Source organism: Schistocerca nitens, chromosome 6, assembly GCF_023898315.1.
Source record: "Schistocerca nitens isolate TAMUIC-IGC-003100 chromosome 6, iqSchNite1.1, whole genome shotgun sequence".
In the NCBI taxonomy this organism is placed as follows: Eukaryota; Metazoa; Arthropoda; class Insecta; order Orthoptera; family Acrididae; genus Schistocerca; species Schistocerca nitens.
In genome coordinates, this window is record NC_064619.1 from 678,519,837 (window position 1) to 678,780,647 (window position 260,811).

General features: G+C 43.2%; 1 protein-coding gene and 1 non-coding gene across 2 annotated transcripts; both read left to right on the plus strand.

Moving 5' to 3' along the window:
- The first annotated feature begins 1,211 nt into the window (after positions 1 to 1,211).
- Positions 1,212 to 176,729, plus strand: LOC126262441 (UDP-glycosyltransferase UGT5-like). Its single transcript, XM_049959093.1, has 7 exons — positions 1,212 to 1,278; positions 41,760 to 42,015; positions 91,814 to 92,068; positions 101,998 to 102,318; positions 114,951 to 115,173; positions 126,631 to 126,850; positions 176,103 to 176,729. Exons 2-7 carry the CDS (start codon positions 41,773 to 41,775, stop codon positions 176,389 to 176,391), a joined length of 1,551 nt encoding a protein of 516 aa, XP_049815050.1. The 5' UTR covers positions 1,212 to 1,278; positions 41,760 to 41,772; the 3' UTR covers positions 176,392 to 176,729.
- A 70,170-nt stretch (positions 176,730 to 246,899) lies between these two features.
- Trnal-caa (transfer RNA leucine (anticodon CAA)) lies at positions 246,900 to 246,974 on the plus strand. The gene has a single exon. It is a non-coding gene; the product is annotated as a tRNA-Leu (tRNA).
- Positions 246,975 to 260,811: the final 13,837 nt, after the last annotated feature.

Genomic DNA, 260,811 nt, shown 5'->3' on the forward strand with positions numbered 1-260,811 from the left:
CGGATTTCTTGAAAACATGAACTATCTATTTCATAAGACAATGACTTGCGGCGCTAATGCAGACTTGTTTCTGGAGTCTAAAATGTTGGTTGTGCATCTAGGAAAGCAAAAAGCAATAAATATTTTATGTCAACTCACAGGTTTGACCTGTAAATAAGAAATTATTGATATCATTAAGAACGACTATTTTAATATTACAATTCTGTAGATGAAACGACATATCTGTCTATAAAAAGCAGCTAGCGGTCATTATAACATTCTTTAGAAGTGTGATAAAAATTTTGGAATGCAGGTTTTTGATATAATCAACGTAACTGATGCCACAGCAAAAGGCATCTTCCACACAGTATGAGATGAATTAAGTTCAGGCCTTACTAAAAAAGGAAATTCTACAGCTTGTCTTTATAAGGTGTTCATGCCATTTAATTCACCTTGCGACATTATATGCCTCCTGCAAACTACCTAAAAATTTAAAAGATTTCTGTTGTAATATACCTGCATACTTTCACATGAGACAAAGTGAACAGGATCATTAAAGTAGTTTCAAGATTTTGTTGAAAACTGAGCAACAAAAATTACTTTCTGCAGCTAGCGCGAGATGGCTGTCGCTTCAAACTTGTACCGACAGGATACTACTTAGAGAACTGTGATGTCCTGATTATTTTTCACGAAAGCAGTTTTTGAGGGTCCTTCTAATACTAATGATTCTATCTTGAACAATCTTAATAGCCCGAGTTTCGTCGTCTCTCCAAACAATGACTTTAATTCTTCGTTTCAGTCAATATCATCACAGTATTGCCTGAGATGGTTTGGAAAATCTTGCAAGCTTTTCTGTGCAACTTGTTCAAAAACGAGTTCTTCTTATTTAAACAGACTCATGAAACTGTATAACACAAAAGCAGAAATTCACCTAAACAACGATCATATTTAGGCTGTATTGGACTCGAACCATATCGACACTGGAAGACTTAAAGACAAAAGGTCCGATAGAAGAAATGAAAAAAAAAATATGGGAGTGAACTAGGTTGTAGGATTTTATGTTATTAAATAAGAGAAATAATACGTCGTTTTTATTATAATTATACCCTCTAAATCTAGCGTTTTTTCTAAGATTTTTAGAGTATTTGACGGGTAATTCCGAAAAAGCTAGAGTAAAACCAAAATCGTAAGTGGCAACTGGTAAATTCCGCAGAGCAACAGGTGTGAAGTTGGTAGCAAGCAGAAGTGTTTTTGTTTGCGTGCCTGTGTTTACAGCTAACCAAGAAACTAGATCTGTGGGTAAGAGAAATTTAGCCTGGTGATATGCAGCGTTGTTAACAGAAGAAATTTTTATGAACCCGGGAATAAAGTCATCGTTACATTTTCTTTACTGTATCGAACAACAAATATATCAGCTAATGTTGGAGATGGATGATATCAATCGTCTTTTCGCCGGGTGATGCCGTTTTACCAAATAACAGCAATCGTATTTCTGCGTGAAATAACGAGTCTTTTTGTTTTTAAGAACAGTGTGATAATGTAAAGAAATATTGTGATAACTGTTGCTATTTAGCAAACTTTAAAGTTGAATTATTAGAGAACGCGATTAAAGTTCAAACCGTAATGTAAAAAAGCTATTTGAATCGATTAACTTTTTTGCGTAATAGGTTATCAGCGTTCATGCAAAAACCAAGTCAGATTGTGCAGAACCGACTTAGGTAGCAAGCTGGGAATTCGTTGATTTTGATGTTAAGCATTGGTTCTTTTCCCTAATTTCCGTAATTGCTAATAATTAACGTTCGCAGCAGAAAATTTAGTGTAACTCTTTCATCAAACTGCCACTGGATTGTGGTAGGAGTATAAACTATACAACAGAAATTATTATTCTGAGTGCTTTGCAACATTCTTGCTGTAGCTGTCTTAAATGAATAATGTGTGACAGCATCTCTAGATCAAGGTTTTGGTGATCCTATCTGTGGTGTAGTTGGTTGTTAGTGGAAAATTTGGTTTCTCAGGTTATTTGTCTAACAGTTTCTGTTCGCCTTGTTCATCATATTTTTTGTGTTTTATTGTGTTGTCTTTATATGATCAGTACCTGTCGTGATATACTTTCTAGGTATTGATAGTTTACACATTATTTATACAGAGCAACAATGCGTATTTGGCTTAATTTAAAACGTAATTTGAAGAGTTTTTAGTTATAGTATTTTCCTGTTTATAAATATCTACAAAGTGTGTTTCTCCTCAGCTGGTTATTCATTTTCACAGGGAGGGCTGTTTCTTGTGTAATGATTAACGATTTTTACTAAGCATTCGCACTCCAAACATTCAAACTGCTAAAGGGTACATGTTAGGTGTTTTGAAAATATGTTTTTTTTTTTTTTTTTTTTTTGCACCTATGTGTGATGAATAAAACCTGTTTTAGTGACACTGAGTGACATTTTGTTAACAGTGCTGTGTGAATCTAATATGGCATTTTAATAAACAGTAGTCAATAATATTATGCATTGTGTGTCAGAGTCTGGCCCTCTTTTGTGGTTTCTTGAAGATTATTGTGTATATACTCAGGGAGCTACCCTTTTAGCATATGATGCTTTTTACAAGACCAGTGCACACTAGCAGCAGAATGTCATTTTATTGGTGTTACAGACATGAGCAACAGTTTAAAAAATGCAGAACTTTGCTATTGGATTGAGAAAAACCATTCTCTTCACATTCTTATGCGCATGGCTTACCTTTTACTGTATGTACATAAAATGTGCACTTGTTGGTTAAAGTTAAGTATTGTATTCTCTCCCTTCTGAAATACTGGTTGTTGTGACAAACTAATCTGTATTGTAGCCTAGGGTCTAGCTGAGAGCTGTCAAAGACAACGAATGCCAAAGCAAAAAGTCTGGTTGTGGTATCAAATTGACCTGTGGTAAAAGCTAATGTTTACATCCATACCATATTGTAAAATACAATAGGGTTCCAATACGTAACTATTACCATCCTTCATACACTGCGGTTCACAATTGTAAAATACTATATGTTGATTTAGGATAACAGCTGCATTGTGAAACTGCAACAGCCAGGATAGATTAGACATTTACTTGCCCGTTACCAGCTTCACTACTGTCTTTAACTGGCCAGTAGGTTTTTTTATTGGGAAATGTTTAAATTACTGATACCACCCACCTCCTGTGATCCACTATAGCAAAACGGCGAACATAAACCACTCACCAAAGTTCAACGTGCGTAAAATAAACATCATCACAAAAATGGTTATTCTGTCTCGGTTTGCACATGTCATCACACCCTGCGTCATCATTTTTTCATGAGCCATATCCAATGTTTGGTATTGGTAAGTTCAGCTCCTCCTTGTACCGAATTGTTTAATGCTGTCTAAGATGACATAATTTCTTTTCGGAACTTCTGTAGCTGTTTACTCTTTCTGAATGTAACACCAATTAAGATTAGTGAAACTGTATGGTTTTATATACAATATGACTTTAAATCCAACAAGCAGTAATAAATATTCACAGATTCTGTTGAACCATTATGCACAGCAAAAGTGTAGTTGTGTGTACTGCTCTGTCTTTATGGATTTACTTCATCTGAACAGGAAAATAGAAATAATTTCCAGTGTCAGTAATGTTTGTTACATTTTGAAAAACTAGCATCTTTTCTTTGAGAGTATGTCTTCTAGAAAGACAGAATTATTGAACAGTAAATGAACATCCTAAAAGCTAATGTTAGAAAAGACTGCTTTTAAATCTGTGGAAATATTTTTGGCAATGTTGACAAACAGGAAGCTTGTTGAAACATCACTTTGAAATGAATGTAGTACTTAGCTAATTTTCAGAGAATTCATAAGCACATCTGAGAAAGCATGCATTCACTCTCTTTTAAAATTAGGAAATACAGAAGCATCTGATCCCGCCTGTTTGCTTTTACCCATGATGTCACAAATATGGCGGAAACGACCATAAACAACGATTCCAATATAGCGCATATTAAGTCGTTACGTACACATTATGAGGACGAAAATACATCGAAAAATACACACACGTTCCACAAAAAGCCTAATGACACTAACGGGACAAGTGCGGGAAATAGGGGTTTATGGGTGGGGACAAACTAAACATAAACAAATTTAGACACCCACCCTCACACAAAACCATGCAAAACGACGAAAAAAACAGACATCACAAAACTCCCCAAATACCACTAAACACAATATCATCTGGAATCTGACACTTCCCTTGACCTATGTAGCTCAACAGCAGCTCCCGATCCCATAAATTAGGACCTAACACTTCCCTTGACCTATATAGCTCAAAAACATCACCCGATACCAACATTCACAGCCACACATTGGGATCGAACACTTCCCTTGACCTGTTATCCTTACGACATCTCCACATACAGCCATCCATGGTCCGAGACGCCGGAACTTTTAGTAAGCCTCATTTGTTCACGACATACTGAACACTTCACGATTTCATCCAAAAATCCGAATAGTTGAAGAAATTTTATTCGAGGCAATGCACTGTCCCCCATCATAGCCGACAACCGAAAACTGTTGACCCTGTCAGTCATATCCATACCTACCAAAGACGTAAAAAAAGCAATTTACCAAAATTCATACATCACGCCACACTTGCAAACTAATCCAAAAACATCACCTAACACATCACCAGAGAGCACCACCGATCGCATCAAAACGACACCTACAAACACGCCACTCTCACAAACTAAATTCCGCGCTGTCTGTTGTGACGTCACACACCACAACAGCCTTACGTCAAGGGTCAAAGGCAACGTGTGGGATCGGACGCTTCGGTTGACCCTAAAATTATATTACTTTGCCCACAGATAGAATATAGTGATTTAACAATAGTCAGTTGTTAATACCCTTCATTAAATTACTTTCAGATTGCTACTTTCATCAGTACATGTAAGTCTTGACTTGTTTCATATATTTCAAGATGACAATTGTGACACTGCTAGGTCATATATTCTCAGTGTGAAGCTGAAGGCCCTTACTGACACTCCATTTTAAGATTAAAGGGATAAAAAATTTAGTGTTAGTCTGTGTTTGCAACCACAATAGAGATATTATAGTGTCAGGATTTCAGTAACAGGCATCCACAAGGAGGGTAAGAAGGGACACCTGCCCCCTCCTGGAATCTGGATACAGCCTTCGTATTTATTACATAATTTGATCAAATTTCTAGCAGTCATTTGTAGCTCCACTAAACTGCAGATTTAACACTGCAAGTGATGACATGAAATTTTGCAGCCTTAGCACCAATTGTATATATTGGGTTTTCTTAGTTGACAAACATGTGGTTCCTGAAGAGGGGCAGCAGCCTTTTCAGTAGTTGCAGGGGCAACAGTCTGGATGATTGACTGATCTGGCCTTGTAACATTAACCAAAACGGCCTTGCTGTGCTGGTACTGCGAACGGCTGAAAGCAAGGGGAAACTACAGCCGTAATTTTTCCCGAGGACATGCAGCTCTACTGTATGATTAAATGATGATGGCGTCCTCTTGGGTAAAATATTCCGGAGGTAAAATAGTCCCCCATTCGGATCTCCGGGTGGGGACTACTCAAGAGGACGTCGTTATCAGGAGAAAGAAAACTGGCGTTCTACGGATCGGAGCGTGGAATGTCAGATCACTTAATCGGGCAGGTAGGTTAGAAAATTTGAAAAGGGAAATGGATAGGTTAAAGTTAGATATAGTGGGAATTAGTGAAGTTCGGTGGCAGGAGGAACAAGACTTTTGGTCAGGTGATTACAGGGTTATAAATACAAAATCAAATAGGGGTAATGCAGGAGTAGGTTTAATAATGAATAAAAAAATAGGAGTGCGGGTTAGCTACTACAAACAGCATAGTGAACGCATTATTGTGGCCAAGATAGACACAAAGCCCATGCCTACTACAGTAGTACAAGTTTATATGCCAACTAGCTCCGCAGATGATGAAGAAATAGATGAAATGTATGACGAGATAAAAGAAATTATTCAGGTAGTGAAGGGAGACGAAAATTTAATAGTCATGGGTGACTGGAATTCGTCAGTAGGAAAAGGGAGAGAAGGAAACATAGTAGGTGAATATGGATTGGGGGGAAGGAATGAAAGAGGAAGCCGCCTTGTAGAATTTTGCACAGAGCATAACTTAATCATAGCTAACACTTGGTTCAAGAATCATGAAAGGAGGCTGTATACATGGAAGAAGCCAGGAGATACTGACAGGTTTCAGATAGATTATATAATGGTAAGACAGAGATTTAGGAACCAGGTTTTAAATTGTAAGACATTTCCTGGGGCAGATGTGGATTCTGACCACAATCTATTGGTTATGAACTGCAGATTGAAACTGAAGAAACTGCAAAAAGGTGGGAATTTAAGGAGATGGGACCTGGATAAACTGAAAGAACCAGAGGTTGCAGAGAGTTTCAGGGAGAGCATAAGGGAACAATTGACAGGAATGGGGGAAAGAAATACAGTAGAAGAAGAATGGGTAGCTCTGAGGGATGAAGTGGTGAAGGCAGCAGACGATCAAGTAGGTAAAAAGACGAGGGCTAATAGAAATCCTTGGGTAACAGAAGAAATATTGAATTTAATTGATGAAAGGAGAAAATATAAAAATGCAGTAAATGAAGCAGGCAAAAAGGAATACAAACGTCTCAAAAATGAAATCGACAGGAAGTGCAAAATGGCTAAGCAGGGATGGCTAGAGGACAAATGTAAGGATGTAGAGGCTTGTCTCACTAGGGGTAAGATAGATACTGCCTATAGGAAAATTAAAGAGACCTTTGGAGAGAAGAGAACCACTTGTATGAATATCAAGAGCTCAGATGGAAACCCAGTTCTAAGCAAAGAAGGGAAGGCAGAAAGGTGGAAGGAGTATATAGAGGGTTTATACAAGGGAGATGTACTTGAGGACAATATTATGGAAATGGAAGAGGATGTAGATGAAGACGAAATGGGAGATAAGATACTGCGTGAAGAGTTTGACAGAGCACTGAAAGACCTGAGTCGAAACAAGGCCCCGGGAGTAGACAACATTCCACTAGAACTACTGATGGCCTCGGGAGAGCCAGTCATGACAAAACTCTACCATCTGGTGAGCACGATGTATGAGACAGGCGAAATACCCTCAGACTTCAAGAAGAATATAATAATTCCAATCCCAAAGAAAGCAGGTGTTGACAGATGTGAAAATTACCGAACTATCAGTTTAATAAGTCACAGCTGCAAAATACTAACGCGAATTCTTTACAGACGAATGGAAAAACTGGTAGAAGCCGACCTCGGGGAAGATCAGTTTGGATTCCGTAGAAATGTTGGAACACGTGAGGCAATACTGACCTTACGACTTATCTTGGAAGAAAGATTAAGAAAAGGCAAACCTACGTTTCTAGCATTTGTAGACTTAGAGAAAGCTTTTGACAATGTTGACTGGAATACTCTCTTTCAAATTCTGAAGGTGGCAGGGGTAAAATACAGGGAGCGAAAGGCTATTTACAATTTGTACAGAAAGCAGATGGCAGTTATAAGAGTCGAGGGGCATGAAAGGGAAGCAGTGGTTGGGAAAGGAGTGAGACAGGGTTGTAGCCTCTCCCCGATGTTATTCAATCTGTATATTGAGCAAGCAGTAAAGGAAACAAAAGAAAAATTCGGAGTAGGTATTAAAATCCATGGAGAAGAAGTAAAAACTTTGAGGTTCGCCGATGACATTGTAATTCTGTCAGAGACAGCAAAGGACTTGGAAGAGCAGTTGAACGGAATGGACAGTGTCTTGAAAGGAGGATATAAGATGAACATCAACAAAAGCAAAACGAGGATAATGGAATGTAGTCAAATTAAGTCGGGTGATGCTGAGGGAATTAGATTAGGAAATGAGACACTTAAAGTAGTAAAGGAGTTTTGCTATTTAGGGAGTAAAATAACCGATGATGGTCGAAGTAGAGAGGATATAAAATGTAGACTGGCAATGGCAAGGAAAGCGTTTCTCAAGAAGAGAAATTTGTTAACATCGAGTATAGATTTAGGTGTCAGGAAGTCGTTTCTGAAAGTATTTGTATGGAGTGTAGCCATGTATGGAAGTGAGACATGGACGATAACTAGTTTGGACAAGAAGAGAATAGAAGCTTTCGAAATGTGGTGCTACAGAAGAATGCTGAAGATAAGGTGGGTAGATCACGTAACTAATGAGGAGGTATTGAATAGGATTGGGGAGAAGAGAAGTTTGTGGCACAACTTGACTAGAAGAAGGGATCGGTTGGTAGGACATGTTTTGAGGCATCAAGGGATCACAAATTTAGCATTGGAGGGCAGCGTGGAGGGTAAAAATCGTAGAGGGAGACCAAGAGATCAATACACTAAGCAGATTCAGAAGGATGTAGGTTGCAGTAGGTACTGGGAGATGAAGAAGCTTGCACAGGATAGAGTAGCATGGAGAGCTGCATCAAACCAGTCTCAGGACTGAAGACCACAACAACAACAACATGAAATTATGGTTGCATCTGCAGTTTTGGTGCTGACTTGCAGTCAAGATGGTACAAGCCTTCTCACCAAAACGTGCCAAAATAAAGTCTTCAATCTTTTTCTGTTAGTTCCTCGCTCAGGCCCTACAAAGCTTCAGAAAGGAGCCAGTCTGGACACCCTAGCACACAGATTCCGCCACCAATTCTGAAGACAGAAATATTGCAGCAGTACATGTGCCAGCCTCCTGTCCCAAGGTCACATGACTACACCACCTCCGCCTAATGCTGAACGTAATTACAATAGTAGTTTAACACCTGTCTTTGGAAAACGAAAACCCATTTTGGCTTGTTGATGAAGTCAGTTCTACACAACAGAGCTTTTTTAGTACATTCAGAAGAACGCAGCATACAGTCATGCCGTGTGGTAGGTGTTTACGTCTGTACTTTATCCCAAATGCATCAGTTGGAATTTTCTGTTGTGGAAAATAGGGGGAAAGTGCAAAATTTCAGGATTGAAAACATGTTCATTCCAGAAGTGGTGCTCTTCTCAAAGTCTATGCATCGAACACAGTGCCACATAAAATAACAAAATTACAAATCCTGTATTCCAGTTGGCATACTGAACACCAACTGGAGAAAAATAGGAGTACCTTGGTCCAGTCCTTGGCTGCTGACAGTTCATTCTGTCACCCAATTTGAGGATGGTTTCATGATGTTCCTACATGCATCTACTCCTATATTGGCCCTGTGGTAAACTGTACTAAACCAACCCAGAAGAATGTAGCTTCTGAAACACATTTCGTTCCATTTCCGTTACACCAGTTGTCACTAAAAATTGGAAATCATGACAGTAATGCCATAAACCCTTAATGTGAACAAATGTGAAGTTTTATAAGCAAACAAATTGTTACAGGTGGTCTTTTTTAAAATTTATGCCGTGTTCACCACTTCATGTGGTTTTAATATAGCAGCATTTTTGTTGATATCCAGCAGAATTTTCTCTATCTTTCTGATTTTTTTCTCCTATTTCAAATGTTTCAACGTAACATTATCAGAGTATGAATAAATAATTTTTGTGAGTATTTTCTAGCTATATTTGATAGGCCATTGGATACATTGGATTTAATTATCTGATGACATGGCATTCATATTCATTTTAATTACATAAAAAAATTTACTTTGAATGTACTTTTGAAATATTCTTACCAATTAGGTACCAGAGTGATCTACCTTAAAAATACTAAGAAGATTAGGAAGAGAATACATTGCTGCTCGCCATTAAGATGACACGTTGAGTTGCAGACAGGCACATTGAAAATGCTGGTTAAGATGTCTCTCATTTCAGGGCATCAAAGCCCTTCATCACTCAGTGCCACCCCATACTGGAACAACTGAACCACATTCTTCATGAGGGCATTGATTACCGAAGATCCTTCCCACCCCTCTTAAAGTGGTGTTCTATCACCTGATAGCAGCAGACACAGTGAAGCAATGCTTACTACATGTGGCCGCAACACACCCAACAAACTTCCACAACATCCTGGTCAATCTCTGTGCCAGTCCCTGTCGAAACTCCTCACCACAGGGATCATATCCATGTGGAATACTCAGGTCAAAGACCTGACCGATCCACCCACCCAAGCACTTCCTATTCCAGTCCTGTCACAGGTTTATCCTACCCCATCAGGGGTCAGGCCACCTGTGAAAGCTGCCATGTCATTCACCAGCTCTGCTGCAATCATTGCACAGCTTTTTATATTGGTATGACTACCAACCAGCTGTCCATCAGGATGAATGACCACCACCAAACTGTGGCAAAGAGCAAAGTGGACCACACTGTGGCAAAATATGCAGCAGAACATTACATGCTTGAGTTCAGTGGCTGCTTCACAACCCAGGCCATCTGGAACCTCCCCTCCACCACCAACTTTTCTGAAATTAGCAAATGGGAGCTATCCTTACAATACATTCACCACTCCCAAAGTTATTCCAGCCTCAACGTAGGGTAACCACTGTCCCCACACTGTCCGCCCAACAGCTTACATCCTCCCCATCCTATCATCTCGTTCCTGTTCACGTCCCCTCATACTCGTTATGTGCCCCCCCCCCCCCCCCCCCCTCTGCCATTGCACCGTCTGTCTTTCCCATTTCCTGATCATCTCCATTTCTGTTTCCCGTTCCCCCCCCCCCCCCTCCACGGCCTATACCCCTACCCACACTCCTCCCCCCCCTCCACAACTCGCAGCTGCACAGCCTCCTGAAGCTGCACCTAGCTGTCTTGTCATGCCTCCATCTTGTCTCTGTATTCTCCGCCATGGAGCACTCTTCTCAACTCCCACCCATACCCTGTTATCCCTTCCCCGCCCCACTCCATATTGCTGTTTTCGTTCAGCGTGACAGTTGCATTCTGATCCGTGCTGCCAGAGATGTCGGTCATGGGAATAATAGAGAATTGTGAAGGTGGTTCAATGAACCCTCTGCCAGGCGCTTAAATGTGATTTGCAGAGTATCCATGTAGATGTAGGTGAGTGCACGAGTTGTGCTTGCTTGTGTAATTGTGTGTGTATGTTCTTTCCTGGAGAAAACTTTGGCTGAAAATTAAATGTGTAATAGTCTTTCCGTTGTGCCTGTCAGCAACTTTTCTTTACAATGAATAGGAATCTGTTCTTGTCCTAATATTGTTGACTCTTCAACTTGGAGTTTCCATTGTTTAAAAATAACAAATAGATAACTATCAATCTTCTGAGAAACAGTAAGTTTTATGTACTTGGGCATGAAACGTTTTCAGACCTATCGAATCAGTTATTTCAAAACCGACAAATTTGAAATTTGGCCGCTACTTTGAAGAACTTCTGCAGACACCCATGTTTTTAGTGTTTCATTATTGGAATCATCCAGTGAGAGAAAGAAAGGTGACAGATTCCCAGAGCATAAGAAATTGACAAATTCCCAGAGTATAAGAAATCAGGGGTATGTAATTTTGCTTCAGATGTTACTTAGGTGATGTATGTTTTACAAGATTAATGGAGATAGTCTTCTAGATAGTGGTATATTAGAAGGTGTCGGAGCAAGAAATAGATAGTTGCACATATTTCATAGTTAATGGTATAGACCATGTGTAACTCAGGTTCAGGAGGACTGTAGTTTTAAGTCTTCATCCATCCATATAGGTCTAGTTTTTCTGCGATTTCCTGAAATAACTTAATGCAGATTCCAGGGTGATTCATTTTGAAGGGAATAGCTGATTTGCTTCTTCATCCTTCCCCATTTCTACCTTGTGCCCCGACTTTAATGAACGTGGTGGGAATGGAATGCGAAACCCTAATCTTCTTTCCTTTTATGTGTATTTCACCTTGAGTGACTGGAATTTTATGAAGCATTTGATAACTCTTACACTTCCCTAGAAATATTAGATAATTGCTTTGAAAACTTTTCTTTAAAATACCAGAGCCAAAACTATTTTGTTTGATAAGCAACGATTATAAGTAATGAAGGACTATTTGCAAAAAAGACTATTATGGAAAATGCTCAACCAGGTGAATTATCTGTTTGTCCCTTCAGTTTATTCCACATCTGCCAGCTACTTCTCTCCTGTAATTTTTTGTGGTGAGCAGTAAATCTCTCTCTACAAGATAAATTGTTACAGAAATACCTTTCAGAGGCAGAGATCCAGTTTGACTCTTGATTTTCCACAAAGTTTTAATCAATCAGGTCATCAGAAAAAAATTGTCAATGTAAGCAATTTTTCTGTTTTTTTCTTTCTTCCCCCCCCCCCCCCCCCCCCCCCGCTCTAGGGCAGAATTGTGATATTTTAGCGTATGTGATACTTGAGCCACACATATTTTCTCACCTGTAGGTCAATTTATTTTTCCATAAGTGGTATCACTGTTTAGTTATCATTTTAGTATTTTTCAAGAGAGAAACAGTCAGTTGTCCTGGAGCAATACACAAGTTGTGGTGCCATTTACTGTTTGTCACTACTGCTCTAAATAGATGGATTACAATTTTTGTTTGGTGTAGTTTTTATGTATAAATAAAAATACTTACTGATAGAAACCATTGCAGATTGAACCTTATTCTTGTGCTACAACAGTCTGAATAGTTGCATACATAACACAGAAATAGCAACTTGAACAAAAATGTTAAAGATGAGGATACTTGTGACACTCAGGTTGGGGATGGTCGAGCTATGGCTCAACTGTTCTTGTGTTAAAATTATATTCAAAGATACATTTTGTAGACGAGATTTTTTCTCACATAACCAGTTTTATAGAACTATTGTTACAAATATTTGCCTTTAGGCAATTACTAATTATTTAATAGCATAATTTGTTGGTAGGTAAAGCTTATCCACTAGCTTTCACCAGTGTGAATATTTGCAAAGCTTTCATCCTGAGTGAAAATATTTTCACTGGTGATGAATTTCTGAGTTCATGTTGTAGCTCATAGGGTGACAGTAACATGTCCCTGTGGAAAGTACTGGGGCATCTTCATATAATGAAAAACAGTGAGAACATTTAAACTGGTATCGATGGGCTTAGGCCTATAGTCCCTAAGTCCTACGCTGCTGATCTGTGCAGTGCCCTCAACAAGTGAAACCATTGCTTCGACAGAAATTATGAGAGCTTACGCTAATGCCTTCCCCTGTTTGATGAAAAGCAGTAGCAAAAGAGCTAAATTGTCAATTTTAACAGCTACTTCAGAAAGCTACAGATTGAGACCTCTGTTCAGGAAAGAGCAGACGAAAATAAAAACAGACAGGAAAAATCAATGGAAAAACTTAGACTTACACAAAAACAGAAAAAAATATTCATATTACAGTGTCTACAACAGAAATGCACAAGAAATAATTCATCAGAATCATTTGACATAGAATCTGACAGTTATTCAACATAAAACAAAGCTCATCCATGGCACAAGTAATAAGAGTGACAGTAAAGATGTAGTTGTGGACAGGAAGCTGAGCATCAATGATCGATTGTTGGTAATGTTAGAGTGGAAAAAGTGTTAAGTGTTTTGTTGGAAAAGTTATTAATATAGGAGATGAAGGACTAATGGTTAAGTCTGAAAGAGTACCTGCACTCTAAATTCAAATAACCTCCAATTGAATACACCATTGTTGGAGACAAAGATCAGATAGAAACGATTCTTTAACCTGAGGTGATTACGTAGGCTTTCCCGGCGTAATAAGTCTTGAAAGTCTCTTTGGGTCAGTTTTCAGCGGGACTCATCAGCAGAAGCAGCATTCTCCTGAAGATGGCGACCAGTTGGATTGCCGAAATATCGAGTCAAGTTGATTTTAGGATCTGGCAGCAAACCCGAAGAGACTTTCAAGATTCTTTAACCTCCCATCGTCAATACCAAAAATTATTGTATAACTGGTTTTGAAGGCTTTGTGTTACTTAGTGTTTAAGTTTTTATCCTTATAATGTTATTAACATGAGATTTTAAGTGCTAAACGAAAGTGATTTGAGAACCAAATGATGGTGTGTGTTATTTTCCAGTTCAAGTATCTCCGCTACCTGGTTCCAGTATCCCCGCCATGGTGATCATTGAGCCATGGTGTAAAGCATTTTTGTAAACAGTTCCTTCTTCGTGGTTACATATTTTGCAGCCCATGTTCTAAATACATAATTTAATGGGAAAAATGCAAGTATCATGACAGTTTCAGCTATATTTAAGCATGAAGCAAATGAATTAAAATAATTAAAAACAAAATTTTTATGTGCCTCAACTATCACCATTCTCCCCTGTATCTGTTCACTCTTCAGTGTCTCCTCTACTCGATGAGTAGAAGTCTATCCCTGTCATTATCTTCTTCTTCATCCTCCTCCTCCTCCTCCTCTTCTTCTTCTGCCAGTCCATCATTAACTCTTACAGTGTGTACCGCCATCACCATCTCTTCCTCAACTTCCCAATATATATTTATATATTCAGTCCTGAGTTTTCCAAAAATGTGATGCCTGTGAGGTACATGATCAAAACATGATTAAATGAGAGTTTTCCAGAAGAAAACATCCATGTGGAGTTTTCCACAAGTAAAGATTCATGTGTGTGTAACAAGATATCACATTGAGTACCACCATATTTCAGCACATTGCAGCTTCTTAATATTTGTGTACTGTTGTTTCTGTGTCTATTGGCTTTGATAGATGATGGTGTCAGGCGTCCACATAAAAATTGTCAGTGGATGCTTTCCTGGGAAACCTATGAAAACTAAGTACATGTAAGAATGTAATTTTTTAACGACCTTGAGAAATCAAACACTGAACAAGATAATAAAAAACTGGTAAATACTTTTGTGATAAGTCAAAAGCCACTGAATGTGCAGATAGTGGTGTAATATTTCTCAAACAACAGTGTTTCTGAGGCAGGGGGAAATAGAATAGCTTCAGACCTATACAGAGAATGTCGTCCAATACTGATATCCAGCTCCATGAAAGTGCTTTCTATTTAAACAATGGAAAGTCCAGGATGAATTAAAAACAATATGGAAAGGATAGATGGCTATTTACCACACAGACAGTGTTGGATCACAGGCAGCCTCAGTGAAAAAGAATACTAGAAACATTTCACCTTTTAGATGTAGAAAACAGGTACACATTCACGCAACAGCTAGCCATGCGTATGTGGCCACTGTCACTGCCTGCAAAGCATGACTAGGACTGCACCTGATGTGAGCAGCAGTGTAGCTGGGATTGATAGGAGTCAGGAAGACCATGGGGCAGGAAGGGGGAGGGATAGTAGGGTAGGGATGGAGGAATATGCAGTGCTGCATGTGGCAGTGTGCAAGGACATGGTGGGGACAGGGTAGGACTGCTGAGAGCAGGATTGGGTGGCTGTTCTGTGCTAGGGGGGAGGGGGGGGAGGTGGAAAGGGAGTAGGGAGGAAAGGAGATACAGTTTTTAAGTTACGGTAGAGGTACTGGGGGGAAAAGAAATTTATAGCATAAACTGACTCAAAGAAAGGATTGTTTGGTAGGAAACATGCTGTGGATTCAAGGAATAATAAATTTGTTTGTGAGGGCAAGCACGGGGGATAAAAATTTTTGAGGGAGATTAAGGCTTGACTACAGTAAGCAGGTTCAAATGAATGAAGTTTGCACAAGTTACGCAGACATGATGAACCTTGGACAGGATAGACAATTGTGGGAAGCTTCATCAGACCAGAATTTATATGGAAGACAACAACAAAAAAATAAATAAAGATTGGTGGTACATATTTATGAGTGGATATGGAAATGTGAAGCAGCTATCTTTAGTTTTAGATAAATATCTTCTGGCAATAACATATCTCACAGAAATTTGGTTGTGTTTATGGTTTTCTCCAATCCTGTCACATGATGTGGCATTCAGAGACAATTCTTTTTTCAAGATGTTCTCTTTCTTAATGTAGATTCATTAGCTCTTTGTATATAGTCTTCAGAAGGCTGAGGATGCCAACACTGGCTTCCCAGTATTATGGTCATCTCAGAGGATGTACGATAATGACATAGCACTTCAACTAATATGTAGGAGAAAATATTTTAATGTCTTTTGGATCATACTGCAGTTTGTTGTCTCGATATAGTTGATAAACATAAGAAATACACCACATTTCTCTTCACTGTATCTTCAGTTGCAATCTTATACAATTTAAGTTGTGTTGTCTGCACACAATACTGTTTTACGTGACACAACAATTGGTAGGCCTTATGTATAAACAGCTAACAGATAAAAACAGCACATTAAACTGCATGCAGGTATAAGATCCTTTACTTGTTAGAGCAATAAACATTTTCAGTTGTCATCCACTTGCACTAATTGATGCACATGAGGTGCAGTTAAACCAGTAAAATACCTGATGTGTGAACATCTGTGTTTGTTGCTACTGGAGACTTGATGCATCTGTATGATTAATGTGTTTATGATCAGATTGGTTTAACAAAAGAAAAAGCCCAACAGGTGTAGCAGTAGTGCATATTGCAGCCAGCCATTACAGAGTGGAAGTAAAAGAAAGGACCGTTTGGTGGGACACAATTCAGGTGATGAGAGATCACCAATGTAGTGTTGGAGGGTAGGGTGTGTGGTAGGAGGGCAGGGGAGGGGGGTGGGGATAAAATTTGTAGATGGAGGCCAAGGGGTAAATACCGTAAGCAGGTTCAAAAGGATGTAGGTTGCAATAGTTATTTAGAGAGATCAAGAGGCCACTCACTGTGTAGAGTAGTGCGGAGAGCTGCATCAGACCAGTCTTTGGAATGAAGACTGCAGCTATCCATTGTATGTGGCATACATGAAGAAATTTGAAACTTCCTGGCAGATTAAAATTGTGTGCCAGACCAAGACTCGAACTGTGCTAGTTCTGCAAGGTTCACAGAAGAGCTTCTGTGTAGTTTGGAAGGTAGGAGATGAGGTACTGGTGGAACTGGAGCTGTGAGGATGGGTTAAGTGTCATGCTTGGGTAGCTCAGATGGTAGAGCACTTGCCCGCAAAAGGCAAGGTCCCGAGTTCAAGTCTCGGGCCGGCACACAGTTTTAATCTGCCAGTAAGTTTCATATCAGCACTGCAGAGTGAAAATCTCATTCTGGATGAAGAAATTTGTTAATTCTGTTCCTTACCAAACAGCAGCCATTATCAATGCCGTGTGCAGTTTTACACAGTGTTGGCATGGTGTCTCATGGGGATGACCATTTTTTTGTCCAGCATACTTGTTATTTTTATGTACCAAAGTAAGGCTAGAAGAAAGCAGATCCAGCAGGTGGTAGTTTCTAGTACTGTGTACATGCACCATAACATCTCATGTTCAGTATATCCGTATTTTATCTAGCATACATTAAACAATGTGCTGTCATTATGTTAAGAGATTTGTATGTCATTTCTTTAGGTCTCTTGGTGCTTATTGTAACATGCATCTGAGTGCTGTATTCCACCATCTGGAAATAAATTTCACTCCTGAGTAATTCCAGCATAGCACTATTCTCTGAGAAAGGAAGAGAATTAAGCAAGAATAAAGTAATAACAATCTGAACTCACTGCTTCTCAATTTACACAATAAAAAAATATGTAAACAAGTCTGGTGCATTGACACTTCGCATCTCATACCCATAAGCGATTTTGTTGTGGGGAAATAGCTACATATTTGTTTATTTTATAAACAAAACAGTCTAGATCACTTTTTTGTTAAACATTTATTACTGTTCTCCACAAATTTGACTATCTTCAACTGTAAAACTAAAAAAGTTTCTGTTACAACTGGCATCAGGTACTGTGAGTCAATACAACATTTTTCAAGAACTTTGTGTGACTTTTGACAGCAGCTACATAAAGATGAGGAATTTAGTTGTAGGAGGTAGTGCTTATCTTATCATTCCTTGCAAGAGGTAACTAAGGATGCATTGTTTGCACACATGATCACCCAACTGCTTGTATTGTGTAAGTTACATGTGTATCTGAGGCATCTACAACAACAAGAAGATAACAACAGGAAGACAAAGAGCATCTTTGTCTTGTGACAGCCAGAGCGAGAGCACCAGCAGCAGTGAGTACTGTTTGTATAAAGCGTTTATTTTGCATTTTGTTTACGACCTTCCACTAAGGAAGGGATTCTATTTGTGTTTATCTGCTCTGCATAGAAACTAACAGTTCTTGATCGTTAGGAGAGAAATTTATTTTGTACTTATTTGCTGCGCTTAGCTTTTAAATAGTTTTTCTGGGAAAACCTAGCGTAGTTTTCGCGTCTCGTATTTCAGTGAGTGTTTCTTGATTATCAGAGTAGCTCATCAGAAGATTATCTTGGGAATTTGTCACCGTATAGAGTAGGGTAAACATAGTCATGTGTAGGGACTGTGGTTGTTGTGAGCGGACGCAAGGAGAATTGGCCACTCTTCGGGGGCAGGTGGAGGCTCTGTCTGTTAGGCTCATCGAGCTCGAGGCGCAGGCGTCGGCTCGTAGTGGCGTTGGGGCAACTGTGGTGAGACTTATGCCTACTTCGGTGGCCTTGGAATCACATGGAACCCCTGATGTCGCTGCGTCTTCCGGCAGTGAGCATCTTACCGGTCAGCCATCACTCCAGGGTGAATGGCGGACAGTGGTGGGCTCGCGCGAGCCTGGCCGAAAGGCGAAGGTGGGATCTGGCCGCGTGGCAGCTGTCTTACCCCTTTCCAACAAGTACGGGGTGCTTCCTAGTGGTGATGACATCGTTTCCGAGCCACCACAGGATGCCTCGCCTGTTGGGCCAGTGGCCGATTCTCCGGCAAGGTCCCGACAGTCACAGAGGGCGGGCCTATTAGTTATAGGGAGCTCCAACGTTAGGCGGGTTATGGAGCCCCTCAGGAAAATAGCGGGTAGGTCGGGGAAGAATGCCAGTGTGCACTCGGTGTGCTTGCCGGGGGGCCTCGTCCGTAATGTGGAGGAGGCCCTTCCGGCAGCTATTGAACGCACTGGGTGTGACCGGCTGCAGATAGTAGCACATGTCGGAACGAATGACGCCTGCCGCTTGGATTCTGAGGCCATCCTTGGTTCCTTCCGGCGGCTGGCTGATTTGGTGAAGACAACCAGCATCGCACGCGGAGTGCAAGCTGAGCTTAATATCTGCAGCATAGTGCCCAGAGTCGATCGCGGTCCTCTGGTTTGGAGCCGTGTGGAGGGTCTAAACCAGAGGCTCAGACGACTCTGCGACTATAATGGTTGCAAATTCATCGACCTCCGTTATTGGGTGGAGAACTGTAGGGCCCCCCTAGACAGGTCAGGCATGCACTACACACCGGAAGCAGCTACTAGGGTAGCAGAGTACGTGTGGCGTGCACACGGGGGTTTTTTAGGTTAGAGGGACCCCCCCTTGGGCGAAACGATAAAATACCTGACGGCTTACCAGAGAGAACATTATCATCGTTGATAAAGAACGTCCGTCCTCAGAGACCAAAAACAGGAAAAGTTAACGTAATATTGGTAAACTGCAGGAGTATCCATGGCAAGGTTCCTGAAATAGTATCTCTTATTGAAGGAAATAGTGCGCATATAGTATTAGGAACGGAAAGTTGGTTAAAACCGGAAGTGAACAGTAACGAAATCCTAGACACAGAATGGAATATATACCGCAAGGATAGGATAAACGCCAATGGTGGAGGAGTATTTATAGCAGTAAAGAATTCAATAATATCCAGTGAAGTTATTAGCGAATGCGAATGTGAAATAATCTGGGTTAAGTAAAGTATCAAAGGTGGGTCAGATATGATGGATGCTTCTATAGACCACCTGCATCAGCAACCGTAGTAGTTGAGCGCCTCAGAGAGAACCTGCAGAACGTCGTGAAGAAGTTTCGTGATCATACTATTGTAATAGGGGGAGACTTCAATCTACCAGGTATAGAATGGGATAGTCACACAATCAGAACTGGAGCCAGGGACAGAGACTCTTGTGACATTATCCTGACTGCCTTGTCCGAGAATTACTTCGAGCAGATAGTTAGAGAACCAACTCGTGAAGCTAACGTTTTAGACCTCTTAGCAACAAATAGACCGGAACTTTTCGACTCCGTGAATGTAGAAGAGGGTATCAGTGATCATAAGTCAGTGGTTGCATCAATGACTACAAGTGTAATAAGAAATGCCAAGAAAGGAAGGAAAATATATTTGCTTAACAAGAGTGATAGGGCACAAATCGCAGAATATCTGAGTGACCACCATCAAACGTTCATTTCTGAGGAAGAGGATGTGGAACAAAAATGGAAAAAATTCAGAAACATCGTCCAGTACGCCTTAGATAAGTTCGTACCGACTAAGGTCCAAAGCGAGGGGAAAGATCCACCGTGGTATAACAATCATGTACGAAAGGTACTACGGAAACAAAGGAAGCTTCATCATAGGTTTAAGAGTCCCTGACTTCAGCCGTCGCACGGACGCCAAAATGGAAAATATTGAAATAAACGATATCGGAATTGAAAAACAACTGCTATCACTTAGTAGCGGAAAAGCATCCGGACCAGACGAGATACCCTTAAGATTCTACAGTGATTATGCTAAAGAACTTGCCCCCTTTCTATCAGCAATTTATCGTAGATCTCTGGAAGAACGTAAAGTACCTAGCGACTGGAAGAAAGCGCAGGTCGTTCCCATTTTCAAGAAGGGTCATAAATCAGATGCGAATAATTATAGGCCTATTTCGCTTACGTCAATCTGTTGTAGAATAATGGAACATGTTTTGTGTTCTCGTATTATGACGTTCTTAGATAATGCAAATCTCCTTCATCATAACCAACATGGATTCCGCAAACAGAGATCATGTGAAACTCAGCTCGCCCTATTTGCCCAAGAAATTCACAGTGCCGTAGACACTGGCGAGCAGATTGATGCCGTATTCCTGGACTTCAGGAAGGCATTTGATACGGTTCCGCACTTACGTTTAGTGAAAAAAATACGAGCTTACGGAATATCGGACCAGGTTTGTGATTGGATTCAGGATTTCCTAGAAGAAAGAACACAACATGTCATTCTTAACGGTTCAAAATCTGCAGATGTAGAGGTAATTTCGGGAGTACCGCAAGGAAGCGTGATAGGACCTTTATTGTTTACAATATACATAAATGACTTAGTTGACAACATCGGTAGCTCCGTGAGGCTATTTGCAGATGACACGGTTGTCTACAAGAAAGTAGCAACATCAGAAGACTCGTACGTACTCCAGGAAGACCTGCAGAGGATTAATGAATGGTGCGACAGCTGGCAGCTTTCCCTAAACGTAGATAAATGTAATATAATGCGCATACATAGGGGCAGAAATCCATTCCAGTACGATTATGCCATAGGTGGTAAATCATTGGAAGCGGTAACGACCGTAAAATACTTAGGAGTTACTATCCGGAGCGATCTGAAGTGGAATGATCACATAAAACAAATAGTGGGAAAAGCAGGCGCCAGGTTGAGATTCATAGGAAGAATTCTAAGAAAATGTGACTCATCGACGAAAGAAGTAGCTTACAAAACGCTTGTTCGTCCGATTCTTGAGTATTGCTCATCAGTATGGGACCCTTACCAGGTTGGATTAATAGAAGAGATAGACATGATCCAGCGAAAAGCAGCGCGATTCGTCATGGGGACATTTAGTCAGCGCGAGAGCGTTACGGAGATGCTGAACAAGCTCCAGTGGCGGACACTTCAAGAAAGGCGTTACGCAATACGGAGAGGTTTATTATCGAAATTACGAGAGAGCACATTCCGGGAAGAGATGGGCAACATATTACTACCGCCCACATATATCTCGCGTAATGATCACAACGAAAAGATCCGAGAAATTAGAGCAAATACGGAGACTTACAAGCAGTCGTTCTTCCCACGCACAATTCGTGAATGGAACAGGAAAGGGGGGATCAGATAGTGGTACAATAAGTACCCTCCGCCACACACCGTAAGGTGGCTCGCGGAGTATAGATGTAGATGTAGATCTTCATACTCACAAAAAAAGTAGAAAAGTGTAAATCAAATACAAGAGACAAATATCGAGACATTTTATGTGCCATTGTGTAAAATCCATTCATCTCAGTACAGAAGTGGCTTCAGTTCCCAGTAAGTGTGATTACGGTATGGCAGTCTCCATCATCATAAGCCTTCAAGTACAGAGGAAATTACAGCTCACCATTAAAAAGCATCAATAGTGTTTGGCCTTTAATATCTCCCAGCTGGCAAGGACTTTGGAGATTTGATGCTATGGTGTAGCAAAGTCTCTTTGTTCAGGCAAGAGTGACAGATTATCTTTGTCAGAACCAAAGAACATGCACAATTCTCCAAATGGCATTGCTGAGCCAGCCAAAAAGTGAAAGATCAAAGCAGGAGTGGCGGAATTGGGTGAAGTTTCATTTAAGGACATGGATGAATGCACTCACATTTAGAAGAAGTTATGGTTCCAACCAGTTAATCTCTTTATCGAGCAGAGGAGGTGCACACCTTTACGCCCAATAATAACAGCATGAACAAATCAGAAACATCCAAAAACTGAATAGTCAATGGAAAGTACTGGTGTTGTAATGAACCACAAAGTGTTCAGACTTAAATACTTTCAAGCCCATTTGAGCTTTGATACTTCAGGCCCGGATAATGTGTCAGGAACACACTCAAAAGACTCTTGGCAATTATGTTTTTGTCATGTGGGAGAACATGAGGCAAAGTCAACATATTTTTAATTCCCTCATCTTCTACATCTCAAAGAACCAACAAAGTGTTGGGCAATGAGGGATGATGGACTTCATATCAAAAATCAAGTAAGCCTTTCTCTTTTAAATTTCATCATTTGTATAACTGATGTTTGCTCTCAGATGAGTGCAGTACCGTTCATGTCCCTCAGGTCACTACAGTTCTGGACAAGAAGGTCCTCACGTATGAAAGAGAGAAGCTGTAATTTATTTTCAATTTCTTCTTGTACTTTTCTTTCACTTGTAATTGCTCTGTAATTATGGGCTGTTAAATCCCATCAAAAAAGACACCTTTTCTTATTGTTCTTATATCTTTCAGCAATATAGAAAATATTCTTTACACGGTCATTTTATTTTATAATTAGATATTTCATTTCAGTGTATGACACCCAAGGAGATGCAAGGTTTCTTGCTCCAATGTGAATATTACAGCTTTATCAAATACATAAAACAGGCATTTGATTTATGGAGAAATATCCTTCAGCCAGTTACTTTCATGAAATATTTACTGCAAAACAATTTTCAGCTTTGGAAGCATATAAATATGACGTTCTCCCCTCTTCAGATGGCATTGAAATTTTAAAAAAAGTAGTGTGTATATAACAAATATCCGACAAACTTATCAGGTGCAAGTGCCAAGCTTCACATGTCATTATGTGATGAAAGACTATGAATGTAAAAAAAGTACAGTATATTATGTGAAAGAACAACTTGAAAAATGAGGAATGTCTACTGTTAATTATGGCTTTATCTCTCCATAGCAAAAGCAGCTCAGTATGGAGGCTGGGAAAAGTACATATAAAGTGTTGGGCTTTTATTAATGAATTATCTGTGTGGTAGACTGACTTGGAAATTACTGTCATCACAGGTGCACTTTTTCTTTCTTGAAAACAAATTCAGGTATGTAAGAACATGCTCCATTAACATGTCTATAATCAAGTAGCACATGGAAAAAGCTGCACAAATGTCCAGTCACATTTTGGTAAGACTTCAGAGAGGTGCAAAGATTGGCACCTGGCTTTAAATCTACAGAAATGTAAAATTGTGTTTTTCACAAAATGCAGGAAAGTAATTTCCTGTGAATGCAACATCAACGAGTCACTGTTGGAATCAATTGACTCATATCAATTCCTAGGTGTAATAACTTGGAGGGGCATGAAATGGAATGAATACTTAGGCTCAGTAGTAGGTAAGGCACATGGCAGGCTTCACTTAACTCATAGGATACTGGGAAAATACAATCAGGTGCTTAAAAAATCACTGGTGTATCCCATCTTAGAGTATTGCTCATGTGTCTGGAATCCCTATCAGATCACTGAAATGTATTCAAAGAAGGGCTGCATGAAAGGTCACAGATTTGTTTGACTTACAGGAGAGCGTCACGGAAATTCTGAAAAACCTGAATAGGCCTGTGGTTGAAGATAGACCCTTGGTACCCACTGAATGCATATTTACTACATTTCAAGAAGCCCTATTAAGTGTAGAGTCTACAAACATACTTCAGTCCCCTGTGTATTGTTCTTGTATGAAGTGTGTAGACAACTGTACACTAAATGATATGATCACAGAGACATTTTAGTTATCAATCTTTCCACACACTACATGCAAAACTCCCAGCAGTTGTCTTGTAAATGAAACCACTCCATTCCCTTTAATTGGTTTCTCATATTTTTGATGTGAATTTCACAAAGGATTCTGTATCCCTCTAACATTCATGTGATCTCAAAAATGGGTTTTCTGATGTAAGCTATACCCGTGAAAAGTCTGAAATACCTTACTCTGTAACACCACTCTCAATATCTTATCTATCCAGTACTTCAGAAACAGGCCAAAATATCTAAAGAAACAGTTTATTAAGAGCATGACCTGTTCTTAAAAAACAGAATATTGTTGTAAATAATCATACTGCATCATCTTTACAATACATTGCTGCTAGAAATGCTCTGTTATCCTAAGTCAGATGTGTTTGTTGGCATTATTTCTTAGTGCCTGCTGTTGTCAGCATCCCATGACTGTACCATGAATAACAGCACACTGAACTCAGAAAAAATGGAATGTGATCATGAAAATGCTGTAAATCGTGTTAGCAAGCAATAAACACATTTAATAGTGGGAGGCATGTTCCACTGAGAAAAGATGTAACATTTCATGGCGAATATGTTTTGCTTGAGGATGATTATCCTTATATTCAGAGCTGGAGAAACTGTAGTATAAAAGTTTTGGTTGATATTGTGTGCTTTCTTATAGAAAGCTGTATCAAGCATATCTGTGTGGAAACTATGCTCACTTATTTCATAATTATGAATATGGTTGTTAGTAAACAGGTCAGGTGCCTGCCAAAATATGTAGACAAAAAAGTCAAAATTTTAAGTAGCTTGAAAACTCCTTTTGGCTTTCTTCTTGAGTTGGGGCAGTGGTATTTCTATACTTATAATACACTAGAACTGAACTCAGTATATCAGTGTACACTGTATATTCAGTGTTTCTATAGGGCCTGTTGGGGGTAAAACAGGTATAAAAATAACCCATTTTTAACTTTGTCATCTTGTAGTAAAGTCCTTTGAACGTTTTTTAAAATGGTTCCACTTACCAGTATGACCTTTCAGAATAGTGGCATGTATGTTACTGGTTAATTAACCATTTAGTAATTAGATGGCTACCATTTTTATTTTATACCTGTTTTACCCCGTGGATGGGGCAAATGGGTATAGTATCTCTTTTCAATAGTAAAACTTACTTTTAACAAGTGCTATGCCTATTCGACCTCACTATATGTGTAAGGCACACTATGTGATTGAAAGTATCCGCACACCTGGCTCAAATTGACTTACAAGTTCATGGCGCCCTCCATAGGTAGTGCTACAATTCAATATGGTGTTGGCCCACCCTTAGCCTTGATGACAGCTTCCACTCTCACAGGCATACATTCAATCAGGTTCGGCATTCCAAAACATCCTAAAGGTGTTCTATAGGATTCAGTTCAGGACTCTGGGCAGGCCAGTCAATTACAGGGATGTTATTGTCGTGTAACCACTCCGCCACAGGCCGTGCATTATGAACAGGTCTCGACCATGTCGAAAGATGCAGTCGCCATCCCCAAATTGCTCTTCAATAGTGGGTAGCAAGAAGGTGCTTAAAACATCAATGTAGGCCTGTACTGTGATAGTGCCATGCAAAACAAGAGGTGCAGGCCCCCTCCATGGAAAACTCGACCACACCATAACACTACCACCTCTGAATTTTACTGTTGGCACTACACACGCCGGCAGATGACGTTCACTGGGCATTCGCCATTCCCACACACTGCTATCAGATTGCCACAATGTGTACCGTGATTTGTCACTCCACACAATATTTTTCCACTGTTCAGTCATCCACTGTTTACACTCCTTACACCAAGTGAGGCGTTGATTGGCATTTACCGGCATGATTTGTGCCTTATGAGCAGAAGCTCGACCGTGAAATCCAAGTTTTCCCACTTCCCACCTAACTGTCATAGTACTTGCAATGGATCCTGATGCAGTTTGGAATTCCTGTGAGATGGTCTGGATAGATGTCTACCTATTACACATTACAACCTTCTTCAACTGTCGGCAGTATCTGTCAGTCAGCAGATGAGGTTGGCCTGTACGCTTTTGTGCTGTACCTGTCCCTTCACATTTTCACTTCATTATCTCATTGGAAACAGTGGACCTAGGGATGTTTAGGAGTGTGGGAATCTCACATACAGACATATGACACAAGTGACACCCAATCACCTGACCACGTTTGAAGTCTGTGATTTCCACAGAGTGTCACATTGTGCTCTCTCACGATGTCTAATGACTACTGAGGTTGTTGTTGTGGAATACCTGGCAGTAGGTGACAGCGCAACGCACCTAATATTAAAAGCGTATGCTTTTGGGGGTTTCTGGATACTTTTGATCACATAGTGTAGGTATAACAAGAAATAAATATACATTAGGACATACTATTGATACTATTGAAAATTATTAAAAAATATTATACTGCAAATTATGCAAATATAAACATGAGCTGATTTCTAATCAGAGTCATTCTCACAGAAACACTTCACACAAACTTGAAAAATCTTCCAGTGTAATCAGAAATAGGAAATATGACAGCAATTTGACCCACATTAACCCATTCAATGTCATCTTTGTGTGGCAAAATGTAACGTTCAGCTTCTCCTTTGCATTTAGTGAAAGATTTAATGGAGTAACGTTTTTTTTATTATGAAGGTTCTGAGTAGTTGTTTGTCCTCTGTAATTTACTATTTTACCACATTAAAACTGGTAATGGATACATACACATGACCCTGCTTTCAGCTCACTGAGCTGGAAAGGTTAGGCCCATCATCTTCAGCTTCGATTCCTTGTGTTCAAACAGTTTCTTGGCATCTTTAGAAGTTCTTTTCTTCATTTAAACAAGATCAGTCATCTCTTGTTTGTTTTTTTTTTTTGCCCAAAAATGTAGACTTAAGGGACCATTGGTTTTCTTTCTTTCCTCCTCCTCTTCTTCTCCTTTTAATCTTTGTTCAACCTCTTGTTTGGTCAGGACTTTGCCACAACTTCCTTGAACTCTTCTTCTCTATCCCCTAGAACTCATCAATGTAGTTTTAACATCTGAAGACAGTTTTGGTGATATTGTATCCAAAACAGCTTGTCTTAGTTTCTCCATTGGTGAAGGAATAATTTCACCTAGGCCTACTCCAGAACTTGGATTAGTAATATCACGTGGTGATATTCATCTGGGCTGTACTTTGCTAGTTATAGGCATATCTTGTTGGACTGAAACAATCCTTTTTTACAGAACAGATGTATCTACAGGAAAGATACCAGAGCCTTTAAAACCACCAATGATTGTGCTCAGGTTAATGAGCTTATTACAAGTTTGTTCAAAAAGCTTGAAAAAATAGTTTTGTCTACATTTTTGAGACATGACTCACAATATCATGTCTTTAAAATATCTCTCGATGCACCCTTCATTGGTCTACATACAGCGACATACAAAGGCTGAAGTGAATGAGAGGGATATGGTGGAAAACATAAAATAATAATTTCATTTCCCTGGGTGTATGGGTTACATTATAAGTGAAATGACTCCCATGGCCATCAATGAGTATGAGAACTGGTTTTTCAAGCTTTTTTTACCTGGCTGACAAAAACAATGAGCCATTTCTTAAAAATGTAGTCCCACACCTAGCCTGAGTCAGTAACACCACATAGTGCACCATTTGGTCCTCCTTGTACCCATGTGTTCTGCAAATCCCCTAGTCCTTTAAAAACAACACAAGAGGGAAAGAATTCACCGAATGCACTACCTACGAACAGAACATTATATTGAAGTCTCCCAGCACTTCCTGATGTTGAATAGGTTACTCTTGCACTTGGAGGGACAAACACCTTACTTTCGGTAGGTTGCATGCCTAGGCCAGTTCCAACAAGGTTGAAAATCCTTTCTGTGCGGTTTGCTGAAATGTTGTGCTTTAGAATTTTCTCGTATAATAATAATAAAAAAAAATCGTCTGCTACAAACGTAGACAGTTGTCACTAGTTCATGTTTTCACCTTCAGAGTTCCCCTTGTCTTTTTTTTTTTTTTTTTTTTTTAAATTTTCTTTTTCTTTTCAAAAGTTACTATAAAATCAGAGCCTAACATATCATTCTTAAATGATGTCCTCCTACCCACAGAATGTATGCACCTATGCACCATAAATTGTAAATCTTTTCTGTCTGATGGATACCCGCATATATATATATATATATTTATATATATATATATATATATATATATATATATATATATATATATATATATATATATATAATCTCTTCTATATACTTTTCTTCTTGTTTTGATAGGACTTGTTTTCCTAGATCCTTGAACTTAGGAAGATTTTTACACCAATGCCTTAATGTTTCATAAGGCATTTTGTGTTTTTTTTTTTTTTACTGCAGCAGAAACTGTACTCCCATTTCTATCTTCATCTGTAGCTTGTGCTATTGCATCTGCATCATACAAGGGTGGTTTGAAAAGTTCGTCGAATCATCACGAGAAATCAGCGCTAGTGCAATGAGTTGTTCACAAGATATTCATTGGAATGTTGCCTGTAAACACGTGCCATGTCAGTGCTCTTGGAATAGAGCTGTGGCAGTGAGTAGGCTGTTGTTCCCACGTAGTGATTTGTGAAGATGGAAGAAATCGAGATTCGAGCGGCGATTAAGTGCTTCATAAAGAAAGGTATGAAAGCAATGGGCATCCATGCCGATTTCCAGAATACACTGGGGGATCTGCTCCTTCATATTCAACTGTTGCCAAGTGGACAAATGCATTTAAATTTGGTAAGGAGTGCTTAGATGATAATCCGCACAGTGGTACGCCAGGATGTGTCACTACTCCAGAAATCACTACAAAAGTGCGCAAAATAGTCATGGAGTATCACTGATTGAAAGTGCGTGAAATTGCTCTCAGTTGGCAGATGTCATCTGAAAGGGTATATCACATTTTCACTGAAGAATTAGAAATTGGGTGCCACAACTCTTGATGCGCGCCCGCACACTTGCCGTCGCCACGGCAAAATTACACGGACTAAGGTATGAATTGTTGCCACACCCACCTTATTCACCTGATATGGCTCCATCAGACTTCCATCTCTTCCCAAAACTGTAAATTTTTCGGGGTGGACGAAGATTCACTTCAAACGAAGAATTGATAGCTGGAGTTGACAACTATTTTGCAGGTCTGGAGGAAACTAATTTTTGAGATGGGATTAGGCACTGGAACACCTTTGGATCAAGTGCATTAATCTACAAGGAGACTACATTGAAAAATAAAAGAAGTCAGTGATGTAACAGAGAACTTTTCACACCACCCTCGTATATAAGAGGTTTCGTCTTGCATGGTCTGAAAGAAAAAGTGAGGTTAGTTTTTGGTTAAACACACACTATACCCATTTTACTCCATGTTTTTAAATCATAAACATTATAAAAAATTTTAAAAAATTGTATCTCTAAACTAATATAAACTTAAAATAGACATATGTAATGTGTACATACCTGAATTTTAATCTTCAGTTCTTGCAGGTTAACTGTAAACAATGATTTGAAGTTGTTTTGTTTATTCTTTTAGTTGTAAAAACAAAGCAAAAAATTTCTCGCAACTTGTAAGTGTTGCCAACATAACTTCAGTATAATATAAAATAATGATGCACTGCACCCATTTTACCCACATAGACACTAGATATTTTGTTGTTCTTAGAAAGTATAAGAACCCAGTTTGTGTTGAGGGCATGAGCTGGTTTTACGTAATGGATCAGTTCCATGACGGCTGTCCTGGAAAAGCAAAAATGCAACAATTCTAACATCCTGAAGTGGACAGAAACCACCAATCTGTCACAGTGGTTTTGTGGATGAATGCTGTCTGTGAGTATTCATGTAGATTTCTGTGACTGGTATGCAGAAGAAATGATAGTGAATATGGCCAAGAGGAGAACTCTTCCAGTTTGACACTTGAATAACACTATGTCACTTAGATGAATGAAATATTTTGGAGCGAGCAAGCTGGTGCAGTGGTCAGCAACAATGAGGTCCAAAACTCACTCTGGTGAACAAGGATTAGATTTTATGTAGTTTCCATAAACACATTACGGTTAATAGTGGAATGATTCCTTTGTGAGGACACAACCCATTCTGTGTGTGTTTCATTCTTACCTTATACCAGCTTGTTCATTTTTCTAATAACCTCAGCAGGATGCTCATCTGAAGCTTTCCTTCCTATTTAAAACAGTTCGGTGTCAAACTTGACTGCAATATTGGTGTTGCATAATTGGAGGCTGCATATTCCTGTTACCTCAGTAACTGAAATACTTTTATTTGTATATGGGCTTGAGGCTTTCCTGCCTGGTACACTGATTGCTTAAGAGGCAAGACTCATGTGGGGCATTCCATCTTTAGCATATTTCAGGCAGAGGCCTTCTCACAGGTACCATGTCAAGGATGAGATGTTTGAATATAATTTATGCAAAAATTGCAATCATCAAAATTAACTGCCATAAGCAACAATGTGTGGACAACACCATATTAACATGTGTGCATCCACAACATTGAGGATCTTCTTCTCCTTGGTGTGTGATACAGAAGCAGCGGTGTAACACAAATCTTTCTGTTAACCTCATGCTATAGCACCCAGACAGTGAACACTATAGGTTCAGAAACACCAGTAAGAGTGCTTATAAGGGAAGCAGTCATAGTACATGCCAATGCATGTTGATTGCAAGTAATAAATGTTTGATAAAGCCCTAGTGGATGGTTATATTTTCCCATCAAGCTACATTACACAAATTGAGCCACACTAAGATGCTCTTGAAAAGGGTGGGTTTACCTTAGACCATGCTTGAATTGGTGTGAGTAACATGTACATGTTGGGTGCAGCACTTCACGTCTTATGGATTCCATGCCATGAGAAATTGCTAGCATCATCTGCAAATTGGTAGAACTACATATAACTAGAGATAAGTTCCAAATTTTTTATGGACAGGGTATTTCTGTAGTTTTTAGTGAAGTATATGGTGTGATGATTATATTCAAAACAGTAAGACTGTATATCAGATGGGAATTGTATCCAGCTGACTCTTGTGGACAGTGAGCCACAAGTCATGTTACTCCAGCACATCTCACTGACTCAGAGTTCCAGTTTGCTGCAGGTGCATCCCAGCTACACAGCATCACAGTGAAGAAATATCACTGGCCTCAGAAGAAAAATTTGGGTACAGATTTTTGGTTTCATCAAGGTGTGCAAGGCCAGCAGTGATACTGGACAGCCTCCATAGATTCCGTTAAAATAAGAGAAAGGTTGCTGACATGTTAACAGTACTTACATTGTTAAAAAATTTGCGTGTTGCCCATAAGAGGCAAATATTTTGTCTTAGATTTCCACTGCAGCTTTGACTCAACATGAAAATTTAGGTTTCCTGTGGTAGCACTAAATCACTTGCTTATACAGAGTTGCACAGAGTTTCTTCTCCTGTAACTTCATCTCATTCCTTTAAACTGTGTTTCTCAGCTAACACAAAGTAGAACAGTTATATATTTTCATAGAAATGATCCATTAATTCAGTTCCTCAAAATCTGAATTGATTCAGTTAGTGTAATGACTTAAGTGTTGGATCTGCATTTTCTTCAGGCCTGTGATACATGAACTAAAGATTTCATGTCACAGACTGATAATGTTAACTGTATAAGGAAAAGATAGATTGCTACTTACCGTAAAGATGGCATATTTACAGACAAGTACAACAAAAAGACATTTACATATTGGCTTTTGGCCAAAGCTTTTGTCAGGAAAGCGCGCGACACACGTGGCCACCATCTCAGGCAGCTTAGTGATATGTGCATGAGGTGAACTTGTTTGTGTAAATGAATATGTATATATATATATATATATATATATATATATATATATATATATATATATATATATATATATATATATATAGTGTGTTTTTCCCTTTCTGATGAAGGCTTTGGCCAAAAGCTAATGTGTAAGTCTCTTTTCATTGTTCCTGTCTGCAACTTAATGTGTCATCTTTACGGTAAGCAGATATCCTATCTTTTCCGTATGTTGTTGATATTCCAACCTTGAGTTTCCATTGTTTGATTTGAACTGATATCGCATTAAAATTTTGGTCTGTGACAAAGAAAACAAAAATTAACTTTCAGAGCAAAAGTGTCACTCATGTATCGAAGTACCAGTTGAAATGATAATTATGAAGCTGATTGCGCCACAGAAATTTCCATACTGCCTTGTGTTGCAGTTATTCTTTCTGGTATTGAGGCCAGAGATTTTAGCAGTGTCATCGAAAACCTGGTTTTCTAAGATCAGAAATTTCCACTCTAAAATGTTTGCTACAATCTGACAGTCAGTCTTTAATGTCACTGTTTTTTTCAGTCATTTGTAATCAGTGAGCAGTTTTCGTGTGTGGAGAATATATTTTGGGGAAATGATTTATACATCTAAAGCCCATGTGTAATTCCCTAATTTGAATAAAGCTTTTTGTCTCCATACTTCTTCTGCAACTGTTCATTGTATGTTTTTTGAAATTAAATGCTCTTGTTGGTAATTATGATGTAGTCTTTTTCTGACTACCAGTTTTGACTCAGTCACGAGTCATTCTCAAGTATATTAAGTGTTTTTCCTGAATAAGGCATGGTGTTGTCCTTAACCTAAACATGTTACACATTCGAGAATGCTTGTAACTCAGGTGACACGTGATAAGAACCAAATATTACAAGAGTTCAAAGAAATTGTGATTGTTATTGAAATATAATGGGAATGATACTTTGTTAAATAGTAATGAAGGTGGCACACCTTTTAACATTAAAGCACATGATTCTGACAGTACAAAAGCAGATATCTTGACCTGTTTGGATACATAGAAAAGATCAGATCACTTGGAGAGATCATGCACCAGTATCTGTAGTGATGTGGGTCGAGCAAATGCCCAAACTCTGGGCATTTATTAAAAAAAAAGTATTTTTTCAAAGTTTTTACTGCCAGAATGTATAGTTTGCTGGGACAATACTCCATACATTAAAAGTAAGTAAATGTTTACATTTAAACATATGTATGTCATTCAGTGCCTTTATTGCGAAGAATAAAAGGAAAGAAGAGAGAAGCATGTTTTTTTACTAACATTCCAACTTGCTGTACCAGTTCTACTCTTCTTCTTCCCTTGCTCCCACCCCTTCCCTCCCCCCCTCCCCCCTTCTCTCTCTCTCTCTCTCTCTCTCTCTCTCTCTCTCTCTCTCTCTCGCATGTGCACACCATACAGACAAACACAACATGAACAGCTATGTAGTGATAAGCCAGTATAAAAAAAATAAAATAAAATAAAATAAAATAAACATTGTCCTTAGGTCATCACTTTGTGATATAATACAGTTTATAATTTGTGTCAAATCTCTGATTATTACTGAAGAATGATTATTGATAGCAAAATTATTACCAGATGTATTAAACAGGTGGCATGCATTTTTGATAATAATGGTATTCTTAAACGCTAAACTGGTTACAGTGAAAAAACAAAAAGTTTTTTATTGTCATATGTAGCAACATTTAAGACAGTCTACAGTTTTCTAATCTGCTCCTTTCTTTATCTGCTTTTGTATGACTACACTGTTGTGGAGATAAAATGAGAAGACTAACATAAAAAAGATTTAATAATAAAGAATAAATGCCCAAGGTGGTGGAATTGTTGAATTTCGATACTAGTCAATTCCTAGAGAATTGGGGCAATTCTTGGACTCGTGGAATCGGAATCGGCACATGACTCATCCCTAATTAAAATAATTATGGATAAACTTTTTTACTCTAATTTTTTTACACTAGCATAGTATAAGTAAAAATACTACCTACAGGCTTCCTATTTAATATAAATTATACTTTAATTAAGAATTAATTTGAAACTTGTGTTTTGTTTTCTTTTTTATTATGTACTATCCAAAGAGTAGACCTCATTAAAAATGTACAGTTATGTATGTTTACAGTCCAGTTTACTTCTCCTAATAACACTTCCCTAACTCTCAAGCAGCTTTTTCAGCTTTGTTACCAAACCACTACAGAAGCAGTGTTGCAAAACACCTTTTCCAGTACAGAATTTCAGTTTAAAATTTTTTGTAAGTACTGCTTATCAATTCAGCATTTATAGTGCATAAATGCCTAGGCTTTTATGAGTTATGGGTATTTGCCCAGACATTTATCCTGGGCATTTTGCATCACTAAGTGGCAGTACAGAGCTCTAATACATGCAAAGGAAATGCAATTCCTAACCATTAGAGCAGGAAACATCATTCTATTATTTTAAAAGAGTGCAGGAATTAGTACACCAAGAGAAGACATATAACTGTAACATCCATGGACTGAAAATGTGTGAGTCCACCATTCTGGACAAAATAAAGAAAGCTGTTGAATCTACATGTAAATAGGAGCAACTTAGTTTCTGATCTCAAAGATTAAGTACTGACCTCATTTTTCCTCAAGAATTCTCCTTGAAATTTACTGGGAGAAAAATAAAACACTTTTTTCTGGATATAGAGAAAATCTGTGGCCATATACTGCATAGCCATATATGGAAATGCCTATAGCATCAGTAAGTTCTTGATGAAATTATCAATCATCACACAAGTTGGGTAATTATGGATTGAAACTAAGAGCTGTATGCAGATTCAAATTTGGGAGCCAGGTTGGTTGAAAACAAAGAGAAGAATCCAACAAGGAAGTTGTGCTTCACCATGCCTCTTCTTCATCATAATGGATAAAGTTTTAAAAGCAATCAGAAGAAAAAAGATTCCATGCCATAGATATAGTTTGGTTTGTACCTTCACTTTTGTCTGCCCCAAAATCACTACATTTTCAGGAAGAACTTACATAATTGTGGGGCAGAAATGATGGTACAAACTAGTGTAGGTCTTCGGCATCAATAATTCACAAAATAAGTCTTAAATCAGCAAAAAAGACAGATTGTTTGGTATTGAGTAGGACCTCTTCAACGGTCCATTTAAGAATTTGTGATGGGTGTTGCTAACTGGCATCAGGTAAACAAGCAACAACTGTGGAAGTACAAGAAGAGCTGGAGGCATCTTATCTGCAATTGCTCTAGAGTGTTGCATTTCAATAAATATGAAATCTTATTGTCTCCGACATATGGCTCAGTCACTCACTCATGTTAAATGGCTAAATGAAATCACTCTTAAATGATAACAAAGCAATGGTTTCCATTATATGGTGTACTGTGTGACAAGACGTACACAGATAGAAATGAAATAAAGGTAATTCCGTATTTTGTGTCTTAGTCTAGTATTGAATGATGTATCACTTGGAGAATAGAATGAGAATCACCTTGGCGGGTAAGTTATGCATATTGTCAGCTACAGATGCATTTAGTAATTTGTGGTTCACCCTTCTTACTGAATGTGATAGTGTTGGCATTTCAGTTGTTAAGCATACATGGCTAGAGAGAGTACAAGATTTTATCATCTCATCATCACTGAAGTTAAACAACATGGCCTATAACTTCATCTGATTGTATTTTATGATTAGTTCTCACAGGAATTGAAGAAAATGTGGCCAGCCGCTGTGGCCGACCGGTTCTAGGCACTTCAGTCTGGAACCACGCTGCTGCTATGGTCGCAGGTTCAAATCCTGCCTCGGGCATGTATGTGTGTGATGTCCTTAGGTTAGTTAGGTTTAAGTAGGTCTAAGTCTAGGGGACTGATGACCTCAGATGTTAAGTCCCATAGTGCTTAGAGCAATTTGAACAAAATGTCGTATCCATAGTAAATAGCCCTGTCAGCGAAGACCAAAAAACGTTGACTAAGGGGGGAAAAATTGGTGTAGTTTCATCATGATCAAGATACTAAAAATCCTGATCAGTAGTGTGTGGCCATAGGGATGGGGATGTGTGTAAATGTGGCTTCTTTAGGTTTCTCTTGAATGTCTCAAAAACCACAGCATCTAGCAAAAATATTTCCCAGTAAAATATTACAATGCATTAAATTCCCTACAAAAAAGGTCCCATTAATTTTTTCCTCAAGGGTTTAATAGTTTATACGAGGGCAGTTCAATAAGTAATGCAACACATTTTTTTTTCTGAAACAGGGGTTGTTTTATTCAGCATTGAAATACACCAGGTTATTCCCCAATCTTTTAGCTACACAACACTATTTTTCAACGTAATCTCCATTCAATGCTACGGCCTTACGCCACCTTGAAATGAGGGCCTGTATGCCTGCACGGTACCATTCCACTGGTCGATGTCGGAGCCAACGTCGTACTGCATCAATAACTTCTTCATCATCCGCGTAGTGCCTCCCACGGATTGCGTCCTTCATTGGGCCAAACATATGGAAATCCGACGGTGCGAGATCGGGGCTGTAGGGTGCATGAGGAAGAACAGTCCACTGAAGTTTTGTGAGCTCCTCTCGGGTGCGAAGACTTGTGTGAGGTCTTGCGTTGTCATGAAGAAGGAGAAGTTCGTTCTGATTTTTGTGCCTACGAACACGCTGAAGTCGTTTCTTCAATTTCTGAAGAGTAGCACAATACACTTCAGAGTTGATCATTTGACCATGGGGAAGGACATCGAACAGAATAACCCCTTCAGCGTCCCAGAAGACTGTAACCATGACTTTACCGGCTGAGGGTATGGCTTTAAACTTTGTCTTGGTAGGGGAGTGGGTGTGGCGCCACTCCATTGATTGCCGTTTTGTTTCAGGTTCGAAGTGATGAACCCATGTTTCATCGCCTGTAACAATCTTTGACAAGAAATTGTCACCCTCAGCCACATGACGAGCAAGCAATTCCGCACAGATGGTTCTCCTTTGCTCTTTATGGTGTTCGGTTAGACAACAAGGGACCCAGCGGGAACAAACCTTTGAATATCCCAACTGGTGAACAATTGTGACAGCACTACCAACAGAGATGTCAAGTTGAGCACTGAGTTGTTTGATGGTGATCCGTCGATCATCTCGAACGAGTGTGTTCGCACGCTCCGCCAATGCAGGAGTCACAGCTGTGCACGGCCGGCCCGCACGCGGGAGATCAGACAGTCTTGCTTGACCTTGCGGCGATGATGACACACGCTTTGCCCAACGACTCACCGTGCTTTTGTCCACTGCCAGATCACCGTAGACATTCTGCAAGCGCCTATGAATATCTGAGATGCCCTGGTTTTCCGCCAAAAGAAACTCGATCACTGCCCGTTGTTTGCAACGCACATCCGTTACAGACGCCATTTTAACAGCTCCGTACAGCGCTGCCACCTGTCGGAAGTCAATGAAACTATACGAGACGAAGCGGGAATGTTTGAAAATATTCCACAAGAAATTTCCGGTTTTTTCAACCAAAATTGGCCGAGAAAAAAAATGTGTTGCATTACTTATTGAACTGCCCTCGTACATTTCGGGAGATGGAAAAATGCAGATTTTTAAAAGCAGTGTTTCATTGGCATGAAACTGATGTTTATTGTGAAATGATGTGGGTTAAGAACAAATATGAGGTTCATCCAGAAACTAAGTTCTTATCGGGTCCAGAAATGGCACTAGTTGTCAGACAGGAATGTGCATGGGCAGGAATAAAGAGGAAGGAGGTGTGTGGGAATAATGAAGTGAAGTTTTTCTTGTGATAGCAGTTGTAACTACATCTACATACATACTCCACAATCCACCATACGATGCATGGCGGAGGGTACTTCGTACCACAACTAGCATCTTCTCTCCCTGTTCCACTCCCAAACAGAACGACCGAAAAATGACTGCCTATATGCCTCTGTACGAGTCGTAATCTCTCTTATCTTATCTTTGTGGTCTTTCCGCGAAATATAAGTTGGCGGCAGTAAAACTGTACTGCAGCCAGCCTCAAATGCTGGTTCTCTGAATTACCTCAGTAGCGATTCACGAAAAGAACACCTCCTTTCCTCCAGAGACTCCCACCTTAGTTCCTGAAGCATTTCCGTAACACTTGCGTGATGATCAAACCTACCAGTAACAAATCTAGCAGCCCGCCTCTGAATTGCTTCTATGTCCTCCCTCAATCCGACCTGATAGGGATCCCAAACGCACAGTGCTAGGATAAAATGACTACTCTGATATTCTCTCCTACAAACTGCAACATTCCTGCAGTTCTCTGATTTTTAATGCTCAGAACCAACTTCCAGCCGAAGTCCATTTCCAATTGCGTCACATGTGTGGACACGACATTATAAGCAATAGTATGGCCAGATGATGGTGCAGGCAATTTGTTGAAGGACGAACCACTATTCATGACTAGGACTGTAGTGGTTGACGGTCCCTGGTGACACCAGAACTAATGGAAAGTATGCAGTGAGCAATTTGCAGAACTGGCACTCGACAATTTCAGAGCTTTCTTCAGTTCCCCCCAGATGTATATATATGTGATGTCCTTTTGGACATGACATGTCATTACATTGTAAGCAGCAGGTCTGGACTCGAATCGTGGTCCAGCACAAACTTTAAACTTACCCCATTGTTTTAGATCAATGCCCACTCACATCCAATGTCTGTAATTCATTTGTGTCCCTCCAGATATCTTGCTCGCAATTGCACAAAACTGTCTCCTGGTGGCTTGGTTTATGTAAAATGTGTGCAATATGCGTGCCAAGGAAACAAATAGGTGATGATAAAACTAAACATTTGACCACAGCACTAACATTCATACAGTGGTACGCAGAGAGATGTGACGAGCTTCTCAACTGTATTGTCACTGGTGATGAAACATGGGTGTCACATGCCAGACCAGAAACAAAACTTGTTCACCTGTGAAAACCAAATTCAAGCAGGCACACACTATCAAAAAATTACATCCACTCTCTTCAGAGTTCGACCTGGTGTCCTCCTGTGTGAGTTTTTACAGCAATGGGAGACTGTAAATGCTGATCGGTATTGTCAGACATTGAAAAATCTGAGGAGGTTGAACCAGAACAAGAGACATGGGATGTTGACAAGTGACATTACGGCTGTGCCTGACAATGCAAGACCCCATACAGCCAACTCCACATGAAATGTATTGAATCAGTTGGGATGTGACATCTTGGACCATCCATCCTACAGTCCAGACCTTTCTCCAAGTGATTTTCCTCTCTTCTATCTCATGGAGCCTTTTCTATCAAGAAAATCTTTCCACAACGACACTGAGATGCATATTAAAGTGGCTTCATGGCTACAAACATTGGCGATGGGCTTCTATGATGTGGACATTCAATGATGGTGTAACATTATGACAAATGCCTCAACAATGGTGGTGACCATTGGGAAGTAGTCAGTGAATCTATGTAAATATTGGTTGGTTAGTTGATTTGGAGGGAGGGGTCAAACGGTGAGGTCTTCAATCCCATCGAATTGTGGAAGGATGTTGGCCATACCCTTTCAAAAGAACCATCCTGGCATTTTCCTGAAGTGATTTAGAGAAATCATGGAAAGCCTAAATCAGGAAGATATGCAGCGGATAGGCACTTGGTGCAGGGAGTGGCAGCTGACCCTTAACATAGACAAATGTAGTGTATTGCGAATACATAGAAAGAAGGATCCTTTATTGTATGATTATTTGATAGCAGAACAAACACTGGTAGCAGTTACTTCTGTAAAATATGGATACGGAACGATTTGAAGTGGAATGAGCATATAAAAGTAATTGCTGGTAAGGCGGGTGCCAGGTTGAGATTCATTGGGAGAGTTCTTAGAAAATGTAGTCCATCAACAAAGGAGTTGGCTTACAAAACACTCGTTCGACCTATACTTGAGTATTGCTCATCAGTGTGGGATCCGTACCAGGTCGGGTTGACAGAGGAGATAGAGAAGATTCAAAGAAGAGCGGCGCGTTTCGTCACAGGGTTATTTGGTAAGTGTGATAGCGTTGCAGAGATGTTCAGCAAACTCAAGTGGCTCTGCATCGCGGTTTAGCTTGCTGTCCAGGTTTCGAGAGGGTGTGTTTCTGGATGAGGTATCGAATAAATTGCTTCCCCCTACTTATACCTCCTGAGGAGATTCCGAATGTAAAATGAGAGAGATTCGAGTGTGCACGGAGGCTTTCCAGCAGTCGTTCTGGAACAGGAAAGGGCGGTAATGACAGTGGCATGTAAAGTGCTCTCCGCCACACACCGTTGGGTGGCTTGCGGAGTATAAATGTAGACGTAGATGTGGATACAGGTTTGAACTGTCGTCCTCCCAGATGCGTGTGCTAACCACTGCACCACCTCACTTGGTATGAAAATATTCTAATCAATATTTCTTTCTTAGTGAGTTCATTGGAACATAAGTTCTGGATGCACCACACATTGCATGTATGTATGTATTAAACTGGGAACCTAGGAACGACGGAGAGGCTTTGTTCTGCTGTAGCCCTCACTGGTTCTCAACCCCACAACAGGCCACAGGAATCCACCCACCCCACTGCCACCCCACACTGAACCCAGGGTTATTGTGCGGTTCGGCCCCAAAGTGGACTCCATAGGAACATCTCGTACCAGATGAGTGTAACCCCAAATGTTTGCATGGTAGAATAATTATGGTGTATGTGCGTGTGGAAACAGTGTGCACAGAAATCGCCAATACAGTGTAACTGAGGTGGAATAAGGGGAACCAGCCCACATTCGCTGAGGTAGATGGAAAACCGCCTTGAAAACCATCCACAGGCTGGTCAGCACACTGGACCTTGACACTAATCTGCTGGACGAATTCGTGCTGAGGACCGGAACACCTTCCCGCTCGGGAAGCAGCGCGTTGGACTGCGTGGCTAGCCTGGCGGGCCCAGTCACATTAATGAGACCACCACATGTGTTAAACGTCAACGTCCAGACGGGGGGGGGGGGGGGGGCAGCACTAGCAGTGGACAGTAACTGAAGCATATTGGGGGACATGGAAAACGGTGCTGTTGCTGCAATGTGGAACTGGAACGATTTATCTGATGTCCAAAAGGGTATGAACATGGTTTTCAGGCCAAGGGTGAAAGCATTTCTGAAATGTCTAAGTTTGTAAACTGTCTGCCTCATGCATACTTAAAGTATACAGTGCATGGGAAAGTGGCACTATCTAAAGCCAGCACAGTGACAACTGTGGTGCACCATGGGCCACGATGAAATCAACAAGAAAAAATGTGTACATTTTATTTCAAGTTTTTGGAACTAAGTTTCCGAAACGACTTTGTCTGATGTGCATAATTTTACTCAAAGACAAAAAAATACCGGAAGTAGGCCTAAAGACGTAAATATAAATAACTGCATGGATTTTGCGCCTAACTGGTTTTATATCCCCTTTTACAGTATCACGTCAAAGGTGAATGCTTCAGCGTCACCATATCACGTAGGAACAATCTGATTCTCTGCCTCGTGATGACTGGGTGTTGTGTGATGTCCTTAGGTTAGTTAGGTTTAAGTAGTTCTAAGTTCTAGGGGACTGATGACCATAGATGTTAAGTCCCATAGTGCTCAGAGCCATTGGAACAATCTGAAATGTGGAGCACAACAAACACCATTCACTTGGCGTGGCTAACACGCAAATTCACTGTTCGTTCTGAGAAACATGGAATTATGTATTACGATGGACTGTAGAGCAACTGTTTTGTGTTCATTGCAGGTGGGAGCTCGCCATGCGCCACCTTTCGCTGCTCGCCGCCGTCCTGCTGGGTGGGTTGGGCTCGCAAGGTGCCAACATCCTGGCGCCCCTCTGGTTCTCGGCCCCCAGTCACTTCGTCATGTTCGACCGTCTATTGTCGGCGCTGGCGGAGAAGGGCCACAACGTGACGGTGCTCAGCTACTTCCCAAGGAAGGCGTCTCTGCGGAACTACCACGACATTGCGCTGCACAGGGACGAATGGCCGCACCTCAAGGGGGTGAGTGTCTCGCTGCAGCCTGACAAATTTAAGGGTTTTTAAAAAATGGTATACTCCACCAGTAAAATATTTTAAAATTTTTATTGGCATTAAACAGCATATGTGCATGTTTGTAGCTGAGTGGTCAATGTGACTGACTCTCATGCAGGGAATCCGTTGAGGAACCCTGTGATTGAGAGGTAGCGCCTCCACGGTCAACCTGCCTCAGTCGGCTGCCTCAAAAGTTTATGAGTATTGTAGTAGGATTATCAATAATAATAAATGAATAAATTGTGACTGCAAAGCGCATATTGTCTGTTTAATCATCTGTAATAAAAGAAACAAATGTCTTATCAGTTATTCATGAGAGCTTATGATGATTGTTTTGAAAATTATAATTTGTTAATCAGTGTACATGGCGGTTATCTTACACTCTCTGAACTGGCGCCAGCGGTTTCACTGTTGAATGTTTACTGCCTTAACATGTGGAGCATTACTAGTGTAGTGGACTGTTAAGGCAGCCAGTCCACAGTGAAGTAGCCGAAAGGGCACGCGTCAACTCATGCCGTCTGGCGTTAAGTCTGGAACAGGATTCGTAATGAATGGACCGCGGCCGATTTAAAGCTACCACCTAGCAAGTGTGGTGTCTGGCGGTGACACCACATTCCTCCCCCGCAAATCGGCGAACGGTCGTGTGATAAGGCTTCCGCCCGCCGTGGGGAGGACCCCATGTTGACGTATGCGATGGGGTGGGGAGCCTAACAACAGGCGAGGCCGTGCCACCCGCACCCTGCCATTCGGTCCGAGGGGAGCTAGGAAATACATGAAAACCTAGTCCAGGGTGCACGTCAACATGCGGTGTATGCGCCCGTAATGAGACAGGAGGGGCCGAAGGGTCGACCTCCATTGCGTCGGGGTATCCGACGCGCGATGACGACATCTGGGCCGGAGCGGGCAAGAGGTCCATGGCGGAGGACAGCTGGTCACGGGAAGCGATCGGCGGCGCGTGATCCAGGGAGGCGCAGGGCGGCCGCAGCGAAGCGTCCACTGCGGGCGGCGCCGGCGGGAGAACAGGCGGCGGCGGCGGCATGTCGCCATGAGGCATTAGGGAAGGCAGCGTCGGTAACACCTGGGGAGGAGGCGAGCCAGTAGATGGGTCCCCAGGGCGCTGACTGGACGGCACCGTCGCTGAAAGCAGACGGGGAGCGGCAGAACCCAGGCGACGACAGAGGCGCAGCTGATTGAGATGCCGACGCACCTCACCAGAGGCTCCCAAAACCAAATACATCGCGCAGCCGAGGCAGCGAAGAATGCGCCCTGCGAGCCAACGCCGTGAACCTCGATAGTTGCGATAGAAGACGTCGCCAGGAGCAAAAGCAGGAGTCTGCCGCTGCACAGGAACCTGATGCGGCGGATGCAGCAAAGACATCAAGGTTCGATGAGGACGACCGTGGAGCAACTCAGCCAGCGAGCGACCATCGCGGAGCTGAGAGCGATACGAGGACAAAAAGAGCAATAACGCGTCCTCCCGAGAATGCGACTCTTTCAACTTCAACATGTGTGACCTGAAAGTCCGGACCAATCGTTCAGCGGCACCGTTTGACTGAGGCGAAAACGGCGCGGATGTCAGATGTTGAATACCATTGGCCTTGCAGAATGACTGAAATTCTGCGGACATGAATTGTGGGCCATTGTCGGAAACAATAGTCTGTGGAAGACCTTCAATGCAAAAAATAGCAGATAACGCTTGGATGGTGGCAGATGACGTCGTGGAAGACATCGGGACAACAAAAGGAAAATTACTGAAAGAATCGACCACAACCAACCATCGAGCATTCCAGAATGGACCGGCAAAATCTATGTGCAAGCGTTGCCAAGGGGAAGTGGCTTTCGGCCATGCAAAGAATTTCCGCGGCAGTGCGGATTGTCGTTCGGCACACGCCACGCAAGAAGAGCACATATTCGTAATCGCAGCATCGATTCCGAACCAAGTACAGTGCTGACGAGCAAGTTGTTTTGTTCGCACTATACCCCAATGTCCTTGGTGAAGAAGCCATAAGACAGAGGACTGTAACGAACGTGGGACCACTACTCTGGACTGATCATTATCAGAACGCAACAACAAAACACCACGTCGTACAAAAAGTCTCTCCTTGTGAGCAAAAAATCGGCGAACCAACGGATCCTCGATCCGTGACTTCGACAAGGGCCATTGTGTAGCAACAAAACGCAAAACAGTAGCAAGGATAGGGTCAGAAGCTGTGGCTGTAGCTACACGACGAAAATCAATCGGAAACGATTCGACCACGCCATCGGTTTCCGCATCAATGAACATGCAAGCAAGTTCGGAAGAATCGAATGCTTTATCCTCAGCAACAGGCAAACGGGACAACGCATCAGCGTTTCCGTGCTTAGCAGTGGACCGATACAAGATATCGTAGCGATACTGCGAGAGAAAAATAGACCAGCGAATGAATTTCTGCACTGTACGTGGAGGTACAGGCTTGTGCGGATGAAAAAGCGATGTCAAAGGTTTGTGGTCTGTGATGATGTTAAAGGGACGACCATACAAGAAATCGTGAAACTTAGTAACACCAAACACGAGAGCCAAAGCTTCTTTCTCTATCTGTGAATAATTGCGTTGCGCAGACGAGAGCAATTTGGACCCAAAGGCAATAGGGCGATCATGCGATCCATCTTTGTGCGCAAGCACAGCACCGATCCCGAAATCCGATGCATCTACCATCAACAAAAGGGGTTTCCGGGGATCGAATAGCGTAAGGCAAGTAGTTGAAAGCAACGCCGATTTCAACTGGCGAAAGGCGCGTTCGCATTCCATCGTCCAGACAAACGGAACACCTTTACGGCGTAAGCGATGAAGCGGAGCTGAAATGGAAGAGGCATTGCGCAGAAAGCGATGATAATAGGTAATTTTTCCCAACACACTCTGTAGCTGCTTCACATTCTGTGGCGAAGGCAAGTCCTGTATGGCACGGAGGTGCTCTGGACTCGGATGTATGCCTTGGGCATTGATTACATGTCCCAAATATGGTAAGTCACGAGCAAAAAACACACATTTGTCCTTCCTCAAGCGAAGACCATTTTGCCGCAATACCTGAAATAATGTGCGGAGGTTGGCTAAATGTTCGGCTGCTGTCTTTCCGGAGATCACAATATCGTCCAGATAGTTCGCAGCAGTAGGGACCGACGCACAAACAGTTTGTAAATATTGCTGAAACAATGCAGGGGCGGATGCGCACCCGAATGGCAGTCGTTTGAATCGGTACAAACCAAGATGCGTGGTAACCACCAAGACGCGCTGGGAGTCTTCGTCCACAGGTAGTTGCAAGTACGCATCTGCCAGGTCCAACTTCGAAAAGTATTTACCCGGGCACAGTTTGTCAAAAAGATCTTCCGGGCGGGGCAAAGGAAAAGTAGCAGTCACAAGTTGTGGATTCACAGTTGCCTTGAAGTCCACGCAAAGTCTCAATTTACCGGAAGGTTTTTGCAAAATAACTAAGGGTGATGCCCAGAGAGAAGCCTGCACACGTTCAATTACACCTTGCGATTCTAAATCGTTTAATGTTCTGGCGACCTCATCACGCAATGCGTGGGGAACATTGCGCGCTCTGAAAAATTTCGGTTGCGCGTTCACATTTAGTTCCAAATGTGCTTCATAGTTCTTAGCGCAACCAAGGCCCGGTGCAAAAATGTCTGCAAATTCTTCACATAGACTAGAAACACTGGCTGAAGGCACAGTCTGATTCACTGATAGGACCTGATTTACTATAGACATGTTAAACAACTGAAATAAATCTAACCCAAACAAGTTCACTGCAGAAGAAGAACGAAGAACGTAAAAAGACACAAGTTTTGTTTGTCCCTTGTATGTAGCAAGAAGAGTGCACTGTCCTAACACAGGGATAGCTTGTCCGGAATAACTATTTAACCGAACATGTGCAGCATGCAACGGAGGTGTGCCCAGTTGTTTGTACGTGGCGTGTTTGAGCAATGAAACTGCAGCTCCGGTATCGAGCTGGAACGGTATCACTTGTCCGGCAAAGTCCAAATCTACAAAAAGTTTATTGTCCTGCTGACGACAAGAGCGACTGTTTTGTGCAACTTGAACAGACACTGGAACAGAATCACGCGCGACGTGACGGGACTTCCGTCGACGTCGACGCACACTTTTTGTGGGACGAACACAGTCACAGTTAGCGAGAGGAACACTGGACGGGGTGGAATTAACTACATGAATGTCCATGGGCGAAGGTTCACGAGCCCGATTGTCCTTGGTTCGATGCCGGCGCGAAGCAAAGGGCCTGGAATGGTTGTGAGCGTCTGATCTGAGCTTTTTCTGGCAAACACTTTGAACATGCCCTTTCTTATTACAGAAAAAGCAAATAGCTTGGCGTGACGGGCAATTCTCACGCGAATGTCTAGTGGCACACCGCGGGCATGATTTCACTGCATTTGCTTGCTTGCGCGGGACACGTGGCTGCGCGGACGTGCGCGGGGGCAGGTTAGCGTTCCGTGCAGCGGGCCCGGCGGGCCGGTTAATGTGACACATGGCCGGCGAAGTTGCAAATGATTCCTGAGCAAAGTCAAGTGTGTCTTGCCTATCCAATATGTCGATCACTTGCTGAAGGGAGGGATTTACTAGTTTCAAAATCTGTTCCCTTATACGAACATCAGAAACGTTCTGTGCAATCGCATCACGTACCATTGTATCTGAATAAGGGAGTCCACAGTCACATTCAAATGCACACTCCGTAGTAAGTCCTTGCAATGTTGCAACCCACTCCCTATTAGTCTGACCGGCCGTACGTTTTGTACGAAAGAACGTATACCTTTGTGCAACGACATTGACTGTTTCCTTGAAATAGGCATCTAAAGCAGACAAAATTTCTTCGTATGACAGAGTTTCTACGTCGCGTCGGGGAAACAATTTCACTATGACATGGTAGGTGGACACACCTACACACGAAAGCAAAAACTGCTGCCGCTCATTACCTTGAATTCTGTAGGCGGCGAGATGAAATCCAAATTGTCGGGACCATTCCGGCCATGTCTCGTTGGCCGCCTCGTAGGGCCTAAATTGAGGTGCAACAGCATGGTGTGGCTGTGGTAGCGATGAAGCGGCGGCGGCCGCATCGTTTTGCAGCGCACGTTGACCCTGGACGAGCTGTCCAAGGGCATCCAATAACGCCCGCGTCTGCTGATTCTGCAAGCGATAAAATTCGGACAGTACATCTGGAGAATGTGGCGAAGCCATGACACAAGCAAATTAATACAATACGAACGCTAAAGTCCCTTTTGAGACTCGTCGCCAATGTAGTGGACTGTTAAGGCAGCCAGTCCACAGTGAAGTAGCCGAAAGGGCACGCGTCAACTCACGCCGTCTGGCGTTAAGCCTGGAACAGGATTCGTAATGAATGTGATAAAGAAAAGAACGTAGCTACTAGAACACTTAACTTTTATATTGTCCTTTGGTATACAGCATTCTGGATGATACAAGTGAGACTCTATCTTGAGGTACATGCAACGTTACAAATGGTTAATGGCGCCTTGCTAGGTCGTAGCCATGGACTTAGCTGAAGGCTATTCTAACTGTCTCTCGGCAAATGAGAGAAAGGCTTCGTCAGTGTAGTCGCTAGCAACGTCGTCGTACAACTGGGGCGAGTGCTAGTCCGTCTCTCGAGACCTGCCATGTGGTGGCGCTCGGTCTGCGATCACACAGTGGCGACACGCGGGTCCGACATGTACTAATGGACCGCGGCCGATTTAAAGCTACCACCTAGCAAGTGTGGTGTCTGGCGGTGCCACCACAACTAGTATCAAGGTGGTGACGCCACCTACAAGTATGGAGTTAAATTAAGTGATTAGCTACATTATTCCTCTCGATAAATTAGACATCTTATTCGCTCGCTAAATTGCCCCAGTCTCATCTACATATTGGCCTTCTCCCTTTGAGAAGAGAATTTTCTGGGATAATGATGATGTCTCTGTCCATAAAAAGGAATTGTAACGAGATTTTCAGGTGAAAGACGGCTGGAAGCCGTCTTCAAACCACTGTAGATCTGCTTGTGGCGATATGACGAGTTGTAATGGCAAACTAAGCCATGAGTTGAAAAGAGGGGGCCAGGGAAGGGATATGTGTTCAATCAAGATTTCGAGGTAAAACACACGCTGGGTTGCGCTTATGTACCCGGTAAGAGATTATCTTACGTTAACTGCACTTACACTATCCTTTTATCAACCTATCTTTGCCACAGAAAGGGGTAAAATATGCTGCTATAAAATTTCTCGACAAATTACCAGATGAAATAAGGTGTATGACAGACAGCAGTAATAGCTTCAAAAATAAATTGAAATCATATCTCCTTGACAACTCCTATACCATAGATGAATTCTTGAATAGGAATAAATAAATCTATAATTATAGTATATGCATTTTGTGCCATTTAAGGGAATGGGGTAAATAATGTAAATATTAATCTTTAACTCTGTATTATATATATATATATATATATATATATATATATATATATATATATATATATATATATTTCTTATGCAACTGACACGTTCCACACCATAACGGCTACCGTACTGCGCGATTGATCAATGGAACATGCAACCAACCAACCCGATTGAAAGAATTTGCCACTGAGTGCTCTGTATAGCGGCTTGTGAAGTCGGCGTAATGTTGAATCAGAAACTGAACCGACGCACAGGCAGGCGCAACGGCAGTGGACCTGTCCTTATTGGCGACATAACATCAGTTATTATTCAAGTTACTGTGTAAAATGTGTGAGACTGCAGACACCTTCGCACTTCCCACACAATCCCGAAGATACTAAAAGAAGATAAATGGGAGAACTATCGCAGGATCAGCTCGACAGCTCACTCGCGGAACAGAATAATGAACAAAAGAACAGAAAATAAAATTAAGGATTGTTAGAAGGCCGTTGATCTGGCTTTAAAAATGAGAAAGCGCCAGACAGTTCCGACATTAACAGGTGATAAAGTAAGCAAAACATAAGAAAATGAAGGTCTTTCATAGGATTAGCCCACCCATCGAAAGGGCTCGACAATTTAATGTGGTGAAATATGTTTGAAATCTACAGAAAAAGGTTATACACAATTGAGAAAAATGGATGGTGCCCAGTATGTTAAGAATGAAGAGGGGACAATAAGAATGGAACAATAAAAGCAATGCTCGGAATGCAGTCATTCTCCTCCGACGTTCTTCCTGTATACTGAAGAATCCATAAAGGAAATAGAAACTAGGTTCATAAGTGGTGTTAAACAATATCAAAGTATAATATTGGCTGACGGCATTGCTGTCCTGTCTGAAAAATGAAGGTAATTTAGAAGACTATTGAAAAGAGTGAACTATCTCCTCAGTACAGAATATTCATCTTGAGTGGACCAAAAGGTGACGAAAGTATCGAGATTATACTAAAATGAGATTAACGACAAACTTCACGTAAAATTTGGGTCCCAACTTGTTAGACAAAATTAAGAAAGTCTGTTAACATGGAAGCAACATAACGAATGATACACGGAGCAAGGAACATATACTGACGGAAAAAAATCACAACATCAAGGAGGAGTTGAGCGACACAAACAGAAGTTGGTATGCGTGTTTCTACATGTGAAAGATGATGTTTGTTCAAATTTCGCGCCAGTCCCATAACAATGGCGCTAGTAGCGCCAATATGAAGATGCAAATCAGCTTTGCGTTTTAAATACACGCTGCAACGGTCGTGAGCGTTAGTTACCGTTGAGATCGGACGTGGTGAGTAGATGTCAGTAAAGAATCCCCTAAGACGACATAGACGTCATCATCAAAAACTGAGTGAGCATGAAGGAGATCGTGTAATAGGGCTACGAGAAGCTCGATGTTCCTTCTGCGATATTGCAGAAAGACTTGGCAAGAACGTAGCCACTGTGCGTGATTGCTGGCAGCAGTGTTCAGTAGAATGTACGGTCGCAAGAACACTGGACTCCAGACGACCACATGGCCCTGCCAAGAGGGAAGACCACCCTGTTTGCTTTATGGCTCCGGCATATGGTACTACGTCTGCAGCACAATTTGAGGTGGAGTTCGCACCACAGTGACCAAGGAACTGGTACAAATCGGTTACTTTAAGGACATTTCCGAATAGCCACCCTGTAGCGTACATTCCACTGACCCCAAACAACTGCCATTTGGGACTTCAGTGGTGTCAAGTGAGAGCTCTCTGAAGGAAAGTGTAGAGGTCTGTTGTGTTTTCTGATGAAAACTGGTTATGCCTTGGTGCCAGTGATGGCCGTGTGTTGGTTAGGAACAACCCAGTAAAAGGCCTGCAACCACACTCTCCATACCAGACACACTGGACCTACACCTGGAGTTATGGTCTCGGTTGTGATGTCATATGACAGCAGGAGCACTTTCATGGGTGTCCCACAGACCCTGACTGCAAATTTGTACATCAGTCTGGTGATTCGATCTGTTGTGCTGTCATTCATAAACAGCATTGCAGGGGGTGTTTTCCAACACGACAATGCTCGCCCGCATACCGCTTTTGTAACCCAGCATCTTCTACAGAGTGTCGACGTGTTGCCTTGGTCAACTCGATGGCTAGATCGGTCTCCAATCGAGCACTTCATCGGACGACAACTCCAGCTTCATCCACAAAAAGCAGTAACCGCCCCTGGAATGACCAACAAGGTGCAATAGACATGGAACTCCTTCCCATAACCTGACATCAGGCACATGTACAACACAATGCATGCACGTTTGCGCGTTACACTGGTTATTAATGTACAAGCATTTCACATTTGCAATACCTTATCTCGCGCTTACATTAACCTGTGAGCTTTCAGTATTAATCATCTAAATTGTTACCTAGACAAAACGTATTCCCAAGGTTTCATTGTTGTTGTTGTTGTGGTCTTCAGTCTTGAGACTGGTTTGATGCAGCTCTCCATGCTGCTCTATCCTGTGCAAGGTTCTTCATCTCCCAGTACTTACTGCAACCTACATCCTTCTGAATCTGCTTAGTGTATTTATTTCTTGGTCTCCCTCTACGATTTTTACCCCCCACGCTGGCCCCCAATGCTAAATTTGTGATCCCTTGACGCCTCAGAACATGTCCTACCAACCGATCCCTTCTTCTGGTCAAGTTGTGCCACAAGCTCCTCTTCTCCCCAATTCTATTCAATAGCTCCTCATTAGTTTTGTGGTCTACCCATCTAATCTTCAGCATTCTTCTGTAGCACCACATTCCGAAAGCTTCTATTCTCTTCTTGTCCAAACTGTTTATCGTCCATGTTTCACTTCCATACATGGCTACACTCCATACAAATACTTTCAGAAACGACTTCCTGACACTTAAATCAATACTCGATGTTAACAAATTTCTCTTCTTCAGAAACGCTTTCCTTGCCATTGCCAGTCTACATTTTATATCCTCTACTTCGACCATCATCAGTTATTTTGCTCCCCAAATAGCAAAACTCCTTTACTACTTTAAGTGTCTCATTTCCTAATCTAATTCCCTCAGCATCACCCGACTTAATTAGACTACATTCCGTTATCCTCGTTTTGCTTTTGTTGATGTTCATCTTATATCCTCCTTTCAAGACACTATCCATTCCGTTCAACTGCTCTTCCAAGTCCTTTGCTGTCTCTGACAGAATTACAATGTCATCTGCGAGCCTCAAAGTTTTTGTTCCTTCTCCATGGATTTTAATACTTACTCCGAATTTTTCTTTTGTTTCCTTCACTGATTGCTCAATATACAGATTGAATAACATCGGGGAGAGGCTACAACCCTGTCTTACTCCCTTCCCAACCACTGCTTCCCTTTCATGCCCCTCGACTCTTATAACTGCCATGTGGTTTCTGTACAAATTGTAAATCGCCTTTCGCTCCCTGTATTTGATGCCTGCCACCTTTAGAATTTGAAAGAGAGTATTCCAGTCAACATTGTCAAAAGCTTTCTCTAAGTCTGCAAATGCTAGAAACGTAGGTTTGCCTTTCCTTAATCTTCCTTCTAAGATAAGTCGTAAGGTCAGTATTGCCTCACGTGTTCCAACATTTCTACGGAATCCAAACTGATCTTCCCCGAGGTCGGCTTCTACCAGTTTTTCCATTTGTCTGTAAAGAATTGCGTTAGTATTTTGCAGCTGTGACTTATTAAACTGATAGTTCGGTAATTTTCACATTTGTCAACACCTGCTTTCTTTGGGATTAGAATTAATCTTCTTGAAGTCTGAGGGAATTTCGCCTGTCTCATACATCTTGCTCACCAGATGGTAGAGTTTTGTCAGGATTGGCTCTCCCAAGGCTGTCAGTAGTTCTAATGGAACGTTGTCTACTTCCGGGGCATTGTTTCGACTCAGGCCTTTCAGTGCTCTGTCAAACTCTTCACGCAGTATCGTATCTCCCATTTCATCTTCATCTACATCCTGTTCCATTTCCATAATATTGTCGTCAAGTACATCGCCCTTGTATAGACCCTCTATATACTACTTCCACCTTTCTGCTTTCCCTTCTTTACTTAGAACTGGGTTTCCATATGTGCTCTTGATACTCATACAAGTGGCTATCCTTTCTCCAAAGGTCTCTTTAATTTTCCTGTAAGCATCCAGGTTTCGTTACTATACGTTAATTATTTTTTGAACTTGCAATTTTTCCCGTCAGTGTATAAGAAGCAGATTAGCACAGGGAAAGAGGAAAGCAAGTCTACTAATGTCAAACTCTGGCCATAGTTTGAGGAAGACATTACTGAAAATGTATATCTGGTGTGCAGCATTGTATGGAAGTCATCCATGGAACGTCGGAAAACTGCAGTGAAAGAGGAACGAAACGTATGAGATTTTGTGTTACATAAGGATACCCAAAATTTAGACGACTGATAAGAGAAATGACTAAGTTCTCTGCAGGATATTTTTCCGACCTGGGCCACGTTGTGTGCAGGAGGTCGGGTACAAAAAAATGGTTCAAATGGCTCTGAGCACTATGGGACTTAACTTCTGTGGTCATCAGTCCCCTAGAACTTAGAACTACTTAAACCTAACTAACCTAAGGAAATCACACACAGCCGTGCCCGAGGCAGAATTCGAACCTACGACCGTAGCAGCAGCGCGGTTCCAGACTGAAGCGCCTCGAACCGCTCGGCCATTCCGGCCGGCGGTCGGGTACCGTATGCACGTGAGTGGACCAGTTTACACCAGGAGACGTCGGTGACGCAGTGGTATTACACTCCTGGAAATTGAAATAAGAACACCGTGAATTCATTGTCCCAGGAAGGGGAAACTTTATTGACACAGGCACATAGACACAGGCAACAGAGCATGCACAATGTCGGCACTAGTACAGTGTATATCCACCTTTCGCAGCAATGCAGGCTGCTATTCTCCCATGGAGACGATCGTAGAGATGCTGGATGTAGTCCTGTGGAACGGCTTGCCATGCCATTTCCACCTGGCGCCTCAGTTGGACCAGCGTTCGTGCCGGACGTGCAGACCGCGTGAGACGACGCTTCATCCAGTCCCAAACATGCTCAATGGGGGACAGATCCGGAGATCTTGCTGGCCAGGGTAGTTGACTTACACCTTCTAGAGCACATTGGGTGGCACGGGATACATGCGGACGTGCATTGTCCTGTTGGAACAGCAAGTTCCCTTGCCGGTCTAGGAATGGTAGAACGATGGGTTCGATGACGGTTTGGATGTACCGTGCACTATTCAGTGTCCCCTCGAGATCACCAGTGGTGTACGGCCAGTGTAGGAGATCGTTCCCCACACCATGATGCCGGGTGTTGGCCCTGTGTGCCTCGGTCGTATGCAGTCCTGATTGTGGCGCTCACCTGCACGGCGCCAAACACGCATACGACCATCATTGGCACCAAGGCAGAAGCGACTCTCATCGCTGAAGACGACACGTCATTCGTCCCTCCATTCACGCCTGTCGCGACACCACTGGAGGTGGGCTGCACGATGTTGGGGCGTGAGCGGAAGACGGCCTAACGGTGTGCGGGACCGTAGCCCAGCTTCATGGAGACGGTTGCGAATGGTCCTCGCCGATACCCCAGGAGCAACAGTGTCCCTAATTTGCTGGGAAGTGGCGGTGCGGTCCCCTACGGCACTGCGTAGGATCCTACGGTCTTGGCGTGCATCCGTGCGTCGCTGCGGTCCGGTCCCAGGTCGACGGGCACGTGCACCTTCCGCCGACCACTGGCGACAACATCGATGTACTGTGGAGACCTCACGCCCCACGTGTTGAGCAATTCGGCGGTACGTCCACCCGGCCTCCCGCATGCCCACTATACGCCCTCGCTCAAAGTCCGTCAACTGCACATACGGTTCACGTCCACGCTGTCGCGGCATGCTACCAGCGTTAAAGACTGCGATGGAGCTCCGTATGCCACGGCAAACTGGCTGACACTGACGGCGGCGGTGCACAAATGCTGCGCAGCTAGCGCCATTCGACGGCCAACACCGCGGGTCCTGGTGTGTCCGCTGTGCCGTGCGTGTGATCATTGCTTGTACAGCCCTCTCGCAGTGTCCGGAGCAAGTATGGTGGGTCTGACCAACACCGACTCAAAGGAAGGCCTCGGCGCTTGCTGGTGACGTCACGTCAGCTAGGCACGGCGAACGCCAGGTCTGTTGCAGGCAGAAACGCCTGGGCGTGCTTATCACTAAAAATCTCTTATTTTTGGATAAAATGTTTGGTATTGTTTTGGATTCTGCAGTTTCATTTAGATGAAAGATTTTCTTACTATCGTAAAGCTACAAATGAAGATCATAGTTCTGTATTACTGAATCCTGTCGAAACAAACATAGATCAATATAAGAAGATTGCAAGCTTCGGAAATTTTACATTCAAGTAACTATATTTACTTGATCCATTTTGCTATCGAAACTTACCCCAACCCCCTTACAATGAACTCGTTTCTTTTATTTATTTATTTATTTATTTTCATTTGACATCGTCACTGGAAATGTGAACTAATTTACATGTGTAAATGTCCAACTGTTGCCAGTCATTAGATTACAGTCGTTTTCAACGAAAGGAATTCTAAACAGGAAACAAATAGCTTCATACGTCGAAAATACTGCTGAGCTTAAACTTTTTTAAACATGCACATTAGAAAAGATAAATCTTGCAACTGAAAGTAGAAACTTTATGAGACAAAAAAAATTATTTGATAAAACAAGTATCTCTCTTTTACCTCTTCTTCTGTCCCCCACCCACTCCCCCAACGTGTACAATCGCAAGATATTTCATTCACATTCAGTGCTTCTCACCCCATAGTCAACCAGGATACCTAAAGAAGAGCACCAATATGTTCACAGTTTCTTGTAAAAGCAACCCAGTACAAACGTAAGTTCCTCAGATTTACAAATAAGGTAAAGAAGCACGAATTCTGTTGCTGCTGGACCATGAAGTTGTTTTTGTATGTCAATCCTTAAAACAGGTGGAAATTTAAGTTCAGGAGTACACTATTTGTTAAGAAGTGTAATGAATTGCACAGTTAATTGATTGCAGGAATCTCTCAGAACAATGTGTGTTGGTCAACTGCCGCCAAGAGTTTCACATTTTCCCGTGTCAGAGAGAGAGACACCACCATTATGAGTATGCCTGCAACAGACCTGGCGTTCGCCGTGCCTAGCTGACGTGACGTCACGAACAAGCGCCGAGGCCTTCCTTTGAGTCGGTGTTGGTCTGACACACCGGTGTCAATGTGTTCTTTTTTCCATTTCCAGGAGTGTATTTCTCAAGTTGGGTTTACAGAGTCATAAAGTGTCTCATGGTGTCGGTCGGCAGCCGGGCACAAGCGCGGTCCATGAAGAAGTTTTGCTGCCTCGTCAGTGAGCCGTGACGTCGCAGGTCAGAGAGCCACCACGGTCGCGTGTTGCACCGCCCTGGTGCACCTTCTGCAGCACGGTGCGGCTGCCGCCTCAGCGCGCTGGTAGACAGCCGGCTGTGGTCCAGGATGTGAGTTGTTGTGAAGACTGGATACCTGATCGTCCGTCGTGGTGTAATGACAGAGACCGACTTAGGAGATGAGAAATGTGCCAATTTTGAGATGGATTGTGTACATCACTTGTGTTGACAGTGTTTTTAGGCACAGACTGTAGTTCAACGAACTCCACACTATGCGCACTTCAGAATTAACGTATTTGCGGCGGCGAAAGAAAGTGACAGTGAGAATAAACAGTGGGTAGGCGATGCTACTCTTTGCTGATATAGCATCCATGCCTCTGGAGTAATAATACTTTTTACTGTGGCTGGAGATACTGCAGTATAAACACGTTGTCGGAGTGGATCCAGTTGTATTCTTGCAGGACAGCTATTAGTTAGAGAATTAAGTTCATTTAAACGCTGAAGGGTAATATCTTGTGAAAAGAGATACGAAAGTGGTTGTTTTGTCAAAGAGAACTATCGTGCAAATAAATATTTAGTCAAAGGTGAGCAATTTCATATTTTTAACAACTCTGGAAATTTGTGCTTCAATTTGGCATACACGCAAAATTAGACATTCGTCACTGCGATTTTGTGAATGTTACGCTACTGGCCATTAAAATTGCTACACCACGAAGATGACATACTACAGACGCGAAATTTAACCGACAGCAAGAAGATGCTGTGATGTGCAAGTGATTAGCTTTTCAGAGCATTCACATAAGGTTGGCGCCGGTGGCGACACCTACAACGTACTGACATGAGGAAAGTTTCCAACCGACTTCTCATACACAAACAGCAGTTGACCTGCGTTGCCTGCTGAAACGTTGTTGTGATGCCTCGTGTAAGGAGGAGCAATGCGTACCATCACGTTTCCTACTTTGATAAAGGTCGGATTGCAGCCTATCGCGATTGCGGTTTATCGTATCGCGACATTGCTGCTCGCGTTGGCCGAGATCCAGTGACTGTTAGCAGAATATGGAATCGGTGGGTTCAGGAGGGTAATACGGAACGCCGTGCTGGATGCCAACGGGCTCGTATCACTAGCAGTCAAGATGACAGGCATCTTATCCGCATGGCTGTAACAGATCGTGCAGCCACGTCTCGATCCCTGAGTCTACAGATGGGAACGTTTGCAAGACAACAACCATCTGCACAGACAGTTCGACAACGTTTTCAGCAGCATGGACTATCCGCTCGGAGACCGTGGCTGCGGTTACCCTTGACGCTGCATCACAGACAGGAGCGCCTACGATGGTGTACTCAACGACGAACCTGGGTGCACGAATGGCAAAACGTCATTTTTTCGGATGAATCCAGGTTCTGTTTACAGCATCATGATGGTCGCATCCATGTTTGGCGACATCGCGGTGAACGCACGTTGGAAGCGTGTATTCGTCATCCCCATATTGGCGTATCACCCGGCGTGATGGTATGGGGTGCCATTGGTTACACGTCTCGGTCACTTCTTGTTCGCATTGACGGCACTTTGAACAGTGGACGTTACATTTCAGATGTGTTACGACCCGTGCCTCTACCCTTCATTCGATCCCTGCGAAACCCTACATTTCGCCCGCATCTCGTGGTCGTGCGGTAGCGCTCTCGCTTCCCACGCCCGGGTTCCCGGGTTCGATTCCCGGCGGGGTCAGGGATTTTCTCTGCCTCGTGATGGCTGGGTGTTGTGTGCTGTCCTTAGGGTAGTTAGGTTTAAGTAGTTCTAAGTTCTAGGGGACTGATGACCATAGATGTTAAGTCCCATAGTGCTCAGAGCCATTTGAACCATTTGAACCCTACGTTTCAGCAGGATAACGCACGACCGCATGTTGCAGGTCCTGTGCGGGCCTTTCTGGATACAGAAAATGTTCGACTGCTGCCCTAGCCAGCACATTCTCCAGATCTCTCTCCAACTGAAAACGTCTGCTCAATGGTGGCCGAGCAACTGGCTCGACACAATACTCCAGTCACTACTCCTGATGAACTGTGGTGTCATGTTGAATGGGCAGCTGTACCTGGACACGCCATCCAAGCTCTGTTTGACTCAATGCCCAGGCGTGTCAAGATCGTTATTACTGCCAGAGGTGGTTGTTCTGGGTACTGATTTCTCAGGATCTATGCACCCAAATTGCGTGAAAATGTAATTACATGTCAGTTCTAGTATAATATATTTGTCCAATGAATACCCGTTTATCATCCGCATTTCTTCTTGGTGTAGCAATTTTAATAGCCAGTAGTGTAGTTTGTGCTTGCGCGCCGTCCGGTTCCGTCGCAATAGGCAAATTTTTGGAAATTTGTGTAACTTCCTATGGGACCAAACTGCTGAGGTCACCGGTCCCTAGGCTCATATACTACTTAATCTTAAACTAACTTACGCTAAGGGCAACACACACACACCCATGCCCGACGGAGGACTCGAACCTCCGACGGGGGGAGCCGCGCGAACTGCGACAAGGCTCCTCGGACCGCGCGGCTACCCTGAACGGCTCGCAATAGGCCATCTTGGAATTGTAACGGTAATTTACTAATATTTTCTTCCACAAAAACTAAGACGACCACATTCATACATCCTAGAGTGTGCTACGAGTGCAGGTGACTACGGATGTTCAAAAAAATGGCTCTGAGCACTATGGGACTCAACTTCTGAGGTCATTAGTCCCCTAGAACTTAGAACTAGTTAAACCTAACTAACCTAAGGACATCACACACATCCATGCCCGAGGCAGGATTCGAACCTGCGACCGTAGCGGTCTCGCGGTTCCAGACTGCAGCGCCTAGAACCGCATGGCCACTTCGGCCGGCCGACTACGGATGTCTAACGTGAGATGTAAATAAGCTTTTCAGGAGAGTGGCCTCCAACAGTAGAGATGCTGAGTGGAGAGGCTACAGCTTTGTAATGCTATCATTTGATCATTACAGCGAGTGTACGAAGCTACATCATACAAGTGGACTTATGAAACATAGGCGTAACTGGACAGTCCTGAAAGCTTAGATCCATTTAAAGATACTCTTGAGGAGAAAATCTTCTTTGTGAACGACATTAACATTTAACTTAACACCCAAGTGACATTCATTCCAAATGTAACATTTCAAATTTAATATGCATTGAACGGAATCGCAGTTTGAAGTTCTCTCCCCCTTATTTTTCTGTCGCGATATAACAATGTGGCGATTGTGGCAGGACTTCCTTCTTCCAGCTTCTAGACCTTCGACATCTTCATCTTCCCTTCCCAATCATTGTACAGATTTGCTGACGGTACCTTCAATTCCCACCAATAAGTTCAAGAATCGCATTTTAAACTTTCTTAGTTATGCCAACTCTCATAGTACACATGAAAGGGCACTGACAAGCCGGTCGGTGTGGCCGAGCGGTTCTAGGCGCTTCAGTCTGGAACCGCATGACCGTTACGGTCGCAGGTTCGAATCCTGCCTCGGGCATGGATGTGTGTGATGTCCTTAGGTTAGTTCGGTTTAAGTAGTTTTAAGTTCTAGGGGACTGATGGCCTCAGATGTTAAGTCCCATAGGGCTCAGAGCCAAAGGGCACTGATGAATGCTGTAAAAATTTATCTGATTAAGCAAGGACAATTATTGTATTGTAATTACGTTATGTTTGTAAATGTGATTACAAAGTTACCTACTTTTTCAAGTTAAAACCTGTGTGGTTGACCAATCATTTAAACTTATCAATTAATAATCTTGTAAATTCATACGATGGCGACTGGTTTGGAGACAGACAAGCAGAATGTTGGTGGGTCTTTCTCAGTGTTTTTCAAGCTTTTCTGGCGAGGCTTGCCCAAATGGCCTTAAAGTTAAACTGCCATGGCAAAACAGGTTGTTCTGTCGTACCCAAACACCTGGTTTAGTCAGCCTTACTGTATGGTAGCTTGTTGTTTTATGCTACCTTTAGTGACTGTATCTACTGCTATTATGTTCTTTGCAGCATTTGATACTGAGTACATTCCTTGCTTGACTATAGTCGTCCTTAGTGGTAGTGAAATCAAATCTCAGAATTTTAATGGATCGACCAAGACTGTAGCAAATATTCACTAGTTGTTGTGGGGGCTGTATGAATGCGCCACGCCTGGCCAGTGTGGACCTGACATCTTGCGGATTATCTGAGATGTCACTCGTTGGAGGAGGGCTGGCCACCCACCAGTCTTCTCCTCATCCATGATGTTCCAGTAGACACCAACAGCACACCGCTGTTCTCGTACGCATTGGGTGGGCTGCGTCTCGCTGTTGAAGTCAGCAAACAAGTAGCAGGCAGACCATTGTCGATGAGCATGTCGTGGTTTCACCCAGACTAGACTGTCATTCCCTCTGGTTCTAGCAGCATGGACAATGTGGCAGCATGACTGGATGTATTTCTGCTCCAAGAGCTACTTTATTTAAAAGCTCGAGCGCACACCTGTGACACGAGAGCTCTGGGTGTGTGATCACATTTGCCCTCATTTATTGGTCTCCTCTGCGCCCCTTGTCTCGCTGCAGTATTTCAGTACTCATTCTGGGTAACCACACTCGGGTCTTTTTGCAACGTTTGGCTATTGCAGTGACGCTCTGGTGCAGATGTTACAAAGTGTTACTTCATACTACCCTGATATGCAGTGCTGCGGCATTTATGTTTATGTTTTCTTTGCATGAAGGTTGTGTGGCAATGTTCGCCTGGTGCCCTGATGTCCGTCACTTTGGTGATGTGTGTTGTTGATATTCCACTTGGCATACCAGCCCAGAATTAGCCTTTCTCTTCCCTGAGCTCTCTGGGCAGAACTTTAAAAAATTTAAGCATATACAACAAACTTATTTTGCAGCACAACAGTACGGAGAAAATGAAGTAGAAGAAGGAATATGATGATATTACATAATATATTAAGACATGGGTAAATAACACTTGGCACCAGAGAGAACTTTACAGACGAACAATCGTAGCGGAAAACAGAGATTCCTGCTAGCTTTCCTGTCAGTCGTGTGCTGTGAAAACCTTACCAGAAACACTGTGTGGATTTTGATGTAATCGAGCTACAATTGACATAATATGCAATTGCAGGCAAATGGAAGAGAACAGAACCTTCTCCTTTATATGGTCTTCACAGATATCTTCAAAGAAGTTGATACTCTTGATAGACAGACGCTTTGTGGAATATTAGCTTCAACTTTATGTCTAGTTAAAGAACAAGTGGTGATACACGTCGCACACGATAACATGAATGGTACTGTTCCTTCAGAAGGTAGGCCTGGCGATTGCTTGAGTGTCATAAAAGGGAGGAAACAAGAATGAGTAGTGGTACTAAACTTCATTATTTATCTTTTCTATAACGATTCTTCATTTTCTCAAGCGAATGCTTTGGTCTCGTGTTGAAATAGAATTTGTGACCGTTAGGTTGATTTTTTATCTTCAGTACGTAATTCCAAAACACATGTTCATCTATACACTCCTGTCCCAGTAATGTGACCAGTGCCTATGTTCAGTGTAAATGGGCAGTAACCACACACAGACATCAGGTGGCAGCACTAGCAGTGAACGGTATATAAACCAGGGGGGGGGGGGGACGTGCATTCATTGATGTAATACAGAAACGGAGCATTTGATGTGTTGCCCAAATGGCATGATAATTGGCTTTCGGGCCAAGGGTAGAAACAGCTAAGTTTGTAAACTGTTCATGTGCCACTGTGATTAAAGTATACCGTGTATGGCAAAATGGCACTATCCAAAACTGTGGTGCACCCTGTGTCACAGATGACAGGGGTGAATGACGGCTGTGGAGGTGTGTAGGGCGAACAGATGTGAAACTGTTGAGCAACTGACCAGCCAGATGCTACCAACAACGTATCCTCAAGATGACCATTCAGCGAATGTTGCTGCAAAGGGGCCTTCACACCAGGCACGTGCTTCACGCACCCATGCTGACTGTTGTCCTCGGCAATGGAGGCTGGAATCTGCACGCCAATACTGCAGCAGGACGTCCACTGTGTGGTGACAGGTGGGCTTTGCAGGTGAATCACGTCCTATGCTCCATTGGACGAAAGTTCGTTGGCGTCTAAAAGCAAAGACCCTGAAACAATCGTGAGAAGGGTTTTGGCTGGACGAGGGAGTTGTTGCTCTGGGAAATGTTTTCGTGCCATTTCCAGGGTGATGTCATAATTCTGAAAGCACAATCGATCAACACAGATAGGCATCTATCCTTGGGGTCATGTCCATCCCTACATGAAGTTGGTTTATCTTCAGCCAATGGTACGCACCAGCAGGACGATGCAACTTGTCACATAGCTCGCAGTGCATGTGCCTGGTTCAAAGATTAAATACTCCCCTGGCCGCTAGGCTCCCTGGATTTAAACCTAATCGAGAATCTGTAGGACCACCTCGGTAAGGCTATACGCACCGTCGATCCTCAGCCGAGAAATGTAGCGCAACCGTGCACGGCACGGCCCCACACCCACGTCAGTAGCTTCCAGAATCTCACCGACTCTCTTCCTGCACGTTTCGCAGTGGTCCGCACTGCAAATGGTGGTTGTTCAGCCTTCTGACAAGTAGTCACATCAGTGTGATTTGACAGTATGTTATTGAGCATGATAACATTGTTTTGCTAAATCCCAAGTAGCCCTCCAAACGTTGGGGACTTTCAAAATTTAGATCGTTCCCCTTATCTCGATAGCAATCTATCACCAAATATAGCGTTGATGCTGAAATTCAGTCTCCTCTGAAATGTGCTTGTCTGTTTCAATCGGCTCTGAAAAAGGGCTTTCAATAGCAACGGCATTAGTACTCAAATCAAACTTGTAGTAAGAATGAACTTCTCGCTCTGCAGCGGACTGTACTCTGATATGAAACTTCATGGCACATGAAAACTATGTGCCGGACCGAGACTCGAACCCGGGACCTTCGCGTTTCACGGACATGTGCTCCACCAACTGAGCTTTCCAAGCAAGACTCACGACTCGTCCTCACAGCTTTACGTCAACCAATACCTCATCTCCTACATTCCAAACTAGTATTACATATTCATCAGTGGCTACGAAATTGACTGCTCACAGCTGACATTAGGCATTACTTGACTTTGTCCTCTGTGATGTGGCATCGCTAGAGTTCTCACTCGCATTCTTCCGCACAAATCCATGCGATGCTAGTGATGCGCGAGACAATTTAAGCGACCTCTGATTAGCAAGGGAACGTTTATAGGCGGATCTGACTCAGTTCTCAGCACTGTTAGACTTCTAAAACAGTATTAATAGAGGTAACCAGCCTCTCCGTGACTCGGCAGACAAAGTGAAAGTAGCCACGACTCCAATGCCAATGAAGAGTGCCATTTAGAAATTTACGTGCAGTAAGTCGTCGTCCCCAAGAGCTAACTGTTGCGGACGTGGTGCGGCAAGCGTGCAAAAATATCAGACTTGGACAGCGGTTGAACTGTCCTGCTACGCGCACCCACGAGGAGCACCTTGCGCCGCACTGATTCGACAAAGCGGACGCGATCAGTTGTTTGCTGTTAAGTGGACACGGTTTGCTATTTGAGTTGCAAATTACATCTACATTTACACACTGTAATAGAACATTATGGGTTTCCAGAATGAGATTTTCACTCTGCAGCGGAGTGTGCGCTGATGTGAAACTTCCTGGCAGATTAAAACTATGTGCCCGACCGAGACTCGAACTCGGAACCTTTGCCTTTCGCGGGCAAGTGCTCTACCAACTGAGCTACCGAAGCACGACTCACGCCCGGTCTCACAGCTGTACTTCTGCCAGTATCTCGTCTCCTACCTTCCAAACTTTGCAGAAGCTCTCCTGCGAACCTTGCAGAACTAGCACTCCTGAAAGCCACAGCCTGGGGGATGTTTCCAGAATGAGATTTTCACTCTGCAGCGGAGTGTGCGCTGATATGAAACTTCCTGGCAGATTAAAACTATGTGCCCGACCGAGACTCGAACTCGGGACCTTTGCCTTTCGCGGGCAAGTGCTCTACATAGTTTTAATCTGCCAGGAAGTTTCATTATGGGTTTGTTTTTACTACAAACCTGCATTAACTTACATTTTTTCTATATTTTTCTACATTCATCACACTGACTAGAAATTTTGCCTAAGTCATCTTGTATTCTTCTACAGTCACTCAACGACGAAACCTTTCGATACACCACAGCATCGTCACCAAAAACACCCGCAGACTGCTACTTACCCCGTCCAACAGATCATTCATGTATATAGAAAATAACAGTGGTCCTATCACACTTCCCTGGGGCACTCCTGATGATTCCCTTGTCTTCGATGAACACTCGCCGTCGAGGACAACACACTGGGTTCTGTTACTTAAGAAGTCTTCGAGCCACCCAAGTACCTGGGATACTATTCCGTACGCTTGTACCTTCGTAAACAGTCGGTAGTGTCGCACCATATCAAATGCTTTACGGAAATATGGAATCCGCCTCCTGCGATTCATCCGTGGTTTGCAGAATCTAATGTGAGAAAAGGTCAAGCTGAGTTTCGCACGAACGATGCTTTCTACAACCGTCCTAATTTGTGGACAGAAACCTTTCCCTCTTGTTGTATTCGAACTGAGAATATGTTCAAGAATCCTGCAGCAAACCGATCTTCAAGATATTGGTCTGTAATTTTGCGGGTCCGGTATTTACCTTTCTTGTATAGGCCTACAGGAGTCACCTCCGCTTTTTCCCAGTTGCTTGGGCCTTTGCTCTCCGCGAGAGATTCGCGATAAATGCAAGCTAAGTAAGAGGATTGTGCTGTAGGGTACTGTTTGTAAAACCAAATTGGGATTCCTATGGACGAACTCGGAAAACTTCTCAGTTCGTTACATTTGTGAAACAGTATTAATAATGGTAGCCAGCGTGCCAGAGAGCCAGGAGATAATATCTGAAATGTTGATCAGTCATGTTCAAGAACGTTATGTACGTCTACATCTACACCCTGCAACCCACTATGAAGTGCATGAGAGAAGGTACGTCCCATCGTATCAATTTTTAGAGCCTTTTCCTGTTCACTCACGTATTTTGTGCAGGGCAGCTTTTTCCGCTGACTGCAAATACCATGCGATCTTATGCAGGCCAATCAAACGGGGCACTAATTTTATATGAATTATTATCTGTCTTGGCAAGCAGTTTAATCAAAGGCATATTCGGTATTTTGACAGTCAAGCGGCAAGTCTAGCGTTGCAGCATTAAGTTTGAAGTGGACACATTTAGCTATTTGTGAGCCTACATAACTTCTAATCACTCTTTGATCAAACGGGGCACTAATTTTATATGAATTATTATCTGTCTTGGCAAGCAGTTTAATCAAAGGCATATTCGGTATTTTGGCAGTCAAGCGGCAAGTCTAGCGTTGTAGCATTAAGTTTGAAGTGGACACATTTAGCTAGTTGTGAGCCTACGTAACTTCTAATCAGTCTTTGATCAGGGAGAACGATCTAGGTTTCGTAGTAAAATAATTGGAGTGTTTTGGTGGCAGTTCGTCCACCATTATCGGGTTTAGTTCCTCGCATTGTGTTCAACAGGAGCCTATTTATTTGGAAAATTAAATTCGGGCTATCTAAAAAGCTAAATCGTTCTCTTCCACTAAATCTGAATTTAAGATGTTATTGAGACTTTCTCCAATGAACATACCAACAGTGAAACTTATATAGGTCTTTTTAGGTTATTTTACATTTAACCTTTTTCTGCTCACACGACTCAGACTTCGAACGTAAATGTTTAACATTCAGAATCTTTTCTAGCAAACACATCAAGGGGGCTCTGAGGTTCCCATCGGCGTTTAACACCTTATTCTTCTCCCGTCTTCTACTTCTAAAAGTATCACTTCCTCTTACTCTATTCACGTCACCTTGAGGTTAGCGACACCGCCCTCTTACATGTCCTATTTGTCCACACCTGAAACAGTTTATGCTTCCTGCAAACACTGTCCATTTACCTTGCATTCCAGTCGACAAATCGATACCCTCACCCCTCTGCTGTGAACAAATCCATCGCACCCCCAGCCCATTCACATCTTGACATTTCTGCATGCAATCCTCTTAAAAAATGTCGAGCACCCTCTGCTCAGCTTCTTGCAAAATAATTTTATTGATTGCAGCATCCTGTCCTAATTCACAGGTACATCCATTAATTTTCCGTATCCTATCCGAAAACTGTTCCACAGTTTCTGTATTTCTCTTAGTTATTACCCCTAATTGTCACTGCCACTATTTAGTTTCGCATATCACTGAATTAACCCTCCTTTAAAGTCCCTGAATGTTGTGGCTCCCTGAAAAGCTTCTTTGTACCGTACGTAAGTTTTAGCTTCCCCTGTCAGACTCAGTTTTGGAACACTCAATAATTCGTTATCAGAACAGTCTTCCACCTCATCCAGATTTCCAAAGTCTCATCAAAAGTCCTGCACATCCTCGGTTGCCTTTCCAGAAAAAGGAACAATTAAACTTGCGACTGATTAATCTAAACGCCTTTGTGATGATCGCAATTCTAGCAACCTACGCAGTTCTGTATTATCCTCTGTCAATTGACCTACATTTTCTAACAATACGCATATTGCTTCTGGCTCTGAGACACCTAAAATCAGTGGTTCTGTCAACGCTTTGTCCTTGACAACACTCATTTTGAGAACTAACATACAGAAGACAAAAAAAATACATTAACTTAATTCTTACGTCTAATCATCCTGCAATGGCTAGCCATATGCCCCCCACGATTACATGTATAACATTTTACTGGAATTGATTCTGTACATGGCGCTGAGAGGCCCTCGAAGTTACATTGTGCACATGTGTCAGTCACTAACCAATTGTGACTTCCATTACCTCTAAAACTAGACGGATCCACTGGTTTTCTATTTGGAATGAATTTAATTTATAAAAAAGCATGACCATCACACCTTTTCTCCCTGACTAAAATACAATCAAAATTTTTTGCCTCTTAATACTGTAGGTTGTAGGTCGCTCTAAGAAGGTGGCGTAAATATCTGGCACTAGTATTAGATGACTCATGGGAAAGAGAAATGAGATGTCAGGACAATAGTAGATTTGTTTACTTAACTTCTTCATCCTGGCCCTGCACAACGTATAGGGCCGAGCATGGCATCAGTCGAATATCCTGATAGCAGCATCTCAGGCAGCGACCATGATGACAACGTGGCAACACAGGTGGTGGTACCATTGAGGTGGCTGTGACCTCCCCCCCCCCCCCCCCCCCCCCAGCAAGCGGGCAGCTCTCTCCTCCAGTGGCCAATGCTCTGATGACTCGGGGCAGGCCGTCCCATACTGCATTCCGGGATCTTTCTCTGGGTGTCACGGGCTCACGATGTAGGGTTTGATACTGAGACGAGAGTGCCTGAGTACTTATACGTACTCTAAACTCTTCCGTGGTAGCAAGTGAGGAAAGGCTTCCATCATTCTGTTAGCGCATTGGAGTATCGGCTGTTGCTATACTGCGCCAAGCTGGCTCTGTTTCGTAACACCTGCCGGCCTTGTTTTGCTTCACAACCCATAACACACTTGCCTGTCTGCGGCTGGCTCTGTTGCAACTGACTTCCACTTTGGAGTACTTTTTGACCAAACCCTACAGGACAGAATGGCGCGGTTGTTCTAAAGTTCCCACATTATTTGCACCCACTGGGGATGCTTGGGGTGCCTTACCCCCAGTATTTTGTGGTTTTTGCCCAGTGGGGACACATGTTCGTCTCAGTAGCAAAATTGTCTGTTTCCAATTGTTTGTTCCAAATTAAAAAATGGCTCTGAGCACTATGGGACTTAACTGCTGAGGTCATCAGTCCCCTAGAACTTAGAACTACTTAAACCTAACTAACCTAAGGACATCACACACATCTATGCCCGAGGCAGGATTGGAACCTGCGACCGTAGCGGTCGCGCGGTTCCAGCTATAGCGCCTAGAACCGCTCGGCCACCTCGGCCGGCTGTTCCAAATTAATTGCTCGTACTGTTCGTAATTCATTTGTGTGTGTGTGTGTGTGTGTGTGTGTGTGTGTGTGTGTGTGTCATTGTAATGGAATAAATTTTTCTCTACAGCTCAGATATCGTCCGTCTATCCATGTTCATGTCTCACAGGATTGCTTCGAGTTCAACAACATGTCGCTGTTTGTTTTTACAGTGAACGTCATTGAAATCCCACAAATACCTTTGCAAAACAAAGATGTCAAAGAAGCGAACAGTGTGAACCATTCCCCACTTCATATGTAACTTTGCTAAGAACTATTAGGTTCGTGTCGCCAAATTTGGAAGAAGCCGAAACTATTTAGTTTCGTCAGCAAATTGAGCAGTTACCAGCCGCGCGTGCGCAGTGGCCTGTAGTGCAAATTCGCGACTTGGTTTCGTATCCGAGTGTCGTCACATTAACGAGTCGTAACGGAGTGCCCACATTTGCGCCATGTGAAGCTGGAATTGTAAGCGGAAAGAGCAGCCGGTGGCTTATGCAAGTATGCTGTTTACAACGGTGGCGTCCGCAGCTCGTGGTCCAGTGACTTGCGTTGCTGCCTCTGGATCGCAGGGTCCGGCTTCGATTCCCGGCCGGGTTGGGGATGTTCTCTGCCCGGGGAGTGGGTGTTTGTGTTGTCCTCATCATTTCATCATCATCATCGTCATTATTCGTAACAGTGACTAGATTCGATTGTGTAAAAACTGGGACTTGGTATGGGCGCTGATGACTGCACAGTTGAGCAAACCAAACATCATCATCATCATCGTCATCATCATCATCATCATCATATTCATATTCATACAACGGTGGCAAAGTGTCCAGTCTTGTCGTTCTCTCCTCTTGGTTTATGCGGGTGACAGGCTCGCAAAGGCTCTCATCACATTTCTCGATTTTATGAGATTTAGTTTCATTTCTGTTTATTAACTTTACAATATGGTTCTTTTGTAGCTATAGCTTGATGTGTGACACTATGGACGAAGTATTTTCCCTCATTTAGGATTCATCCTCTACATCGAGAAAATCAAATGGGTCTGAGCACTATGGGACGTAACTTCTGAGGTCATCAGTCCCCTAGAACTTCGAACTACTTAAACCTAACTAACCTAAGAACATCACACACATCCATGCCCGAGGCATGATTCGAACCTGCGACCGTAGCGGTCGCGCGGTTCCGGACTGTAGCGCCTAGAACCGCTCGGCTACTCCGGCCGGCTCTACATCGAGAGCTTAGTGATTCTTATCACACTGGTCTGAGCAATACCGGACGCAACTTTAGCCTCGTCATTAGAAACCCCCCTGCTGGGTCATGTTTGCTATGAAATCTTCAATGCAATAACATATGTGTATGGGTATTCTCTATGCACATATTACTTTTTAGTAGGATTATGTCGAATTTTGTTGCAGGCTGTGTGTAAATCAAGAAACACAGAATTCTAAGACAGTCTGTTGCAAGCTGTGCTTCCTTCGGCAGGAAGGTGCATAACTAGTACTCCATTTATAAATGGAAGGTTCAGTACTAAAGCAGATGAAGGTAGTTAAAGCCATTTTTGAGAAATATAACTAAAAAACATACCAAACGATTTAAATCGTTTTCAAGGTTTACGTATGTTTTGTAAGTGTTGAACAAATTAATTATTATGCAACATTATACTCACTTACTGAGTACAGTTATTGCTTAAAAGCATAAAGCTTAGGAATATACGAAATTTGGTTCAGTTTACTTCTGAAATATTCGGGTAAGTATGTGACATAAGACCTTTTATCAATATTGGTTTTGTATCCCAAAATACACAATCTGATTCCTATTATATTGACCGAGTTTTCGTATTCTCAGTTTTCATAGAAGTGGCGTCTCGAAAGACTGTAATATTATCACATTCTGAACAAATACATGTTGTAGTACACTGTAAGACAAAAGCAAAACCGACACACCACGAAGAAATTATTCGAATGGGACGGATATTGGTAGATTTAATATGCACATATAGACAAACAAATGATCACGGTTTCAGAAAAGTTTGATGATTTATTCAAGGAAAAGAGCTTCACAAATTGAGCAGATCAGTAACACGTCGGTCCACCTTTGACCCTAGCATTTACTCGACTTTGCATTTATTGAAAGAATTGTTGAATGTCCTCCTGACGGATATCGTGCCAAATTCTGTCCAGCTGTCGGATTAGATCGTCAAAATCTCCAGCTGGCTGGAGGACCCTTCCCATAATGCTCCCAAACATTCTCAGTCGGGGAGAGGTCCTGTGACCTTATAGGCCGAGGTAGGGTTTGTCAAGCATGAAGACAAGCACTAGGAACTGGTAGTCTGTGGGCGTCCATTATCTTGCTGAAATGTAAGTCCAGGAAGGCTTCCCATGAACGGCAACAAAACGGGACGTAGAATATCATTGACGAACTACTGTAATGTAAGGGTGCCGCAGATGACAACCCAAGAGTCAACAAAAAATTCCTTAAGCCGTATACCCCGCGCTTGTTTTGCATTACATCCTACACGAAGAATACGGGACCCTGCCCACTCGTGTAATGTAAGGTGCCTAGGAAGCTGCTTTCTCGGATGGCTAGACAACATACAAGCAAATCATACACTACTGGCCATTAAGATTGCTACACCACGAAGATGACGTGCCACAGACGTGAAATTTAACCGACAGGAAGAAGGTGCTGTGATTTACAAGTAATTAGCTTTTCAGAGCATTCACACAAGGCTGCCGCCAGTGGCGACACCTACAAAGTGCTGAAATGAGTTTCCAACCGATTTCTCATACACAAACAGCAGTTGACCAGTGTTGCCTGGTGAAACGTTGTTGTGATGCCTCGTATAAGGAGGAGAAATGCGTACCATCACGTTTCCGACCTTGATAAAGATCGGATTATAGTCTATCGCGATTGCGGTTTATCGTATCACGACATTGCTGCTCGCGTTGGTCGAGATCCAATGACTGTTAGCAGAATATGGAATCGGTGGGTTCAGGAGGGTGATACGGAACGCCGTGCTGGATCCCAACGGTCTCGTATCACTAGCAGTCGAGATGACAGGCATCTTATCCGCATGGCTGTAACGGATCGTGCAGCCACGTCTCGATCCCTGAGTCAACAGATGGGGACGTTTGCAAGACAAAAACCATCTGCACGAACTGTTTGACGACGTTTGCAGCAGCATGGACTATCAGCTCGGAGACCATGGCTGCGGTTACCCTTGACGCTACATCACAGACAGGAGCGCCTGCGATGGTGAACTCAACGACGACCCGGATGCACGAATGGCAAAACGTCTTTTTTTGGATGAATCCAGGTTCTGTTTACAGCATCATGATGGTCGCATCCATGTTTGGCGTCGTCGCGGTGAACGCACATTGGAAGCGTGTATTCGTCATCGCCATACTGGCGTAATGGTATGGGGTGCCATTGGTTACACGTCTCGGTCACCTCTTGTTTGCATTGACGGCACTTTGAACAGTGTATGTTACATTTCAGATGTGTTACGACCCGTGGCTCTACCCTTCATTCGATCCCTGCGAAACCCTACATTTCAGTGGGATAATGCACGACCGCATGTTTTAGGTCCTGTACGGGCCTTTCTGGATACAGAAAATGTTCGACTGCTGCCCTGGCCTGCACATTCTCCAGATCTCTCACCAATTGAAGACGCCTGGTCAACGGTGGCCGAGCAACTGGCTCGTCATAATACGCCAGTGACTACTCTTGATGAACTGTGGCATCGTGTTGAAGCTGCATGGGCAGCTGTACCTGTACACGCCATCCAAGCTCTGTTTGACTCAATGCCCAGGTGTATCAAGTCCGTTATTACGACCAGAGGTGGTTGTTCTGGGTACTGATTTCTCAGGATCTGTGCACCCAAATTGCAGGAAGTTGTAATCAAATGTCAGTTCTAGTATAATATATTTGTCCAATGAATACCCATTTATCATCTCCATTTCTTCTTGGTGTAGCAATTTTAATGGCCAGTAGTGTATTAATTAAGTTTATTACAGTAATTGAATTGACAATACTTAACTTTCGTTTCAACAGTGACGTATCTCAAGCAATTCGCGACGTGCGAATGATCAATATCCTTTGATATATACAATCTCCACGCAGACAAGTAATATGGATCCCAAGTCACGTGTCGTCTTCTAGTGCAGCTCTTCTAGTCCTCTCTGCTAGTCCGGCCGAGGCTGGCAGGTGCGGCACTTTTATTCTCTTCGTGTAGAGGCCGCTACTGTCGTGGTGACGTCCTAGCCAGCGTGCTGTTGGCTGACGTCGTTTCACAGCCCTTTTTTCTGTATCGTTCTTGTTATTCGTGCCGGTGCTTGTCTGTACGCCGGGACAAACAACTCCTATACAAGACATTAGGTGTGTGTGGTGTGTAGAGGAAACACCTGCAGGATATCCTGCTTTATAAGAAGTCAAATAAATAAACACAAATATAAATATGCATTTATTTAATTTAAATTGTTTAATTACACTTCAATTTTAAAAGTAATTTTCGAGAATCTTCAGCAAAACTGTTCATGACGTCTCCTGTGAAAGAATCACCCATACTGTTTACGAGTTTTTTTGTGTATACTAAAAATACAAAAAGCACTTAACCTGACTTGGAGCATTATTGATCTGAGCCATTTTTTTACGCGTCGGAATGTACTGAATAACCTTTCAATTGTAGCCGTGTAGTAACACATTGCCAGTAAAATTTTTATGGCTCTTTTCACCTTTGGATAAAAAGAGTGTGGTTGTTGCATTAATTCTGTTATCTCCAAAGTTTCAAAGTTCTTCCGCGCCACAGTTCGGCTTCTGATGTGGTCCCTTCTAATTCATAAAATTTGGATACTTCCTCCATACATTTTTTTTTAAATTTTGATACCGTAATTATTGTCATCTGAACAATGTGTGTAACATTTAAAGAGCAAACGCTGGTGATTGGTCTTGCCGAAACTCGCCTCTAATGAGAATGATAACGAACCTAAACAGGGCACTTAAAGCGTGCGACGAAAATATTCATTTAACGAACCAGTTGGATGATTTCCCCTGTATTGCTGTCCATAGAAGACGCAGCACTAGCTTCAAAGCCTTAGCAATTTCTTTAGCTAATTGTAATAATTCTGTACTCCCTTTTGCAGTTTGAATGTCCTCTGCACACTTAATAACGTCCAGGATTTTGGACTGCAATGTCTTTGCGGCCGGTTGCAGCAGAGAATTATACTTGTCTATAATACATAAAGCCAGTACGAATGTAGTTTGTCCAGCTGCGGATTACCACTGGGTCAGATACTTTTCTTATCCCAGGATTCCATATCTGAGAAATATTTTCAAAAACTTCTGCAATTTCGACAACATGTTCCATAAACATCGAAATACTTTTGTATTTATGAGACCACCTTGTCTCTCACAACAATGGTATTTTCGCTGCATATTTTTGACGCAAAACTGATTGCCTGAAAAAATTACCGTCCCTTGCATTTAGGAATATTATTTAAGTAGGTTACTACAAGGTTTAATTTGTAGCAGGCGCAGTGAAAATATAAACCCTTTTTATGTGTTTCTCTTAATATTTTTTGGACACTGTCCCACGCATCGATTTTTAATGCATTCATCTGCTATCGTTTCGGCATGTATTTTTTCTAACTCTTCAAAATTCATAAATTCTTTTTACCGTTTCATAGTAATATCTCAGACAAATTGTTAATTGCTCCTTTTCTAATGTATCCGCTGATTCATTAGCCAAAATGCTGTATACACTTGCGGCTTTGACATTATTCATTAATTTTTCTCTGATTAGGACTCCACATATGTTTAAAAGCTCATCTTGTATATTTCGAAACGAATATTGAGCAAATTAAATCACCAAAATCAATTTTTAGTTTAAGCAAATATTGAAATACGCCATCATCTTTTTCTTTTCCTCTCAATGGCAAATCATGAGTCTTGCAAAAATTAATTGTATTGATTACAGCTTGTCTTGCATTTCTATCATCTTCAGTAATCTTTACGTGATATGTTTCCATAGCAACCTGTACTTTTTTTTTTGCATTGCCAAAGAGACTGACAGATAAAGACGACTCTCCGTGCCACTATCTGTCTATACCTCACATAACGCCACTTCAAAACATGAGGGAACCTCCACCTTGCTTCACTCGCTGGACAGTGTGTCTAAGGCGTTCGGCTTGACCGGCTTGCCTCCAAACACGTCTCCGACGATTGTCTAGTTGAAGGCATACGCGACACTCATCGGTGAAGAGAACGTGATGAGCGGTCCACTCGGCATGTTGTTGGGCCCATCTGTACCGCGCTATATGGTGTCGTGGTTGCGAAGATGGACCTCGCCATGGACATCGGGAGTGAAGTTGCGCATTATGCAGCCTATTGCGTACAGTTTGAGTCGTAACATGACGTCCTGTGGCTGCACGAAAAACCTTATTCAACATGGTGGCGTTGCTGTCAGGGTTACTCCTAGCCAGAATCCGTAGGTAGCGGTCATCCACTGCAGTAGTAGCCCTTGGGCGGCCTGAGCGAGGCATGTCATCGACAGTTCCTGCCTCTCTATATCTCCTCCATATATCTCCTCCATAATACCACTCTGGTTCACTCCGAGACGCCTAGACACTTCCTTTCCTGGCACCAAGTAACAATGCGGACGCCATCGAACCGCGGTATTGACCGTCAAGGGATGGTTGAACTACAGACAACGCGAGTCGTGTACCTCCTTCCTGGTGGAATCACTCGAACTGATCGGCTGTCGGACCCCCTGCGTCTAATAGGCGCTGCTCATGCATGATTGTTCATATCTTTGGGGGGGGGGGGGGTTTAGTGACATCTCTGAACAGTTAAAGGGAATGTGATCCAATATCCACAGCCAACGTCCATCTTCAGGAGTTCTGGGAACCGGGGTGATGCAAAAGTTTTTTTGATGTGTGTATTATTCAGTACATTGTCGGGTTTACACATGCACGTATGTACAATTATCAGCGCACAATACAACATGCTCTTTACGAAGTATCATTTGAAAAATACGTATTTTTAACGCAATCACGTCCAAACGTTATCGTCCACATAATTTTACAGCTATTGTAGAGTCTTCACAAGAACTGTGAATATCCCACCGTCAAATCTAGTGCACTGCGTTTGTGCACTCTTTCGAGAACATGTGTCGCTGATCTGAGTGCCTTTGCACGTTCCCTAATGAGCGTAGCAACGTCCATGATAGGACCAAGCAGTTCATCTCGCGTATATACACTATGTGATCAAAAGTATCCGGACACCCCCAAAAGATACGTTTTCGTATTAGGTGCTTTGTGCTGACACCTACTACCAGGTACTCCATATCAACGACTTCAGTAGTCATCAGACGTCGTGAGAGAGCAGAATGGGGAACTCCGCGGAACTCACGGCCTTGGAACGTGGTCAGGTGATTGGGTGTCACTTGTGTCATACGCCTGTATGCGAGATTTCCACTCTCCTAAACATCCCTAGGTCCACCGTTTCCGATGTCATAGTTAAGTGGAAACGTGAAGGGACACGTACAGCACAAAAGCCTACAGGCCGACTTTGTTGACTGACAGAGACCGCAGACAGTTGACGAGGGTCGTAATGTGTAATAGCCAGACATCTATCCAGACCGTAGGTATCCACTGCAAGTTCTGTGACAGTTAAGCGGGAGGTGAGAAAACTTTGATTACATGGTGGAGCGGCTGCTCATACCCCACATATCACACCGGTAAATGCCAAACGACGCCTCCCTTGGTGCAAGGAGCGTAAACATTGGACGATTGATCAGTGGAAAAACGTTGTGTGTAGTGACGAATCACTGTACACAATGTGGCGATCAGATCGCAGAGTGTGGATATGGCGAATGCCCAATGAACGTCATCTGTCAGCGTGTGTACTGCCAACAGTGAAGTTCGGAGGGGGTGGTGTTATTATGATGTGGTCGCGTTTTTCATGGAGGGGGCGTGCACCCCATGTTGTTTTGCGTGGCACTATCACAGCACAGGCCTAGACTGATGTTTTAATCACCTTTTCGCTTCTCATTATTGAAGAGCAATTTGGGGATGGCGATTGCATCTTTCAACACGATCGAGCACCTGTTCATAATGCACTGCCTGTGGCAGAGTGGTTACATGACAGTAACATCCCTGTAATGGACTGGCCTGCACAGAGTCCTGACCTAAATCCTATAGAACACCTTTGGGATGTTTTGGAACGCCGTCTTTGTGCCAGGCCTCACCGACAGCGCAGCACTCCCGCAAGAATGGGCTGCCATTCTCCAAGAATCCTTCCAGCACCTGATTAAACGTATGTCTGCGAGTGTGGAAGCTGTCATCAGGGCTAAGGGTCGGCCAACACCATGTTGAATTCCAGCATTACCGATGTAGGGCGCCACGAACTTTTAAGTCGGTATACTTTTGATCTCATAGTGTACCTTGGACTTCGTCCAACCCCATAAACAAAAATCTAATGGTACCAAGTCTATCGATCTTGGTGGCCAGTTAATTGCACTACTTTGACCAGTCCAGTTATTAGGGTAACTGCGCCTCTAGCAAAAAAAAAAAAAGCAAATGTACATTAAGTGTGATCTATCTATTTGTAATAGGACATTAATTTCCATATGAAGATTTTTACTTCAAATGAGTGCTCTTTTCACGTCCCTGAACCCTGAACATTCCTCCTGGGTCCTCCTGGTTATCACTAAACAAGTACCCCGGGGCACGGAACACAGTGTAAGTAGGCTGTTTAGGTTTTTTTTATTGGTAACGCCACGTAGCGCTCTGTATGAAAATCACTGGCTGTGCTGTATGCACTCTGTGGCTGGTTTGCATTGTTGTTCGCTATTGTAGTGTTGGGCTGTTGGCTGTTAACAGCGCGTAGCGTTGCGCAGTTGGAGGTGAGCTGCCAGCAGTGGTGGATGTGGGGAAGTGAGATGGCGGATTTTTGAGAGCGGATGATCTGGACGTGTGCCCATTAGAAACAATACATTTGTAAGACTGGACATCATGAACTGATATATATATATATATATATATATATATATATATATATATATATATATATATATATAATGACTTTTGAACACTATTAAGGTAGATACATTGTTCTGTTTCAAAATCTTTCTTTTGCTAACTGTGCTTATCAGTAGTTAGTGCCTTCAGTAGTTTGAATCTATTATTTAGCTGGCTTCGAGTAACGAAGGTTTTTGTGAGGTAAGTGATTTGTGAAAGGTACAAGTTAATGTTAGTCAGGGCCATTCTTTTGTAGGGATTATCGAAAGTCAGACTGCATTGCGCTAAAAAATATTGTGTGTCAGTTTAAGCCCAGTCATGTATAATTTTTCTAAGGGGACGTTTCATATGTCGACCCTTAGCCAAGGATACCTCACTGGAATCTTCTGATTTTTTTCTTGTAGTTTCTGTAATTAGTGTAGCTATTGTTTATTGCTAACGCGTAATTATGTAGAGAATTTCCTTTGTAGTTGTAGTTTTTCATTGTGGTACAGTAAAACAGTTGTGGCATGCATGTAGATTTGCACCAAGTATTTCGCAGCTGCGCTTGCAGTTAACTAGATATTATTTTCAGTGCTATGTTAATGTATTTTCTTATTTTTGCTCTTCAAATTGTGGTTTTCTGTGTTATCGTGTGAAATATTGCGACAATTATGGCGTGTGAAAAACGTAATACTAGCCTCCAAAGTAAACTGAGAAATGACAGTGAAGACGAAAGCAGTGTGTTAGCGCCACCGTGTAATGAATTAACTAATGTTCGAACTAGTAATTTGGTAATTGTGCATAAGGAAATGGAGCGGGCGGCAAATAATGGTGTAGACAGTGAAACAATTAGTGAACAGGGAAGCATTATCGATCGATCGGTCGGCTACAGTTCGCCTCATGAATCCGAAATGACAGGACACAATCTTGCAAATACTGTAGATTCAGGTTTTGCATCCTCACCTTTTTCTCAAATAAGTCAAGACACATTTTCTGCTCGTCAAAATGTGAATGTTGCCGGTGCAAATGCACTGCCGAAAAGCATAGAGGAACAGATTCCAGACACTAATACATTATTATTGCAATTAATGCAACAAATGAAACAAAATCAGAGACAAACACAGCAACAAATGGAACAAAATCAGAAGCAAATTAAAGAAACACTTCAACAAACATGTGAAGATTTAACTACTGAGTTACATAAAATCGAAATGTCAAAAAGTCTGTAATGACGTAAAAACACAAATTTGTGAGCATTTCCAACCTATTTTTTCGCGTCATGAAAATGCATTACAGAATCACGAAGCAGCTGTAAAGGAACTGCAAACTATTGTTCATGAAAATCACGACACCTTGCAAGCTAAAATTGACTTAGTTGCATCTATCGATTCGGTTACGCAAGTTGCAAAAACTCAGGAAAACTTAAAGGACACATTAGATACGATTTCAACACAAATGGACACTCTGAAACTTGGTTCAGAAAAACACACTGAGGAAATAAGTTCACTATCGGAGAAAGTAGCCTAACTTTCGGATCAGTTCACTAACTTATCTACAAAGGTAGATGATGATCTGAATGACACAAGACCTGTAGCCTTCACTGACACAGAAGAGTGCGAAGAAATTAGGAAATTCAAACAAAATCAGAATCAAATTAACACGCAACACCAAAGAGAAATCCGGGAAGTACAAGATCAGTTGACACAGGTAATACAAGAATTACATATTTCAGAGGACACTCGCGCTCCAATACGGGAAGAGGGACATAGAAATACGGAAAAGCCACAAAATAATAACACAGGGCACTTCGGAAATTATGAAATAAATTGGCAAGGTACACCGAATTTTGAGATGGAACCGTCGAAACGACGTAATAATGACCAACATGCGACTCGCCGACATGATGATTTTGACTATAAGCTGTTTATTACTACACGTAAATTCAAAACATTCAAGAATTCTGGCAACGACATTCATCCACAAGCGTGGCTTCATCAATTCTCTCACTGTTTTCCTCCCAACTGGTCATTAGAGCACAGATTAGAATTTATGTGTGGCTATTTAGAGAATGAACCAGCTGTAAGAATGCGATCGGTCATTCATGATTGCCACAGTGAAGGAGAATTTTATCATGCCTTCCTCTCAGTATATTGGTCTCAAGCTACACAAGACCGAGTAAAACATAGCATCATAATGATGAAACATTTCGAACAATCTGAATTTTCCAGTCTTGTGAAATATTTTGAAGACATGTTGTACAAGAATCAGTACCTGTCAAACCCTTACAGCCCCTCAGATCTCATCCGCATTTGCTTAATCAAATTACCCGAACATTTACGACATATTATTTTAGCAGGACGTTGCAAAGACGGCATTGAAGCTTTTCAGGGACTCTTACAAGAATTAGAAATTGACACTGACAATCGCGGAACGCGAAAACAGGAGCACAACAATTACAGGTCACATCCGTCACAATTCCGCGATGACAGAAATAATAAATGGACACAACAAGGCTATTCATACAACGTAAATCGTGACCAAAACAGACACCACCCGTATGACAACCGTTGGCAGAGTAGTAATAATTACAGGGAAAGATCACCTCTCTGCGGTAATGACTATCACAGAGACAATCAGAGAAACAGACAATGTGGGAACCAAAATAATTATTATCAAGGGAGACAGAATAACTTCAGACACAACGGTCCAGCGCGCAGTTACGATTCAGGGAGAAATTCTCCACCATGTGACCGACAAGAAAGAAACTATGGAATCTACCAACATGACGACAGACGATATGATTTTAACGACAGACCTGAATTTCATGAGAACTGGCGGGATTCAAACAGGGCTGGGACCTTTCGGCAAGGTGAATTTGTAGAAGTTAGGTCTCCTAATCCCAATAACGACGCACGCCAACAAAGAGACAGACAATGACTCGCACCGCAGGCAGCCACGTGCGCCGGCTGCCTCAGAGAAAAATAACATAGACGCTAACCTTGAGAAAAATTTGAGCATTCTTTACCGATGTACCATATACTACATGATAATTTCGTTGAAGCTGGGGCTCTGCATAGTAGGAAGAGTAAAGGCTTGCACCACATATAACATGTAAAACCGTTTCTTGAGAGACAATCTGCTTTTTAACTTAGTCTTTGCCATAAAATTTTTCACTTCACGCTACTAGTACAATTTGTACTTTGTTTACAAGCAACAATGTTTTGAAGTCAAATATCCAATCAAGAACCAAGAGAACTTATTTAAACAGTAATTACGAATGCATTGTTATAGTAACGACACAGTGTTATTGTATGTACATTCTTGCTTGTTAGTTGCATGATTACGTAAGAACCATAAGGCTCACATACTTAGAACATGTACCGGTGCTGCTAATGAGATTTTAATGCAACATTTTGGTTCACTTGAAAATAAATTCTGGATTTAAAGTACTTTCTGAGAGATATCAGATGACACAGTGGTTAGTTTATTTGACAGCTACACGATTATATCACGACACTACTAATGAGTGACACAGTTTATATTATTGCTTTTGCGCTGTATCTGTTTTATATCTGCACAGTTTTTCTGAATTCTTCTGGAAAGGAAAACATGTTTTAGTAGTAACGTTTGTGGTATAGCTGCAATGAGACGCTACAATGAGACAGCCTTTTCTGTAGCACAACAATATGTTACAGTACAGTACTTTCTTCATCACAGCAATAAGTGTAATAAGTGAGATATCTATATGTAAAACATTTCACTTTTGTTTATCATGAGGTAAGTACATTGACTTCTGCAGAACTTAGCTTTCGGAGGATGATAACTACGACACTTCCACAGAGATTATCTAACAACAAGACGCACAGTTTAGCGCTACAGTACACGTATTTGAGTGATTAATTTTGTACTAAAACATTTATTTTTAAAGATTTCTGAATTACAATGATACAAAGGTTTTCCGTGATACATTTCATTCCATTGCTGTAATCTGTAACACCTGAGGGTATAGTTACATTAATCCTCAGGGGGTACACGCCTACATTGTGTACCATGTGTTTGGCAAGCACAAGGAGCCCTAGCTAATGTGGTATTTGCTTATACAACTTTACACATCGGTACCATATTTCTCTAACACATAAATTACACAGCTATCTGATCATTTAACTGAGAGAGACAAACATGTCTTTTTTACTACATCAGTGACAGATGTTTACGCAATTACACAGTTGGATAACTTCACACTTATGAAATTGTATTCGTCTGTACTTTGTGAACTGGTCATATTTTTTCGGAACCATTGTGATACTATGAGAGCTCTGAATGATGTATTTGGTATGGGATCATGATTTTTAAAGTACGTTTGAGGTAGATGACACTATTGAAACGAGCAGAGAATTTTTTTTTAGGTTTTGAAATTATTGCAGAAAGCTACATCGTTTTTGATATTTGGCTGAGGTGTTATGGTGTTATTATTACGCCGACGATGTGTATTATGCTTTTGAGGTATGTTTATGGTCAATAAGCTGATGCTATATGAGGAATTTGATTATGCTATGTATTTATTATGATGAAATATTGAAGTGTCGCCACAATACTGACGTGTCGACGAATATGTATATATGTAATAAAGCTAGGAATAATGAGTAGTGGTTAGAGACGCTGATTTGTGAAAAAAGGTTGGAAACCAAGAATCGTACTTTAAGAGTTATGAAATGTGTGTAAATGCGTGAATGTATTACATTGCCGACGAAAATTTTTTGGCCGCTGTTATATTTATAGGATTTTGTTTCTACACGTTTGTAACGCAAATTCTCAACCTGTGAAATTTTTTTATATGAGACTATCACTGTAGCGCAAACTGCTGTCGTAAATATTTCAGTAAGAAAGTTGAGTGACCTGCACGTAATGCGTCGTGGGCGCCCAGCTGTGCCACCTGCCTGGAGAAAAAGCCATTAGTGTGTGCCTTTCAGAGGCACAGGTGAAAAAAAGAAGCTATTATCCTCGCTATTGACATTTCTTTGTAGAAAGCGTCGCAAATACGACACGCTCAAACTTGAAAACATATGATTACACTGTGGAGCTCTTAATTTATATTTACTAAAATGCCTAATGAAATGATGAGAAACATTTTATATCTATTGTCTTTCTTGCTCATTTTGTTTAATATCTAGTTTCTAGCTGCATGGCAGCATTGGTTAAAATAAAACTTAATAGATGTACTAATATAGTTATTTTATGCCAACAGATCCAGTAAATAATAATTTTATGATATACTTCCAAGAAAACGAGGGAACATAAATAGACATTTCCCTTCACAGAAAGCCGGCCGGAGTGGCCGAGCGGTTAAAGGCGCTACAGTCTGGAACCGCACGACCACTACGGTCGCAGGTTCGAATCCTGCCTCGGGCATGGATGTGTGTGATGTCCTTAGGTTAGTTAGGTTTAAGTAGTTCTAAGTTCTAGGGGACTTATGACCACAGCAGTTGAGTCCCATAGTGCTCAGAGCCATTTTGAACCCTTCACAGGAATTGCAAAAATAATTTTTTAACAGTTTGGTAACTTGTCTGCTAGAGTAAGTTGTTGTGATGCATCACTCTAGTGTTAAGACGTGACATAGGTATTAAACATGGCCATTTTTACTGTAATATTTTTTCTGCTTGAGCTTTGTCATGATTAGATATAAGTTATAGCATTTGCTGCTGCTGTTTGCCAGGCATAGTGCTACTAAATTTCACTTTGTATTACTCTGTTAGCCAGTTTTAATACTGATTTATTTTTCTTGTTGCTGCATATTGGGTCATATTAGTTGTAATATTGCAATTTCTCTGCTAATTTAGATTTACTGCTGCTTGCTTTGCCAATTTGCATTTTTGTTGTCCTAGCTGTTTGTGTTAATTTGTTATGTGCTGCTGCATTGCCTCGTCCCTTGATATATATATCTGAGCTCAGTAGATTTAAGTTAGCTTAAGAGGGGTAGACTATATAAGAAACTATGATGAATTGGAAGAAATGCATTGAGAAGCTATAAGAAAATGGTTTGGCCAAAAAAGAATTTTGAAAGAGGATGTGAACAGAATACAGAAAGCATGCTTGGATAGGATTTTTTTGGTGGAAACAAATGTTGAAATAAGAGGAAAGATCTACAGAATGAAGTTTTGGGTTGGACTGCAGTACCAAAAGTCACACTGAAAACAAACTCTGTCCTGTACCTTTGTGTTATTATGCTATGTGAATTTGTGTTTTTCCTGTGTTTAAGTGTTTAGCTAAGAAGATTTATGTTGTAGAATTTTTCAAATAATATGTTATTCACTTTGTAAATATGTTTAGACATTATTAATTCTGTTCTGTTTCAATGCTCAAGTGTGAAATTAATGTTTCGAAAACTCTTCTCATTATTTTATATCTTTACTTATTTCATAATTCCTGTAACACTGATGTATATGTTTATTTCCATTCTTTCGTAAAGTCTGTGTTACTACAAATGTTATCTGTACTGTTATGTTCTTAATGTTGTATTTTGTACCTTTGTTATTGTATTCTTATATTATAAAATTGTAATTGACACCAGTTTATCAAATTAAGTAACTTGTAAGTTACATTTCACTGCACACGTTTCTGTTGGTCATAGTATATGGACAATATGTGAGAAGTAGGGACTGTTAGTGTTTGCACATGTGTTAATAATTCAGCAAGGGACTGGATAACAGCATTGCTGGTTCTAAGGACAATTCCAAAAACTTTGTGAGTACACAAGTGGTGGTTATGGACTTGCTATATTATCTGCAAGACTCTTCAGTGGCGATTGTGCACCCACACAGTCACAACAGATGGCTGCTGGCCATCTCTACAAGGACTACAGTGGGTCTGCATCTCTGTTGGCCCACCAATACCATTATTTCTTTAAGAACTGCAGTGGGTCTGCACCTCTGGTGGCCCACCAATACTATAATCTCTACCAGGACTACAGTGGGTCTGCTCTGTGATGACCTACCAAACGATATTCTTCAAAACTTCGACTGACTCTGCTGTGGGTTTGCTCTGTTGTGGCCCATTACCTGTCTGCATGTCAAGAGTCAGCACTGTCTTTCCGTTGTAAGGGCAACACTACTTCTTCAAGACTGCTTGGAAATCCACTACTTCCGTGTGCATTTTCTTTTACTGCTTAGACTTTGAGAAAAACACTGCAATTTTACTGTGATGAACGATCAGGACTGTCTTTATGGACTGTGAGAAAATTTTAGCTTTTTACCAACATTGTATCAATGTGTGTGCATTTGATTTCTTTGTTATTGTAATTATGATTATGAAAAATTTTTTCAAATCTGTATTGGCCACTGCCCAAAACAATTTGTAAAATTTTTTATGGGGAGCATGGGGGCTATGTAAGTAGGCTGTTTAGGTTTTTTTATTGGTAACGCCACGTAACGCTCTGTATGAAAATCACTGGCTGTGCTGTGTGCAGTCTGTGGCTGGTTTGCATTGTTGTTCGTTATTGTAGTGTTGGGCTGTTGGCTGTTAACAGCGCGTAGCGTTGCGCACTTGGAGGTGAGCCGCCGGCAGTGGTGGATGTGGGGAAGTGAGATGGCGGATTTTTGAGAGTGGATGATCTAGACGTGTGTCCGTCAGAAACAGTACATTTGTAAGACTGGATATCATGAACTGATATATATATATATATATATATATATATATATATATATATATATATATATAATGACTTTTGAACACTATTAAGGTAAATGCATTGTTTGTTCTGTATCAAAATCTTTCTTTTGCTAACTGTGCTTATCAGTAGTTAGTTCCTTCAGTAGTTTGAATCTATTATTTAGCTGGCAGTAGTGGCGCTCGCTGTATTGCAGTAGTTCGAGTAACGAAGGTTTTTGTGTGGTAAGTGATTTGTGAAAGGTATAGGTTAATGTTAGTCAGGGCCATTCTTTTGTAGGGATTATTGAAAGTCAGATTGCGTTGCGCTAAAAAATATTGTGTGTCAGTTTAAGCACAGTCATGTATAATTTTTTTATGGGGGCGTTTCATAACGGATACATTGCAGGCTGCCCATTTAACGGCTTACAGGGACAAAAATAGTTTGATTTTTAATTTTTCGTGTAAATAGCGATCGAATTTAAAAATATAAAATGCTGACATAATGAGTCATTATGGGGTATAATCTTATGTGAATGGTTCAACATAGCAATAAAGTGCGAGTATTAGAGTATTACGTCTGGACTTCATTCATCCCTTATTTAAAAATGAGAGCACCTACTGACTTCCGACGGACTTAACGCACAATTTCAACCTTTTACGAAACATTTTCTCTCAGGCATCACCCACAAAATTGCGAAAGGAAAAGTTTATCGCTTGCTACATTTTTCGCTTTTCGTGCAGTGAAACTGCAGCTTCGGGCGAGACGTTTTAATTTGTTTCTTTTTTACTACGAACTCTGTTCGCAATACTTTTTGCATACAGTACCCAAATATGGCACTGAATATACCTATAAAATTATGTCACTGCACGACAGAGATTCAGGAGATATGGAGTCACAAACATTGACATACTTGAAAAACTAACTTTTGTTTGAAAAGGACCTCAAATTGTCCTGATTATAGTCATCCAGTGTTTGATAATGAGAGCACTTAGCGACTTCATACAATCCTGAAACATAATTTCAAACCTTTTCAAAACTTTTCTCGCTTACGTGCGTAACGTCAAATATTTAACAGGCTAACTCATTTGCAATCAGAACTTGGAAGCTGTTTTATACATTGGAGTGTGTTTCGTAGAAGAGTCAGGGGTTTACTCGTGATCAGTAAATCGACAAGTCCGTAGGCTCTGAACAGAGCACCGGAAAAAAAAGGCACCACACACAAAACTGAGCCGGTCATTTCTAAAGGCTCTCGTAAACGATCAAACAGTTTGTAAAACTTCGTTATGTTTGCCAAATATTTGAGCGTGAACATTGCTGTTTGACGTCTTGGAGATGAATTTTGACTGACGGAAAATTTGACAAGGTGCAGACGTTGTTAGTGTTAATGTTTCGCCGCATAAGTTTAGTGAAAAACGGTTTTATTACAATTTATCTCAATGTATCGCGAGTTTCCGCAACTATGGAAACTGCAATCAAGGATATAAACAAACAGCCCTGGTATTAACAAAATGGGAGAAGTTTTACGTCGTTCTCAGCCATATATTACACAGGAGGAGGTTAAGAAGAAAATCAGTCTTCTATGCAAAACATACAACCAGGAGGAGGAAGCTGACCGATTGCTCAGCGCGCGATCTAGGGTATGTGTTCCCATGTTGTGTACGTTAAGGAAGTGCCATTAAAGGACCAAGAAGAAGAGAGTAAATTTTCACATATTTGTGTCTTCTTTTTCAACACGATCATGAAGTTTTTAAAAGTTTCACTGTCTGCTCTTAGAAAGTTGATGTAATCATCATGTTCCAAGTGTAACACTTCCTTTAACAGATTTTCATGCATATACTTCTCTCTAATCTCAAACCATTCCTGGACCAGTGTTCTTCTTCTTCTTTTTCTTTAAACGCAATGCCAGAGTCAGTGCTACGAATGTTTTACCTGCGTTTGTAGCTATTCCGTCTAGTGCCAGTGAACAGCATACACGAACAGAGTCTGCTCATAAGTCAGATTAAATTGACAAACTTTGGTGGTACGTATACAGGCTTGTTTGACAAATCCGAGGGTAGGTAGTAGCGAATTTTACAAACAAGTTTGATCGTTTAGGGGGCCTTGCGCAGCTCAGCGGGTGAGATTCGCGCCTGCTGTAACGAAAGGGATGCAGTCGTCCAGTGCTGGTAACGACAATGCGTCTCTGCACATGGGTCAAGTTAGTTTGCACAAGTTCTAAGTGGACAGCTCTTTTTTTTCTAGCCTTTCCGTTTACACTAAAGTCACCATTGCTAGGTAAGAATGAATGAGAACTTTAAATTAATGTTTCCTATTTTTAGGTCAGAAGCTTGAGGTAATTTTAAAAGAGTTAGCACGAACTTTGGTTCTGTCAGAGCCCAAATCTGAAAACAGAACTACATGCATAAAGTTTCGCGCGTTCCCCCTTAAATCCTTGCTGATAAAACACTCTGTTGACATTTTCTTAAACTTCTTCCACTTAATCAAACTACTGAAACTCAAATACCAGTTTTCCCATTTTTATAAATCTATTAAACTTAAAAGATACACCATGAAACCGTGAATATTATAAAACAAGGTTATTGTGGAATTGGTTCAAGGCAGCTCTTTCTGAGGCAAATAGGTTTAATGAGTTAATTAAACTATTGACTTCATTCGACACTACACTGAAAAACATCATCTTTTTTTACAATAAAATGATAAGTTCTATGGAAAAATAGTAAAAAATTGACTTGGTTTGTAACTTAACCATCTTCGCTGTCTGGTTAGCCTCGATAGCAGCTCCTCCGTCGAAATTTTTTGAAAAAGTAGTCCACACTATAATTGCAGTTCACACGCTTTAACTGCACTTGGATGCTGTACAGCCGGCCGGAGTGGCCGTGCGGTTCTAGGCGCTACAGGCTGGAACCGAGCGACCGCTACGGTCGCAGGTTCGAATCCTGCCTCGGGCATGGATGTGTGTGATGTCCTTAGGTTAGTTAGGTTTAATTATTTCTAAGTTCTAGGCGACTGATGACCTCCGAAGTTAAGTCGCAAAGTGCTCAGAGCCATTTGAACCATTTGATACTGTATAAACCCCTGTTTACAGCCAATTCGATTCTCATATCCTTTAATTACGGTTCAGATAAAGGAGTAACCACATACTAAAATCAGTTAATGATCTATAATATTGTTGGAATGCTGTAACCTAATCATACCTTAATCAGAATTGTTCACATGAGGCGAGTAAATCATTAACACAGTCACTGTGCAAGTCACTTACTACACTGTCCTCCCAAGCAGACAATCATATCAGAATGTGTAAAATATGCACAGTTAGTATCGGCTTTGAAAACAATCTCGTTCATGACCTACCTCCATTCCTGATAACCATTTTTGATATATAACACCACCCATGGTAATAATTACATATACAGAGACCAATTAATCATTTAAAATAGTCACTAAAATATTTAATAATCTCCTTGATGCGAAATTTAGGTGGTACATTTTCCGACTTTTAATATGTGCCAAATTGACTGTGGTACATTTCCCCATATGCACACACACAGATATAGGTCCATTCAGAACTCATCGCAGACTGAAGTCCAGCTGAAGTATCATAGATTCCATATTGCTACTTATATAAGTTTTATTGTTTGCCAGTTTTTCGCAAATTACAATTAAAGATTTACATTTCTGAGTAAGTGAACAGGGAATGCATATTCGTTTACAGATGAACTTTCAGATAGAGTAATAATTTCTGTAGAGTTCCACTGGTTAGTCTGCCTAAATATGAGACTCTATTTTAGTAACATTGTTTTACGTACCGACGTTAAATTGCTTCGGCATTAATTGAGGCCATGTGCTACTAAGGTATCTTCGACACTGGTTACTTGAATACTTTATGTATTTATACAGCATTTTGGCTTACTTTATCACGAAGTTATTAACTGTGTATATGTTTGCATATGAACAATAATGACAAAACTTGAAATTAATGATATTTTGTAATTAACACGATTTTTAGGCAAACCAACTAGCTCGATACACGTCTGGTAATCAAAAAAATGTAACAGGTAACAAAGTTAAGTTGAATAATCATCTTGCAGTTGAAGCTCTTTTCTTCCGTGTTTGCTATAACAATATGTATGTTTTTGGATAGGGTCTGCCTTTAGTGAAACACATTTTTGTTTTTTAACCCAAACATGTTTCACTGCAGTTGCAGCATCTTAAGTAGGCTTTTATTTTCCATCTGTTAAAGATAAAAGAATGTTCTTTGCTGTTTGTATACATGTAGCTATTAGTTTTTAAATCGTAATTACAGATATTTGAAAAAACACACAAATTACCAATTCATACCTTTTTACCACATGGTGTGGTTTTTCTGATGTGTTGTGTTTCAACAGTGACCTTTTTTTTACACAGTTTGTCATCTGCAACCACGTATACCTTAAAGTAGACAACTTGTTTAAGCCAAAATTGCTATTTGAAAACTTGTTATTTCTATGTCTGGAATTATTTAATTCTATGTGTGTGTATATTTACATAATGTTTCACTTACGTTTTCCTTTTAATCATCTTCATCACTGTCGAAGACTATGTTGAGTTGTCACTGTCACTGTTTCACTGCTTTACCAGCTGTAAAAAAAAAACATGGCGGACGGTGGCACAATTGAAGGTGTAAAAACAAGATGGCTGACAGTGGATCAGTTGAAGGTGTTCCTGGCGGTTGTACTGAATATTTTAGAGGTGTTAATGATTCTTTTTTCTTTGTGTGTGTGTGTGTGTGTGCGTGCACGTGTGTGTGTGTGGGGGGTGGGGGTGGGGGGTTGGGATGGGGGGGGGCTGAGAGCTCTATTGGTTGGTCTTGTCTAATAATTCCTTGAGGGCATAGAACAGAGTGCCATTGCAGAGAGCTGTGTATTCATTTATCACTCGTTTGCCTTCTACTATGGCTTTTTGTGTCTGATAATTTTCTTCAATTATTAGTTTTTGTGGGGGGCTGTTGCTACATTTGAGAATTTTCAAATCCGTACTGATGTTTGTTGGGTTATGTTTCATGTCCATGAGGTGTTCAGCAAATGTGGAATGACAGCTGTTACTTTTTAATACTCTTCTGTGTTCTGTGTATCTGGTATTAAAGTTTCTGCTTGTCTGCCCAGTATAAACTGCTTTGCAGTCCTGGCATGTTAGTTGTTAAATATCAGATGTGTTGTGTTTGTCTGTGCTTGTGTTGGTTGTCCTTAGTTTTCTCTGTGTTGAGTTGTCTGTTCTGTAGGCTATTTTTAGCCCTTGTAGTTGAATAGTGTCAATATTTCATATTTCTAAGTGCTGGCGCTGATGAGCCAAAACATTATGACTTTGTATATTGTTTGTCTGTCTTTGGAACTAAATACGTCACTGATTCTATGTATCAGGGATCCGACAGTTTGTTGGTAGGTTTGCGGAGGTTTCTGGTATTAGATGTGTACGCACAGGTCGCGTAATTCTCGTAAACAACGGGCCGCTGATTTGTGTTTGCGATTATGACACCCGATAGTGACCCAGGTCGGTTCCATAGGATTTACACCAGGCAAATTTTGTTGCCGAGACATCAACGTGAGTTCACTGTAATGCTGCTCAATCCACTGTAGAACGGTTCTGGCTCCGAGACACGGACAATTACACTGCTGAGAGATGACATCGATGTTGGGGAAGATATTAAGCACGAAGGGATGCAGGTGGTTCGCAGTTGTCTGCGTGTCTTTGTTTGCTACCACAGATCCCGTGCAAGTGCAGGAGAATGTCTCCCATCGCATAATACTGCTCCCACCAGCATGCGACCGTGACGCGCTGCACGTTTCACCTCGATGACGTCATTTGTGGAGACGCCCATCGATCTTGTGCAGCACAAGTGTGATTCACCCGACGAGCCGACAAGTTTCCATTGATTGGCGTCGAATCCAGATGCTCCTGTGCCTACTGCAACCGTAACTGATGATGTTGTTGGGTCAGCATGTGAACCCGTGGGGGTGGTCTCCTGCGGAGCGCTATGTTCAACAATGCACAATTAACGGTGTGAGCAGCAGCACTGTGCTCTTTCGGCAGAGATGCCACAGATGACCATCTATCCTACTTTACAGAGCAGACAAGCCTTCGAACGCCACGTTCTATGAAGAGTCGTGGACGTTGAACTATTTAGCTCCTAGTGGTAGTTTCACTGTCCTCCTACCTCTTTGCGTAGATGCTAACGACAGTAGCACGTGATCATTCGACCAGCCTAGCCGTTTTCAGGATACTGTTCACAGGCTTTGCGTAATAATAAACTGCCCTTTGTGAAAGTCGCTTATCTCAACGGATTTCCCCATCAGCAGCCCATATCTCAGCCAGGATTATCCCCCATCCGTGTTTGCTCCGCTTACATACCGGGTGACCAAAAAGTCAGTATAAATTTGAAAACTTAATACACCATAGAATAATGTAGATAGAGACGTAAAAATTGACACATATGCTTGGAATGACATGGGGTCTTATTAGAACCAAAAAGAAACAAAAGTATTGCTAGACGCGTGAAAGATCTCTTGCGCGCGTCGTTTGGTGATGATCGTGTGCTCAGCCGCCACTTTCGTCATGCTTGGCCTCCAAGGTCCCTAGGGATGCTGAAAGACAACATGCTACGCCAGTGCCTCACCATAACTCTGGACATGCTTTACAGCGCTGTCCGCAACATTATTCCCCGACTACAGCTATTGTTGAGGAATGATGGTGGACATATTGAGCATTTCCTGTAAAGGACATCATCTTTGCTTTGTCTTACTTTGTTATGCTAATTATTGCTATTCTGATCAGATGAAGCGCCATCTGTCGGACGTTTTTTGAACTTTTGTATTTTTTTGGTTCTAATAAAACCCCCTGTCATTCCAAGCATGTGTGTCAATTTGTACCTCTCTATCTACATTATTCCGTGATTTATTCAGTTTTCAAATTTATACTGACTTTTTGATCACCCAGTACTTTTGTTACCGCGTCACGTGCCCGCAACACCACCAGGCGACATCCAACGCCGCGGTGGGCAGTGGTCATAATGTTTTGACTTGTCAGTGTATAGCATCGAATATATCACAGAATTTGCGGAAAAAATAATAATATTTGTGGAAGAGAAACATCAGAGACGGAAAGAATCTACCTCCTGTGTCACGGTTCGCTTTAGCTCTTGACCGTGCTATCCAGTTTTCACCTGATGCACAACACAACAGAGTGCTGACCTCATCGTCAGGTACAGACTCGGGTCTGTCGAGCGCTTATTCAGCCCCTGTCTCTAACAAAACCTCATTTTCTCTCCCAGGAATCACCGGACATGATCCCTGCGCTGCGGTCCATCGTGCGGGGCCACGCCTCCAGCTGGCTGGGCAACGTGGAAGGCTGCAGGGAGGCGCTGTCGCAGCCCCAGACGCGGCAGCTGGTGCGCTCCGGCGACCGCTACGACCTGGTCATCACCGACATCCACTTCACAGACTGCACGGCTGCCTTCGCTCACCACCTGGGCGCGCCGCTAATCAACGTCGCCACCAGCTTCCCCTTCTCCTGGACACACGACAGGGTGCGTCATTTCAGATTTACATCGATGAGCCAAAGCATTAGGACCACCTGTGTAATAATGTTGCTCCAGTATGCAAACACAATACAGTAGCGATTCAGCTTGGTATGGACTCTGCAAGTCCTTGACAGGATTCTAGAAGTATGTGGCACCAAATGTCTACGCCCAAGTCGAGCAATTCCCGCAAATTACGGGATGGTGGTCTTGTGGACACCCAGTTGGCTCCCGATATGTGTTCCAATGGGTACAGACCAGACACGTGTACTGCGCAAGACATCAGTATGAGTTCAAGATAATGTTCCTCATACCACTGTAGCACGATTCTGACCTTGTAACCCGGGCAGTTATCCTACAGAAAGAGACACCATTCTAGGGGGGACTTCAAGCAAGAAGCGATGCACGTGGTCCGCAATAATGTTCATATAGTTCACTGCTGTCATGATGCTATCGACTACCACCAACAGATCCCACGGAACGCCAACTCAATGTACGCCATAGCATGATTCTACCCTCATCGGCCAGCACCTGTGGAGTGGTTGATGTTTCGTGCAGCTATTGGCCTGGATGACGGCGTGTAAATACCCAACCACCAACCTGTTCTAACAAGAAATGCGATTCATTCGACAGGCGACACGTTGCTATTGTTCCACAGAGAAAACTCAGTGATACTCTGCCCACTGAAATCATAACTGACGATGTTATGGGGTCAATACAGGGACACACAGAGATGTGGAGCTCCGTGTTCAACAATGGCCTGAATACGATGTGCCCCGAAACACTTGTGTCTGCGCCAGCACTGTGTTCTGTCGCCAGATGTGCCTCAGATTGCTGCCTACACTGCGTTACACAGTGTGGGATCCTCCGACCTCTGCGTTTTGTGACGAGACGTGGACGTCCAATACGTCTTTTCACCATCCTTCAACTACTTTCCACAGGTGCTCACGACAGTAGTACGCAAACAGCCATTTCAGATATTTTCGTTTCCAGCCGCAGCGCCACGACAGTGTGCCTTTTGTCAAAACCGCTTACATAAGTGGATTTCCACATTTGTGCCCCGTATCTTCGCTATAATGACTGCCCATTCGTCTGTCTTCCGCATACATTCTTCCCTTACTGTGTCACGTGTCCGCAACGCAACGCCACCTGACGCATTCAGGCCTGCGGTGTGCAGTGGTCACAGTGTTTTGGCTCGTCAGTGTATTTCCCTTCAGTTCTCTGGCTGTCATGGTGAGTAAACGACGAGCGCCTTAGGAAAAACCTCTAGTATTTTTTAACCTTTCAGAGTTTCATCTGAGACAGTCACTTAGCAAATGGTCAATATATCAAATTTGAATACACATCTACACTAAAATTTGTGTAGAATTGTAGCACCCCCTAAAAGTAGCCCAAATGAATTGAAAATTGGATTATGTAATGGAACCAAATGTACAGTTCGTCGTGTTACTCATACAATACACTTGGTGACAAATATATAAATGTGGCAGAAAGAGAACGCCCTGTTATTATAAGGTACTTTCCTTGCAAATGGCAACTATACAAATTCAACGCATGGCGAAACAGTGTAAAGCAACTGCTAAGGGCAAAATACACTCCTGGAAATGGAAAAAAGAACACATTGACACCGGTGTGTCAGACCCACCATACTTGCTCCGGACACTGCGAGAGGGCTGTACAAGCAATGATCACACGCATGGCACACCGGACACACCAGGAACCGCGGTGTTGGCCGTCGAATGGCGCTAGCTGCGCAGCATTTCTGCACCGCCGCCGTCAGTGTCAGCCAGTTTGCCGTGGCATACGGAGCTCCATCGCAGTCTTTAACACTGGTAGCATGCCGCGACAGCGTGGACGTGAACCGTATGTGCAGTTGACGGACTTTGAGCGAGGGCGTATAGTGGGCATGCGGGAGGCCGGGTGGACGTACCGCCGAATTGCTCAACACGTGGGGCGTGAGGTCTCCACAGTACATCGATGTTGTCGCCAGTGGTCGGCGGAAGGTGCACGTGCCCGTCGACCTGGGACCGGACCGCAGCGACGCACGGATGCACGCCAAAACCGTAGGATCCTACGCAGTGCCGTAGGGGACCGCACCGCCACTTCCCAGCAAATTAGGGACACTGTTGCTCCTGGGGTATCGGCGAGGACCATTCGCAACCGTCTCCATGAAGCTGGGCTACGGTCCCACACACCGTTAGGCCGTCTTCCGCTCACGCCCCAACATCGTGCAGCCCGCCTCCAGTGGTGTCGCGACAGGCGTGAATGGAGGGACGAATGGAGACGTGTCGTCTTCAGCGACGAGAGTCGCTTCTGCCTTGGTGCCAATGATGGTCGTATGCGTGTTTGGCGCCGTGCAGGTGAGCGCCACAATCAGGACTGCATACGACCGAGGCACACAGGGCCAACACCCGGCATCATGGTGTGGGGAGCGATCTCCTACAGTGGCCGTACACCACTGGTGATCGTCGAGGGGACACTGAATAGTGCACGGTACATCCAAACCGTCATCGAACCCATCGTTCTACCATTCCTAGACCGGCAAGGGAACTTGCTGTTCCAACAGGACAATGCACGTCCGTATGTATCCCGTGCCACCCAACGTGCTCTAGAAGGTGTAAGTCAACTACCCTGGCCAGCAAGATCTCCGGATCTGTCCCCCATTGAGCATGTTTGGGACTGGATGAAGCGTCGTCTCACGCGGTCTGCACGTCCAGCACGAACGCTGGTCCAACTGAGGCGCCAGGTGGAAATGGCATGGCAAGCCGTTCCACAGGACTACATCCAGCATCTCTACGATCGTCTCCATGGGAGAATAGCAGCCTGCATTGCTGCGAAAGGTGGATATACACTGTACTAGTGCCGACATTGTGCATGCTCTGTTGCCTGTGTCTATGTGCCTGTGGTTCTGTCAGTGTGATCATGTGATGTATCTGACCCCAGGAATGTGTCAATAAAGTTTCCCCTTCCTGGGACAATGAATTCACGGTGTTCTTATTTCAATTTCCAGGAGTGTACATGACGACACAGTTAGCAACAATTTACATTGAGCCGGCCGAAGTGGCCGTGCGGTTAAAGGCGCTGCAGTCTGGAACCGCAAGACCGCTACGGTCGCAGGTTCGAATCCTGCCTCGGGCGTGGATGTTTGTGATGTCCGTAGGTTAGTTAGGTTTAACTAGTTCTAAGTTCTAGGGGACTAATGACCTCAGAAGTTGAGTCCCATAGTGCTCAGAGCCAGGCAATTTACATTGAGTTATTAACTCTTTGAATACCAGTAAGCCAATACTTTATTCTGCATCTACATCTACATGGGATACTCTACAGATCACATATAAGTGCCTGGCAGATGGTTCATTGAACCACCTTCACAATTCTCTATTATTCCACTCTCGTATAGTGCGCCGAAAGAACGAACACCTATATCTTTCCGTACGAGCTCTATTATTATTGAACTACTAGTGCCTTTGGCATCAAACCACTGATAGTGTTGAAAGACAGAAACATCTAGTGGTACACTGAGGTACTTCTACGAATTTATGCATTGTGGCAACCATTTATGGTTATCAATGCAACTGTCCCTCCCGAGCCCCTGCTAGTTGATTATAGGAGACTGTGACGTGCGGTTCTTTTTGTACCGACCATATTGAGGAGATCATTGACAGTAAAAGTAAGTATATCTCGCCCGCCCGCCTAGCCGTACGGTCTAACGCGCTGCTTCCCGAGCGGGAAGGCGTGCCGGTCCCCGGCATGAATCCACCAGGCGGATTAATGGTTCAAAATAGCTCTGAGCACTATGGGACTCAACTGCTGTGGTCATTAGTCCCCTAGAACTTAGAACTACTTAAACCTAACTAACCTAAGGACATCACACACATCCATGCCCGAGGCAGGATTCGAACCTGCGACCGTAGCAGTCGCACGGTTCCGGACTGCGCGCCTAGAACCGCGAGACCACCGCGGCCGGCAGGCGGATTAATACTGACAAGGGAACCTCCCCATCGCACCCCCCTCAGATTTAGTTACAAGTTGGCACAGTGGATAGGCCTTGAAAAACTGAACACAGATCAATCGACAAAACATGAAGAAGTTGTGTGGAACTATGGAAAAAATAAGCAAAATATACAAACTGAGTAGTCCATGCGCATCATGAGCAATATCCAGGACATGTGAGATCAGGAGCGCCGTGGTCCCGTGGTTAGCGAGAGCAGCTGCGGAACGAGAGGTCCTTGGTTCAAGACCACCTTCGAGTGAAAAGTTTAATTTTTTATTTTCAGACAATTATTATCTGTCCGTCCGTCCGTCTGATGTGAGGTAACTGCGCCGTAGTATGGCGACGCTGCACCTAAACCGAAAAATCTGAAAACGTTAAACCATATGTTTTGACAGAGTACAGGGAAAACTGTGTGACTGTGAAACTGTTGCATTCATTTGTTGCAGTTTACGTGACAAACTCTTATTTTTTCATCACTTGTTTGGGAGTGATTATCACATCCACAGGAAAACCTAAATCGGGCAAGGTAGAAGAATCTTTTTCCCCATTCGCCAAGTGTACAAGTTAGGTGGGTCGACAACATATTCCTGTCATGTGACGCACATGCCGTCACCAGTGTCGTATAGAATATATCAGACGTGTTTTCCTGTGGAGGAATCGGTTGACCTATGACATTGCGATCAAATGTTTTCGGTTCCCATTGGAGAGGCAGGTCCTTTCGTCTACTAATCGCACGCTTATGCGGTGCGGTCACAGAACACAGACACTGAACTTATTACAGTGAACAGAGACGTCAATGAACGAACAGACAGATCATAACATTGCAAAAATAAAAGAAGTAAATTTTTCATTCAAGGGAAGACTTGAACCAAGGACCTCTCGTTCCACAGTTGCATACGCTAACCACGAGACCACCGCGCTCCAGAGTTCGCATGATCCTTGATGTTGCTTATCTTGCGCATGGGCTACTCAGTTTGTATATTTTGCTAATTTTTCCACAGTTCCACACAACTTCTTCCTGTATTCTCGTTTGATCTGTGTTCAGGTTTTCAAGGCCTATCCACTGTGCCAACTTATAACTAAATCTGAGGGGGGTGCGATGGGGAGGTTCCCTTCTGAGGTCCGGAGTGCCGGCCAGTCTGTGGATGGTTTATAAGGCAGTTTTCCATCTACCTCCGTGAATGCGGGCTGGTTCCCCTCAGTTACACTATGTCAGCGATTGCTGCACAAACACTGTCTCCACGTACGCGTACACCACAATTACTCTACCACGCAAACATTGGAGTTATACTTGTCTGGAATGAGACGTTTCCGGGGGGGGGGGGGGGGGTGTCCTCTGGGGTCCGAACTGCACTATAACCCTGGGGGTCGGTGTGGGGCGGCGGTGGGGCGGGTGGACTACTGTGGCCTGTTGTGGGATTGTGACCACTGGGGGCTGTGGCAGGGCAAAGCCTTTCCGTCGTTTCTAGGTCCCCAGTTCAATACTCCATACACAATACACAAGTATATCTTGAGCTATTATAATGTAATTTATGTTGGTAATATTGCTTGGAGTGGCTTCAAATGAAATCACTGGAGTCGTATGTAGTTTTAATACAAAATGTAGTAAATTTTACGACCATTTTTGCTTGTTATTTAGAACTACAATTTCTTTTAAGCATTTTGAGATGTGGGATTTTCTTTAGTAAAAATGTGAATTTGCTTGAAGATGTATCACATAAAGTAGTGAGTGATTGAAAACTGTATGTCCTATTGGTTCCAAAGTGAAACCACCTCCTTAAAACACTTGGTCGTTTACATTTTGGCAATTTCTTATTGTATTCGTTTCTTATTATTACAAAAAAGGTTACTTTTGTGAAAAATTTTAAAACCTTGTCTTTTCATATTGATGAGACTCAAAGGGATAATAGAAGTTTTACAGTATTTCACTGGGGTATGAAGATTGTGCATGGTAACATACGTTGATCAACGAAAACATTATGACCACGTCCCACCGTGATTTTGGATGCCACCCGGTGGGGTCGCGGGCATGTGACGCAGTAACAAAAGTACATGAGCAGAGCAGTCACAGACGGGGAATCACCCTACTGAAGATACGGGCTGCAAATGGGGAAATCCATTGAGATAAGCGACTTTCACAAAGGTCAGATTATTATTATACAGAGCCTGTGAAAGAGTACCTCGAGAATGGCGAATCTGGTCGAATGATCACGCGCTTCTGTCGTGAGCATTTGCGGAAAGAGGTAGAAAGACACTGAAACTACCACTAGACGTTAAATGGTTGGACATCCACGACTCTTCACAGAACGTGGTGTTCATAGTCTTGTCTGCTCTGTAAAGTAGGGTGAATGGTGATCTGTGGCACCAGGACAACGCTGGTGCACGCACAAGTGTTTCAGAGCACACTGTTCATCGTAAGTTGTTGGATGTGGAGCTTCTCAGCAGCCCACCCTATGTGTTCACATGTTGGTCCAACAACGTCGTCAGTAACGATTGCAGTGGGCACAGGACCATCTGGATTCGACTGTCCATCAATGGAAACATGTCGGCTTTTTGGGTGAATCACATTTTTGTTACTCTAGGTCTATGGTCGTCTCCACAAATGCCTCATCGAGGTGAACGGTGACTCGAAACGTGCAATGCGCCACAGACGCAGGCTGGTAGGAGCAGTATTATACTATGGGAGACTTTCTCCTGCGCTTACATGGGATCTTTGGTAGTAATTGAAGACACACTGACAACTGAGAACCACTTGTATCCTTTCATGCTTGATGTCTGCCCTGAAAGTGATGTCATCTATCAGCAGTGTAATTGTCCATGTCTCGGAGCCAGAATCGTGGTACAGTGGTTTGAGGACCATTATAGCGAACTCACGTTGTCTCAGTGACCAAATTCGCGTGATGTAAATCTTATGGAACCCATCCCAAATTACACGATCTGTGCGTAGACATCTAATGCCACAATCTCCTCAAACATACCAGCAATCTGTTGGATCCTTGGTTCACGGAATCAGTAATGTATTTCATTCCAAGGACAGACAAATACGTTAATGGATAGGTGGTCATAATGTTTTGGCTCATTAGTGCAGTTCAACATTCACTTGCACTAATCTGTATTCAGACATCGGTATAGTCGAAAATCCAGTGTATGTTTAACACCACTTGAATAATGTCCAGTTTGGTTCTCCTTGGTGGCATCTGCAGATGAGTCCTGAGATGCTCACAGAGACACTGACCTGATACACTTTGACAATTGCCCAGCTACTGTCCTGAGGTACTTTCCGCTCCGTGCCACCTTATATTCAAGTTTGCTCGATGACTGTCCATTTATGAAGTATTTGTTTAATGTAAGGCGGTTGCATAGCATACTCCTTGTCAGGTGCGCTGTATGTGGAGTGTAAACTTAACTATTTTGGGCCTGATGCTCTTCTTTATACGCTGTGTCCCATATATTATGGAGGACACAGCGGCTAGAAAGGTCAATGCTACACCAAGATAATTGAACAAAATCAGATGAAGTGGCAACATGAAAAGCCAATGCCAGTAGACCTGATCAATGGCAAAGTCATGCGAATGGTTTGAATGCAACAGAATGACTGATCTCTGGCTAATGGGCTCATCAAAAGTATCTTGGATATTTTACATGCTTGTATTACACAGTTTTTCATAAGAATCTGATGGAGAGAAATGTATTGGACCAAGAAGTGGAACCATCGAATGGGACACCTGCCATCTGGATCAGATGATCATGATGAATTATACAACTGCACTTTCATAGTCGGTTCCGTGCTGCGAAACTGTAGCAGCTGTGATGATGCATGTATTGACCTGATCAATAGAAGGGGTTCATGTCCAGAAATTATCTGTACTATATGGCCACAAAATCAGATGACTGCTATCGTGTCCAGATTGTTGTGGTGAACTGCACAGCTTCTCATTCAGTTTTGGCCGTATGCTGGAGCACTGAAATGCTGTTTTGATCTGATAGGTGGAAGAGAGCCAGGCAGAGAAACGATCGCTCCATGTAATCATAATATGGGGTGGATGTCTTCTTATTCACATCTCCATGACGAACTGTGCAGCCCCACCCACAGTTTTGGTTGGGTGTGGAACCCATCTAGTCCAACAGTTTGCACTGTCTGCTGTGAATTTCATTGCCTTATTCGAAGATTGACGATTACATCAGCTTCCCTGGGCTGCATACTCACCTCACATTCTAGCTCTGCAGCGTGTTTCTCACAGTCTCCTACCGTCCATGGTTTATGCTTGATTGACTTGCTGGTAAACTGCATGGAGGGAGATTTCCCAGAAACGTAGGGGCTCTCATCCTCCGTTGAGTCTTTAATGTCAGAGATCATGTAAACTTGTGCAATCCTGATGGCTGATCTGTTGCCCTGTTTTTAACCTCCAAGTGAGGTTGTGTAATGGTAAAATACTTGACTTGCATATTTGAGGAGCACACCGCTGATAGGAGCTTGCTTTTTTTGCACTCCAGATCATTTGACCTATCACACATTGAGTGAGATGGGCGCTCCTTGGATCCAGGTCAGACCTATGTCTATTAGCTGTGCTCACGGATTTGGGATTAGGAAGTAAGGCTACAGCTTTAGACGTCTTGTGAAGTCCATCGCGAGACCTGTGGTTGTCCTCATAAGTTCGATGCCCTGTTCAGAAGGTGTGAAGTATTCAGCATTGTAACTGACGGAGTCACTGATTTATTCTCTAAGATCACAGTGCAGCAGATGAAATAGTTCATAAGCTGTCCATGACAAGTCAAATTTCTTTAGGGTCCAAAACAGGACAAGATCGTGTAACTAGAATGTCGAAGATTTCAAAGCCAGATTACTGTATGCAGTAGCAGAGTCCTCCACTGAACTAATGCTGTACGTATCCAAGTCTACAGGTAACAGCAGGTTTCCTCGATTGTTTGAGGTGAAGCTACTGGCTGCTTGATGGTCTGAAGTGTTCTTGGATGGCTGAAGCCAGTCCCTATTAGATATCAGGAATGAAGCAGTTATGAGTCCAATGTTGAGGGATGCATACATTAGAAATCAAGATGCCACTTTTACATCAATGTTATCCTGGCTTTCTTACTTCCTCCTTTAGTCCCCAGAGTATGACGAGTCTGGCAATGATGGCACTATGGTCACTTTCTGTTCTTCGACTTGTTCCCCTTATTAAAATGTGCCGGAGTGTAAAGCCATTATCCAGCACAGAAGTTAAGTGCACGATCTTGCTGTGATTGTTAGCACTGACAGGGCGGAAATCACTAAGTCTCTGGATAAGATGGCCTCTAATGAAGCTGTCTTTTGTAAGACTTTGAAGATTGTAAGTCCAAAATTATGTGATGCTATATATACCGTTGAAAATTTGCTCCATAAGAGCGAGAGTGATGTGTGGAAGAAGTTCAGTGCTGTAGTCCAGACTTCAGATGGAAAATATAAAAAAGTTGTCCAGTGCAAACAGTAAGGTTGTATTCTTGTTTAATAAATTTACAGCACACTTTGAAAAAATTTTTACTCACACACACAAGTTGTCATAGTCCATTTGTACCTGTAAATAGACTCTAGTCATAAGTTTTTATTTAAATGGGCAGTGGTGGATATTGTTGAGTGTCCGACCATACAAAGATGATGAGTTTGAAGATGATGCCATAGAGTCCACTGGAGAGTAAAAAGCAAATTTAACGAACCCATTTCTGATCTCTAGTCCCTATACACTAGCCATACACTGTAGTTTAGGAGACCACTCATCATGTTGCAAGTGGCTTTTAGCATCAGTCACACTGTATGTCAGTAGCTGTACAGTCTCAATACTGAAGTCTCAGTTGCCATCACGCTGAGATACAAGAAGGTGTCTCTAATTCAGTTGCTCCTGAGTGTATTTTGCTTGTGAAATATGGAAACTGTGATGTGAACTCCTGTGAGAAATTTTTTTTGCCAGAACAGGTGGGGAACCCAGACCACCCAGCGTACACGGAGTTGTTCAATTCAGACGCCATTGCACCATTCACATTCTGGCAGCGTCTGAAGCACTCACTGGCATATGTTTACACACGTCTGGGCTACCGCTGGTTGTCGGACAGGCAGGTGGACGCCTTGGTGCATGACGTCTTCGGTCCAGGAGTGCCGCCTACGCACCAGATTGTGCGCAATGCCAGCCTTGTGCTGCTCAACACCCACTGGAGCATCGACCAAGTCATCCCCAGGGTGCCCGCCCTCGTAGAAGTTGCTGGTCTGCATGTTCCAGAGCCCAAACCTCTGCCACAGGTGGGTAGCATGGTGTGGCATTCACTTCTGGGGGATGAGCTCCTTTTCTGATCAGAATTATTTGCTTCAAGTTACTCTTGATGGGCCATTGTATGGGCAACTGAAAGAACGCAGGTCATCCAGTTCAGTACCATTAGCATATTCCAACTTGTATTAACCTGCTATACCACCAGAGAATAATGCGGAGGGTAGATAATTCTAAGTTCTTAAGTGTGCATACTGATGAGAAAAAAATATAAGAACCATATAGTGGATCAGCTAAAGCATTTATGTATGGCTAATTTTGCCAGAGGAATAATTACCAACTTGGGGAATATCAAAGCCAGTAATTTAACGCATTTTTCCATATTTCCATGAACTGATTCCTTAGAGAATAATACCCAAGGATAACAAATCACTAAGGCAAGAACTATTCATTGCACAGAAGGAAGTAATGAGAATAATGTGATGGGTTCATATAATACACCTAGCATGCATCTCTTTAAGCAACTGGGAATATTAACCACATCCGCACAGTACCTTTATTCACATTAGAAATTTGTCTTCAGCAATTCATCTGACTTTAAAAACTATAGGAACATTCACAAGTACAACACTAGAAGGAAAAATGTTCTGTGTCACCCTTTAATGAACTTAACTTTGGCACAAAAATGGCTGAAATATGCAGCTATAAAACTCGTTGATGATATGTCCATGGAAATAACATGTATGACAGATAGAAAGTATTTTCAAATGTAGATTAAAGATGAATCTCCTTAACCACTTGTTGTATACCACAGAGGAATTCTTGAGTGTAAATGATTTTTAATGTTTAAAGAAAGAGCTATGTAAATTTTTAGTCGTTTATGTGCATGTGCATATGTTCCATATGGTAATGTTTATCATCAGTATGATCTAGAAGTACATGACTAACTAACTACTTAACTAATTGACTAACTAACTACCTAAAACAGGTTCCTGCAGCTCCAGCCAGTGTATCTGGGCGCACATAAGCTTTAGCAACTCCTGGTCTCAGATATGATAACATCTGTTCAAACTATGTTCATTCACAAAATGCTCTACATTTCTTATGAAGGTCAGTTGTGTATTACTTGGTACTCTCTGGACAACAATGAACTCAGATACTTGTCATTCACAGTCACTTTTTGAGAAGCATAGATGGATTAATGTTATTGATTTAGCTTTATTGCATTATTAAACAGTTGTTAAGAGTTCCTGATTCCATTCCTACTAAAGAAATTTTGCTTTTAATTCCTCAGAATGGTGTTTCCATAGACATAGCATATTTGATACACTGGACAACTGACAGTAGATACCATTTTACTCTGTTCATTTGTAGTTCCAAAACCATTTTACATTGTTCTGACAGGGGAAATGTAATCATATAACATTCAGAAAGTCGGGAAAAGGCAGTGACAACTTGTGCAAAATTATGCCAGTGTGCCAGTGTACTACAATGTGATGTCCTATAGCCTTTTGACTTACAGTGGTAGTAGTTACAGCGAAACTGAATATATTAACCCTTTAACTGCTATTATCCCATTTGCAGATTGACTACAATACAGCGTTTAGTTCAAGGTTATTTCATTTTATTTTTAATTTTACATCCGTTTTCCCAGTCTCTTCATTAGTCAGGTAACACAAAAATAAATGCAGGATGAAGGAAAATAATTTTACAGTTAATGAGTTAATTTTACATATTTAAATTCAGTTCTGTGACGCCACGTTCAATCACATCCCAGATGTGTTTGATCGGGTTCAGATCTGGCGAGTTGGGGGGCCACCACATCAGGTGGAACGCGCCACTGTGTTCCTCGAACCACTCTATCACACCCCTGGCCTTACGACTCTGCCTTCTGGAAACATCATTGTCAAGAAGGGGTGTACGTGGTCTGCAACCAGTGTACGATACTCATTGGCCGTTATGGTGCTTTGCACGAGCTTCACGCGTCCCACAGATTCCCACGTGGATGCTCCCCAGAGCATAATGGAGCCGCTGCCAGCTTGTCTCCGTCCTGTAATACAGGTGTCAAGGAGCTGTCCGCCTGGAAAACGACGGATTCTCGCCATCCAGTCGGCGCAAATATCCAGTGCCGATATCGTGGTGTTAATATTGGGACACGCATGGGTCGTCAGCTGCAGAGGACCTTCGTTAGGAGTGTTCGGTTCACTATGTGTCCAGAAACGCTTGTACTTTGCCCAGCATTAAAGTCTGATGTTAGTTCCGCTACTAGGCGCCGCCTGTCCTGTTCTAGCATTCTGCCGAGTGTACGACGTCCGACATCTGTAATGAGGAGTTGCCGCTCAACTTGACGACGTCTGTACGTGGTTTCACCTTGGCTTCGCCACATCTTTAACACACTCACCACAGCACTTCTCGAACACCCGACAAGTCGTGCCGTTTTCGAAATTCTCGTGCCGAGCCTCCGGGCCATCACAGTCTGTCCTCGGTCAAACTAACCTCCCCATCGCACCCCCCTCAGATTTAGTTATAAGTTGGCACAGTGGATAGGCCTTGAAAAACTGAACACAGATCAATCGAGAAAACGGGAAGAAGTTGTGTGGAACTGTGGAAAAAATAAGCAAAATATACAAACTGAGTAGCCCACGCGCAAGATAAGCAACATCATGGATCATGCGAACTCAGGAGCGCGGTGGTCTCGTCGTTAGCGTGTGCAACTGTGGAACGAGAGATCCTTGGTTCAAGTCTTCCCTTGAATGAAAAATTTACTTCTTTTATTTTCGCAATGTTATTATCTGTTTGTTCGTTCATTGACGTCTCTGTTCACTGTAATAAGTTCAGTGTCTGTGTTTTGTGACCGCACCGCATAAGCGTGCGATTAGTAGACGAAAGGACCTGCCTCTCCAATGGGAACCGAAAACATTTGACCGCAAGGTCATAGTTCAACCGATTCCTCCACAGGAAAACACGTCTGATATATTCTACACGACACTGCTGACGGCATGTGCGTCACATGACAGGAATATGTTGTCGACCCACCTAACTTGTACACTTGGCGAATGGGTAAAAAGATTCTTCTACCTTGCCCGATTTAGGTTTTCCTGTGGATGTGATAATCACTCCCAAAAAAGTGATGAGTTTGTCACGTAAACTGCAACAGATGAATGCAACAGTTTCACAGTCGCACAGTTTTCCCTGTACTCTGTCAAAACATATGTTTTTAACGTTTTCAAATTTTTCGGTTTAGGTGTAGCGTCGCCATACTACGGCGCAGTTACCTCACATCAGACGGACGGACGGACAGATAATAATTGTCTGAAAATAAAAAAAATAAAGTTTTCACTCGAAGGTAGTCTTGAACCAAGGACCTCTCGTTCGGCAGCTGCTCACGCTAACCACGGGACCACGGCGCTCCTGAGCTCACATGTCCTTGATATTGCTTATCATGCGCATGGACTACTCAGTTTGTATGTTTTGCTTATTTTTTCCGTAGTTCCACACAACTTCTTCCTGTTTTCTCGATTGATCTGTGTTCAGTTTTTCAAGGCCTATCCACTGTCTCCCCCCCCCCCCCCCCCATGAACCATGGACCTTGCCGTTGGTGGGGAGGCTTGCGTGCCTCAGCGATACAGATAGCCGTACCGTAGGTGCAACCACAACGGACAACATGCTCACTGATACTACATGTACCGTTCACGTTTTTGACTAGCAGTCATTCGTCGGCAGGTGACACTGCCATCGCCTGCACGGGTTCATATCGAAAGTAGGTCGGTGGTCATAATGTTCTGGCTGAACAGTGGACATGCAGTATTACAGGTATTGTAATGGAACATGTTGTAAATAAATAAAAAAAACAACAACACACTCAAATTTTCACGAAAACAAGCGACATTCATTGCTTCAGTGAAAACATTGCCAAGTCCACTTCGGTCAGTTAAACACTGCCGACCAGCGAGCTACTGAGCTCCAAATCCAAATTTTTTGTCCCTCTCTATTGAGCATCTGCACGATTGCTAAAATGCAACACTCGTCTAGAAAAGCCAGAAAGGCTGAACTCGAAATTCACTCAAGGGAACACACATTCGGATTGTTTCAATTTTCTGTACTGCAAGAAAGAACTAGGTTGATCGCAAAGGCTCAGCTTCTCGCGACTTAAGAAATACACTACCCCAACGCCACTCCTGCCCCAGAGGGCACACGACTTTACTCGCCACGAAGGCTGGCGGCCTACCCCTCCAATTTGCGAGCGTCCAAAATGCTTTCCAAAATTATTTGGCCTTTACGCATCCCATCTAATCAGAATCGGGAGTAAAGTATAGGCATTTTATTTGGCCATTTGCAGCTCCGAATAATAGAGCTTTTGTGAGGTGGTGCTTCCGGAGGACTTTTACAAGTGCTTTTGCAATAGGCGCTGCAGAATACTGATCACCATGTTAAGCTACAAGCGTTTATGCCAGCCATGTAGGCACCGGCCAAAATTCATTTGGGAGGACTAGGGAAAGACGGACCCGTCGCCACCAGGCTGGAGAAAACTTTGCGCCAGATACTGGCAGTGGTGGAAACTATGGCCACTTCACCAGCGCACAGGCGTGGCCTGGAAATGATAAACCATTGGTAAGAAATGTAGTCACCACATTCGTAATTCTATGGATTTTCTTCAGAGACTAAGAAATGTCGGGCTAAATAGTACGGATGTGCTCTTTTGCTTTGACGTGGTATCATTATATACCAGTGTAGCTTTAAAGCGCTCTTTATCTCTTATCAGCCAACATTTTGATAAGAACATTACGGCCTTATTTGAACATGTGATTTTGTTATCTTACTTTCAGTTTAATGGTGAATTTTACGAGCAGATTGATAGAGTTGCTATGGGAAGCCCTCTCTTCTCTCTGGTAGATAAATTGTTCATGGAAGACTTCGAGGACAAAGCACTGGACTCAGCAAGTTCTGCTACCGTGTAATCATACAAAAAAGTGTCTTTCTGTCCACATATACGCAATATGTTAAATTTATATATGTTGAACGTGAACTGCCAATCCGTGTACCAAGTGTCGATCCTCTGCAAGTCTTCCTGCATTTCGTTAAAATTTATCTGCGTTGCGGTTTCTCTGCTTAGTACAGCATCACCGAGGAAAAGCCTAGTGGAACCCCAGAGGTCGCCCACCTGTGAAAAGTAATGGTCCTATAACAATCCCTAGCGGCCGCCCGAAGTTAATTTCATTCTAAAGATTTATTTCCTTTGAGTATGACGTGATGTGTTCTGTATGCTAGACTCTTCAATCCAATCACAAAGCTGGTCTGTTATTCCACACGGTCTTATTTAGTTGATTAGGCGGCACTGCGAAACTATATCGAATGCTTTACGGAAGTCAAGGAAGTCGTCATGAACTGGGGCGCCAGTATTTGTTGATTTCTGGGTCTCGTGGGCGAACAGGGTGAACTGAGTTTTCCAATATCGTTGTTTCCGACACATATGTTAATCCCTGCAGAGGTGGTTTTCGGTCTCCAGAAATTTCATGATATGCAAGCATAAAACTTGTTCGCAAATTCTACAATAGGCAAAAGTCACAGATATGGATTTATAGCTTCGACCATCTGTTCGACGACACTTCTTGGAAACGGGAATGAGCTGCGCTTTTTTCCAACAGTTTGGAACATTTTGCTTCTCCAGTGGCCTACGGTAGTCTGCTACTAGAAGACGAGCGAGCTCTTTCGCATAAACTTTGTAGACTGGTATTGTATCTCGTCGTGTCCAGTGGCCTCTTCTTTGCTGAGCCTATCATGTGCCTGACGGCCTCAGCTTGCCAGGTGAAATAAATTAATAAGTTAATAAAAATAAATAAAACTACAATGACGTGTCTAATGCGTGAGACGCTTGCAGGTACAGTCGAAAAAGTAAAGTCCATAAAATAAATACCTTTCTAATACAAGGCGGCAGTTTGTCTCCAGTTCTCTTAAGCTGTGTATTACAATAAATTGTAAGAATTTGGAATTCAAATTTAAAACAATATCACGTATCTACAGTGAAATAGGGAAGTAATAAACAGTGTATCGATATAAGCGTCTGCAAGGGAGGGGGTAGGGACCCCCCCCCCCCACACACTCCCCCCCCCCCCCCTCAACTCCCGTGAATCACAGTACACAGTTTTTATTCATATATTAAGCGGATAACCGTGAATTCCCTGAAATATAATAAGTATTTTTGTTTTAGTTCTTATGGCGTGACATGTCTCGAAACTGACCAACTCAGTTATTGGAAGAGAACCGCCAGGCATTTGCAGATGATTTTGTTGTACTGCCTGAAAATCTAGCAGATGCAGAAATACGAGACAATCTCTTGGAAGAGACAGACAGTAAAGCTCACTCAGGAATCTCTGTAGCGGAAAACAAATTTATTAAAAACATAAAAAAGGCACTGCTACCAGAATTTTACAGACAGGCCATGTTCAGTCAGAATGGATCAAATATCAGGAAGAAATGAGTCAAGAAATTGGGTTATATTTCATAAATGAAAGAGGATACAAAAGGTAAAAAGCGTAACGATCACAAAAAATTATTTGCATTAAAAAGTTCGTATCAAGAAAAGCAAAGAATCCGGAATGCCTCTACGCAAGTGACTGCCTAGCGCTCAGGTATAAATTAGACAGAAATAATTAGAGGAAGAATCATGACGAATAATTTAGATCTAATAAGAATCGTGGAAAAGGGGCAACGAAAAGCAAAGAAAAATAACAGAAACAGACTGACATTAGTTGGACTTTATACAGTGTGAATGACAATAGACTGACAAAATATTATTTTGAACTATCACCGGGAAAAGAAATTAACAAGCAACCAAGTCACAGCAGCTAAAAATATTGAAAGATTCACGAAATATAAGAAGAAGAAGCAGATATTTTAGAGAGGAAAATGTTAGGTGTAGGAGGAGACCAAGACAGGAGCAGTCAGACAATGAATGTGAAGTGCTCTGAAGAGTGAAAAACAGAGATGTGGTGAAAGGGTGTAAGACTGTTGAAGGAAAATAGAACAAAAGAGAAGCGACTGGAACTTTCACGTGAGCCATTGTTCGCCAGCACGGAATAAATAAATAAATATCCAGTCGACTGCTGCATATGTCCCATAGTTTCACTAAGTTACACCAGTAGAATGTTTGACTCTACTGGGGAGTTACATGGTGAGAAGCTTTCTTTGATCTGTTTGTATAAGTGGAATATTTTCGAAAGATGGCTGTCAATGAACAATACTTGAAGTTTTCTGATCAAGGCTTCAGACAAGATTAATCATATTAGTCATATTATCATCTGACACAGTTCAACTTAGATCCGTATAGACGTTTGTTACCGTATTACTTAATCATTCAAACCTCTGACGCTTCAGGTATTTATATTTTGCTTAACATAGATAAATGACCTAACCTGTTCCACTTAAGACAGTATATGCCTTGCTGCATACTCATTTTATAAAAATGCCTGTTTAAATACCCATTAGTTAAATTCCGGGCAATCCATTCGTCCATTTCCAATATTCCACACTCTCGACCAACCTGCATCTAAATACTTATTTGGGCCGTGTTGTTTGACACAGATCCCCTTTTACAAACTTACCCTAAAAATTAATGACCGTATACCTATCCTTACCACAACAAATGTGTATCTACTGAATAACACCGAGTTGTCACCAATTCCAGTTACTTACAAAATAGTATTAAGCTTCATTTAGCAGAATATAGGTAAAGCGTCACAGAGAAAACCTAGGACGTTCTTCACTTCACGAGAATAGGTCAATACTTGTTCACTTTTATTTTGACTTGGTTCATCCATAATTTGAAAGCATTCAGCGGTACCTAACTGAAATAGTAATAAATATGACCCCATATAAAGTATTTTAATTTCGAAGCATGGTGTTCATTTCTTTTTCTGTACCTGGTGAACGTGTTTCTTAAGATCTCGGTGTGGATACAAAAAAAAAAAAAAAAAAAAAAAATGGTTCAAATGGCTCTGAGCACTATGGGACTCAACTTCTGAGGTCATTAGTCCCCTAGAACTTAGAACTAGTTAAACCTAACTAACCTAAGGACGTCACACACATCCACGCCCGAGGCAGGATTCGAACCTGCGACCGTAGCGGTCTCGCGGTTCCAGACTGCAGCGCCTAGAACCGCACGGCCACTTCGGCCGGCGGTGTGAATACAGTCGTTTAATCTTCTTGGTAGCTGAATATGCTAGCAAATAACTGATTTAGATCTGAACTGCCCCCATCCATTCTGGTGGTTCGTTGTTTGTGTAAGGTGTAATAGCAAGCGTAATATGTCATGTTCAGTGTATTGTGTAACCATTTGGGTTACTGTCAATCTCATTTTATTGATACACCTGCATGATACCCTGCATGGCGTGTGGAATTCAGTAGGCTCGTCATCGCTTACGTCACCGAATTAACGTCGTCGTAGCACGCCAACAAAACTTTACTTGCTGCTGCGAGAAATAACTTGCACCGCATCTCTTGTTGTAGTTTTTGTCATTTTCGTTATTATGCTTGTTATTAAGTTGAAAGCATGAAGTGTTTGTATTTGAGTAGACTTTTGTCCAGCAAAATAACATAGAAATATGGCTCTGCCCCATACTTCTACTTGCATAATATTGTGGCTAAAAATTACTCCATACATTTCATCAACATAACAATTTTCAGAAGGTTCTGTACGGTCATAAACATCGTAAGTCCGAGCTACTTCAGCCACCTGGGATGTGTCATTCCTCACCTGCCTCTTTACTGCGTTTAATTCCTTTTCCGTATTTCCTGTCTCATCATTTAGATGGGTTTAGACATTTTCTTGCCGTTTAGGCACATCTTGTGTCCAGACTTCCAGGATTTGTCCTAATTCATCTATAACAGCTTGTGTTGAAGTGCTGATTATACTACCGTACAATACAGTCTGAGGAATCTATTACTTATTGTGAAGCGGCTTAGTTGCAAACGTTTCACAGATGGTATTGGCGCGACACTCAACATCATAAAATACTTCTGTGTGAAACAAATGCAAGACACTACTGAAACTGCGTGTGCTTAGAAACGTTAAGTGCCGTCTTGCGGTTCTTTTGAAAAACGCATTGTGACTACGTACTAAATAAAAAAAATTATATACAGCTAATTTTTCGAAATTTGAGTCTCAACTAAGAAGATTTTACTGCTACCGAAGCCAGGACTGGTACTAAGACTGAATGAGCAATGTACAGGGTGATTCAAAAAGAATACCACAACTTTAGGAATTTAAAACTCTGCAACGACAAAAGGCGGAGCTAAGCACTATCTGTCGGCGAATTAAGGGAGCCATAAAGTTTAATTTAGTTGTACATTTGTTCGCTTGAGGCGCTGTTGACTAGGCGTCAGCGTCAGTTGATGCTAAGGTGGCGACTGCTCAACAGAAAGCAGTTTGTGTTATTGAGTACGGCAGAAGTGAATCGACGACAGTTGTTCAGCGTGCATTTCGAACGAAGTATGGTGTTAAACCTCCTGATAGGTGGTGTATTAAACGTTGGTATAAACAGTTTACAGAGGATGGGTGTTTGTGCAAAGGGAAATGTTCTGGACGGCCGAGAACGAGTGATGAAAATGTAGCACGCATCCAGCAAGCATTTGTTCGCAGTCCAGGAAAATCGACTCGCAGAGCTAGCAGAGAGTGTCTGGAGGGGGCCATATTGAACATTTCTGAACTTGTTTGATGATTTGAAACGAGAAATAACAGCAGCTATCCAAACTGTTACGCCTGATATGCTACAGAGAGTGTGGAACGAGTTGGAGTATCGGGTTGATATTGCTCGAGTGTCTGGAGGGGGCCATATTGAACATCTCTGAACTTGTTTGTGAGTGAAAAAAAACCTTTTTAAATACTCTTTGTAATGATGTATAACAGAAGGTTATATTATGTTTCTTTCATTAAATACACATTTTTAAAGTTGTGGTATTCTTTTTGAATCACCCTGTATATTGGCTTACCTTATGTTGTAGAGATTAACAATGGCGTCTTCTTAAAAATGTATGAGTTACAATTTCACCTTTTTTCATGTCTTTTTCCTTGATTTTATTGTTTTCACGTGGATTTACTTCTCTTTTTAAAACAGATTTTTCACCCTTTCAAAACTCACAGATCAGATTAACTTCACATGTACGAGTCATTGGCAGGTATGAAAAAAGAAACGGACAGCCTTGAAACACACGTCATATTAATGATCTATTTCAACTGTCCTATTAGCGATCGCCAGTTTAACTCTGCTGGAGAGTTATACTCACAGTGAATAGAACATCTTCAATTTAAATGAAATATTTTATGTTTCTGGAGTAACTGGCTTGGTTCCTTATTTTAGCGACCGTGTCAGCTTCAAATATCTAACGCGAACCAGTAATGGTGGTTAAACAGACATTGCCCAAGACAGTTATTCGCCTTCACACCATCAGAGTTAGCCGCATTTCCGCTGTAAAACATGCCAATAACATGGGTATTAGTCGTACAAAATTAAAGAATATGACACAGTGTTTGAACAAAAATGAATAATTATTCTCACTTAAAGAAACTTCCATTGATGCAGGCATCTTAACAGATCGCCTCTAGGAGGAGAAAAGGTAAAGACGGAAATGACAAGTGAAATGTGTCTGACAAGACGGATATAGCTTTACAAAAATAAGCCATTTACTGAACTGATTACCGAGCGAGGTGACACAGTGGTTAGCACACTGGACTCGTATTCCGGAGGACAACGGTTCAAACCCGCCTCCGGCAAACCTGATTTAGCTTATCCATGATTTTCCTAAATCGCTTCAGGCAAATGCCAGGATTGTTCCTTTCAAAGGGCACGGCCGACTTCCTTCCCCATCCTTCCCTAATCCGTTTGGACCAATGACCTCACTGGTCCCCTCACCCAAATCAATCAACCAAACAACCAATCTGAACTGATTACACCAGACTTTACGCATTATGACTGTATGTTTCATATACGTGAGTCTTTTCCTCATCATAAATAACACGCTTTACAGTCAGTCAATTTTTTTTTTGCACTAAAAAGTAGTTTTTTCAAAGAAAGGAAAAAAGAACAAAGAAAATTACTAATATGTTGTTACACTACTAGCCATTAATATTTCTACACCACGAAGATGACGTGCTACAAACGCCAAATTTAACCGACAGGAAGAAGATGCTGTGATATGCAAATGATTAGCTTTTCAGAGCATTCACACAAGGTTGGCGCCGGTGGCGACATCTACAACGTGCTGACATGAGGGAAGTTTCCAACCGATTTCTCATACACGAACAGCAGTTGACCGGCGTTGCCTGGGGAAACGTTGTTGTGATGCCTCTAGTAAGGACGAGAAATGCGTACCATCACGTTTCCGACTTTGATAAAGGTCGGATTGTAGCCTATCGCGATTGCGGTTTGTCGCATGGCGACATTGCTGCTCGCGTTGGTCGAGATCCAACGACTGTTAGTAGACTATGGAATCGGTAGATTCAGGAGGGTAATATGGAACGCCGTGCTGGATCCCAACGGCCTCGTATCACTAGCAGTCGAGATGACAGGCATCTTATCCGCATGACTGTAGCGGATCTTGCAGCTACGTCTCGATCCCTGAGTCAACAGATGGGGACGTTTGCAAGACAACAACCATCTGCACGAGCAGTTCGACGACGTTTGCAGTAGCACGGACCATCAGCACGGAGACCATGGCTGCAGTTACCATTGACGCTGCATTACAGACAGGACCTGGGTGCACGAATGGAAAAACGTCATTTTTTCGGATGAATCAAGGATCTGTTAACAGCATCATGATGGTCGCATCCATGTTTGCCGACATCGCGATGGACGCACATTGGAAGCGTGTATTCGTCATCGCCATACTGGTGTGTCACCCGGCGTGATGGCATGGGGTGCCATTGGTTACACGTCTCGGTCACCTCTTGTTCGCATTGACGGCACTTTGAACAGTGGGCGTTACATTTCAGATGTGTTACGACCCGTGGCTCTACCCTTTATTCGATCCCTGCAAGATAGTGCACGACCGCATGTTGCAGGTCCTGTACGGGCCTTTCTGGACACAGAAAATGTTCGACTGGTGCCCTGGCCAGCACATTCTCCAGATCTCTCACTAATTGAAACCGTCTGGTCAATGGTGGCCGAGCAACTGGCTCGTCACAATACGCCAGTCACTACTCTTGGTGAACTGTGGTATCGTGTTGAAGCTGCATGGGCAGCTGTACCTGTACACGCCATCCAAGTTCTGTTTGACTCACTGCCCAGGCGTATCAAGGCCGTTATTACGGCCAGAGGTGGTTGTTCTGGGTACTGATTTCTCAGGATCTATGCACCCAAATTGCGTGAAAATGTAATCGCATGTCAGATCTAGTATAATATATTTGTCCAATGAATACCCGTTTATCACCTGCATTTATTCTTGGTGCAGCAATTTTAATGGCCGGTAGTGTATGACAGCATGTTTTCTTTAATAAGACCACGACCGACTGGTACCATACGCAGACTCTCGACTATAGGTATAAGGTAAATGACGTTTTGGATTGTCTCCCGCAGTACCTTAGTGAGCAGACCTTTGTTGTACCTATAACACTGATTCTACTCAGCTTCGGGTGTGAGCAAGTGCTCCACTGATGATGCTGTTGCTGTTGTAGGAAATTCAGAAATTCATGGACGGCAGCCCGGGAGGCGTGGTGTACTTCAGTCTCGGCACCAAGATCCGTGCGGATTGGTTCTCTTCAGAGAAGTTGCGGGCGGTGCTGGACACGTTCTCCAGCCTGGAGCAGCGCGTGCTCTGGAAGGTGGACGCCACCGGCCTGCCACCGCTGCCGGACAACGTCAAAGCGACGACGTGGCTGCCGCAGAACGACGTGCTCAGTGAGTCAGCTGTTGATCTGCGCTTCACGATATCAGGGCTGTCTTCTAAGTTCTTATCCTAATTCATACTGGTATACACTGATGAGCCACTACATTATGACCAGCAGCTTAATAGCTTGTTTGGCGGTCTTTGGAACGAACTACTGATTCTGTGTATCAAAGATCCAACAATTTGTTGATATGTTTCCGGAGAAATTCGGCATTAGATGTCTACGGACGGGTCATGTAATTCGCGTAAATAATGGATGCTGATTTGTGAACGCGGTGATGGCGCCCCGATAGCGACCCAAATGGATCCCATAGGATTTACATAAGGTGAATTTGGTCGCCAAGACATCAATAGGAGTTCTCTACAATGCTGCTCAAACCACTGTAGAGCGGTGCTAGCTCCGAGGCTTGGACAGTTACATTGCATCACCCTCGGGGAAGACATCAAGCCTGAAGAGATGCAGATGGTTCAAGGCTGTCAGCGTGTCTTCGATTACTACCACATGTCGCATGCAATAGCACGGGAATGTCTTCCACAGCGTAATAGTGCTCCCACCAGCCTGCGTCTGTGGCGCGCAGTGCGTTTCAAGCCGCCATTCGCATCGATAACGGCGTTTGTGGAGACGACCATCGACCTAGTGTAGCAAAAATCGTGATTCACCCAAGGAGCCGACACGTTTCCATTGATCGACCGTCGAACCTCAATGGTCCCGTGTCCACTGCAATTGTAACTGATGATGTCTTTGGGTCAACATGTGAACACGTAGGGATGGTCTGCTGTGGAGCTCTGTGTTCAACAAAGTACGATGAACGGCTACTTAACAGAGCTAGCAATATTCCGAACCGCACTTGCTGTGAAGAGCTGTGGGCGTCAAAACCATTTACCGGCTAGTTGTAGTGTCACTGTCCTTATGCCTCTTTCCGTGGATGCTCACGACAGTAACACGTGACCATTCGACCAGTTTCACCGTTTCCTGGATACTCGTTCACAGGCTTTGCTTAATAATAATCTGAATAATCTGCCTTTGTCAAAATCGCTTATGTCAATGGATTTCCCCATTTGCAGCCCACATTTTGGCTAGGGTGATCCATCCCACCCTCTCCATGTCTGCTTTGTCTACATACTTTTGTTACCGTGTCACGTGCCCACAACGCCACAAGGCGGTATCCAATGTCTCTAGGCAGTGGTCGTAATGTTATCAGTGTAAATAATTTCATTTGAAAAACTGATTCACACAGTACTGGTTTTCCGCAATCATATTTATTTTATAGTTCGTTGTAGACCTGATTTTGCCTTTTTAGAAAATCCTTAGACAGCTTGAAAGTAAACGGACAGTCCACCCAACATCAATGAGAATTAACAGCTATTAAAAGACTGTTTTTCGAAAGATATGTGATCTTATATCACTAAATATCTGTACGTAATATATAGGCATACTAAAACACACAAAAAATCTACAAACAAACAAATCTTATGGCATATTATACTCGAAGATTGAAAGTATGAGAATGTACATGCCGCAACAGTAGTTAAGTGAATATTTGGGCTCAGACTACTCTGTTAAATGGACTGTATGGGAAAACTGTGGTGAAAAATGTGGTGAACAGGCAAAAAAAGGAGACGGGAGTCAAAGGGGAAGGAAGGATCAGTACAGTGTGGCGAGTCGCGAACGGCTATACTGTTTATGATTAGCATGTTATCTTATGGTTGGGAAAATACTAACTGGCTGCTATTACTTTAGCAAGGATGAATAATGGAACTGTATTCGAACATGGAGGATTAAGTCATGGGTCTGTCACTCTTCTTTACTGATAGAGTTCCAGGTAATGTTAGTTTTCTACCTTTATTTGGTCTGTGGGGGACATAACATCTATATCATAAGAATAACATATAACATTAATTTGAGGCATGCTCAGCAAGGTGGAATCTTTATTTTTCAGTCACCAGCTTCTTTCATGTTCAATCAGTCTACCAGTTATAGCCCTAACTGACTTACATATAATTTGCCACACAAATTAAAGGGTATCCTGTGGATTCCACTTTGTTCTGAAGATGGAAATTTTTTTTCATTTCTTTACAGAGAGTGGGCAACGAGTATTTCTGGTACAGAAATCTGCTGTATTGATCCTGGATTTTAATTTGCAGCTAAGTACTGTCTCTTCCGTCTACTTACTGCGTTATGCGTTAGGGTAGGACTGTAACACTTACTACCGGTTTAATCTTAAACAGTCTGAAGATGGTCTAAAAAGCTGAACGCAGGTTCCAAACCAACCATAAAATAAATATTATTATGGAACATAAATACTATGTACTTCCGCTTTCAGTATGACTATGTTTTTCTGATCACCAATAGAATACTGCATAAGCAGTTTTATTGTTTCCCAAAATATTTGTGTTTGAAATCTATGTATTTCTCCGGGCGGTGGAACCTATTCTGGCAACATATTTTCCACCCGCATGTTGGTACCTCAAAACCATAGAGCTTCCCACGATCATGGTTCAGATGGTTCAAATGGCTCTGAGCACTATGGGACTTAACATATTAGGTCATCAGTCCCCTAGAACTTAGAACTACTTAAACCTAACTAACCTAAGGACATCACACACATCAATGCCCGAGGCAGGATTCGAACCTGCGACCGTAGCGGTCGCGCGGTTCCATACTGAAGAGCCTAGAACCGCTCGGCCACTTCGGCAGGCTCGCGATGATGAAAATAATCATCCGCATAGTGTTTTGTTTTACAATACGGAACGAAAAGAAGTCGTTAGGGGATAAATCAGGGCCATGCAGGCAGTGAGACATTCGTTGGATGTTTTCCTCCGTCAAATAAGCAGATCGTGCCGTCTGACACCTGTGATTGTCAAGATGAAGTATGAAGCATAATGTCGCAGGTTGTTTTTCCCGGTTTCATTCTTGTTGTAAACAAGTTCTTGTATAGCAATCAGTACTGACTGTCCTTCGATCCTCTACGGGATATACAATGTAACTAAAGAAACAGACAAAAATCTCTCTTGGAAGTGCTTCAAAAACAAACCACTTTTGTTCCCTTCGGTTCATCTTGGAACACACCCGATCAGTTAAGTACTCCTTAGTGCCGGCTCGAATGAATATACACTCTCTGATCAGTGTCCGGACAGCCCTGTGTACTGCGGAATTGATCACCAGGTGACGCGAGAAGCGGACCCACCAGTATGAAAGGAGACGGGGACAGTTTGTTGTGTTACCAGTAGAGAAACAGTAACAGCAGAGTGGATCGATCAGTGGAGCTCAGAGGCGACGTCCACCTTCGAAGTCAGAGTTACAAATCCATTGAGGACATTTTAACCCTTCTAAAGATGACCAAAGCGACTGCTGGTGGTGCAATTGTGAAGAGTAAACGTGAAAGGACAGCCACAGCTTAACTAAGACGAATCAAACCTCATGTACTAACGGTTAGGGATCGCCGACCGTTGCCGAGAGGAACAGTAAAAAATCGCATGAAATCAACGGAAGGATTCACTCGTGAGTTCCAAAGTGTACCAGCAGTCCAGCTACCACAATGACTGTGCGCAGGGAGTTAAAAAGAAGGGCTTAAGTTCCTCATTAACCACAAGTTTCTGTGGTCAGTGCTGGCGGCACTTGATGTGAAGTAAGGAGCGACGGCACTGGTCGGTGGATGACTTGAGTGATTTCGAGCGATTCATCACGCTATGCTCTGTGACAGTCAGGTGGAACTGTTTGTGTTTGGTGGAAGCCTGAAGAAACTTACCTGCCATTACGTGTAGTGCGAGTGGTGAAGTGCAGAAGAGCCGTTACGATAAGGTGTTCTTTGTGGTTGTGGTGCGGTCCCCTTATTGCGCTAAATTCGGAAAGGTTTGAAAACATTTTACAGCACAGTGTACTGCATCGGTACACGATTGGTTCGGGGACGATCATGCATTGTATCACCACGACAGTGCACCCTGTCATAAGGCATGACCAAATCGACTGTTGGTGGTGTGATTGTGAAGAGTAGACAGCAACCAAGACGAAGCAGACCTCATGTAGTTAATGACAATAACATTCCTCGAATGGAATGCCTGCCCAGAGTCACGACCTGAATCCTTTTGGGATGAGTCAGACCGTCGACTTCGCTCCAGACCCCATCGTCCGACTTCAGTACTTTAATTGGTTTCTGCTCTTTGCGAAGTGTGGGCCGCCATTCTTCACAGACACTGAGGCACCTTACTGAAAGTGTGCCCAGCAGAGTTCAAGCCGTCATAAATGCGAAGCCCATAGTGATGTCCAGTCATACACTATGCGACCCCCAAAAACATACGTTTTTCATATTAGGTGGGGTGTCCTGCCACCTACTGCCAGGTACATATCAACGATGTCAGTAGTCATTAGAAATCATGGAAGGGCAGAATGGGGCGCTCCGCGGTACTCACGGACTTCGAACGTGGTCAGGGGATTGGGTGTCACTTGTGCCATACGTCTATAAGCTAGATTTTCACACTCCTAAACACTCCTAGGTCCACTGTTTCCGATGTGATAATGAAGTGGAAACGTGAAGGGATACGTACAGTACAAATGAGTACAGGCCGACCTTGTCTGTTGACTAACAGAGACCGCCGACAGTTGAAAGAGGGTCGTAATGTGTAATAGCCAGACATCTATCCAGACCATCACACAGCAATTCCATACTGCATCAGGACCCACTGCAAGTACTACGACATTTAGGCAGGAGATGAGAAAACTTGGATTTCATGGTCGAGGGGCTGCTCATAAGCCACACATCACGCAGGTAAATTCCAAAAGACGCCTCGCTTGGTGTAAGGAGCGTAAACATTGGACGTTTGAACAGCGGAAAAACGTTGTGTGGTGTGACGAATCACGCTACACAATGTGGCGATCCGACGGCAGGATGTGGGTATGGCGAATGCCCGGTGAACGTCATCTGCCAGCGTGTGTAGTGCCAACAGTAAAATTCGGAGGCGGTGGCGTAATGGTGTGGCCGTGTTTTTCATGGAGGGGGCTTGCACCCCTTATTGTTTTGCGTGGCACTATCACAGCACAGGCTTACACTGATTTTGTAAACACCTTCTGGTTCCCACTGTTGAAAAGCAATTCGGCGATGGCTATTGCAACTTTCAACACGATCGAGCACCTGTTCATAACGCACGGCACCACAATAACATCTCTGTAATGGACTGGCCAGTACAGAGTCCTGACCTGAATCCCATAGAACACCTTTGGGATGTTGTGGAACGCCGACGTCATACCAGGTCTGATCGACCGACATCGATACCTCTCCTCAGTACAGCCCTCCCTGAAGAATGGGCTGCTACTCCCCAAGAAACCTTCCAGCACCTGATTGAACGCATGCCTGCGACAGTGGAAGCTGTCATCAAGGCTAAGGGTGGGCAAACACCAAACTGAATTCCAGCGTTACCGATGGAGGGTGCCACGAACTTGTAAGTCATTTTCAGCCAGGTTTTCGGATACTTTTGATCACATAGTGTAGGCGTCCTCATACTTTTGATCAGATAGTGTATGTTGGATAAACAAACATTCAAACATTAACAAATGTAGTTTTTGTTTTTCAGTCATTTAAAATCACCTGAAATATGTTGTGAAACCGTTGGCCTACTACCTTAGACAAACCACTAACCACAAGATAAATAAAATAAATCCGTGGAAGTCGCGGATCTGGAACTCTACAGATGGCTGGACTTCTCTAAACAAAACAACGAAGGACAGGTTACCTCAGGTTCCACTCCGTAAACTGTTAGTTCGTAGTTCCACTGCCCTGAGCGGTGACTGCAGTGTAAGGTTACTACCATCGTGGCAGAACATAAAGATGGCCTCAGCCAGAACTTACTTAATCGTAGTTTATTCGAAACTGCTTGATGCTGTCATTTCTCCAGCAGTTTACGATTCGCGATATTTCGGATATTGATGGTTGAAGCTGATGAGTTTAGAATAAAACAGACTGTAACGTAGCTAATTATTCCGAGTTGTCACCTTGCATTGCCCTGGAGCCGGAAGGAGAGGAGGTGTCGGTTCTTATGCTCGCACAGCTGACACTGGCTACTGGGCAGGGCGAGCTGTGTGCTTGCCTACGCTGCGTGCAGTACGTGACACATAGTCTCTATGAATCTGAAGAAGTTCCATTAAGTGTTAATCGATCTTTTTCATACTTAGTATACCAAATTCTATGGATAACTTAACTAAACGGCTAAAATTTCAAATTAATAACTTCAATTCTTTCGGAGATATAAATTCTTACCTGAAACACATAATAACCGTGCTGGCATTGTAAAACCGAGTTAGGTTCGGTAATGTATTCAAATGGCTCCAAGCACTATGGGACTTAACATTGGAGGTCATCAGTCCCCTAGACTTAGAACTGCTTAAACCTAACTAACCTAAGGACAGCATACACATCCATGCCCGAGGCAGGATTCGAACCTGCAGCAGCGCGGTTCCGGACTGAAGCGCCTAGAACCGCTCGGTCACAACGGCCGGCTGTAATGTATTCACCAGTAGTATCAACTGAAACTACAACAAATAGGATACGTTTATGTAATCTAATTTTCTGGAATTTTCTTTAGTTTCATCGCCACAGATTTCTGACGTAGTTGAAAGTATGTTGGAAAATTATTATTTTGTTTTGGTTTGGTTGTGTGGGTGTTTTGGAGAGAGTGAGAGAGTGAATGGAGGATATACGGGAAGTGAGAATGTGATATTTTATCAAAGCTGCGTAAATGTAAGCGTGAGAATTTTGTTGTGTAATAGGGGAATTGTGATGTATGTCCGAGCGAGCTTGATTTTGTGAAAGGCAGGCAGAAGAGGCGTTGAATATTAAATTTAATAGTAATTTGTTTTGTGGAAAGGAATCGTATTTTGTTTTCATTAAATTTTATTTGGTTCAAATGGCTCTGAGCACTATGGGACTCAACTGCTGTGGTTGTCAGTCCCCTAGAACTTAGAACTACTTAAACCTAACTAACCTAAGGACATCACACACATCCATGCCCGAGGCAGGATTCGAACCTGCGACCGTAGCAGTCGCACGGTTCCGGACTGCGCGCCTAGAACCGCGAGACCACCGCGGCCGGCAAATTTTATTTAATTTCAGAATTTCCATATTTGTAGTCTACATTACATGTGATAATCTGAGCAGCTAATATTAGAAATACCGCGAATATAGAAGTGATCGAGGTGATCGGATTGAATGCTTAGCATAATAGCCCGTGGGAATTCAGGATTTCCCGCGCGTTTCATTATAATCTATGAGTGGAAATAGTCGTTCGGGAGCCGTCTTCTGGTAGACACCTATGTTAAATCGCGCTGATCAAATTTGTATCAAAATGAAGAAATCCGCGCTTTTGATTGGTTCTCGGGTAGTTAATGAAAAGTGACTAGTGTTGAGTACTTTCTGAAAGTTTAAGCTTTGTGAGTAGCTGAATGTAGGTGATATTTGCTTGGGAAGATTTCGTGTCGTACATAAAGTGCACGTGGCGTGTTTCGTGCAGATTACGAGGCACTATGGGGAGCACTTCTGTACAAGAGGACTGCCGAACGACGGACTCTGTTAAGCCGCAAATACTCGTGGGTCAGTGACTGTTTAGGACTGAACACCTTCTGTCTGCTTTTGGGTGTGGACTTGTTAGACAGTCAGTAACATTCCATAATTAGCGTCGGGATATTAAATACGGACTTGATAGCCATTTTTCTTGTTTTAGAGACAATAAACCAACTAAAAGGAAATTTTAGGCATTTTTTTCAAACGAGGCATGCTACAATCCCGAACACCCTGATGTGTCGGCAGCTGGGCCAACACCTTGTAGATAGAGGTGGCTTAATGCACGCTAGACTAACGCAGACGGGCGTGAAGTACTGGAACAGGATACGTAATTAATGCTATGAAGAAAAGTACGTAGCTGGTATAATACTTATCTTTAATAACTCATTGTGGTACATCGCACAAAGGAGACTTTAATTACAATCACTGTAAGGCTAATGGCGCCTTGCTAGTTCGTAGCCATTAACTTAGCTGAAGGCTATTCTGTCTCTCGGCTAATGAGAGAGAAAGGCTTCGTACGTCTAGCCGCTAGCTCTGTCGTCCGTACAACTGGGCTGAGTTCGAGTCAGTCTCTCGAGACCTGCCTTGTGGTGGCGCTAGGTTTGCGATCACACAGTGGCGACACACGGGTCCGACATGTACTACAGGACCGCGGCCGATTTAAGCTACCACCTAGCACGTGTGGTGTCTGGCTGTGACACCACACACCCGATAGTTTAACTAACTTACATCTGCTGCCCATGGTTCAAATGGCTCTGAGCACTATGGGACTTAACATCTGAGGTCATCAGTCCCTTAACTTAGAACTACTTAAAACTAACTAACCTAAGGACGTCACACACATCCATTCCCGAGGCAGTATTCGTACCTGCGACCGCAGCAGCAGCGCGGTTCCGGACTGCAGCGCCTAGAACCGCTCGGCCACAGAGGCCGGCGCTGCCCATGGACTGGAGTTATGTGGCCTTTGCGTGGTTGGTATTTAGTCGTATTTTGTCAACGCTGCTTTTGTCGGCCAAACCAATATCCACCATCGCAGAGTGAAGAGACAGACAACCTGAAGCCTGTCCAGGTAGGTGGACAGATTGTTTAAAGGATGGTGAGAGAGCAACCCGGCTCGCCACAAGACTTGTCGCTCGTTGCGTATTGTAATGTTATGTGTGCCTCACTGTTTTTTTTTCTTTTTAACTAATTTGCGCCTGATTTTATTCCGAGAAGCTCAGTAATGTATGCAGATACCGTAAATGTAAATGTAATTCAAAAAGTACTTGAAGTGAAGTGGCCGGCTGGTGTGGCCGAGCGGTTCTAGGCGCTACAGTCTGGGAACCGCGCGACTGCAACAGTCGCAGGTTCGAATCCTGCCTCGGGCATGGATGTGTGTGATGTCCTTAGGTTAGTTAGGTTTAAGTAGTTCTAAGTTCTAGGGGACTGATGACCTCAGAAGTTAAGTCCCATAGTGCTCTGAGCCATTTGAACCATTTGAAGTGAAGTGAAGCGCAGCTGGACAGCAACAAACTCTTTAGCGCGCAAACCCCGCAACGATAGTAATTGTGAATCTTTGAGTATGGATTTAAAAAAAAAGACAAGTGATTTATTAAAAAAAAGAGGACTGTTAATCTGTATCTTGTGGAAAGAGGATGTGTTGCTAGGCCGTCGCTCAGAACGTATTGTTACATTTAATGAAAATTGATATTTTAGTGATAAAACCGAGTAAAGTATGTGTAAGAGTTGCCAAACATTTATGTATACAAATTTTCTGGAAGTGAAGAATAGAAATATCTTGTTTTTGGAAAAGGAGGTGAACTTCATTACCGTTGCCGTCGATCAATCGACAGAATTGTAAGTGTACAAAGTTCACTAGAATACAGGAAAAGAAATGCATTCTCTACAGTTTTCATTCAATAAGTAACAACCTCTCTTAATTTCTTAATTACAGTAATTGGATTATTTTCTTGTGCTCAACTCCACAGACCAATTTTGATGTAGTAGGACGTGTAGTTTGAAGAAAGTTTGTTCTCACGAAAAGCAGATTTCTGTTTGATCGTATTTACTTACAACAGTGGTCCCTTAGGTACGAAAACTTGGGCTCAGAGCTATCCGCAATACGGCGAAGTAACTAACAGAGTCGTATTTTAAACCTTAAAGAGCAATAACTTCCTCCAAATTGTAATACGTCACCAACTGGTGCAGAAGCGCATCGTTCAAGGAGGCAGCGACCAAAATTCAGGTACCAGTTAGGACTTAAAGTAAAAATCTCAATCAAAAATCAATCTTTCTCTCTTTCTCCAAACACATATACAGGGTGAAAAGTATTTAAAGCGACAAACTCTGCGAGGTTGTAGGGGACATCAAAACAAATATTTTTCCCTAATGCCACTTTTTCCTATGGGGATTATTTAAACTGGTGGAGGCCGCATTACGATCTTCAGTTGTTAGCGGCCGCATTACGATCTTCAGTTGTTGGAGGCCGCATTACGCTCTTCAGTTGTAGGCAACTGCTGTCCACCAGTGTACTAGTGCATTGTCTGTGTTTACTAATGGAGCGATACACCTGGAGTGAGTACACTGATATGGTTGGTAGGTACTACGTAGCGCACCACAACGAACGAGCTGCACAGCGGGTTTATCAACAACAATATCCTAATCGCCGTATACGACCTTTGATGCTGTGTACCAGCGTCTGCGTGAGACCGGGTCATTTAGCAGATTACCTGGACAGGGGCGCCGTCGCACGGTAAGAACGCTGCAATTTGAGGAAGCTGTCTTGCAGCCTGTGGAGCGGGATCCTTCAATCAGCACTCGTGCAATTGCATATAACATGGGGACGAATCAGACGAATGTAAGAACAGTCCTTCGAGAGCAATTGTTACGTCCATTTCACTTACAGCGTGTCCACAAGCTGGAACCAGTTGATTATCCACCCAGAGCACAGTTTTCGCAGTGGTACCTGGAACAGTGTGAAATGCATCCTACATTTCCATCCTCTGTGTTGTTTACCGATGAAGGAACGTTCGGGCGTGATGGAGTCTTCAACATGCACAATTCACATGTTTGGAGTGAGGATAACCTTCATGCCACAGTTACTAGCGCTCATCAAGTGCGGTTGTTCGTTAATGTGTGGGTCGGTGTTGTTGGGGACTGTTTAATTGGGCCTTATCTGATACCTAGGCCATTAAATGGCAGTCACTATTACAATTTTCTCGCTAGAGCATTGCCAGAATTGCTGGAAGACGTCCCGCTCCCTACAAGACAACGCATGTGGTTCCAACATGACGGGGCGCGGCACATTTCAGTCGTCGTGTGCGTCGATTCCTGGACCGACGGTTCCCAGAAACGTGGACTGGCAGAGCTGGTCCTGTACCGTGGCCTGCTCGATCCCCAGATATGTCCACTCTGGACTTTTTTGTGTGGTTAAAGATGACGCAACCTTGTTTACGCAACTCCTGTGGCATCAGAAGAGGATCTGGTTGCCCGGATAGTAGCAGCAGCAGGAACAATTCAGGATACTCTTGGGGTTTTTGCCCGTGTCAGACAGAACATGATCCGACAGTGTAACCTTTGTTTACGTGTAAATGGAGGCAGTTTTGAAAATCTACTGTAATTGAAATTGGGTTGTGTTAGTGTGTTGTCTCTTGGTCATAAAAAAATGGAAAAGTGTTTGTTGGTTTAATTAATTTGCCACCAAAGAAATCTTCCTCTACTGGTTTAAATACTCCTCATAGGAAAAAATGACATTAGGGAAAAATATTTGTTTTGATGTCCCCTACAACCTCCCAGAGTTTGTCCGTTTAAATACTTTTCACCCTGTATAAATATTCACATTATTAACACAAAAGTCATTTTATAGTGTTGTTCATAATGAAACAAATGAAGTGAAAGTGACGACAAGTAACCAGCGGTGTGCTGCCTCTTGTGTTCCAGACCACCCCAATACGCGTGTGTTCATCACTCACGCCGGTCAGATGAGCATGGTGGAGACGACGATGGCCGCCGTGCCGGTGCTGGCCATTCCGTTCGGCGGTGACCAGGTGGCCAATGCGGCGAGGGCGGCCAGGAGGGGCACCGGCCTCCTGCTGGAATACCAGGACCTCACGTACGACACGTTCAGCAGCGCCCTGGACGCGCTGCTCCATGATGCCAGGTACGTCAGCGCGCGGACGGCTGCTAACCGCTTACGGTTGACAGTACGGTATTGCACGTCTGCTACGTTTCTGAAGAACAGTCCATCATTGTGTTGGCCCCCGAAGAGTATACGGCCACGGTCGCTTGCAGTTACGCGTGTAAAGCCGTCGGCACACCGACCGTGCTGCCGGCCGAAGTGCCCGCGCGGTTCTGGCGCTGCAGTCTGGAACCGCGAGACCGCTACGGTCGCAGGTTCGAATCCTGCCTGGGGCATGGATGTGTGTGATGTCCTTAGGTTAGTTAGGTTTAACTAGTTCTAAGTTCTAGGGGACTAATGACCTCAGCAGTTGAGTCCCATAAAAAAAAAAAAAAAAAAAAAAAACGGACCGTGCTGTCGAACGTTAACGTCGAGCGTGCCAAGTTCAACGTGCTGCTGAACGCTGAGGAACGATCTCAGTTGTGCATACGGTACGTGGACCCCGACGTGGTATACGCGATCGCAACGTACTCCAGCGGCAGTTAAGTAATGTTTCTAATTCGTAAATGTTTACTCAACGTTAGCTCTATTAAAACGCACATTTTAGCCGGCCGAAGTGGCCGTGCGGTTAAAGGCGCTGCAGTCTGGAACCGCAAGACCGCTACGGTCGCAGGTTCGAATCCTGCCTCGGGCATGGATGTTTGTGATGTCCTTAGGTTAGTTAGGTTTAAGTAGTTCTACGTTCTAGGGGACTAATGACCTCAGCAGTTGAGTCCCATAGTGCTCAGAGCCATTTGAACCATTTGAAAACGCACATTTCCTCCATCGTCGCCGGCCGGTGTGGCCGAGCGTTTGTAGGCGCTACAGTCTGGAACCGCGCGACCGCTCCGGTCGCAGGTTTGAATCCTGCCTCGGGCACGGATGTGTGTGATATCCTCAGGATAGTTAGGTTTAAGTAGTTCTAAGTTCTAGGTGACTGATGACATAGTACTCAGAGCCATTTGAACCAATTTTTGAATCTCCATCGTCCACGAAAAGGGAAGTACCATGTCCAATCAATAAGGACGCAGGGTTGCAAAAGTTCCATTACAAACAGTGCGGTACAAATTTGGAATACTTCTCCGCATAAGATAAACATTATTTCATCATTACCACATTTTAGTAAAACCCCAAGGTCAGTCTTACTTGATCACTGTTCCTACCCAATAGCAGAATGTTTGCAACATATGAATTACGAAGCGTAAAAGAAAAAGGAGCAAAATATCTTTATACAAGTAGCGCAAGTTGTCCTGTAAATTAAACCAATTGAACAAAGTCAGCCCTCAAAAAAAAAAAAGGTGAACTTATATTTACATAACATCAAATATTATATTATATACTTATATTAAACTAATAATAAAGTATCAGAACCTAATAAAAACGAGAATGTTAGGGAAAAAAATAGTAAGCGGCAAGACGCGAACCACCGCCCCAACTCATAGCTCAGTCCAGGACAGTGACGCTACCCATTGTGCTAAACCAACACACCCAAAAGTATCTAATCACATTATTTTACCCCTTGCTGAAAACCTTACTCGTAGCTACGTTACTAATTGAAATTTAATTATAACAAATTGACCAGGAACAATGCGTTTTGGGTGGATCTTCAGTGGGTCATTGCCTTCGAATAGCCTACTGTCTTAACACGCAACTTACAATAATTCTTTTGCCACAAATATGATGTTTCTCATTATTTTATTGGAACGAATCGAACAGTTAAAAACGGGTTTTCCAGTGATTCTCAATTTGCTGGTGCTCAGAAACGGCATATATACTTGTAGGCTTGAAATGAATGCCAATATGGAGCCTTACAACTCTGTACTGTGCGTGTGACGTAGGCGGCGTTGTGCCATCTCATTGGTCAACGCTCAGACGCACGCTCAGAATATCTGACATGACAGATATTGCTCTGCACGTTCGGAAAGACTCCGAAACGTGCTATTCCACGCTATGACGTCAGAAACTCGGCACGCTCAACATTCGGATGCACGGTCCGTGTGCCAACGGCTTAAGGCACCTCTGCAACAGCACCCCAAGCGTACACGTTAGGAACTACAGAGTTGGAAAACATCGGCCGGTTACGCGATACCACGATACACGTCGGATGTTCAAGAAGCGAAAGTCCATGATGGGAAGGTAAAATCATAGTTCAGTCATACTGAATACTCCTGAGAGATCGAGGATCTTATTTATTTACTATCAAGAGAAACTCCCAATCTCTCTCCCCCCCCTTCCGCCCCCCCCACCCCTACCACCCCCAAATATTTAGTGTAAAATAGCTCCGCACTTTGCTCGTCAAAAACGGAACACAGATCAAGCATGAAAACAAGAAGAAGGTTTACTGAACTGTGAATTAGAAGCAAAATAGAAACAGTGAACGGTCCGAGCACACGGCGTTATGGTTGTGCCAAATCTCCTTCGCGCCATATATTTCTCTTTTACAAAATTATGAGCTTTCCGTCCGGTCATTGACGTGTCTGTTCTCCTTCTGTAGTCTTCGCAATCGACATACTATACATTGATTATACGAGGGCAGTTCAATAAGTAATGCAACACATTTTTTTTCTCGGCCAATTTTGGTTGAAAAAACCGGAAATTTCTTGTGGAATATTTTCAAACATTCCCGCTTCGTCTCGTATAGTTTCATTGACTTCCGACAGGTGGCAGCGCTGTACGGAGCTGTTAAAATGGCGTCTGTAACGGATGTGCGTTGCAAACAATGGGCAGTGATCGAGTTTCTTTTGGCGGAAAACCAGGGCATCTCAGATATTCATAGGCGCTTGCAGAATGTCTACGGTGATCTGGCAGTGGACAAAAGCACGGTGAGTCGTTGGGCAAAGCGAGTGTCATCATCGCAAGCAAGACTGTCTGATCTCTCGCGTGCGGGCCGGCCGTGCACAGCTGTGACTCCTGCAATGGCGGAGCGTGCGAACACACTCGTTCGAGATGATCGACGGATCACCATCAAACAACTCAGTGCTCAACTTGACATCTCTGTTGGTAGTGCTGTCACAATTGTTCACCAGTTGGGATATTCAAAGGTTTGTTCCCGCTGGGTCCCTCGTTGTCTAACCGAACACGATAAAGAGCAAAGGAGAACCATCTGTGCGGAATTGCTTGCTCGTCATGTGGCTGAGGGTGACAATTTCTTGTCAAAGATTGTTACAGGCGATGAAACATGGGTTCATCACTTCGAACCTGAAACAAAACGGCAATCAATGGAGTGGCGCCACACCCACTCCCCTACCAAGAAAAAGTTTAAAGCCATACCCTCAGCCGGTAAAGTCATGGTTACAGTCTTCTGGGACGCTGAAGGGGTTATTCTGTTCGATGTCCTTCCCCATGGTCAAACGATCAACTCTGAAGTGTATTGTGCTACTCTTCAGAAATTGAAGAAACGACTTCAGCGTGTTCGTAGGCACAAAAATCTGAACGAACTTCTCCTTCTTCATGACAACGCAACACCTTACACAAGTCTTCACACCCGAGAGGAGCTCACAAAACATCAGTGGACTGTTCTTCCTCATGCACCCTACAGCCCCGATCTCGCACCGTCGGATTTCCATATGTTTGGCCAATGAAGGACGCAATCCGTGGGAGGCACTACGCGGATGATGAAGAAGTTATTGATGCAGTACGACGTTGGCTCCGACATCGACCAGTGGAATGGTACCGTGCAGGCATACAGGCCCTCATTTCAAGGTGGCGTAAGGCTGTAGCATTGAATGGAGATTACGTTGAAAAATAGTGTTGTGTAGCTAAAAGATTGGGGAATAACCTGGTGTATTTCAATGCTGAATAAAACAACCCCTGTTTGAGAAAAAAAATGTGTTGCATTACTTATTGAACTGCCCTCGTAGAATATGAGTCATGTGGTAAGAACGTATTACCGTCACATGTAAATGTGATGAAGAGTGAGAGCAGACGAGATGCCGCATAGACCTCTCACAGAAATGGGAACAACAAATAAACGGTGTGAACCATGTTACAAAGAATGAATTCAAGAGTTAAAACTTCCTAAACTGAACGCGAGAGTCATAACATGTGATATTTGAATTGAACAAATAGGAGGAACTTACGTCTGGAGGTCCCTTCCTTACACCTTGCTGTTGCAAACGGACGTTACACCACGACACAGACACATCAATGACCGGACGGACAGTTTTGTGAAAAAGAAATATATGGCGGAAGGAGATTTGAACACGATCTTCTCCTCCTGCTCCTACTGCCACAAACAACAACGCCGTGGCTATGCAAATTTGCTCGGTGTTGCACATCTTGAACTTGGACCGTTAACCATTTCTATTTTGCTTCTTTCTTCACAGTTCAGTACACCTTCGTCCTGTTTTCATGCTTGATCTGTGTTCAGTTTCGAACGGACTATCCACTGGCCCATCTTACCACTAAATCTGAGGGAGGAATCCGAGGGGGAGTTTCCCTTGTAAGTAACAGTTTTCCTCTTATGTTGCTATCACTGTATTACTGTACTGAATAATGCGTTCAGCTGTTCGTTTTATGAGATGACACTACCTAGTACAAGCATATTTTTATGAAAATTTACGTCTGTACAGCATTTTACACATTGAGGTGGTAGTAATTCTGCAGCTGTTGCCCAGACAGGGCCGTACTCGTTAAGAGATGGGCAGAACGACGACGCGACGAGAAACCAGACGTACTTGTGTTCGACTATGATTGACAAGAAGGGACGAAGGCAGGGAGATACATTCCCTATTAATGAAGGGACTGAGGCCCGAAGTTCCACAGGAGAGTCGGAACTTCGTGAAAACGGACATGGCTAGTTTAGACAAGCTGCTATCTACGATGCGGGAAGGAAATTGCTCAAGTGACACAGTAATATGGGAAGCAATTTCACCTACGCAGAATTAAACTATTTGTTTATACACACTCATGCTCATAAATTAAGGATAATGCTGATACATGGTGAAACAACGCTCTGCTGGGCGGTTTGCGGGTTTAAACCACCTCGGGGTATGACCGTGCGGTGGCGCTGGCAGCAGTCCACATATGCAGAGGCGTGTTGGTGCATCTCAGAGTACGAAGCAGCGAGTAAGTGTGCAAACGTATTCAGACGTGTTATTGGTGACTGTGTGTTGAATATGGCTCAAAGAACACACATTGATGATGTTATGTGGGGTAGATTACTAGGGCAACTGGAGGCTGTTCAAACACAGCAGGTCGTAGCACGGGCCCTCCGTGTACCACAAAGTGTGATCTCAGGATTATGGCAACGATTCCAGCAGGCAGGAAACGTGTCCTGGCGCTACAGTACGGACGTCCACAGTGTACAACACCACAAGAAGACCGATATCTCACCATCAGTGCCCGCAGACGGCCACGGAGTACAGCAGGTAGCCTTGTGCGGGAACTTACCGCAGCCACTGGAACAGTTGTCTCCAGAACACAGTCTACAGACGACTGAACAGACACAGTTTATTCTCCCGGAGACCTACAAGGTGCATTCCACTGACCCCTGGTCACAGGAGAGCCCGTAAAGCCTGGTGTCAAGAACACAGTACATGGTCATTAGAATAGTGGTTATGTTCACGGACGTGTCCAGGTATAGTATGAACAGTGATTCTCGCCGGGTTTTCATCTGGCGTGAACCAGGAACCAGATACCAACCCCTTAATGTCCTTGAAAGGGACCTGTATGGAGGTCGTGGTTTGATGGTGTGGGATGGGATTATGATTGGTGCACGTCCACCCCTGCATGTCTTTGACAGAGGAACTGTAACAGGTTAGGTGTATCGGGACGTCATTTTGCACCGGTATGTCCGCCTTCCTCCTGATGAATGATAACGCACGGCCCCACCGAGCTGCCATCGTGGAGAAACAGAAGATATCAGGCGAATCGAGTGGCCTGCCTGGTCTCCAGTCATAAACCAAATCGAGCACGTCTGGGATGCTCTCGGTCGACGTATCGCTGCACGTCTTCATACCCCTACGACACTTCAGGAGTTCCGACAGGCACTAGTGCAAGAATGGGAGGCTATACCCCAGCAGCTGTTCGACTACCTGATCCAGAGTATGCCAACCCGTTGTGCGGCCTGTGTACGTGTGCATGGTGATCATATCCCATATTGATGTCGGGGTACATGCACAGTGGCGTTTGGTAGCACATGTGTTTCGGGACGGTTTTCTCAACCTATCACGAATACCGTGGACTTACGGATCTGTGTCGTGTGTGTTCCCTATGTGCCTATGCTATTAGCGGCAGTTTTGTGTAGTGCCACGTTGTGTGGCACCACATTCTGCAATTATCCTTAATTTATGAGCATGAGTGTAGTTTGTGATCGGATTCTCTAGCTGACAATTGCCAGTTGTGGCAGTCTGAAATAGAGCAAAAAATGCAGTCGAATCAAATGTGAGCCTCCGTCAATTAAGACGCTACGCATACAAATCGAAAATCCTACAGGTAAAGTTACATTCAGTTTCACTCAGAACTAAGCGACTGTGTAGGTTCCGTATTATGATACAGCGGATAGTGAGCATCATATAGAGAGCTTTCTCCGCTATGTGCCTGGATTATGACACTTGAGCCTTCTTCTTTACGTTCAGGGTGAAGAGCCAGCTCTTGCACCAGTCACAAATTCTCAGCAGGTCTTGCTATTTGCTGTATTGTGGCGGTGCCAAAATGTAGTATAAACAGCAGCACCATCTCACGTAGCCTTCAGAGTTATGCTCATCAATAAGATTTGTAAATAGTAAAGGTCCTATAGCATTCCCTTGGGGTACTCCCGAAATTACCTTCATATTTGTCGATTTTGTTTCGTCGAAAATGACTTATCCAGATCTGTCTGCAGGGAAGTCCTGTATCCAGTATCAAACGATTCTCAGTAAGCTCGTATTTCGTTTACTAAGCTGCAGTGCAGAACTGCACAGAATGCCTTCCAGATGTCAAGAAACTCTGCAACAGCTCGTTGTCACTGCTAGTGTCACTGCTTCACTGTCCAGCCACATTAAGGTGACCTGAATAACCAGCTCTTGCAGTGCGCACCACTGCGAGAGGTGCAGGAGGAGAGTCACGGAGGTTCTGGAAGGTACCGTGAGGGATGTGGAGTCATGTCGACTCCAGTGCTGTGGCCAGCTGCGCTAGGTTGCTTATTTGAGGATCTGGACAAAGGTCGTCCCACAGATTCTGGACTGGGTTTAAACACGAGGAATTTGGTAACCAGGGGGAACACGGCAATCACATCCTGGAAGTCTCCCAACCACGTGCGTAGGATACTGTGGCCGTTGCGCAGTAACCAAGTTTCGTCCAAAGCGCTGGGCGAGTTCATTCGTTTGTTCGGAGGGGGAGGCCGACATCGTTCGTGCGCTTTCGGCCATCGTTCGTGCGCTTTAGGCCGGTTGGCATCATGCCGCGATGACAGAATCTTTCTCAAACGATTATACAGTAACTCTTAGGTTAAAAAAATCTTTTTTGAGTTGCTTAGCTTTATATGTCAGTTTCATGATGACGTTCGCATCATTTCGGTAATGGTCATCGTTATTCTTTCCACTTCTGTAGAAAACAGTGCATGAAATTCGAAAAAAAAAATTGCAGAGGAAAACAGAGATCGCTATGATTCTGCGTTTTGGTTCATATTACATAATGTGTTACTGCATATGAAATGTTGACTTTTTCCTTAGACTTGCTCAGAGGACTCTCCAATTTTGAGAAAACTGATCAGATGTAGCACACTCATTCCTGATCGTGCGTGCTAGCAATAGAACCAGAAAGAAATATCTGCAACATTCCTCGTATTTCATAATGAAATTAGATTCTGGCAAATGATAGCACACAGAGTTGGGTTGGGTTGTGTGTGTGTGTGTGGGGGGGGGGGGGGGGATCAAACAGTGAGGTCATTGGTCTCATCGGATTAGGGAAGGACAGGGAAGGAAGTCGGCCACGCCCTTTCAAATGAACCATCCCAGCATTTGCCTGGAGCGATTTAGGGTTAATCATGGAAAACCTAAATCAGGATTGAACTGTCGTCCTACCAAATGCGAGTCTAGTGTGCTAACCACTGCGCCACCTTGCTCGGTGATAGCACACAGAGAAGAGAGTGTTTAGTCATATGGCTGTGACGCAAAACTTCATTATGTACTGTGTTATTCCACTAACTACAGACTTTTTCGATGACAGAATGTAATTTTTATGGGCCATCGATAATTGGTGAAACGATGAATGCTGTGGGTTTTGGAATAACATAAGTGAAGACATTACACGTTTATTTTTATACTGAGGGTAAGCTGTTTCATGACCTATTGACCTTACTTTTCCTCAGTTCCTCGATAAAATTAATAAACCGCTGTTTCAAAATTCTCTCACAGCTGCGTCTGCACAACATGTTAGTGAGGTGACATTGTGTAGAATCCGATGTTGGTGACAAGAGAAATGTAGGTTTTACTCAAAATTCGCCATTTATGACGCTTCTCTGTAAGTTAGAAATGGTTAAAAAGCCAGGCGAAAATAAATTTCTGTTTTATTTGCGTTTTAAGCGGAATTCTCCTTAGATAATAACCTAAGCAGAGGTGACAATAGCTCTTTTCATATTGTCACCATGCATATGTGGGCACGGATGGGCTCCACCTAATATTTACAAAAACGTGAGTGTGGGTTTCAGTTGAGAATGGTTCTTCGCCTCCAGGGTTCGGCATTTCCCCTACGGCACTCGCCATTTCCCCCACAGCACCTGCCAGCAACCCCCACTACTACTGCTCTTCCCATGCATGTCCTGACGACTGCATACCTACCACACGTTATTCTGCGTGGACTCTACACTGTGAACTGTGTGACGCATTGTGTTGTCCTGCTGGTAGATGCCGTCGTGCTAAGGAAAAACAAATTACATGTAGTGGTGGACATAGTCACAAAGGATAGATTTATACTTGTGTCTCCTAGGGACTGGCACAAAAAGATTCCCCAGACCAGAATGCTACCTCCTCTGGCCAGGACCATTCCGACTATTTTTTCAGGACGTTTTTCTTTCAGTCCAATGGAGCATACAACGTGATTGATCTGCGGCATGTACGCTTGAACCAGGCATTTGCTGCAGAGGCCCATACGCAATCTTCGCTGAACGATCGTTGAGGAGACGCTGTTGGTAGCGTTTTTGTTCTTCTGGGTGGTCAGTTGCTCAGCAGTTGCGCGTATACTCGCCTGTAGACATTTCTGCAGCCTCGTTCACCCCTATCATCTATGGTCCATGCTGCACCACAGTTGCCTAGCAGCCAGTTTTGCGTAGCGCCGTTTTACCATGCACAATATAATTCAACAATGGTGACACGCGACAGTTTACAAAATTACCCACTTCGGAAAAACTTCCACACTTGACTTGAAAACCAATGATCATGTCTTTTCGGACGTCATATAAAATGGTTCAAATGGCTCTGAGCACTATGGGACTCAACTGCTGAGGTCATTAGTCCCCTAGAACTTAGAACTACGTAGTTAAACCTAACTAACCTAAGGACATCACAAACATCCATGCCCGAGGCAGGATTCGAACCTGCGACCGTAGCGGTCTCGCGGTTCCAGACTGCAGCGCCTTTAACCGCACGGCCACTTCGGCCGGCGGACGTCATATAAATCGCTCCATTTCCGCAATACGACATCGCGTGCACTATTTTTCGCGTCCCACCGATACGCTTTATGTGCCATCCTCATTTACAAATCCATGAAGATACTCACTTTTGTGTTAGCAGAAGAGCCAACACCGTGTTACGAGTGGAGGCCGAAATGCACGCGTTTTAGCTCACGCAGGCTGGCGTGAGGAGGGAAGAACTATACTGACGCGAGGTCTGGAACATGACAAGGAATGAGAATTCAGAAAGCGGGCGTAATTAGTTTGATACTCAACTTTAATCCGTTAATGATGAACGTCGCTCTTGACGGTACATGATTAACAATATTATCTGTTCAGATTACATTCTTGAAGTAATTATAGTAACTCAATATGGCGCCTTGCTAGGTCATAGCAAATGACGTAGCTGAAGGCTAAACTGTCGTCTCTGCAAATGAGAGCGTATGTAGACAGTGAACCATCGCTAGCAAAGTCGGCTGTACAACTGGGGCGAGTGCTAGGGAGTCTCTCTAGACTAGACCTGCCGTGTGGCGGTGCTCGGTCTGCAATTAGTGATAGTGGCGACACGCGGGTCCGATGTATACTAACGGACCGCGGCCGATTTAAAGGCTACCACCTAGCAAGTGTGGTGTCTGGCGGTGACACCACACTCACGACATCCAAGGAAACCGACTCCGGTGTAGGCATCCTCCACTAAAGACCGCACAGGCGCTGCACCAAACCAACTTTAAAATAAATGACCGATGGAAAGAGGAATGGGAGAGCAGAACAGCAGTAAACTGCCACATCTTTAGTAAACCAAAAGGATTTGATTGCCCTCGCAAAGTTTGGTCAACTCTTAATCGCATCAGAACCAACTGTGGGAGATGCGCCAACTCCTTACACAGATGGGGTAAACTTCCTTCGCCGGTTGCGACTGTGACGCTGAGATACAGACGGTCAAACACATCGTGCAGGAATGCCCACTAAGGGTATATGAGGGTGACCCACAGGATTTCCTAATGGCGACCCAAGAGGCAATCGACTATATATTATCTAAGCTGGAAGTCTGTTTCTGATTGCTCTTCTGTTCAAAAAAATGGCTCGGAGCACTATGGGACTTAACATCTGAGGTCATCAGTCCCCTAGAACTTAGAACTAATTAAACCTTACTAACGTAAGGATATCACACACATCCATGCCCAAGGCAGGATTCGAACCTGCGACCGTAGTAGTCGCGCGGTTCCGGAATGAAGCGCGTAGAATCGCTCGGCCACCGCGGCCGGCTTGCTTTCTGTGAGTATAAATTTACAATTGGTGGTGTCCTTATATACAAACTGTTATTTATTGTTCTGTTTATACATATGTGATTTTTTTAAAATCGTGTTGTGTCTGTAATTTTTACTGTGATGTTATGAACCATGTACTAAATAATAATGTACCATCCTCTGCCGGTCTTGTGTGAGTGGTTATTGCAAGAACATGGGCGTGTGACTGCACCGTGTAAAATAACGTTGGGGGAAGAAATTTTCACGCCTGACGTTAGCCACCAACGGAAGGGGAGACGTCGGATTACGTTATGTGATCGAAAGATACCCTGTGTTGAATTTTGAAATTTTGAGCATTTCTGTTCTGTCATAACGCAGTGAGGGAATAAGGCCGTGCTGGCAATCTCTCAGTCCGGTGGAGATGCCATGCTCTGTGTTCGCCTTAGTTTGCTATAGTTGCCTTCTTATCTTCGCAAAGATGAAGGCTGTACGACGTAACCAAGCTAGTCACGTGACACGCCACTCAAGATGGCGAAGGAGGCCGACGACAGCCGTGTGCACTGGGGCTTCGCCGAGACCGTCAGTGCAGGGAGCGCTGCGCTAATTAACGACGTGAGATTCTGGGAAGAAGAGTATCCTAACAAGGCGAAATTCAGGTCTCTCTTTGTGACACTCAATATTACCTCGCTAACCGGAAGGAGTACGGGATGAACAAGAGAAGGGCAGAGGTAATCGTGCTCAAGCTGTTGGAGTAAACTAGTTCTGTTACGTAATTTGGTGTTACGTAAAGCAGATCAGCAAGTCAGTGCTGCAGCACTTGTTCTAAACTTATTGCAATGCGCACTACGGAAGGCATCCCGTTGATAAATGGCTTTCATGGGACGCGAGTAACTGAAGTAGGCTGCTTCTGCAGAGAAAATAATAATATGTGTCACAGAAATAAATTATGTCCTTGAAAAACTGTTTTAGTCATGGGATTCTAATAGCGATTCAACCTCGCTGGTGACACGCCCTACAACGAAAAAGTCACTATGTTAATCCCAAGCCCACTCCAGACTTGTTTAAGCCTCAAACATTTGTAAGGCTGTCGAATGACGTACGTTGGTGACAAAGTTAATGCCATTTTTGATTTTTATCGAATTTGAGCTGTTTCGAAATCTCTGATTTTTAATTTAGCACAAGTGTTTTATTTCTACCATTTTGGGTTTCTATCGAAAGAAGTATGGTAACACTCTATGGATATGATGAGGGCTCCGAAGAGGACCGAGCACGCTATTTGATTTGCCGGGCTTCTGTGTGCATTTTGGACTGTAAAAGGACGTGCACTGCACCAGTACTCAACAAATCTCCCACTTTCTTTTCATTTACGTTTGTATCAGCACAGATAAACACACAACACTGCACTAATAGTGTTCCATAATAGCAGCCTCGTGGCAAAGGGAAGCAATTCTGTAGTACCTCGACGACAAAATTAACCAGAAAACTAATCTGCAATTTCTGCGTTGCCCTAAACCTCGTACCTAGGGTCACTTCAAAAGAAATGCACACTATGTTTTAAACCCATCTCTTATTCTACATGTTTGAAAGTTTTACAGTGTGTAGATACATCCTTTAGGAACAATATTTTCATTTCTTCACATAGTTTCCATCCCTCTCAACTGCCTTACGCCATCTTGGAACCAGCGCCTATATACCCGCACGGTAAAATTCTGGACCAACCTTTTGGAGCCACTGTTTGGCAGCGTGCACAAGGGAGTCGCCATCTTCAAACCTTGTTCCACGAAGAGAGTCTTACAGTTTCCTAAAGAGATGATAGTCACATGGAACCAGGTCAGGAGTGTGAGACGGGTGTTTCAGTGTTGCCCATCCGAGTTTTGTGATCGCTTCTATGGTTTTTAGACTGACGTGTGGCCGTGAATTGTCGTGCAACAGCAAAATATCCTGGTTTTGCCGATGTGGTCGAACGCGACTCAGTCGAGCTTGAAGTTTCTTCAGTGTCGTCACATATGTATCAGAATTTATGGTGGTTCCACTTGGCATGATGTCCACAAGGAACAGTCCTTCGAAAAACACCATAGCCGTAACTTTTGCATCAGAAGGTGTGGTTTTGAATTGTTTTTCTTGGGTGAATTTGCATGATGCCACTCCATTGATTGCCTCTTCGTCTCTGGTGAAAAATGATGGAGTCATGTTTCATCACCTGTCACAATTATTACAAGAAATTCATCTCCACCATTCTCGTACTGTTCCAAAAGCTCGTTGCATACCGTTTTTCTTGTTTCTTTGTGAGCCACTGTCAACATCCTGGGAACCCACCTGGCACAAACCTTTTTTAACGCCAACACTTTCAGTATTCTGCAAACACTTCCTTCCCCTATCCGAATGTAGCGTGACAATTCGTTCACTGTGATGCGTCTGTCAGCAGTGACCAATTCGTTAACTCTCTGCACATTGTCTGGAGTGTGTGCAGTACGAGGCCTGCCGCTGTGAGAACAATCCCCAATATTGCCGTGCCCGCTTTCATCACTCAACCTGCTTGCCCACCGACTAACTGTACTGCGAACGACAGCAGCATCTCCATACACCTTTTTCAACCTCTTGTGGGTGTTTTCCTCTGTCTCACTTTCACAGCACAGGAATTCTATAACAGCACGTTGCTTCTGATGAACGTCAAGTGTAGCAGCCATCTTGAAGACATGCTGTGACGGCGCCACTCACGGGAACAGGTTGAACTAAGTTTGAAAACAAGCGGGAAGGATGTACCTACACACTGTAAAACGTTCACACACGCGGAATGAAAACTGTATTTTTACAAAAATAGTGTGCATTTCTTTTGGAGTGGCCCTCGTACTGTCCATTAGAATCGTTCATAGTGCGATAGCTAAGGTTACTAGCGCGCAGTTGTATGGTGGCGCTCTACATGGATGTAGCCGTTTCGAGACCAGCTGAAATTACACTGACGGAAAAGAAGTCGCAACGCCAGAATGTTGAATGCAAGCATGCAAACGTGCATGCATTGTGTTGTACACATGCGGGATGTTAGTTTGTGGGACGGCGTTCCGTGCGTATTGCACTTTGTCGATCAATACAGGGGCGGTTGATGCTGTTCATGGATGACACTGGGGCTGTCGTCCAATGGTGTCTCTTACATGCACGATTGGAGACAGATCTGGTGACCGGGCAGGCCAAGGCAACGTGTCGACACTCTGTAGAGCATGTTGGGTTACAACAGCGGTATGTGGGCGAGCATTGCAATATTTGAAAACACCATCCGGAGATCTGTGCATGAATGGCAGCACAACAGGTCGAATCACCAGACGGACGTACAGATTTGCTGTCAGGGTTCGCTGGATAACCACGAGACTGCTCCTCGTGTCATACGAATTCACACCCCAGAGCATAACTCAGGTGTAGGTCCAATGCGTCTAGCAAGCAGACAGGTTGTTTGCAGGCCATCAGCTGCTAGCCTCCTTCTAACCAACACCTGGCCATCACTGGCACCGACGCAGATAGCGGAAAACACAACAGATCTCCACCATGCCCTTCAATGTGGTCCCACTTGACACTACTGAAGACGCAAATGACGGTGGTTTGGCGTCAGTTCACTGTACGCTACAGGGCGACTGGCTCGGAGCTGTCTTTGAAGTAACCGATTTGTAACAGTTCGCTGTGTCACTGTAGTGCCAACTGCTGCTGAAATTGCTGCCGCAGATGCAATATGATGACACATACGGTGGTCTTCCGTCTCAGTAGCGCCCCTTGGCCGTCAGGAGACCCCTCTTCTTGCCTCCGTGACCACCGCTACCAGCAATCGTTGTTCAGTGGCTGTGGCTGTATTCCTGCCAAGTCTTTCAGCAGTATCACAGAAGGAACATCCAGCTCCTCGTAGTCCTACTACACGATCTCGTTCGAAATCTGTGAGGTGCTGATAATGGCGTATTCCTCGCCCTAAAGGCAGTCGTGACTAACAATTACGTCGAACCTCAAATTTAACTTCCGCTTACCACTTTTACAGCTCGTATTTAAAGTAAACCTGATTTAGCCTACACCCTTACAGTGACGCTCTTACCGCCATGCTTATGCGACTGGCGCGAAATTGGAATCGATATCATCTTCGTGATATAAAAAGACGCCTGCCAACTTCCTTTTATATCGCACAACTCATTCTCCGTGTTGCGATTTTTCTTCCGTCATTATAGTTTATTCCCGTTACTTTCCAGCACTGGGAGGAGAGATAGCGGCGTAAAGTTACTGCTGACAGATGTTTGCGACAATGCTCAGCATTACTTTCCGGAGACCTGTGCAGAATCTCAGGAAGTGCAGGCGTGTGACGCAGTAAGGAAAGTGCATAAGCAGAGCTGTGATACGGGCTGCAAAAGGGGATACCCACTGACAAAAGTGACTCTGGCAAAAAGCAGATTGGGATTAGCCGAGCGGTCTAAGGCGCTGCAGTCATGGAGTGTACGGCTTGTCCCGGCGGAGGATCGAGTCCTCCCTCGGGCATGGGTGTGTATGTTGTTTGTCCTTAGGATAATTTAGGTTAAGCAGTGTGTAAGCTTAGGGACTGATGACCTTAGCAGTTAAGTCCCGTAAGATTTCAGACGCATTTGAACATTTCTTTGAAAAAGCAGATTCGTACGGTCCAGAGCCTCGGAACGAGCATCTCGAAAATGGCGAACATTATCAGTTGTTCGCGTGCTACTGTTGTGAATATCTATGGAAAATCGTGGAAGGACAGTAATACCACCAGTAGGCGACAAGCTGTTGGAGGTCCATGAATCAGAGAACGTGAGGCTTGCTCACTCTTTAAAGCACTATAGGCTTAGACCTGTGGTAGATATGACAACACGTTACAGTTCTGGTGAAGACAGAAGTCTTCTCTAGCACATCGTTCAGTGTGCATTCTTGAACAAGTGGCTCCACAGCACACGATTATTATGTGTTTACATGTTTATATCCCTATGTGTTTACTTGTTGACCCAACAATATTGTCAATTACGACTGCAGTGTGCACGTCATCGAGGTTGGACCATGGATAAATGGAAACATTATTGAGGGCCACCTGCATCCATTCATGCTTGACGTCTTTTATTTCATTTGTCCTATGCGGTGGAAAGGACAGCACTTAATAAAGTCGGGTCCCAGGATGCAATAAAAGAAACATTTAATGGTGAAACATAAATGAACTGTTCATAGTTCTGGCGTGAAACAGAAAACATTAGCCACTTCTTGTAGAATGGTGTTGTTTCACAACCAGATTCGAGCTCCAGGTCCAGCGTCTGGTCGATGTCCTACTGTGACCAGGTCAGGTCAGTCGAGGTGCAGGCTGGCCACTGGGCCGTTGGCAGAGTGACGGCAGCAGGTGTGATACCAGAGATCCAACCTACGGCGGCTGCAGGGGCGCTAGAGTGCCTCACTGATAACCTCTTCGTTGAGCGCCCCTAACCCACACACGGGAGAGTGCCAAACAGGCTCGACCAGCGACGACATCCTAGGTGGTGTCTGATCGGGTGCAAGCTGCCTGGTCGGGCATCGGTAGAGCCTTGGTAGAGTCTGCACAGTTGGGATGGGAAAGTGGGAGGGTGGGGGGGGGGGCGGTTACAGACAGGTGCTGTAGAGAAAATGCTGAACGTTGGAGGCGAAGTGTCTTTCTGAACTGAAGCCTACACTCACATTCTTTGTAAATGTCAAGTAAAGTCCTTCCACGCCCACATTTGCATGGTGACCTTTCAAAACAGATGTCACCTCTGCTTTGGTTACTTATTGGAAAGAATACTACTGAAAATGCAGCGATTTATTTTCTCATGGCTTGTTAACTATTTGTAACTTTCAGAGAAGCATCCTGAGTGGCAAATTTTCAGTAAATCGTACACATTTCTCTTGTTACCATGATAAATTTTCTTCTGTTGCCAAAACATAGCAGAGTTTACACAGTGTCACCTCACTAACTTGACATGCAGTTGCTGGAGGATTCTGAAACAATGGTTGATTGCGCTTACCAAGTGAGGCATGAAGAAAAGTAATGTCAGTAGCTTATGAAAAAGCACATCCTCAGTACACAATAAATGACATTAAAGAGCCAAAGAAACTAGTACAGCCGACCGGAGTGGCCGAGCGGTTCTAGGCGCTTCAGTCTGAAACCGCGCGACCGCTACGGTCGCAGGTTCGAATCCTGCCGCGAGCATGGATGTGTGTGATGTCCTTAGGTTAGTTAGGTTTAAGTATTTCCAAGTTCTACGGAACTAATGACCTCAGGTGTTAAGTCCCATAGTGCTCAGAGCCATTTGAACCAAACAAGTACACCTGCTTAATATCGTGTAGGGCGTAGGGCCCCCACAAGCGCGCAGAAGCCCCGCAACACGACGTGGGATGAACTCCACTAATGTCTGAAGCAGTGCTGGAGAGTACGGACACCATGAATCCTGCAGGGCTGCCCATAAGTCCGAGATCTCTTCTGAAAAGCACGTTGCAAAGAATTCCAGATATGCTCAATAATGTTCATGTCTGGGGAGTTTGGTGGCCAGCAGGTGATACGATAGGATACTTACGTACGTATCACCTGTGAGAGCCGTATGTAGACGTATCAGGGGCCCCATATCACTCCAACTGCACACGCCCCACACCATTACAGAGCCTCAACCAGCTTGAACAGTCCCCTGCTGACGTGCAGGGTCCATGGATTGATGAGGTTGTCTCCATACGTCCATCTGCTCGATACAATTTGTAACGAGACTCGTCCAATCAGCCAACATGTTTCCAGTCATCATCAGTCCAATTTCGGTGTTGACGGGCCCAGGCGAGGCGTAAAGTCTTGTGCCGTGCAGCCATCAGGGTACACGAGAGGGCTTTCGGCTTCGAAAGCGCGTATCAATGATGTTTCGTTGAATGGTTCACTCGCTGACACTTGTTGATGGCCCAGAATTGAAACTGCAGCAATTTGCAGAAGGTCCCGTTCTTGCAGGATCTTTTTCTGGCCGCAGCGATGTCGGAGATTTGATGTACCGGATTCCTGATATTCATGGTACACTTGTGATATGGTTATACGGAAAAATCCCCACTTCATCGCTACCTCGGAGACGCTGTGTCCCGTCGCTCGTGCACCAAGTATAACACCACGTTCAAACTCACTTAAATCTTGATAACCTGCCTTTGTAGCAGCAATAGCCGATCTAACAATTGCGCCAGACACTTGTCGTCTTATATGGGCGTTAGTGACCGCAGTGCTGTAGTCTGCCTGTTTCCATATCTCTGTATTTGAATACGCATTCCTTTACCAGTTTCTTTGGCGCTTCAGTGTGTAATGTCTTCATTCATGTTGTTCCGAAACCCGTAGCTTTTCTCATTTCATCAGTTAGTGATCGGCCTTAAAAGGTACGTTCTTTCATCGAAAAAGTTTAGTTAGAGGAATAACATAGTAGATAATGAAGTTCAGCGTAATAACTCTCCACTTCGCATGCTGTCAGTTGCAAAAGTCTCATTTCCGTGTCTAAAACCGTTTATGAAACATGAGGAATGTTGTGGATATTTCGCTCCGGCTTTATCGCTGGTGTGGTGCGATGGCAAATGAGTGTGCCACATCAGATCAATTTGCTCGAAGTCAGTGACGGATAGAGACCTCCACCCAAGAGTGAAGAAAAATTCAAAATATTAGCTAAATTTCATACGCAGCAACATATTATGTAATATACACCAATCGGAATATCACAGCCACAGCTGTTTCTCATTGCAAATTTTTTCCAATTTCGCCTAGTGTCTTACTTCTATGTCGATATCATAATACAATGATCATTAACGAAATGATGGCCATTTCATCATGAACTTGACATATAAAGCTAGAAGCAACACAAAAATGATTTTTTTACCCAATAGTTTCCGTAAAATCGTTTGAGGAAGACTGCAGGCGCGCGCCTCGTTTCTGTCATCGGCGACGGGCCCGAAGGTGGCAGATACTGTTGGCCTCCCATTCCAAACAAACGAGTGATCTCGCCCAGCACTTTGGACAAAAACTGGCCACTGCGCATCAGCCACCTTATCCTGCGCGGACTCCAGCTAATGGAAGACCACAGCTCGAACCAGCGGTGGCTGCCAGTACAATACGGTGCCGAGAGACTCATCCAGTCTGCTGTCTAGGTTGCAGTCCAACTGGGATCGTTGGAACTGCTGCTGGCGAACGCTTCTGACATATATGTTTCTGAGAGCAGTCGCCGTTGAGCCCAAAGCGTGAGCGAATGCTGTCGGCTAGAGTTCTCTCAGCGTCATAAATAGTTCGGGGGAAGTTTTCCTGTGAGGTGTTCAAATGGTTCAGATGGTTCAAATGGCTCGAAGCACTATGGGAATTAACATGTGAGGTCATCAGTCCCCTAGACTTCATCATCATCATCATCAGCCAAGTCAATCATTAAATGATGTGGCCTGTTCGAGTCGTGGAGGTAGGCTTTCAGCAGTCTTCTCCAAGTGGGACGGTCTTCGGCAGTTCTCTGCCAGGTGTTACCAGCGATCTTCTTGATGTCTTTGTCCCATCTGTTGGTTGGTTGGTTTGGGGAAGGAGACCAGACAGCGTGGTCATCGGTCTCATCGGATTAGGGAAGTATGGGGAAGGAAGTCGGCCGTGCCCTTTCAGAGGAACCATCCCGGCATTTGCCTGGAGTGATTTAGGGAAATCACGGAAAACCTAAATCAGGATGGCCGGACGCGGGATGTGTCCCATCTGTCTGGTGGTCTTCCTCTAGGCCTCCGGTGCTCTCTCGGACTCCAGTACTAGCTTCGTCCATCTGTTGTCTTTTCTTCTTGCGATGTGGCCAGCCCACTGCCATTTCAAGGACCCTACTGTCTCTAAGATGTCATTAACCTTCGTCACAGACCGGATGTCATCTGCCCTTTTCCTATCCTTTCTTGTATAGCCCAGCATTGATCTCTCCATGGCTATCTGTGCTGTCCTAAGTTTCCCTTTTGTAAATGAGTTCAGTGTCTATGTCTCACCGCCATACATCACAGGAAGAATGCATTGATCAAATACTGCTTTCTTCAGATTCACTGGCATTTTTGATCTGAATAATGTCGAATTCTTCCCAAATGCTTGCAAGCCAAGCTTGATGCGTCGATAGATTTCTGGCCTTATGTCTCCCTTCATATTTATAATCTAGCCAAGGTAGACATATTCACTGACCTCTTCTAATAGACTGTCCTTGACTTTCACATCTCCAGCTGGGACCCATTTGTTGGGCATTACTTTTGTTATGGAAAGGTTCATGTTCAAGCCAACCAGATGACATTCCGATGCAAGATCTGTAACTAAATTTTGGAGCTCTGCGAAGTCTTTGGCCAGTAAGGCAATATCATCAGCAAATCTCAAGTTGGTAAGCCTTCTTCCATTAATTCTCTTACCTTCCCAGCTCAGCTTTGACATAGCCATTTCCAATACAGCAGAGAACAGTTTTGGGGAGATGGGATCGCCTTGCTTGACAACATTCATGATGCGGAATTCTTTTGATTCGCCGGTGTTAACATAAGCTGAAGAATTCTTGTAGATTTTCCTGAGCACTTCAATGTATGCTAGACTTAGAACTACATCACACACATCCATGCTCGAGGCAGGATGCGAACCTGCGACCTTAGCAGCAGCGCGGTTCCGCACTGAAGCTCCTAGTACCGCTCGGCCACAGCGGCCAGCTCTGTAAGGTGTCACGTGACTCGCAGCGCCGAGGTTGGATGCGCGCGTCACCGGCGGGCTATGCAGATGCTTCTAGTGGATTTCGCTGGAATACGGCGTGTACACAGAGCTGTGTACACGTGTTGCTGTGAACACAGATCGGCCGATGGCTGTTGTAGTCCGCCAGTATTGTTAGGCACGCCGTGTGTTCGGCCTGAATTGGCATCGCCCGAGTGGGGCTGGCTTTGGCAAATAAAGCCAGGAGTACTTCAGCTCACTGGCTGCGACTGTACATACTGACAGTGTCACAGCAATTTCTTTGCCATCTGTGACAGCATTTCCAGCAGAATAACTTTCTCTGTCACAAGCTCCAGTTCGTGATATAATGTTTTGGGGAGCACAATAATGAACTGACGTTCTTCACTCGGCCACCAAATTTGAAACAGATGGTATATTTCTGGGACGCTGTCTGGCACAATCTCCGTGCCCCCATACCACTGACGCGTAATTTACACGAACTGCGTGACCTATACGTAGACACCTGGTGTCACATACGTCCGGAAACCTATCAAGGACTTCTCGAATTCATGACACGCACAATCGCTGCTTCGTTGCGCTGCAAAAGTGAACCAGCATACTATTAAGCAGGTTGTATTGGAAATTTGTGGTAAGGTCTTGTGGGGCCAAACTGCTGAGGTCATCGGTCCCTATGCCTACCCACTACTTAACCTAACTTAAACTAACTTACGCTATGGACAACACACACACCCATGCCTGAGGGAGGACTCGAACCTCCGAAGGGGAAAGCCGCACGGACCGTGACAAGGCGCCCTAGATCGCGCGGCTACCCCGCGCCGCTAAGCAGGTTGTCTTAATGTTTTGCCTCAGCCATGTATCTAGTCTATCCACCTTAATTCTTCCATCTAGGTCGTCGTTACTGATTCTCATGACTGATGGCTCAACACGTTATGTAAACGTGTGGGATCTTTTAATCTCTTTTTGTTTTACAGTTATTTAAGGTCAGCTGCTAATCTTTACACGGGATGCCGATATTCATCAAGTTTCTCGCATTTCGTAACAATTTCCGAACGATTTCGCCTTCCTGTACACAATTCGTCATTTTCGAACAGCCTCGTAGCACTACTGAAGTCGTTGACACGGCCATAGCGTTACAGACGTCGTTCACACGCTCATATCGTGACCCTATCACGCTACGTTGAGGTATGCGTGCCACTCTATCTTGTAACGAACACTTATTGTGACTAGTACGATACTCTGGCTCCTAAACCAACCTGACTGCAGTCATGGACCAGAACTGGTAGCAGCCCGAGCTCCCCAACGAGCCACGTGGCGCAGCTGTTGGCATGCTGGACTCGCATTCGAGAGGACGACTGTTCATATCCGCGTCCGGCCGTCTACACTACTGGCCATTAAAATTGCTACACCAAGAAGAAATGCAGATAGTAAACGGGTATTCATTGGACAAGTATATTATACTAGAAATGACATGTGATTACATTTTCACGCAATTTGGGTGCATAGATCCTGAGAAATCAGTACCCAGAACAACCACCTCTGGCCGTAATAACAAGCCTTGATACGCCTGGGCATTGAGTCAAGCAGAGCTTGGATGGCGTGTGCAGGTACAGCTGCCCATGCAGCTTCAACACGATACCACGGTTCATCAAGAGTAGTGACTGGCGTATTGTGAAGAGCCAGTTGCTCGGCCACCATTGACCAGACGTTTTCAACTGGTGAGAGAACTGGAGAATGTGCTGGCCAGGGCAGCAGTCGAACATTTTCTGTATCCAGAAAGGCCCATACAGGAGCTGCAACTTGCGGTCGTGCATTATCCTGCTGAAATGTAGGGTTTCGCAGGGATCGATGGAAGGGTAGAGCCACGGGTCGTAACACATCTGAAATGTAACGTCCACTGTTCAAAGCGCCGTCAATGTGAACAAGAGGTGACCGAGACGTATAACCAATGGCACCCCATACGATCATTCCGGGTGATACGCCAGTATGGCTATGACGAATATACGCTTCCAATGTGCGTTCACCGCGATGTCGCCAAACACGGATCCGACCATCATGATGCTGTAAACAGAACCTGGACTCATCCGAAAAAATGACGTTTGGCCATTCGTGCACCCAGGTTCGTCGTTGAGTACACCATCGCGGGCGCTCCTGTGTGATGCAGCGGCGAGGGTAACCGCAGCCATGGTCTCCGAGCTGAAGTCCATGCTGCTTCTAACGTCGTCGAACTGTTCGTGCAGATGGTGTCTTGCAAACGTCCCCATCTGTTGACTCGGGGATCGAGAGGTGGCTGTACGATCCGTTACAGCCATGCGGATAAGATGGCTGTCATCTCGACTGCTAGTGATACGAGTCCGTTGGAATCCAGCACGGCGTTCCGTATTACCCTCCTGAACCCACCGATTCCATATTCTGCTAACAGTCATTGGATCTCGACCAGCGCGAGCAGCCATGTCGCGACACGATAAACCGCAATCGCGTTAGGCTACAATCCGACTTTTGTCAAAGTCGGAAACGTGATGGTACGCATTTCTCCTCCTTACACCAGGTATCACAACAACGTTTCACCAGGCAACGCCGGTCAACTGCTGTTTGTGTATGAGAAATCGGTTGGAAACTTTCCTCATGTCAGCACGTTGTAGGTGTCGCCACCAGCGCTAACCATGTGTGAATGCTCTGAAGAGCTAATCATTTGCATATCACAGCATCTTCTTCCTGTCGGTTAAATTTCGCGTCTGTAGCACGTCATCTTCGTGGTGTAGCAATTTTAATGGCCAGTAGTGTAGACAGGTTTTCCGTGATTTCTCCAAAGCAAGGCAGCTTCCAGGATGGTCTCTTAGCCATCCTTGAGCAATCGGAGTTTGTGTTCCGTCTCTAATGACCGCGATGTCGACGGGGAATTAAACCCTGTTCACTCTATTCTTCCTTGCGAGATTCCCAGTTGAGAAACCGCATCGTAAACCCTCTCGTGCGGAGAATATTTCGCGCCCTGTCGCTGATGTTCGAGTACAAGTGCCCTATTACAGTGACTTGACAGTAGCACTGATTTTATTGTTATTCGTAGCTGTCAAAGGTAATAACATTTTAATTCCGTTATACTTTGAACTTTGAACAGACGACTTTTAACTTGGGTTGGAATTGAAAAAAAAAATGGTTTAAATGGCTCTGAGCACTATGGGACTTAACATCTGAGGTCATCAGTCCCCTAGACTGCGTAGCAGCGAGGAGAGCTCCGCCTACCATCCTAAGGAGCCATAGGTCTGATGATGGTTTTGTAGAAAGAACCGAAACCGGTTACCTGTATCATTAAAACATACATGACGTGATCAAGACTGAACTTAGTCAAAATATAACAATTAATTGATCACTGCTTTCCAAAAATGTTTACCAAAATTGTATTAAACCTAACTAACCTAAGGACATCACACACATCCACGTCTGGCAGGATTCGAAACTGGGACCGTAGCAGCAGTGCGTTTCCGCTCCCGCCTAGAACCACTCGGGCACAACGGCCGGCATGAATTGAAACTGTGCAGAAGTGTTATATCCTACACAGTGACTTGGTGAAATATAGGTATGAATCGACAAATTTAAAAGAATTCGCCGCTCTTGTGATCTTATTTACCACTTTGTCAGTTACATCAGACAGTTACAGTTTGACACAGATCCTTCTGTTCAACTGCTCATGTTGTAGAGTCAGTCCGAAACCTGGTTTGGCGCTGCTATCCACACTAGTTTAGCCTGTGCAAGCCTCCTCATCTCTAAACAACTACAGGAACCTACGTCCACATGAAGGTGCTTTACTCTTCCACCTACCCCACTGCATTTCCTTGATTTCTCAGGATATCACAATTCCCTGGTTTCTTAGGATATGTCCTATCAAGGAACCCCTTCTTTTAGTCAAATTGTGCCACAGATTTCTTTTTTCTCCATTTCTCTTCAGCATATGCTCATTATTTATTCGATCTAACCATCTCATCTTCAGCGTTCTTCCGTGCAACAACATTTCAAAAATCCCTGTTTATCCTTCTATGAACTTCTGCTAATCCACGTTCCATTTCCGTAGAAGGCTACACTCCAGCCAGATTCCTTCAGAAAAGATTTTCTGGCACCTAAATTTACATTCCATGTTAACGAATTTCTTATTTGAGAAACGATTTTTTTGCTATTCCCATTATGTATTTTATGAAAGCTCATCTGCTACTTCTAGCGTCTTATTTCCTGATCTAGTTCCTTCCTTTTACATTTATTCTTGCTTAAAGTTACGAGGCTTCATAAACTGCAGACTGAAAAACAGTTGGAGGGAGCATAGCTTTATTTACATGAATATATTTTAATTTTCAGTTTTCATTTAGTATCGTTAGAGAATGAAAGCTTCGACGGTTTTGAAGACTAAGATCACACCTCTGATTTACAGAAAAGATCTGTAGTTGATTTAAGGGGAGAATGCGCATTAATTTTATTTTTTCACCCGATTGTTGAACGATATAGCTAGAGACGCTCTCCCGCCAAAAAAGCAAAAGTTGGTGAGCGTAAGGAAGGGCTGAAGGGGAGCCAGGATGCTGAATACTTGCAAATGTTACACAGTAGGCGTTAGACTGATGCAGCCTATAGTGTTACAAGCGCTCTTCCACCCTCAACCGCCAGTGTCTCAATAATCTACTACGAAACGCACGTAACGTCTGCTTTCAGCCCTTCATTTATTACGGCTCAGCACTAAATTGATGTCTGATGTCTAACGGAACCACCGTTTCATAATCCCATGACATTCTTTTTTCCCGTTTGTAGTTCGGTTTCAAAAGCGCTCCGTGCGTCTGTCGCAGTACCATGCAGAAAGATCCTATGCAGCTACAGACCCGAATGCAGAGGCTGGATTTTCAGCTTTACGAGGTAGGATGGAAACTTGCCTCCGTCTACGAAACTCGTAATGAAGGTATAATAAATGTAAAAGAAGTATTCAAAAAACTGCCTTATCTAACGATAAAACATTATAATCAAAACAAGAAACGTTTGAAACACTGTGGAAGTGTTACAGTGTACTTAACTTTCTCTGTGAATTCTGAACAATGACTTGAGAAGAAATCGCACTACTGGCCATTAAAATTGCTACACCACGAAGATGACGTGCTACAGACGCGAAATTTAACCGACAGGAAGAAGATGCTGTGATATGCAGATAATTAACTTTTCAGAGCATTCACACAAGGTTGCCGCCGTTGGCGACACCTACAATGTGTTGACATGAGGAAAGTTTCCAACCGATTTCTCATACACAAACAGCAGTTGACCAGCGTTGCCTGGTGAAACGTTGTTGTGATGCCTCGTGTAAGGAGGAGAAATGCGTACCAACACGTTTCCGACTTTGATAAAGGTCGGATTGTAGCCTATCGCGATTGCGGTTTATCGTATCGCGACATTGCTGCTCGCGCTGGTCGAGATCCAATGACTGTTAGCAGAATATGGAATCGGTGGGTTCAGGAGGGTAATACGGAACGCCGTGCTGGATCCCAACGGCCTCGTATCACTGGCAGTCGAGATGACAGGCATCTTATCCACATGGCTGTAACGGATCGTGCAGCCACGTCTCGATCCCTGAGTCAACAGATGGGGATGTTTGCAAGACAACCATCTGCACGAACAGTTCGACGACGTTTGCAGCAGCATGGACTATCAGCTCGGAGACCGTGGCTGCGGTTACCCTTGACGCTGCATCACAGACAGGCGCGTCTGCGATGGTGTACTCAGCGACGAACCTGGGTGCATAAATGGCAAAACGTCATTTTTTCGGATGAATCCAGGTTTTCTGTTTACAGCAACCTGATGGTCACATCCATGTTTGGTGACATCGCGGTGAACGCACATTGGAAGTGTGTATTCGTCATCGCCATACTGGTGTATCACCTGGCGTGATGGTATGGGGTGCCATTGGTTACACGTCTCGGTCACCTCTTGTTCGCACTGACGGCACTTTGAACAGTGGACGTTACATTTCAGATGTGTTACGACCAGTGGCTCTACCCTTCATTCGATCGCTGCGAAACCCTACATTTCAGCAGGATAATGCACGACCGCATGTTGCAGCTCCTGTACGGGCCTTTCTGGATACAGAAAATGTTCGACTGCTGCCCTGGCCAGTACATTACCATTGAAATAGTTTTCTCGCAGTTGTATCATTTGTACTGAGCATTATTCGTATTCTAGAGGAGCATTCACTTCCTCATACTTTTTAGCTCAAATGCGACATGTAGTACCTGGATGTAGTGCAGTTCGAATGGTTGTAGTTAACTGCTTATTATCACACACAAATGTTAGAATGAAAGTTGTACTTCTCGATTACTGTTCTTGTAATATGACATTTAAATCTGGCTCAGCTATTATCTGAGGACCCAGAAACTAATGTATCAGTAGACTCAGATCGAGACTGAATACTTCAGTCGCGACACGATGAGGAACACTGTAAACTACATAATATATGAAATTATGAACACTATTATTTCCATAAGAAGAATCTTTGAACTGAATACTTTAAATCTTCTCTTAATAATCGTACTTTGATGAAACTTTAACTAACCTGTAAGGAAAACTATGGAGTATTTAGAAACTCTTACTCACTAAATAATTATGTACTTTACTGCTTCACAAAATTTATTAACTTTTGTTAAGAAAGGTAATTTCTTTTCAATTCAATAAAATACGAGACTCGGAAATATCGACTAAGGATAAAATATGTGTCCTCAACACAAAGTTTGCAGAACAGAGACTTATTATTGAAAAATAAACCACATAACTGGTCCATGCAATTTTACAGTACTCAACTGGTAATTTGAGTGGTGGCAATGTCGATCTCCCGTACTATTCAAAAAAAGATGGCGAAAATATCCATGGCTGTTGCTGTGTAACTAGCACTGAAAATTCTCTTCTTAGCGTCGGAGTTTCGTAGTACAGAGTCAGCCAAAGTATGCCGTGATTAATAAGCCAAATTGCGTCCACATCCGAGATTGTATTATACACACGTCAAATAAGTTGTACATCACTCAGGTTCCCAGAACTCCTGAAGATAGATGATGTTGTTATTGTATCACAGACACAGTCCCTTTGACTGTTCAGATATGTCACTAAACCCATCCAAAGATGTAAACAACCATGCATGAGCAGCGCCTATTAGACGGGGGGGGGTCCGACAGCCGATCAGCTTCAGTCATTCCACCAGGAACGAGGTACAAGACTCGTTTTGTCTGTAATTCATGCTTAGACGGTCAATACCGCGGTTCGATCGCGTCCCCATTGGTACTTTGTGGAAGTAAGGTCTCTCAACAAGCGAAGTGTCCAGGCGTCTCGGAGTGAACCAAAGCGATGTTGTTCGGATATGGAGGAGATATAGAGCGACAAGAACTGTCGACGACATGCCTCGCTCAGGCCGCCCAAGGGCTACTGCTGCAGTGGATGGTCGCTATCTACCCATTATGGCTCGGAGGAACCCTGACAGCAAAGCCACCATGTTGAATAATGCTTTTCGTGCAGCCACAGGACGTCGCGTTACGACTCAAACTGTGCGCAGTAGGCTGCATGATGCGCAACTTCACTCGCGACGTCCATGGCGAGGTCCATCTTTGCAACCACGACACCATGCAGCGTAACAACATGTCGAATGGACCGCTCAGGATTGGCATCACGTTCTCTTTACCAATGAGTGTCGCATATGCCTTCAAGCAGACAATCGTCGGAGACGAGATACTGGCAGAAGTAAAGCTGTGAGTACCGGGCGTGAGTCGTGCTTCGGTAGCTCAGTTGGTAGAGCACTTGCCCGCGAAAGGCAAAGGTCCCGAGTCCGAGTCTCGGTCGGGCACACAGTTTTAATCTGCCAGGAAGTTTCATATCAGCGCACACTCCGCTGCAGAGTGAAAATCTCATTCTGGAAACATCCCCCAGGCTGTGGCTAAGCCATGTCTCCGCTATATCCTTTCTTTCAGGAGTGCTAGTTCTGCAAGGTTCGCAGGAGAGCTTCTGTAAAGTTTGGAAGGTAGGAGACGAGATACTGGCAGAAGTAAAGCTGTGAGTACCGGGCGTGAGTCGTGCATCGGTAGCTCAGTTGGTAGAGCACTTGCCCGCGAAAGGCAAAGGTCTCGAGTTCGAGTCTCGGTCGGGCACACAGTTTTAATCTGCCAGGAAGTTTCATATCAGCGCACACTCCGCTGCAGAGTGAAAATCTCATTCTGGAATCGTCGGAGACGTGTTTGGAGGCAACCAGATCAGGCTGAACGCCTTAGACACACTGTCCAGCGAGTGCAGCAAGGTGGACGTTCCCTGCTGTTTTGGGGTGGCCGACGTACGCCACTGGTGGTCGTGGAAGGAGTCGTAACGGCTGTACGATACGTGAATGCCATCCTCCGACCGAAAGTGCAACCATATCGGCAGCATATTGGCGAGGCATTCGTCTGCATGGACGACAATTGGCGCCCCCATTGTGCTCATCTTATGAATGACTTCATTCAGGATAACGGCTTCGCTCGACTAGAAGTGCTGTTTATGGACGACGTGACCCACCAACCACTGTGAGGGATCTACGCTGAATCGATGTTGAGGAGTGGGACAACCTGGACCAACAGTGCCTTTATGAACTTGTGGATAGTATGCCACGACGAGTACAGACATGCATTAATGCTACTGGGTATTAGAGGTAGCGGTTTGTACAACAATCTGGACCACCACGTCTGAAGGTCTCGTTGTATGGTAGTACAACACGCAATGTGTGCTTTTTATGAACAATAAAAAGGGCGGGAATGATGTTTATGTTGTTCTCTGTTCCAATTTTCTGTACAGCTTCGGGAACTCTCGGAACCGACGCGCTGCAAAACGTTCTTTGATGTGTGTATAATCTTGATGCTCTCCATGCCTCGTTCAGTTCACGAGATGCGAACACTACGCCTATTAGCCGAGGTCTGCCTCATGCCACTAAGAAGCTTTACAGTTCGTTCACCAGATTCACCTTTCCCATTCCCTCGAAGCCAGTTTCGTTGCAGAGGGGCTTCCGTCCAAGTTTTACGTAGTTACAAATATACATGCCCTATGCACGAACCATTACTAGAAGTACTTTTGAAATTATGAGTACGTCGATAGATTAATTAAAATTACATAAATTATCATAAACAATGCATAAAAAATTTACATGGATGTTACATCCAAGAGCATAGTTTCAAAGAAGCTACAGTAAGTGGAACGAGACAAAGAAGTTAGATAAGAAAAGCCGTGCGGGATTAGCCGAGCGGTCTAGGGCGCTGCAGTCATGGGCTGTGCAGCTGGTCCCGGCGGAGGTTCGAGTCCTCCCTCGGGCGTGGGTGTGTTTGTCCTTAGGATAATTTAGGTTAAGTAGTGTGTAAGGTTAGGGACTGATGACCTTAGCAGTTAAGTCCCATAAGATTTCACACACATTTGAACATTTTTAGGTAAGAAAATTATAGGTAATATCGATATTAGTGTTACGCACTGACTGGCAAACGTCATGGGAAGGCAGTGGATGTGACGTCCAGTCATCAACTACTGAAATTAAACCGCTGCAGCTGTCTCCGTACAGTCCTGCCAGAAATAGCATCCTGACGTCCCACATCCAAACCGGAGACGACGGGACAGACATCAGACCGCCATCCTCCTCGCATGGCTTCTTCGAAGGCGAGGTGGCGTCTGTTCGTTAAACACTTGTGGTCGCCGTTTGCGGCGATTTACGCGAGCGGATGCATTTTCACTGTGATGCTGAAGGCGCTGTTGACATCGGATTTGTTGTGCATTCTCCGATATGCTACGACTGTCATTCAACGTTCAAAGTCACTTAACACGTTCATTACATAGCTATTATAACAGACTGCCATACACCGCATCTAGGAGCAACATTCGGGCGTCATTCATGCCACATATTAAAATTGGACAGCCCTTCCCGTGACTTTTGGCAACTGTATTTATGACTGGGACCGGCAAGTAATGTCGTTTCTGCGCATGACGATAATCGTTTATCAGCTCATTGTGCACTTCAACGTCGTGCCAAAGACATTATATGGTTAAAGTGATTTGTTTACTCGTAAGTATATTCATGTTCAGAAAAATAACCAGAAAACCTTGAACGACTAGAGATAGGACGTTCATATTCACATGCCATGTGCATTAGTATGTTTTGCAGAAATGATTGGTATTTGTACCATGTCGGACAGCGGAACCAAGGTCAATATCGATATCGCGGCACAACACCACGTACCGGTAAAAGAAGTCTGCGCCTCTCGTTGTCGCTATACACCGAAGGTAATGGATCAGAGCGTGATGCCTCACAGATGTATGTGCGAACCGTACCGTCAAATCAGTGAGTTTGAAAGCGAGCGCATTGTTGGCATGAGAGAATGTGATGCATGCATTCGGCAAATTGCTGCTCGTATGGGACGAAGTGTTTCGGCATGCAGCGGATGTACGCGGAATGGTTCACGGAGGGCCGTAGAACACGACGAGATGGATCAGGTCGTACCAACCAGACTATCCCCCGAAAAGATCGACACCTCATCCGAATGGCACTGCAGGACAGATATGCGTTCTCCTCGGCTTTGGCACAACAGTGGAACAGTGTGACACATCGTACACTATCAGCGGTAACAATCCGCCGCTGTTGATTACGGCATGGGTTACGTGCGCGTCGCCCACTTCTCCGCCTACCTTTTGACAAATGTGCAGAAACATGCTAGACGGCAATGGCGTGTGGAACGACGTCACTGGGGACAGAAATGGTATCAGATAATGTTTTCGGACGAATCCGGGTTCTGTTTGTTTGAAAATGATGGCTGCATTTTGGTTGGCCGCAGACAGGGGGAGCGGCATCACAGTTACTTTATTCGCACAAGACATATAGCGCCAGTGCAAGACCATATGGTGTGGGTTGCTACTGGATCCAGCCACAAACCACAGCTGGTACGTGCCGAGGGCACTGCGACCATTGTGACCTACGTGAATGACATCCTGCGCCCTGTAACCATACACTTTCTGCACAAGAGCCCAGACGCCATTATCCAGCAAGACAATACACGACCACATGTTGCTGCACGAACACATCGACATCTACATCTACATGGATACTCTGCAAATCACATTTGAGTGCCTGGCAGAGGGTTCATCGAACCACCTTCACAATTCTCTATTATTCCTGTAGTGGACTGACAAGGCAGCCAGTCCACCGTGAAGTAGCCGAAAGGGCACGCGTCAACTCACGCCGTCTGGCGTTAAGTCTGGAACAGGATTCGTAATGAATGTGATAAAGAAAAGAACGTAGCTACTAGAACACTTAACTTTTATATTGTCCTTTGGTATACAGCATTCTGGATGATACAAGTGAGACTCTATCTTGAGGCACATGCAATGGTACAAATGGCGCCTTGCTAGGTCGTAGCCATTAACTTAGCTGAAGGCTATTCTGTCTCTCGGCAAATGAGAGAAAGGCTTCGTCAGTGTAGTCGCTAGCAACGTCGTCGTACAACTGGGGCGAGTGCTAGTACGTCTCTCGAGACCTGCCGTGTGGTGGCGCTCGGTCTGCGATCACTGCCAGTGGCGACACGCGGGTCCGACATGTACTAATGGACCGCGGCCGATTTAAGCTACCACCTAGCAAGTGTGGTGTCTGGCGGTGACACCACAATTCCAATCTCGTATAGCGCGCGGAAAGAATGAACACCTGTATCTTTTCCGTACGAGCTCTGATTTCCCTTATTTTATCGTGATGATCGTTCCTCCCTATGTAGGTCAGTGTCAACAAAATATTTTCGCATTCGGTGATTGGAATTTCGTGAGAAGATTCCGTCGCAACGTAAAACGCCTTTCTTTTAACGATTTCCAATTTCGTCAGAAGATTCCGTCGCAACGAAAAACGCCTTTCTTTTAACGATTTCCAGCCCAAAACCTGTATCATTTCTGTGATACTCTGTCCCCTGTATCTAGATAATACAAAACGTGCTGCCTTTCTTTGAACTTTTTCGATGTACTCCGTCAGTCCTACCTGCTAAGGATCCCACACCGCGCAGCAGTATTCTAAAAGATAACGGACAGGCGTAGTGTATGCAGTCTCCTTAGTAGGTCTGTTACATTTTCTAAGTGTCCTGCCAATAAAACGCAGTCTTTGGTTACCCTTCCCCACAACATTTTCTGTGTGTTCTTTCCAATTTTAGTTGTTCGTAATTGATTAGACTGATTTATCGTGTAACCGAAGTTTAACGAGTTCCTTTTAGCACTCATGTGGATGACCTCACACTTTTCACTATTCAGGGTCAACTGCCACTTTTCGCACCATTCACATAGTTTTTCTAAATCGTTGTTTTGCCGTTTGTTTGATCGTCTGATGACTTTATTAGTCTATAAACGACAGCGTCATCTGCGAACAACCGAAGACGGCTGCGCAGATTGTCTCCCAAATCGTTTATATACACTCCTGGAAATGGAAAAAAGAACACATTGACACCGGTGTGTCAGACCCACCATACTTGCTCCGGACACTGCGACAGGGCTGTACAAACAATGATCACACGCATGGCACAGCGGACACACCAGGAACCGCGGTGTTGGCCGTCGAATGGCGCTAGCTGCGCAGCATTTGTGCACCGCCGCCGTCAGTGTCAGCCAGTTTGCCGTGGCACACGGAGCTCCATCGCAGTCTTTAACACTGGTAGCATGCCGCGACAGCGTGGACGTGAACCGTATGTGCAGTTGACGGACTTTGAGCGAGGGCGTATGGTGGGCATGCGGGAGGCCGGGTGGACGTACCGCCGAATTGCTCAACACGTGGGGCGTGAGGTCTCCACAGTACATCGATGTTGTCGCCAGTGGTCGGCGGAAGGTGCACGTGCCCGTCGACCTGGGACCGGACCGCAGCGACGCACGGATGCACGCCAAGACCGTAGGATCCTACGCAGTGCCGTAGGGGACCGCACCGCCACTTCCCAGCAAATTAGGGACACTGTTGCTCCTGGGGTATCGGCGAGGACCATTCGCAACCGTCTCCATGAAGCTGGGCTACGGTCCCGCACACCGTTACGCCGTCTTCCGCTCACGCCCCAACATCGTGCAGCCCGCCTCCAGTGGTGTCGCGACAGGCGTGAATGGAGGGACGAATGGAGACGTGTCGTCTTCAGCGATGAGAGTCGCTTCTGCCTTGGTGCCAATGATGGTCGTATGCGTGTTTGGCGCCGTGAAGGTGAGCGCCACAATCAGGACTGCATACGACCGAGGCACACAGGGCCAACACCCGGCATCATGGTGTGGGGAGCGATCTCCTACACTGGCCGTACACCACTGGTGATCGTCGAGGGGACACTGAATAGTGCACGGTACATCCAAACCGTCATCGAACCCATCGTTCTACCATTCCTAGACCGGCAAGGGAACTTGCTGTTCCAACAGGACAATGCACGTCCGCATGTATCCCGTGCCACCCAACGTGCTCTAGAAGGTGTAAGTCAACTACCCTGGCCAGCAAGATCTCCGGATCTGTCCCCCATTGAGCATGTTTGGGACTGGATGAAGCGTCGTCTGACGCGGTCTGCACGTCCAGCACGAACGCTGGTCCAACTGAGGCGCCAGGTGGAAATGGCATGGCAAGCCGTTCCACAGGACTACATCCAGCATCTCTACGATCGTCTCCATGGGAGAATAGCAGCCTGCATTGCTGCGAAAGGTGGATATACACTGTACTAGTGCCGACATTGTGCATGCTCTGTTGCCTGTGTCTATGTGCCTGTGGTTCTGTCAGTGTGATCATGTGATGTATCTGACCCCAGGAATGTGTCAATAAAGTTTCCCCTTCCTGGGACAATGAATTCACGGTGTTCTTATTTAAATTTCCGGGAGTGTAGATAAGGAACAGCAGAGGGCCTATAACACTACCTTGGGGAACGCCAAAAACACTTTTAATCGATGACTTTCCGTCATTTACTACGAACTGGAACCTCTCTGAGAGGAAATCACAAATCCGGTCACATAACTGAGACGATATTCCATAAGCACGCAATTTCAATACAAGCCGCTTGTGTGGTACAGTGTAAAAAGCGTTCCGGAAATCCAGAAATACGGAATCGATCTGAAATCCCTTGTCAATAGCACTCAACACTTCATGTGAATAAAGAGCTAGCTGTGTTTCACAGGAACGATGTTTCCTAAACCCATGTTGACTGTGTGTTAATAGACAGTTTTCTTCGAGGTAATTCATAATGTGCGAATACAATATATGTTTTAAAATCCTGCTACATATCGACGTTAACGACATGGTCCTGTAATTTAGTGGATTACTCATACTACCTTTCTTGAATATTGGTGTGACGTGTGCAACTTTCCAGTCTTTGGGTACCGATCTTTCATCGATCGAACGGTTGTATATGATTGGTAAGTATGGAGCTAATGCATCAGCATAAAAGGAACCTAATTGGTATACAGTCTGGACAAGAAGACTTGCTTTTATTAAGTGATTTAAGTTGCTTCAGTACTCTGAGGATATTTACTTCTACGTAACTCATGTTGGCAGCTGTTCTTGATTCGTATTCTGGAATATTTACTTCGTCTTCTTTTGTGAAGGCATTTCGGAAGACTGTGTTTAGTAACTCTTGCTTTGGCAGCACTGTCTTCGATAGTATCTCCATTGGTATCGCGCAGAGAAGGCATTGATTGCTTCTTGCCGCTAACATACTTTACATACGACCAGAATCTCTTTGGATTTTCTGACAGGTTTCGAGACAACGTTTCGTTGTGGAAACTGTTATAGGCATCTCGCATTGAAGTCCGCGCTAAATTTCGAGCTTCTGTAAAAGATCGCCAATCTTGGAGATTTTGCGTCTGTTTAAATTTGGCATGTTTGTTTCGTTGTTTCTGCAGCAGTGTTCTAACCCGTTCTGTGTACCAAGGAGGATCAGCTCCGTCGTTTGTTAATTTATTTGGTATAAATTTCTCAATTGCTGCCGATAGTATACCTTTGAATTTAAGCCACATCTGGTCTACACTTATATTAATAATTTGGAACGTGTGGAGATTGTCTCTCAGGTAGGCGTCAAGTGAATTTTTATCTGCTTTTGAAACTTCCTGGCAGATGAAAATTGTGTGCCGGATCGAGATTCGGACTCGGGACTTTGCCTTTCGCGGGCAAGTGCTCTACCAATGAGCTACCCAAGCACGCCTCACGCCCCGTCTTCACAGCTTTACTTCTGCCAGTACCTCGTCTCCTACCTTCCAAACTTAACAGAAGCTCTCCTGCGAACATTGCAGAACTAGCACTCCCGAAAGAAAGGATATTGCGGAGACATGGCTTAGCCACAGCCTGGCGGATGTTTCCAGAATGAGATTTTCACTCTGCAGTGGAGAGCTTCTGTAAAGTACAACGCTAACAGATATGACCCTCAATCGTTTCCTTCCATCGCTACACCATGGGAGGAACATAGTGCGACAGAAAGAAGAGAGCCATATTCGCCTCGGTTGGAATGGACAGGGACTCCTTTCTACCTATGAAGCCTCAGTCTGTTGCTGGACATCTTGAGGATAAGTTTGGGGAAGTGACAGCACTGTCCAAGATGAGGAGCATTGCAGTCTTGTTTCAGACAGCAACCCCAGCCAAATCCCAGGCGTCACTCGCTTGTGACTGGCTGGGTGATATTACTGTTTCCGTTGCTCCCCATAAAAGCCTCAACATGGTTCAGTGGATTATTTTCCATGGGGACCTCCTCACGAGCTCCGTGACAATCTAGAACGGCAGGGTGTTCATTTTATCAGGCGCGTTTACGGGAGACCCAAAGACAACAGGGTTGCTACTGGTGTTTTCACCTACTCCCAAGGTCTACACTAATGCCACAGTAGTACTCGCCAGTGGCTAAAGGAGCCAAAAGCTGCTGTACGAAGAGCTTCATGGGCTTCCTCCATGCCAGAAGTCCTCCCAGCAAGCCCCTAAAGAAAAGTGAGAGGGCAAGCAAACAAAGAAGTCTGCTAAGAAAAATGACCCTCTGGTGGCCCCAACACCACCTCTCCCTACCAATTCTGCACCTGCGAATGAGGTGGAGATCTCAGCATCGCCTGAGGATCTGGATCTCACTGATGCCTCATCCGCAATAGGAATGTATACAAATACTCAGTCGGTAGCAGCAGGTGACCCTGAGGCGTAACCTGCCTCCATGCATGCTTCATGCCTTCCCAGCCTCATGATAACGTCATCCACCAGTGGAACTGCTGCAGTTTTCTCCACCACCTGGCTGAGCTATAGCAGCTGTTAAGCTTTACACCTGCTTTCTGCATTGCCCTCCGGGTAACCTGGTTCCCGGCAGTGCGGACCCCTGTCCTTTGCGACTATAGGGGATGTTACAAGAACTGTAGCCACTATAATAGAGTGTTAGGTGGACTTTGTGTCTATGTCCTGAACTCAGTATGCAGTGAACCTGTGTCCCTTGAAACCCCTCTTGAAGCTGTGGCTGTCAGGATAAGGACGACTCAGGAAATAACTGTCTGCAATGTACACTCCTGGAAATTGAAATAAGAACACCGTGAATTCATTGTCCCAGGAAGGGGAAACTTTATTGACACATTCCTGGGGTCAGATACATCACATGATCACACTGACAGAACCACAGGCACATAGACACAGGCAACAGAGCATGCACAATGTCGGCACTAGTACAGTGTATATCCACCTTTCGCAGCAATGCAGGCTGCTATTCTCCCAGATCGTAGAGATGCTGGATGTAGTCCTGTGGAACGGCTTGCCATGCCATTTCCACCTGGCGCCTCAGTTGGACCAGCGTTCGTGCTGGACGTGCAGACCGCGTGAGACGACGCTTCATCCGGTCCCAAACATGCTCAATGGGGGACAGATCCGGAGATCTTGCTGGCCAGGGTAGTTGACTTATACCTTCTAGAGCACGTTGGGTGGCACGGGATACATGCGGACGTGCATTGTCCTGTTGGAACAGCAAGTTCCCTTGCCGGTCTAGGAATGGTAGAACGATGGGTTCGATGACGGTTTGGATGTACCGTGCACTATTCAGTGTCCCCTCGACGATCACCAGTGGTGTACGGCCAGTGTAGGAGATCGCTCCCCACACCATGATGCCGGGTGTTGGCCCTGTGTGCCTCGGTCGTATGCAGTCCTGATTGTGGCGCTCACCTGCACGGCGCCAAACACGCATACGACCATCATTGGCACCAAGGCAGAAGCGACTCTCATCGCTGAAGACGACACGTCTCCATTCGTCCCTCCATTCACGCCTGTCGCGACACCACTGGAGGCGGGCTGCACGATGTTGGGGCGTGAGCGGAAGACGGCCTAACGGTGTGCGGGACCGTAGCCCAGCTTCATGGAGACGGTTGCGAATGGTCCTCGCCGATACCCCAGGAGCAACAGTGTCCCTAATTTGCTGGGAAGTGGCGGTGTGGTCCCCTACGGCACTGCGTAGGATCCTACGGTCTTGGCGTGCATCCGTGCATCGCTGCGGTCCGGTCCCAGGTCGACGGGCACGTGCACCTTCCGCCGACCACTGGCGACAACATCGATGTACCGTGGAGACGTCACGCCCCACGTGTTGAGCAATTCGGCGGTACGTCCACCTGGCCTCCCGCATGCCCACTATACGCCCTCGCTCAAAGTCCGTCAACTGCACATACGGTTCACGTCCACGCTGTCGCGGCATGCTACCAGTGTTAAAGACTGCGATGGAGCTCCGTATGCCACGGCAAACTGGCTGACACTGACGGCGGCGGTGCACAAATGCTGCGCAGCTAGCGCCATTCGACGGCCAACACCGCGGTTCCTGGTGTGTCCACTGTGCCGTGCGTGTGATCATTGCTTGTACAGCCCTCTCGCAGTGTCCGGACCAAGTATGGTGGGTCTGACACACCGGTGTCAATGTGTTCTTTTTTCCATTTTCAGGAGTGTATATCTTCCTCCAGTATCCCTGAATGCATTGGCTGCACTGGTTCATCAATTCCCTAAACCTTTCCTATTTTTGTGAGATTTTAATGCCCATACACCTTGTAGGGTGGCACTGTGCTTATTGGCCGAGGTAGAGATGTCGAAACTTTCCTGGATCAACTCGACCTCTGCCTCTTAAATACTGGGGCCCCCACACGTTTCAGTGTGGCTCATGGCACTTACTCAGCCAATGATTTATCCCTCTGCAGGCCAGAACTTCTCCCATCTGTCCACTGAAAAGCCCACGATGACTTGTGTGGTAGTGACCACATTCCCATCTTCCTGTCACTCCCCCAGTGCTATTCCCCTGGACGTTTACCACGATAGGCTTTAAACAAGGCAGACTGGGACACTTTCATTTCTGCTGTCACCGTTGAATCTCCCCGACATGGCACCATCGATGTGGTAGTTGAGCAGGTCACTAGAACGATCGTCTCTGTGGCGGAAAGCGCGATCCCTTGTTTTTTAGGGCGCCCCTGGCTAAAGTCAGTACCTTGGTGGTCGCCGGAAATCTCTGAGGCCATTAAAGAGCGTCGGCGAGCTCTACAGCGACATAAGCGGCACCCTTCCCTAGAGCACCCAATTGCTTTTAAAGGGTTCCATGCCACAGTCGCCAGCTTATAAAAGGAAACAGGACTGCTGTGAGAGGTACGTCTCGACCATTGGATGCCATACGTCACCTTCCCAGGTCTGTACGAAGAGCGGACGTGTTTGTGGGCACCAGACCCCGACAGGTGTTACTGGCATTAACATCAATGACGTGTTATCTACCGACGCAAACGCAATTGCCGAGCACTTTGCTGAGCACTATGCTCGAGCCTTCACGTCAGGGAATTATTCCCCAGCATTTCGCACTCTCAAACAACGGATGCAAAGGAAAGTCCTCTCTTTCACTGAACGCCACAGCGAACCCTATAATGCTCTATTTACAGAGTGGGAGCTTCTCAGCATCCTTACACATTGTCCCAACACAGCTCCTGAGCCAGATCGGATCCACAGTCAGATGATCAAACATCTCTCATCCGGCTGCAAGCTACATTTCCTCGTCGTCTGCAACCGAATCTGGTGCAATGGTGTCTTTCCGTCGCAGTGGCTGGAGAGAACCATGATTCCAGAGCTCAAACCCGGTAAAAACCCGCTTGATGTGGATAGCTATCGGCCCATCAGCCGCACCAACGTTCTTTGTAAGCTGTTAGGACGCATAGTAAGTCGGTGGTTGTGTTGGGTCCTGGAGTCACGTGGCCTACTGGCTCCATGCCAGGGCGGTTCCTGTCAGGGTCGCTCTGCCATTGATAACTTAGTTTCCCTCAAATCTGCCATCCGACCAGCCTTTTCCAGATGCCAGCACCTGGTTGCCATCTTTTTTGATTTACGAAAAGCTTACGACACGACCTGGCGGCATCATATCCTTGCCAAATTATATGAGTGGGGTCTCTGGGCCCGCTCCCGATTTTTATCCAAAATTTCCTGTCACTCCATACTTTCTGTGTCAAAGTTTGTGCCCCCCCCATAGTTCCCCCCATACCCAGGAGAATGGGATCCCGCAAGGTTCTTTATTGAGTGTATCTCTATTTTTAGTGGCCATTAACGGTCTAGCAGCAGCTGTCGGGCTGTCGGTCTCACACGACTTCTGCGTTTCGTACTGCTCCTCCAGTACAGGTGTTGCCAAGCGGCGCCTACAGGGCGCCATCCACAAGGCGCAGTCATGGGCTCTAGCCCGCGGCTTCCAGTTTTCAGCCACGAAGTCGTGTGTCACGCACTTCCGTCGGCATCTTACCTTTCATCCGGAACCAGAACTTTGACTTAATGACGATCCACTCACGGCAGTGGAGACATATCGATTCTTAGGACTGGTTTTCGATGCCCGATGGGCTTGGCTTCCTCACCTTCGTCACCTGAAGTGGAAGTCCTGGCCGCACCTCAATGGCCTCTGCTGCCTGAGCAACACCAATTGGGGTTCAGATCGCTCTACGCTGCTGCAGCTCTACAGAGCCCTTGTTCAATCCCGCCTTGACTGTGGGAGTCTGGTTTATGGTTCGGCGGCGCCCTGCGCGTTGCGTTTACTCGACCCAGTACACCACTGTGGCGTTCGATTGGCAACAGGAGCTTTAAGAACGAGTCCGTTATCCAGCGTCCTGGTGGAGGTGGGAGTCCCTCCATTGAAGGATAGGCGTGCACAACTGCTCGTCAGTTACGCTGCACACATTCGTAGTTCTCCTGAGCATCCGAATTACGATTGCGGTTCACGTCCAATCTCTTCTGTATCTGATCTGTATCCTGAGCTGTTCACCATTATAGATTAAAATGGTCCACCCTCTATACTAGGGCAGAAGGGCCAATGACTTATTTGAAAAGTTTCCTCATTTTTTTACGTTTGAAATTCGTAGCTGACCGTTCCATTGGAGAAAAATGAGTAATGTTTCTGTCTTTTTCAAGAACAAAGAACATGAAACCGATCCATCGCCTGTGGATCTTGGAACCTGCATGCTTGCTAGAATCGGCTGTGATTGTAGTAGAAATCATGTGTTTACTGTTCTCGTCGTCGTCGTTGTTGTTGTTGTTGTTGTCTTCACTGCAAACACTGGATTACTGTAGGTCTCTACATTACTCTTCTCTATGCATGTCCCTTCATCTCTAGCTGTCTCTTGCGAGAATTTTTACCCCTACTCTTCTCTCCATCATAAATTAACTACCACGTGATGCTTCTGGGTATGCACTGTCAACCTATCCGTTCTTTTAGCCACATTTCGCTCCAAATCGATTCAGTATCTCCTCATTAGAGATCCAATCTACCAATCCAATATTCAGCATTCTACAGAAATACAACATTCCAAAACCTATTGTCTTCTTGCCTGTACAATATACCGTCCACGTTTCTTTTCACGTAAGGCAACATTCGAATGAAATACATAGCGGAAAAGAATTAGGGGAACATGAGTTTTGGCACCTGACATGCTTTACTGAACAGAGACTGAAGACTGGGTATGTTACCAAATTATACCTTTATCAAGTACACAAAGAAACATCATTGTGTCATCGATCGTTTAAATAAAAAGAAATGAAACGTCCGACAGGTGTTGAAATCAGAGTGGAAACAATCATTCATTCCGTCAGCCTGGGTACTTTTCATTGGATTTTGAGAGCTTCAATAACGCGTATGCCCTCTGCAAGCGTTTATCACTGCCTGATAGCTACGTGGCATGCTGCGTATAATTCTACAGAGGTACCCTATAGTATCCGTTTCCATTCTTCAATGAGAGCCTGTGAGAGTTCTTGCAGAACCGAAGATGGAACAACACGACCACGAACGCTTCTGTCAAGCATGTCCTACACATGCGCAACGTTATTTAGGTCGGGACTTACTGCCGGCTACTCCATTACTCCAATGTCCAGGCTTTGTAAGACATCTCAGCTAATCGTATGCAGCATCCACCATATAGTTCAACATCATCGGTTCGATGTACTGCCTGGAGGTAAGGCGACCATGGGCAACGACAACGACGTGTGCCTGTCAACACTGAGGCCTCCCCACAACATCACAGAACCTTGGAAATCTGTCGATTTCCTGGGCAACATTTGGGTGGTACCGCTCAAATGGTTCAAATGGCTCTGAGCACTATGGGACTCAACTGCTGTGGTCATAAGTCCCCTAGAACTTAGAACTACTTAAACCTAACTAACCTAAGGACAGCACACAACACCCAGCCATCACGAGGCAGAGAAAATCCCTGACCCCGCCGGGAATCGAACCCGGGAACCCGGGCGTGGGAAGCGAGAACGCTACCGCACGACCACGAGATGCGGGCTGGTACCGCTCATCACGGGTTTCCGCACACGAACACGGCCATCACCTTACGTCAGAGGATATTTGGACTCATATGTGAATAGCACGTTTCGCCAGTGACGAAACTGCCAGTTGACATGGGAACGGCAGAACTGAAGGCGAGCTGCAAGATGTTGTGTCAAGTGGGGTACCCGAACAGGACGTCTGGGCTGGTTCAAATGGCTCTGAGAACTATGCGAATTAACTTCTGAGGTCATCAGTCGCCTAGAACTTAGAACTAATTAAACCTAACTAACCTAAGGACATCACACACATCCATGCCCGAGGTAGGATTCGAACCTGCGACCGTAGCGGTCGCTCGGCTCTAGACTGTAGCGCCTAGAACCGCACGGCCAGTCCGGCCGGCTGGGCTGGTTCGTATGGCCCTTTCTTGTAATGTGATCCTTACAGTGTGATCGGAGACAGCGCCTCTAGCGGCCCTTCTGCAGTGCTCTGGCGGTGTCTCTGCGACCCCGCAAGGCTTAATTGGCCGAATCTCGGTCTTCACGAGTAGTCGTAATTCGTCGTCGACCTTGTCCAACACCCATTCTGTACTGATTTGTCTCCCTGTAGCGTGACGACAGGTGGAGAGACACTGACACTTGCAAGAACGCAACGGAATGTCCATCCTTTCTGGATCACACAGACTGCCCTTGCAACTTGCATTTGATTAAGATTACATTGCATGCGACTGGTTGCATACAACGTCCTCAAATGACAACTGCCGTCTGTGTACCTCACTAGAGAACACTGGGACATCGGTACTCACTTCCTTGTGACAGGTCGTCTGTCTCAGGTAGTGCATGACACAGCCAATAAATGGCTACTGGCAAATGACGTTAATTGTTTCATACATTGAAAGCGAAGGTCTCAAGCCATGCGAGAAGACCACAAGTACTGCCTGTCTCAAAATAGATTTAACGTACAGGACGTTGGTTCATATGCTAATTCTTTTGAACAGTGAACTTCCAGGAAAACACTTACGAACAATTTGATTTATATTACATGTGAATATATTTACTTTCCGCAGGAAAGATTTTGTTGCTCATGCCAGTCTACATTTTATATCCTTCTGCCACCGTCAGTTATTTTTCTGCCCAAATAGTAAAACTGTCTACTACATAAAGCTTTTCATTACCTAATCTAATTATTTCTACATCACCTGACGTAATTCAACTGCACTCTTGTTTCTGTTTTTTTGAAATTGTACGTTCTGACCTCTTTGCGACAGAATGTATTCCGTTCAACATAGCTTCCACATCATTAGCTACCTCTAACGGAATTACAATGTCACTGTCATTTCTTCTCATGGCGATTTAATCCTTTTCTTTAATCCCTACCATCTAACATTCGTTAAAGACACTTCTCTGCAGAGTAGGGGATTTCAGGTCTTTCGTCAGGGCAAGAAGAGCAGATGTTGCATGCAAAGAGCGCCCTACCTCAAAGCAAAGTGCTCGCTCCTGTACTTCTAAATAGTTACATGAGTGATGAGCCCATCTATGCTGATGATACAGAAGTGGCTGCTCAAGGGAAGACATTCGAAGAGGTGGAAGAAAAATTGCCTTCATCATTGGATGCTCTTGGCCTTTACTGTGAGGGAAATCATCGAAGATATTGTGTGCATTTCACTTACAGAACAGAGAAGACCGGTACGAATTGGACGTCACATGGCATGGCGAACGACTCCAATATCTGTCTGTCTGGATGTTACTCTTGAAGACATGTTGTTGTTGTTGTGGTCTTCAGTCCTGAGACTGGTTTGATGCAGCTCTCCATGCTACTCCATCCTGTGCAAGCTTCTTCATCTCCCAGTACCTACTGCAAGCTACATCCTTCTGAATCTGCTTAGTGTATTCATCTCTTGGTCTCCCTCTACGATTTTTACCCTCCACGCTGCCCTCCAATGCTAAATTTGTGATCCCTTGATGCCTCAAAACATGTCCTACCAACCGATCCCTTCTTCTAGTCAAGTTGTGCCACAAACTTCTCTTCTCCCCAATCCTATTCAATACCTCCTCATTAGTTACGTGATCTACCCACCTTATCTTCAGCATTCTTCTGTAGCACCACATTTCGAAAGCTTCTATTCTCTTCTTGTCCAAACTAGTTATCGTCCATGTTTCACTTCCATACATGGCTACACTCCATACAAATACTTTCAGAAACGACTTCCTGACACTTAAATCTATACTCGATGTTAACAAATTTCTCTTCTTCAGAAACGATTTCCTTGCCATTGCCAGTCTACATTTTATATCCTCTCTACTTCGACCATCATCAGTTATTTTACTCCTAAATAGCAAAACTCCTTTACTACTTTAAGTGTCTCATTTCCTAATCTAATCCCCTCAGCATCACCCGATTTAATCTGACTACATTCCGTTATCCTCGTTTTGCTTTTGTTGATGTTCATCTTATATCCTCCTTTCAAGACACTGTCCATTCCGTTCAACTGCTCTTCCAAGTCCTTTGCTGTCTCTGACAGAATTACAATGTCATCGGCGAACCTCAAAGTTTTTACTTCTTTTCCATGAATTTTAATACCTACTCCGAATTTTTCTTTTGTTTCCTTTACTGCTTGCTCAATATACAGATTGAATAACATCGGGGAGGGCTACAACCCTGTCTCACTCCTTTCCCAACCACTGCTTCCCTTTCATGCCCCTCGACTCTTATAACTGCCGTCTGGTTTCTCCACAAATTGTAAATAGCCTTTCGCTCCCTGTATTTTACCCCTGCCACCTTCAGAATTTGAAAGAGAGTATTCCAGTTAACGTTGTCAAAAGCTTTCTCTAAGTCTACAAATGCTAGAAACGTAGGTTTGCCTTTTCTTAATCTTTCTTCTAAGATAAGTCGTAAGGTTAGTATTGCCTCACGTGTTCCAACATTTCTACGGAATCCAAACTGATCTTCCCCGAGGTCCGCTTCTACCAGTTTTTCCATTCGTCTGTAAAGAATTCGCGTTAGTATTTTGCAGCTGTGACTTATTAAACTGATAGTTCGGTAATTTTCACATCTGTCAACACCTGCTTTCTTTGGTATTGGAATTATTATATTCTTCTTGAAGTCTGTGGGTATTTCGCCTGTCTCATACATCTTGCTCACCAGATGGTAGAGTTTTGTCATGACTGGCTCTCCCAAGGCCATCAGTGTCTTTCAAAAACATTGCCACAACACCAGGATGAAGATCAGTTCAAGGAACAATATTTTGAGAAATCTTACAAGCAAGGTCCTGGGAAGCTAGTCGTCACGTCCTGAGAACTTCTGCTCTTGCTTTGTGTGACAGCTGCAAAATACACCTAACCTGGGTCGAGTGCAGCTGCTCACACCAAGCAGCTTGACACCACAGTCAGTAACGAGACTGTCTGTACCCTGTCAGACTGTGCGAGGGACATATCATAAATAACGAACACAATTTTTTTTCTTACATGTGTATTTTTTTCTGGGTCTCTTTACAGTCCTTCAGTATAGTCTCCCTGCTTCTCTATGACTGAATCTCCAAGTCTCAGAAGCTTTATTATTCCATCCAGGACACCACTGCTGTTCATCGGTCGAATAGTTCGGGTTACGGTAGTAGAACGCTCTTCCAGAGAAAGATAACGACGTCCACGCGTAGGTTTATTCAACTTCGGCAGCAAGTCGAAATCTGATGGACTTACGTCCGGGATGTAGGGAGGATCCGGCAACACTTCCCAGCCGCATTCGCGCAGTTTTGGGGCTACAACATTGCCGATACGCGGACAAGCATTGTGATGACGAATGAGTGGCCCAGCCTCGACTAAATGACGCTGGGTTTTGTGCATTTTTCTGCACAGGTTTTTCATGAAGTTACTACGATGATAAACTACTGTGACACATGGGACTCGATCTCTCGTGGTGATTCCTTGGTGATCATAAGCAAAAATCATCATTTGCTTGAGCTTTCATAAGGCGCGTCGGAATGTTTTTGGGCGTGGAGAATCTTAAGCTCTCCACTCATTGGACAGTGATTTCAACTCCGGTTCAAAGTCTCCAGTCCACGTTTCATTCGACCCAAGAATCCTTGACCTTCACTATTAAATCGTTGTTAAACAAGGTTGCAATGTGCAGGCGTTTCTGCCTCTCTTCAGCAGTCAAACAGTGTAGGACCCATCTCGCAGAAATTTTTCTCTTCTTGAAATCATTTGTCAGAATAAGGAATACTTATGTAGGGAGATTCCCTGTTTCTTCAGAGAGTTCATTACAAGTCATACTGCGCTGTTCTTCAAGAGCACCTGTCACAAGTTTCACACTTCGTTCACCTACTGATGTTTTTGACCTTGCGATTCTAGGATTATCGTCTATGCTCATACGACTTCCACGAAAACGATTAACCCAGCATGAAACTGTACTACTGTCCCATGTGAAACTTCACTTAACGCACTGTGGATTTCCATCGGGTTTTTGCCGCGTAAAGGTACGATCTTGATGTACGACATCTGGTCTTCAACAGTAACAGTATCCGAGACCACTGCAGCGTTCATTTCCACCTCTCGCCAGTTTTATGTTGGAGTAGACAGCGGAAAAACTAAAACACGTGCCTTTCCTCAAGCTCCCAACTACATCTGAAGTAATTTTCATTGTTGTTGCATCAAACAAACCACAGTAATATCAACATGTGCATTATTTATAAAATGTCCCTCGTATGAAGCCAATTTCGGTCCACAAACTTTTCCTGATTGTTGGAATAGTTCTCCCCGCTAACGAAAAGCTTTTCTGCTGATGCAGAGAGAGTGACGGAAATCAAAGACCCCGTCCTGTACTTCATGATTATCAAGCTGCAGTCTGTCAGCTCAAAATCTGGAGAGCTTCATCGCTAGGACCCAACGACTGGAGGGAACACTAAAGTCTAACGACGTCACGGGATGGAAGAGTAACCTGCCACCGGATATCCCTGCAAAGGAAGAGCTAGCTGCAGGGCGCGATCACCCCACTCTGTTTGAAGATCACTCACTCATCTTTGTGTGGCCGTCTCCCATTGCAAGATCAGCAGCCTTCCGACTGATGGAGACGTGCCCTATGAGCGTGGAACTACACAAGATTCGAGCCACTTGCTCATATGACTCTACTGGAACAACCTTGCAGAACGTGGGACTTGGTCGAAGCAAATAACAAGTCCGTCAGAGGTATAGCATTGTGGAAATGCTGCGTGAACACCGTAATGTGTGAATGAATTCCTTTACCAAATTTCTCCTTAGTTTCCTTCACTGCTAGGTCGATGTTCAGAGTGAATAACACTGGGAGGAGTAGATCGGCTAGTAAGTTAGTTAATGTTCCTAGATAATTTGAACTTTTTTTTTTATCAAATTGCTGTTGACCAGAGTCAGTTTACAGCAACTGTACTTTTAGTGGATGGCTACATGCTGCCATTACAAATTCGTAAATTGCACCCTGACCTAAATTTAACAATGATGAACAGATTATTTTTACGGTGTATACACTTCAAACTAATGTTTTTTTTAATTTAACAGACTCCCAGTTATTTATAATAAAAAATCGTCTATGGAAAAGGAGGAGTTGTCAAGCAGAAATGATTTTAGATTATATTTAAAACTCGCGTTTCTATCTGTTAGATATTTTATGTAACGGGAAAATGATCAGAACTTTTTTGATGCACACTGAACTCCTTTCTGAGACACTGACAGCTTTAATAATGAGTAATAACGGTTATTTTTTATTCTAGCATCGTAGATGAGGACATCACTATTTTTCTTAAATTGTGACAGATTATTTCTGACGAATTTCATAAGTGAATGTACCTATTGTGAAGGAGCTATTAAAATTTCTAACTCCTTCAAGAGATACCTGAAAGATAGCTGTGAGCAAACAGCACATATTATTCTTACTGCTAGTTTCTCTGCAATCAGCACTTCCTTTCTAAAGCATGAGTTTCCCCAAAAAATTATCCCACTGTTTAGAAATATATGAGTTATGTTATGTGGCTGACACGTTTGTTTCTAAGACGAAAAATTATGTGAGGAATAGAAGTAGCAGAACTGAATTGTTTAAGCAGATCAGTAGTATGTTTCTTCCACTTCAAGTTTTCATCAGTATGAAGATACAAAAATTTGGTACATTTTACCCTGTTTCCTTTCTTCCGTTTATGTGCTACATCTGTTGGTATGGCTTGTACAGAACTGTATATAGTATATTTTCTCAAAATTAAGGGAGACTCCTTTTTCAAGGGATCTCTCAATACACCATTAACAATCTCTTCTGTTTTGTTTCATTCTGATTGGTTTTATTGTGACGCTAGTATCGTCTGTAAAAAGACCAGTTGTGCTTCATGACCATTAAGAGGAAGGTCATTCACATAGGAGTGGACCCAAAAGTGAACCCTGTGGGACTTCTTTCATGATTGATCTCCAGTAACTAAAATTTTCTCTGTTTCCAACATTGTTTGAATTATTCAGGACAAAGTTTTGCTTTCTTTTCGTTAAGTATTAATCAAAACTGATGTTTGTAAAGCCAACAATTCCACAGAACATAAGATTTTAAATTGAATAGCATTATTTATACAGTCAATCGCCTTGGACAGATGAAAAAAATTGTAGGCATTTTTTGTTGTTTAAGGATTCTAATATTTGATGAGTAAATGTATAAATAACGTTTTCAGCCGACCAGCCCTTCTGAGATCAAAATGTCATGTACTAAGTGAATAGTTTCTACTTATCTGTTTCTCTCGAGTATATTACTTTTGCTGCTATTTTGGAAAAAGGTCAGACATACCGTCTCATTCCTTTTCTTATTATTGCATCCCTTTTAAGCCTGTCGACTCATAGTTGTAAGAGGGAAAGTGATCAAATATTACCGAAGTACTGGCAAGAATGCGGCAGGTGGTTGACGAAAGATGGTATTGGCACTGTTTTCTGAAGTGACGGTAATATACGACGTACGATGTCGATGGATACCTCACACTGTATGGATGTTTTCTTTTTAGGTATCGTGAGCGCGCCAAACAAGTGTCCCAGTTGTTCCGGGACCGACCTCGACCTCCGATGGAAGAGGCGATCTACTGGGTGGAGTACGTCATCAGGCACCGGGGAGCGCCTCACCTGAGGTCTGCGGCGCTCGACCTGGCCTGGTACCAGTACCTGCTGCTAGACGTCGCTGCCTTCGTAGTGGCGGCGGTCGTCTTCTCTGTGGCGCTGCTCTTCTTTGGTGTACGGGCGCTGCTGAGGTGCTGCACGCCGAGAAGGGTCCCAGCTAACAAAAAGAAGACCAAATGACTTTGCGAACAGCTGCGCAATTTGTAACAAATGTGTGAAGCCAAGGTGGTCTACTCTGCAAGTCACATCTGATAAAGGGACATAATTAAGGAGAACATAACTACTGTACACTGAAAAGCAAGCATCTTTGGATGGCGTCTTTGTACATTCTGGCAGCCTCAAATAACATAATTCTATTTTGACCAATTTTTGCACTCATTATCAGTGGAATGTTTGGCGCTTCATACATATGCGACTATCAAACCACAGCATCGACATTAACTAGGAGACTGAACCGTGAATTTACCTTCAAAACCTTTTCTTAATAATTTACTTTATTTACTAGCGATTCATCAAGAACATTAACACATTTAATCACACTATGTGAGCGTTTAAGTAGTTGCCGGTGGGTAACTGATGAAAACAAATTAGATTTCTTTCAACAAATGTAACATTTTATTCCTAAAAGCCTTTTTTTAAAAAAAAGATATTTAAAATTATAATCAGAAAGCACCCTATAAATATCAAGTTACAATTTATTCAGAGGCAGAAAGAACAAATTTTTGACAGTATGAGCTTTCGGGGTGAGAACCTTGCCGCACCCTTTTGACACGGTCGTAGTCACGACTGCTCACAACAACCTCTGAAAGACTACACTGGTGCAAATCTGCAACACACCAGATCACTTTAAACTAAAAATTTTAACAACTCACACAAGCAAATAAACTATGCACCCCGTAGGAGGGATGGAAATGGTACAAAACACTAAAATTAAAAGATTAACTTGCCACCGAAGGTGCAACTTTATTATTTTTTTTTTAAAAAAGGTCTTACAGTGGAAGGGTGGCAACTTTATATACTAAAATGATTATTTAAATAAAAGCCCAGGAAATGCAGTCTTACATAAAATATACAAGGTTTGGCAGACATGCTCTACATTACACATATACTGCCTCTCAAGATAATAGGCAAGATAAACACATATTTCAGGAATTCGGCCGTGGCCGTTACGCTTCAAGCAATAAATTTGTTAACATTGAATCCGACAAACATGACAGAGGCAGCTTTTAACGTACAGCAGATCGACAAACAGACAGACAGACACTAACTGCATAACAAATGCGGACGGGAGACAGACGAGCTAGTTGGGGACGAGAGACTGACCAAGAAAACAAGTAGAATTTAACAAGTAAATGAAACAACATATCACGAATCACTTAACTTCTAATAAACTGCGATGTCTGGCGAAGACCTGGCGCAGCATCCCCAAAACGCTCTCCCGAACCGTCCGCTGCCAGCCGCTTCAATGGACGCAGGAAGGCGCGCCGATCTCCCGCCTCACGGCGTCGCAGCTCGCGCCGGCCAGACCGATGTCGTGGGTTGACTCCTGTTGCTCTCGTGTCGGCCGCGAAGCCACTACCCCTCGCTATAAGGCGCGGCCCACTGGACAGACGTGGCGACCTCACATGCGCCGACGCTCAAGACGGACAAGTCATCTTGTGTCTCAGTGTGCGACCGACCAACCGATCGATCCAACCGCCAATGTCTGAACAAACTCGAGCAGACTGGCGTCCTAACACGTACTAGCACTCCGGACGACAGACAGACACCGACTGCCCCACACTGACCCGGCTGACCAACTGACCCAGACTCCCCTTATAGCGCCCCTTAAATGCACGTGAACAGGCAACCTTTCTCCTTTTCCACCAGAGGGAGAAACCAAAGCTGCGATTGCCACAGCGGCGCCACCGCCAGAAACGGAGGGCGACTGCTTTACACAACGCGATGCGGCGCGCTCTTCAAAACAGCAGTTTTTACCACGGCTCACGTAAGTTTCTTCGTTTTGCTGTCCTTATCCCGTATCATAACGGATCGGAATATTAATCTAGACTGGGCAGTGATTGTGGTAGAGGCGGGCCACATGTCCTTTGTGCCACCACCCTCCCCTTCCCTCTACCACCGCCCTCCCCTCCTCGGCCGCTCCCTCCCCCCCTCTCCCCGTCGCCACCCATCCCGCGACGGAATCTGGGTACTGCACCTATTTGTGCCGCGCGGTTTGAGGCGCCATGTCACTGATTGCGCCCCCCCCCCCCCCCCTCGCCGAAGGTTCAAGTCCTCCCTCGGGCACGGATGTCTGTCTTGTTATTAGCATAAGTTAGTTTAAGTAGTGGTACGTCTAGGGAGCGATGACCTCAGCAGTTTGGTCCCTTAGAAATTCATACGCATTTTTCCATCTATCTGAGTCTAGTGTTATTCTATGTGAAAGTGTGAACGTTTTAGAAATGCTTGCGAATCGTGTAATGGTGGTGGGACTTGCGTACCATACTGGTATTCACCTACTCGAATATGGGAAACCAATCATGTGGACAGAATAATCTGCTTCATCTTTTTCTGTAACCTTGAATACTTAAATAACAAAACAATCTTTAAAAATAAACTGGTTTTATGCACTTTAGCACCGTCAATGATGAGTAAAATTACAGGCTACAGTAATCCACCAATATTAGGAAGTATTGTTTCCATCATACACATTCTTTTGAATATAAGATGTTTTTTAAGTTATTTCTTTGAAATGAAAATTTCGAAACAAATAAATGTGCTAACAGAAATAATGCCACTTTACTATACCAGATTATATTCAAAATAATTACCAGAAGGTGTGGTCAATGGGGAAAGTGATTGAGCACGTTTTTGGGCTCTGGTTCAAATGGCTCTGAGCACTATGCGACTTAACTTCTGAGGTCATCAGTCGCCTAGAACTTAGAACTAATTAAACCTAACTAACCTAAGGACATCACACACATCCATGCCCGAGGCAGGATTCGAACCTGCGACCGTAGCGGTCGCCCGGCTCCAGTCTGTAGCGCCCAGAACCGCATGGCCACTCCGGCTGGCACGTTTTTGGGATGAGCGCCATTCAGATCTCCATTGGGTATTCTAATTTACGAGTAGATTTTGTGTATGCCTCCTACACTATCCTGATATTGTTTCTAGAACAAGAGCTCGCCACATTTCTTTTCTTTTCCGCTTCTATAGAACAGTGGTTCCCAACAGGTGCTCCGCAGACCCCTTGGGGTCCGCGAGCTATGCCAGAGGGGGCCGCAAGATGCTATTAGAATAAAAATATATTAAATGTATTTCGTACGATAACAGATTTTTTTGTTTTGGCCGCTTCCTGCATGAGCAGAGCTTTAGCGAACGCTATCTTCTACGTCTAGCGTCCTCCTAGAGCCAACTGACACTAGCACACTCTAACGCAAAACTAGAATTAGATAGAGGCAAATACTTCTGCTGTATGCCTTAGACTGCGCGCGTTGCCTCTTTGCAGCCGACAACTGACAGTCACTTTACACAGAAACTCGCATTTCAGACGACAATCGGCCATTATTTGTTTAAGGAGTTTGTTATGCTAAACACCCAGATTTGAAAACAAAGATTTTGAGCAATAATCAAAAATTTAACAATAACAATGAGGGCTAAATTGAAAAAGTTTTAAGCTCAATATTTTATTTCAGTAATGAATGTCAATGTTTTTTCTAAGTACCAAAAATAGGAAACGTATAATAAGACTATTAATTTGGCTTTTTTAGGTACTTGATACTGTGATATGACGCGGTACCGATCATGCTCGATGAGGGGGTCCTCGAGAAAATTTTGTTCGGAACCCCTGCTATAGAATAATGGAACATAAACGTAGAGCCGCGCGGGGTAGCAGCGTGGCCTAAAAGTGCCTTCCGCGGTTCGCGCGGCTTCCCCGTTGGAGGTTCGAGTCCTCCCTCGGGCATGGATGTGTGTGTTGTCCTTACCGAATTTAGTTTAAGTTAGATTAAGTTTATTATTATTTATCCTGCCAGAAGCAAACTAAAAAAAAATAATATTAGATACATTACTACATACATACATACATTATGGTTTATAAACTAAACTAGTCAAGAATGAAATAAATGATTAGACACAGATTGTGTTGTCAACCATAAGGTAATTTTAATCTATACAGTGGATGCCCAGAAATTTGCAACGTCCAGTGCACTTTGTGTAGCGTTTACGAGGTCCTCCATGGTGCACACAGTTGGAGGTAATGTGCATTGTAGTAGATGTGTTGATGTCTGCACGGCAGCTCCGCAGTCACACTGGAGAGAGTCCACCTGGAAGCCCCACCTCTCCAGATTAATCTTGGATCTTGTGACAGAAGAACGCAGGCGGTTGAGTGATTTCCATGTGGACCATTTCTCTGTGTGGCCTGGGGAAAGAACTTCTTGCGGGATCAGCCACTCCTCCAGATGCTGCATCTGACCTGCCATCTGTTCTCCCGGTGTTGATGTGGAGTGTCAGCGAGTGGTTCCGTACTGTGAAGGAAGCTCTTGCTAGACACAACTCTTTGCTGTGCCGGTTGGTGGCCATGTAGTGGGTGCGCTTCGGATGTTAATGCCTTCTTCATTTCACTCCGTGCTGCTGTATCTCTTTGGATGTCCGGGGGGGGGGGGGGGGGGCTATGCCGGATAAGCAAAAATGGCTCTGAGCACTATGGGACTCAACTGCTGTGGTCATCAGTCCCCTAGAACTTAGAACTACTTAAACCTAACTAACCTAGGAACATCACACACATCCATGCCCGAGGCAGGATTCGAACCTGCGACCGTAGCAGTCGCACGGTTCCGGACTGCGCGCCTAGAACCGCGAGACCACCGCGGCCGGCCCCGGATAAGCAGTACAGTTTTTCCACGGGTGTGGCTCTTAGACAACCCGTAGTGATACGACATGTCTCATTCAGAGCAACATCAACTTTCTTTGTATGTGTAGATCTGCACCATACTGGGCAAGCGCACTCGGCTGCAGAGTAGCAGAGGGCTAATGCGGATGTGCGCACTGTGTCTGGCTGTGCTCCCCATGTTGTTCCAGTCAGCTTCCTAACCACATTGTTCCTGGCAGCCACTTTTTGCTTTGTTTTTAAGCAGTGTTCCTTATATGTAAGAGCACGGTCCAGAGTGACTCCGAGGTATTTTGGAGTCTTGCAGTGTTCTAAAGGGGTTCCTTCCCAATCTATCTGCAAGGTTCTACTTGCCTGTCTATTTCGGAGGTGGGAAGCACAGGTCTGGGTCTTAGAAGGATTTGGTTTCAATTGATTGTCCCTGTAATAGGCAGTTAATTCTTTCAGAGCATCAGTTAGCTTCTTCTCCACCCTCTCAAAGCTGTGATCTTGTGCTGTGATTGCTCGGTCATCTGCCTATATGAAGCTTTGTGTTCCTTCTGGTAACGGCTGGTAATTAGTGTATATATTGAAGAGAGTGGGTGCCAGTACACTGCCCTGTGGCAACCCATTTTTCTGCTGCCTCCATCTGCTTCTTTGTCCTTGATATTCCACAAAATATCTTCGGTTCTGCAGAAGATTTCTAATTAGACAGGTTAGTTTCTAGTCCTTGGTGAGGTTGTATAGCTTCAGCAACAAGAGTCTGTGGTTGACAGTGTCGTAGGCTGCTGAAAGATCTATAAACAGCGCTCCTGTTATCTGCCGCCTTTGGAAGCCGTCCTCTATATGCTGTGTCAAATTCAACACCTGTGCTGTGCAGCTCTTCCCTTGTCTGAAACCTGCCTGTTGAGGGATCAGTAATGGTTCTATCATATCTGTAATTCTTTGGAGGATCAACCTTTCCAATACCTTATACAGGTGGCATAGGAGGGAGATTGGCCTATAGCTTTTGGGGTCATCCAGGTCTTTCCCTGGTTTATGTATAGCTATAATTTTTGCTTTCCGCCAAGAATTTGGTATCTTGCCGCTCTTGACACAATTATTCATTAGCTCGAGTAGCCAGCACTTTGCGCCTGGACCAAAGTTCTTGATCTGTTCACTTCTTATGTCATCTACCCCTGCTGCTTTTCCGACTTTGCACTTATTTAGAGCTGAGTCGAGCTCATTCAAACTGAATGATCGAGACAGAGTGTTTCCCTCTTGTTCGGGCTCCCTTTCCAGGGTTCGTCTCCCGATTTTACTGGTATGGTCAGGTTTACCATTTTTCAAAAGCTGGTGTGCGATCTGGTCTGCCTTCACATTTGTATGCGTATTGGGTTGGGAGGGATCATTGTTAAGGTGTCGTAACAATCTCCAGGCCTTTTGACTACTTCTACTCATCTCACATTCTGTCATCAGTTTAATCCACTGTTCTCTCTTCGCCTCAGCTATTGAGGAGAGAGTATTTTGCGCAGCCAGATAAGTCTCCTCACTATAAGGGTTTTCTTCATATAGTCGATAGTATCCGTCCAGCAGAGCAGCTGTTTCAGGTGTCACACCCTGCAGATACATTGTCCTACACCCTCTTGGAATTGATGCCCGGGAGCAATGTTTGACAGTTTGAACAAAGCTGTCATACTCTTCAGGAGTAGGTCGCACAGACTTAATCTCCTTGTCCAGCATCTTAGCAAATTTTTTTCAATCAGCTTTCTTGAAATTGTATCTCCGTTTGAAATACACCTCCTGTGGCCTTATTGCTGGAAGAACTTGACACAGTAGTGGCCTGTGTTGCGTCTTTGGTATGGGCGAGCACACTGATTTGGAGCAAAGCTGTGTGATGTCTTCACTCACAAAGAGGAGGTCAGGGTTAAATCCACGTTGCCACCTGCCACTGTTGAAGGAAGGGGGTAGCTTGCTGTCATGTATAAGAGACAACTGGCAGGATTCAGCCCAGGAGAGGACTGCCTCCCCATTTTCGTCATCTTCAGAGTATCCCCACAAACGACTATGGCTGTTAAAGTCACCGATTACTATAGACGTCTTGCTGTTATGGAAGTTCCTGGGTGGTGTGAAGGAAAATGCAGCCGAAGGGGCTTATACACAGAGGTAACCACGCAGTTACTCAGCTCCACTGAGAAGACTGCGATGTTATTTTCTACGGTGCAGTGAGCACTGATTATCTGAAGCCCTGGTCTTACAAATATAGCACTTCCATGCTGAGAGTGCGGTGTTTCTGCAGCTAGTTTCATGCCCGGTATTTTTGGTCGTCTCTGTCGCTCATCTCTATGCGTCTCTTGTATACACAGGACGTCGCATTTTTTGTCACGGCATAGGTTGGATAACAGATGTTCTTTGGCTGATGATATGCCTTCAATATTTATAGATATGATAGTTAAGTTGGCTCTGATAAGGACCGTTTATTTACTCACATGTTTGTTTGCTTCTGTTGCGAGAGAATCAGCCGTCTAGGTATACCTAGACGCCCAGGGGACGCCCGGATGTGTAAGGCTTAGTTGTCAGGACACACCCTTCGTGGAGGCTTCTCTCATGTCCCCCAGTTAGATTAAGTAGTGTGTCAGCTTAGGGACCGAGCAGTTTGGTCCCATGGGAACTTATCACCAATTTCCAAATTTCCATAAATGTAGAGCTTGCCTCTCTGGCGCAGCAAGTCTGTTCTTTTGCTTCTTCTTCCTCCTCCTCCTCGCACATTCGCGTTACATAGGTGCGACTTTCCCATTTCTGGGCACCATTTGCTTCGTTCTGGCGTGACGGTGATTTACGAAGCTGGAAGTAGATACTGCTAGTTGCAGTGTTCGTGGATACGAAACGCTGTACGGACGTTTTATTCTCAGGCATCATGAGCGCGCCAAACAAACGTCCCAGGTTACGCTTAAGCAGACCATATGATTCGTGCTCTTTTGGAGAGTTGCCAGCGAGGTGTACCGAAGGCCTGTTTCTCCCTCTCCTAAATGTAGTTATGGAAAGGATTTTCTCAATGTTGTCATCTGCGTGAGACGTTTCTGTGCCATCCCAGGACGGATTCTGTAATCTCATATAAACCTATGATATATTCGAACTACCCCTTGTATATTCATTAATGACATTACCCTTAAGGGTCACTCCACATAACCGTCACACATGGCCGTCTCCATGGAATTCGAATATCATATGCGGCTGTAGCTCCGTCATCTTTTATTGCTGATCCTAGATATTTGAATCTGTGATTCTGTCGAGTTCGATATGATCGTCTATTAAATTGGCTCTAACGGTGACGAGATTACGCAGCACAAATTCTGTTTTAGTGCTACCGATATGCATGTCAGAATTTTAGAATTCCTCTCCGCACAGCTTCATGATTTGTTGAATTTGTTGTTCCTCTCCTGATTTTATCACACTGTCAACATAAAAAGAATTTCAGAAGGTGGCCTTTTGTATTGAGCCAGATAAGATAATTCATCTGCCGTAAGGTACTTGAAGAAGGAACGGTTCTGCTACATTTAACCATGTGAGCGGGCAGTGTTGCTTTGCTCAAATATACGGTGTCTTTGTTTCAACTTGAGACAACTAAATTCTTCGAAAACGACGAATTCTACGAAATAGTGTTCTAGATGAAAAGTTAATATTAGTAAAGGGGATATGAGTGTGTACTACAACTGGTCACCTCGTACCCATTCCTGCTGCGTGGGAGAGGTCAACTTTGTACAGAGAGGTGGCAAAAGTCGTGGCACAGCGATATGAACATACAGATGGTGGTGGTATCGCACGCAAAGTATAAAAGGGCAGAGCATTGGCGGAGCTGTCATTTGTACTCAGGTCATTCATGTGAAAAGGTGTCCGACGTGATTATGGCGCACGACGGGAATCAACAGGTCTTGAGCGCGGAATGATAGTTGGAGATAGACACGTGGCTCATTCCGTTTCGGAAATCGTTAAGGAATCCAGTATTTCGAGATCCAAAATGTCAAGAGTCTGCCGAGAATACCGTGCATATAGAAACAGTGAATAGTCGAAGCTCATGATGTGCGACATCGAGCGAATTGCAAGAAACACGGCATCATGGTTGTGTGACCACCGTTTTTTTTAACAACAGTGAGACCTGATGTCGCTTCTGGTTGGCTGTAGCTCTGTACGGAGGAGCCACCAAGGTCGGCTCGTTCATTGCATGTAACAGCAGGAGTGAGCACTGCTACTTTATACAGCATGCTGAAGGCTGCCGCTTCGGCTTCAATGAGAGTAGTGGCTACTTAGAAGGGAAACTCCCCATCGCACCCGCCTCAGATGTAGTGGTAAAATGGACCGGTGGTCAGCTCGTTAAAAACTGAAGACAGATCAAGCATGAAAACAGGAAGAAGGTGTACTGAACTGTGAAAAAAGAAGCAAAATAGAAACAGTGAATGGTCGAAGCTCATGATGTGCGACATCGAGCGAATTGCAAGAAACACGGCATCATGGTTGTGTGACCACCGTTTTTTTTAACAACAGAGGAAGTGAAGAGTCCCAAAACAGAACGCAAGAGGCATAATAAGTACTTGCATATTGCATAGAACAAACAGGAGGTACGTACGTCTTGAGGTACCTTTCCTTACACATCACTGCTGCAATCAGACACTAAGTCACGACGCAGACACAAATTTGAATACAGAGAACAGGCAAGTCAGTGACCAGACGGCGAGTTTACAATTTTGTGAAAAAGAAAAATATGGGGCACAAGGGAAATTTGAACACGGATTTTCACGTTTACAGCTCAACACCGTGGCCACATAACCACGATGCCATGGCTACTGAGATTCGTTGGTTGCGCATCTTGAGCTCGGACCGTTCACTGCTTCTATTTCGCTTCCTGTTTTCACGCTTGATCTGTGCTCAGTTGTTGACGGGCTCCCAATTGGCCCATCTTACCATTAAATCTGAGGGGGGTGCGATGGGGAGTTCCCTTGTTCGTAGCAATTTCCATGATATGCTTTTGCCGCAAGTTTCAGAGTATATGCTTTTCAACACTTCGTGCGAATTGTTGTCGAGTATAGGTCACGCCTGAGCTGTGGTGGCAACGTGCCGCTGCAGTGTGAAAATTTAATTCTGTAAGCATCCCACAGGCTGTGCATAAGCCATTTCTCAGCAATATCCTTTCTTCCAGGTGTACTAGTCTTGCAAGGTTCGCAGGAGAGCTTCTGTGAAGTTTGGAAGGTAGCAGACGAGTTACTGGCGGAATAAGAGCTGTGAGGGCGGGTCGTGGGTCGTACCAAAGAAAACTGGTAAGAGTTTTTCACCCTGTCGACAGCAAGCATATTAGCCACTGGATACAATCTCAGGGGTAAGATAGATACTGCCTACAGGAAAATTAAAGAGACCTTTGGAGAAAAAAGAACCACTTGCATGAATATCAAGAGCTCAGATGGAAACCTAGTCCTAAGCAAAGAAGGGAAAGCAGGAAGGTGGAAGGAGTATATAGAGGGTCTATACAAAGGCGATGTTCTTGAGGACAATATTATGGAAATGGAAGAGGATGTAGAAGAAGATGAAATGGGAGATATGATACTGCGTGAAGAGTTTGACAGAGCACTGAAAGACCTGAGTCGAAACAATGCCCTGGGAATAGACAACATTCCATCATAACTACTGACGGCCTCGGGAGAGCAATTAGTGACAAAACTCTACCATCTGGTGAGCAAGATGTATGAGACAGGGGAAATACGCTCAGAGTTCAAGAAGAATATAATAATTCCAATCCCAAAGAAAGCAGGTGCTGACAGATGTGAAACTTACCGAACTATCAGTTTAATAAGCCACAGCTGCAAAATACTGACACGAATTATTTACAGACGAATGGAAAAACTAGTAGAAGCCGACTTCGGGGAAGATCAGTTTGGATTCCGTAGAAGTGTTGGAACACGTGAGGCAATACTGACCCTACGACTTACCATAGAAAATACATTACGGAAAGGCAAACCTACGTTTCTAGCATTTGTAGACATAGAGAAAGCTTTTGACAACGTTGACTGGAAACTCTCTTTCAAATTCTGGAGGTAGCAGTGGTAAAATACAGGGAGCGAAAGGCTATTTACAATTTGTGGAGAAACCAGACGGCAGTTATAAGAGTCGAGTGGCATGAAAGGGAAGTAGCGGTTGGGAAGGGAGTGAGACAGGGTTGTAGCCTGTCCCCGATGTTATTCAATCTGTATATTGAGCAAGCAGTAAAGGAAACAAAAGAAAAATTAGGAGTAGGAATTAAAATCCATGGAGAAGAAATAAAAACTTTGAGGTTCGCCGATGACATTGTAATTCTGCCAGGGTCAGCAAAGAACCTGGAAGAGCAGTTGAACGGAATGGATAGTGTCTTGAAGGGAGGATATAAGATGAACATCAACAAAAGCAAAACGAGGATAATGGCATGTAGTCGAATTAAGTCGGGTGAGGCTGAGGGTATTAGTTTAGGAAATGAGACAAAGTAGTAAAGGAGTTTTGCTATTTGGGGAGCAAAATAACTGATGATGGTCGAAGTAGAGAAGATATAAAATGTAGATTGGCAATGTCAAGGAATGCGTTTCTGAAGAAGAGAAATTTGTTAACATCGAGTATTGATTTAAATGTCAGGAAGACGTTTCTGAAAGTATTTGTATGGAGTGTAGCCATGTATGGAAGTGAAATATGGACGATAAATAGTTTAGACAAGAAGAGAATAGAAGCTTTCGAAATGTGGTGCTACACAAGAATGCTGCAGATTAGATCGGTAGATCACATAACTAATGAGGAGGTGTTGAATAGGATTGGGGAGAAGAGAAGTTTGTGGCACAACTTGACTAGAAGAAGGGATCGGTTGGTAGGACATGTTCTGAGGCATCAAGGGATCACCAATTTAGAATTGGAAGGCAGCGTGGAGGGTAAAAATCGTAGAGGGAGGCCAAGAGATGAATACACTAAACAGATTCAGAAGGATGTAGGTTGCAGTAGGTACTGGGAGATGAAGAAGCTTGCCCAGGATAGAGTAGCATGGAGAGCTGCATCAAACCAGTCTCAGGGCTGAAGACCACAACAACAACAACAATCTCAGTTTATGGAAAAACTCCACAGTGTCCTTTCCAAAAGGAGCAAATCCGGCATTTACTACGAAAATGAATGAAAACCTCAATCTGGATGGCCCTAAGGAGACGTGAACTGCTGTACTACTTAATACGAGTCTGCTGTATGGACCTCTTCGGTACCACTACACCCCACAGGACTTGGTCACTCGAACTGATATGCCGCAACATCAAACTACTGCAACGTGATGTCGCAGTTGGCTGTCGTTTTCGAACTGACCCCCACCGTCTGGACAACTTTTTATCTGCCTAGCGCTTGTGGTGAAAGAAGTTTAAAAGGAAAAACGGAAACCCTTAATAAGCCATGAAGACCATGCGATAGTCGACGGACCGTCGTGTCATCCTCAGATATTCAACATCGGATACCGTATGGAGGGGCACGGAGCCAGCATCCTGCTCTCCCAGGTGTTGTCGACATTCCGACCCTGGAGCCGCTACCACACCCAACCAGGCACCTCCTCAGTTGGCCTCACGAGGCTGAGTGCAGTCTGGTCCAGTCCTCTCTCCAAGGTAAAATCCGTGATAGTGCCGGGAATCGAACTCGGCTACACCGCTTCAGCATGTCAGAAGGTATTCAAAGTAATTTAAGAAATCTGAGCTTCTCCATCAGCAACAGCAAATTTTTAGACGTAATTTTTTCTATATTTCTGTAAATGATGGCCTTCAAGATTTTACAATGGAATCACTAACAAAGTTACTAGATGACCGAGAGGGCGTTATGATGGCTATCTGCAAAGTTTCCCACTTAAAACCGTCAGATACGCCAGAAGATACCCGACCTGTGCTGAAATGCCTCTTTCAGTCGTTTTGTAATTTATTGGAAGTATGAGTGTGTGTTGAAAAGTAGTGCCTCGAATTTGTTTTCTGTTCACAATATCGGTTGAGGTATTACAAGTCATGCATATAACTCGGACGCCCACTTTGCTAGCGGAAGTTGCAACTCTATGCCTCTAGAGGGCTCCGTACTGTAACGCGTAACATGGCGGTGTGTAGCATAACTACACTATCTGATCAAAAGTATACGGACACCTGACTGAAAATGACTCACAAGTTCGTGGCGCCCTTCATCGGTAATGCTGGAATTCAATATGGTTTTGTCCCACCCTTGATGACAGCTTCCACTCTCGCAGGCATACGTTCAGTCAGGTGCCGCAAGGTTTCTTGGGGAATGGCAGGCCATTCTTCACGCAGTGCTGCACTGAGGAGAAGCCCGGCGCAGTGTCGGCGTTCCAAAACATCCCAGAGGTCTTCTATAGGATTCGGGTCAGGAACCTGTGCACACCAGTCCATTACAGGAATGTTATTGTCGTGTAACCACTCCTCAACAGGCCGTGCACTAAGAACAGGCGCTCGAACTTGTTCAAAGATGCAGTCGCCATCCCCGAATTGCTCTTCAACAGTTGGAAGCAAGAAGGTGCTTAAAATAATCCAGGCCTATGCTGTGATAGTGCCACGCAGAACAACAAGGGGTGCAAGCCTCCTCCATGAAAAACAGGATCACACCTTAACACCACCGCGTCCGAATTTTACTCTTGGCACTACACATGCTGGTAGATGACGTTCACCGGGCATTCACCATACCCACACACGGCCATCGGATCGCTACATTGTGTACGTGATTCGTCACTCCACACAACGTTTTTCCACTGTTCAGTCGTCCAATGTTTACCTCCTTAAACCAAGCGAGGCGTCATTTGGCATTTACCGGCGTGATGTGTGGCTTATGAGCAGCTGCTCGACCATGAAATCCAAGTTTTTTCACCTCCCGCCTACCTGTCATAGTACTTGCAGTGGATCCTGATACAGTCTGGAATTCCTGTGTGATGGTCTGGATAGATGTCTGCCTATTACACATTATGACCATCTTCAACTGTTGACAGTCTCTGTCAGCCAGCAGACGAGGTTGCCCTGTACGCTTTTGTGCTGTATGTGTCCCTTCACGTTTCTACTTCACTATCACATTGGAAACAGTGGACATGTTTAGGAGTGTGGAAATCTCGCTTACAGGTGTATGACCCAAGTGAAACCCAATCACCTGACCACGTTCGAAGTTCGTGAGTTCCACAGAGCGCCCCATTCTGCTCTTTGATGATGTCTAATGACTATCGAGGTCGCTGATATGGAGTACTTGGCAGTAGGTGGCAGCACAATGCATCTAATATGAAGAAAGTATGTTTTTGCGAGTGTCCAGATACTTTTGATCACATAATGTATGTCGTGCTGCAAACGAATTTTGAATTCGAAGATATCGTCCATACATGGAGTTTCCTCTCCTTCACCATTACAATGCCAGACCACATACGAGCGCTACGACATCTGCAACAATCCAGCGCCTTCGGTTCACTGCCACTGATCATGCGACATGAGGTCCAGACTTAGCTCCAACCTATTTTCATCTCTTGCCAGAACTTAAAGAACACCTTCGAGGACTTAATTTTGATGATGATGAAGCGGTGCAAGCAGACGTGTCTGTCAACAAAAGTCAAACATTCAACATTGACGGCATCAACAAACTAGTAACTTTGTGGGATAATTGTGTTCGTCGCCAGTATGAATAGAGTTTGTTTTCTTTAAAAAAGCTTTAAGAATTTTCGCAAAATAAATTCAGAGGTATTACTTTCCAGCCCGCCCTTGTACATACATGTACAAGAAGTAGGTACTCACATGTGCATAAAATGAATAAAATGATGGTTTCTTCATCACTGTGTTATGTAGGCGTATTCAAGTGATTTAGGATATGCACTATTTTTGGTCTTTCTGTCTTGTGCACAAACAATTTAAAAGAGCAGGCACACATTTTGCAAACAGCAAAAGTGGTAGAACAAACGAGGAGCGTAACGTAGCAGTTTGGTATAATTATTACGCAAATGCTTGCAGCAAGTTAAATTAATGGCCTGTCCGTTTCAAGTATAAGGTTCATTAGGAGGTAAGTACAGCTGTGTAAAAAATTTTCCGTTGTTTGCGGTAACATGCAATGTTAAAATGTCAGCTCTTTTGCACGAGGGAAACAGTAATATGGGCAGCCAAGGCTGTATTTTTTTTAACAATTCTGTGAAACTGATGAGTATAATATTAACTTGCGTCTACTTTCGATCCAATATTTACTTCTGCTATGGATTAGAATAAAGAGAACTCACTGATGATGATCTAACATCGGTGAAAGACGCGGGAATAAGTTTGGAGAAACAAAAGGTTGTATTTTGCTCCAAGCAGAATTCTCATATATATAGTGATTCTGTAGTCTGATCTCACACTGAACGAGCGTGAGCAATAATCACACATAGGTCATCGCTGATGTACAGTACACACATATTTTTTTCATCAGTCGTAGGGGTGAGTATCGAGCAGGGGATGGAAGTTGTAACCTGTACGTACGACGGAATTGTGAGCTGTGCCGCTGGAGGACGGAGGGAAGGGAGCCAGGAGGTGGGGTGGTGGTAGCGTAGGCTTCACCTCCCACATCACTGCAGCAACTACATAAACGAGATTTATATCGTGATAGAAGCTTTCGAAATGTGGTGCTACAGAAGAATGCTAAAGATTAGATGGGTAGATCACATAACTAATAAGGAGGTATTGAATAGAATTGGGGAGAAGAGGAGTTTGTGGCACAACTTGACTAGAAGAAGGGATCGGTTGGTAGGACATGTTCTGAGGCATCAAGGGATCACCAGTTTGGTACTGGAGGGCAGCGTGGAGGGTAAAAATCGTAGAGGGAGACCAAGAGATGAATACACTAAGCAGATTCGGAAGGATGTAGATTGCAGTAGGTACTGGGAAATGAAGAAGCTTGCTCAGGATAGAGTAGCATCAAACCATTCTCAGGACTGAAGACCACAACAACAACAACAAAAACATATCGTGATCCGTACTGGCTCACTACAAATAGAAAAGTGGCGCATAAGGATAAAGGACGCTCTAATGTTTGATGTAAACCATATTGTTATACCACACATCTGCTGATATCTGCTAATGGTCTGAACTGCTGCCATACACCTACATTTCCAATGCACTGCAGAACTGTTTTTTCCTAACTGTTGACAGCTACTCGAGAAGACGCACAGGGTAAACCCCAACTCGCATTTGTAAATACGACGGGCGTCCAGTGAGTAATGCAACACATTTTTTTCTCGGTCAGTTTCGGTTGAAAAATGCAGAATTCGTTATTGGGTAGTGTGCTTCAGCCTCAATTGTTTCATGAAGTTCCGGTAGGTGGCAGTGCTATACATAGCCTTCAAAAAAGCGTCTGTAGTGGAGATGCGTTTCAAGCATAGAGGTGTCGCTAGTTTATTTTGGCGGAAAACCAGAGCATCGCCGATGTTTATGGGCGTTTACTGAGTGTCTACGGATACCTGGCAGTGGATAAAAGCATGGTGAGTCGTTGAGCGAGGCCTCTGTCCTCATCACAACGAGGTTACACAATCCTGTCCGATCTCTTGCATGCTGGATGGCCGCACAGATCTGTGACTCCTGCGATGTTGCTACGTGTGGACACTCTCATTCGACGTGATAGACGGGTCGCAATCGAATACCGCGCTGCTCAACTGGGCGTCTTTGTTGGTAGTGCTGGCACACTCGTCCAGCTGTTGGAGTACTCAAAGGTGAGCGCCCAGTGTGTTCCTCGCGGCCTAACAGAAGACCATAAAGTGCAACGAAGGCCCATCTGTGCAGAACTGCTTGCGCGTTCTTTGAACTCGCTGTGGCACCCTTGTCTTTCACAACTCATTGCTTGTCGTTCTTAAGCGGTATAGTCGGGGGACAAATACTTTCTAGGTACCTCTCACATATAGCCTCTGTCTTCTGTGTGCTTTCTCCTGCAGCCAGAAGAGTAGCCTACCTGGTTTGGGATGGACAATAACTGTGTGTCCAGCTGTGATGTGGAGAGTGCGCAAAATAACTTGGTCTGTACCTGTGCAGACGTAGTTGTATGGGAGAGGACAGTGGTAATGGTGGGGGGTTCTAGTGCGAGTGACCACTTTGCACTAGGGCGGCGAAGGTGTCATAGACAGATCTTGTAAGATACAGCTAGCAAGTCTGTGAATGGTCATATTAACAGTATGTCAGTATGGCCAATAGTTTAACAAGACAACTATTCATAATCAGAAATACACTGTGTTACAGGACTAAACTGAAATTGCAACAGAAGGAGAGTTTATTTTCGCATTACTTTTGCTTTCAAAGGAGGATCGTCGTTGGCAAGTTCCAACATCTACATTTCTTACGTTGCCATGTTGAAATTCGCTTTTTTGCCTAATTGGGTGATAATGCTGGTGCAAATCGGAGAAAATTCTGAAACAGTGTATTAGTAAACAAACGAAGTCAGGTAGAAAGCTTATGAAAAGCTCATTCTGAGTATATAAACAAATCTGTAGTTTCTTCATTTGTGTTGTCGCAAACTCATACTATTTCTCATTTGACCAGCTATTAATGGGTTGCAGTAAGTACTGGGAGATGAAGAAGCTTGCACAGGATAGGGTAGCATGGAGAGCTGCATCAAACCAGTCTCAGGACTGAAGACCACAACAACAACATGATCTTGACAGGGCACTATTTTGTTAGAATAGAAAAGAAAGTAGATAAGTGAGGTTGTAGATATATTTTTATTTCTTTACAGTCACATTAAATGAATAGATAATATAATATAATCCATAAAAGTAACTCTTTTGGCACACACAGGTTAGTGCTTAAAAATCTATGTTGATTGAAGAGCTACCCTTCTAGATTTGAGGTGGACGAAATCGTTAATCACTTCTTCAAAATCTATATTTGTTTTAGCATATCACATTCTGTGGACATTACTCTTAAAAAGATTCTCAATGCGATTTCTATACGTGGAAATGTGTCTTCAATTTTGTTTTCTTTCAAAAGATTATATATTTCTAATATACTATTAGTTCCCCCATTTTTACTATGAACAGTTTTCAAGTATTCTGTTAAATGCAGACATTCTGTTCCCAACTCTTGCTCGTTAACATCTTCATAATAAATTTCAGCAAATTCCTTGCAACTTTGTCTCAGCTCTTCGGAATTCAGAATTTTCAAGCGAAAAAATAAACCAAACCGGTGACTGTTGTTCTCATACGAACTTAATCGCTGTTTTAGATGACCGCTCAGAGTATCAGTTATAAAAAGAAAGGCTTCTACTTTGAATTTCTCTTTTCCATTCAGTTGGACTGACGGTGCAGAGCCATAAAAAAACTCTGGCGTGAGCTTCTACCTTATGTTCTTTGAAATAGGTCCTTGTAATCAGATTCCGGGTTTCCTTCTTTGGCGGACGATTCGAAGTCATCAAATTTATCCGTGAGGTTATTGACAAAATCATGAAGTGAAGCGAATAAATTAGTTGCAAGGTGCAGTTTTATTGTTTCTTTCTGAAGATAATTACTTGTTTCGTCTGTTCTTTCCAATACATAACTCTAAATTTCCGTTAGTATAATAAATTTCAAACTTTCCCAGTTTTAAAGACAGACAAAGGGCTTCGTCTCTAGTTTCTCTTTCCTGTTCTATATCTCCTGCGATGGACGTCAAAGCTTCTAAAATTTCTTTACAACGTTCATGCAAGGCGCTTACTGCATCAGCTCGGGCTGGCTATCTGGTTTGTGAAAGACTTTTAACAACTTTTTTTGAACCTAAATGTTCTGTCAGTATATTCCATCGGTGGGTAGAGCTTGGCAAAAAGTTGCACACTTTCTGAACCATTTCAAAAACTTTGTTGCCTCTGATACACTCTCAGCAGCTTGGACACCTACAAAGTTTAGTGAATGTCATGCACATGGTACAAAGGTGGCAAATGCACATTTCTCTTGATTCTTGCTTGTAGAGCAGTATAATTTCCCGACATATTTGAAGCATTGTCCTAGCTTTATCCTTCGCAGTCTTTTATGGGAATTTCATGATTCTCTAAAGAATTCAAGACGGTTTCCGCTAAATACTCGGATTTATCGTGTTTAATAGGTATAAATTTCACGAACCTTTCAACAGGAACACATGAGACTGATCGGGCCTACCGTGAACGCTAATGGAAAAATGTTTTGCTAATTTTACTTCATTTATAATTTGATATTTGAAGCATTGTCCTAGCTTTATCCTTTGCAGTCTTTTATGGGGATTTCATGATTCTCTAAAGAATTCAGGACGGTTTTCGCTAAATACTCGGATTTATCGTGTTTAATAGGTATAAATTTCACGAACCTTTCAACAGGAACACATGAGACTGATCGGGCCTACCGTGAACACTAATGGAAAAATATTTTGCTAATTTAACTTCATTTATAATTTTTGTTAGGCTCTGTTTTCCCATTACATTAATAAAGTGATTATAGATATTCGCTGATAAATAAGAAGTATTACCTTTTCAAGGATTCCCAAATTTCTGTAAGTGAGCTGTAAGAAATGGATTGAATTCACTCAATAATTCAACATATCTCTAATAATTTCCATTGTTGGGAGATCCTAGGATTTCATTTTCATCGCGAAACGGAACGCTCTCCATGCCAAAAATTTTACAACAGCTACAATCCGTTTAAGTACATTTCTCCAGTAATCCACTCCTTTTTGATGTTTAGATAATAAGTGTATATCTATTCTACTAACCGGCTTTACGTATTGTCAGATAAGTCATCATAGATTACCTAAGTGCTGGGCTGTTTTCATGTGTTAAAATTATGTCGTTATTGTGCTTCCAATAGTTACATACACTCGGAGAACATAGATTTATATCAGAAGGGTTAAATAAGTAGCATGAAAAACAAAGTACAGAGTTCTTGGAAGGCGAGTACAGCAACCATTTTCTTTCGACGCTTTCATTGTTCTTTACTTTGCGAATAAATAATGCTTTCTTGAAATACCTAGTTACTAATTTATTACCACCTTTGTAGGTTCTGGATGCCTTGGAAAAGTCGGAATCTTTAATTTGGAAATATACAGGTCCCTCATGAATGAAAATTTTGGGATTTCTTTCTGTAAAATTTTCATGAAAATGATCAGCAGGATCGTGTGATATTGATTCTGGGTTGGAAAACTGATGTTCAACTGACACAGTTGTCGGTGTTGGTGAAGTCACCGAAGTTGTTGCACATTCGTATTAGGGGCGGTCGCTTTCTGATTCAATCTCTTTTCCTAAATTGGTAGAAATCTGAAATTAGTGTAGAACACGAACATTCAGAAATTCCCGCAATTTGTGATCGATACGATTCATCATATGGAAAATTTATTATTTGATTGCTACTTAGAGAAATTTCTCCAGTAGTAGTAGTAGTAGTGGTAGTAAAATATGCTGTTAATTTTGGTAACTTCATTATGATGTGCAGCTTTTTTCCTTTCTGCAGACCCTCTAGGATATGTCCTGTTCGACATTTTATATTATAATTCAGTATTTACTTTTACACCGAAAATAGTCGCTAATACAAAACAAAACGGACAAACGACGATTTAATCAAAGAATACCGTAGAGCACAGTTAGTAACAGCTACAAACAAAACAAACATCACAACACCGCAGACAAATGCAGGGGAATTCCCGATCGTCGAGTCGGTTTATTTAAGTCGGTCGGTCAGTTTAATTTTACGTCGCTATTCGCTACGTGCAGAACTGTGCACTGCGCAAAGCTAATAAGCAAGTAGGTATTGTAATCAGTCATTATCGTTGTTTTTTTAAATAAACTTGTTTTTCGATGATAAACTTCTGTTATCGTTTGGTGACCTGCTCACGAGCCAACTGATGACGAACGAGCAGCGATGCACATAAGGCCACACGCTGATTTCTGTACTTTTTGTTTGTGGATCATTCTGTATTAATGCGTTTAAACAATCTTCATGACACACCGAAGATCTTCCTTAATGTGGAATGTGAAGGCGATCCTCCGTAAAACGAAAAAATCATTTTCTTGCCGTGCTTTGTTCAGTGGCAATATCCCCATAAACGGTGCAAATGTTCCTGGCTGCCTCCGCTGCTCTCACCCCTCTACTGAACTCAAAAAGAAAAATATGTCGGAAATTTTTACTTACTCCATTTTCTAGCGTCCACATCTCCACTCACAATCTCCAAGTGACGAAATAACAACATGCAAACTCAAATAGCAAAAGTGAACTACAAATAAAAATGACAATCAGTAAATAAACCCATAGCAACGGAAATACCAACATATAAAACAAAGACTCTACGAACTTAAGCACTAACCTAATATATCCTGATGTAAGTAACAACGATTATTACCAAATGAAGAGAAAACTGTACCCTAATATAAGTTTTTACTGTCGCACACGTAGATATTTCGTGAGCGCAACTATTCTAACACGAGTCTGTCTACTTTGTCATGTAATCCACCGAATATGAACGTCGTCATAACCTGCATGCAATCCTCACCTGAGACGTATCCGGTTGGCTAATTCCGAGTAACTTTGCAGGGTGGTCGCGGACAGCACGACGTCGCGTCTGCAGTCCTGCACCTGGTCCGTCGCTTTGAATACCCACGTCACCAGTCCTATCCAGCTGAGATTCTTAATTGAAATACTAATAAACAACTTTATCCGAAGCTTTTAAGGAGGGTAGGACGGCAAAAGGGCCGACTTGGAGCAGGAGAGGCACCACAGGACATTTTAATTTCCACTGTCTATATTTTTACAAATAAACTCATAAAACTTTGTCAGCATAACCAGGAAGGATTCACAATCGTAGCAGTGGAAGTTCGAAAACATAACAAAATAATTTTTTTACATGTGAAATTTCATCGTTTTTTCACTTACTTTTGGCTGCATTTGTTGCTATAGGTACACTTTTCTTCATAAGTAAGAGAGATTCTTACATGAATTTTGCACAGCATACAAACCATACTTACGGGTGTATGAAACTCTATAATTTATTTAATTTATGAAAAAATGAATGAGCTGTTACATTTTAAACTTCATGTTTAAAAAATCAAATTTTATAATTATTTATCTCAATTTTTACCACAGTTTTTAATAGCTTTGGAAGATTCTAGAGTCTCATACACCTGTAATTATAGTTTGTATGCTGTGCAAAATTACGGAAGAATCTCAGTTACTTAAGTAGAACAGTATACCTATAGCAGGAAATGTAGGCGACAGTAAGAGAAAAAATGATGAAATTTTGCATCTAAAAAGAATTTATTTTGTTATGTTTTTGAACTTCCACTGCTATGAGTGTGAATCCTGAATCCTTCCTGGTCATGCTGACAAAGTTTTATGAATTTATTTGTAAAAGTATAGACAATGGAAACTAAAATGACCTGTGGTGCCTCTCCTGCTCCAAGTTGGCCCGTTTTACGTCCTGCCCCTCCTATAAAAAAAAAAAACAACGTTAGCGAAACTGAATCATTTGTGTTTTAGTTTTATGTGTTAAATGACTAGAAAAACTGAGTGTAAATTATTCTCCTTGGCATTTAACCAACTGTTGTTCCTTTATAAAATTTAAAACTGTTGAACGTAGTGAACATATTGAAAGGCAATCTTATCTTTAATCCGTGTGTATCCGATTATGAGAATAGTTCAAATGGCTCTGAGCACTATGGGACTCAACTGCTGAGGTCATTAGTCCCCTAGAACTTAGAACTAGTTAAACCTAACTAACCTAAGGACATCACAAACATCCATGCCCGAGGCAGGATTCGAACCTGCGACCGTAGCGGTCTTGCGGTTCCAGACTGCAGCGCCTTTAACCGCACGGCCACTTCGGCCGGCTATGAGAATAGTGAAAATTTTATTTCTACCTATGGATGTACTATCATTCAAACTTTTGCTCTATTCAGGGTACTTAGTATTTATCATTCCTGTACATTTGCCGTTAGTGAAAGACTTTTAAGTTTTATTTCGTCAAGTAAATATTATTTCCTTGTCTGAATCAAAGGGGACTGTATAACGACATATCAGTGTTTTTTCTTGTTTTTCCTGGGCTACTAAAATTACTTTTACCAAGTATAATTATTATATTCTGAGTCGCTGAATGCATAGTTTTCCAAAATCTGGAGGAGGGGTTATAAATTACAACGTCTTTGTGAAGTAGTGTTTGTCATTTGTCTATCTTTGTTCTTTTATCACTTGCTTCGTTTTCTTTCCTCCTTCTAATTGTATTGGGAAATAATTACCTATTTTACACCAGTAATGACTTTCGTTTTATTATTTCTTAACATTAATGTCTGTTTTATGTCATTAACAGATTACCAATTGGAAATACGGCAATAACCGGCCTAGGAGTAGTTTACGTAGCCGCCATTGCGATCATCTCACCGAGATGAACACGAATTATAATAACTGTTTAGAACCTGCACTTTATTTAATTAAAAGGTCGGACTGCCCAGTGCGAATTATAGTATCGCACTTGCTATGTTTCAAACTTTCACGGTCGCGAAAATACGAAGCCAGGCCAGTTGAGGACACCCAGTAATTGTCCATTGAAACAAATTAAATAAAAAAGTATTCTTGATCCACAAATGGAACGAAGTCAATCCACAATTGTGGATTACTTGGCACACAGCCGTCTTGCTATAGGAAAAGAAAGAAAAAAAATACATTTTCCCTGTGTTCCCAGCTCCAGTAGTGGTACCCCACGTACGACGACAGTGTGCTTTTATAAAGGAATCAAAGACAATTTTGTGTAACATTTTTAATGACGCCATGTGTACGCGAATGATACATTGTGATTCGTTTTTGGACAGGTGTTTAGGGAAGGGAATGGATTACTGAATAGTAAATACAAGGAGCTATTTAAAAATACGTACTGCTGTTTACGTCTTCATGACGAACAATTTTATAAGAAAGACGATTAAGGTTGTTAATGCCCAATGACATTTGCTTGCAATATTTTTTATTTCGCTCTGGACAAGAAGTTACCAGAGGTCGCCAAAATGAATGGTACCCGTGTATATAACAAACCGTATGTGCACGCTGTATTTATTTCATACATGAAGTCGTCGTTGTACGAAATGCCGGTAGAAACAGAAGAGGTGCAGTTCTGTAGGGCCCCACCTACTTACCTCATCGTACAACAGAATACAACACGGATATCTAAGAAAATGTGTAAAATTTTTGTTCACAGTTGTAATACGTACAATGAGGCTGACCGTAACTTAACAATAGTTATGTTGTTGTTGCTATGAGTAGTAAGACGTTTATGTCAATAAACAAGAAAGAACCAATTCAGACCATAAGGAAGCCTCAAAGCACTCTTCTTATGATTCTCATAAATCCGCTTGATTTTAACTCTCATTCCTTTAGGACAGATTATATTTGCAGTTCTGTTCCCCATGGCCAGACCGGAGACTTGCTGAAGGCGATAATCATCACTAAAGTGTAAAAAATCTTGTTATGCTGTAGAAGCACTCTGCCTGGTGCTACTATCTCGTCGCCGTTTTCGGGAACTACTGGTGATGAAGCATCGTTATTGGCAGACTCTCTCCAATTGTAGAGTAGTGAGGTTGCAGTCCGAAAGTTTTCATCTAAGAAATAACAGTTTTTAAACCTAGGTAAGTGTTCATATTTCACTGAGGTAATAATTCCAACTACCGTGAACCCAACTGTACTAAGTACATATTCAATATTATATTTGCTTTTATTGCAGAATACTTCGTAAGTGTGTATGAATGATCCAAAAATATCAGTAGCAGTAGGGGTAATAGCGGTAACTAATATGAGGCAATGCTGTTCAGTTTCTTTCCCGATTAGCATTACCACACCTTAACACATCTCATCTGTCTGTGTTTCACATGTTTACAAATCGCGTTAGAACAGCTGATTAAACTGTGTGGACCTGGGAACAATTACAGCCGGATATGAAAACTGTTAATAAATCATCTCTTATTAGCAACTAAGGAGGACTTCAAAATACTAACGGTTGCGTTTCAAAGGTAATGTGGTCTTCTCTTAAAATGTAAGACCTATTTCACGCTCGCCGATATTCTACATCTATATTCGTACGTCGCAAGCCAAGACACGGTACAAGGGGGACAGTATCTAGATTGATCAGCCAGGATATTATGACCACCGTCCTACTACCGACATAAACCCGTCCGGGCGATATCTGCGTCGCCCAGAGAGGAATGACTGTTAGTCAGACATACGCACGATGCACGTAATCAGTGAGTATGCTGTCCAGTGTAGAATGGGAAACACGCGCGATCTATATGAGTTTGACCGAGGGAAGATTGTGATGGCCCAGAGGCTCGGCACGAACATTTTGAAAACTACACGACTTGTCGGGTGTTCGAGGAGCGCTGTGGTGAATCTTCAACGCGTGAAGAAACGAATGTGAAAACATTTCCAGATATCGTGGGGTTGGGCGGTCACTCCTTATTACAGATGTCGAACGTCGTAGGCTGGGCAGACTGGTAACACAGGACAGGCGGCGGACTGTGACGGATCTAACGTCAGACTTTAATGCTGAACAGAGTACTAGAGTCTTTGAAACGCCGTGCACAGAACACTCCTAACGATGAATTTCCGCAACCGATGACCCACGCATGTGCCAATGTTAACACACTACATCGCTAACTACAGCTTCAATGGGCACGTGACCATCGGTACTGGACGTTGGCGCCGTGGCAGAGCGTTGTATGGTCTGATGAATCCCGATGCCTTCTTCATCATGCCGATGGGAGGGTGCGTATCTGTCGTCTTCCAGGGGAACGGCTTCTGTACTGTGGGGTGCAGACAAGCTGGCGGCGGCTTCATTATGGTGTGGGGAGCACTTACATGGGCATCTATGCGTACAATGGAGCTCGAGCAAAGCCCCTTGAGGGCCAAAGAGTATCGTTCACTGGTTTCAGTCCATCTACACAAGCCACACGGTCTGCGCCGTCCTGTCACGGTTCGCGCGCCTACACCCGTCGGTGATTCGAGTCCTCCCTCAGGCATGGGTGTGTATGTTGTCCGTAGCATAAGTTAGTTTAAGTTAGAGTAAGTAGTGTGTAAGCTTAGGGACTGATGGCCTCAGCAGTTTGGTCCCATAAGATATTACCACCACGTACACCCCTTCGTGACGATCACGTTTCCAGACGGCAAGGGCAGTTTTCAACAAGATAATGCACCACATCACAAGGCCAAGAGTGTGATGGATTGATTCGAGGAACACAGTGTCGAGTTCCAGATGATGTGCTGGCTTCCAAACCTGCCAGATTGGAACCTGATCGAACACATCTGGGATGTGATTGAACGTGGCGTCAGAGCTCATCGCCTCCCTCCCCGGAATTTACGGGAATTAGGTCACTTGCGTGTGCAGATATAGTGCCAACTCCCTCCAGCGGCCTACCAAGGCCTTATTGTTTCCATACCACGGCTCTTCGCCGCTGCTATGCGTACCGGCTGTTAGGTAGGTGGTCATAATATTTTGGCTGGTCAGTGTATACAAGCGTTGATTTCTTATACCTTGTCTTCGTGGTCCCTATGGGAGATGGCAGTAGACAGTAGGACCGTTTTGTAGTCAGTCGCAGATATATCGGTTCTAAAACTTTCTCAATAGAGTTTCGCTAAAAGAACGCTGTCTTCCCTCCAGGGATTCCCAGCTGAGTTCACGCAGCATATCCATAATAGTCACGGGTTGAACGAACATACCGCTAAAAGATCTAACAATCCTGAGATCTACACTTTCAGTCCTGAAACATTAACAATGACCTCCAAATTGCCATTGATGATTCTACCAACATCTCATGTAGGCTTAATAATGCAATACCAATAGAAGTATTCTCACCATTGTTTGATTGCAGCAGAGTGTCAAGATCTAATCATCAGTTCGACCTGTTCACAACTACATCAATGAAGGAATAACTTAAAATAATAAAATAGAAAGCCGGCCAGAATGGCCGAGCGGTTCTAGGCGCTTCAGTCTGGAACCGCACGACCAATACGGTCGCAGGTTCGAATCCTGCCTCGGGCATGGATGTGAGTGATGTCCGTAGGTTAGTTAGGTTTAAGTAGTTCTAAGTTCTAGGGAACTGATGACCTTAGAAGTTAAGTCCCATAGTGCTCAGAGCCATTTGAACCAATAAAATAGAAGAAGAAAAGAATAAAAAACAAACAAAGTGGAAGAAGTAAATCGAGCGTAAAATAGATGAACCTAAAATCAAAATTTAGAAGAGGTGTTAGGGGAACTTACCTCGAAGAATCAGTCTGGCTCAGATTCTGATTTGTATGCGGGAGAAATTAAATCTGATAGAAACCTTTTTCCTTACATAAAACTTGATGATTTAGTAATAATGATATTCTAGCCTACCATGTAAAATAAATAAAGTATGTTCATGGCATTAGCTAAGTGATGTAATGAACATGACGTTGAATGCTACTGAATGCCATTGCCCCAAGATGTGGCTTATGCTAGTCTACGCTCCACATTTATCAATTCTTTTTTACTGGTATAATTAACAAGAAATATTTGAAAGTTCTGCTTTAACAACACGATTGCCGGCAGTTGTGGCCGAGCGGTTCAAGGCGCTTCAGTCTGGAACTGCACGACCGCTACGGTCGCAGGTTCGAATCCTGCCTCGAACATGGATGTGCGTGATGTCCTTAGGTTTAAGTAGTTAGATGTTAGGTTTAAGTAGTTCTACGTTCTAGGAGACTGATGATCTCACATGTTAAATCCCATAGTGCTCAGAGCCATAACAACACGATTCTTTACGTAAATGAAGTGGGATCATCAAAATATCTTTCCATTTATAAGAATGATATCGATGTTTCAGAAGTGACCACCACATCCGAGTCTTCCCTACTAACAGTTATTTTAATGAGAATGTTTCCTCTGACGTTACTGTCAATATCGCTTTGCGAATTTGTGTGACGTTCAGTGTTAACATCAAACTAATAAAAACTTTTGAAGAAATTAATAATTGCCTCTTACACATTTTTAGTACGGCACAACAGTTCCAAAGGTCAGTGTTGCCGCTTTGGGGAAGAGAACAGAAAGTTTAAACTAATGAATCCCTTCCCTTTTCAACAGACCGATGTTTTGAATGCTGCGAGATGATTTATCACAGAATTGTGGACTACTTGCTGTGTAAGGGAGGAATTAGTCAAAAATAAATAAAGATACAAAGGGCGTTCAAAAAGTTTTGCACAGTCGTCTCTAATTTTATTATTTTTTGCAGGAGGAGAATGAAATTTTTTGTGAACGTACTTGGAACATTTAGCTATGCATTGAACCTACTCAATGTAGCCTCCATCAGCTGTGACGCATCTGGCCCAAAGTTCTTTACATGGTGTAAATGCCCTTTGGTAAAATTCTGGGGATTGGCTTTTACGCCATCGCTTGACACAGGAAATAAGGTCTTTCTCTCTATCAAATGCTTTACCGCACAGGTGGGCCTTCAGGTGACCAAAGAGGGGAAATCAGACGGAGCCAAGTCCGGACTGTAGGGAGGACGAGGAACAATTTTCTAACCAATTTTCCTGATTTTCTCCTGCGTCATAAGGACTGTATGTGGTTTGGCATTGCCTTGGTGTAGTCTGATGAGCTGATCCTGAAGCTGTGTGGTCTGTGGGTCTTGATAGCACGTCGCAGCTTGTCCAACGACAAGCAGTAACGGTTAATTGTGGAGCCAGGTTCCAAAAAGTCAATGAAAATGACACCACACTGATACCAGAAGAAAGAGGCCATGACCGTTTGGTCTGCTGTTTGTGGAAGTCTTGGTTTCTTCTTCCGAGGGGAACCCGGATGACGCCACTCCATGGATTGGGTTTTGCTCTCAGTTTCGGACAAAGACAACTATGTTTCGTCCTGAGTAATGACGCCGTCAAAACACTGTTTCCACTTTTCAGTAAAGGTCTTCATGAGACCCTCGCACACATTATTCCTCATCGTTTCCATTTCTCTTGTCAATAATCTAGGCACTCAACGTGTACAGATTTCTCTGTACCCTAGTGACTGTACCAGTGATACCACACTACCCAATGACAAACGAGTCATTTCAGCAAGCTGTCGTGTCGTCACACATCTGTCATTTTGGATGATTTGATCAATGGTCTCCTTATTCACATCAATCATTGCCGTCGACGGTCTACCGCATCGTGGGTTGTCCAGTAGAGAGAAATCACCTTCTTTAAACCACAAGAACCACCACTGGATACTGCTGCGATCTACTGTGTCCTCCCCTTAAACAGAGAGGAACTTCCTGTGAATCGGCGTGGCAGAGTCATCGCCGGTCTGGAAGAGGAACTCCGTCACCGTGCGTCGTCGCAACTTGACATCTACTTCAGGGTCCATTATGGCTCACCTGTCTATAAAGGAAAATTCTTTTATATACCAACTTATAACTAAATGTTCCAAGTATGTTCACAAAAAATTTCGTGCTCCTCCTGCCAAAAATAAAAAAATTAGAGACTACTGTGCAACATTTTTTGAATGTCCTTTGTATAAGCCAGTTATTTCATGAAATCATTAAGTTAAACCTAGGTTAATGAAACTGAAATGTCCGATTGGGAGTTGCATTCCCCTACCTCGTGTCAGATTTCGAAGGCCCTCGTCCAGGTGTTACCGTTGTGAGAAGCATAAGAAAAGTATCGCTCGATTATACTATGGGAAAAGACAATGTCGTGCTATCGTGCGAACAATGGTTGTGCACCCCGAGAATTGGCAAAATAGAACGTCACTGTGTGAAACGAAGCTTTGTTTCATTCCTACGTCCCAAACGCTCGGATTGATAGTAGAGTGCTGGTAAGACTGTAGCATTCAGTGCGGTTTTATTCTGATTTTATATCTTATTTATGGACAATTATAAAAATTTTTCAGCAGACGTCTATCAGAACATCAAATGGAGAAAACCGTGATGGGCGATGTACGTTTTTTCACACTCTGTAATATTTTGTGTGCCTCACTGGTTTTCTTTTTTAACTAATTTGTGCCTGATTTTATTCTGAGAAGCTCAGTAATGTTTGTGAATCTTTAAATGTAAATTTGATTCAAAAAGTACTTGAAGTGAAGTGATGTGAAGCTGGACAGCAACAAACTCTTTAGCGCGCAATCCCCGCAACAATGATGTTAACACTGAACGTCACACAGCTTCACAAAGCGATATTGACAGTGACGTCAGAGGAAACATTCACATTAATTGTGAATCTTTGAGTATGGACTCTAAACAGAAAGACAATTGATTTATTAAAAAGAAAAAGAGAGGGAAGAGGAGGTGTTGCTAGGCCGTCGCTCGGAACGTATTGTTAACATTTAATGTAAATTGATATTTTAGTGATAAAACCGAGCAAAATATGTGTAAGAGTTGCCAAAAATTTATGTATACAACTTTTCAGGAAGTGAAGAATAGAAATATCTTGTTTTTGGAAAAGGAGGTGTACTTCATTGTCGTCACCGTCTATCAATCGACAGAATTGTAAGTGTACAAAGTTCACTAAAATACAGGAAAAGAAATGCATTCTCTATAGTTTTCATTCAATAAGTAACAACCTCTCATAATTTATTAATTACAGTGAATGGACTATGTTCTTGTACAATAGTATGGTGCTGAACTCCACTGACCAATTTTGATGTAGCAGGACGTGTAGTTTGAAGGAAGTTTGTGAGCGAAGCAATCTCCTTTTGTCACGAAAAGCAGATTCCTGTTTTATCTTATTTACTTGCAACAGTGGCCCCTTAGGTATGAGAAGCTACGAAAACTTGGGCTCAAAGCTATCCGCAATACGGCCAAGTAACTAAAAGAGTCGTATTTTAAACCTTAAAGAACAATAACTTCCTCCAAATTATAATACGTCACCATCTGGTGCAGAAGCTGATCATTCAAGGAGGCAGCAACCAAAATGCAGGTACCAGTTACGACTTAAAAGTAAAAATCTGAATCAAAAATCAATCTCTCTCTCTCTCCAAACACATATAGGGCGTTACAAAACGGTACGGCCAAACTTTCAGGAAACACTCCTCACACACAAAGAAAGAAAATATGTTATGTGGACATGTGTCCGGAAACGCTTACTTTCCATGTTAGAGTTCATTTTATTACTTCTCTTCAAATCACATTAATCATGGAATGCAAACACACAGCAACAGAACGTACCGGCGTGACTTCAAACACTTTGTTACAGGAAATGTTCAAAATGTCCTCCGTTAGCGAGGATACATGCATCCACCGTTCCTCGCATGGAATCCCTAATGCGCTGATGCTGCCCTAGAGAGTGGCGTATTGTATCACAGCCGTCCACAATACGAGCACGAAGAGTCTCTACATTTGGTACCAGGTTGCGTAGACAAGAGCTTTCAAATGCCCCCATAAATGAAAGTCAAGAAGGTTGAGGTCAGGAGAGCGTGGAGGCCATGGAATTGGTCCGCCTCTACCAATCCATCGGTCACCGAATCTGTTGTTGAGAAGCGTACGAACACTTCGACTGAAATGTGCAGGAGCTCCATCGTGCATGAACCAAATGTTGTGTCGTACTTGTAAAGGCACATGTTGTAGCAGCACAGGTAGAGTATCCCGTATGAAATCATGGTGGCGGCTCGAGGAAGTACAGTACATACTGACGAAACTAAAATGAGCTCTAACATGGAAATTAAGCGTTTCCGGACACATGTCCACATAACATCTTTTCTTTATTTGTGTGTGAGGAATGTTTCCTGAAAGTGTGGCCGTACCTTTTTGTAACACCCTGTATATAAATATTCATATTATTAAGATAAAAGTCATTTTATAATCTTATGAAATAGCTGTTGGGGCTAGCAATGCTGTCACAGCTTCTGCTAAAGAAGTACCCTTGTCCCTTTATACGAGGTACGTTTCATAGTGATTTACACGTTACTTTTTTCCCATCATTCATGGTGCGCCGTTTGACCCGCCATTACAGTTGCAAGTATGTAGTACACTGGCCTAGAAGCGTAACCCCTGCACAGAACACCCAGCTTTGCAACTACTCTCATTACGTGAACAATCAAGGACTGCGCTGGACAACGTAGTTCCTGTGGAAGGAGGGTGTAAACTCAGATCTTAAAACAATTGTTTTTCTTCTGAATGGTATTTAGTTCCCTATTTACTTTATCATTCTAAAATATCTCGTTTGTACGACGCTTGTATCACACAATCAGTATAGCAGTGTGGAGTAGTCCGAAGTTGTCGGCTTCACTGTTCAATGTTGATCGCAGAGAAGGGCTTCAACAATGCGTAAAATCCCGAAGCGGCTGGAGCCGTTGCTTAGCATTCTTTCGGTGGAAGCTGTCGATAACGTCTTTTGTTCATCCGTAATCGTGTGCTCTGTAATAGCGGGGAAATTGAATAGTGCGCTATATTTTGTGAGTACTTAGTTTACAATACAAGAAAGGAATGATTGCGAAGTTCTTGAGGGAGCTCTGGAAGAGAGAAACGTCATCGCCTGAGGTATGAGCTGGTGATTTTAGTCACAGCGTTGTGAATTAACTATGTAATTATAGTTAGCTTAAAGTGGGCGTTTTTATTTAAATAGCACGTAGAGGGGAAGTAATACAGATTCAGCCTTTGTGGTGGACATTAGGGTCGAGGGGAATTGGCGATACAAAACGTCAACTTCGACAATGTCGTAATGGTAATGACTGCCATGACGTCAGTCACTGGCACGTAGTTTTGACTGCATTTTTTTGTAGCGTTATTTTTTGACATATTTTCGATGGTTACGGTGAAAATAGTACATTTAATCTCTTCTGTGTATGAAAAAAAGAATTACTGTCGGGAGCTAACAATATTTCGTCAGTCTATCAGTTTTTGTTTCGTTTACGACAGATATAGTTTTTAATTGGCAGAGTTTGTCGTGTACCCTCTATAACTTTAATGATTTTTTAAAATAAATAGTTAAAGTTCTTTTTGTGGTAACTGTTTCGATTCACTATTGATATATACATATTATTTTAACTGCGCGACACAGTTTCCACATAGTTCAAGTAGGTTTTTAGACATCAGTCTCGGTCTCTTTACAATACATGTTTTATATTTAGCGCTTACTGTTTATCGGCTTTCCCTCTACAGCTGATGTGATTTTTTTATACTACTTTTTAATTCCGATAAATTAACGTTCTTTATGTGACAACCTTTTCGGTTTACTACTAATATTTACGTATACTTGTATAGCTAAAGCGTATAGTTCGATACTAGCTTCGACTTATTTACGATGAATGGCTTTTTCTTTTGTTCGTACAATGTATCGAGGTATGCATACAGCTGTAGAGGTGTTTTATGTTATTCGATTTGGTTGCATTCTGAAAAATAGTTAAGTTGATTTTGTGATAATCAGTTTCCGTTTGTCTTACGTAGCTGCAATGTACGACGGGTAAAGCGCACTTAGGGTGTCGGCGGCTTTGTCCTGCGTGTTGAAGTCGGTAGCTCTATGCGCTGCAAATGATTTAAACAAGATGGCGGAACCACTGAGCAAATGTCGATAAATGTCGTCGTGATGTGGATTGTATGATATTTCTTGGCGGCATAATAGAATACATAGTGCGGAATGTTGTATTGTAAAACGGAATATTCCGTATAATTAGAATGAAATGAAAACCCTTAGCTGCTTACAGGCGTTGACATACGTCAACGGAGACAGATGAAAATGTGTGCCCCGACGGGGACTCGAACCTGGGATCTCCTGCTTACATGTCAGACGCTCTATCCGTCTTTTTTTTCCTTATTGCATTTCGTTCGTTGTGTTTGGTCGTTGCGGACGTCATATGGCATCTGTTCCAGTTCGTTGTTGATCCTTTCACTCAGTTTTTTTTAGAGGCCAACCAGCTCTCTGACCGAACACGCTGAGCTACCTTGCCGGCAGACTTATCTCTGGCACGCCTCCCGCGAGACCCACATTCTCGGCCGAAAGAACAGATGCCATCTTCGTACATATTCTGTATAATTTGAACTGTGCCGTTAGATTCCTGAGTAATCGTAACATCGGAAATCCGGACATTTCGAAAATACGCCACAAAGTTTTCGAAATGATCACTGTGCTTTGCTACAGATGAGACCGTCACCACAGCGAGTTTTCTTACAGTCACATTTGTTTCTCCGCCAACTCATAAACAAACGATAATACTGGAATACGTAATAATATTCTTAGAAATTCCAAGAAACATACGGTACAAGAAATACGTTATAGAATACGAAAACCAGTAACCAATTTTATAATCCGTAATACTCAGATCAATAATCGTCAATCTCACGCTGTACATGCCGAAAACAGTAACCGATTCGTATCTCCTCGCGAAACAAGTCATTAGATTCAGTGATTCTCATTGGCTACTGCATGCTATCATCAGTTTGGCTACGACCAACAGAAAAGAATTGCCAGTAGCAGCACACAGGGATAGAGCAGCTGATACCGCAAGTGTGCTTTAACCGTATTTTCTGATACCAGTTATGATTTGTTTGCGAAAAGTAATTATTTAGCGTGTACTGTGTGTCATGATGCCCACTGCTGTTGATCCATATTCACTAAGTTACTGGTCAATACCGATGGCTAGTATAGCAAGTACCTCTTTATCCGACCTTTGAGGGAGATCGGAACACGTAGTTCGATAAGCGGAGTATCAATTAAAGTAACCGTTTAGATTCACAATCCTAGCCAAGGTTTCAAATTTTCATGCAGTTGGACAAATCGGTTACGTGATTTGCTCACTTGCATCTTGAATAAGTGACAGGCACGTGTACCGGATTCAGAGTGTCTCCTGCCATTCGAATACAGCTACGGTCTGTGATCTCGACAGCATGGTGAAGCGTAATTTCGGCCATCCGTGGCGGACGGGCCGGTTTACAATCTGCAGCCAGATGTGCAGAACCGCGTCGATCAGATGTGGCGCCGGAGCTGAAATGTCGCTGTACGAATGTGACGTCTCGTTGCATCGCTAGCCTGTAAATCGCAGTCCGTGACATGGCGCCTCAAACCGCGCGGCTAGCGACGTAGTCAGGAAGTTTTCTCAATTCTCTCAGTGTTCGGCATCTTCCCACTGCTAACTGTATTTGTTATGACTTACGCGAAACCGTTCCACGTACATGGAAGTGGCGAGTGCAGGTGGTATGAACGTCATGTTCGTCTTGTTGACTGGTATGAGAGGAAGAAATGAAATGATGAAGCGAACACCGCTGTGCTGCTTCCAATTGTTGAATCGAATGTGTTCACTGTGGTAATTTTTGCTCATTTTCCGATTGCTTTCGTGACGTCCCCAAAGCTTTCCAAAGATAAGTGATGGATTATAAGACAAGAAAATTTTTTAAGAAGTCTTATGTTTCTATTAAAAAAACTGTTATGAACTTTTTCCAGTGAGACCGATAATTATTTTTTTAAAAAAAACGTAGAACTGTGAACTAGTTTTACACTGCCGCATGTGATCGGCCTGTTTGTAACGAGCTGTACGCATGTATCACACGGCTTGGCTCTGTGAGTTGTTCGCTTCTGACACCATGCTACGTGTGTCTGCCATGGTCTGAAATCGTACAGACTGTACGTGTGTTATTCTACAGTTCTCAATGAGCTGTCTTGCCAGCAAAAAAGTTGTCATTACAAAATAGTGTGGCTACCTGTGTCTACTATGGTATAGCAGGAGAAAGTCATGGTACTACCATAAACTGATTTTAGTTAACAATGCTTTACTGACGACTAGTTTTGATAAAAAGTACTTTTTTTAAGTCAACGTAAAAATACATTGCAATTAAAAACGTCTTCTTACGATATTTTAAGGCATAATACGTCATACAAAGTTAGCAGTTGTCCTGGTAAGTAGATTTCTCGTAGAGTTCGCACATTAATGTCAGTAAATTTGTTACAGGGAACCTGAAAAATGATGGCTGATATTCAAAAGTTGTCTGCTTAGAGTCTGTGTGCTACATATTATATTCTGACCTGCTGTTGCTTTGCGCCTTCACGGCAAACATTACCCCCTGAAATACTTACGATTCGTCAGCGAATACCATACACAGAGCACAATTAAGAGTCAGCTTCCAGCAACACCCAGCCGACCACACAGATTTAGGTTTCCCCAAATAGCTTAAGGGAAAAATCCAGGGTGAAGCTCTTGGAAATGAAAACGCAGAGTTTATTCCCCATCGTTCCCTCAGTACCAACATGCATTCCTTCTATAACGACTAAGTCGTAATCTTCTGGCGCCCCAGCTTCGATAGCAGCACGATGAGTATGTTGTTCAGTTTTGTGAAGTGGTCAAATTGTAAGTAGGCTGTTTAGGTTTTTTTTATTGGTAACTCCACCTCTGTATAAAAATCACTGGCTGTGCCGTGTGCAGTCTGTGGCTGCTTTGCATTGTTGTAATACTCAACCATTGTAGTGTTAGGCAGCTGGCTGTGAACAGCGCGTAACGTTGCGCAGTTGGAGGTGAGCCGCCAGCAGTGGTGGATGTGGGGAGAGAGATGGCGGAGCTTTGTAATTTGTCATGAACTGCTATATTTATAAATGATGATATCAAGGTAAATACATTCTTTGTTCTCTATTAATATCTTTCATTTGCTAACTATGCCTATCAGTAGTTAGTGCCTTCCATAGTTTGAATCTTTTATTTAGCTGGCAGTAGTGGCGCTCGCTGTATTGCAGTAGCTTGAGCAGCGAAGATTTTTGTGAGGTAAGTGATTTGTGAAAGGTATAGTTTAATGTTAGTCAGGGCCATGCTTTTGTAGGGAATTTTGAGAGTCAGATTGCGTTGCGCTAAAAATATTGTGCGTCAGGTTAAGCACAGTCGTGTAATAATTGTTCAAAAAGGGGACGTTTCATATGTCGACCCTTAGCCTAGGATACCTCACTGGAATCTTCTGATTTTTTTTCTTGTAGTTTGTGTAATTAGTACCCTGCCAGGATACCTCACTGGAATCTTCTGATTTTTTTTCTTGTAGTTTGTGTAATTAGTGTAGCTTTTGTTTATTGCCAGCGCGTAATTATAGAGAGAATTTCCATTGTAGTTGTAGTTTTTCATTGTTGTACAGTAAAACAGTTGTGGCATGCATGTAGATTTGCACCAAGTATTTCGCAGCTGCAATTAACTAGATATTATTTTCAGTGTTATGTTAATGTGTTCTCTTATTTTTGCTCTTCAAATTGTGTTTTTCTGTGTTCTCGTGTGAAATACTGTGACAATAATGGCGTGTGAAAAACGTAACACTAGGCTCCAAAGTAAATTGAGAAATGACAGCGAAGACGAAAGCAGTGTGTTAGCGCCACCGTGTAATGAATTAACTAATATTCAAAGTAGTAATTTGGTAACTGTGCGTAGGGAAATGGAGCGGGCGGCAAACAATGGTGTAGACAGCGAAACAATTAGAGAACAGGGAAGCATTATCGATCGATCGGTCGGCGACAGCTCGCCTCAGGAATCCGAAATGACAGGAAACAATCTCGGAAATGCTGTGGATTCAGGATTTGGGTCCTCACCGTTTTCTCAAATAAGTCAAGACACATTTTCTGCTTGTCAAAATGTGAATCTTGCCGGTGCAAATGCACTGCCGAAAAGCACTGAGGAACATGTTCCAGACACCAGTGCATTGTTATTACAATTAATACAGCAAATGGGACAAACACAGCAACAGCTACAAAAGTTAGACTCATTGGAACAAACTCTTAAACAAACACTTGAAGATTTAACTACTGAGTTACATAACATTGAATCGAAATGTCAAAAAGCCTGTAATGACGTACACACACAAATTTGTGAGCATTTTCAACCTATTTTTTCGCGGCATGAAAATGCATTACAGAATCACGAAGCAGCCATAAAAGAACTGCAAACTACTGTTCATGAAAATCATGAGACCTTGCAAGCTAAATTTGACTCAGTTGCATCTACCGATTCGGTTACGCAACTTGCAAAAACTCAGGAAAACTTAAAGGACACAGTAGATACTCTGAAACTTGGTTCAGAAAAACACACTGAGGAAATAAGTACACTATCGGATAAAGTAGCCGAACTTTCAGATCAGTTCACTAACTTATCTACAAAGGTAGATGATGATCTGAATGACACAACACCTGTAGCCTTCACTGACACTGAAGAGTATGAACAAATTAGAAAATTCAAACAAAATCAAAATCAAATCAATACACAGTACAAAAGAGAAATCCGGGAAGTGCAAGATCAGTTGGCACAAGTAGTACAAGAATTACGTATTTCAGAGGACACTCGCGCCCCAATACGGGAAGAGGGACTTAGAAATATGGAACAGCCACAAAATAAGAACACAGGGCATTTCGGAAGTTATGAAAGAAATTGGCAATGTGCACCGAATTTTGAGATGGAACGGCCGACACGACCTAACAACTACTCACCGACACGATGACTTTGACTATAAGCTGGTCATTACTACACGTAAATTCAAAACGTTTAAAAATTCTGCCAACGACATTCATCCACAAGCGTGGCTCCATCAATTCTCTCATTGTTTTCCCCCCAACTGGTCGTTAGAACACAGATTAGAATTTATGTGTGGCTATTTAGAGAATGAACCAGCTGTAAGAATGCGTTCGGTCATTCACGATTGTCACAGTGAAGGAGATTTTTATCATGCCTTCCTCTCAGCATATTGGTCTCAAGCCACACAAGACCGAGTAAAACATGGCATCATAATGATGAAACATTTCGAACAATCTGAATTCTCCAGTCTTGTGAAATATTTTGAAGACATGTTGCACAAGAATCAGTACCTGTAAAACCCATACAGCCCCTCAGAACTCATCCGCATTTGCTTAATGAAATTACCTGAACATTTACGACACATTATTTTGGCAGGACGTTGCAAAGACGACATTGAAGCATTTCAGGGACTCTTACAAGAATTAGAAATTGACACTGACAATCGCGGAACGCACGAGCACAACAATTACAGATCACATCCGTCGCAATTCCGCGATGAAAGAAATAATAACTGGACGCGACAAGGCTATTCTCACAACACAAATCATGACCAAAACAGACACCACCCGTATGACAACCGTTGGCAGAGTAGTAATAATTACAGGGAAAGATCACCTTTCCGCAGTAATGACTATCACAGAGATTACCTTAGAAACAGACAATATGGTAACCAGAACTATTATTATCAAGGGAGACAGAATACTTTCAGACGCAACAGTTCAGTGCGCAGTTACGATTCCGGGAGAAATTCTCCACCACATGACCGACAAACAAGAAACTATGTAAACTACCGACATAACGACAGACCTGAATTTCATCAGAACTGGCGGGATTATAACAGAGCTGCGCCCTCTCGGCAAGGCGAATTTGTAGAAGTTAGGTCTCCGAATCCCATTAACGACGCGCGCCAACGGAGAAGCAGACAATGACCCGCACCGCAGGCAGACACCTGCGCCGGCTGGCTCCGAGAAAAATAACATAGCGCTAACCTTGAGAAAAATTCCAGTATTCTTTACCGACGTATACCACATGATAATTGCGTTGAAGTTGAAACTCTGCATACTAGGAAGTGTAAAGGTTTACACCACATTTCACATGTAAAACCGTTTATTGAAAGATAATCTGCTTTTTTTTGTAATGCAACATTTTGGTTTACTTGCAAATACATTATGGATTCAAGGTGCTTTCTGAGAGATACCAGACGACACAGTGGTTAGTTTATGTGACAGCTACACGATTTTATCACGACGCTACTAATGTGTGACACAATTCACCTTGTTGCTTTTGCGGTGTATCTGTTTTATATCTGCACAGTTTTTCTGAATTCTTCTGGAAAGTAAAACATGTTTTAGTAGTAACTTTTGTGGTATAGCAATAATGAGGCAGCCTTTTCCGTAGCACAACAATACGTTACAGCACAGTACTTTCTTCATCACAACAATAAGTGTAATAACTAAGATATCTATACGCAAAGCATTTCACTTTTGTGTATCATCAGGTAAGTACATTGACTTCTGCAGAACTTAGCTTTCGGAGGACGATAACTACGAGACTTCCACAGAGATTATCTTACAACATGACGCACAGTTTAGCGCTACAGGACACGAATCCTCAGGGGGGTACACGCTTACTTTGTGTACCATGTGTTTGGCGAGCACAAGGAGCCCTAGCTAATATGGTATTTGCTTATACAACTTTACACATCGGTACCATATTTCTCTAACACACAAATTACACAGCTATCCGATTATTTAACAAAGAAACAAACATTTATTTTACCACATCAATGACAGATGTTTACGCAATTACGCAGTTGGATACCTTCACACTTATGAAATTGTATTTTGTCTGTACTTTGTGAAATGCTCATATTTTTTCGGAACCATTGTGATACTATGAGAGCGTTGAATGATGCATTTGGTATGGGATCATAATTTTTAAAGTACGTTTGAGGTAGATGACACTATTGAAATGAGCAGAGAATTTTGTTAGGTTTTGAAATTATTGGAGGAAGCTACGACGATTTTGAGAATTGACTGAGATGTTATGATATTTTTACGACGACGATGTGTATTATGCTGCTGAGGTATGTTTATGGTCAAGAAGCTGATGCTATATGAGGAATTTGATTATGCTACGTATTTCATATGATGAATTATTAAAGAAGCGTCGACGAATATATATATGTGTAATAAGGTAAGGAGTAATGAGTAGCGGTTAGGAACTCTGCCTTGTGAAGACGTATGTTGGAAACCGAGAATCGTACTTTTAGAATTATGAAATGTGTGTAAATGCGTGACTGTATCACAATGCTGACGAATATTTTTTTTGGACACTTATATTTATAGGATTTTGTTTCTACAGATTTGCAACGCTAATTCTTGACCTGTGAAATATTTTTATATGAGATTGTCGCTGTAGCGAGAACTGCTGTCGTAAATATTTCGTTAAGAAAGGTAAGTGACCTTGATGTAATGCGTTGTGGCGCGCAGCTGGGCCAGCCGCCTGGAGAAAAAGCCATTAGGTGGAGAAAAAAAGAGGCCATTAACCTCGCTTCTGACATTCCTTTGTAGAAAGCATCGTAAAAACGACACGGTCGAACTTGAAAACATATGATTACACTGGATGCCTAATGAAATGACGAGAAATATTTTTATGTCTATACACCTGATTATGACTACTGTCTCTCTAGTTGATAGATTTTTCTACTAACTTATGAAATGTCACATGACTATTGACTGATATTTTTATGCTTTGACTTTCATAGTTGCTTATTTCATTTGATATCTAGTTTCCAGCTGTGTTGCAGCATGGGTTTTATATAAAAAAATAAAAAATAAAAAAAAATCATTTGCTAATGTGGACACTTTCTGTCAACAGATCTATTAAATAATTATTTTATGACCCACATTCTTCGAATAAGGAGCTCTTGGAATGGAAAGAACAATAAGAAGGGAATAACAGGAACTGCATACATAATTTTCTTTTCAACTACTTGGTAAATTTTTTTTGTAGAGTAAGTTTTTGTGATGCATCACTCTAGTGTTAAGATGTGACATAGGTATTAGACATGGCCATTTTTACTGTAATATTTTTTCTGCTTGAGCTATGTCATGTTTAGGTATAAGTTGCTGCTGTTTGCCAGGCATAGTGTTATTGAATTTGACTTTGTGTTATTCTGTTAAGCCAGTTTTACTAATGATTTATTTTTATTGTTTGCTGCACATTGCCTTAGATTAGTTGTAATATTACAATTGCTTTGCTAATTTCTTAATGCTGCTTGCTTCGCAAATCTGCGTTTTTTTTATTGCTGTTTATATTAATTGTTTTATGTGATGCTGCATTGCCTCGTTCCTTAGTTTAGCATCTGAGCTCAGTAGATTTAAGTTAGCTTAAGAGGGGGTAGACTATATAAGAAACTAACTATGATGGATTGGAAGAAATGCATTGAGAAGCTTAAAGAAAATGCTTTGGCCAAAAAAACGGGTATTTTGAAAGAGGATATGAACCAAAAAAGTAGGGTTTAGGGACAACAGATATAGGTAGGATTTTCTTGGAAATAAATAATGAGTTAAGAAATATGTGAAATAAATACAGAAAGCATGCTTGGATAGGATTTTTTTGGTAGAAGCAAAGGTTGAAATAAGACGAAAGATCTACAGAATGAAGTTTTGCGTTGGACTGCAGTACCAAATGATACACTGAAAACAAACCCTGTCCTTTCCTTTTGTGTTATCCCACTATGTGTTTGTGTACCCTTGTGTATTTGTTTTCTTCCTGTCTCTGTGTAGTTTCATAGAACTTTTTCTTCTTCTAATACTAAGCTACATTCACTATGATGAGGAATGCTGTTATCCTCAAATATAATTGGCATTAATAATGTTATTTTCTTTGTAGAGATGTTAGACATTATTTATCTGTTCTGTTTTGTTGCTCATGTGTGAAGTTGATGTTTCGAGGGTTATTCTGATCTTTTATGTATGTGCTTATGTCATTATTTATGTAACACTGATGTATACATTTTTATTCTTTTGTAAAGCCTGTACTACAAATGTTATCTGTATTGTTATGTTCTTTAATGATGTATTTTGTATCTTTGTAATTGTATTCTTATGTTATAAAATTGTAATTGACACCAGGTCATCAAATTAAGTAACTTGTAAGTTACATTTCACTGCACACGTTTCTGTTGGTCATAGTATATGGACAATATGTGAGAAGTTGGGACTGTTAGTGTTTGTATGTGTGTTAATAATTCAGCAAGGGACTGGATAACAGCATTGCTGGTTCTAAGGACGATTAAAAAAAAACTTTGTGAGTGCACAAGTGGTGGTTATGGACTTGCTATATTGTCCGCAAGACTCTTCAATGGTGATTGTGCACCTGCACAGTCACAACAGATGGCTGCTGGCCATCTCTACAAGGAGTACAGTGGGTCTGTATCCTTGATGACCCACCAGTACCATTATCTCTACAAGGACTACAGTGGGTCTGCGTCTTTGCTGACTCACCAGTACCATTATTTCTACAAGGACTGCAGTGGGTCTGCGCCTCTGGTGGCCCACCAATACCGTAATCTCTACCAGGACTACAGTGGGTCTGCTCTGTGATGACCTACCAAACGATACTCTTCAAAACGTCGAATGACTCGGCTGTGGGTTTGCTCTGTTGTCGCCCATTACCTGTCAGCATGTCAAGAGTCAGCACTGTCTTTCCGTTGTAAGGGCAACACTACTTCTTCAAGACTGCATGGAAATCCACTACGTCTATGAGCATTGTCTTTTACTGCTCAGACTTTGAGGAAAACACTGATATTTTACTGTGATGAACGATTAGGACTGTCTTTATGGACTGTGAGAAAATTTTAGCTTTTGACCAACATTGTATCAATAAGTGTGTGCATTTGATTTCTTTGTTATTGTAATTGTGAAAAAAAATTTTAACAAATATGTATTGGCCAGTGCCCAACAAAATTTGTAAAATTTTTTGTGGGGAGCATGGGGGCTATGTAAGTAGGCTGTTTAGGTTTTTTTATTGGTAACTCCACCTCTGTATAAAAATCACTGGCTGTGCCGTGTGCAGTCTGTGGCTGCTTTGCATTGTTGTAATACTCAACCATTGTAGTGTTAGGCAGCTGGCTGTGAACAGCGCGTAACGTTGCGCAGTTGGAGGTGAGCCGCCAGCAGTGGTGGATGTGGGGAGAGAGATGGCGGAGCTTTGTAATTTGTCATGAACTGCTATATTTATAAATGATGATATCAAGGTAAATACATTCTTTGTTCTCTATTAATATCTTTCATTTGCTAACTATGCCTATCAGTAGTTAGTGCCTTCCATAGTTTGAATCTTTTATTTAGCTGGCAGTAGTGGCGCTCGCTGTATTGCAGTAGCTTGAGCAGCGAAGATTTTTGTGAAGTAAGTGATTTGTGAAAGGTATAGTTTAATGTTAGTCAGGGCCATTCTTTTGTAGGGAATTTTGAGAGTCAGATTGCGTTGCGCTAAAAATATTGTGCGTCAGGTTAAGCACAGTCGTGTAATAATTGTTCAAAAAGGGGACGTTTCCAAATTACTAACATGTTGACAGTCGCATATTATAGCAAAAGGGTGATCGATGATCTTATTGACGATGCAGAAATCAGGATTACACACTGCTCAAAAGAATTAGCGGAGCACCAATATCAACGTCCGCTATGTTTAATCTATTTTTATATGGGCTGTACCTGTGGTGTTATTGGATAGCCTGAGATCTCTACTTTCAATGTACACTACTGGCCATTAAAATTGCTACACCAAGAAGAAATGCAGATGATAAACGGGTATTCACTGGACAAATATATTATACTAGAACTGATATGTGATTACATTTTCACGCAATTTGCGTGCATAGATCCTGAGAAAACAGTACCCAGAACAACCACCTCTGGCCGTAATAACGGCCTTGATACGCCTGGGCACTGAGTCAAACAGAGCTTGGATGGCGTGTACAGGTACAGCTGCCCATGCAGCTTCAACACGATACCACAGTTCATCAAGGGTAGTGACTAGCGTATTGTGACGAGCCATTTGCTCGGCCACCATCGACCAGACTTTTCAATTGGTGAGAGATCTGCAGATTGTGCTGGCCAGGGCAGCAGTCTAACATTTTCTGTATCCAGAGAGGCCCGTACAGGACCTGCAACATGCGGTCGTGCATTATCCTGTTGAAATATAGGGTTTCGCAGGGATCGAATGAAGGATAGAGCCACGGGTCGGAACAAATTTGATATGTAACGTCCAATGTTCAAAGTGCCGTCAATGCGAACAAGAGGTGACCGAGACGTGTAACCAATAGCACCCCACACCATCACGCCGGATGATACGCCAGTATGGCGATGACGAATACACGCTTCCAATGTGCGTTCACCGCGATGTCGCCAAACACGAATCCGACCATCATGATGCTGTAAACAGAACCTGGATTCATCCGAAAAAATAACGTTTCGCCATTCGTGCACCCAGGTTCGACGTTGAGTACACCATCGCACCCGCCTTTGTCTGTGATGCAACCACAAGGGTAACCGCAGCCATGGTCTCCGAGCTGATAGTCCATGCTGCTGCAAACGTCGTCGAACTGTTCGTGCAGATGGTTGTTGTCTTGCAAACGTCCGCATCTCTAGACTCAGGGATCGAGACGTAGCGGCATGATCCGTTACAGTCATGCGGATAAGATGCCTGTCATCTCGACTGCTAGTGATACGAGGTCGTTGGGATCCAGCACGGCGTTCCGTATTACCCTCCTGAACCCACCGATTCCATATTCCGCTAACACTCGTTGGATCTCGACCAACGCGAGCAGCAATGTCGCGATACGATAAACCGCAATCGCGATAGGCTACAATCCGACCTTTATCGAAGTCGGAAACGTTTTGGTACGCATTTGTCCTCCTTACACGAGGCATCACAACAACGTTTCACCAGGCAACGCCGGTCACCTGTGTTTGTGTATGAAAATTCGGTTGCAAACTTTCCTCATGTCAGCACGTTGTAGGTGTCGCCACCGGCGCCAACCTTGTGTGAATGCTCTGAGAAGCTAATTATTTGCATATCACATCATCTTCTTCCTGTCGGCTAAATTTCGCGTCTGTAGCACGTCATCTTCGTGGTGTAGCAATTTTAATGGCCAGTAGTGTGTGTATCTGTTGGCTGTGTTATGCATTACAGTATCAGTTGACCCCTCAGAAGGAAATGAGTATTAGTGTCCCAGTGTTCTGTAGTGAGGTACATAGACGGCAGTTAGTATCTGAGGACATTGTATTCAACTGAGCACATGCAGTGCGACGTCTTAATGCAGTGCAAATGGAAAGGGCAGTCTGTTTGATCCAACAGGGGTGGACTTTTCATCGTCTTGCTGCAGACAGCAATATCTCGCCATATGTCGTCCATAGGTTGTTGACACGCTACACGGAGACAGACCAATACACAAGGAGAGTTGGGCGAGGCCGTCGACGCATTATAACCCCACCTGAAGACCTATAGGGTGGACTATCTGAAGTTTCGGATGAGATTATCTCGAAAACTAAACATCGGGTAAAAATAGTGGGTAAGACAAGTTCGTAAGCTCAAAGGGGGACATCCCCCTTGGGTGGAGTGGGGGGCAACTTTTAAATCTTATATGGAAACACCAATTTTTTTATTGTAGATACGGATTCTCCATAAAAAAGTAATCAAGTGTTGTCTGAAACATTGTTTTAAACCATTGACAGATGGCGCTGAAATCGAGAAAAAGTAAAATTGGGGAAGAACTCTGATTTATTTAGAATTATCAAAGAAAGACGCATCAAATCGATAAAAAATGTGCACCAATTCTTTCGTTACATCAAATTAAGGTATTTTTGTACAAAATGTACTGTATCCGACTTTTAGCCTTACGCGGGAACAACGACATGGACGTAGTAGAATGATGTTGCCATGGGGTGCTTCATTAGTGTGAGACCCCTTGCCTCTCACAATTTGTGGTGCTTAATTAATAAAATTAACCACGAAGAAATTGTTCAAAATTATCCGCATTTGCTTCAGTGCGTAAAGTCAATCGTCTGCGAAAGTTGTCCACAGTCTTGAGCAGCACATCCCGTGGTGTGGCTGCACACGCTCTTCGAAAGCGTTTCTCCATATCGCTTCTGGTTGTGGGCTGTCTTTCATAAACAATATTTTTTAAATAACCCCACTAGAAAAATCAGGAGATGTTAGGTCTGGTGAACATGGAGGCCACTGAATTGTTCAGCCGCGTGCTATCCACCGACCAGGGTACCGCAAGTTTAAAACTTTCCGCACATTTTTAGCATAATGGGGAGCTGCTCCCTCCTGTTGGAACCACATTCATTACCTAGTTCCTAAATCAACATCTTCCATTAGCCCCAACAAATCATCGCGGATAAGTTGTAAATAAGATCCTCCAGTAACATTTCGGTTAAAAAAAAAAAAAAAAGAAACCGGTCCTATCAAGTAACCGCTTAAAACTCCACACCAGACCATTAACGACCATTTGTGGTGATTTTCAACGGGTCTGTGCCAATGTGGATTGACAGGGAAACAATAATGACAATCATGACGGTTTAATTCGCCATTGTTTTTGAATGTGGCTTCATCGGTGAACATAACGTATCTAAAAAAATCATTGTCACCTCATATACGAGGGCGGTTCAGAAAGTAACCTCCGATTGGTCACAGTGCTGGTTGTGGGGGGAGTAGCGACGCCATCTGTGCGTTCACGCACTCAACAGGTCAGTCGGCATCAAGCCGTAGTCGAGTGAACGTCGTACCTGCGCTAGTTTAGTTTTTGTGGCAGTTTGAAATGTGTGCTGCAATAGAAAACCCCGCCAAATGTGAAGTGCGTGCTGTCATAAGGTTTCTTACAGCCAAAGGATATTCTGCAGCAGCTATTCATCGTGAGCTTTGTGCCGTGTACGGACCAAGAGTTATGAGTGAAGGAGTTGTCCGTGAATGGGTACGTTTATTTAAAAGTGGACGAGAAAACGTTCATGATGAAGAGAGGAGTGGTAGACCATCATTGGTGACTGACGAACTCGTTCAGACAGTTGATGCAAAAGTTCGTGAAAATCGACGTTTCTCAATGTCGGAGTTGTCTACTGGTTTTCCACAGATTTCTAAGACTCTCTTGTACGAGATAGTGACAGCAAGATTGGGTTACCGTAAGTTCTGTGCAGGATGGGTGCCCAAAATTCTTACCGACCACCACAAAACTCAAAGAATGGCCTCTGCATTAGACTTTCTGTCACGTTATGAGGACGAAGGAGAACCATTGTTAAACAGAATCGTGACCGGTGACGAAACCTGGATTAAGTACGTGAACCCTGAGACAAAAGAACAATCAAAGATGTGGGCACATTCAAATTCGCCTACCAAACCAAGAAGAGCCTCGCAAGATTTTTCTGCCAGAAAACTGATGGCAATGGTGTTTTGGGATGCCAAAGGGGTGTTGTTGGTTGAATTCATGGAACGTGGTACGACCATTAATCAAGACGTGTACTGTGAAACAATAAAAAAGTTACGACGGGCTATACAGAACAAACGCCGTGGTATGCTGACTTCCGGTATCGTTTTTTTGCACGATAACGCCCGTCCTCACTCTGCTCGCAGAACAACGGCCCTTCTTGAGTCCTTCAAGTGGGACGTTATCAACCATCCACCTTACAGCCCAGACCTGGCGCCAAGTGATTATCGCCTCTTCATGCATTTGAAGAAATGGTTCGGGTCACAGCGGTTTGATGACGACGAAGAGCTCAAAGATGCGGTCACAGGCTGGCTCCAGGCACAAGCGGGTGATTTTTATGCAGAAGGAATTTCAAAGCTTGTGAAGAGATACGATAAGTGCCTCAATCGCTATGGAGACTATGTAGAAAAATAGTGCAAAGATGTAGTTGTAAGATGTATATATTAAAATATTTTTATTTAACTTGGTGTATTTTTTTAAGTCAACCGGAGGTTACTTTCTGAACGGCCCTCGTAATTTCCAAGGCCCATTGGCAGAAATGCACGCCTATCTGCATATCTTTCGGCGTTAATGCCTGTGTCAGTGTGGTATGATCCGCATGATATTTATGTGACTTCAAAATCCTCAAAACAGTTGATTGCGGTATTCCAGTTTGTCTCTGAATCGCACGATTACTAATTTGGGGGTCCAGTTGAACACAGGCGAGAATGATAGGGGTAGAGCGTCATTTCCATTGTATTCGTGATGACGAGGTGGACGGTGGATTGTATCCATTTCGAGCTCGTTGAGTGTAACTTCGAATAATGTTTACGCTTGGACGTCGTCTGTCTGGGTAACGACTGCGCAGCTGCAGCGTAGTTGTTATGGTATTCACCTAAAATTAACATCATATCAACACTCTCTGTAGGAGGATAGTGAGCCATGTTTCGCTAAAGAATAATTTACTTTCGTCAGTTGATGTTTACGGTCCACAATCTGAAAGTGAAGTGACGTCTTATCTCTTGTTTTTTTTTTTTTCTTTACTGAATTTCAATTCCCCCCGAAGGGGGCGGGCTGGCAGCAGCTTACTATGCCGCTCTTCAGCCGACAGATTTTGTGACAAAGATCAAGAGAACAAATAATAAAAAACAGGCGAGAAAATCGGAGACTTAGAGAGTAACAAGGCGAAAAGAAGTCGTGGAACTTAAAACAACAACAGAGGGATGATGATGCTAAGAAAAATACATACGAAGCAGACAGGGAAAACAATAGACAATTAAAAAACACGGCGACAGTCTGGTTCTGTTCGCAAAAGACATAAAATTCACACCGAGCGACAGCATGGTTTCTGTTCGCAACACGAGAAAGACAAACAACACTGAATAGTCACTGGAACACTGCACTAAAAAGTTGGAAAATGTGACACCACAGTCGAGAGCAGGTGGGGGGAGACGGGACAGATGATGGGAAAACAAAAAAAGGGGGGAAAGGAGAGTAAAAGCTGTAAGTAGGCTGTTTAGGTTTTTTTATTGGTAACGCCACCTCTGTATGAAAATCACTGGCTGTGCGGTGTGCAGTCTGTGGCTGCTTTGCATTGTTGTAATACTCGCCATTGTAGTGTTAGGCAGCTGGCTGTGAACAGCGCGTAGCGTTGCGCAGTTGGAGGTGAGCCGCCAGCAGTGGTGGATGTGGGGAGAGAGATGGCAGAGTTTTGAAATTTGTCATGAACTGCTCTAATATATATATATATATATATATATATATATATATATATATATATATATATGTGATGATATCAAGGTAAATACGTTTGTTCTCTATTAATATCTTTCATTTGCTAACTATCCCTATCAGTAGTTAGTGCCTTCCATAGTTTGAATCTTTTATTTAGCTGGCAGTAGTGGCGCTTGCTGTATTGCAGTAGTGGGAGTAACCAAGATTTTTGTGAGGTAAGTGATTTGTGAAAAGTACAGGTTAATGTTAATCAGGGCCATTCTCTTGTAGAGACTATTGAAAGTCAGATTGCGTTGCGCTAAAAATATTGTGCGTCTGTTTAAGGACAGTCCAGTAAAAATTGTTCAAAAGGGGACGTTTCATATGGCGACCCTGCCAGGATACCTCACTGGAATCTCCCGATTTTTTCCTGTAGTTTGTGTAATTAGTGTAGCTATTGTTTATTGCTAGCACGTAATTATAGAGAGAATTTCCTTTGTAGTTGTAGTTTTTCATTGTTGTACAGTAAAACAGTTGTGACATGCATGTAGATTTGCACCAAGTATTTCGCAGCTGCAATTAACTAGATATTATTTTCAGTGTTATGTTAATGTGTTCTCTTATTTTTGCTCTTCAAATTGTGTTTTTCTGTGTTGTCGTGTGAAATACTGTGACAATAATGGCGTGTGAAAAACGTAATACTAGGCTCCAAACTAAATTGAGAAATGACAGTGAAGACGAAAGCAGTATGTTAGTGCCGCAGAGTAATGAATTAACTAATGTTCAAAGTAGTAATTTGGTAATTGCGCATAGGGAAATGGAGCGGGTTGCAAACAATGGCGTGGACAGTGAAACAATTAGTGAAGAGGGAAGCATTATCGATCGATCGGTCGGCAACAGCTCGCCTCAGGAATCCGAAATGACAGGACACAATTTTGCAAATACTGTAGATTCAGGTTTTGCGTCCTCACCGTTTTCTCAAATGAGTCAAGACACATTTTCCGCTTGTCAAAATGTGAATGTTTCCAGTGCAAATTCACTGCCGAAAAGCACTGAGGAACATGTTTCAGACACCAGTGCATTGTTATTACAATTAATGCAACAAATGGGACAAAAGCTTGAAAAGTTAGACACAATGGAACAAAATCAGAGACAAACACAGCAAAAGCTTCAAAAGTTAGACACCACACTTGAATAAACACGTGAAGATTTAACTAGTGAGTTACATAACACTGAATGGAAATGTCAAAAAGTCTGTAATGACGTAAAGACACAAATTTGTGAGCATTTTCAACCCATGTTTTCGCGGCATGAAAATGCATTACAGAATCACGAAGCAGCCATAAAAGAACTTCAAACCATTGTTCATGAAAATCACGACACCTTGCAAGCTAAAATTGACTCAGTTGCATCTACTGATTCGGTTACGCAACTTGCAAAAACTCAGGAAAACTTAAAGGACACAGTAGATACTCTGATACTTGGTTCAGAAAAACACACTGAGGAAATAAGTACACTATCGGAGAAAGTAGCCGAACTTTCGGATCAGTTCACTAACTTATCTACAAAGGTAGATGAGGATCTGAATGACACAAGACCTTTAGCCATCACTGACACAGAAGAGTATGAACAAATTAGGAAATTCAAACAAAATCAGAATCAAATTAATACGCAACACCAAAGAGAAATCCGGGAAGTACAAGATCAGCTGACTCAGGTAATACAAGAATTACGTATTTCAGAGGCCACTCGAGCTCCAATACGGGAAGAGGGACTTAGAAATACGGAACAACCACAAAATAATAACACAGGGCACTTCGGAGATTATGAAAGAAATTGGCAAGGCACACCGAATTTTGAGATGGAACCGCCGAAACGACGTAATAATGACCGACATGCGACTCGCCGACATGACGATTTTGACTATAAGCTGTTCATTACTACACGTAAATTCAAAACATTTAAGAATTCCGGCAACGACATTCATCCACAAGCGTGGCTTCATCAATTCTCTCATTGTTTTCCTCCCAACTGGTCATTAGAGCACAGATTAGAATTTATGTGTGGCTATTTAGAGAATGAACCAGCTGTAAGAATGCGATCGGTCATTCACGATTGTCACAGTGAAGGAGATTTTTATCATGCCTTCCTCTCAGCATATTGGTCTCAAGCTACACAAGACCGAGTAAAACATAGCATCATAATGATGAAACACTTTGAACAATCTGAATTTTCCAATCTTGTCAAATATTTTGAAGACATATTGCATAAGAATCAGTATCTTTCAAACCAATACAGCCTCTCAGAACTCATCCGAATTTGCTTAATCAAATTACCTGAACATTAACGGCATATTATTTTAGCAGGACGTTGCAAAGACGACATTGAAGCATTTCAGGGACTCTTACAAGAACTAGAAATTGACACTGACAATCGCGGAACGCGAAACCAGGAACACAACAATTACACGTCACATCCGTCGCAATTCCGCGATGAAAGAAATAATAACTGGACGCGACAAGGCTATTATCACAACACAAATCGTGACCAAAACAGACACCACCCGTATGACAACCACTGGCAGAGTAATAACTACAGAGAAAGTTCGCATTTCCGTAGTAATGAATATGACAGAGACAATCATAGAAACAGACAATATGGTAACCAGAACTATTATTATCAGGGGAGACAGAATAACTTCAGACGCAACAGTTCAGCGCGCAGTTACGATTCAGGGAGAAATTCTCCACCACATGACCGACAAGAAAGAAACTATGGCATCTACCGACATGACGACAGACGATATGATCGTAACGACGGACCTGAATTTCATCAGAACTGGCGTGATTCAAACAGAGCAGGGCCCTCTCGAGGAGGTGAATTTGTAGAAGTTTGGTCTCCAAATCCCAATAACGACGCGCGCCAACAAAGAGACAGACAATGACTCGCACCGCAGGCTGCCACGTGCGCCGGCTGGCTCAGAGAAAAATAACATAAACGCTAACCTTGAGAAAAATTCCAGTATTCTTTACCGATGTACACCGCATGACAATTGCATTCAAGTTCAAACTCTGAGTACTATGAAGAGTAAAGGATTTCACCACACTTCACATATAAAACCGTTTATTGAAAGATAATCTGCTTTTTTACTTTGTCTTTGCTATATAACTTTTCACTTTACATTACTAGTATGCTTTGTAAGACTTAAGAAACTGTTAACATGTAACAATGTTTGAAGTTAAATATCCAGTCAAGAACCAAGAGAACTTATTTAAACAGAAATTACGAATGCATTGTTGTTGTGAACAGACGACACAGTGTTATTGTGTGTGTGCATTCTTGCTTGTTTGTTGCACGATTACGTAACGACTATAAGGCTCACATACTTAGAACATTTACCAGTACTGCTAATGAGATTTTAATGCAACATTTTGGTTTACTTGAAAATACATTCTGGATTTAAAGTACTTTCTGTGAGATACCAGATGACACAGTGGTTAGTTTACGTGACAGCTACACGATTTTATCACGACGCTACTAATGAGTGACAATATACAATGTTGCTTTTGCAGTGTTTCTGTTTTATTTCTGCACAGTTTTTCTGTATTATTCTGGAAAGTAAAACATGTTTTAATAGTAACTTTTGTGGTATAGCTACAATGAGACAGCCATTTTTGTAGCACAACAATACGTTACATTATAGTACTTTCTTGATCACGGTAAGGTACGTAATAACTACGATATCTATACGCAAAGAATTTCACTTTCGTTTATGATGAGGTAAGTACATTGGCTTCAGCAGAACTTTGCTTACAGAGGACAATAACTACGACACTTCCACAGAGATTATCTTACAACAAGACGCACAGTTTAGCGCTACAGTACACGCATTTGAGTGATTAATTTTGTACTTAAAACATTTATTTTTAAAGATATTTGAAGTACAATGATACAAAGGTATTCCGTGATACATTTCATTCCATTGCTGTAATCTGTAACGCCTGAGGGTATTATTCATTTATCCTCATGGGGGTACACGCTTACTTTGTGTACCATGTGTGTGGCAAACACAAGAAGCCCTAGCTAATATGGTATTTTGCTTATACAACTTTACACATGGGTACCATATTTCTCTAACACATAAATTACACAGCTATCTGATTATTTAACAGAGAAAGAAATATTTTTTTTACTACATCAGTGACAGATGTTTACGTAATTACAGCGTTGGATAACTTCACACTTATGAAATTGTATTTTGTCTGCATTTTGTGAAATGCTCATATTTTTTCGGAACCATTGTGATACTATGAGAGCTTTGAATGATGTATTTGGTATGGGATCATGATTTTAAAGTACGTTTGAGGCAGATGACACTTTTGACATGAGCAGAGAATTTTTTTAGGTTTTGAAATTATTGGAGGAAGCTACGACGATTTTGAGATTTGACTGAGGTGTTATGATGTTATTTTTACGACGACGATGTGTATTATGCTGTTGCGGTATGTTTATGATCAATAAGATAATGCTATATAAGGAATGTGATTACGTGTTTATATGTATATGAATAATGAATAGAAGGTAGGGACTCTGACTGGTGAAAAAGGATGTTGTAAACCGAGAATCGTACTTTAAGAGTTATGAAATGTGTGTAAATGCGTGAATGTATCACAATGCCGGCGAAAATTTTTTGGACACTGTTATATTCATACGATTTTGTTTCTACAGATTTGTAACGCAAATTCTTGACCTATGAAATTTTTATATGAGACTGTCACTGTAGCGAAAACTGCTGTCGTAAATATTTCGTTAACAAAGGTAAGTGACCGTGAAGTAATTCGTTGTGAACGGCCAGGTGTGTCAGACGCCTGGAGAAAAAAGCCATTATTGCGAGCCCTTTTCAGCGGCACAGGTAGAAAAAAAAAGGGAGGCCATTATCCTTGCTATTGGCGTTCCTTTGTAGAGAGCATCGCAAAAACGCCACGGTCGAACTTGAAAACATATGTTGACACTGTGGAGCTCTTAATTTATGATATTTACAGAAATGCCTAATGAAATGACGAGAAATATTTTTACATCTGCACACCTGATTATGACAAGCGTCTTTCTACGAGAGTTGAGAGAATGTCTACTAACTTATGAAATGTCACATGACTATTGAATGATATTTTTAGGCTTTGGTTTGCGTAATTGCTTATTTCATTTGATATCTAGTTTCTAGCTGCACTGCAGCATTGATTAAAATAAAATTTTATAGATGTACTAATATAAATATTTTCTGTCTACAGATCGAGTAAATAATAATTTTTTCAAAAAAAAATGAGGGAGCACAAAAAGACATTTACCTTCACAGGAACTCCAATCATAGTTTTCTTTTCAAGTACTTGTTAATTTCTTTTGTAGAATAAATTGTGATGCATCACTCTAGTGTTAAGATGTGACATAGGTATTAGACATGGCCATTTTTGTAGTGTAATACTTTTTCTGCTTGAACTTTGTCATGTTTAGGTATAAGTTATGCTGTTTGCCAGGCATAGTGCTACTGAATTTTAATTTGTGTTACTCTGCTAAGCCAGATTTATTTTTCTTGTTTGCTGCGCATTGCCTCATATTAGTTGTAATGTTGAATTGCTTGGTAATTTAGATTTACTGTAGCTTGCTTTGCAAATTTCCATTTTTTTATTGCTGTTTGTGTTAATTGTTCTGTGCTGCTGCATTGCCTCTTCCCTTAGATTAGCATCTGAGCTCAGTAGATTTAAGTTAGCTTAAGAGGGGGTAGACTATAGAAGAGAATGAGTTGCGATGAATTGGAAGAAATGCATTGAGAAGTTATACGAAAAACGTAAAGAAAGCAGGTATAGGTAGGATTTTCTTGAAAATAAATAATGAGGTAAGAAATATGTGAACATATAAATACAGAAAGCATGCTTGAATATGATTTTTTTGATGGAAACAAATGTTGAAATAAGACAAAAGATCTATGGAATGAAGTTTTGGGTTGGACTGCAGTACCAAATGTTACACTGAAAACAAACCCTGTCCTTTCCTTTTGTGTTATCCCACTATGTGTTTGTGTACCCTTGTGTATTTGTTTTCTTCCTGTTTCTGTGTAGTTTCATAGAATTTTTTCTTCTTTTAATACTAAGCTACATTCACTATGATGAGGAATACTGTTATCCTCAAATATAATTGTCATTAATAATATGTTATTTACCTTGTAAAGATGTTTAGACATTATTTATTCTGTTTTGGTTTAATGCTCATGTGTGAAGTTGATGTTTCAAAAGTTATTCTGATCTTTTATGTATCTACTTATCTCATAATTCCTGTAACATTGATGTATATGTTTATTTCTATTCTGTTGTAAGGCCTGTACTACAAATGTTATCTGTATTGTTATGTTATTTAATGATGTATTTTGTACCTTAGTAATTGTATACACATGTTATAAAATTGTAATTGCCACCAGTTCATCAAATTAAGTTACATTTCACTGCACACGTTTCTGTTGGTCATAGTATATGGACAATATGTGAGAAGTAGGGACTGATAGTGTTTGCACGTGTGTTAATAATTCAGCAAGGGACTGGATAACAGCATTGCTGGTTCTAAGGACAATTAAAAAAACTTTGTGAGTTCACAAGTGGTGGTTTATGGACTTGCTATATTGTCCGCAAGACTCTTCGATGGTGATTGTGCACCTGCACAGTTGCAACAGATGGCTGCTGGCCGTCTCTACAAGGACTACAGTGGGTCTACACCTTTGCTGACTCACCAGTACCATTATTTCTACCAGGAATACAGTGGGTCTGCACCTCTGGTGGCCCACCAATACCGTAATCTCTACCAGGACTACACTGGGTCTGCTCTGTGATGACCTACCTACCAATATTCTTCAAAACGTCGAATGACTCTGCTGTGGGTTTGCTCTGTTGTGGCCCATTACCTGTCAGCATGTCAAGAGTCAGCACTGTCTTTCCGTTGGAAGGACAACACTACTTCTTCAAGACTGCATGGAAATCCACTACTTCCGTGTGCATTTTCTTTTACTGCTCAGACTTTGAGAAAAACACTGCTATTTTACTGTGATGAACGATTAGGACTGTCTTTATGGACTGTGAGAAAGTTCAGCTTTTGACCAACATTGTATCAATAAGTGTGTGCAATTGATATCTTTGTTATTGTAATTATAAAAAAAAATTTATCAAATCATTATTGGCCACTGCCCAAAACAATTTGTAAATTTTTTTGTGGGGAGCATGGGGGCTATGTAAGTAGGCTGTTTAGGTTTTTTTTATTGGTAACGCCACCTCTGTATGAAAATCACTGGCTGTGCTGTGTGCAGACTGTGGCTGCTTTGCATTGTTGTAATAGTCGCCATTGTAGTGTTAGGCAGCTGGCTGTGAACAGCGCGTAGCGTTGCGCAGTTGGAGGTGAGCCGCCAGCAGTGGTGAATGTGGGGAGAGAGATGGCGGAGTTTTGAAATTTGTCATGAACTGCTCTATATATATATATATATATATATATATATATATATATATATATATATATATATATATATATGTGTGTGTGTGTGTGTGTGTGTGTGTGTGTGTGTGATGATATCAAGGTAAATACATTGTTTGTTCTCTATTAATATCTTTCATTTGCTAACTATCCCTACCAGTAGTTAGTGCCTTCCGTAGTTTGAATCTTTTATTTAGCTGACAGTAGTGTCGCTTCTGTATTGCAGTAGTGGGAGTAACCAAGATTTTTGTGAGGTAAGTGATTTGTGAAAAGTACAGGTTAATGTTAATCAGGGCCATTCTCTTGTAGAGACTATTGAAAGTCAGATTGCGTTGCGCTAAAAATATTGTGCGTCAGTTTAAGGACAGTCCAGTAAAAATTGTTCAAAAGGAGACGTTTCAAAGCGAAGGGGGGAACCGGGAAAGGAGCTGATGGAGGATGAGGACCCAGAAGAGGGGTGGAGGGCAGACGCGACAGGGAGTGGGGGAGGCAGAGGAGGGGAATACAAAAGGACTGGGGGGGAGAAGGGAGGTAGGGAGAGGTTTAGTGGGGAGAAAACAGGACGGAAGGGGGGAGGGAGCCCAGGGAAAAGGAGGGGGAGTGAGGATCAGAGTTGATAGGAAGGATAAATGGAGGGAGAGAGGGCATCTTCCGGGAGGGGGAGTTGACGGAAGCCACCTTGGGAAAGGAGATGGAGGGTGTAGAGATGGAGGGTAGGGGGGACACAACGGTGAAGACGTGGCAGGGGGTTGGGATGGGAGAGGAGAGGAGCAGCCAGGGGGTGAGGGGGTTCAAGACGGCGGGAGGTGTAGAGGATGCGGATATGTTCGAGGAATAGGAGCAGATGGGGGAAAGGAATGAGATCATAGAGGATCCGCGTGGGGGACGGGAGGCGGATACGGAAGGCGAGGCGGAGTGCATGACGCTCAAGGATTGGAGGGACCGATAGAATTTGGGGGGGGCAGACATCCAGGCAGGACTGGCATAACAGAGGATGGGACGGATTAAGGATTTGTAGGTGTGGAGAATGGTAGAGGGGTGCAACCCCCACGTCCAGCCAGAGAGGAGTTTGAGGAGTCGGAGGCGGTTGTGGGCTTTGGATTGGATGGAGCGGAGATGAGGTATCCAGGTGAGGTGACGGTCAATGGTGAGGCCAAGGTAGGTGAGGGTGGGGGTGAGGCAGACAGGACGTGCGCAGACAGTAAGGGAGAAATCCAGGAGCCGGAAGGAGCGAGTGGTACGACCTATGATGATTGCCTGGGTCTTGGAAGGATTGAGTTTCAGGAGCCATTGGTTACACCATGCAGCATAAAGGTCAAGGTGATTCTGGAGAAGGCGTTGGGACCGTTGGAGGGTAGGAGCGAGGGCGAGGAATGCGGTGTCATCAGCATATTGCAAGAGGTGTACTGGAGGGGGGGGTTGGGGCATATCTGCCGTGTACAGGAGGTAGAGGAGAGGGGAGAGGACAGAGCCCTGGGGCACACCGGCAGAGGGGTAGAAGGTGTGGGAATTGGCATGATGGATGGTAACATAGGAGGGGCGGTGGGAGAGGAAGGAGGCCACCAGACGGATGTAGTTGATAGGAAGGGCGTAGGTTTGGAGTTTAAACAGGAGACCGGGATGCCAGACACGGTCGTAGGCCTTTTCGAGGTCAAGTGACACAAAAATGGCGGAGCGACGGGAGTTAAGCTGGAGGGAGAGGAGATGAGTGAGGCGGAGGAGTTGGTCATCAGCAGAGAAGGAAGGTCGAAAGCCACATTGGGTGTTTGGGAGGAGGTGGTTTTGGTGGAGGTGGGATGGATGCGCCGGGAAAGGATGGATTCCAAGAGCTTGCTGAACACCGATGTGAGACAGATAGGACGATAGGAAGAGGCATCAGATGGAGGCTTATTGGGTTTGGAGAACATCAGGATACGGGAGGTTTTCCACAGGTCGGGATGGAAGCCAGTGGCAAGGATGACATTGTAGAGGGTGGCAGGGAGGGAAAGGAAGGAGGGAGGGCAGTGTTTGAGGTGGCGGTAGGTAACGCAGTCGTGGCCGGGAGCAGTGTTGCGTTTAGTGCGGAGTGTGAGGTTGATGTCCTGTGTAGTGATGGGAGTGTTAAGTGCAGATGGTGGGGTGTGGCCCAAGTACCGGAAGCTAGGAGCAAGGGGAGGAACAGAGGTATTCGTACGGTCCATGACATCAGGGAAGAGGGAATAATCAAAGTGGGGATCATCTGGGATGGAAAAAACATCAGAGAGGTGGGAGGCAAAGTGGTTGGCCTTACTGAGGTTGTCAGGAAAGGGACTGTCATTAAGGAGGAGAGGGTACTGGGGGGTGGGGCGGTTCCCAGTAAGGCGGTGGAAAGCAGACCAATACTTGGAAGAGTTGATGGGGAGCGTGGTGTTGAGTTGTGTATATGTCTGGCGCCAGGCTCGGCGTTTCTTCACAACAAGCAGGTTGTGGATGTGTCGCTGTAATTGCCGGTGGCGGGTAAGTGCATCCCGGTCACGAGTGTGGAGGAAAGAGCGGTAGAGGCGGCGGGACTCTCGAAGGAGAAGGACGGCCTGTGGAGGCAGGGCGGGGCGGTGAGGGTGGATTGCTTTGCTGGGATATGGGTGGCGACGGCGTCAGTCAAGGTCTGGTGCAGGAAGGCAGCAGTGCGAGAGATGTCATCAGGAGACTGGAGGGTAAGGTCGTGGCCGTCAACCTGGGTGTGAATGGAATCCCGGTAGGCATCCCAGTTGGCACGGGAGTAATCATGGACAAGTTTAGGAGGGACGGCAGGGCGAGGAGCGTGGCGGGGATGGCGACCGTTAAAGATAGTGAGGAGGACAGGAGCATGGTTACTGCCAATGAGGTCAAGGACATCCGCGGTGATGCGCCCAAGAAGGTTTGGAGAGGCAAGGACCACATCAGGAGTGGTGTTGGATTTGGGCCGGGTGTGCTGAGGCAGGGGAACCAGGTCCCCCTGGAGAGTGGTGAGAAACTGATGCCACCGCCGGAGGTCGGCAGGATCACGGCTGTGGATATTGAGGTCAGCGGCAATCACGTAGGTGGAGAAGGTGTGGTCAATGTGGGCCAGGAAATCGTACGGGATGGGGGTGCGAGGGCGGACATAAATGGTGGCACAGGTGATGGTAAGGTCGGGGAAGAAGATGCTGAGGGTGAGATGCTCGGCAGGATTGTTAAGGAGACGTTGGGGCCGGACAGGGAGGTGTTTGAGGTGGCCTATAGCAACTCCGCCACGCGCGAGAGGGTACGGGTTATCGGTGCGGTGTAGAGTGTAAGGAGCCGTGGAGACGGAGATACGGGGTTGAAGGAAGGTTTCATTTAGGACGAAGGCATCCACGCGGTGCTGACGTAGGGTGTGGAGGAAGAGGAGTTTGTGGGTGGGCAGGGAGCGAATGTTGTGGTACAGGATACGGTACGGTTGTTGTACCATGGGAGTGGAGAGTTAGACAAGGGTGGTGAGGGGGGTGAAGGTGAAGTGGGCCTGGTTGTGGGAGTATGTGGCATAGGTGGTAAGATGGAAGATGGAACGGGCAGCGAGGGCGATTTGGGAAAGAGTGTGTGAGTGCTGGAAGGGGTGGATGTTTTGGAGCACAATGGTGGTGAAGCGGATGATGTCCTCAGCAGTAGGGGGAGGGCGGAGTGAGTTGTTGGGGTGGATGGGGTCATCAACAGGACGGACAGGCACGGTGAGCTCAGGGGTTACTGGTGGAGGTTTCGCTTTACACTTCAAGGAGTAGGTAGGATGTGGTTCGTTGCAAGTGTTGCAGGAGGGGGGAGAGGTGAGGTTGGGGCAATGCTTGAGGAAGTGTGAAGCTTTGCAGTGGGGACAAGTAGGGGGGTTCTTGCAGGCAGAGGTAATGTGGTTGTTGTAGGTGAGACAGCGTTGGCAGCGGTAGGATTGGACTGGGGAACGGGAGGGGTCCACCTTATGGCGCTGATTGTAGATGAGGGCTCCCTCGGTGAGGAGGCGGTCAATGGAGGAGGAGGATTCGGTGAATATCCGCATGAGAAAAGTCGGCCCGGCATCATGGAAGATGCGACGGGCCGAGCGGATTTCAATGTCGGGCCGGGAGTTGAGTTCCGCCAACACCTCAGCCTCCGTGATCACGGGGCTAAGCTTCGTGATCAACGTCTTATCGTACTGCACCGACCTTTATACTGAGCCATAGTTCGCAGTTTGGCCACAGTACCGCCACAGTCGGGTCAGTAACGTAATTTTGAAGAGTTCCCTAACCTGATTTTAATAACATTCCACCTCCCTCCATTAAAAACTATGGCTGGTAGGATACATTTTGTAAAAAAAAAAAAAAAAAAAAAAAAAAAAAAAACAAACGAAACAAAATAGCTTAATTTGGCGTACCGACAGAATTGGTGCACATTTTGTATCAATTTGATGTGTCCTTCTCGGATCAATCGCAGTTCTTCCCCAATTTTAATTTTTCTCCATTTCAGCGCCATCTGTCAATGGTTTAAAAAAATGTTACACGAAACTTGATTACTTTTTTTATGGAGAATCAGAATCTGCAATAAAAAATGGGTGTTTCCATTTGAGATTTAAAAATTGCCCCCTGCCCCACCCACTCACGTGTAGAATCATTTGATGTCCGCCTTTGAGCTTACGAACTTGTCTTACCCACTATTTTTACCCGATGTATAGTTTTCGAGATAAACTCATCCGAAACTTCAGATGGACCACTCTGTATATCTTGCCGTCCCTGCATTGCGGCGTCGTATGGATATCGCCAGAGCACTGATAGACGGTTTCAGAAGGGCCACTGGAGTCGTTGTGTCCGATCAGACTGTTAGCAACAAGCTACGACACAGTACATGACGACCCAAATGTTTTGTTCAAGTACCCCGCTTGATACGACAACATCTCGCAAACCGCCTTCAGTTCAGCCGTTCCCATGTCAACTGGTAACTTCTTGAGTGGCGCAAACTGTTATTTTCAAACGAGACCGCATCCCCTCCGACGCAAGTTGATGCCTCGTTTGTGCGTGGAGACGTCGTTGTGAGGGTTACTTACCAAATTTTATCCAGGAAATCTTTTCAATTTTCTGTGTTGGTGCGGGCAGGCATCATTGTTGACATCCGTACGCATCTTGTCATTGTCGCCTCACCGCCAGCCAGAGATCCTGTTGGACAAAGCAGTGGCTTCTGCATACGACGGTGGCCCTGAATTCCTCACCGTGCACAATAATGGGAGGTCCCAGTGTCGGGCATCACCAGGGATGTCTTGCGATGCCTGGATATTGAACTTATGGAAACTTAAGCTCCACAGATCATGTGTCGACATGCTTGGCAGATGTGTTCCTGGTCGCCCTGTTCCAGCACAGACAGTCCAAGAACTCCCAGGGATTCTGAAGGGCTCTCATTGAAGAATGAGATCAGATACCACAGGATGACTTTCGTAGGCTTTACGTTGCACGCTACGTAGGTGTCAGGCAGTGATAAACACTCATGGAGGGCATACGCGTAATTGAAGCTCTCAAAGTCCATTGAACAGCACCCAGTCCGACGGGATGAATGACTGTTTCCACTTTGATTTTGACACCTGTAGGACATTTCAATTCTTGTTATGTAAATGAACAAGGATATAACGAAGATTTAGTGTTCAGTTAATTTGTGAAAAATAAGGGAATAATTTTGTAACAGAGGCGTGTCATTACTGTAAGTAGGCTGTTTATGTTTTCTTATTGGCAACGTTACGTAGCGCTCTGTATGAAAATCACTGGCTGTGCTGTGTGCAGTCTGTGGCTAGTTTGCATTGTTGTCTGCCATTGCAGTGTGGGCAGCGCCAGCTGGATGTTAACAGCGCGTAGCGTTGCGCAGTTGGAGGTGAGCCGCCAGCAGTGGTGGATGTGGGGAGAGAAATGGTGGAGTTTTGAAATTTGTAAGACTGGATGTCATGAACAGCTATATATATTATGACTTTTGATGACTATTAAGGTAAATACATTGTTTGTTCTCTATTAAAATCATTCATCAGCTAACTATGCCTATCAGTAGTTAGTGCCTTCCGTAGTTTGAATATTTTATTTAGCTGGCAGTAGTGGCGCTCGCTGTATTGCAGTAGTTCGAGTAACCAAGATTTTTGTGAGGTAAGTGATTTGTGAAACGTATAAGTTAATGTTAGTCAGGGCCATTCTTTTTTAGGGATTTTTGAAAGTCAGATTGCATTGCGCTAAAAATATTTTGTGTCAGTTTAAGCACAGTCTTGTATAATTGTTCTAAGGGGACGTTTCATATGTCGACCCTTAGCCGAGGATACCTCACTGGAATCTTCTGATTTTTTCTTGTAGTTTGTGTAATTAGTGTAGCTTTTGTTTATTGCTAGCGCGTAATTATAGAGAGAATTTCCTTTGTAGTTGTAGTTTTTCATGGTTGTACAGTAAAACAGTTGTGGCATGCATGTAGATTTGCAGCAAGAATTTCGCAGCTGCGCTTGCAATTAACAAGATATTATTTTCAGTGCTACGTTAATGTGTTCTCTTATTTTTGCTCTTCAAATTGTGCTTTTCTGTGTTATCGTGTGAAATATTGTGACAATAATGGAGTGTGGAAAACGTAATACTAGGCTCCAAAGTAAACTGAGAAATGACAGTGAAGACGAAAGCAGTGTGTTAGTGCCGCCGAGTAATGAATTACCTGATGTTCAAAGTAGTAATTTGGTAATTGTGCATAGGGAAATGGAGCGGGCTGCAAACAATGGTGTTGACAGTGAAACAATTAGTGAAGAGGGAAGCATTATCGATCGATCGGTCGGCAACAGCTTGCCTCAGGAATCCGAAATGACAGGACACAATCTTGCAAATACTGTAGATTCAGGTTTTGCGTCCTCACTGTTTCCTCAAATAAGTCAAGACACATTTTCTGATTTTCAAACTGCGAATATTGCCGGTTCAAATGCATTGCCGAATAGCACTGAGGAACATGTTTCAGACACCAGTGCATTGTTATTACAATTAATGCAACAAATGGGACAAAAGCTTCAAAAGTTAGACATAATGGAACAAAATCTTCAAAATTAGACTCAATGGAACAAAATCAGAGACAAACACAGCAACAGCTTCAAAAGTTAGACTCATTGGAACAAACTCTTGAACAAACACGTGAAGATTTAACTACTGAGTTACATAACATTGAATCGAAATGTCAAAAAGCCTGTAATGACGTAAAAACACAGATTTGTGAGCATTTTCAACCTATTTTTTCGCGGCATGAAAATGCATTACAGAATCACGAAGCAGCCATAAAAGAACTGCAAACTATTGTTCATGAAAATCATGAGACCTTGCAAGCTAAAATTGACTCAGTTGCATCTACCGATTTGGTTACGCAACTTGCAAAAACTCAAGAAAAATTAAAGGACACAGTAGATACTCTGAAAATTGGTTCAGAAAGACACATGGAGGAAATTAGTTCATTATCAGAGAAAGTAGTTGAACTTTCGGATCAGCTAAATAATTTATCTACGAAGGTAGATGATAATCTGAATGACACAAAACCGGTAGTCAATAATGACACAGAAGAGTGCGAAGAAATTAGGAAATTCAAACAAAATCAGAATCAAATTAATACGCAACACCAAAGAGAAATCCGGGAAGTACAAGATCAGCTGACACAGGTAATACAAGAATTACGTATTTCAGAGGACATTCGCGCTCCAATACGGGAAGAGGGACATAGAAATACGGAACAGCCACAAAATAATAACACAGGGCACTTCGGAGATTATGAAAGAAATTGGCAAGGTACACCGAATTTTGAGATGGAACCGCCGAAACGACGTAACAATGACCGACATGCGACTCGCCGACATGATGATTTTGACTATAAGCTGTTCATTACTACACGTAAATTCAAAACATTTAAGAATTCCGGCAACGACATTCATCCACAAGCGTGGCTTCATCAATTCTCTCATTATTTTCCTCCCAACTGGTCATTAGAACACAGATTAGAATTTATGTGTGGCTACTTAGAGAATGAACCAGCTGTAAGAATGCGATCGGTCATTCACGATTGCCACAGTGAAGGAGAATTTTACCATGCCTTCCTCTCAGCATATTGGTCTCAAGCTACACAAGACCAAGTAAAACATAGCATCATAATGATGAAACATTTCGAACAATCTGAATTTTCCAGTCTTGTGAAATATTTTGAAATATTGCACAAGAATCAGTACCTGTCAAACCCATACAGCCCCTCAGAACTCATCCGCATTTGCTTAATCAAATTGCCTGAACGTTTACGACATATTATTTTGGTAGGACGTTGCAAAGACGACATTGAAGCTTTTCAGGGACTCTTACAAGAATTAGAAAATGACACTGACAATTGCGGAAAGCGAAAACAGGAACACAACAATTACAGGTCACATCCGTCGCAATTCCGCGATGAAAGAAATAATGACTGGACGCGACAAGGCTATTCTCACAACACAAATCGTGACCAAAACAGACACCACCCGTATGACAACCGTTGGCAGAGTAGTAATAATTACAGGGAAAGATCACCTCTCCACAGTAATGACTATCACAGAGACAATCAGAGAAACAGCCAATATGGGAACCAAAATAAATATTATCAGGGGATACAGAATAACTTTAGACGCAACGGTCCAGTGTGCAGTTACGATTCAGGGAGAAATTCTCCACCACGTGACCGAGAAGAAAGAAACTATGGAATCTACCGACATGACGATAGACGATATGATCGTAACGACAGACCTGATTTGCATCAGAACTGGCGGGATTTAAACAGAGCAGGGTCCTCTAGACAAGGTGAATTTGTAGAAGTTAGGTCTCCAAATCCCAATAACGACGTGCGGCAACAAAGAGACAATAGGCAATGACTCATACCGCTGGCAGCCACAAAACGTACTTCTGAAACTGACGACGCAGCTGCCGTAGCTAGTAATTACGTAAAAATGGAAGACATTAGGGACATCTTACTCCAGGAACACGACGTAAAACATAACAACATTGCATATCCTGTGATTCACATTACTGTAAATGATGTAAAATTTACTGCAGTACTTGACTCTTGCAGTCCCATTTCAGTAATTAGTGAAACAGCCTTTAGCAAATGCAACAAATCGAACGATTGCCCAACACTTCCGTTACGTAAGATTAAATTACAAGGTGCAATCGTTGGAAAAAGTGTAAATGTACGCCAACAAACCAACTTAGAATTCTTTTGTCAAAGCCACAGCTTCTCTATGAACTTTCTTATTGTTCCATTATTGTCGACGGAAATTATATTGTGAGTAGACTTTTTGAATGAATACATAGCAATCTTAAACTTTCACGATGCTGAAATAAGGTTAGGGAAAGAAGGTAAGTCAATAGCTTTGAAATTTGAAGATTGGCTCTCAAACCATGACGAGGAAATTAATCGGCTTTACCTTCTGCTAGACAACAGTTCGGAATTTCCGACGAAACTTGACACTAACAATCACTCTGCAAGTACTGACAGGGATGATATCGACGGCGTATTTGATACTGATGAGTTAATTCAGAATAAAATTCAAACAATTGAGAACTGTAATAACATTGATAGGCAGGACCTTTTTGAAATTTTACAAGCACATTCCACAGTTTTTACTCACAAAACAGGAACAATCAAGGGATTTCACTACCAATTTCGTGTTCGTGAGCATACTAAATTTTGTGTTAGACCATACGTAATTCCAGCACATTATAGGGACCGTGTTAGAACTGAAATACAATCTATGCTTGACGAAGGCATTATTGAGCCTGCAGTAAGCTCATACATCAATCCGTTACATGTTGTTGAGAAGAAAAATGGATCGATCAGACTTGTCTTAGATTCGAGACAAATCAATACTATCATCATTCCTGAAACAGACAGGCCGCAAACGATGGAAGAACTACTTCAAAATTTTAATGGCGTAAAAGTGTTGTCTTCTATTGATCTCAGATCCAGCTTTTATCAGATCGAACTTCATCCAGAATGTAGAAAATACACAGCTTTCCTTTGTTTCGGCGTTTGTTATCAATTTCGGAAACTTCCTTTCGTTTTGAACATTTCTTCGGCAGTGTTCATTCACGGGCTAAATTCCCTATTACCTGAGTTCTTAAAACATCACATCACCTTATATGTGGATGATATTCTAATAGCAGAAGCCTCATGGGAACAACATAATCGCATCCTCAACAGTTTGTTACGTATTTTCGCAGAATCTGGAATTAGAGTTAACTTGGAAAAGTCTGAATTCGGTAGGTCAAAGGTGAGGTTTTTGGGACATATTATTTCTTCTGAAGGCATTCAGCCGGATCCTGAAAAGTTAGAAGCAATCAGAGCCATTCCAGTTCCATCCACAAAAAGACAAATACGCAGTTTTCTAGGTCTCGTAAATTTTTACCGTCGTTTTCTGAATATGCAAATTCTAGTTACACCAAAACTTTGTTCTCTCACTGGAAAAAATACTATTTGGAACTGGGACGAACAAGCACAGTTGGAGTTCAATTCTTTGAAAGAATCGCTACTTAACGCGCCAAGACTAGCTCATCCAGATCTCTCACAAGATTTTTGCTTTAGCACGGATTCTTCTAAAGTCGGTCTTGGTGCCCACTTATTTCAAGAAGCCATAGAAAATGACACTGCTGTTCAGAAAACCATTGCTTTTGCTAGCCGAGTGCAACAAAATCTGAAAAAAATTATTCCGTTACTGAATTAGAAGCTTTAGCTATCGTTTTGGCATTTAACAAATTCCGTTTCTTTCTTTCTGGTAAGCACGTAAAAGTATACAGTGATCATCGTGCATTACAATTTCTTATGTCTTCAAAATTATATCATGACAGGTTAAAACGTTGGGCATTGTTTCTGCAAGAATTCCGCTTCACAATAGTCTACATTCCCGGCAAGGAGAACATTGTTGCGGACGCACTGTCACGCGCACCGGCTGGGCTTGAGAAAAGTAACACAGAAGGCAACCTCGAGAAAAATTTCAGTATTCTTTACATTCAGAAAGTCGCCTTTGAAAAATTCATCACCACATCTTTAAAGGACATTGCTCATGAATAAGATAAAGATCAGATTTGGAATGACATCAAAAGTAAATGGCATGAAAAGCCGCACACTCAGATTCGGCATTATTATCTGGTTAGAAACAACATACTCTTCAAACGCTGCACTATTGATGACAAGCTATGGGTACTTTGCATTCCAGACGATTTTGTTAATAAGCTCATTTGGTACATTCATTTCAGCTACGCACATTTTGCTCCACGAAAATGTTATCATATTCTTCGAACGACTTGTTATTTTAACAATATGGAAAAGAGAATTCGAAGAGTCTTGTCTATTTGTAAACTTTGTCAAAAGGAGAAACCATCTACTATTTCCCATCGTGCTCATTTGTTTCCTATCATTCCTTCTAAATTAAAAGAATTTGCTGCTGTTGATCTCTTGGGACCGCTTGTCAGAACGTCTAATAGACTTTCGTACGTTCTAGTCGCTGTTGAACTTACTTCAAAATTTGTTTCTTTCACACCGTTACGTAAAGCCACTGGACGGTCTGTATCCAACGCCTTTGTTAAAAATTTCTTACGTGAAGTTGGACATGTTAGTATAGTCATTTCAGATAACGGACCGCAATTCAGATCTACTGTTTGGTCACGCTTGCTTCGGAATCATAAAATCAAACCTGTTTTTATTTCATTGTACTCACCACATTGTAACCCCTCCGAACGGATTATGAAAGAAATCAATAAGCTTTGCAGACTTTATAGTCACAGAAAGCATCAGCATTGGGACAGATATTTACACTTATTTCAAAACGTGCTGAATGAAATGCCTCATGACTCCACTGCTTTACCACCTACTCTTGTACTGAAGAATGAAGAACCACCGAACAGAATCAGAGAGCTTGTACCTTTCCCGAATACACGTAAACTTCGACATAAAGACATAATTGATTTGGCTATTATAAATATAAAATCTGCAGCAAACAAAAGGAGAAAACTACACGGTAAAGCAAATGCAAAGAAATTATATATTGGTCAGAAAGTTCTCATTAAAGCTCATTCATTGTCACATAAGAAGAAACACTTGAGTCACAAATTCTTTCTAGTTTACAATGGACCTCACAGAATCCGACATATACCACATGATAATTGCGTTGAAGTTGAAACTCTGCGTACTAGGAAGAGTAAAGGTTTACACCACATTTCACATGTAAAACCGTTTATTGAAAGATAATCTGCTTTTTAACTTTATCTTTGCCATAAATTTTCACTTTACCTTACTAGTATGCTTTGTCAGACTTAGAATCTGTTAATATGCAACTATATTTGAAGTTAAATATCCAGTCAAGAACCAAGAGAACTAATTTAAACAGAAATTGCGAATGCATTGTTATTGTGAACAGACGACACAGTGTTATTGTGTGTGTACATTCTTGCTTGTTAGTTGCACGATTACGTAACGGTTATAAGGCTCACATACCTAGAACATTTACCAGTACTTCTAACGAGATTTTAAGGCAACATTTTGGTTTACTTGAAAATACATTCTGGATTTAAAGTACTTTCTGTGAGATACCAGATGACACAGTGGTTAGTTTATGTGACAGCTACACGATTTTATCACGACGCTACTAATGAGTGACAATTTACAATATTGCTTTTGCGGTGTTTCTGTTTTATATCTGCACAGTTTTTCTGTATTATTCTGGAAAGTAAAACATGTTTTAGTAGTAACTTTTGTGGTATAGCTACAATGAGACAGCCTTTTCCGTAGCACAACAATACGTTACATTATAGTACTTTCTTGATCACGGTAAGGTATGTAATAACTACGATATCTATACGCAAAGAATTTCACTTTCGTTTATGATGAGGTAAGTACATTGACTTCTGCAGAACTTAGCTTTCGAAGGACGATAACTACGACACTTCCACAGAGATTATCTTACAAGACGCACAGTTTAGCGCTACAGTACACGTATTTGAGTGATTAATTTTGTACTTAAAACATTTATTTTTAAAGATATTTGAAGTACAATGATACAAAGGTTTTCCGTGATACATTTCATTCAATTGCTGTAATCTGTAACACCTGAGGGTATAATTACATTAATCCTCAGGGGGGTACACGCCTACTTTGTGTACCATGTGTTTGGCAAGCACAAGGAGCCCTAGCTAATATGGTATTTGCTTATACAACTTTACACATCGGTACCATATTTCTCCAACACAGAATTACACAGCTATCTGATTATTTAACAGAGAAACAAAAAATTTTTATATGACAGTGACACATGTTTACGCAATTACACAGTTGGATAATTTCACACTTATGAAATTGTATTTTGAAACTTCCTGGCAGATTAAAACTGTGTGCCCGACTGAGACTCGAACTCAGGACCTTTGCCTTTCGCGGGCAAGTAAAGCTGTGAGTACCGGGCGTGAGTCGTGCTTCGGTAGCTCAGTTGGTAGAGCACTTGCTCATGAAAGGAAAAGGTCCCGAGTTCGAGTCTCGGTCGGGCACACAGTTTTAATCTGCCAGGAAGTTTTATATCAGCGCACACTCCGCTGCAGAGTGAAAATCTCATTCTGGAAACATCCCCCAGGCTGTGGCTAAGCCATGTCTCCGCTATATCCTTTCTTTCAGGAGTGCTAGTTCTGCAAGGTTTGCAGGAGAGCTTCTGTAAAGTTTGGACGGTAGGAGACGAGGTACTGGCAGAAGTAAAGCTGTGAGTACCGGGCGTGAGTCGTGCTTCGGTAGCTCAGTTGGTAGAGCACTTGCCCGCAAAAGGCAAAGGTCCCGAGTTCGAGTCTCGGTCGGGCACACAGTTTTAATCTGCCAGGAAGTTTCACATCAGCGCACACTCCGCTGCAGAGTGAAAATCTCATTCTGGAAACATCCCCCAGGCTGTGGCTAAGCCATGTCTCCGCTATATCCTTTCTTTCAGGAGTGCTAGTTCTGCAAGGTACGCAGGAGAGCTTCTGTAAAGTCTGGAAGGTAGGAGCCGAGGTACTGGCAGAAGTAAAGCTGTGAGTACCGGGCGTGAGTCGTGCTTCGGTAGCTCAGTTGGTAGAGCACTTGCCCGCGAAAGGCAAAGGTCCCGAGTTCGAGTCTCGGTCGGGCACACAGTTTTAATTTGCCAGGAAGTTTCATATCAGCGCACACTCCGCTGCAGAGTGAAAATCTCATTCTGGAAACATCCCCCAGGCTGTGGCTAAGCCATGTCTCCGCTATATCCTTTGTTTCAGGAGTGCTAGTTCTGCAAGGTTCGCAGGAGAGCTTCTGTAAAGTATGGAAGGTAGGAGACGAGGTACTGGCAGAAGTAAAACTGTGCGTACCGGGCGTGAGTCGTGCTTCGGTAGCTCAGTTAGTCCGCGGCTCGTGGTCTTGCGGTAGCATTCTCGCTTCCAGCGCGCGGGGTCCCGCGTTCGATTCCCGGCGGGGTTAAAAATTTCAGTTCGCCGGCGGACGGCGTGGAGGTAGGACGTAGTGTGGTGTGCGCTGCGCCGTCTGTGCTTCCGCGTGGTAAGTCTTGCGCTTGCTGCGGCTTAAAACTCTGTTATAGAACGCTTCGAGAAGTAATGAGTAGCATGCAGTGATGGCTCAACCAAGTCGAAAAGATACGTTGAAACTTACTTTTGATCCTCGATATGCCAGACCCAGGTCGTTTGAAGTAGAAAATTGGTTAGAAGAAGATGTGAAGCTTTCCTTTAATGATGTAACTGGGATCCACCTGTCGATTGTAGCTTGTGTCGTGTTTGTTAAAATGCGTAGTTCCGAGTTGTGCGAGAAAATAGTTGAGTCTTCCGGAGGTGTCATGAAATTTAAGCACTCAGATGGAAACGTTGGTGAAGTCACCGTTGCACATGCTGGTTTTGGCATTCGCACGATTCGAATCTTCGAGTTACCCTTTGAGATTACAACAGACCAAATTAATGCTGTAATTTCGCCCTTTGGGAAAGTGCTCAGCAACTTTGCCGAGAAATGGTCAAGCGCGCATAAATTCCCAGTACTAAATGGCGTACGGCAGCTTCGTGTAGAGTTACAAAAGCACATCCCGTCGTACATCAATGTCTGCGGATATAGAGGGATTGTAATTTATGACGACCAACCGCGAACCTGTGCCGCCTGTAAGAAGCCTGGGCACGTTCGCGCAGAATGTATACAGCGGCGCGTTGCACAGCTGCCGGCCGGCGAGGCCGCCAGGCCACCGGCGATGACAACACTGCCTGGAACCTACGCCGCCGTGGCACGCGAACGGCCGACTGTCTCCTCAGCCCCTGAATCGTGTGCAAATACAAATTCTCTAAACACTGGAATTCCGATGGACGTCAGTGCCGTCATAGCTGACGACTTACAAGAGTCCCGCCAATCTACGGAAACAGTTGAAGTTCCACCGACACAAGCGCCTGCAATTGTTAAGGCAGCAGATCCGCCGGAAGCTGAAGACCGACACACCTTGCAGGAAAGCGACACTAACTTGGATGCTGAAGAAAGTCCGTCGAGAGGCGATTCTCCGAAGAAAAATAAGAAACGCCGGCTGGCGCGCAAAGGTGCAGAGGAGACAGCTCCCATACTTCGACAAAAAGCGAAGGAAATAGGTAGTACCTTAAGCCAACAGATCTGTAGCAACACGAAAGCGACACCAGTTTCTGGGGAGCGTTCCCCTTCTGCGCTGGAAAAACGAGACGTCCAAGGAAAACCAACAAAGACAGCATCCAACCACCCTCAAGAAACGAGTCACTCTCATGAAGCTTCACTCGTCCCACCCACGACGACAACCTCAACCAGCTGGGCAGACGAAAGCGACCATAACAATCCCGACGCTGAAATGACAGAAATTTCAGAAACTAAGACAGACTGTAAGCTAGCCCCACAGGTGGCTGATATCTTCAACGACGACGTCTCCGCGAACGAACATTCTAAAGAACAAGGACACACCGCTGAAACATTTGCTACCGGTGAATATTATTAAGACGCGTTTTAAAGCTGACGTTTGCGAGACAAAACGGAAGAATGTTTTTTAAAGTTAGATCAAGTAGAACGAAGAATGTCTGACCTACAAGCATACAAAATCGCGACAGTAAACCTTAATAAGATTCATAGTTCCTTTAAACTACAGAACTTAAAAGATTTTATATACGCTTCTGACAGTGACATTATACTTTTACAAGAAGTGACAGACATTGAGCTTGGTAACGTACCTGGCTACAACGCCATTACAAACCCAGGGCATGGAGCGGAAATGGGCACGGCTCTGCTCACAAAGGAGGGCATAGTAGTCCAAGATGTAGTAAAACTACCAAACAGTAAAGGCATAGCGGCCACAATAAACAAAATACGACTCATTAACGTGTATGCCCCTTCAGGATCCAGTAACAGGCACCGCAGAACGGAGTTCTATAAAGAAGAAATTGTCCCACTATTTGGAACTCGATATGAACACCTTATCCTAGGAGGGGATTTTAATTGTGTTTTGCATGCCAAAGACCAAACTCCCAATTTCAACAAGTGTACTGAACTGGAACGTATAGTTAATGACTTACGACTAATAGACTCATGGGAACATATGCAAGGTGCAGCCCCTGGCTTCACCCACGCCACAAGTCACTCGGCGAGCCGTCTCGACAGGATATATGTAACGCACAATTGGAAACACCTCATTTTGCAGTCCGAAGTATGGCCTACCGTTTTTTCAGATCATGCTGCATACATATGCACAATCAATCTGATAAAACAAGGGACATTCAGAGGTAGAGGCACATGGAAGCTCAATGTGTCACATCTGGAAGACCATGCTTGTCAGGAGGCATTTCACAAGGTATGGAGAGAGTGTGAAAGCAAATTTAGCTCGTACAACTCTGGCACTGACTGGTGGCTGAAACATGCCAAACCTAAAATACGGAGGTTTTTCATAAACTACTCCAAAGACAAAAACTTTTGGTACAAATCAACTATAGAATTTTACTTTCAGTGTCTAAGGGATTTGTACAAGTGCGATGCAACAGTTGTGGACAACCACGAAAGAATTAACAAAATTAAAGCAAAAATTTTAGCACTACGGCGTAAACAACTGGAAGGCTACCACATAAGGTCGCGTGCCCAGAACATAGCCCAGCACGAGGTTACTTCCATTTATCATGTCATTCGTGAAAGCAAAAGGGCGTCTCGCAAGATATTATCTGAAATAACAACTGATGATGGAAGGAAGCTGACGAAGCAAAGAGAGATTAAAGAGGCAATCGTACAGCATTTTGAATCCTTAATGTCTAGTCAGCCGGTTGACGAACAGCTTCAAGACGAGTTAATGATCAACCTCCAGGGCAAAGTATGCCACGCGGAAGCACAGACTCTCCTCTCGGAAGTGACTGAAGAAGATGTCGAAGAAGCTATATATGGAAGCACGAAAAATAAGGCTCCAGGGGCAGATGGAATTCCAGCAGAATTTTATCGCAGATTCAGTGGCCTCGTAAAAGGCAAGTTTACCCTCATCTGCAACGAACTGCTAAACCCTGCGAATGACATCCCGAAAGAATTTCGTGAGGGACTCGTAGTGCTAGTGCCAAAAACTACGAATACGAAATCTGTAAGCGCTCTGAGGCCAATTACGCTTTTAAACAGCGATTACAAAATCTTTGGCCGCATCCTCGCTCGCAGGCTGAAAACCACAATGACCAGCGTCACTGGCCCTTATCAAACAAGTGTGGGCAAAGACAGAAGAATTCTCCAGACCCTCTGTGATTACAGGGACCTAATCTCAACGGCCGACGTCTGCAAAATAAAATGTGCACTCATCTCACTCGACTTTGACAAAGCCTTCGACAGAGTTAACCATAGTTTTCTCCTTCGCACCATGGGCGCAATGGGCTTCCCACCTCGATTCATTGCGGTAGTAAGAAATACATTAACAAACAATTCAGCTAGATTTGTCATCAATGGACACATTAGCCGTTCGATTGACGTCACCAGCTCCATTAGGCAAGGGTGTCCAATGTCAATGGCACTCTTCGCCATCGCCATTGAGCCCCTGCTTGCCTCCCTAATGAAACATCTACAAGGACTACAAATACATGGAGAAAAGATCGTGTGCAAGGCATACGCTGATGATGTTGGCTTCCTAGTCGTGAATGGCGCTGAAGTACAGAGCGCACTACGAATAGTAACAAAATATGAACAGGCATCTGGTGCAAAACTTAATAGAACAAAGTCGGGGATTTTCAACATCGGCTGTGGAATTGGGACGCAAACGCAGGATCTGTTACGCGAGCTTGTAACCATGAAATGTCTCGGCATAGATTTTAAAAGAAATATCAAGCACACTATTGCTGCGAATTATCGAAAATCACTTAACAGCATACGCGCCTCTGTACAAGCACATAGTATTAGGAAACTCGATGAACTTCAAAAAGTAACAGTGGCAAATGTATACATCACATCCAAAGCTAATTATGTAGCACAAGTTTTGCCACCACCTGCGACTTTGTTGAAAAGCATCGCATCTGCACTAGGACACTTTGTGAGCCGCGGACGTATTTTCAAAGTCAAATATGACATTCTGATGCTCCCTACGAAATGTGGTGGGTTAAATCTTACCGATGTCAGCAAAAAAGCGCAAGCCTTATACCTTGCTACCACATACAAACACTGTAAAGAGCCAAGTGGTACCCTTGCTGCACATTTGTTAAACGAAATAGCTCCTGCTGACGTCAGTGCACCTATAAATGTCCAACACATACCCAACGGACTATACCACTTGAAATACTTTTTCGTAGAATACAGCTATATACAGGCAAGGATTCCTGGGAAAGACATCATGAAAGTTAAAGAACTTTATAATAACTTGATGAAAGACAAACCCAGAAACGACATAGAACAAAAGTATCCTTGTTATAACTGGGAAACAATATGGGAAAATATTCACTGCCGGAACTTGCCAACGTATGTCAAATCGACCTGGTACTTTGCTGTAAACAGAAAAATTACGACGAACTCTAAACTTCACTCTATTCGATTGGCCGAGTCACCGCTGTGTCCATTATGTAAAATACCAGATACCGAAGAGCATAGATTGCTGTGTGACAGGGTAAAAGATATATGGCTCTACATAAGACAAAAGATAGCGAGCATCAGCAGAACTACGCCCACCGCCGTTACGCCTGCTGAATTTTTAACCCCTGACGGTATACCTTACCCTAAAACAAAACGAAATGCAATTAACTGGTTGAAAGGCCAAACGATGCATTACGTCCTAACAAAAGAATCAAGCAATAGGGAGGACTTCTGGGTATACCTTACAACTGAGCACCACAAGTTGATGTGTACTAAAAAATACAAAGAAAATTACGCAAACTTTTTAACTAAAACAATCCTGTAACCAATAGAAATGCGTAATTTACATTGCACATCCAAGCATTTCGTATATTAGACGAATGATTTTTGGTTAAAGTTTGTACTTCAAGTAGCAGGAGGACGATTTCCAACAGAATGTAGTCAGAGAAGATCATCAGTATAGACCAATTAAGCCTATGTGTATCTATTACTTTGGTTTCGGGGAAAGAGTGATGAAACTGGTATACACCATTTAATTAGTTTCTGTCTTTCTTTCTTTTTCTTTTCACAAGAAGACCCATTTATGTTAATTAAGTGTAAAATCAAGCAGAAGAAGCCTATTTTATTTCATTACCTTCTGAAAAAGGAAATTATACTTATCAGGAATAATGAGTTTGCTTCTTTCCGTTTTTCCACGCACGGAGAACGAAATTTACAGATGCAGTTACATTTCCACAACAATTATGAGACTGCCTCCTCCATGGAAATTACATTTATTTTTATTCAAGCCATGTTGCAAACAAAGGCAACAGAAGGGGCATACTTCGTTCGTCGTTCAGAAGAAGCGCGTTTCCACATCATCAAGTTACATTCATTCTTAAAGGCGGAGAAGCCGGGCCGAGAAGGCAACACTTGGCGAGCGTAAAGGATGGGTTGAAGGGGAGGAAGGAGACAAAAAAAAAAAAAAAAGTTGGTAGAGCACTTGCCCGCGAAAGGCAAAGGTCCCGAGTTCGAGTCTCGGTCGGGCACACAGTTTTAATCTGCCAGGAAGTTTCATATCAGCGCACACTCCGCTGCAGAGTGAAAATCTCATTCTGGAAACATCCCCCAGGCTGTGGCTAAGCCATGTCTCCGCTATATCCTTTGTTTCAGGAGTGCTAGTTCTGCAAGGTTCGCAGGAGAGCTTCTGTAAAGTTTGGAAGGTAGGAGACGAGGTACTGGCAGAAGTAAAGCTGTGAGTACCGGGCGTGAGTCGTGCTTCGGTAGCTCAGTTGGTAGAGCACTTGTCCGCGAAAGGCAAAGGTCCCGAGTTCAAGACTCGGTCGGACACACAGTTTTAATTTGCCAGGAAGTTTCATATCAGCGCACACTCCGCTGCAGAGTGAAAATCTCATTCTGGAAACATCCCACAGGCTGTGGCTAAGCCATGTCTCCGCTATATCCTTTCTTTCAGGAGTGCTAGTTCTGCAAGGTTCGCAGGAGAGCTTCTGTAAAGTTTGCAAGGTAGGAGACGAGGTACTGGCAGAAGTAAAGCTGTGAGTACCGGGCGTGAGTCGTGCTTCGGTAGCTCAGTTGGTAGAGCACTTGTCCGCGAAAGGCAAAGGTCCCGAGTTCAAGACTCGGTCGGGCACACAGTTTTAATTTGCCAGGAAGTTTCATATCAGCGCACACTCCGTTGCAGAGTGAAAATCTCATTCTGGAAACATCCCACAGGCTGTGGCTAAGCCATGTCTCCGCTATATCCTTTCTTTCAGGAGTGCTAGTTCTGCAAGGTTCGCAGGAGAGCTTCTGTAAAGTTTGTAAGGTAGGAGACGAGGTACTGGCAGGAGTAAAGCTGTGAGTACCGGGCGTGAGTCGTGCTTCGGTAGCTCAGTTGGTAGAGCACTTGCCCGCGAAATGCAAAGGTCACGAGTTCGAGTCTCGGTCGGGCACACAGTTTTAATCTGCCAGGAAGTTTCATATCAGCGCACACTCCGCTGCAGAGTGAAAATCTCATTCCGGAAACATCCCCCAGGCTGTGGTTAAGCCATGTCTCCGCTATATCCTTTCTTTCAGGAGTGCTAGTTCTGCAAGGTTCGCAGGAGAGCTTCTGTAAAGTTTTGAAGGTAGGAGACGAGGTACTGGCAGAAGTAAAGCTGTGAGTACCGGGCATGAGTCGTGCTTCGGTAGCTCAGTTGGTAGAGCACTTGCCCATGAAAGGCAAAGGTCCCGAGTTAGAGTCTCGGTCGGGCACACAGTTTTAATCTGCCAGGAAGTTTCATATCAGCGCACACTCCGGTGCAGAGTGAAAATCTCATTCTGGAAACATCCCACAGGCTGTGGCTAAGCCATGTCTCCGCTGTATCCTTTGTTTCAGGAGTGCTAGTTCTGCAAGGTTCGCAGGAGAGCTTCTGTAAAGTTTGTAAGGTAGGAGACGAGGTACTGGCAGGAGTAAAGCTGTGAGTACCGGGCGTGAGTCGTGCTTCGGTAGCTCAGTTGGTAGAGCACTTGCCCGTGAAAGGCAAAGGTCCCGAGTTAGAGTCTCGGTCGGGCACACAGTTTTAATCTGCCAGGAAGTTTCATATCATCGCACACTCCGCTGCAGAGTGAAAATCTCATTCTGGAAACATCCCCCAGGCTGTGGTTAAGCCATGTCTCCGCTATATCCTTTCTTTCAGGAGTGCTAGTTCTGCAAGGTTCGCAGGAGAGCTTCTGTAAAGTTTGGACGGTAGGAGACGAGGTACTGGCAGAAGTAAAGCTGTGAGTACCGGGCGTGAGTTGTGCTTCGGTAGTTCAGTTGGTAGAGCACTTGCCCGCGAAAGGCAAAGATCCCGAGTTCGAGTCTCGGTCGGGCACACAGTTTTAATCTGCCAGGAAGTTTCATATCAGCGCACACTCCGCTGCAGAGTGAAAATCTCATTCTGGAAACATCCCCCAGGCTGTGGCTAAGCCATGTCTCCGCTATATCCTTTCTTTCAGGAGTGCTAGTTCTGCAAGGTTCGCAGGAGAGCTTCTGTAAAGTTTGGAAGGTAGGAGCCGAGGTACTGGCAGAAGTAAAGCTGTGAGTACCGGGCGTGAGTCGTGCTTCGGTAGCTCAGTTGGTAGAGCACTTGCCCGCGAAAGGCAAAGATCCTGAGTTCGAGTCTCAGTCGGGCACCCAGTTTTAATCTGCCAGGAAGTTTCATATCAGTGCACACTCTGCTGCAGAGTTTAAATCTCATTCTGGAAATTGTATTTTTTCTGTACTTTGTGAACTGTTCATATTTTTTCAGAACCATTGTGATACTATGAGAGCTCTGAATGATGTGTTTGGTACGGGATCATGATTTTAAAGTATGTTTGAGCTAGATGACGCTATTGAAATGAGCAGAGTATATTTTTTAGTGTTTGAAATTATTGCAGAAATCTACGTCGTTTTTCAGATTTGGTTGAGGTTTTATGATGCTATTATTACGATGACAATGTGTATTATGCTGTTGTGGTATGTTTATGATCAATAAGCTGATGCTATATGGGGAACTTAATTATGCTATGTATTTATTATGATGATATATTGAAGTGTCGACGAATATGTATATAGTAATAAGGTAAGAAATAATGAGTAGTGGTTAGGCACTCTGATTTTAGAAAAAGGATGTTGGAAACCAAGAATCGTACTTTAAGAGTTATGAAATGTGTGTAAATGCGTGAATGTATCACAATGCCGACGAATATGTTTTGGACACCGTTATATTTATAGGATTTTGTTTCTACAGATTTGCAACGCAAATTCTCGACCTGTGAAATTTTTATATGAGACTGTCACTGTAACGGAAACTGCTGTCGCAAATATTTCGGTAAGAAAGGTAAATGACCTTGACATAATGCGTTTTGGGCGCCCAGCTGAGAGGTAGTCGTCTGACAAATGAAAGCCATTAGGTGGAGAAAAAAAAAAGGAGGCCATTATCCGCGCTATTGACATTCCTTTGTAGAAAGCATCGCAAATACGACACGCTCAAACTTGAAAACATGATTACACTGTAGAGTTCTTTATTTATGATATTTACTGAAATGAAATGATGAGAAACATTTCATGTCTATTGTCTTGCTAGTTGAAAGATTGTTTACTGCATTATGAAATGCCATTTGGCTAGTGAATGACGTTTCGCGCCTTGCTTTGCCTATTTTGTTTAATATCTAGTTCCTAGCTGCACTGCAGCATTGGTTAAAATAAAATTTTATAGATGTACTAATATAAATATTTTATGACTACAGATCCAGTAAAAAATAACTTTATGATGGATGTACTTAAGAAAAACGAAGGAGCACAAAAAAGACATTTCCCTTCACAGGAATTGCATACAGAATTTTCTTTTCAAGTACTTGGTAATTTATTTTGTAGAATAAATTGTGATGCATCACTCTAGTATTAAGATATGACTTAGGTATTAGACATGGCCATCTATACTGTAATATTTTTTCTGCTTGAGCTTTTTCATGATTAGGTATAAGCTATTGCATTTGCTGCTGCTGTTTGCCAGGCATAGTCATACTGAATTTTACATTGTATTAAGCTAGTTTTACAACTGATTTATTTTTCTTGTTTGCTGCGCATTGCCTTATATTAGTTGTAATATTGCATTTGCTTTGCTAATTTGTGCTGCTTGCTTTGCCATTTGTATTTTTTATCATTGCTGTTTGTGTTAATTGTTTTGTGCTGCTGCATTGCCTCGTCCCTTAGTTTAGCATCTGAGCTCAGTAGATTTAAGTTAGCTTAAGAGGGGGTAGACTATATAAGAGAATGAGTTGCGATGAATTGGAAGAAATGCATTGAGAAGTTATACGAAAAAAGTACAGAAAGCAGGTATAGAAAGGACTTTTTGGGAATAATGATGAACGAATGGAGATCTCCTAGAAAAAAAGGGTTTTGTTTGCTAAATACTGCAGTACAAAATGGTTCAAATGGCTCTGAGCACTATGGGACTCAACTGCTGTGGTTATCAGTCCCCTAGAACTTAGAACTACTTAAACCTGACTAACCTAAGGACATCACACACATCCATGCCCGAGGCAGGATTCGAACCTGCGACCGTAGCAGTCCCACGGTTCCGGACTGCGCACCTAGAACCGCGAGACCACCGCGGCCGGCGCAGTACAAAATGTTACACTGAAAACGAACCCTGTCCTTTCCATTGTGTTATCCTCCTATGTGTTTGTGTACTCCTGTATATTTGTGTTTTTCCTGTCTTTGTGTGTTTAGCTAATAAAAGTTATGTTGTAGAATTTTTCTAATAATACGTTATTTACATTGTAAAGATGTTTAGACATTATTTATTCTGTTTTGTTTTAATGCTCATGTGTGAAGTTGATGTTTCAAAAGTGATTCTGATTTTTTATCTATGTACTTATGTCATAGTTCTTGTAACACTGGGGTACATGTTTATTTCTATTCTGTTTTACTACAAATGTTATCTGTATTGTTATGTTCTTTAATGATGCATTTTGCATGTTTGTTATTGTATTCTTATGTTATAAAATTGTAATTGACACCAGTTCATCAAATTAAGTAACTTGAAAGTTACATTTCACTGCACACGTTTTTGTTGGTCATAGTAATGCACAATATGTGAGAAGTAGGGACTGTTAGTGTTTGCACGTGTGTTAATAATTCAGCAAGGGACTGGATAACAGCACTGCTGGTTCTTATGACAATTCCAAAAACTTTGTGAGTGCAAAAGTGGTGGTTTATGGACTTGCTATATTCTGCGCAAGACTCTTCGATGGTGATTCTGCACCTGCACAGTCGCAACAGATGGCTGCTGGCCATCTCTACAAGGACTATAGTGGGTCTGTATCTTTGATGACCCACCAATACCATTATTTCTACAAGTACTACAGTGGGTCTACACCTTTGATGACACACCAGTACCATTATTTCTACAAGGACTACAGTGGGTCTATACTTTGATGACTCACCAGTACCATTATTTCTACCAGGACTACAGTGGGTCTGCTCTGTGATGACCTACTAACCAATACTCTTCAAAACTTCGACTGACTCTGCTGTGGGTTTGCTCTGTTGTGGACCATTACCTGTTTGCATGTTAAGAGTCAGCACTGTCTTTCTGTTTGAAGTACAACACTACATCTTCAAGACTGCATGGAAATCCACTGCTTCCTTGTGCGTTTTCTTTTACTGCTCAGACTTTGAGAAAAACAGTGCTGTTTTACTGTGATGAACGATCAGGACTATCTTTATGGACTGTGAGAAAATTTTAGCTTTTGACTAACATTGTATCAATAAGTGTGTGCATATGATTTCTTTGTTATTGTAATTGTGAAAAAAATTTTTAACAAATCATTATTGGCCACTGCCCAAAACAATTTGTAAAATTTTTTGTGGGGAGCATGGGGGCTATGTAAGTAGGCCGTTTATGTTTTCTTATTGGCAACGTTACGTAGCGCTCTGTATGAAAATCACTGGCTGTGCTGTGTGCAGTCTGTGGCTAGTTTGCATTGTTGTCTGCCATTGTAGTGTTGGGCAGCAGCAGCTGGATGTTAACAGCGCGTAGCGTTGCGCAGTTGGAGGTGAGCCGCCAGCAGTGGTGGATGTGAGGAGAGAGATGGCGGAGTTTTGAAATTTGTAAGACTGGATGTCATGAACTGCTATATATATTATGACTTTTGATGACTATTAAGGTAAATACCTTGTTTGTTCTCTATTAAAATCTTTCATTTGCTAACTATGCCTATCAGTAGTTAGTGCCTTCCGTAGTTTGAATCTTTTAGTTAGCTGGCAGTAGTGGCGCTCGCTGTATTGCAGTAGTTCGAGTAACCAAGATTTTTGTGAGGTAAGTGATTTGTGAAACGTATAAGTTAATGTTAGTCAGGGCCATTCTTTTGTAGGGATTTTTGAAAGTCAGATTGCGTTGCGCTAAAAATATTGTGTGTCAGTTTCTGCACAGTCTTGTATAATTGTTCAAAGGGGACGTTTCACTACTACCAGTCACCTAAAAAGTCCTCTCAAAGATACTGCTGAGTAGAACTGAAGGAATCCTAGATAGACAACTTGGAGAATACCAGGGTGGCTTCTAGAAAGGCCGCTCCCTTGCCGAACAAATTTATAATTTCAAATCAGTAATCCGACACAGAAAGCTGAATGGCAAAAATATAGTGGTTTCTTTCATTGGCTTTAAAAAAAGTTTTTGACTCGGTGGATAGAGAGACCCTAGATAGGATCATTAGAGAATTTGGGGTCAAAAACAAGCTGGCAAACATTATCGGAGAAAACTTAACAGCACAGCTTCCAAAGTGACGTTTGTGGCAGAACTGTCCCATCCATTTGAAATTAAGACATGTGTATTATCACCAATACTATTTATCTGTGTCCTGGAGAAGCATGTGCGAATTTGGAACTCCGAACTTGAAAATCAATCTGTCTAGGAAGAAAATCGGGAGGAATCAAAGTCAACTGCTTGGCTATTGATGATGATTTTGTAAGACTTTCAGAGAACTTAGAATAAGCGACCATACATATCAACGTACTGGAAAGTATTGCTGGCAAGACAGGACTTAAGAGTCGGCCGGTGTGGCCATGCAGTTCTAGGCGCTTCAGTCTGGAACCGTGTGAGCGCTACGGTCGCAGGTTCGAATCCTGCCTCGGGCATGGATGTGTGTGATGTCCTTAGGTTAGTCAGGTCTAAGTAGTTCTATACAAAACAACTGACTGGAAAAAGGTGCTGTGGGGGACCAGGTCTCAAAAATGGAGAGAGCTTACGCATTAACTTTACACCAAAAAGTGCATGTCTTGGAATGCCAAAATAAAGCACTACATTTATGTGGTAAAAACAGAGTGCCTGTATGCCAGGGAATGCCTCTCACTGAATTACAAGTTGGAAAAGCTGGAGATACTAAAAAGAAGAATATTACGAAAAATCATGGGGCCAACCCAGGTTGAAACTGGCTGGAAACTTCGGAGCAATAGTGAAATCTACAAAAAGGTGGAGAAAACCTCGGAGACTTTGAAAAAGTGGAGGTTATTAGAATGAGCAAAACCAGAATAACCAAAAGGATATTCGACTACCTGTGGAAAAAGAAGACAACGACGACATGGATTAAGGAAGCTCGTAAAGTTCTGGAAATGTTAAACATTCAAGAAGTTCTGATGTTAAATAGGGATACATTTCGGACCAAGATTCAAAATTTGGAAGGATTTCAAGTCTAAAGAACTAAGAAGACTGGAAGAGCCTCGACGGATGAACAGAAGTAACAGCACAGCGCCCATATGAAGGAGTACTGGAGAAAGAGGAAACTTTAGACAAAGAAGAAATGAAATTGTAGTGTGATCCTAAGTGGTCAATTCGCAAAAAAAAAAAAAAAAATCGTTTTGTAACACACCCACTCTTCAATTACGAGGGCTATTCCGAAAGTAAGGTCCGATAGGTCGCGAAATGGAAACCACGGTAAAAATCAAAAATGTTTTATTTGCAACAGTTAGATACACCTTGCAGCTACTTATCTCCATAGTCGCCGACCCGACTTAGACGTGTATCGTAGCGTTGTACCAACTTTCCCATACCCTCGCTATAGAAGGCAGCCGCCAGTGCTCTCCGCCAATTCTCTACGCTGGCCTACGGCTCGTTGTCTTGTGCCGA

Bases quoted from the DNA above. Each gene is read 5' to 3' on its own strand.
- LOC126262441 (XM_049959093.1), top strand. From the start codon at position 41,773: ATGCGCCACCTTTCGCTGCTCGCCGCCGTCCTGCTGGGTGGGTTGGGC. The intron at 102,319-114,950 runs GTGGGTAGCATG...TTGCTGTTGTAG, and splicing joins AGCCCAAACCTCTGCCACAG to GAAATTCAGAAATTCATGGA. The intron at 126,851-176,102 runs GTACGTCAGCGC...TTTTCTTTTTAG, and splicing joins GCGCTGCTCCATGATGCCAG to GTATCGTGAGCGCGCCAAAC.